Source organism: Martes martes (assembly GCF_963455335.1).
Source record: "Martes martes genome assembly, chromosome: 6".
Lineage (NCBI taxonomy): Eukaryota > Metazoa > Chordata > Mammalia > Carnivora > Mustelidae > Martes > Martes martes.
In genome coordinates this window covers 63013344-63301701 of record NC_137893.1, presented here as the reverse complement: position 1 = coordinate 63301701, position 288358 = coordinate 63013344, and the positions used below count along the sequence as shown (strand labels likewise).

The 288358-nt window shown below is 41.1% G+C and overlaps 3 protein-coding genes across 3 annotated transcripts; 2 read left to right on the top strand and 1 right to left on the bottom strand.

The window, feature by feature from the left end:
* Positions 1 to 12796: 12796 nt before the first annotated feature.
* On the top strand, positions 12797 to 17514 carry SMIM28 (small integral membrane protein 28; the record flags this gene model as incomplete). Its single annotated transcript, XM_080805901.1, has 2 exons — positions 12797 to 12907; positions 17035 to 17514. 2 exons carry the CDS (start codon positions 12797 to 12799, stop codon positions 17512 to 17514), a joined length of 591 nt encoding a protein of 196 aa, XP_080662027.1.
* Positions 17515 to 31376: 13862 nt separating this feature from the next.
* On the top strand, positions 31377 to 40028 carry HEBP2 (heme binding protein 2). The gene is made up of 4 exons (XM_080805683.1): positions 31377 to 31591; positions 32087 to 32222; positions 32982 to 33162; positions 39252 to 40028. Exons 1-4 carry the CDS (start codon positions 31490 to 31492, stop codon positions 39448 to 39450), a joined length of 618 nt encoding a protein of 205 aa, XP_080661809.1. The 5' UTR covers positions 31377 to 31489; the 3' UTR covers positions 39451 to 40028.
* A 13191-nt stretch (positions 40029 to 53219) lies between these two features.
* Positions 53220 to 281992, bottom strand: NHSL1 (NHS like 1). The gene is made up of 7 exons (XM_080805508.1): positions 281578 to 281992; positions 119440 to 119592; positions 92823 to 92950; positions 75130 to 75322; positions 61109 to 64351; positions 60476 to 60608; positions 53220 to 56047 (listed from the first exon to the last, which is right to left on the bottom strand). The coding sequence occupies exons 1-7, from the start codon at positions 281858 to 281860 to the stop codon at positions 55312 to 55314; spliced, it is 4869 nt and encodes a 1622-aa protein (XP_080661634.1). The 5' UTR covers positions 281861 to 281992; the 3' UTR covers positions 53220 to 55311.
* Between the last annotated feature and the right edge of the window lie 6366 nt (positions 281993 to 288358).

The following is a 288358-nucleotide window of genomic DNA, read 5'->3' as shown; positions in this document are numbered from 1 at the left end:
AGCAATTTTTCTTAGAAACATCACCAAAGGCAAGGGAAGCAAGGGCAAAATGCAGTATTGGGACTTCATCAAGATCAAAAGCTTTTGCACAGCAAAGGAAACAGTCAAAACCAAAAGACAACTGACAGAATTGGAGAAGATATTTGCCAAAGACCTATCAGATAAAGAGCTAGTATCCAAAATCTATAAAGAACTTATCAAACTCAACACCCTAAAAACAAATAATCCAATCAAGAAATGGGCAGAAGACATGAACAGACATTTCTGCAAAGAAGACATCCAAATGGCCAACAGACACATGAAAAAGTGCTCAACATCACTCAGCATCAGGGAAATACAAACCAAAACCTCACACCAGTCAGAATGGCTAAAATTACCAAGTCAGGAAACAACAGGTGTTGGTGAGGATGCAGAGAAAGGAGAACCCTCCTACACTGTTGGTGGAAATGCAAGCTGGTGCAGCCACTCTGGAAAACAGTATGGATGTTCCTTAAAAAGATGAAAATAGAGCTACCCTATGACCCAGCAATCGCACTACTGGGTATTTACCCTAAAGATACAAGTGTAGTGATCCGACGGGGCACGCACAGCCGAATGTTTATAGCAGCATGTCCACAATAGCCAAACTATGGAAAGAACCTAGATCTCCATCAACAGGTGAATGGATAAAGAAGATGTGGTGTATATATACAATGGAATACTATGCATCCATCAAAAAAGAAATCTCGTCATTTGCGATGATGTGGATGGAACTAGAGGGTATTATACTAAGCGAAATAAGTCAATCAGAGGAAGACAATTATCATATGATCTCTTTGATATGAAGAATTTGAGAGGCAGGGCGGGGGATTATGGGGGATAGGGAGGGAATAAATGAAACAAGATGGGATTGGGATTGAGACAAACCGTAAGAGACTCTTAATCTCAGGAAACAAACAAGGTTGCTTGGGGGTGGTAGGGAAGGGATAGGGTGGCTACGTTATGGACATTAGGGAGGGTATTGCTATGGTGAGTGCTGTGAATTGTGTAAGACTGATGATTTACAGACCTGTACCCCTGAAACAAATAATATATTAAATGTTAATAAAATTTAAAAAACTCAATAGAAATGCTTGCTCAACAAATAACAAAAGTACTGCCAAATAATAAAGGATCTACACCACTTATTTGGTGGTCAATTTAGAATTTGAAACCCTGAACTTAGACTCCACTACCTAAGACTCCTCCAAACAATAGTATTCTATAACTCAGTGACTAAGGGATAAAGGGTTCCAAATTTCAAATCAATATAAACTGTGTATTATGTTATAACAACCATAACAAATATCTATTTACAGGGAGAACTATAAGCAGGAGTTTTAAAAATATGTGTAAAGTACAATATATAAAGGCAAGAAATTGAAATATGATTCAGCAAAATTTTGAGTTATAAATACTGCTGAAAAAATGAGCCTTAAGATGAAAATGCAGATTAAACCTGGCATTTCAAACCCAATGTCCCCAAATTAAATCACCAGTATCCCAATTGTATGTCAAAGAATGGGGGCTGTTAAATAATGCACATTTCAATTCAAAGGCTTTCATCTGGATAAATTGAGCCATGAACTTATTAATGGCTTGCCCCTCCATATTTCAACAGCAATACCCTAGAGTATACAAATATCTTTCTAAATCACCTAACCTAATGCTTGAGAAACTACACAACACATACTCCTAACCCAGAACAATATCTAAGCCTCTTACTGTTATTGTAAACCTGTTATTGCTGAGAAGATCAATCTCATGGCTCCCCTTACCAAAACAATGTAAGATTTTTCTTACATATTTTAACAATATCTGCCCCAAATATCAATCTACCCCAAGATAGTCAGCTCTTAGAAACATGTCCAATGGTGAGACACGTCCCATACAAGAATACTTTCACCAGAGAAGAAATGAATGTTCTATTTATGGACTTTCCAGGGTTTGAAAGCATGTTGGTTATATGATATAAAGGATTTTTCCCTCATTCTAGCACAGACTCATTATGAAACACTGGCCCAGTCACACAGCTTCAGTCTCTTCTCTATAAAATGAAGGAGTTGGACCAGAACAATGTTCACCAGAAAACTGGATCTGAAAATGAGTACCCCCCCCCAAAAAAAAGCTCCATGATCAAATAAGATTAAGAAATGTTCCATTCTATAGCAATGCACTGCAGAGCACTTGGGAATCTGACAGGCAAGGAGATGTGCATATGAAACTAGAGCAGAGGTCACCATGGAATTGGAAGGCTGAGCCTGAGGCTTCCAACAAGGCAAACAAGCTGAATCTGCAGCTCCTATGTTTAATCCAGCATTGCCTAGTTCAAGTGATCCCATCTTGGTGTTGGACCCATTAGTACTGAATGCAAATCACCTCTAGAGAAAACACCTTCAATTTAGTATCAGGATTCTCACAGATCAGGTTCAACAAATTATAAGCTCCCAACTGTAAAAATTACCAAACACACAGGAAAAATACATTCTCCCTCTAAGAGAGATGAAACAAAAACAAACGGACTTTGATTCTAAAGGATTCAGATATTTAAATGACCAGATGAAGAAATGAAGTTATAAGAAATAGCAGGTTCCAGAAATAAAATCTAGGAATAACAGACTATAAAAAGTTGCCAAGCACTTTCAAGGGGAAAAACCCCAAAGCATCTAGAAACGAAAAATGTCATTGTTCAAATTTAAAACTTAAGGACGGAAATGTTTCACAGCTAATCAGACTCTGAACAGAAGAGAATTTACTAGCCAGTCAATAAATGCAGAATGAAAGATATAGAACCTGGGAAGAGAAGTTAAAAGATATGGACAACAGAATGAAAAATCTAAAATATATTTAGTAACAGTTTTGAAAGGAATGAAAGAAAAGCAATAGGAGAGTAAGTCCAAATTTTCCAAAAGTGAATGGAAGACATGAACCACAGATGTATAAAACACAACTTATAATAAGATTTAAATAAAATATCTTCAACTTTAATTGCATAATGATATTAAAGACCAAAGAAAAAACTTTAAAGAGCCAGACAGAAGAGACAGACCAGGTAAAGGACTTAACAATTATAATTAGCTTCTTAACAACAGCTACTGAGGCCAGCAGTACATCTTCTTCAAAATACATACATATATATGTATATATATACACATATATATGTACATATATACAATATACATATATAAAATATGTCAGGGACACCTGGGGGGCTCAGTGGGTTAAGCCTCTGCCTTCGGCTCATGTCATGATCTCAGGGTTCTGGGATCGAGGCCCACATCAGGCTCTCTGCTCAGCAGAGCCTGCTTCCCCCTCTCTCTGCCTGCCTCTCTGCCTACTTGTGATTTCTCTCTCTGTGTATCAAATAAATAAATAAAATCTTAAAAAAACAAGTGTAAAAAGAAAATCCTCTGACTGGTAGAAATTAAATACTTGTCTAAGTCTTGGGTCAAATAAAAATAACTGAATTTTTAAAATACTCAGAAATAATAAGAGTTCTATATAATAAAATTTGGAGGATGCAGCTAAAGCAATAGTCTGAGGGTAACTTATAGCCCTAACTGATCATAAAGAAAATAAGACTAAAAATGTCCAGAGTTAACCATTTATCTCAAGAAACTTAGGGCCATCAGAGCACCAAAATAAATTCAAAGAAAAAAGAAAAGAAATAGAGTGGAAATTAATAGGAAAAAAAAAGACAGAATCAGGAAATCCAACATAGTCTTTAGAAAATATTAATAGAACTGACAAATCTGTAATCTTGTTCAAAGATGAAAAAATAGGAAGCACAAATGAAACTGGGGATGGAAAAAAAGGACATAACCATAGATACAGGTATGATTTAAAGAGAATTAGTATCAATGATGTCAGTAAGTTTGAAGACATAAAAGTGATCAATTTATAGAGAAATAAGTTTTTGGATATATGAAACCTTATGAAGCTTCTAAGAGTCAGAATTATACAAAAAAGTATACCCAGAGGTATTGTCCCTATCATCCCTAACACCACATCCCCAATCCTCCATCCATGGAGATGCTTATTCTCTTACACAGCTGCATAGTATGCCTTTGTCTGGATGCACCACAGTTCAGCCATTCTCCTACATATGGGCGTTGATGTCATTTCAAATCTGACTACTTCTTATAAAAGTCTGACAAGAAAGAATTCAATGGTTATTCAAAAGCTGATTACCCACATTTTGAATCATTTATATCCTTTGTTATTTCTTTCAGGTTTTATTTTCCCTTCTTGGTTAAAACCTCAAAAGAGAGCAGGATCAGTAAGAGAAATGTAATTCAGGGCCATGGACAAGCTCTCCTGGGAAGTTGTTGCCTTATTAGCTTCTTAGGGATATAACAGGTCAGCTGTGAACAGTTAACAGATGAGGTGTAATTTATGTCTATTTCTGACAAAGAGATTCTATTGAAAGATCACTACTTTGACCATTTCCCCATACTTTATTTTGAGAAGCCCCTATATATTTTGATTACAAAGGACAGATTAAAACTAATTGTGCCTCTACTGGGTATTTACCCAAATGTAGTGATCCGAAGAAGCATATGCATCCCAATGTTTATAGCAGCAGTGTCCACAATAGCCAAACTGTGGAAAGAACCTAGATGTCCATCAACAGATGAATGGGTAAAGAAGATGCGAGACATATATACAAATGGAATATTATGCAGCCATCAAAAAACTAAAGTCTTGCCATTTGCAACAACGTGGATGGAACTGAGACTATTATGCTAATTGAAATAAGTCAATCAGAGAAAGATAATTATTTGATCTCACATCATATGATATGAGGAATTTGAGAAATAAGACAGAGGATCATAGGGGAAGGGAGGAAAAAATGAAACAAGATGAAACAGAGAGGGAGACAAACCATAAGAGACTCTTAATCTCAGGAAACAAACTGAGGATTGCTGGAGGGAAGAGGGGAAGAGGGATGGGAGGGGTGGGGTGGCTGGGTGATAGACATTGGGATGGGTATGTGCTATGGTGAATGCTGTGAGTTGTGTAAGACTGATGAATCACAGACTTGTACCCCTGAAACATATAATACATTATATGTTAATAAAAAAAAAACTAATTATGCCAGAATACAATAAGAGAAAAAGAGGTAATTGCCTTGAGGTCAGGCATTTTCTCTTGTCTTCGTCCTCCAATCTCTTAAAAACATCTAATGACATATATAATTGTGCTGTGTTCTTTGGATCTTAAACTAGAATGCAATGTTTGTGGCCTACATAAACAGAATCTTCTCATTTCTGGTTAGCTTGACTTAGGACCAACTTCATATTAAAAGAAAATACATCTTATACAAATCTAAACCATGATAAGATACCACCTCGCACCTGTCAGAATGGCTAAAATTAACACAAGAAACTACAGGTGTTGGCTAGGATGCAAAGAAAGGGGAACCCTCTTCAGTGTTGATGGGAATGCAAATTAGTATAACCACTCTGGAAAACAATATGGAAGTTCCTCAAAAATTTAAAAATAGAACTACCCTATGACCCAGCAGTTGCATTACTTTGTATTTACCCAAAGAATAAAAAAATACGAGTTGAAGGGGAACATGCACACTGATGTTTATAGCAGCATTATCAATAATAGCCAAACTATGGAAAGAGCCCACATGTCCATTGATTGATGAATGGATTATACACACACATATACACGCACACACAGGAATATCACTCAGCCATCAAAAAGAATGAAATCTTGCCATTTGTAATGAAGTGGATGGATCTAGAGCGTATTGTGCTAAGCAAAATAAGTCAGAGAAAGACAAATACCATATGACTTCACTCAAAAGTGGAAAGTAAGAAACAAAACAGTGAGCATATGGGAAGGGAGGGAAAAGAGAGGGAAACAAACCATAAGAGACTCTTAAAGATAGAGAACACACTGAGTGCTGATGGAGGGATGTGGGTGGGGGGTGGGCTGACAGGTGATGGGTATTAAGGAGGGCGCTTGTTACAATGAGCACTGGGTGTTGTATGTAAGTGATGAATCACTGAATTCTCCTACAACAAACATTGCACTGTGTGTTGACTAACTGGAATTTAAATAAAAATTTGAAGGAAAAAAAGAAAATATATCCTTAAATAGCTCAAGTCTGTCCATAAAATACTATCTGGAATAAACAGGACAATATTTTAGATCTATGTGTGGAAATGTTGCTAAAAGGCCCATTTTTTGTACATATGGAAGTTCTTGAAATGAGACAGTAAACAGAAATACTGCTATGGGTTAATTAACCACAAAAAGTGAATGAAGGTATAAATAAAATTCTCACACAATCCAACTGGTTGCCCCTGAAAAGAATTTCCATAATTCTATCTGGAATCACAAACCCACCAAAGATTTCATTCTGCTCGCCTAAGTGTGTGTTTGTAGGAGGGGTAGGGGATATTCAGGTTTCATTGTTGTTATCATTTGGGCAAACTCACACAAGTACTGACTGATGTCTATGGGGGAAGGAATACTGGGAACCTGGACACTGTGACTTTAATTACATCATCATTTCAAAAATACTAAAAGGCTTGCTGAAGGAAAAGACGTCTCCATGATCAGGCCTCACATGAAAACAACCCAGGTGTATTTGGAATTCATTTCTCTTATTTTAAATCATGAGGTCAGATCTATCAAGCATTTATCATAGGATAGTATTCCAAACCACAGGGAAAAGACCTTGATACAAACTAGGACTTCAAGACATGTATTTAAATCAGAGTTAATGGATGTTCTAGAGGTTCTTCTGTATGGCCAACAGTAGTTACTGTTTATTCGGGAGCTGTCCTATCCCAGACATATGCCACTTCTGTTATTTGTTCCACTCTAAACTACTTGCTAAATGTGGGGTTCAGATTAAAATTTTCCCAAGAGCATTTTGGATATTTTAAGTGACCTTGCTTAAATGCACGTTCTTGGGGGATTTGAATGAGCTCAAGTGAATGGCGTAGCACAGTGTATAGACCCACAGATTCCCAAAGGCCAGCCCCGTGGAGTTTGAGCAGAGACCTCCACAGAGCAGAGAACAAGTCCAGTACCTAGATGTAGTTCCAGCAGCTCCCAGGTCAACCCAAAGGCCCCCTCGTCCCGTACATACAATCCAATAACCCTCTGGTGAGGTCGTCTGACAGTGTTGAATAGAGCAATAGAGATTACATGTAAAAGGAGACTCCGGAACGTCATTCTTCCCAAAGGCTTTGAGTGCCCACTGCGCATCATGCCTGGACTGGGCGTTCTAAGAAGAGACTTAAAAGACAATTGTTTGTATTCTATTGGGGAGGTCAAGAAAGACTTTCAGACAATTTCAACACAGACTACAACCTGTGATCTAATGAAAGCATGTGTATGGCATGGGAGCCAGCCACATGTGTCTGAGCTGATGGTGACAGAGGCAAACCATTTCAAAAAAGAAATGATGGTAGAGAAAGGAGTTTGAAGGCAACTGATTTTTTGTAAGAGACCTCTTATTTATAGTCATACAACATTTGCCAGCTCTAGGTTGCACATCAAGCTGGAGGCAGCTACATATTGGAGAAACGGAACAGCCCTCATCATCTTAAACTTGCTTTGCTTTGCAGACAATGAGGCATGGGGACATCCAGACCTGGCTCCAGGAATTATAGAATCTAGGAAAACCTTGGCAAATTTTCCCCCAATATTATTTAATCCTTAATTTCCTAATCTGCAAAATTAGGAAGAATTCTTATAATTCATAGTTGTGAAAAAAATAGATAATATAATAATATATGACAATTCAGGGATTAAATACTGGAACTCCTCCACCCCAGCTAACCCATTCCCTGTCATATATATGAATAAAGAAAACATGCATAGACAAATTACATAAGGATTTTTAATCTAAACGTCTCTACCTACATAGTTCCAGTTTTAAGTTTAAGAATATCAATCTGATTTCCAAACATTTGTGATCATTATACTATTTTAAATATACTAGACTTGCCTTGATTCCAGGTATAGAAAAAATAAAGGCCAAATGCTTGAAGATACCCAAGTTCATAACCAGAAAATACAGTAAACTTATACATTTCATATCCTGCTTTTGATCTGGGGGAGGAATTGAGATTTTTAAAATTATTTTTCCATTGTAGACAGGAATTTAAAAATAGTTGACTTAAGGAAAAAGGAAATTTCTGGGGTGATGAAAAGGTTTTATATCTTGGTTTACGTGGTGATTATAAGGGTGAATAAAGCTGTCAAAATTCATCAAACAGAACACAGAAGATCGTTATGCTAAGATTCACCAGAATTTGCATATAACACTAAGATTCTAATTTATGTTAATTATAGCTTCATAAAATATTTTTTAATCTTCTGTTCAAAACAGAAATTTTCCATTTCCATAAGTGTTCATATTTTTCCAAAGTAAACTTCAAAGCAATAATTTTTCCTTTTCTATTGTCATACTTGTTTAGTTTTTTAAAAAAATCATTTCTAGCATATCTTCCTCGCTCAGCCCATTATTGCTAGCGGATTTAGTTACATTGTTTAGGACTCTTCCCTTCCAGAGTATCAGGGACAAAGTCAAACAAAACCCAAGGCCAGATCTGCTGACCGTTAAGTGAACCCTTGGTCTCCATGGAACTCTGGTTCAGGCAGAGTGATTCATCACAGCACTGCCTGCCATCCACTGATTAGTTTTCAGTACTCCTAATCAAATATAAGTTTATTTAATTTCTATAATAGCATCCTGAGAAAGGGCACTGACCAGTTTGCTAAAATTCAAATGCATTTACTAGCTTAGAATTAAATATGGGGAAAAAAGACCTACTACTGTTCTATAGGCATCTTTAGTTCATTTCAATCTTCCCTAACCAGGAGTTCTCAGGGATTTTTCTCCATTATTGACCCAGAAGATGAACTATGTCTCACAACTAAAGCAGACTTCCCTGGGTCCAACTGCTCCACAAACCAGCAGAATCAAAAAAACAAGAAGTCTTGGTAATTCTTGAAAGTAGAATATCTCTATTCTATCTCTATCTCATAGAATATCTCTATGACCAATGTTGATCAGCAAAAAGAACCATAGTTTCGTCAAAAAAAAAAAAAAACCTCATAATTCCACCATCTAGAAAAAATACCATTGTTAACATTGACTTTTTTCTATATGCAGAGACATGAAAATTTATAATAAACATGAAATTTTCTGGCAAGTTCATCTTAATATGTGGTAAACATGTTTACATTTTTCTGGTATTTCTTTTCAGGTGATAATCGGTCTTTATATGTGGATCGCTTATTAGCTAAGTATTTTGTGGAATTTTTAAAAATCTGTTTGTTGTTATAGACATTTAAGGTGTGCTAAATTGTCTTTCAACAACATATTATCTTTGCGTATTCATCAGATTATCTTTTTAGGATGAATTCCTAGAAGTAGAACTATTGAGGGTTGACATATATTGATGATTTCTCTATAATTTATTAACTTGTTCTGTTTGAGTATATAACTCTTAACTCTGCTTCTCTATTCAGCTACGACATCATTCCTTTGCTCTCCTTTCAAGCAAAAACAACCCAAGATTGTTTATATTCACTACCTCCTATTCTGCTTCCCCCTTTCTCTCTTACAACCATTCCAATCAAGCTTTGCTCCAACCACTCCACCAAAACTCCTCCTGTCCAAATAACTAAGGACACCCCTTCCCCAAGCTCATTTTGTTAAATCCAGTAGTAAATCTCACCCATCTTCTTACTTCTTTACATGGTACCTACCTTTTGAGACAGACAATCATCCCCTCCTTCTAGAAACATTTCCTGCTTTGGATTCCAGGACACCTCACATTCTTGGGTTCTCTTTCACCTCACTGGCCACTCCCTGTCTCCCCACCCTATTGACCCTCATTTTCTTGGTGATCTCAGTGAGTCTTGTAGTTTCAAATACCATCTCTTTGCCAATGAGTTTCAACTATTGACTGTGGCCTAGTCCTCACTCCTGAACTCCAAATTGGAATACCCAAACTCACACATTGCAAACTTACCATGTCCCAACTCAACTCTCTTTATTCCTCTTGTGTAAAAACAAAACAAAACAACACCACAACTTGCCTCATCCGGTCTTTCTCCCTCTCTGTAAAGGAGAATGGTCATCCTTCCTATTGCTGAAGCCTAAAACAGAATCCTCCTTGATTTTTCCCCCCATTTTTAGCACTTTCAGTTCTTCCAGAAATCTTGTTGGCTCTATGCCTAAAATATGTCTAGAATTTCACCACTTCCTTGTTACTACTCTGGTCCATTATTTCTCTCCTGAATTATTAAAAGAGGCCTTAGCTGGTCTCCCTCCATTTGCCCTAATCCCCATACTATTTCCAACACAGATGAACCTGAGTGATCCTTTTAAAATTGGAGGTCAGATTTTATCACTCCTCTGCTTAAAACTCCGCATTTTACTTAGAGTAAAATGGCTCCTACATTTTACTTAGAGTAAAAGCCAAAATTCTTACAATGCCCTATAAACCCTCTGTCCTACCATCTCCGACATATCCTCACTCTCTTTTATATCCTACCTTTTTCCTGGCTTACTGTTCCTGCCACCCTGACCCTCTAGTCATTCTGAGAACTCACCAGGCATGTGACTGCCTCAGGGCCTTTGCACTGACTATTCCCTTAGTCTGCAATGCTTTTCCATCTGATAACTTCATGGCTGAATCACTTGCAACCTTTAGCTTTTTATGCAAATATTACTTTTCCTGAGGTCATAGTTGACTTCCCCCTTAAAAGTGTTCCCCTTCAATATTTACTCTGCTCTTCCTTTTTCTCCATAACATTTATTGATATTATTTTATTGATATCAATTGATATTGATTATTGATATTAACATTATCTGATACTTTGATTTGTTTCTCTTGGTCCCCAAAAATATATCCAGAAGAGCAGGAATTTGTATCTGATTCATTCAGTACTAGAGAAGGGTCCAACATTTACATGTGCCTATTTAATGCTTTTGATCCAGATTTCCAACTTGCTTCTTAAGAAGTGAAGGTATTGAAGTCAATAGAGTGGAGGAGAAGTTGAGGAGACAATATTGGCAAAGTGCACTGATGGCCAGATGCTTTGGATACACCAGTGTGGGGATACAGGTATGGCTTAAAGTAGGAACACATCAGTGGGACAAAGCAATATTTTAACTGAGAGCACCAAATCAACTTAATCCATGGTAAGAACTAAAAGGAGGAAGTGCTAAAGGGTTCCACACTAGGATACTGATCCAGGTGCTGGGAAACTTGGTGAAAACTTACCACAAATGAGAAGTTTGGCAAAGAGCCAAACTCTATCAAGGAGGGCTGCTGTCTTTGAAAGGGTAACAAGCCATGAGAGACCGTGGACTCTGAGAAACAAACTGAGGGTTTGGGAGGGGAGCAGAGGGATGGGTGAGCCTGGTGGTGGGTATTAAGGAGGGCATGTATTGCATGGAGCCCTGGGGGTGGTGCATAAACAATGAATCTTGGAACACTGAAAAAATAAAATAAAATGCTTCCGGCTAGATAAACTCATTCCATATGAATTTCAAATCATTGTCAAGTTCTATAAGAAACTTTTTTACAGAAGTATATTACATTTGAAATAAATTTTGAAATAACTGACATCCAGAAATATGTTAATGTAGCCAAGACTTGCTTGATGTGCCGTGGTAGAAAAATGTGTATCTTTCCTCAAAAAAAAAAAAAAAAAAAAGGAAAAGGAAAAGAAAAGGTATTGAAAACGATGGCTTCTCCTCAGAAATTGGATCTCAAGTGAAGTGAGTTCACTACCCCATCCCCAAAACCTATCCATGGGCCACCATGGGCCAGTGGGGAAGAATTCTAATTTAGAAAAAATTCCTAGTTACTCTTTCAGCATCATGACAGCTGCTTGGAGGGAAATGATGCTTAGATCAGGATGTGGGTAGTTGCAATATTGAGTTGTCATGAATTGAATAAATATTTGAAACTGAAGTTTCCTCCACTAAAAGAAAGAGAATCCAACCACCATGTCTTAAATGTTCAGGTTTTCACAAATACGTTTAATTAAATATCCCAAAGTTATCTCAGTGAATATTCAAATTGGAAGTTCCTTATTCTCAGCTTATTATAAATGATTTTATAAAGATCCCAAGATTACCAATAAGTATTGGTGATTTTATTTTTTTTTTTTTAACGAAACCAGCAAATATTTCTTCCAAACAATCTGAGCTATTGTCCGTCTGGCTGCTGTACAACTTTATCATTAGCAACTTTCATCTAAATAATTCACTAAAATGTTATAAAGGACTCTTGCTTCTCTACCAAATATCCCTCCTCTCTGTATCACAGAACCCAGAAATAATTAAAGGAAATTAAGCTTGGGTAGTTTTTCTTGCTGAGCTGTTATCTCTGGAGAGGGACGTGGTGAGGGAAGGGAGAGGGTCTTATTTATATCTCAATATAAACAGCTTTTACTCACTGAGACCGTCCACTGCACTGTAATAACACTAATGCAGAGAATGTCTCTGTCTGAAATCTGTTCTGTGTCTGATATCTGATGCCAATCCTCACAGTGATAAAGGCCACAAAAACAAATGCAGAGGCACTGAATTTAAATACAGCCAGCCCCGAGAGGTCTCTCTGGTTGGTTTCTTTTCCCGGTTGCCACTCATCAGAGAACGAGTTTACCAACAGCCATCAGCCGAGCACATCCAAGCTGGATCCAGGCCAAAGGCAAGCAGTATTGCTGGAATCTGGGCGGCGAGGTGGAAGGGTGGTCGGTGCGTCAGTCAGATGGAAACATGCGGGGACTGATGGCCAGCAGCTGGAGGAAGTTTGGCCACGCCGGCAGGGGGACATATGAGTGGTTAACGAGTGAACCAAGCCTACCTCTTCTGGAAACCCAGCTGCAGGTCTGTATCTATGACTTCAGCCTTTTCTTCCCCAAAGTGTCTTTGTCAGTTTTAAAACCAACTATGCCTATATTTTTAGGATCTTAAAACTTAGTAGCAACATTTTACTTTATGGGTAGAACAGAAATATTCACTCACTGACTGGCATGGTCTAAGAAAGTAATTGGAAAGTTGTATTCTTTGACCAAGGATGGATTCAAGTCAAACTTGCTACAAATATGTTCCAAGAACTCCTGATAGATCAAGTTTATCAAAGAACACCTGAAGGGAGGAGTCAACAAATCTTTATGCCTTGGTTTTAGGACTTTCTTCTTTGCACAGTAAAGCAATGTCTACCTACACAATAACGAAGAGGCTCCCTGTGGCTTTAGAATGACGTGTTTCCAGGAGTTAGGAGAAGCCAAGGATTTTACCTCGGGCAGGGTAGCAGAGGGTTAAGGAGGTTTTTGTCTCTAAGAAATGCAGCAGCTGCTCTGCTTTGTCTGGGGAATCACCAAAGAAGCCTCAATCTGAGGCAGCAGAAAGGAAAAATACTTGTAGAAACCTAAGAACTCAGTTTCATGATCAGGAGGAAAAGGAGAGATACTGCTGTTACAAAAGAGAGGAAAATTAACCTAATTTCTTGTTGTCTGGAAAATCAACTGACAAGGTTGGTATTTACATTCTCCCAAACTACCTTTTACAGAAAGATATTTTCATATATTTATGTATTATTTATATTTAACATTTATAATTGCATATATTTACCTGTGTTTTTATATCCTTCAACAGTCATACTCTTCACTGAACATTTTGAAAAATATTGCCTGAACAAGAAAGCTGTCAATATATGTATCAAAAATATTAAAAGTTATGAAACAAATAACATTTGACTAGAGAAGTAAACATCCTTTCCACATTAAAAAAAAAAAAATCCAAAACAACTTAAACCAACATAACAAGAATTAGTAAAAGAGAAGACTAAGGAGACCATCATCATAAATTTGTCCTGTTGTTCTGTTCTTCTCTTAACTAGAAGAGGACACAAGAGATAACACAAGAGGAGTTATCTCAAGAAATTGCCTGAATTTGCCATCTTAGATACGTCTTTTAGTTCCACTTGATATTTGGATAAACTTAACTCAACCAATGGAAATACTGATTACAGGAGGGGACTGTGGCAACTAATTTGGCAACTAATTTCAAAAAAAAAAAAAATGCAACTAATAGTGATAATACCATAAGTGGCGTAGCCATAAACAACAGGGTCTATTACACAAAATCTTTTAAATAGAACATGAAGTCTCTTTAAGTCTCTTTATACTCTATGCATCTTGAACTTACAGAGTATTTAAAATTTGATGCCCACAACTATTTAGAAACTATTATCGTCCATATAATTGATGGAGAATGAAGAAAACTAAGTCATGCATAATGATCCATGTTTATCGAGGTTGAAGAGTGTTTAAATAGCTTTAATATTTTTAACAATTCATCTGGAGAAAAAGCCTAAACATAGTTAAATTGCTTTAGAGTCCAACTTGATATTTTACTAATGGTAGTAAATTATTTATGAGTTCATCTATTCTTATAGCTTTTGTAATCAAAGTCCTATTATATCACAACAGGTTTTAAGTTAATAGTTTTGATAAATTATGTATAAGAAAACAAAGAACCCATAACTTAGAAACAAAACAATCACACACATAAAATCTATTGTTACTAAAATATTTTTTCTGAAAAAATATATTAAAATGTAAATATAGTAATGCTAGTTTTATTTTCACTGCATTTTCTAACCTTAGCAATAAATTTCTAGACTTCTTCTAGTTATTTTTAGTATTTCATTTTCTAGTAAATTTAACCATGTGAGTTCCCGAGGTAAAAATATATATCTGTTATTCACCAAGTGTTTTACACACATTGATTCATTAAATCATCATCCCAACCATTCAAAAAAGATATTATTTCCATTTCATAGAGAAGGAAGTCCAGGCCCATAGGGGATTAATAAATGGTCCGTCGTCATGCAAGTATTAGAAAGTCCTACCAGAATTCAAAGCCAGAGCTGTCAAACCCCAAAAATGATACTCAGTTTCCAAAAACAAAAAAAAAAAAAACACACACTTTTAATTTTTATGCACTTTAAGCTAAAATATCTGAACTCATATCTTACCAAGGACAAAATATCTGGCAATATAAATACTAAATTAACTATCTGATTTTGAATCAACATAACACATAATTGTAAATTCTTTAGTAAGAAAAGAAGACAATGCAAACACCACTAGACAAGCTAGTCTCTTAAGAGGTCATGGCCACTGTCAAATAAATAAATAAAATCTTTAAAAAAATAGTTCAGCAAAAGAGTACAGCAAAAGTTGTTCTTACCCCCCCAAATCAAGGAGAGATCGTAGTTTTATTATTATATTTTATATTAAATAAGTAGATAAAGAGCTTAGTATTTTGGTTGTTTGTTTGAAACACAATGTAAGGCTTCAAGGGTTTTTTCCTTCTGTAGTAGTGCATCCACATTTGTGGCTGTATGCTTCACATAAGAGAGAAGCTTTTTAATACCTCACTATTGGCTTTATTTAAAGCTTTATTTAAAGCAACATCTCTGCAGTTTGGGGCAGTATTTTTGGTGCTTCTCTGCCTTGCTGCTGAAGCATCATTTCATGGTGATTACATTCTTTACTCTGTCAGGAACCATCATTACCTTGTGAGCTAATATTGTAAAATCAATACCTCCTAGGTTGCTGAAGAATTTATCTGCAATTTTTTGTTAACTACTGAACTTTCATGAATATTTATTTTTTTATTTTTTAAGATTCATTTATTTGACAGAAAGAGACACAGTGAGAGAGGGAACACAAGCAGGGAGAGTGGGAGAGGGAGAAGCAGGGAGCCGGATAATGGGCTTGGTCCCAGGACCCTGGGATCATGACCTGAGTGAAAGGCAGACACTTAATGACTTAGCCACCTAGGCATCTCTGAACTTTCAGGAATATTTAATTTCATGTTTGCATTGAAGTCTGAGATGCGAAGTCAGATGATGAATATCATAAAAAGCACCAAATATGCTTACACTGTAGAGATTGTACTCTTAACAACCAAAAAATTAGTATTAATACCAGATAGAATCCACAAATGACTTCTACTCTCAAAGCACAGATACTGCAGAAATCTTCTCATATCTAGTTTAATAATAACCTAGACTAGGTAGGGCTTTTTCTTGGCGGGGGGAGGGGGTGTTTTTTATATAAGATTCATTAAACTTTATTGTTCAATTCAGGCTTTTTTCCCTCTTGAACAGATATAAACTACATGTTGCAGGAATTTGGCTGCAAATCATCGCTACACAGCCGCTTAGAGAAATTTTAGGCTGCAATAGAATACAATTTATTTTTTTTATGATTTTTATTTTGTTTATTTGACAGGCAGAGATCACAAGAAGGCAGAAAGGCAGGCAGAGAGGAAGGGAAGCAGGCTCCCTGCTGAGCAGGGAGCCCAATGTGGGACTCCATCCCAGGACCCTGGGATCATGAACTGAGCAGAAGTCAGAGGCTTTAACCCACTGAGCCACCCAGGTGCCCCTACAATTCTTTTTCTATAAAGAGTTCAAAAGTTTCCATATTGATCCTACCAATATTGCAAAAACAAATGGAAGGAATTTTAAAATCTCATTCATCATAAACATCAGCGATCAACTCATACTTCAAATATTAATATGGCATATGAACACCTAATGTCAGAATTCATTCCAGAATTAAATAATTTAAGTTCCATAGGATCCTTTTTGTGGTAATACCACATTATTGGTCTAATTCTAAATAAAATAAGTCCTTAAAGAGTAAGGGCTCCTGTTCAAAGAATGCATGGTGAGCTGACCAGCTAAAACCCACTCTCCTGGTTCACTTTCAGGGAGCTATGGTAGGATGTCAATACGTATTTTGACATCTGGATTCATCCTTTATCTCATCCATTTACTTTACTTCCCATGGGCTCAAGCCCATTGGCATAAAGAAAGGAGCATGGTGGTTTTCAGGGCGGGTAAGGAGGATAGGAATAAAAGATCAAAGAGAGGAGCTTCAGGAACGCAGAAGTCTTTCTTCATCTCCTAACCGAGCCTCGTTCCGGAATTCCAGGGCACCCGGAAGATAAGCTCCACCAAAGACGACGTGGAGCCCTTCCTGTGCATCCTTCTTCCAGCGACCATCCTGCTCTTCTTGGCTTTTCTGCTGCTTTTCCTGTACCGTCACTGCAAGGCCCTCCGACCCCAGGGGCAGGTTTTCAGCACTGACGCCCCAGCGCACCCCACCGCAGAGGAGGCCACCGACTTCCTGCCGGGCTTCCCTGGGAGCGGCGAGCAGGACTTCCCGGACTTCCCGGTGCCCCGGGAGGCGGCCTTCCTCTGCACGGGCCTGCCCCCCTCCTACGAGGAAGCCACCAGGAATCGCCCGGGGACGGAGGTTCCGGAGGCCGAGGCGGGCCCGCCCTGTAAAGAGCGCTCCCCCGGCCGGGAGGAGCAGATAGAAAGGGCAGCTGGGAATGGTCTAGAGCAGAGCTCGCAGTCCCTCCCGGAGCCAGCCCGGCCAGGCGAGCGGCGGGGAGGCCTCTGGACCTAAGAGACTCCTGGATGAATGGGCGCTTCGAGCTGATATCATTCTGGTTAACCATTCTCAAGTTCCTTAGGGAAAATTTCTCCTAGGTTGTCGTGAGGAGGGTTAGGCTTATCTAAAATATTTAACACCCTTGAGGAAAAAAATAGGAAAATTCTGTGTGAGTTGAGAGACCCTTAGAATTACTGGTAAGCCTGCGGACGAGCTCTGAAGGAAAAGAGAACGCTGCTAAGCCAAAGGAAACGGCTTTTGCCACCAAATAAAGCGGTTCTTCCTATGCATGTTCCTCGGGGTTTTATGGCTTCACTTTTATGTGAGGGCTTCAAGATGGCTGGAGAGTTCTAGAAGGAAAATATCTCTAGAGCTGCAGTGGTCAGTTGTGTGGTTAAAAAATGGTAAAGTGGGGCTCAATATTAAGAATGAAAGTACAGACAGTTGCAGACATTTTAGTTTTAAAAAACTAATAAAGCTCTCCAAAATTATCTCCTTCCTGATGTAGCCTTTGCTGACTTGTGTTCTCATTTGCCTCCTAGAATGGGAAAGGGACCTGGCTGTTAGGTGGGACAGTCTCCCACTAGAGCATCAAGGCTTGTCCCGCAGTGCTACGGCAGGACATTATCTTAGGGGACACCATGAGCAACTGTGTGGCCTACACCAAGCAGCAGTAGCAGAGTAGATACTGGTTTAACACTGGAAAGCAAAGGTCAAAATTTCAGATCACACAGTAAGGAGAAACCTAGACTAGCTCTAACAGGGACCCCATGAATCATATGGCCCAAACTTTTGTTTTACAGGTATCAACACTAGGATGAGAAGTAACTTGTCTGAGACTAAATACCTCATCAAGAGCTGGGATCAGAAGCCTCTCCCCTCTAGGCTAGAGCACCTTCCACTGCACTGGACGTTCTTCTAAGAAAATTGCAAATGTGGAATTTCAGGCCATGCCCCTGGCTGGGCATCAAGGAGCTCAGTAGGAGGAGGCCAGCTGAGTTTGGAAGGGATACAAATCTGCCTCCATGATTTTCAAATGGGGAGATAGAGGTGGGGCTTTTACCACACAGAATGCAGACCAGAAATCCCTTGGACGTATTAGAGGAAGCAGGAGGGTGATGTGGATGATTCTAGAACTTGTATTTGATACTCTAATTTTGTTGGTAAAACTCTTCTTTTGTTGTTGTTTTCATAAGACAAAAACCAGGTGACACTTTGATGGTTAAAAATGAACAAAAAACTTTTTTTTTTTACTTTTTTACATAAGCAGTTTTATGCTAGATATACAATGTAATACGGTTTTAGGACGATAACAAAGTAAGCCCAAATAGGATACATTTATTTCTAAATAGAATCTGAGAGAAATAATAGTATCTTTAAGGACTAATGCAAAATATAAACTATTAGAATGAAGATCAATAAAATTTCTCTCAGGAAAATTATACTGAAAAATTCTCTGGTGGCCATTAAGGGAAGTAAATAAAACAAATGGAAATGAAAAGCTCAGCAGAGAGCCTTCTTCAAATTTTTATTTTTTTAAAATCCTAAGAATCTAGTTCTGGGTGAAACTATCTTTATTCTTTCCCAACTCCTTTGCTAACCTCCATTCCTCCTCCTTTGCTAACAGAACCATGATTTGGTTTGGGATCCTAAGGCCACTTGTGTAAGACAGACCAGATCGCTCCCAACGCCAGGGGAGGCATCATGAGAGTGAATCACAGTGATCTCAATTCCTCTACCAGGAACTGATCAGATCTTTGGGACCTAAGGGGAGATATATGCAGGAGAGAGTTTTTCTAGAAAAGGTTGCCTCATTAAAAAACAAAAAATACACACACACACACACACACACACACGGGAGGAAATACTGTGCATCTTTGCTGGATGTTAATATGTCTCATGTAGACCTGGGGCTGCTACAACCATCTTGCAACCATGAGGCAATTAGCTCCAGAATTAGTCTGGGATGCCTGGGTGGTTCAATAAGTTAACCACCTGCCTTCGGCTCGAGTCATGATCCCAGGGTCCTGGGATCGAGCCCCACGTGGGGTTCTCTGCTCAGCAGGGAGCCTGCTTCTCCCTCTGCCACCTCCTACCCCCACTTGCATGCTAACATACATAGATACATACATAAGTGAGTAAAAATTTTAAAATAAATAAATAAAATAGTCAATGATAGGACTCCTTTAAAATATATCAGTGATCTGAGGAAGAAAGATGTTCTCCTCTGGAACCAAACTGAAGCAGCAGATAAACTCCTAACCAGGGGATGCCGAAGTACAGCCCATGAGCCAAATCCTGCTTGCAACCTGTTACTACACGTCCTGGAGACAAGAATGGTTTTTACATTTTTAAATAGTTGAAAAAAATATCAAAGAGAGAAGGATTTTGTGACACGTGAAATTATATGAATTCAAATTCTGGTGTCTAGAAATGAAGTTACTGGAACACAAGTTAGTGCTCACTTGCCTATGGTTGCTACTTCAGACTTAAGTGGTTGCAACAGAGGTTGTAAGGACCTTCAGAGCCTGAAATACTTACTATCTGGTCCTTTAAAGAAAAGGTTTGCTGACCCTTGCTATAGCGCAGCAGATTTTACTCCCGGTTGCATGGTAGAATTACTTGAACTTACCAATACCAGGACCCACCTAGGCCAATTTAACTGAAATAAAGCAAGTGATTCTAATAAAAAATCAAGGCTGAAAGCAATTCATTGATGTAACTAGGCCACAAAACACAGCTGAGTTCACTGTGGATAGATGGAAGGTTCCAGGCTGAGAGAAAACTAGATCTATAAATCAAGCCTTGAACCATCATTTATAACTCAACATTTTCTGTACATGCCTGAAGCCACCAGGCCAACATGCAGCTGTAGGCAATTCAATTCCCAAAGCAGATTTGCAAGCAGAATATTAACAACAACAGAGTAACTACGTCTTTGCTTACATGTTGACACAACTGGCAAACACAGTGGGACTGGTTGCTAGTGCTCCCAGACAAAGTGGGACTGAAGAAAATCCACAAATCAAAGAACTAGATTTTTAGCAACTGAGAAGTATTTGGGGAAGAAATTGTATAGCCAGAAAAGGTTAAGAATGGGAGGCAGTATAATAGAAACAGTGACTTGAATGTGGACATTTTCACTAGATCCCACACTAGACCAGAAAATATCGGCATGACATCATTTTATAAAAGGAAAGGAATCTAATGTCTGGTCAGCCATGAAAGGAGCTTGGAACCATCACTCCTTCAGCCTTCACTCCTCAACAACAAGAAGCTGAACTGAAAATCAACACTTCTTGGCTCCATCAGAGAACAGAGGTCACAGGACAAACCACTGCCCCCAAAGTGAGAGAAACAGAAGCACAACTTACCGGAGTAGAAATCCAGGAGCAAAAACCTCCTCAGGAACCAGTGCCGGCATAGGGAGGCCCACATCGGAATCAACAGACTGCTGGAGGCTCAGAGGGGGCAAATCAGAGAGTTACAAAGTCCAGAAGGGTCCCATACTCTGTGAGTTTGCCCCAGGAGCATTACCGGGTTCTCACAGTAGAGATCTGAGGAAAAGCCTCTCGTGCTTTCTGGTAGAGCAAGAAAGGAAAGGAGCCATTTTGAAATGGCCAGAGCACTCTGTTCTTCACAAGCCGTGCCCTCAGATGAAACTGTTTTACCAGGCCCTAATCAGCTGGGTTTTATCAAAACCCAATTAACCTGGGGATTAATTAACCCTATGTGGCTCTAGCCTTACACTGGAGAAGGAAAATACCCAATTCCAGCTTCTCTAACCATTTTGTTCTACTTAAGGGAGTGAAAGAAAAAACAGAGAAGCCCTTGTGAGGTTTACAGCCCAGAGGAGCAGCTGCACTCAAAGGCTGAGACCTAATCATAGGACTATAGACCCTGCCCCCCTTCCACCAAACCACTACCACATTAGGAAAGACCTCTTTACTGCAGTTCCTCTTACCCAGTCTATCAAGTCCACCGTTCAACAAAAACTGTAAGGCATACTAAAAGGCAAAAAAACAAGAACAAAAGCAAACCCCCCCCCAAAAATACAATTTGAAGAGACAGAGCAAGCATTGGGACCAGACTCAGATATGCCAGAATTATCAGAACAGGAATGTAAGATAACTATCATTAACACGCAAAGGGCTCTAAGGGGTAAGGTAGACAACATGCAGGAGCAGGTAGGTAATATCAATGGAGAGATGGAAATTCTAAGAAAGAACCAAAAGGAAATGCTAGAGGTCAAGAACACTGAAACAGGAAAGAAGAATGCCTTTCCTGGGCTTCTTAGTAGACTGGACACAGTTGAGGAAATAATCTTGGAGATTAAGGATATGTTAATAGAAACTTCTAAAACAGAAAGGCAAAGAGAAAAAAAAAATACAGAGCAGAATATCCAAGAACTGTGAGACAAATACAAGAGGTGTTATGTGCACATAGTGGGAATACCAGAAAGAGAAGAAAAGCAGAAAGGCCCAGAAGAAATATTTTAAGCAATAATAACTGCAAATGTCCACAAATTAATGTCAAACAGTAGATGCAGGAAGCTCAGAGAGCACCAAGCAGGAATAATGCCAAAGAAGAAACAAAACAAAACAAAAAAAAAAAAAACCCTACAGCTGGGTGTACTATATTCAAACTGCAGAAAATCAAAGATTTAAAAAAAAAAAAAATTCTTGGGATGCCTGAGTGGCTTAGTTGGTTAAATATCCTACTCTTGATCTCAGCTCAGGTCTTGATCTCAGGGTCATGAGTTCAAGCCCCACATTTGGCTCCACGCTGGGCATGGAGCATACTTAAAAAGTAAATAAAATAAATTTTAAAAATAATTTTAAAAAATCTTAAAAGAGGCTAGAGGAAGAAAACACCTTACCTGTAGAAGAACAAAGATAAGAATTACCCTGACTTCTCTTCAGAAACCACACAATCTAGTGGTATGGAGTGAAATATTTCAATGGTTGAGAGAGAGAAAAAAACACCAGCCTGAATTCTGTATTCTGCAAAGTTATTCTTTGAAGTGAAGGATAAATAAAGACTTTCTCAGACAAACAAAACTGGGAAATTTTCTTATTCTTAATTGATCTAACAGGTAAAAATGTTTTCAAAATAATAATAGCAATAATGTATTTGATGATTATAGGTTACATGTAAGTGAAATAAATAACAGAAATAATACAAGAAACAGGAGGGAGGAATTAAGACTATTTTGTTATTATAAGGTACCTACGCCACTGGTGAAGCTGTAGAGTATCATTTGAAAGTTGACTTAGATTAGTTGTAAATGTATATTGCAAACTCTAGGGCAACTAAGAGAAGTTAAAACAAAAAGTATAATCAATATGCTAAGAAATGAGAGAAAATGGAATCCTCTAAAATGTTCAGTTAGAAGGACAAAAGAAGAAGACCAAAAAAGAAGCAAAGAACAAGGGGAAGGAATAGAAAACAGTAACAAATATGGTAGATATAAACCCAGCCATATTGATAATACTTTAAAGTTCAACGGTTTAAATACACCAATTGAAAGACAGATACCGGGTCCCTAGATGGCTCAGTTGGCTAAGTGTCTGCTTTCAGCTCAGGTCATGGTCCAGGGTCTTGGAATGGAGTCCCACATCAGGCTCCCTGCTCAGAGGGTCTGCTTCTCCCTCTCCCTCTGCCTGCTGCTCCCTCTGCTTATGCCCTCTCTCTCTCTCTCTCTCTATCTCAAATAAATAAATAAATCTTTAAAAAAAAGAAATAAAGATATTATCATAGTGGATTAAAAACAACACTCAACTATCTTGTCTACAAGAAACCCACAATAAATACAAAGACACATATACACGAAAAATAAAGGGATGGAGAAAGAGATGCCATGCTACTACTAATCCAAAAAAAAAGCTGCACTATATTAATTTCAGACAGAGCAGATTTCAGAGCAGGGAAAGTTATCAGGGATAAAGAGTAGCATGATGTAATGATAAAGGGGTCAGTTCTCCAAAAAGACATCATCATTTTTTAATGCGTATACCCCTAACTACAGAGTGTCAAAATACTTGAGGCAAAAACTGATAGAGTTGCAAGGAAAACTGATAGAATAGAAATCAAGGATGAATCCATGACTGCAGTTGGAGATACCCTCCATCAGAAACAGATCTAGCAGGTGGAAAATCAGTAAGAATATAGTTGTGTTGAAAAATACCACGAATCAACTGAATAGAATGGACTTCTGTACATGACTTCATCCAACAACAGCAGAATACACATTCTTCTCAAGCTCACATGGACCATTCACCAAGATTGACCACATACATTCTTGGTCACAAGACACGGTATAGCAAATTTTTAAAAATTGATATCATACAATGTATGCTGTCAGACCACACTGGGATTAAACTAAAAAATCAGTAACAGAAAAATAGCTGGAAAATTCTAAAATACTTAGAGCTTACACAGCCCACTTGTAAATAATACATGGGGCAGAGAAGAAAACTCAAGAGAAAATAAAAATATTTTAAACTAAATTTAAAGGAAAATACAACTTATCAAAGTTTGCAGATGCAGCAAAAGCAGTGCTTAGAGGGAAATCTACATTATTTAATGTATATATTAGAAAAGAAGAAAGATCACAAATCATTATTTAAGCTTCCACCTTACAAAACTAGATAAGGAAAAGCAAATTAAATCCAAAGTAAGCAGAAGAAAGTAAGTAATAAAAATTAGAGAAGAAATCAATGAAAATTAAAAAGAAGACAGGAAATCAGCAGAGAAAATCAAGGAAACCAAAAGCTGGCTTTTTGAAGATAAATGAAATTGATAAGCCAGGCCAACTAAAAAAAAAAGAGAGGATACAAATTATTGATATCAGAAATAAAAAAGGAGACATCACTACAGATTCCAAGGATGTTAAAAGGGCAAAAAAAGAAATACTATAAACAACTCCATGCCCATTTGATAACCTAGAAGAAATGAACCAATTCCTTAAAACTGCAAAAAATCGTGCAAGAAGAAACAGACAATTTGCATAAGGCTCTATCTGTTAAAGAAATTGAATCAATAATAACCTTCCAAAACATCACCAGGAGACTGGGAAGGTCACCTAAATCAATATTCTTCAAGGTATGAGCCACAAAATGGTGCTGGCTCACAAACTATTTGTCACCAATCTGAGATAAAATAACTAGAAAAATTGACAGTAAGTGTTTAAAAATCTCATAGGAATTCAACATTTTTACAAAATCCATGCACATCTTCAGTAGCCTCATCTCACTGAGCATGGTATAGACCAACTAAATTCTTGTTGAACTCATGGGTTAAGATCCACATAGTGAGCTGCCTATAGTCTTGTGCAATAGAATCACATATTGGTTCCTGATGAACTTGAAAGTATTTCTTAAAGGGAGAAGGCTCTTCATCAGAGACAGCTTGAGAAGCACTGGTCTAGAGGACGAGATGTCCCGGGCATTACTGATAAACTTCTCCTCCATCTTGGAGCCAAGTCAATCTGCCACTGACCTCTCCCATGCTTGGAACTCATTCTGAACATGCAGACCTGAACAAAGTCAAGTGTGGGACTGCCTGGAGAGACCATTCTGCGGGACCCATGAGCAGGCTAAGAGCTGCTTGGTTCACAGGTGTATGTTAGGTTGGGGCTGTGTGGCTCCTCCTCTCAGAACTAGGAGCACTGAAACACGGAACACCTCTGTTCTAAAAAAGTCATTAGGGAATCGAGTCCCATTTCTACCAATTCTTCCATTTTTTCTAAATCAAGAAATAATGTAATAATGCATGGCAATACCAAAAGCCCCATAGATAAGAGCTTTTTGAGAGTGAGAGCTATCTAGCTGTGGCAGAGCTGGTGGTCTGTTTTATTTCAAAGCATGAACCTTTTAAAATAAGTATGAAGATCCCTCTCCTTTGTTTTTATAACCACTCCCCACGGTCTCAGAAGTGATATCAGGCCTCATATTGATTAGGATCGATATTTTAATTTTTCAAGACATTCTTGGTTTTAGACTTTAGCCTTCTATTCCTCGACCCCACATTTAATAAATGTCTCTTCATTTTCTGTGGTCCATTAGAAAGGAGCTTCACAGGTGCTCCTGAAAACACTGAGTCACTATCAATGCGTCTGATAAATTCTGACTGGCATTCATTCAACTTTTTCAAGCAAGTATGTGTCAGGCCCTGAGCGAAGTGCTTCGTGTAAGAGGGGCTTCAGTGGGTTGTCTTGATATCTCAATAATGGATGAGTATTACAATTCTCACCAAAACTAAAGGAGAAGCCAGGCAAATTCAAAGTTTACGCTTCCTGTTAGACTACCAACTTTTTACCCATTTTACAGTCGCCATATTCAAGATAGTGGCAACTCTAAAAAGACCAAATATTTAATTACATTATGGATGCAAGAGTGGCCCCAGAGTAAACAATGCCTGACCATAAGATAGTCAGATAGACCAGATAGACCAAGATAGACCAGAACCACAGGTTGTGCATTACTAAAACCCACCAACATCTACTATAGCACTTTACATAGAAGGTAATTTTTCAGTTATTATCCTGAGAAACATGTCACCCCAAACTTAGTGGCACAGAATAATAACCATTTAATTATGCTCCCAGATTCTGTGGGTACTGCAGGGACAGCTTGTGTCCACCCTGCGACCTCTGGGGCCTCAGTTTGGAAGAATCGAGGATGTCTGGTGGTGACTCAGTGGTGGGGGGCTGGCGCTGTTGGAACACAAGGTCACTCACATGGGTAGGGTCAATGCGTACTGTCAGCCCAGACACAGGGCTCTCCATGGAGCTGGAACTGCTTGGTCTTCCCTTTGGCATAGTTGTTGGATTTTAAGATTAATTGTCCCAAAGAAAATCAAGTGGAAGCCCTTAATGGTCTAGCCTCAGAAGTCACACAGGGTGACTTACCCTGGAGTCACAAACCTTCCCGGTTTCAAGGAAAGGAAGCATAGACCTCCATCTCTCAATGGGGGGGTGCGGTGGGGTGGGTGGGGAGGATGTATCAAAGCCACATTATAAGGACAACATGTTGGTTGGAAGATAATATGGCCCATGTCTTTGGAAAAGAAAAACTGCCGCAAGGATGGGATAATCAATGAATGACTAAACGGTTTCAGTAATGAACATTAGCAATTCTCTCCAATAGTTGAGTTCTTCTTTGAGAACACAGTGTGATTGAACTTTTCCACCCTCGAGGTTAATCAAGGCCTATGATTTGCTTTGGTCAATGAAATATGGATATGGATAGAAGTGACTTGTGTAACTTTCTGCAGGAAGCATTTATCGTGGATCCTCCTCGTTCACAGATTCTGTACGTGCAAGTTCACTGACTTGTTGGTCTGTATTCAGAACTCCAATGCTCACATCACCTTCTTGGTCATTGGTGGACATCTGCCTGTGGAGAGCAGTGAGAAATTCTAGCCACGCAAGGCACACATTTCCGGCTCAGGTTAAATAAGGTGGAGCTCTCTGCCTTCTAGTCTCAGCTGTCATACCGTAAACAAGCCTTTTTTGCAGTCTATTTAGTTCTGTGGCTTTTTGCATTTTTGTGTTTCTTTTTTTTTTTTAAGATTTTATTTATTTATTTGACAGACAGAGATCACAAGTAGGCAGAGAGGCAGGCAGAGAGAGACGAAGGAAGCAGGCTCCCTGCTGAGCAGAGAGCCCGATGTGGGGCTCGATCCTAGGACCTTGGGATCATGCCCTGAGCCAAAGGCAGAGGCTTTAACCTAACAGTGAGCCACCCAGGCACCCCTATTTTTGTGCTTCTTGTTGATTTTGTTGCTTAAAATGGCCTCCAAACATAGCACTCAAGTGGAGGAGATACGTGTGTTATATAAGCTTCATTAAAGTACGAGCTACAGTGCTGTTGGTAAAGATCTCAATGCTCATGAACCAACAATATCTATTAAATAAGGTCTCTTTATACAATAACGCATATAAAACAAGGTTACTTAGTGATTAGTTGGCAAAGATGTTGTGACCGGAGGTTCACAGGAACCTACCTCGGTATTTCCTCTGGAATCAATAGTTTGGGATTCATTAATTCAATGTTCGTGATGACTTGATTTTTTTTAAAGATTTATTTATTTATTTGTCAGAGAGATAGAGAGCACAAGCAGGGGGAGCATCAGGCAGAGGGAGCAGTAGGACCCCGCACTGAGCAAGGAGCCTGATGAGGGACTCGATCCTAGGGCTCTGGGATCATAACCTGAGTTGAAGGCAGAAGCTAAGCTGACTGAGCCACCCAGGCATCACTCATGGTGACTTTATAGAACAAAGCTGCTGCAAGTCATGAGAACTGACTGCGGCCACTGCCACAGGGCTATGCAGGCTCCCTCCCCTGCTGGGGTGAAGTGGAGGAACCTGTTCTCCACCCACCACCCACCCCCAATGGCACCACCGCATGTGTTGTAAAGCTTCAACAGAATATCTTCTTCATAATATCATACAAACAGTGACTAAATATGTGCTAATAGAACAATTTCACCGTAATTAATCAACAAGAAAACTAGCTAGATTATTTTGACATATGGGTATAAAACTTGAGCCTTCTGACTCTCATTAAATTCATTCTAACTGAAACCCTATTATTCTGAAATAAATCCTTTCCTTTCCCTCCTTCTGTTCTTATACGTGGCTAATTATCACCTTATAAATATAGATAACTCAGCTGAGTCACCTGCTGTTATCTTCATTAATTGGGCATTCCACACGCTATTAAATGCATGTCTCCAAATTCAGCCTCAGTTTTTCTACAAAGAAAATGCCCCATCTCCCCTCACCCCCAAAGACCCTGATAACTATAAAACATACTCTGCAGATGAAAAGAACAGCAGGAATCTTAAACAATGTAAATTATTTCTTTTCCTCTTAAAACATTCTGAGAAGTAGGGGCGCCTGGGTGGCTCAGTGGGTTAAGCCTCTGCCTTTGGCTCAGGTCGTGATCTCAGGGGTCCTGGGATCCAGCCCTGCATTGCATTGCATCGGGCTCTCTGCTTAGCAGGGAGCCTGCTTCCCTGCTCTCTTTGCCTACCTCTCTGCCTACTTGTGTTCTCTCTCTCTGTCAAATAAATAAAAATCTTAAAAAAAACAAAAAACTTTCTGAGAAGTAAAATCATATTCCCAACTTTGCCAAGTCACTTAAGCAGAGGATCAGCTCTGTGACAGCAGCTAAAATAATCAGTCTGTTCAAAAAAAAAAAAAAATCAGTCAATATTCATTATTTCGCCTTCACTAAAGAATTAAAACTTAGATCAGCATAATGATAGAGTTGATGTAAACACTAGCAAGTATCATGTGTCTGCTTGTTAGGACAGGGAAGGGGAAAGGAGAAAGAGGACATCAATTGTTTTAAAAGCAGTAGGATCACACAATGGGATGGTCGTCAGCAATAAAAAGGAATGAAGCGCTGATACGTGCAACAACACGGATGACTTCTGAAGACATTACACTCCGAGAAAGATGTCGGTCACAAAAGAACACATGTTATTTTCCACTTAAATGAAATGTCCAGAATGGGCAGATCCACAGACATAAAAATAAATTAGTGATTGCCAGGGGCTGGGAGGTTTTGGAGATTGGGAGTGACTGCTCAATTGTATGGGGGTTTCTTTTTGGAGTGATGGAATGTTCTGGAATTAGATAGTGATGGTGGTTGTACACCGTACTGAAAATACTAAAATCCACTGAAGTGTATACTTTAAAGTAGTGAATCTTACGTTATGTGAATTGTAGCTCAAAAAACCCTTATTCTTACACCAGGCATGCACAATAAGATGGCTATAATCGAAAAGCAAGGTGATAACGAGCATTAGTGAGGATGTGGAGAAACAGAATGTTCACAGCCTGCTGATGAAAACCTAAAAGGGTACACCTACTTCAGAAAACAGTCTGGCTGTTCCTCAAAAAGTTAAATGCCGTGTTACCATTTGACCCAGCAAATCCCACTCCTCGGAATTCACTCAAGAGAAATGAAAACATGTCCATACAGAAATCTGGGCACAAATGTTTGTGGCAGCATCCTTCATAATAGCCCAAAGCTTGAAACCACTTGAACGTCCATCAACTGATGAAAAATATTTATCCAATGGAATATTCTCAGCCACCAAAAGGAGTGAAGCACAGATGCATGCTACAGCATGGATGAAACCCGAAATATTTTGCTCAGTGAAGGAAGTCAGCAATAGAGGACCACACGCTACATCCTATATGGTCTGTATGCTCGCATCCCCCCAAAACTCACGTTTTGAAAACCAAATGCTCCATGTGATGGTATTAGGAAGTGGAACCTTTGGGAGGTGATAGGTCAGGAGGGGTTAGTGCCCTTATAGAAGAAGCCAGAGAAAGCTGCCTTGCCCGTTCCACCTTGTAAGGACACCACCAGCAGTCTGCCTCCCGGAGAAGAGCCTGCACCGAGCTTGCTAGCATTCTCATCTTGGACTTCCCACCTCCAAAACCCTGAGCAGTAAGGTTCTGTTCCTTATACGCCCGGAGAGAGTGGGATCTTAAGACACTGCATTATTTCATTTATATGAAATGCCAGAAAAAGCAAACCGATAGAGACAGAAGGGAGATTAGTAGTTGCCTAGGGCTGGGGGATGGGGAATTGGGGAGTGATGGCTAAGGAGTATGGGGTTTGGGGTCTGGGGAGAGGTGATAACAATGCTCTAAAATTGATTACAGTGGGGTGCCTGGGTGGCTCAGTCGGTTAAGCGGCTGCCTTCCACTCAGGTCATGATCCCAGCGTCTTGGGATTGAGCCCCCCAAGCGGGCTCCCTACTCAGCGGAGAGCCTGCTTCTCCCTCTTCCTCTGCCTGCTGCTCTGCCTACTTGTGCTCTCTCTCTGTCGAATAAAAAAAGTCTTTAAGAAAAATTTAAAGTTGATTGTAGTGATGGTTGCACAACTGTGAATACACTGAAACACTGAATGGTACACATTAGATGGGTGAATTTGATGGTATGTGAATTATATCTCAGTAAAGCTCTTAGGAAAAATAAAGAATAAATCCAACCGAAAAGTTTTAAAAGCAGAGTCCTGTCGCTCTACCCCCTCATTTCTCTGCCCCCCTTTCACCTCCCTCCCCCTCCCCCCCCCCCCGACTGATAGTTCTAGTGGGACCACCTCAGAGGTTCTGGGATCATTTCAGGGAAAGGTCATTAAACCAGGACAGTTTAAGATTGTCTCCAGGCCTGACTGCAGCCCCATCTGACTCCTTCCCCGGCGGACCTTGATGGCTATTGGGCACCTTGGACACCTTCTAGGTCTGAGTAGGGACTCATGTCTCTGGCTGCGCCCAGGATCCGATTCGTGCACGAAGCTCTGGGCCCACGGTGGGTGGGAGGGGTGCCAGAAGGTACAGCCAAGGTCCCAGTCGGCAGCCTGTCCATCCTCCCACCGGGCGAGCAGGCTCCCTCCCGCCTTCCATTGAGTGAACCAGGGTGCGGGCCGAGCTCACGCCGCTCCGCAGGAGTCGTCCGATCTGCAGAACCGGCTCCCTGCGCGGGTGGAGCCGCGGAGAGGTTCCCAAACCGGTTACACCAGAAACCCCGCAAGCCAGTCGCTGAGTCCTCCACCCCGGGCTTCCATAGGGGACACCTCTGTGCGCAGGGGATAGGAGGGAATCCCAAAGGACACCCGGCCTAAGCAGACCCTGCAATTCTGTCTCCCGCCCTCACCCTGCGGAGTTGGGGGGCGGAGGGATCCCGGCAAGGGGGGCGCGGCCCCGCCGCAGCTGCCGGCGTGGGAATCGGGGGCCCTCGCGGTCGCAGCGCCCCCTCCCGGCCCAAGCGCGGGCGGGCTCTGCGAACTCGGGTCCCCCGCACTGCGGGGAGGAGGGACGCGCGTCGGCGCGGTGACCCGGGCTCCGGGCAGCGCGGGGGCGGGCCCTCGCGGCGGGGCAGGCGGGCGCGGCGCGCACACGCAGCGGGGCGGCCCTTTCCTGGCTCCGCTCGCCAGCCTCTTTCCCCCGAGCGTCGGCGCCGCTCATGGCCGAGGTGCTGGAGCCGGACCCCGCGACAGCCGAGCGCGCGGCGGCCCAAGCCGTGGAGACGCCGGGCTGGTCGGCCCCTGAGGACGCGGGCCCCCAGGTAGGCGCCTCCCGCGGGCGGGTTGTGGCTCCGGAGGATTTGCAGTGGGACCGAAGGATCCCGCAGATTTAAGAAAAAGTTCAATTTTTTAAAAAGTTGTCTGGGTCCCCAGTTCCGTTCCTGCTCAGAGGGGGAAATTCGGTCGTTTAGCCATAACCCTAGGTCATGGCCACATCTCAGTTTCTTTCGAGGTTAAAAAAAAGAAAAAGGATTTGATCAGGTCGCAGAGCCCGCAGTGGGACCCTCCGGCCCAGAGAACCTAACAGATGCTAGGTGTTAACTCAACGGAGCGACTCCCGACCTCTGCGGGGGGCGGAGGCCTCCGCAGTCTCTAATCCAAGGATGGGAGCCTCGGGGGAGGGGCCCCGCCAGGTCGAAGGAACCAGAACCAGAACTCCATCCCAGGTGGACCTGAGATCAAAGAACCTGGACTGTTGCCTCTCACGTCTTGCCTTTTTCGAATTGCTTCCCCCAGTTTTCTCTGTTCCATTTTAGCCTGGAAGTTACGAGATCCGGCATTATGGACCCGCCAAGTGGGTCAGCACTTCGGTTGAGTCCATGGACTGGGACTCAGCCATCCAGACTGGTTTTACAAAGCTGAACGGCTACATTCAAGGCAAAAATGAGAAAGGTGAAGACGGTTTACCTTATAATTATATATATTGTGGTCGAGTCCCCTGGCTTATTCTTGTGTTTTAGCTTATTAAAGTGAGATACTTTAGAACAGAAAAATAATGAGAGCATCAAAGACTTAGTGTTTGAAGACAGGGACTCTGCTCAGGACCCTTAGCAGAGTCTAGAGGAGGTAGTGCTTTTCAGCCTCTGTTCTTGTCTGTTTCTGCTGGATGAGCTAGGCCTCTGTGTACCTACTGTTAAGTCCATTTCATGGCTAGTGCTTCGAGGTAATTTGGTGACTGGTAGGTTAAGAGTCATCAGGAAGGAGGAAGGTACAAAGAACCCCAGATTCAGGTCTCAAGACATCTGGGTCGGGCTCTTTCGCTATTTGTGTTTTAGCAGGTCACCTAGCCTGTGGGATCTCCCTTTCTGAATTGTAAGAAAGAAAGAGAGAGGAAGAGAGAAAGAAAGAAAAACAAGACTGGACTATACGATCTCTAATTTTCCCTTCCATCTCTAAAACTATACTTTATTAACCAAAAATATTAATAGTAGAGAAAGTGTTCAATGTGGCCAGGGGATAATTGAATCATTTTGCCCTTATTTTTTAAGGATGAAAATTATCTCAAAGGTAAATTTTATGTCAGTACCATAATGTAAGTCAGGAAACTCCAATAAAAAAATAATAGGTTAAGTTTTTAGAAGCAGTCGTAAAGAAACTAAATCTGTTTTCACGGTCTTTTCATGGCATTAAATATGTTATTTTATGGTCCAGAGATGAAGATAAAGATGACAGCTCCGGTGACAAGCTACGTGGAGCCTGGTTCAGGTCCTTTTAGTGAGTCTATCATTACCATTTCCCTGTACATCCCCTCTGAGCAGCAATCCGATCCGCCCAGGCCTTCAGAGTCAGATGTCTTCATTGAAGACAGAGCTGAAATGACTGTGTTTGTACGGTAAGTGGTAGATAATTTATGGCCCTGCCCACTGCTAGCTTTCCTTGCCTGCTCTCGGTTTTGCTCCTCTGCAATTTCAGCAGCCTTTTCACCCTTCTGTCAAATAAGAGGTCTAACGCATTTCCGTGGTGTTTCCCTCCTGGCTTAGTTTTATGTGTTACTAAGGGGTACTGCAAGATACAATCAATTCATGTAATGAAGAGCTTGTTGCACACCTTACACAGCTAAGACACGGTGCACATTATTCTCCACCTGCCATTGAGGTAACCCTGAACAAAAATCCTAACACACAGGGCACAGTACCCCTCCTCCTAGCTTCTAGACTCTGATAGCCCCAGACTCTTCCTCTGTGCCCCAGCCCGGGGGATGCTGGCTGTTTCTGGCAGTCATTGCCTCTGTTCGTTGAGTGGTTCCTTGTACTGTTTCTGGCTTCCAGTACCTGTTCGACACATTCTTAAATTCTCTCTGTTGAAATATAAAACATGCACAGAACATGCTAAGAGTCTCGTACTGGTGTCACTTCATTCCTTTCTCCCTCTTGTCACCACTCACCCACTAAAGGAATCTGTCTGTCTCTGTTTCCACGGACAGTCTGGGGGAGCCCATACTATCTCCTTGGGACTGCCCTCGTCACCGTCAGCAGTGCCCTTGCCTTTGTCACATGATGACCGCTCTTGCCCGTGTGACCCCTGCAGCCTTCGTGTATTGACTCATCTGTTCTCTGGATGCTGATTCATCCTTTTATGTCTCACGAAGTCACTGTCTTGCCGTTCTTCTCCTGTTCCTCTCTCTCACCCAGGAAGTGCTATTGACAGCCCGCATTGACCCCCATGTCAAAGCAGACTTGCTCTGGGTGATCTGTTTATAAAGCTTCAACCACGTGTGTCTAGTGACTCTCAAAATTTGGTGTATCCAGCCCTGATTACCCTAATTGCTGGACATTTCCAATGGGGGGGGGCGGTAGGTGGGGATTAAACTCAACAGCTCTACAAATGAGCCTTTCCCCAGTCCTCAATGTATGTGAGCAGTGACCTTCATCCACCAGATAACCTCCCCAGCAAGGACTCCAAGGCCATCATCAGCGCACTCTTCCCTGACAACTGGTTATGAGATTTGATCCAGTCTCCTTGGAAATGATCCACAATTCTGTTCCCTTCTCTTCTCTGTGACTTCTTCAGGTCGTCATCTTCTAGGAACCACACATCAATCATCTCTGTGTCCCTCAGGGCTCGGCACAATGCCGGACACTTACTAGATGCTCAGATGTCTCTTCATCTCAGGTCTTGACTGTTCCACTTCAGTAGCCTCCTGGCTGCTGGGAGTAACCTGCCCACCATTCTCTTCCCCTCGTGCTCCTCACAGGAGTCCATGGTCTTTCTTACTACAACAGCAGCAAAACAAAAACCCCAACCTGTTACTTCACTAGAAATCTCTGTGACTTTCCACTTGCTCTGGGGTGGGGGGCGGAGTTCAGATTGTTCACAATGTCTTTTATAATGTGGCCCAGCCGTGTCTCCCCACTAGTTATGTTCCGCTGACCTTCCCACCCTTTCCCAAGCAGCCCATGTTCTTCCACAGCTCTCCTTTTTCTTAAGTTTTTATTTAAATTCCAGTTAGTCAACATACAGTGTCCTATTAGTTTCAGGGGATTCGGCACGTCCATCCATCACCCGGAGCTCATCACGACACGTGCCCTCCTTCATCCCCATCACCTGTTCCACTCATCCGCCACCTACCACCCCTCTGGTAACCACCAGTTTGTTCTCTATAGTTAAGAGACTGTTCCTGGGTTTGCCTCTCTTTTTTCCCCCCTTTGCTCATTTATTTTGTTTCTTAAATTCCACATAGGAATGAAATCATGGCATTTGTCTTTCTCTCACTCACTTATTTTGGTTAGCATAATACTCTCTTGCTCCATCCATGTCATTACAAATGGCAACATTTCATTCTTTTTATAGCTGAATAATATTCCACTGTGTATATATAGCTCATCTTCTTTATCCATTCACCCATTTGAGCTGTTTCCCTGTTTTAGCTGTTGTAGATGATCAGGCTGTAATCATTGGGGTGCATGTATCCCTTTGAATTAGTATTTTTGTATTCTTTGGGTAAATAACTAGTAGTGCAATTGCTGGACCATAGGGTAGGTTTTGGGGTTTTTTTTTTTGTCTTTTTAACTTTTTGAGGAACTTCCATACTGTTTTCAGAGTGTCTGCATCAGTTTGCATTCCCACCAACAGCACAAGAGGGTTCCCCCTTCTCCACATCCTTGCCAACACCTGTTGTATCTTGTTTTGGTTTTAGCCATTCTGATAGGTGTGATGTGGTATCTCATTGTAGTTTTGACTTGCATTTCCCTAATAAGTGATATTGAGCATCTTTTCATGTGTCTGTTGGCCATCTGTTTGTCTTCTTTTTTAAAAATAATTTTTAAATTTTTTTATAAACATATAATGTATTATTAGCCCCAGGGGTACAGGTCTGTGACTCGCCAGGTTTACACACTTAACAGCACTCACCATAGCACATACCCTCCCCAATGTCCATAATATCTGTTTGTCTTTTTTGGAGAAATGTCTGTTCATGTCTTCTGCCCATTTTTAAATTGGATTTGTTTTTTTGGGTGGTAAGGTTTCTAAGTTCTTTATATATTTTGGATACTAACCCTTTATCAGATATGTCATTTGCAAATATCTTCTCCCATCCTATAGGTTGCCTTTTAGTTTTGTTGATTGTTTCCTTCACTTTGCAGCTTTTTATTTTTATGTATTCCAACAGATTATTTTTGCTTTTGTTTCTCTTGTCTTAGGAGACATATCTAGAAAGATTGCTATGGGCAATGTGAAAGTTACTGCCTGTGTTCTCTTTAGGATTTTATGGTTTCAGGTCTCACATTTAGGTCTTTAACCCATTTTGAATCTTTTTGTGTATGGTACAAGAAAGTGGCAATTTCATTCTTTTTCAGGTTGCTGTCCCATTTTTCCAGTACCTTTTGTTGAAGAGCTGATCCAATATCCCATTAAATATTCTTTCCTCCTATGTCAAAGATTAATTGATGATATAATTGTGAGCTCAGTGCTGGTTTTCTATTCTGTTCTATTGATCTATGTGTCTATTTTTGTGTCAATACCATACAGTTTCCATTACTACAACTTTGTAATGTAACTTGATGTCTGAAATTGAAATGCCTCTAGCTTTGTTCTCTTTTTTAAGGTGGCTTTAGCTATTCAGGGTCTTTTGTGGTTCCATATAAATTTTACTGTTTGATCAAGCTCTGTGAAAAATGCTGTTGGTATTTTGATAGGGATTGCATTAAATATGTAGATTGCTTTGTGTAATATAGACATTTTAACACTATTTGTTCTTCCAATCTATGAGCATGGAATGTCTTTCCATTTCTTTGTGTCCTCTTCAGTTTCATTCAGTATTTTATTTTTTAAAAGACGTTATTTATTTGAGAAAGGGAGAGTGAGAAAGCGTGAGTTGGGGGAGAGGTAGAGAGAGGAAGCAGCAGACTCCCCACTGAGGAGGGACCTCCCCCACCCCCCACACGGGGCTTGATCCCAAGACTCCAGAATTATGACCTGAGCCGAAGGCAGACGTTTAGCCAACAGAGCCACCCAGGTGCCCCTTTCATCAGAATTTTATAGTTTTCAGAGTACAGGTCCTTTACATCTTTGATTAGGTTTATTCCTAGGGATCTTATGGCTTTTGGTGCCATTGTAAATGGAATTGATTCCTTAATTTCTCTCTCTGCTGTTTCCTTATGGGTATATAAAAATGCAACAGGTTTCTGTAAATTTATTTTGTATCTTGCAACTTTACAGAATTCATTTATCAGATCTAACAGTTTTTTGGCAGAGTCTTTGATGCTTTCTATATATACTATCATGTCATCTGCAAATAGTGAAAGTTTCACTTCTTCCTTGCCAATTTGGATGGTTTTTATTTCTTCTTGTTATTGGATCACTGTGGCTAGGACTTTCCACATGTCTTCACCCGTGACCTCAGGCAGGTTCCTCAGATTTTCCTTGCCCAAAGCTCTTCATCTGTAAAATATGTATAGTTATAGTACCATCCTATCTCATAGGGTGGCCATGAAGATTAAATGAGTTGATTTCTGTAAAATAGTTAAAACGTGCACCTGACTTTGCTACTAGTTCTAGCTCTTCATTTCTCCTCTTCCTGGAGCATCCACTTTCATCCTTTAGGACTTGCATCAAATGGTACCTCCTCTGTGATGCCTTCCTCAGTTTCTCCAGTTAGCTAGTCACTCTGTTCTTCTATTATTCTAAATTAGAGTGATAGAGGTACAGACTGTAACTTTCTCAACAATACAGGAACATGGTCCTCTGTTCATACCCTGCAGCTCCTAGTAAGGCAGGTATGTGGGAAGAGACTCATATGTTTGTGTACTGAATAAAGCTGTGATGGTTCATTGTAGAACAATATGTATTCAGAGAACAAAAGATGATTTCTAACAAGGGTTTTCGAGATTTGATTTCAGGGCAGAAATAGAATCTGAAAGCAAGTTTCCTTTAGGCAGAACAGACTAAGAGTTGGCTCTTCATTAAGGAAATAATAGATTTAGGAGGTAAACATATGGTTCAGAATTATCATTATCAGTCAACATTCTGAAAATTAGAACAGTTTTATCAATTTATCTTCAACATTTTATTTCACGTACATGTGCGTATTAGATTCCTATACTATTCGATGAGGGTTTAAAAGATACTGTGTGCCAGGAACAATTCTAGGTGCCTCATGAACATCGTTGAATGAAATACACATGGTTTGTACCCTTGAGAGCTTACATCTTACCTGGTAGGACTAAGCTTTTCCACAATACACATGGTTTGTACCCTTGAGAGCTTACATCTTACCTGGTAGGACTAAGCTTTTCCACTGGCACATTGATAATACAACTTACACGAAAGAAGCCTTTTTGGGAATATCCATGATTTTCTGTGTTTCCTATTCTTAACCTTCAAAGTCAAATTCATCATCTATACATAACAGCAACTTAGCTAGGTCTGAGTGCTGCCATAATTTAACCTCAGGATAGTTTTGTTTATATACTTGAAAATCTATACTTAACACTTTGATTCTCTTTTCCCACTTGTTATTTAAATCTTTTGACTGTCTTTTCTTCCCCATCCCCATAGCAACCTCCGAACTGGCTCCTTCCCTCCAGTCTCTTTTCCATCTGTCTTTCCCAGATCTATCAAGTCACTTTTCTGCTCAGCATCCTTCACAATAATCTCAAAAGGGCCCTGAGACGACATACGAGATTCCTCTTTCGGGCTCTGACACACCTTGCAGAGCTCATTTTGTGCCTCACTATGAATTTGTGTTTTTGAACTTTGGTTGCTTTTCTTCTTCTTCCCTTTTCCTGCCCAGCAAAGCCATCCACCATTCCAGACCAAACCCAGACGACATCCCTTACCCTTGATTCAGAAATATCCTCGGTGTTCCCAAGCATATCGATCCTGTCTCCATTAAATCTCTTCTCAGGCTGTGTATAAAGAGCTGCCAAAATGTTCCCCTCTTCCATTAGACTATAAATTCGTAGGATCGAAACTCTATCATATTCATCAGTAATGTGGCACCTACCTTTTTCCTAAGGGGGACGGGGGGGAGGGGAACGGTTCCATAGAAAATTGGAAGTCTGAAAGGGAGTCTTCTAAGGGGGTTTCCTCTGACCAGCAACCTCAGCATCATGGGGAGCTTGTTAGGAATGCAGATTCTCGGGACCCCCCCCCCAGACCTCCTGCGTCTGCATTTTAGCAAGATTCCCAGGTGACCTGTACACACTCGTGAAAGTCTGAGAAGCAAGAGTTAGAGCACGAGATGGTGAAAGTTCCAAATCTGCCTGCCAGCAGCTGGAACGTGTGTCTCTTCCTGGGTCTCCTCTGTGTGTGGCGAGGCGGCGCTGGGAATGGGAACCGGAGGAGAGGAATGGCCTGGTCAGCTGCTGAGGGGGAGGGGCCCGGAAGCTGTACCTGATCCAGCCTTCATGGCGACCTTTTCAGACTGACATTTACATCGGCATGAACATCACTCATGGTTATCTACTTTCTCTTTTGCAGGGCTTTCGATGGATTCTCTAGTGCTCAAAAAAATCAAGAACAACTTTTGACATTAGCAAGTACTTTGAGGGAAGAAGGAAAAGTTTTCAATGAGAAGGTTTACTACACCGCAGGCTACAACAGTCCTTTCAAGTTGCTTGATAGAAATAATGAAGTGTGGTTGATTCAGAAAAATGAACCCTCCAAAGAAAACGAATGAGGAAAAAACCCCAGGAAGTTCCATTTCTTACTGTAGACATCAGCACTACATACCCGTAAAATGTAGAGTAGTTGCTCTACTTGAGAGAACAACAATGAATTGAGCTTATTTCCAAGGTGCCTTTTAATGTTTGAAGCTTTATCTAGATACACAGGAAACAGGGGACAGTATTCTAGAAACATGTGAATCAGTCACAGCTCTGGAGGAGTTTACTTCTGTGAGGCTCCCGGGAAGTGTCCTGTTACTTGACCCTTCTTCACATCATGTTGACTTTTTCAACTTGGATTTGTGTCCTTTGGATGTTATCCCCTCCAGATATTATCAATAAAAATGCTAAAGTGGTATTCTGTGTGGCACGGCTGTGAAGCCTCGCGAGGTGAAGTTCAGCTGAAAGCAAAAATCAGATTCTTGGGGCGCCTGGGTGGCTCAGGCATTAAGCGTCTGCCTTCTGCTCAGATCATGATCCCAGGGTCCTGGGATCGAGCCCCGCATCAGGTTTCCTGCTCAGTGGGGAGCCTGCTTCCCTCTCCCACTCTCCCTGCTTGTGTTCCCTCTGTCACTGTGTCTTTTGCTGTCATAAAATAAAAAATTAAAAAAAAAAAAGACCCTATTTAATTGTGCCCGGTTATCCTGGTAATGCCTTTAAAAAAAAAAAAAATCAGATTCTTTTGTACCTGACCTGGTCACATTCTCTGTGGGCTACTCTTCCCCATCCCCCCAACTGCCCCCACTGCATAAGAAAATTCCAACCATACCCAGAAGGGTCAATAATATTTCATGACAGAGATGAAATTTATGAAGTTAGGGACTTCTATCCTATCTTGAAACTCAATAAAGACATGTTCTTTCCCAAAGGCATGTATACAAACGTGTAATTTTAAAATTCACATGCATTTGTAAAGTATTTCATGCAGTTTGGGAGATCATATGAAAATGATGATAATTATTGAACGAATGGGCCGCCACAGAATCAAGGAGGTTGAAATCTGTGCCTGATTGTGTTGGAACATGCTTGTCCTAGAGATGTCAGATGTAACCGGGGCCCAAAGATGCCAAAACACCTGGCTCTGGGGGTCCCAAACAGACCAGGTTCGGCCACTGGCCGCTGACAAAATCCAAAGGCAGAGAGATGAGAGGTGGTGAAACAAGAAAGGAATTTATTTCAGTGAGGTTAGCACTGGGAAGACTGGGGTCTGGCGTCTAAGGACGATCTCTAACATGCTGAAAATACTTCCAGGTTCATCTAAGGACAACATGGGACAAAGGTCAGTGGTTACACGTGGGTGGGTGGTAAAGGTCAGGTCGATCATTGTCTTGGGCTCAATCACACGGAGTCTTCACTGCTTGAGCAGGTAGTTTCAGTTCCCATCAAGGATACTTTGCCCACCTGGTCTTTTGCTTGAGTTAACAGACACGCTGGAAATAATCAATTAGACGTACAGACTGAGGTCAAAACGGGGGTGGTTGGAGTCCTCTTCCACAGAGAGGAAGCCCGTTGTGGCAGTGACTACCATGGCCTCCCAGGGCATGATGGTTGGAGGGGTGAAGAAGAAAGGCAGGTTGGTGCTCAGTAACTTCCCAACGACTCAGCTGCCCGTGAATGACACTGCTTCCAGTTCCCATCAGGGTGTGTGTTTAAGCAGAGACCGTGTGATCACTTCTGGAGAAGATGTAAGTATCCAATGGCAAGAGGATGGAACCATAGATGCTAAGGTCCTGGCAACCCCAACATGATGTGATATCTCTTAAAATTAAGCTCCCTAACTGGGATAGCTATAGTGAGTATAATCCTAGGTCCCCCTAGACCCCTCTCTAGGACGATAATTCCCATCTCTCCCTTACCTGGATTGCTAACCTGGATAAAGACATACCTATAGTTAACGGTTCCCTTCGCTAACTAAAATTTCTGGATTACCTTCCAGGTGCACCATTCTAAGCGTTTCGCCTGAATTACTACATTCGACCCTCAGAATAGCTCTGTGCCACATTCTAGCAGCTCCATTTTGCAGACAAAGATGTGAGGCACAGAGCTGTTAGGTAACTTGCTCCAGAAGAAGCTGTAAGAGCAGATGCAAATTGGAGCCCAAGCGGTCTGACTGCTGGGTCCACGTGTTAACCGCTACACCCCACTGGCAGATGGCAGAGCGCAGCTCTCTTGGGCCACGAGTGGCTGGGACCATACGGAGCCATTCGTCCTGCGTAGGCAACGTGCATGAGCAATGATCAATATGATGATGACCTCAGAGCTTCCTTCTAGGTTGCCTTTTTTGATACAAAACAAGCTAGATTTCTGGCTTTGAAATTCTTAGGGATATAAAATTTTAAAATCTCAGGCAATTATTTTCCAAGGTTATTTGCTCATCTTGATTATTTATTGGTTCTTTGCCTTTTTATGGTTGCCAAAAAGAAATTACATTTCTTCTTTAGCTCATTTAAAAGAAACCAACTGGAGGACCCCTTCTAGCCCTCCCACTAGATTGTCCACAGTACTAGTCTCTACTTGTATGAGGTAAGTATTTCTAATATTTACCTTATAGTTCGATGCAAATAGGCACCTCTTATGCAATAAATTCCATTTTTAACAAGAGAAGCATATTTCTGATGGCCAACATCTAGTTGAAATCTGAAACATGTTCCAGAAAAAAATGCATTTTGTACCATTCAAGTCCAGGATATCCCATTTTCCCCTTCTCTTCCATAAATCATAAACTAAAACATTTTTCAGCCCTCAATCATTTCAGAGAACATTTCTTGTAGCAATAAATCAGTTATTTTAATAACATGGCTGGCAATAACTACCACATATCCCTTATGTCAACATTTCTGTGGAGATTGTTCATCTCTTATCTACAGCAAATTTCTGTGTAGACTCTTTTCTAAGGCTAAACCTTCCACCTTTGCTCTTGGTTTAACTCTTGCCCCATCAGTGAGCCAGTGAGCATCCCTCCTCTCCTCTCTAGGCTGTCTTGCACCACATGTCCTAACCACCCTGCCTACCAACAGGTTCAGATTCTGCCTGACCCTCCGTACCCTCCAAAATTAAATCCTAGTTCTCCCCTAGACTTTTGCAGGGGGCAATAATTCCCACCTCTCCTTTGCCTGGATGATCTGATTTCTCTGGAAAGAGCGATCCAGTGTCTTCCTTGGGCAGTCCCCCAGCCACCACTGCTTTCCACAGAGTTCTCCACATGTCGATGTGTCCATCCATTTTCATGAGATTATCTTTTCCAAACTCTGAAAACAACTCACTTAAATTCAGTACATTTATTCTGTCTTTTCTAGTTATCACTTAACCTTTCTGCCTAAACATTTGACTAGAAGGTCATTTGCTTTCCTTCAATCTTGAAGAAGTCATAGTGGCATGTCTACCACGTTCCAGGCACTGCACTATGCACGGGGGCTGGGACATGGTGGTGACAGAAACACTCACTCATCGGCGACTTCATAATTATCCAATCCCACAAGGCCTCTCGCTCTTCCATTCAGTCCTCCTTCCTGAGAATACAGCAGTGAGTGTCCTCCTGGGGTTTATTTTCTGGAGAGGGAGAGGGTATAGATGACATGAGGCTCTGGGATGGTGGGTGGCATGGCCAGGGACAGCAGACATCACATGGTGGGGGCAGCCCAGTCCTCTCTGAGGAAGAGAGATTTGAGACTGGGATGGTGAGAAGGGGCCAGTCAGATGAAAGCCTGGTGGGTTGGGGACATCTTGGGTGGAGATGACTGGGTCAAAGGAAGAGGCCACGTTCAGTATTCAGAACAAAAAGCTGTGCGTAGTGATTGCTGAGCAAGAGAGAGAAGAGAGAGCTGTGCTTGCAGTCTCTCTAGCTCTCTGGACAAAGGAAACTGCTGATCTGGTACAGGGTTGTGGGAAGTGCAGGGGTCAAGGGTTAGCAGCCTTTAGGAATCCCCTAGGAATCAAGATTTTGTGGTGGAGGTGCAGTTCCCAGAGTGAGGTTGCCGCTGCCCAGCCCGATGTAGGAGGCTGGTTTAGAGCTGAGATTACTGACGTGAAGTTGTCCTTGGTCATCTCTGGCACTTAGTGTAACCGTGGCCAAAGACTGGTCATTTCTTTTCTGGGACTTGGGACTTCTCCAATTACATGGAACTGTGCTCCTCAGATCCACATTCAAGAAAGGACCAGCTGCCTGGCTTCAAGGGCTGTGGTCAGCTGATGTCTCTAGCTGACACTCTCTTCAGGGTTGGCTGCAGATTCAAGATAAGGACACACTATTCTCTGGGCATAGAGAGCCTGTACCTGAGCAAGGCAGTGGGAACTGATAGTCTGCTGTTTTCTGGCATCTTCCGGCCAAAGACTGAGCAAAGTGATGGAGCAAGGACCTAGCTGTTTCTGCCCAACACAGGCCCCTTCTAAGTAAACGGTCTTTGTTCTGGAGCTTCGTGGGGGGCTAGGAGACGTCATCAGATCTGTTAAGAAGCCTGACAGCTCCCTCCACCCCCACAATCTCACCTTTCCTTTCTCTTTTCAGAGCCTGTAACTTTGTCATACATTTCTTGTGCTCCTAACTCCATCATAGGGTCAAACCAGCATAACTGGGGTCAGAGTGGCCCTCGATCATGGCCACTAAGAGCATCCTGACACTGGGTCACCCCCGAGTGGTTGGTTTTGAGGCTCACATCCCTGGTGGGCAGGCAGTGCATAGACGACTCTGGGCATAAGAGGGCTCTCTAGTTATTAAAACTTTAGGTGACTTACTCCTGAAGAAGCGGACAATGGTCGTGGATGATTCAGGTGTCTCAGATGTGGGGTGGGGGTGGGTAATGAGTACAAGGGTAGTGGACTCGAATGGTTATTACTAACTTGAACTGATGACCTCCAGGTGGATAAGGAAAATCTGAGGTCAGTTAACAGACAATTTAAAACTAAGTGTGAGAGCCAGAGTCTCTTTGCTAAGAAGCCCTCACCTCATGCCGAAGTTCAGCAGAAAAAGCTATAGGTCAAGTACGGGATTTTATGGCAAAAGTAGAAACCACCCAAGATGTTCAACCAGTGGCTGGGGGGGCTCCACTGGGGCGTCGGTCTGCCCTTGGCTCAGGTCATGATCCCGGGGTCCTGGAATGGAGCCCCATTTTGGGCTCTCTGGGCTCAGTTGGGGAGTCTACCCTCCCTTGCTCATGCTCTCGCTGGCCCTCTTCCTCTCTCTCTCTCAAATGAATAAATAAAAATCTTAAAAAAAATTTTTCAACTAAACCACCTTTGTTACACCAAAGTCAGGACCAAACCTGGATGATGAGGACAGTTGGTGGATGCCCCCAACAATTCTGACTCCCTGAAAGTTTCTGAACACTCTGGGCCTGCAGAAGAGGCTTAGCCTTTCCCCATTAAGAACCCTCCCCTTCTCCCACCTTAACAGGAGGAAATGCACTATTCACAGAGATCTGTCCCCACAACGCAACAGGTGTCCCAAGAAGCTGACGTCCCCCACCTCCCAGGCTTGTACCCAAGGTGAAGTCATAGCATCACTTGGCTGGGGCCATGCCAGGCCTTGATGAAGGAAGAAATGGGTAACATGCCACAGGTGCTGTGGAACCTAGCCAACACCCACCCACGGGCAGGCCAAGATGGCGCCCTTGGGTCCTGGTTCCCCAGGAGCTCAGTCAGAAGACTGGATAAGGGAAGGCTTACTGGTTTGGGGTTATCACTCAGGATACAGGATTTAATACCATGAGAAAAACTCCAGGGGATGGTGCAAACTCACGGCTTTAAGGTGGGTGGCTCCTAGAGGCCTGGAAAAAGTGATCGGAATGTCAAAATGCCTGAGCTGCAGGGAGAGAGAACAGAGGAAGGAATGCAAAGCTCACGAAAGGGCCCATGCTGGATAATTAGGGGCAGCAGTAAGCCCCACCTGATTTTTGTCTTAGTCTGCTAGGGCTGTCGTAACAAACCGCATAGACTGGGGCGGCGGGGTGGGGGGGGAAGTTTAAACAACAGAAATTTGCTTCACACAGTGCTAACAGCTGGGAATGCTCAGACTAGAGTGTTGGCCAAGTCAGTGCCTGCTGAAGGCCGGCTTCCTGGTTTGCAGACAGCCTTGTCTTACTATAATCCCATGTGGCTGAGGGGGACGTATCAGAGGAGATCATTAAGAACACACCACTTGACCCCAGAGCGGGACCCAGGCAGTGGGAGGCTCCCCACCCCCGCCCCTGTGGGTGGAACGCATGCTCCTCTTGTCATCCTGGCTCCTAGGGGCTCCTGCAAGGTCACAGCCCAGGGATGGAAATGGGGATGGGGCTCAGTTAAGGCCTCTAGGCACAGTCGTACCCCCTTAGCTGCAGGGGATCCGTTCTAAGCCCCCCAGCGGGTACTTGAAACCACAACAGTACTGAATCCTATAAATACTGGTTTTTCCTATACCCACATACCTATGATCAAGTTTCAGTTTATGGAAATTAGGCACAGAAGTTAACAATAACCAATAATAACATTGAAATAATTATAACAAAATATTCTACTAAAAATTATGTGAATATGGTCTCATTCTTTCAAAATCCCTTATTAGGCTGTACTCACCCTTCTTGTGGGGACGTGAGGTGACAAAATTCCTATGCTAGGAGAGGAAGCGACGTGAGGGACACAGGCATGGTGACTGGTGACGCAGCACTGGGCTCCTCCTGACCTTCTGAACACACTTCCTGAGGAGGAGCTTCTGGTGCGGGGCCTGAAGCTGCAGATAAGGGGGTCCGCGGAAAACTTTGGAGGTTCTGGTGGTCAGGTGTGGAAAACTCCAGGTCGTGCAGCTACCTAAGGCAAACTTCCCCTGTTCCCTTGTTTACCGAAACTGCCACCGACCCATATGAGGTGGTTTACCTCTTCCTTTGCTCTCTCCCTGCCCTCTGCATTCGGTGACCAGTTTCAGATGACACCCGAGGAAGGTTCCCGAGCAAGTTGTGAACCAACAAGATGGTTATTTTTCTTCTTGTAGGAACACTAAGCCCAACTTGAGGGCTCCTCCTTATGACCTCATCAAAACCGAGTTATTTTCCAAAGGCCCCATCTCCGAACAACAGCCGCATTGGTGCTAAGGACGTCATCGTGCGAACTTGGGGGAGGGGACACAATTCAGCCCACATCGATTATGTTTCATGGGAAGGCCCGGAGGACCCGCAGTTCAGCAAGAGGCCCAATTATGTCCCCCTGGAAAGGCACAGGTAACAGGTGTGTGAGCAAAACCACGTGCTCAGCAGCGGCTGTCCTTTGCAGCCCAGGCTGGCAGGACAGGCTGGGGAGGAATCTAGCTTGCCAGGACAGCCATGTGGGTGAAAGGCAGACTCCGAAGAGCCCAGGTGGCAGCACTCATTGCAGAAACCAGGGTGAGTTAATGATCGTGTTAACCACTAAGGGCAAAAGGGCAGCCCAGGGGGCCTATCCTGTAAAGTCTCACGGAGATGGTTACTAAAACATGGCATCTGGAAGGACACATTAGATTGGGTAGCCAACAAGGGTAATGTTCTGTATACATAACCCAAGGAGAGCAGGAATGGATCAGCAGGGGGCTGAGATCACCACTCCCACCGCCCCCCATCCTTGCTCACAACACTGACCCCTTGCCCAGTTTCCAGAGTTGAGCCTCTTTTCAGACTCAAAACTCACTGACTGAAGAGGTAGTTGGGTTCCCAGGAAAATGTCCCCATAATATTTCAGTAAGTGTGCACACTGATGAGTCCCCCAGTATTTTTTTAAAGGGACCTGTATCCATTTACTCAGGTGGATGTACCCTGGAGACAGGGAAATACCCAGATACACTGGGGTCCCAATTGACATTGGATGCCCGGAAACTTAGGGTGTCATCATAGTTCCTCTTCCCCATTAAAGTGAGAGCATATGGAGGTTAGAAAATAAATGGAGTTCTAATCAAATTTTGCTTACAGTTGGCTCCCTGCGTCTGCAGACCAAGCACTGGTTATTGCCTCAATCCCTGGATGCATAATTAAAATTGGCATACTTGGAAGGTAAGATGACCCCACATTGATTTCTTGACTTCTGAGGAAAGAGTATAAGCTTCTAACGCCCCTCTTCCCAAACCGGCCCACTAAATCAAAAACAGTATTCCCTTGAGCAATATTTTTAAAGATGCTCGGGTGAACATCCACTTCTAGTTGTGATGGTGAACTAGGAACCAGACACTGAAAGCCCACAGTACCTAACTGTGCTCTCAGAGAGAAGGGGTCAGGAGAACTGGGTGGGTGTGGAAAGGTGAATTCAGTGACTGTTCAAGCTTATGGTATTGAGGCTGTTTCTAGACAGCAAAGCGGGGAGGAGGAAGCCAAACAGAGACTCCTAGGCTCACTGAGAAGACATTTGAGAAGACAGAGATCAGTACTAGGGGATGCCAAAGGGAACAGAATTTGTTCAGCAGCATAGAGGATGAAGAAACACACACACACACACACACACACACACACACACACACACACACACACCCTCTCTGTATCTACAGTGAGTCCTCTTAGGTCCTTGGCCAAGCACTGATCTGTGAAGGTATAAGGAGAAAGTATCCAAGCCAAGAAATGAACAACTGGAAAACAGTAGAAGAAATGACTCACAGATCATATTTCAGGCAGGAAACAGTTTTTGTTTTTGTTAGCAACAGTAGAAATAACTCAAAATGCAGGGGGGCATCTGGTAGTGCCTCACAAGGGTATTACCTTAGTAGTGAGGTTGAATCGTCTAAACCAAAGAGTTTTCTGGACCTCCCCTAATGAAGCTTAAAAGCAATCCTTGAAAGGATCAAACTAATCCCAAGAAACTTGGCTGTGTGCCTGAATAAGGCCCAGTACTATTTAAAGGAATACAACAAAATCCATCAACAAACAACTCCCAACATTCAATAAAAAAATATATGTAAAGAAACAGAAAATTATGACTCTTAATTAGGAGGAAAAAAATCAATTAGGATTAGGAACAGACCCAAAAGTGACAGACAGGAAGGAATTAGCAGCATGACCCATGTGATCTCGCAGACTTATCCTATCAGAGGTGAAGAAAAGAAAGAAATGCAATGAAAAGAAAGCAATGTAGAATTTATGACAAGCCCCAGGGGGAGAATCACAATGCAGGTCCTGGGGTTCTGAAGCAAGGCTTGCTAACTGCAGGAGAATATGACATGGTTTTTGAAAAACAGCTTCAGGTAGGCTACTGGGCCCTGGGAGAGATGCCACTATGAGACACCATGTGACACACACCATGTGACGATATGTCCAGAACTGCCCATCTTAGCTACGTTCATAGTCATAAAGTTGGCAGGACCAGTGGTCCATCATAAGATAGAAATGATACATCCAGAAGCAAGCATGAGCAGGACTAGAGTACATAAGCAAGCTGTATGAACCGACCACCCGAACTCCCGTGTCGTCATGGTTGCACCCATTCCCCCTGCTTACACCCATTCCCACTGCTTCCTTCCTCTGGTTATTTGGAAGACATGTATGATCAGCTGAAGGAAGAGGGAAAAACTTCAACTTGGCACACTGATCACTTGGCTTACTCTGAGGGTGCAACATCAAGAGGGACAGCATCCTCAGGGGTGATGTTGAAAGACAGCTTGGAGGAAAAAATTTCTGTGATTTTTCTGCAAAAAAAAAAAAAAAAAATAGGGCAGGGCAGGGTTTTTGGTAATGGACCTGGTCATTTACTTTGCAAGGGAAAAGGTGAAATATACCTGGAGTCATGGCAATGGCAAATGGCCTGGCCAATGGATCCAGAGTTTGGAAAGGAAAAAGAAGAAAGGATGACTGAGACAAGGAAGTCTGGGGATGGAGGCATGTGGATGCACATATGGGAGCAGGCACAGAGCGAGAAAAGCACTGTCACATGTTTATGCCCACCAGAAAGGCACTTAACCTGGCCCCTTAGCTTTTGTTGGTGCCCATCCCAGTGCTGGCACAGCATGCACACAAATAAAGTAGCAATGGTGGCAGAATCGGAGGCTAGCATGAACTCCCAGGGACATGACTCCCACTTGGGGCATCCCTTGCCCAGTTGGAACTGTGAATGGACAAGTGTAGCAACCCTAGTACCAGAATGGTTTGATTCTCAGGACCTCAGGACCCTTGGGAATGACAGCTTGGTTCACACCGCTAGGAAAGCCAGGGAGATGAGCAGAGGCAGCAGTTGAAGGTAAAGGGCATGGCAGTGGGGGGGGGGGGCGGTGGAGATGATGAGTATCAGATGTGGCCCCAGGCCAAGGGCAGGAAGGGCTACAGTTGGTCCCACCATGTTCCTTTAAAACATTTTTCTCCTCATGCAAAGAAGTCCACCAGAGCCCTGGAGGAGCAGCTCTCATGATTTTTGGCAGGGCAGGTGGCAGGGGGAGGGGGAAGAGGACCTACAAGGTGCACAGGGAAGACTGTGGCAAGCATGGAGATGTGCCACTTAGATCTCTTTTCAAGGCTTGCCAGCCAGCTTCAAATAGTGTAGTTGGTTGACAGCCTCTAACTGCTGGCTTCATCAGGGGCCACCTTAGCTTTTACTCCCAAATCAGAAAGGGTTGGTGGCCAATAACCACACTGAGTACTGGAAACTGAAGGCACGTTTTTCTCAGTGTAACCTCTTACCAAAGACTAAGCAAGGCAGTGGTAAAGGACCTAGCTGTTTCTGTCCAACACAGGACCATCTAGTGTGTGAGCTTTCCCGAGTTCTCATAGGCTAGGCAGACATGTAAGGTCAGGACTGCCATCCGATAGCTTTCCTGGCCTCATCTTCCTTCCTCCCTTTGCCTTTTAAAGATGTTACACTCCAATAAAATCGTTGACACTCTTCATGATCTTGGTGTCTACTTGCCGAGGAAACTAAGGCAGCACAGAAATAGAGGAACTTTTCTTTTCACTCATTAAAGGCTCTGAGGTGGGGAGTAGCTTCTGCTTAGGGATGGAAACAAGAATAAGGCCAGACCCTTTGAGTGAGGGGAACAGTGGCAGATCTTAAAGGCCATAGCAAGGCCTTAGAATCCTATTCTGAGGGTAATAGTCTTTTCAAAGGGTTCGAAACACTGGAGGGCTATGAATTGTTTTTAAGAGCTTATTTTGTATGCCACTTTAAGAGTGACTGAAGATGCACCTTAAAGATCCAACCAGTTGGGAAGCTTCTACAATAGTCTGGGTGGGAGAAAACAACTTCGACCTGAGCAGTAGCAAGGGAACCAGTGAGAAGTGATTGGATTTGTGAAACAGTCTGGCAGTATGATTGACAGGACTGGCTTAGGGTTTAGATGTCAGTGAAAAGGAAACAGGCACAAGAAGGAACCTGGATATGGCACCTGAGCCATTGTGTGTGTAATGTTGTTAATTGATAAGGTAGAGATTTGTGTGTTTTGGGCGGGGGGGGGGGATGTAGAAGAATGGTTTGGAGATATTAAGTTTAAAACACCTTTAATGCAGATTTTGAGTAGGCAGTAGGTATTACTAATTGGGAGATCACAGAGGAGGTGAGGACAGATGTTCAGGAGTCACCAGTACACACACACACACACACACACACACACACACACACACACACATTTAATGCTATGGGATTAGATGTAGTCAACAGAGAAGAGTGTAGCTTTCGAAAGCTAAGAAACAAGCCAGGTCATACCATTCTCCTTCTTATAAAACCTTCACTGTTTCCAAATACTACAGAAAACCTAAATTCCTTGGGAGAGCATCCCAGGTCCTCTACATTCTTGCCAGAGATGACCTTTCCAGTCTCGTGCCCTACTATGTTTTCCTAGAGACATTTTAACTACGTGGCTTTCTCTAACACTTGGCCTCTGTGTCTTTGCTCATGCTATCCCCTCCATTTGGAGTGTTCTTCCAAGCTTCCCCTGCTTGGTGAAAAACCCTCCTTTGCCATAATGTCTCAGTTCAGGTTCATCATCAATCCCTCCCCACATCTACCTAGTCAAAAGCAATGATACCTGGGACACCTGGCTGGCTCACTCTTGATCTCAGGGTCGTGAGTTCGAACCCCACATTGGGTACAGAGAGGACTTTAAAAAACAAAAAAAGGCAAGGATACCTTCCCTTGAGAACCTTATCCCTCAACCACGAGTGGAAAAATGACTTACCCAGTGTGCCTGGAGGTAGATAGCTCAAGGATGGTACAGTGGCTCTTGAAGTAACGAGTGGACCAGGCTCCTTTCTCCTCCACCTTCCGCAACATGTGGCTTTCAACCCATTGGTGCTGAAAGGCTGGAAGAGTATGGCTCCTCTCCTAGGCTCCCATTCATTCAGGGAGAAATGGGAGAAAGGAAGCTACGAGGGATGGAGCTGGCTCCTGTATCAGCAAACATCCTGGATCTTTCCAGATTACTGCTCATGTCTCATTGGCCAAAACTGTGTCCTCCTGACTACAGGGTTGGGTGCGTCGCCAGTCTGAATCAACGTCAGGTGTTCCAGTGGTAAAGGAGAACACACAGAGGGTCAGGTCCCAAAAGGGCTGGCTGTGAAGGCCAGAGAGCTCTTTCTTCTGTTCTATTCTGACACAGTTTACAGGACAGTTCCCAGTTTGTGTTTCTTTTTTACTAGATCTGGAAACTCTCAACCACATTTTTTTAATCCTAGGATCCCTCCTCTTTATCTCACACATTAGAAGTATTTTAATAAAGGGCTTTTTTCACTGCTGAACAAATGACTACAGATTGCGCTCCAGTCCTCTTCTACGAGTAAAGGCTGGCCTGTGTAGGTGGTTTAGAGAAGCTCATCAAAAGAAACTATATTACAGTAACTGAATAGCTTATTACAGAAAAACAGGCCTCAAGAATCAAACGGACCTGAAGAGTCAGGTCCATGTTTCATTTGAAAGACCCTCCTTCTAACCCTGTCCCCCGAAAATATCCTAATATCCAGTTATCCTGTTGTACTCATTTCATGATGGACTCTCAGGAATGTAAATGGTTATTCACCTTCAGTTAATGTGCTGAAAACAAATTAAGGCAGAACCAATAAAGCCAATCCCATGCTTCACCAGTCCCACCAGGATGCCCATCACAGAGCCGGGCATGGTGCTGCAGGGCAGGCAGAAGACAGAGATGTGGAAATGCCTCCTTTCTCCCCCTTATTACTGTGACTTCCTAAACGAATATACTCACATCCCCACAGGAGAAGCAATGGTCTCACAATCAAGATTCTTCAGAAACAGGAGGGCAGAAATCAGACCAAAGGTGAGGTGGCTTCCCACTGACAGGCCACAGGTCATTTGTCTCGCTCCCAACTCTCAGGAAAAATAAGGTGGAAATAACTTAGCCCCAGGACTTCTGTCTACGATTCTCTGGCACTTACAGTCTCAGGCTATGAGGAAAGGTCACACATCTACGCTGACTAAATTTTTAAAGATGATATGGTCTGTTACCAGCAGCGAGTCCTTGCAGAGGAATAACGCAGCAAAGCCAAAGACACCATATGTTTCAGGGGTGAAATCTAGATTCTTGTCTTCCTATATTTCATGCACGCCTGTGAGAAGTTCTCGCATCCCTCCACATGCCACATCACCTGAACTATCAGTCAAGACATTTTTCCTTTTTTATTCAAGAGTCGATAGGACATTGTTCAGAGTTGTTTTTCCGTATGTCCTTTTAGATGGCACCATCCACAGTGTCTGTGATGTTCTACCTCCTCTCTGTTGGGTCCCCACCTCCCACAGGCGCCTTCTGGTCTTCACTGCTGTTCTGTTTGTATCCAGCAAAGTACTCAACAGTTCCGTGAAAGGAGGCCTACCTTATTATTCAAAAATGAGTGTACAAACAAAAAGAAATAACGTTCAAATATTTACTTTACAATTGTTTTATTCAAAGCAAATTTTAAAACCTAATATTTTTTTCTTTAAAAAATGGGGATTTTTTAAATAGTTTTATAATTAGTTTTGATGTTGTTTACTTTACACCTTCGACATAAATGATTTATATATTAAGTTAAAGTTTTCTGATATTCACGTACATTCTAATTTTGTTTAGGGAGCTATGAGAAGACTTCATATTCAGAAGCCAACACCACTTTTCTAAAATTTAGAAGAAAAGATCCTTGTGCCCAATGTAGTAGACAATTGCTCCAATGGTAAAAAGTCCTTTAGCCTTCAGCCAAATGTCAGGTCTTGATTTCTAGTTCAGTGAAAAGAAGTGTTTTGTTTTCTCCAGAGAACGGAAGAAGTCTTAATCCTATAGGTTTGTTTTTGTCTCAAAGACCTGTCTAAAATGGGTACCTAAATCTGTAATGTATAACAAACCCTTTGATAATCTGGCCTGTACAGTCCAACTTATCGATGATATTTTTATACCAAAATAGATGACCACTGGCAGCTGCATTGTACATAGGCCAAGAATCTCAGTACTGTCCTCTTAGGTCCTTTGAATGAAGAAGACAAGACTTATTTTATTTAGTCAACAAATACAGGAGTCAAGTCCACATCAGTTGGGAGGGAATGGGGAAAGGAGGTCACAAGAATAGGACATAAAAATAAATACTTTACACACTTCTCTCCCATGCCTAAAAGTATTAAAATTCTAACTGGAGAAGATTAGAAGGTAATTAGCCAACTCAATTCCTTATAAAATATATAAAAACTCACAAACCAAATGATGCAAAAAACTTTTTAATCTAAAAACTCATTTCCCAGGGCTAATTAATAGCCAAGCCCTGCCAATTTGTATTAGTTTATTTGACTAACAAGAGCTATTCAGCATTTTCTTCAAAGTAAGGTAATATATAATCGATTCTCATAAACCTTTCCAAATGAGGACATGATACTGTAGGCAGTTCAAGGAAAAATAGCCATACCTTTTTCTTTGGTGTAACCAAAAGGATATCCAAAAGTTAGCAAATGTTGACATTTCAAGTGGTAAGAAATTGCCAAATGGAAGTTTAAACTCTGGTACAAACAGTCGTAAAAGGAAAATCTCCACCCACAGTTCTGTAGTGCAAGTTTTCAAATTTAATTCTGAAAAATAGTTTTATTGACTAAGCAGGAAACCGCTTCCAGCAGTGTCTCACGTGCCCCCTCCTCGCTCACCCTCCCCGCATATGCCCACCTCACTGCTAGTCTCAAGGAGGCCTCTGCTGCTCCTCAAGGAGAGAATTCAGTACAGAAGGACCCACGTGTCTCAAAGTCAGGCTGAGAGCTGGGAGTCTGTGTCTACACCAGCAGCTGGCTCCGAGTTACAGCGTGGCCCCTCCACATGTTTGCCATTTTCACAGAAAGGAAACAAAGTCCCCCACCCCGCCCCCAAGAAAAAAGTACCTGAACCCATTAGTCCGTTAGCCCTTTCCCATCGTTTTGGGTTCATCATGACATGGCTCACATGGAAAGCACACCGGGGCGTGCACCGCCATGTGTCCTCTGCAGGAGCACCCAGGCACAGGCCCCCTCTTTCTTAGAAGGAACGCTTCTCTCTCTCCCTTCTTCAGGAACTCACTAATTTCTGACAACGTGATACTTTTAAAGCGATTCTTACCACCTAGTCCAGAAGACTCCATTCCTCTACCCAGCTTAACTGTGTTTCCTTCTCCTACTTCTGTACATGCTGTGTGTATTTTTTTAAACATGTATTGTGTTCAAAATGCACACACACACCCCCCTCCACACATACACCCAGCATTTTGAAAAAGAAAAAAAGAAAAAAAAAAAAAGTCTTCCCCAGGAAGCACTTTAAGAAGTTAAGTTTCTACTTGCTTTTAAGCCACAGGGCAAGTGCCAAGTTGAGTCCTATGTGATGCTCTCCTTCCACACCAGGGCCCAGTGCAGGAACGGAGCGAACGCTGAGTGGGATCCCCAGGCCAGGCAGGGAAGGGTACCTGTGTGCCGGGCTTTCCTAGAGCCACATGTTGCACGCCTCCCTCGCATTACCTGGGAGAGTCAGGCTCTCGTTCCTAGCTCTCTTCCCGCAGAGGACCTCCACTCTGTTCTGCTGGATCTGTGCCCTCGGTGCGGACCGGCCCATCTGTGGGGCTGGGACCCTGTGCCTGCAGGGAGGCGGCGGGCTCTCCACCACAGAGCAGGCTACCCTGGTCCGTTTCACTCCCTACCAGTCCATCCAGGGAACACCCCCTTGCCGTGCCCAGGGCCCAACGAGCCCTGTTGTCTACCGGCTCCAGGGCCTCCCCTTCGCCTTCCGAGATAACGGTCATGGGGCTGCTCTGGATCCGGTTCCGCACGCTGAACCTGCTGCTGGCGGCGGAAGGTGGGGTCCGACTGCGGCCATACCGGGGGCCAGAAAAGGACAGACTCCGAGGCATCAAGCCTTCGTTCTTGGCCCACTCCTCCTGGGCCCTTCTGTTCTTGCTTGGGGAGCAGCTGGATGGGCTCTCGGGGGTGTCTGGCGAAGGCTCTGACCTTGACCTCTGGAATCTAGGGTCTGTGTTCTTTAGCATCTCGGCTGCAGACATGCGGGCACTGGTGTCTGAGCGACTCCCCTTTTTTAGCAGCAGAGCTTTGAAGTTGTCACTGCTGGTGCTGCTTTTACGGACGCTTCTCTGAATTGACCCCACTTGTTTTGGGGACGCCAGGCTGGGGGCAGCACCGGTGGGTGTCACTGGAGGGGAGGGAGAATGGTTCCGGGAGTGATCGTCATCTGAATCTTTACGGCCAAGGACTTTCCTCTTGGATCTGAGATTTAATGACATTAAGATGAAGGTTAATTCCCACGGGGCCATGGGACAGCAGTCACAACCACGCTGCTCACTGCATACTCACGTCACCATTTGTGAAGAGATACAATAGTTCATTGTATTATCACATGAGCCCCTGACCCTGCTATGGTGGATGATTAACTTACCACCATCTTTCCTTCATCTCTACCCTTACTGGATTATTTTGAAACACATCTCAGACATGATATTAACTTATTTTGGTGAGGATCACTTCAAAAGTTTCAAATAATTGTCATTTTTATCTAACTGCCCTATACTGGACTGATCTTGAGAGCATTTCAGTGCTGACCACCCTTTTCTCTACTCTTTCTTTTCTTGTTTGACCTTGCCCTTGAACAGGGCTAATGGGTAAGCCAACCCCCAAAATATTGCCTACCTTGAGGTAAGCCTCTACCCTCAGGTTCTAGAATGACTCTACAACTCTACATTCTTAGTCATTCTAGAATCTGACATAAAACTGGTCTTCCTTGGCTCTTACTGGACCCTATGTCAACTCCAAATCCCGTTTTCCAGAAAATAAGGGTGAACCCTCCACACCACATTCTGTTGCCTGACTGATTTCAGACAACCTCCCACCCATCAAGAAAATCTGAGGAATGCGGGGACAATGTGAAAGAGGAGGGGGCTGTAGGGACAAGTAAAATGTTTCCTGGAGGTGCTTCTTGTCTTCGGTCTCTAAGAACCTCACTGTTCCACGTGTTTTGTACCGAGAGTGAGTCAGGGGTAATAAAGCAGATGAGCCAAGGGGCCCCTTGCTGGTCTCTTCCTAAGAACAACTCAGTCTGCAAGGAATCTCTCAGCTAAGTGCAGGTGCTTTAAGGAAACTCGGTACATTTAATCAAATAAAGACACAGTTATTATCTTTGCTCACTGTAAAATTCCAGCATATGCAGCAGGGAAAGATAAAGAGGATGCTATTGTATATACAGATAAAGAACTGAACTTGAGCACTTCCAGCTGTGGCACCTTGGGCAAGCTACTCATCTATGCTGCAACTTAGCTTCTGTACTTGCAAAATGGGGGCGAGGATACTAACCTCACAGGTCTGTGAGGCTTCAGTGAGCTAAAGAACCCCAGAGTCACACAGACCTGGGTTAAATCCCACACTCAAGTTTCCTGGCTCTAGGACCTTGGGCAAGTTGAAGTTTCTGACCCAGTTTCCTACCTGGAAGGGGAAATAAACAGCGGAGAGCTCACGCTTTACTAATAAAGATGAGTGCAAATAACAGCCATGGCGTGTCGGGCATGAAGGATGTGCTTAACCAAACCGTCATTCAGGGAACTCCAGCTCTTCCGCCCTGACACCAGGCCAGGCTCCTGCGCTGTTCTGACCAGGCCTGCACAACCAGGCACTGGAGAGGATGGGCCCTGCAGGCTGCCGGGGGCTTGGTGCTCCCTGGGTCCTCTCCATGCTTCTGGCCAAAAGGAAGCCCCCAAAGTGGAAGACAGAAAGTGGTGAAGGCTAAAAACAAAGTGTGAAGGGCAGCCAGAGCTGACATGGCACCAGCCCCTTGGAGGCTGTAGAGCTGGGCCTCTGATACTTGGGGTCAATGGCCCTGCTCCGCTGTCAGCAGAGAACGGCGCTCTGGCACACATTCCTGACCAGCCGACAGAAATAACGTCTCAGCATCTCAGAGCCAGTAATGACTTCAGCCCGTCTGACCAGAGAAGGTAACTAAGGCCAAAGAGTGAAGCCACACACAGCCTCCTACAAGAACGAGGACTCGATGCAGTATCTCCCCGCCTGCAGCACGTGACCTCACTACCTCCAGCGGTTCCTTCTCAAGGGCAGCTCTGTTCACCGGATCCTTGCAGGGACCACTTTGGAGCCTAAGTTCTTGTTTGGGCTTTAAAAGGTGAGGGTGTGCTAAGACCCACACATCAAGCCCCTGGCTACCCCTGATTCAAGTTATGGCCTTTAACTGTGGACTTCAAATTAAGATAGGAAATGGGAATTTATAAAAGTTTTGTCATTTCTCAAGAGCAGCTGCGGCCCGAAAATGAGAATTAAATCTAAACATATGAATTCTATGAATTCTCGGCATAAACGTATGTATACATGTGTATACACACACGCACACATACACTGTGTGTGTATTTCTAAAGAAGAGGGCTATAAAAAGTGCTCAAACAGTTAACATGGGCTTGAAAACTAATTACTTCAATAAATATAAAAATTTCACACCTCAACTGGTGTTCCACATTTTCCATCTGGCTTTAAATCTGAAGTGAATTAATTTGCATTATAAAATCTGAAGGCTGTGGTACAGTTGAGATACTCCTTCTTTTAAATTATTAGCTTAGTGCTGACAAATGTAAAATTAAGCTGTAAAAATCAGACTTCAGATGGATTTTTCTTATGTCTGCTAATACATTATCGATGCTAAAACAAAAATGAGCAGGTCTCCTTGCTCTCTTTGTGATCCATACCCTACTTGGCCTTTATTTCTACCATGTGTACACAGAATAATGGAGACTGGCAGATTTCCACGTCTGCAGTAGATAGAATTCACTAGTAGGAGAAACCACAGATTTCTTGGTGCCTTAAGAAGCTTCCCAAAGTAAAATATGGATGCGAACTTTGGCATATTTTTTGGAAAAGCACATAGTAACTTGGCCCCACAACAGTTGGGTTCCTCACTGAGACCAAGCAGTTAGTACACAGAGCCATCAGTGACACGTCTTCTTGGGGACTGCTACTATAAATCTATATGCCTATGTGTTTAGCAACCCAGTGCATTCCATACTAAATGAAAGACGTCGAGTCTTGGAAGAATTCCTAAGAGTTAAATTCCAATCGGTTTCATTTAATTCAGAAAATATTTATTAAGTGCTTATTATGTGTCTAGCATGGTAAGAGTTAGAAACATCTGTGTAAACGTCTAGAAATGCCACTAAAGTTGGCTTCAAAGGATGTAGCATTTTCATTTCACTGTTCTGAGAAACAGTTTCATAAGCAGCGACCTCTTTATTTCTTTCTTCTGATTGGATTGTTTGATTTTTTAATTTAAATTCAATTAGCCAGGGTATAGTATATCATTAGTTTTTGATACAACGTTCAATGATTCATTAGTTGAATATAACACCCCGTGCTCATCATATCACGTGCCCTCTTTAATTTTACTCAGCCATCAGACAGGATGAGTATGTACCATTTACCTCATTGATTTCTAATGAGATCAAAGATACCAGTCAGAAAGACGATGTTAAAGAGGCAGTCTTTAGGGTCTTTGGGGATATTATACCAATACTAGAGTCAAGAGGTAAAGAACAAAATTCTTGACAAACACCTAACTCCCTCACTTGGTTCCACCGCTCCCCTCCAAGTTAGATATTTATATGCTGCATGGGCAATTTCAAATCAGGACAGTCCTGTGTTTTTCATCTCACCCGATAGCCTTTTCAGTTAAATTCCAAGAAGGGAAAACAGTCCCGACACAAGGTTATTTACACAGAGAATCAAATGACTTTGTTTCCAGAAGAAAAAAAAGGGACCTCCATTCAGTGCAGTGTAAGGCCTTGGCAGCAGAAGGACATTCATAAGAATTATCTGAAAATACTGTGGCAAAGAAGTTGAGAAGGAAGCAAAGGGTTTACACAGCATTGTGTTTCAAAGTACTTGCAACATGTACAACCTTATCAATTGCTACAATGACACTGTTGGGAGTATAGGCTGTTTACAACCAGAAAAAAAGTAGTATATAGTTTTCGTGCAAAATTATACTCACTCTCTAAGGCGACCACATGTAAAAAGTGTAACAATGGTTCAGGCAGTTATTTTGAAAAATTTACATTTTTTTAAAACCCAACAATTTCTTGTGCCAGTAGATGGCACTAACTGTATACAGTAACAAATTTAATTCCTTCCACTCTGCTTTGAAAAGATTGTACTCTTGTATTGAAACATTTAAGGAGCCAAGACAACTGCACTAAAAAATCCTGAAATTTCTCTAACACAAAAATAATTAAAAAAAAAAAAAAAAACACAACACACCCTTAGGGAAGAAGTCCTGTAGAGCTGGTCTGTGTAGCTTATGTCCACAAAACACAGCCTCACTCATCCTGGACTGGACTATCCATTGCTCTAATCCAATTCTTGTAAATACTCTGTCATATGACTGACACATTGCATTTCTTGCCAGCAAGCGCAATGCCGAGCAGAAGGCACCACATGGAGTCCCCGTCCCCCATATCATCATAAGAAACAGTGGAACAAAGTAAAACAGAAATTGGGAGTCAGAGGAAATAAGAATACAGAAACACACTAAAAATATATGATCAAGCTAATGGGTGACAAGAAAAAACTCAAGGAAGACAAAGTGAGGAAGCATTTAGAAAGGTAGACTTGTAAAGATCAAAATTAAGAGGAAGGAAATTTAGATACCTGTGAATAGCTGCAAAAAGGTCTTCTGTGGTCCGGGGTCTACTGGGGGTCATCACCTCATCACTCTCTTCTTCCCTAAGGAAGTCACTGGCTTCGGAGGAAGAACCAGCTGTGTCAGGCTCTGGCACCCCAGCTAGAAGAAGCAAGCACAGGACGCACAAGTGACTTGAATTTCAGTCTTCAGCCAGGCTTCCCAATATGCTGTCCCTGCCATTCCTGCCAACGGAGGACCACAGGACAGGCAGGCAGTGCGGTCTGTCGTTTTGATCTTTGATTCTGATCAGGAGAGCCAGAGCTCATTCTTTTCTGTTGAAGTCTAGAACTCCTACTGAATCTGTCTTAAATCTTGTTGTAACGTTTCTCTGCAGCTCTCCAGAAGGGAGACTCCTTGCTCTTTAATGCCCTGTCTGCTGCAGACCACCCTACCCCTCTATTTTCTGACGTTCAGGAAGCAATATCCTGAGATCTCGATTTTTTCTTTTTTAATTTCTTAAAATGCCTAGTTGGTAACCTGAGTGTACAGCGGCACCGGCAGCCCACATGCTGCCGGCTCTCCCGGGGACGCGCACTAGCCTTCTTTTCTACAGGGGCTGCATATGGTCCGAGGGGAACGAGAGAGAAAAGCATACTCACGCCCTCCGTCCTGGAGCGACAGGCAGCTCTCCACGCTGCCTCCACCGTCTGCACCGTTCTCGGCACCTGGCTCCTCCCGCGTGGGGGCTGGCGAGACATCGGGCTGCACCATGGGGACATTGGCTTTCACTCTATCCGGGGACGCGGATCCTGCGGCTCCTCCCTCGAGAACCAAGCTGCCAGAGCCCGTCTCCTCAGCACCAGCCCTGGCTCTACAACTCTCTGTTGCCTCTCCCCTCGTGGGGCTGGGTGATGCTCCGCTCACGTTCTCCGCGGGCTCCGCTGTGAAACCTCTCTGCGGAGGCGGCACCACGAGGAACAGTTTGGGCTTCTTGGAAATGGGGGGCGGCTTCCTGCAGGGTGAAGGGCCGGGGGGCTCCTGCAGCGGGGCGGCCCCGGGGTCCAGCCCAGCCTCGGACTCCCCGGCGCTGCCCGGGCTGCGGCTCGGGAGGCCACGCTCGGCTGCACTGTCCTGGTGACCCTGACTCAAGCTCTTGGCAGGAGTCGGCGGCGAGCTTGTCACAGAGGCAGGCTGGCTTTCACTCTCCATTTCATTTATGCTATTTCGGGATTTCATGAAAGCAGATGGCTTTAAATGATACTGGGGAACAACCGGAGTTAGTTTTTCCTGAGATACTTGTTCATATAACAGTGCTTGCTCGGTTCCTGAGTTCTTTTTCACGGGCCTCAACTGTACCATCTGCAACGCTTCTGTGGTTATCAGGGGCATGGGGGGTCTGCTGCCCTCCTCCTTGTTAGGAGGCTGCCGGAAGGCCTCCCGGGAGCATTCTGGCTGGCCAGATTTTTTCAAAGAAGGCCTGGCATCTTTCATCCATTTGGGGTCAAGGGGTGGGGCAGGCGGGGGAGCTGACGAGGGTCCGGAAGCGGGGGCAGGCGGCAGGGAAGCAGGGGCACCCAGAGTAAGGGGGCTAAGTGCCCTGGGGGGAGGAGGAAAGCACGCGCTGGTGGGGGGAGAGAAGGGAGTGAGAACTTCTGGCGGCGGAGGGGGGAAGAGGGGAGACTGAGGCAGAGAGCCGCTGGGGGAATCCGCTAAAGGCGGGGGAGGAGGAAGGAAAGGAGACTTGTCCGCAGGACATGGTGAGGGAAGAGAAGGAAGAGACGCAGCGGCGGCGGGAGACGCCAGCACGGAATCCAGCTTCTTCATGGTCCCGCTCCCTTCCGTGGAAGTGTTGGAAGACAGAGACGTGGACGAGGAGGAGATGGAGACTGAAGATATCAGAGAGGACTTCCTTTCTGGCACCTTGGGCTTGGTCTTCCCCTTCCCGTTTGCTGGTGACGCTGACTTTAAAAACACAGGCACAGGGGTGAGTGCTGTGGGTGTGTTGGACTGGCTGGAATACCCACTGGACGGAGAAGTGACCCTGTGGGATTTCTCCGGCGATGTGATCTTTGGTTTGACGGAGCCACCAGGCACTTGGGGCATCACGGTCCTGGCTCCCTCGTGGACATGGTGGACTGGCCCATTCCCTGCCGGAGCCCCGCTGCTGGCCGAGCAGCCCCCACCGGCGTGCCCGGGGTCTTCCTGCATGCCGCTGTAGTCAATGTAGTAACCCCAAGGGTCCGTGTACTCGGACTTGACGCTGCTCGTGTCGCTTTGCGATGGCGTGGCCCCGCACAGGGAGTAGACGTTGGGGGTGGTGGCCGAGGTCATGCTGCTGCCCCCGCTCACCGTGCTCTGGCTGCGGGAGCGAGGCAGCCAGGGCTCTTCGAAGTCACTGCAGGGGCTCTGCGAGGGCGAGCTGCCGCCCTTGCCCGGGAGGTTCAGCTGCAGCGAGTGCTGGAGGGAGGCGATCAGGCTCTCGTTCAGCGCCTGCCCGTTTGACTGGACGCCCTTCTTGGGAATCCTGCGCAGGGAGTCCGTCCTCGAGGGTGGCAGAGGTGGCTTCTTCGCTTTTTTCAGAGAGATATTCCGCGACAGAGACTTGTCATGGTAATGTGACCGGTCCCCTTGGTTTTTCTGAGCTCTCCCATCAAACACGTTGACCACACTGTGCCTGGGGTTCCCAAAGCCATCGCTACTGTTCTGGTTTCCAGATCTGTGTCCTGGGTCAGGCTGCATAGACGTGTAGTAGCCATCGTGCTCCTCTGAATACAGGGACCTGGCATCATCTTTGGTGGATGTCTGGTCCAAACTGCAGCTGCTCACGTTACTTCCGGGAGTGGAGTAGCCAGGAGTTGCCCCATGCGCCTTCAGTGGGGATGCCTGCCCATTACCAGAGGCACTGTATTCCCAGGGCTCGGAGCTGCCGGGCCCCGTACCTCCTGAGTAACTGGACTCACTCTTGCCATCCAGGTCCTGTGCGTGGGCTGGAGAGCTCAGGTGGTTTTTACAGTTATAGCTCATGGCTTGGGATCCATTCTCCTGATGTGCTGGTGTATTCAGAGAGACCGCCGAGTCACAGAGCGACAACAGCGTGGTTGTACTGGGGGAATGGGGATCTAAGGCCTGTGAAAGAATGCTGGGGTGACCCTCTGTCCAGTTCCCACTGGGAGGCTGATGGTCCTCTTTACTAGCATGCCTGGAGAGGAGGTGGTCTCTGGATTTTATCTTTGTGTACGAAGAGGAGCTGGTAATTTTGCTGTCCAGCTGTCCTGAACTCTGAGCAGTGTGAATAATAATAATCTCCGAGGAGGAAGAGAGTGTGGCATTTGGGATGATGCTGGTGGAGTAGGTGGCGTGAGGAGAGACCACACATGCTGGGCTGATTACATTCTCAAAAGGCCTCAGCTCCTGGGACTTGGGCCTCAAAAGCATTCCAGTCCTTGAGGCTCCTCCTAAATGTTCCAAGTTTTCATCTACTTGTTGGTGATCGCTGTGGTAGGCATAAGGGCCATCCAGGTCTTCTGTGGGGCCCAGGGCACCCAGCCGTGGCTCCAGGGACTGAACACTCGCCCTTGCCCCAGAACGTGGGAGACTGTGGAAACCAGCATCACTGTTGAGGCGAGAAGGGAATACAATGCCCGCAGAATCGCTCAACACAGACATGTTCCCAGAGGAGCCTGAGAAGTGGCTCATCTGGGCAGCAATGCCTTGCCCCTTCTGTGCCCTGATTCTTCTCATGGAAGGTGGTACAACTTTCACTTCCTCAGTCTGACAGCTGGAGTCCCTGGTTTCTGAGCGATGCCCCGCAGACCGAGAGCTATCAAGCCTTCCTAGTGTAGAGTAGTGGTCTGGGGTGTATACTGAATGACCCCCAACATCATCTTGGCCCGTGCCCGATGCTGGAGATAAAGCAGAAAGAGGCTTGTTATCTAAAAATATCTTAGTTCATCACCTGTACCCTCATCCCCTTCTTACCCTGTTGTATTTAAAAATATATATATATTTTCTCCTTGATCTAGTTTCTTTTCTCCTGTAGGCACCAGAGTGAGAGTTTAAATAGTTACTGACAGCTCCTAAAGTAAAAACCTTTATTAGGAATTTCATGTACGTCTCTTGATTTGTACTTCAAATCCTCCTATAGACTAAGGGCTACATACAGAATTCTCAGTTACTCCCTTTGAGATCAAGGCTGAGTGCCTGTTGGAAGATCTACTTTTCAAAGAACCTCCTTTTGGTAAAGATTTCAAGGTGGCCTGTCACCCAACAGGTGACTGTGCAGGGCACCTTGTCAAGCTGGGACCATCTTTCCCAAAGACAGATGAATGGAGCGGTTCAACAGGAGGCTATAGAGACACTATTTACAAGGGATATCGGTATTGAACAGTGTTAATTACATTAATTTTTTATGTCAGAAGGAAATCCTAAGGAAAAGTGATTTACAGGCCCATCTGCGTCTCAACCATTTCATTATCCATCATACACCACTGTCATCTGTCTGTCAGTGACATTCAAAATCCAGAAGCAATCTGTTGTGTGCTGGTGGGGAAAAAGCAGCAGGAACTGATCCAGGGAGCATTTCCTCAAATTACAGTTATTCATTTCTTGGAGCTTTACAACCAAACTGACAGTAGGTATATTTAAAGAAAAGGAAAAAAAAAAAGGCATCAAGAGGGCCAAAGAGAGGGAAATGGATGAGAAAAGAAAAACAAAAACAAAAACAACCCTAAAGTGTAGGTAACAGTTAGATTTCAAGCTACCTAGAATGGAACAGAATCTTTAAAAAAAAAAAAAACATAAACCAACAACTTAGCCAAAGTGGAGAGAGAGAGGGGGAAAAAAAAAATCAATTCATGCGTAGTAACCATTAGGATACATTAAATCTTGAAAAATAACAGTATAACCAGTTTTTTTCTACATTGTTTCAAAAACTTAAAAAAAAAAAATCTCCAGCAGGGGTTTTGCTGAGCAATGCAAGCTGAGTACTTGCCAGCATCTCAGCTCACCTGGGTGAGGACACTGGTGGTGATGGGATTCCTGGGAACTTCCTCCCTATCCCATGCCAATTAACCACTGTCCCTGGCTGACTATAAAGCACTTTGCTCCTCTGAATAGCAAAGGATATTACAAATATGGCAGCAATGTTCTTGTATGAACCACAAAGGAGATGTCATCCTATGAGGAATAAAGCATAAAGTGCCTGTTCCCTCACTTGTGATGATGGAGAATATTTTCACACCTGTATCTTTAGCAGAGAACATCTATGTCTTTCCCTACCCTCTGCCAGGCACACTCACTGAAGACGGACAGATACACACGCATACACATAAGGTTCTTCCCTAGATAGAGAGGAAGTGGGCAATGGGCAGGAGGAGGAGAAAAGTCCACTTTGAGGAAAGAAAACAAAAGATAAAGTTTTTGCCACCTGGGATTTCTGAAGGGGGAAACTGACTAGTTTGGCTGTATCAGTTTGCACCAGTTTGGTTCCAAATATTCAAGATACCTTATTCCATTCAACAATGGATTTTACTAACTTTTTCTTTCAAAATTGCAGTCGTTTTTGCATGAGTTCAGTGGTAGACTTTGAACTGTCTGTAAGAGCCATAAACAATTTTCTGATTCTCTCAGTTAACAATTTTGAACATGAAACCATTCTAGGCTCCTGCAAATGGAAATACAGCAATTTGTCCACCATCTACGGCCCAGCACAACTTTCTTATTAAAATAATGATTTTTTCTTGGGGCGCCTGGGTGGCTCAGTGGGTTAAAGCCTCTGCCTTCAGCTCAGGTCATGATCCTGCAGTCCCAGAATTGAGCCCGGCATAGCTCTCTGCTCAGCAGGGAGCCTGCTTCCTCCGCCCGCCCACCGCCCCCAGCCTGCCTCTCTGCCTACTTGTGATCCGTGTCTGTCAAATAAATAAAATCTTTAAAACAAAAACAAAAACAAGAAGAAACAAAAAATAATGATTTTTCTGAAGACCTTTAAAAATATACGTAAAAAGTAACTCATATATCATCGATCATGGGGATCACTGAAGTTCCATTCCCAGAACAGAGCCTCTAATATTTTCATAGTACAAAAAGTGTCACATATTAAAGGACACAAATAAATGGATCTTGACCAGAATTAAATAACAGAAAGAGACTATGAAAAGAGATGTGCAAACAAATATAGACCTCTGAGGTATTGTTAAAACTCTTAATAGGATGTATCTGATTATAAAATAAAATGTAAAAGTCAAGTATCATATGGTTTCACTTATTGGTGGAGCATAACAAATAATATAGAGGACAAGGGTAGATGGAGAGGAGAAGGGAGTTGAGGGAAATTGGAAGGGGAGGTGAACCATGAGAGACTATGGACTCTGAAAAACAACCTGAGGGTTTTGAAGGGGCGGGGTGGGAGGGTGGGGGAACCAGGTGGTGGGTATTAGGGAGGGCACAGATTGCATGGAGCACTGGGTGTGGTGAAAAAACAATGAATACTGTTACGCTGAAAATAAATAAAAAATTAAAAAAAAATAAAATGTAAAGAAATAATTATATATATTTCTTACTTATTACATAATACTAAAGGGATATCCAATTTTTAAAAAGACATGTAATCAATGAACACATTGACAATGAAGAAAGATATCTGCAGGTTAGTTAATTTAAGGTTTAATATGTGGATTTTTAAAAAGTTGTGTCTGATCTTATGTTCTTAGTGTTCTTAGTACAAACTATCAATAATTATTCAGAAGGGGATTCCTTTTACTTTATATAAAGATTTTAGTTATTTATTTGACAGAGAGAGAGAAAGAAAGGGGTGGGGGAAGCATGAGCCGGGGGAGAGGGACAAGCAGACTCCTTGCTGAGCAGGGAGCCCACCACTAGGTCAGATCCAGGAACCCTGTGATCATGACCTGAGCCAAAGGCAGAAGCTTCACTGCCTGAGCCACTCAGATGCCCCAAGAAGGGGATTCCTTTAAATGAAGCTTTTTTCTGCTTGGGGGAGAGGTACTGTTCTAGAAGTATCCAAATTATTCAGTAACCAAATATAATCATATAACAACAAAATGATCCTATCTGATTCTAGAAGATGAAAACTCATGAAGGGTTGTTCAAATACATTTCTATGTACATTTAAGATAATAAGAGTAAAGAAAAAATTATAGAAGGCAACAAATTATAAGCCATAAACTGCTTGAAGCAATAAATATCATACCTTGACTTAGCATTATTAAGTGGCTCACCTCTAGAGTCAATTATTTATGGATTTTGAAGTGAAAAGCACATAGAATTAAGCACAATCAACTCTCTAATTCTGGAAGAATCTCTGGTTAGATTTTTTTAAAAATCCAAATCCCCAACAACTTGGGCAAGGTCTAGTGAATAGCAAGTATCTTTCTTAGTGAATGTCCTTTTTTTTTCTGATAATCATTTCTCTTTTTATCTAATTTGTTTGGCAAATTCCCTCCATTTTATATCTAGAAAAGTCTAATTTTTACGGAAAATACTAAGTGTTTGTTTTTGAGAATCATTAGGTAGGTAGTACAAAGCTTTGAACCACCAGATAACTTAACAAGTACAAGGTATTGGGGAGAATGGGCAAGATCACCCAGAAGTCATAAAATGAAGAAAAATGTATGATCCAAATTTTCTGCTGAATGTTACTGTATTTAAATGTTATTTTCCCTTACTCTATCAATCCTTCCAACTAGCTTATCAATCCTTCCAACTAGCCTATCTATAAAACTACAATTGTTGTTTGTCTTTTTCCTTTTCTTTTCCCTTCTTTCTTTCTTTCTTTTTTTTTTTTTTTTTAAAGTAGCTCTAACTTAGATACAACTGTCCCAGGTGACCACCAGCTAGGATCCAGGTCATGTCATTGACTATGAAATGACATCAACTGTCTCCTGCTTGGCAATCACAGTGCAATGATATGGGGAAAGCTATTTTCTTTCCTCCAGCATTACTGGTGTTTCTGTATTACATGCAAAAGAGAAATGAACATGGGCCCTGGGGACTCAATCACTGATTTTATTTATTTATTTATTTTTTAAATTTTTTTAAAAGATTTTATTTATTTATTTGACAGACAGAGATCACAAGTAGGCAGAGAGGCAGGCAGAGAGAGAGGAGGAAGCAGGATCCCTGCTGAGCAGAGAGCCTGATGCGGGGCTCGATCCCAGGACCCTGGGATCATGACCTGAGCTGAAGGCAGAGGCTTTAACCCACTGAGCCACCCAGGCACCCCACAATCATTGATTTTAAAAATAAAATTACAGAAGACATGATTTACCTAGCTGATCAGATCATTCTAGCAAGGTCAAAGAGGCAACTAAGTTACTGGCTCCAAACTGGTTGGTTTGGTAATAAAAGTGATAAAAGTTCCTATCTCTGAGGTTCTAGAAATCATATTATATATACACACGTATAGAGTTGGGGGGCATAGAGAGAGAGAGAGAATTCATGTTGAATACTTGTGTGTATACATATCTTTACCTGGGCCTAACTATTCTTACACTCTTTGCACAAAGCCATCCAAAACCTACCTATTTGGTAGTACAGCCACTAACATGTAGACTATCTCAAAACATCAACCTTGTTATCTTACAAAGGGTCCATCTTTAAAGTCACTCCTTTAGGTTAAAGAACGTCCCCTAAAAGACCATTTAAAATACAAATGTCACCTGAGTGCTGTAAGATATTAGCCCATTAAGCATCTACCGAACATATGAGTACGTACTAGTTTCTTACATTAGTTATCTGTCACCTAAAGGAGAAAAAAAAAATAATAAAGAGTTTGAAAGAATGAGCAGGACTGGCCCAGATCTGGAAGCAGATGCAGCGGCATGAACCAAAGACAAATTTCATAAATCCTATGGATGCAGTCTTGCCTCGGTTTGTGATAAAACCCTGTATTATGAAATAAGATGGGCACCTGTATGCCATCTGGGTCACTGGAACTACCTAAAGCAAAAGTAAAGTATCACTATCCTTGTCCCACTGTGGCTTCAGTCTGGAAGGCGGAGCGTACGTATTGCAGAACTGGGCGGCAGTGAGAGAGAATACCAGGTAGAGAAGAGCCTTCTGTCCCTAATACAAGGCATTTAAGCAGGGGTGTTGAGAAAAAATGCACAGGAACAATGTCGGCAGCTGCAATGCCACCTCCAAGTGCTGTAACAGACAGATCACCACAGTGAGGATAAACTCATTTTGACTCAAAGACTCCTGGGCACGTTCAAAAATAATTATTCTGAGTTTCTAGACTATAAACTTCAATAGTAAATGAAAGTAAACACATCAGGTGAAAGTAACTATAAGGAAATCACTCCACAGGCAGGCTGAAGAGAAAGAGGCAAATTTCAAAATAGGTAGTATTCAGTTCTCAATAGTAATTATCAAAGCAGCTCTCATGCTAACATATAGTGGACATAAAGCACCGGGCACCAAGTGCTTCACCTGTCTAAGTTCATGAAGTCCTCAAACCACCCTGTGACATACGCCCTGTTAGCATCAGCACCCACACTACTTGAATGCAGAAGTGGACTCCGAGAGGTCAAGTAATCAGCTTGAGGCCACCCAGAGAGTAAGTGGCAGGGGCAGGGTTTGAATCCACACAGCATGGTGTCAGAGCGCCTGCCCCTTACCCGGTATGCTCTCTGCTGCCTCTGTAGACATTCCCAAATGGGCCCAGTAAAAACCAGAGAGAGGAAGTGAATATAGAAGAAAGGATTATCCAAAGCATATATAAAGATAAGCAGAAATAATTTGGATACGTGAATTATGAAGTAAATAACCCTTTCCCCTAGCCCCCCCAAAGGGGGAAGGTGTCTTTTCTCTGTTTTTATCACAGGTTGGAAAGTACTGGCCAGAAACCGATGAAATTGTTTCGGTGGAAGCTCTACTAAGGCACTATCCAACACAAATGACTATTTCTAGTGTACTGGAATTTACTAAATATCCCACACCACTGTCTCTTGGATGACAAAATGCCACCAACACTGTCAGTATGACTAGTGAGTCTATATTCATAATTTGAAGTCCTAAAATGAGTTTTCAGTTTTATGAAAACTTAAGATCAAAATGAAAGGTAAATTTTGTTGTGGAAATATTCAGTGTGCAAGGTTCACAGAGATGAGGACATTACTGTACATTTCCATCATCCCACTTAACAGTTTTCATGTAAGCTCGTCCTGTTCCCTTCTCACCAAAATTCAACAAATCATCTGCATGGGATGTTAAGACCTGCACCCAGTGCCTCACTCAGGAGGAGAAGCTGTCCCTCTGGGGACACCACACGGCTATCAGAATGTATTGATCTCATAAGCACGGTAACGAGGTTAGCGTGGTAATGCTGAGCAGTAACCAGGGGCAACAGAATACAGTTCTGATGAGCCATACCTAGCTCCTTCTGTATGTTGTCAGGGATTCCTGTAATAGTCTTTCTCCTTTTGACTTTCTTCGGTCGTCTTACCAGAGTGTCTGTGTAAATTAGAGACCGCCGAAGGCTGGCCTGGCGATCAAAATTCTCCCCTAATACAGAGTAGTAGAACAAGCAAAGCAATGTTATTTTTAAGCAAGCCGACACCATGCACTTTCTTCCAGAAGCTGGTTGTAAAATGATAAGAAGGTATTAATAATGATGTTAGCCAGTCATATGATGATGGATGAATGCTGAAGGACAAAAAAAAAAAAGGAAGGAAAGCACATTATCATCATAAGGCTTTTTTTTTTTTTTTTTCCATTTCCAGGTGTGTATCCTTCCAAAGGAAACACCTTGATCTCATTTGCAGACATGCTGGGGTAACAAGGGCCAATCTGTTAATAACACACTTGAAGAGTGATTCTGTGTTATTTTTTAAAAATAGCTCATTTGGAAGTGTTTTACATAGGCCCTCTGGTCTGAAATCTCTCTTTAAACCAGAGTACGTGAGACAGCAGTGGGCATATTGGGTTTATTTGGTTATCTCTTGTCTTACGTCTTATCTTCTGGAATGATACAAATAACTTACCAAGGATTTCTGGATGAAGAGCTTTTTCTTTCAGTCAGGGAGGCTGACAATGTGGACAGGCTGTGGTTATTGCTATGGTGTGAGATACAACTATCACGACCAATAAAAAGCCTTATAATGATCAAGTACTTTTACCACAATGAGACCCAGTAGCACTGCTGTTGTTAAAGCTGAATTGCTTTCTCTGTTTTATAATCACCTTTTACAATTGATCTTAATTCAGACATTTTCCGTAATTTTGCAATCAAACCTACAATGCCGTATCAACGGACTTTTTTTTATCTCTACATTGTGAGCTTGTGTGATTAACACATCAATGGGAAACCATAAAATAATACAGTATCAGTTACTGATTGGTCTGCTTTAAATTATTTGCCGGTTTAATTAAATAAACTTTTATAGCACTGTCTTTGTTAAATGGTTATTCTCCTCAAAAAGAGATTTTAAAAATATGTATGTACACAAATTATACACTTCCATCACTCTTATGTTGTAAAAAAATAAGTATGAAAACATTTACTCTTTTTAGCAATACTGACACACATTCATAGTGGTATGTTGTAAACAGTGTACCCTCTATTTAAATAGGAATAAACTGCAAATAGAAACTTATCTAAAGAGAAGATAAAAGATCTGAACAATCAAAATGCAGTTCACCCAGGAAGCAACAAACTTAAATAAATACTGGCAACTTTGAAAATGCCTGCAACTTTGTTCCTAATGGAGAAAACCAGAAAGGACTGAGAGAAGACAGTGAGACACCAGAAGGAGCCATCGCTGTGATAAATGCATCACTACGTGCGAGAGCATACATGGTGCTCATAAGGGGCAAGTCAGGACTTCCGTGGTCCATGAGTTCCTGCGGCAGAGGAAAACAATTTCCTTGTATCAAGGCATTAAGAACAGACAAAACATTGATAGTTCCATTTACCCTCTAGTTTTGCTTCCTAAAAAACCAGAAGATAAGCCACCCAAACTCCAAGGAAATTAAGAAACAAACCATGAGAATGGACATCGAAGACCTATGCCGTTAAAGGCACCAAACTCTCCATCTTGCATCAGGACCTAAAAGGTCTGTCCCTCCTGGTGGACTAAACATTTCTTGAGGGTAGGTATCATGACTCACATACCTTAGCACCCCCTGTGTCACTCAGACACAAAGTAGGTATTTAATAAATACTTGCTGAGAGGAACTAAGTCCCTCCCTTTCATTGAAAAACAGCCTTAGTCATGGTTACTACTTAGAAATAAATGTAATACAAAGCCAGTTTGTCAAAACTGCTGAAGCATGTTTACCCCTCAATTTATCTTCCAGGTGGAAGACTTGTTATCCCACATGGCAGAATATGAAACCTACGCATAGATACATTTCATTTGAAACATTTTATTCTCTTCAACTCCTAGAACATGATGAGTCCCTACAGGACTATGACTAAAGGGATTAAATTGATTTTCGGGCTGGCAGCTCATTGTGCTAATGTTCTACCTCTATGCCTGGCCAGCTTCACTCTGGATGTGAAACAGTACATTTATCGACATTTCTTCCCCCTGCTGAACCTGACTGAAAATCAAACTAGATGGTCAATGTTCATCCAAATAAATGAACATATGACAGTTCCCTATGGGAAGCTACATTTTAGTTTCAAAAGTCTTCTAGGGCTTCAGAAATACAACATTTAAATAGCAGAAGCTATAGAACACCTATGTCAATCTGATTGCTAAAAGTGAAAAATTTAAATACAATGCTTCTTCATATTAGAATATGAAAAAAAGCATCTCTTTATGAAATATAAGTGTATGTATGTGAACACTTGTATCCAGAAATACATAATTAGGTACTATATTTAATTATTACATTTTGGAAAATGTTAACACGCAAAAGTCAATTGCATTTTGATATAACTCGTACTGCTCACTTCTTTATTGTCATTCACCTTTCCTCTGTGGTATCTGAACAACTCCTTTTAAACTCTATGCACTTCATATCCACTTAAGTCATCAAAAGGAGAGAATTAGAGCTCAAAGATATAGCACTGTTTACTGTTGTTACAATGCATTTCATTGCAAATAATTCTTTATTTCTGAAGCTATTGTTACTCTGTTTTAAATTTCCTAATCTCAGGATAATACATTTATCCTAATTCCATTAAAGGCTGTCATATATCATAGCACAATCTTATCTTATAATACTACTGCTGAGGCATTTAATCATATATAATGTAATTGTGTTTCTGCTGCATTTAATCAATCAAATAATGTAATGCATTTTCTTACAGAAAATATGTGTCCACATAGTCCACCAAGCAATAAACACACTTTATTTCTGAAACACAGCTACTTTGAAAAAGAATCTTAAAAAGATATGACCTAGGTGCCTGAGGATCACATTCAGAAAGATCAACAATGTTAGTTGCTAAGAAAAATGGAATAAAATACTATGCTATTTCTTTAGGCTTAAATACAATAGGTATGGAAAAATGTACATGGAATTTAAAATAATTCATGCACTTATTTACTAAATTTCTCTGGGATTCAAAATAGATGTCATTTTTATTCTAAATGGAAGTTTTAAACGTCTATAAAGTTTTTACAAAATCTTCAATAACTATCAAATGTAAAAACCTGTCTAACAGTGATCAACAGTGGTACCTTCAGAAGTACAGCAAGGGTGCTATGGGTTTTCATCCTAAATTTTTATGAAAATTCATCCTTACTGGTCACCTATTTTTTTGGGTTCTGCCCTATAGATCTTGCTCTGTATGGACTGATTATCAATGATGATTATTAATAATCTGTTTCATTTGAACACCCTATCCAATGTTAACTCTTAACACATCTATTTTATATTTAGTACACCCTCCCGCCAAAACCACTGACCCATCTTTGTGAGCTCTGGAACTGATAAAGCAGGAAAATTCTGACTTTTATCTTTTAACAACTCCTCTAAGTTTGTGAAATACTGCCTTTGAGCTTTATGCACCTTGTTATTTGTCCCCTTGAATATCACAGATGATTAAAATCTGAGCATAATATTCTAAAAGAACTTGAATTTCATATTTGGCAATATTCATATTCCAACTTAATATAACATATTCTAAAAATTTTATATTCAGAAGGAACTGATTTTTATTTGAAGAGTGCAGAATTCAAATTTATGGGAATCAAAATATAATTTTGCCATCCTATTAACTTTAAAATTGTTAATTCACTTGATATTATTTTAAGCAATTTTTCCCTTTTTCTACTTGAGAAGACAAAAAGGTAAGAAAATGTATCATTTAGAAATATCACAAAATTGTTATTTCTTCACTTCTATAAATACTATATGAAACAGCCCTTTAGAAGGGAAACATGTCATTGTTTTCTTACCCAGGATCATGTTTAGAAGATGTTCTCAAATAAAATATTTAAAGAAAGATATTTTAAGTAATTTTCAATGAAAAAAAAAACACACACACACTTTTGATGTATTGCATGATATCAACCTTTGGTAACACAGTGTTCTAACACAAAAGAAATATTTCATATGCACGCACAAGTTTTAATATTCCTTTCACTAAACAAAGAGCAGGAAGCCAGATTACAGCTATTCACCACAGATTTATAAATGAGATGCTAAGAGCACATAACAAACAAAAGCCCAAGTGCGTTTAGAAACCTATCTGCATAGCGAAGCATACCAGTTATGTTAATGGGAACCACATCAGCCTGGACTGTCTGCGCTTGCTGTCGCATCTTCTCTTCTGGTGTTGGCAAGGGAAGTGACTTGGTCCAATTTGTTTGAGTATTAAGGTCAGAGAAGTCACTTGAGGTTGGCGTTTTAGGTCTCCTGATGGAAATAAGTCTTTCTTCTTCTGATGAAGAAATAGAACACTGCAGGGGAAAAAGGAAGAAGAAGTATAGCGTGTAAACAGCTGGCAGAAACATTTAAAAACACGTTTCTTATTAAAAAAAATTTTTTTTAAACTGATTTAAAGCAAACAAACAAAAAGGTCACGTTTAAGAAAGAAGCAATGGTTTGCAAGAAAACTGTTCTTACCTTGAGCTTGACCAGTTACAGATAAACAATTCACACAGTGGCCTTACTCTCTAAACCACGAGGACTGCAAAAGGTTTTGCGGACCCACAGTATCTTTTCACTTCTTCCTGCTTTTCCTATACTTACTGTGGTCAGAAAGCTTACGGATTTCGTTTACCACAAGAAGCCTAGAGAAACATCATGGCTGTGGCCATCGGTTTCCATTTTTATTAAAATTTTATTTGCCCACAGTAATTTCTAGCCTCAATCTTATTTCTTTTAGGCACTGACCTCAAGGAACACTTCTGAAATCATAAAGCTATTGTTACTCAACTGTGTGGGCTCTTCTGAAACCATTTATATGAAAAAAAATCAGTGTGAAATTGTTAAATTCTAAAGAAGCTGACTGAAGCCTCTGCTTTGAGCCTTATCAGAATTCCATGAACACATTTCTGGCAGGGTCTGTTTTGATACAGATTAACATCCTAACTGGGGAGCCCGTCTTCCATCTTTTTCTTCCCAAACCATCTTAAAAAGCGTAAGCGAGAAAGTTGTTCTTGCCAGCACTTTCTGATGGATTTCACGTGGTTGCTGAGCAGCTGGTTCTTTGACAGAGCAGCTCCAAGACCTCCAAAGAAATACAGTGTGCTCACAAACAACAATGATGACCAAATAAGGGTAAGTGGCTTTTGTTCGGAAATGGCAATAACATACAATAAATGTCTAAGAATGGCTCTTCGAGTTGAAAGCATTTCAACTAACTTCCACCTGTGAAAATAAGGCATTTAAGTGTTTTACTTAAGAATAAACAGTCAATGAACCCTTCCAAGGTTCCCCAGGAGTATCTGTGTCACCAGCACCCAAGTCAGTTCAACACTCCCCTCCCCAAACCACACAGGGGGCTACCCTCCTCACTTCTAACACCATAGCTTTGTTTGCCTATATTCGACCAAAGGAAACCATGGTGTACATTCTCTTTTGTAACTTACTTCTTTCATTCAACATCATGTTTGTGAGGATTCATCTATCTTTAGAAGGCAGGCATTGATACCTTTCTGGATTTAATGCATGTTTCTAAGAGGATACTGGTAAGAAATTTATAGAAATGCATTAGTCAGAAATTTCAATCACTTAGAAGAATACTGTCACTACTGTTTATTACTACTGGATTCATCTTATTGCAAAATATCTGTTTTTATTCTACAACTACCAGCCTTCCACAAATTTGAAAAAGACTACAGAAGAGCCAACAGAAATGGTTTGGTATTGGGGACAGGTCTAGACTAATAATCTGAAGACTGGACTCCATTCACTCTATCCTTGCTGGTCAAGAGATCTCCCGGCTATTCCTGAACACTAAAGTTTCCTTTGCTATAGGTTTACCTCCTGAATCCCCCCAAAGAGCTACTCTTAAGACCTCTGAAATGGTATCTGTGAAAATGTCTATGACAAGTATCATGGAAATGAAGGTAATGTTCATAAAACGTGACTTCAGGAAAGCAAAATCATGAATTGACAAGTATGCAATTTTTTCTTTTATTGAAAAAACACTACCAATAATAAAGGTGTTGTGGAAATAAATGATATAAAATATATCATAATTAAACATCTCTATTGTTGACTTTATATTCTTTTTTTTTTTAAGATTTTATTTATTTATTTGCCAGAGAGACACAGCAAGAGAAGGGACACAAGGAGAGGGAGTGGGAGAGGGAGAAGGAGAAACAGGCTTCCCGCTGAGCAGGGAGCCCAATGTGGGGCTTGATCCCAGGACCCTGGGACCATGACCTGAGCCGAAGGCAGACGCTTAATAACTGAGCCACCCAGGTACCCCGACTTTATATTCTTGATACATAAAACATGTAAAATGATATTCAGGTTTCTTTCCCACCAAAGGGAAATGTGAAATAATGTTTGTAATTAAACTGACAAATAAATATAGTCAACTTATGATGAGCATATGTTACTGACATCTGATTATGGTACTAAATTATACCATATCCATTCATGTTTAATCCCCTTCTGGGAAAATGGTTACAACTTCTACATATCCTTGAAAGACAATCAAGGGAATTTTGGGGTCAGCAGCAGTATCTAAGCCAGAGTGATATAAATACATTATTTCCATCCTTTTTGCACTTGTAACATTCTTGTGAAATTTGACTTATATATTCTCTACCCTTAAGACGCAGACCCACACATACGCACACAAAGTAAATTAAAACTAATTTCATACGAGAATTTCATGAAAGTTTCAGGACACTGAAGACTGAGTCTCAACCTAGTAAACTGGGTTACTCCAATTTTCTGATGTACATAGAGAAGTAATTTTTTCAGGTAATCCAGAAATATGGCACAAGCTTTGAAGGCCATGGGAAGCACATCCTAACAGTGAGAAAAGTAAAGCCGCAGCTTGATGGAGGATAAATAGCAGGGTGACATCCTGCAGAGAAGGTTCCCTTTTCCATGCAACATCTACCAAGGGAGACGGTGAATGAAGCACTGTCTCACAGTCTGTGTGCATCTCAATGGTGCTCATCAGCCCCAGTAACCTACTTTGCTTTTAGTTGGCCGACAGCATCAGGATTGACAACTGATCACAATGAAACAGTCCTTCGGTTTAGTCTTGCTGCCATGGGATAATCACCAGGGATAGCTCCAGTATGACAACTTTCAAAGGTAATCTGTTCTATAAAGTGCTCCCTTCATTTGCAGGAAAATTTCCCAAGCACAGCACAGAATAACGTTATATACAAATGTGACTATTATGCAGTGCTTAAACGTACTAAAGAAAAATTAAAGCCAGGACAGTAATGACTTCCAGAACAATCTGACTCCTATTCTTCCTAGTATTTATAAACACAGCAAAGGGCACAGGAAAAAACCTCTTGTATCTCAACAGCAGAACACATCATAATTACTCCAGTAAGGTGGATATTGTAATGCTCTGGCTTATTACGTTAACCTCTCAACTGGTCTCCATGCTCTATGTTGACTACCCTCCCACTCTAACAGTCTATTACTCAGAGGCCAGGGGGACCCTTTTAAAATGTAAGTCTGATCATGTTGCTCCTCTGCTCAAGCCCCCCAACATCCTTACTATGACCTTCAGGGCCCTACGTGATCTGCCATTGGCCACACCACCTTTCCATGCACTTTTTTGTACATATCATGTACACTCCTGCCTGCCTCAGGGCCTTTGCAACTGCTGCTCCCATTTGCTGACGTGCTCTTCCCTTAGACATCTACATCTTATTTTTCTTCGGGTGTTCATTCAAGAGTTCCCTTCTTGTTGAGGTCTTACTTCTCCAGTATCCCTAAAATTTTAACTCCTCCCCAATATTTTGTTTCTCCCCTCTCTGCTCTTTCTCTTTAGTACATATCACTTGTACCCATAAATTTCAGTTACTTATCTTGTTTATCTCTCCCATGAGAATGTAAGTTCCATGAAGCTTTAAATCAGAACTGCACGGAGAACCCTTGAAGAATTTTCGCTAACAAAGGGTCACCATTTAGTAACTGACTGCTACATGCCTTGCTCTGGGTTGCAGGCTTTAAAGAAATTGGTACCTCATTTTCATCTTTAGATCATTAGCCTCATTTTATAAATAAGGAAATGGAGCAAAGTAAGTTTACTTTTGGGAACTACACAAGTGAACAACCGGGATTAGAACCCAGAATTGACCCTCCAAAGTCTCTTAAACAGTGTAAAATATCAACCTGGAAATATTTGCAATCAATTACTGGGTTGTCTGATCCAAAGATAAAAATCTCCATTTGTATCTCTTATTTAAGCACAAACCTTTGCAAATCTATAAAAGCCCCCAAGTGTGGTGTAATAAAAGAAGCACTATACCCCAGAGTAATACACTAAGCATCAGCACCCTGGCTCTGTCATCTAGTAGTTGTAGGTTTTGAGCAACTCAAGCTCCCTGTGTTCAGAAGACAGTAACTCCAATAGCTTCACCATGCTTTGTATTGGTGGAATCCCTCAATATGGACTCAATTATTTTTCTAAACATTAAGTTTAAAGTTGGCTTGCTTTCAGAACTTAAATGCAGTTTTTAGACATGTCCACTGGTCAATAACGTTCATCAATTCCCCATATCTTAGTCCTGGAAGGAATGGAGAGTCACAAATGAACCAAGAAGTCACAATATCTTGCACCAAAATACTTAATTTAGAAAGGGAAGTCACCAGCCACCCCAGCACTTGTTTTGTAGATTTTGGATGCTGCAAACCTGCATTTCAGAGACTACTAGGCTCTGTCTGGAAATCAGACAAGCTCCCACCAGATGGACAGTGGAGCCTGAAATATGGTGTCTTTGGCAGTTGGCCAAGTTATCAAAAAGTGAGCTTAACTGTGAATCATAGACTAGCCCAGGCTTCTTCTTCTTCTTTTTTTAAAATCTGCTACACTCTTAGAAACTAGAAACTAGAATTATAACCAGAGCTAAATTTAGCACTCATGTAGCAATTATTACATGAAAATACAGAACAGATGAAACTATACAGAGCATTATTTAAGAGAATGTCAACATGTAATCCACTCATTTTTGTAGGACACTTATTCAGTCTTTGGCGATTTTCTTCCCAGAATTACATCTCTCTTTACTCTTGGTTTTCAAGATTTTAGATGGTGTCATAAGGTGTCAAAACTTCTGCAGTCTTTTTTGGCTTGTGCTTCCTCTACCCTCAAGTGTATTCAGACACAAAAGAACCGGACTTAGTTCTGTTCTCTCCTATTTTTCTTTCCCCCTCTGGACCAACAACAACCAAAAAAGAAGGGATGGTAGACATGGATGCATACAGAAACACAGTTCATGGTTCATCCAGCAACTCCCATGACGGCCCAGTAGTGGTGACCACGTCCACATTATTAAATAACTGTCTTCCTTTTCTCCCCATCAGTGTATTATTCCATTTACTACAAAGCTAGCCCCTTCATCAATGTTACCTATTGAGTTAAAATACTGTGGATTTCAACTTTTGCATTAAGTGATCTTTCCCTTAAAATAACAGAAGATACTTAATTAGAACACAAATGTTTAAAATGATTCAGCATTTGTTTTTATTCTTTGAATTTCCATAAATGATATATACAAAGTATGTAACATAACATAATGACTATATCAGAACTTACTACCAACCCATGACTTACATAAAATATTACCAATAACCGCATCTACCTCCATGTTCCTCCTTGCATCCCCCAAGGTAACCAGTCTCCTGAGCTATGCACTATCATCCCCTTACTTTTTGTGATATGTGTACAAATAGGTGTAAATTACAACATTTATATTTGCTTTGGCTTTAATAAAAATGGTTTCATTCTCTGTGTTGTGTTCTTATGTTTCTAAGACATAAGAACACTGTTTTTGTGTGAGCCTACAATTCACTCATTTTACGGGCATACACTCCATTCCAATGCCGTATTTATCTATTCACTCTTTTATCGAAGAATAATTGGGTTGTAAAAGCTGTTCCTTCTGTCATCTCAACAATTCAGAACACCCAAAGAGAAAGAGGTGAGGAGGAGAAGGCTGATGTTGCTAACGTTCAATTCCCCCATGGGAGGGAAAGCAGGAGCTCCGGAGCCACAGATCTGGATTTGAATCCTGGCTCACTTTTAAGGATGCTGAGGGTGTTCACTGTCATGACTGTGATGGGCTCATGTGTATTAACATATGTCAAAACTTGTTAAATTGTATAATTTAAATATGTGTATTTATTTTACATAAACTGTATCTCAGTAACACTGCTCTAAAAGAGAGATTTCAGTTTCAGTATCTTAAAACTACATGATCTGAAGCAATGATATCATCTCCCCAAAATATAGTTTCTTCATCTGTGATTGTGTATAATCCAAGCTACCTCTTGTGGCCGCAGTAAGTACTAAATAGATTCACATACAGCATTAAGCCTAGTCTTTGGCTCCTCAACTTTTCCGCATGCTGGCACTTGATTCCATATTGGGAGATGATAGAAATATCAACAAGACAGGAATGCTGTGTCCCCATTTAGAGGGGAAGGCAGACGTGAAGAGAGCCTTATTCCAGTGTAATGGGATGTTTACAACAAGAGAAACTGGGACAAGTTACTAGAGACACCCTCACTGGTCTGAATGCATAAAGGCCTGGAAAAAGGACCATCCCCAATCCTCTCATTCCTGCAAGACACAGAGTAACAAGGTGTCCCAAACTGTAGCACACCGAACACATGGAGCTCGCAGACTCCTCTGTGTTCCCGCAGGGCCCTGAAATGACCACACAGAGAGGCCCAGTACAAATGACTGCATCTAGAGGTATCATGGGTTTTTTCCAGACCATAAACCACCTGAGGCCAGGGACTATGTGTATGTACTGAGACCAAGGAGCACGTAAACGGTTTAAAAAAAAAATCCAAAAATCATGAATGAATGAATATCAGACAAGTCAACAGTAGAATGAAAAATGACAATAGCAGGCATAATGAGAAGGAATTTGGTTAATTTAATAACCTTGCCCTTTTGTTTCACCAACATGGCACAAGGAAAAGGAAATGGAGTATAAAGTAAGAGGCCTTGCACTCATGTCCTCCCTGAGGCACTCTAGCCATGTGCTCTTAGGAAAGTAAGTAATTTCATAAATTCTGAGTCTCAGACTTCAGATCATTAACATGATAGTAATGATTACGAAAACACTTCTTTCACAGGAGTTCCCATGGAAAAGGAGATACACTGTGTGAAAAGTTTGGAAAATGTTCTAAAATGTTGTACCATTATTATAAAGTTAATACTAGTATGACTGCTAGTAGCTCTACTTGGCGATAACCTACAAAGACAAAACCACCAGAATTTTTTAGTAGTTGCTCAAACCTCTCAAATTCATTGCTTTAGGCAAGAAATTCTATGTGGGTGGAATAAGAGACTGAGGATGACTGGGAGAGTGGCCAAATGTCACTGTCCATGAAGTCATTTTCTTTAAAGTCTGGTTGAAAAATCAAGCAGTTTAAAGATACTGTACTAATCATTACTTGAGCATATTCTGTGTGCCAGGTACCAGCGAAGAATTCCATAAACCTTAATTCATTTCAACCTCACCACATCCCTCTCCAAGGTAGATAAGGTAGCCATGTAATTTACTATCAAAGCCAGAATTCCTTGGAAAGTGAAAAGGGGTGCTCTGAATAATTACACATGCTAGCCGCTGTAAACCAGGCCTGTCCTGAGCAAACCACAACACGGGGCTTATAACCCTTTATAGTGTGGAAACTGAAGCTCTTGGAGAGAAGCAATTTACGCAAGACTACTCGACTTCAACAGGTGGAAAAGCCACCCCAAATCAGTGTTCTCAAGCATTATGTGATATAAGCCTCCCACCTGTGCACTTACAGAGCAAGGCTCCTGTCCTATTGTCTTCTTCAAAGTCCTTCTTTGATTTAAATATGCCTCATCAATGAGGACTAAAACAGAACCTGAGATGCCAGTTCAAAGAATAACAGGAAATGGAAAATCTGGGGTTCTATCAATACTATCAAAGCCAACCTTTTATTGCTAAAATCCCAGTCTAATTTATGTGTTTGGGGGTTAATTTTACACAAGAGATTGAGTAACCCATGACTGACATCCTTTCTGTTGAGACAATGGGGCCTCTATGAATGTTTCCCTGATGCAGTGAACCTATCATCAAATACAACCTCCAACAATGGCAGTTGAAGAAATGCCCTATCAACTCACAGGAAATGTTTTGGCATCTCTAACTGAACTTCCTTCAAATACCCGAAGAACCTGTTTGGTAGTACCTGGTACACACTGAAAACTGAAAGAAACAAAAACCCTCAAGACTCCAACAGTACTAAAGCAATGACTTACTCTCTGATTTCACAGCTGAAAAAAAAAAAAAAAAAAAAAAGGTATTTTGTGAGATTTCTAAAACCCTTTGCAGACAGCATTTTTCAATCAGCAGGTTTATATATAACCTCTATCACTGGAAATATTTTAATTATTTTTCTTGTTACACTTTGAAAGATACATATGGGTATCGTTAGCAAAACACCATTCCTTACAACAAGAACAGGAGTCCTACTTAGTAAATGTTTTGCATTAGGATAGACTGTAGAATAAATAATTCTCTAGAATAAACACCCAGAACACATGTCCCCTAGGTTTTCTGTTCTAATTTAGGTGTTTAGCCTTTACCTTATTAGCAACTCTCATTTTAGAAGAGTGCTTCCATCCTGGGTATGTAATAAATGCTTCATATGGTTGAATGCAAATTAGATGCTTTTCACTCTATACGCTTCTTTCAATGTCAGAGTATTTGCAGCCTAAAGCACTTGTAAAGTCTATGTAGTCCACTGTTCTCACCATACGGCTTACCAAGGAAAATACAAACTGAAGTATTTCCCCAGAATTTTTCCTCACATTGACGTCTACATACTCTATAACTAAAATAACCCCAACTGTCAGAATGACTTTTAAGAACACGAACTGCACTTAAGGGTCTTGGTCTTAACACGGAAACCATAAACTGCTGGCTGGGAGCCCCTTTTATAGTTACTGGACTCCCATGGGATTTTAAATGCCAACTTGGTCATACACCGTAAAGATTTAGGTCTCCTCCTGAACTTATACTCTATATTTAACATTCTGTCCCACTGGTCTGTATACCTAGGTTCCACACTGAGTCATTCCTAACTCTTCTGAATACCTGGTGAGGCCAGTTCTCCTTTCTTAGTGCTCCTCAACCTTACAGCTGTCCTAGCTTTGACCCTTAAGATTCAGCCTTTCTGGTTCTCTGTTCTCTTCCTCCTCTTCCCATCCCCCAAATTAACTCTAAACCAAACCAAAACTAAACTATTCAACTTCTTATTGGCACTGTGTTAATTTTATAAATTAACTTGGACAGAAACGAGTTTTTTGATACTGAGTCCTCTAAGAGCATAAGTCTTTTCATTTATTCAAATCTTGTGTTCTTCTATAGAATTTAGAATTTTCTGCATAAAAATGTTACACTTATTAATTTATCCCTACTTTGTCTGCTAGCACAACTTAAGATTTTTCCTACATCTTATAACTTTCTTTTGTAGATATGAAAATTATTGATTTCTATACATCAATTTCATACCTTACTCTGTCACTGAATTCTACTATTGAGAGAGGTTTCAAATTTTTATTTTCCTGGATTCACCAAGTATACAGACTTACCGTGTACAAAGAATGATAATATCATCTCAGTCTTTCCTATTTTTGAGCCTCTTCTTCTACACCTTATCTAATCATTCTGGCTAGTTTTCCCCAATAATAATGATAGTTAATGTGCTGTCTTATGCCTCACTCTAACAAGAATGGCTCATTAAAAATCATGTTGGATTTGGTGACAATGCAGATACATTTTAACTTATGAGTATCTACTTGTTCCTATATTATAGGTTTTTTTTTTTAAAATCAAGAATGGCTATTGCATTGTATCAAATACCTTTTCAGTATCTATGGTTTTGACCTGATTTTTCTCTTCAATATGATTGCCATGGGATTAGACTAACCAATACTGAAGATCCTTGCATTATTATTGGGATAAATCCAGGTTGATTTTTTAGTATTTGTCTTGTAATGAGCTGTTAGATTATGTTTCTTAACATTCCACTTATGACTTCCAATGACAATATTTGTGAGTGGGACTGGCCATTTGATTTTCTGCTTTGTGTAGTCTTTGTCAGGTTTGGCCTCAGGGTTAAGCTAATTCATTTAAAAAAAAAAAATCACACCATATGCTTTTTCTTTGCTCTGCGAAAGTTTCAAGCATTGGATTTACTTACTCTTTAAAAGCTTTAGTAGAACCTTCTCTACGAAACCATCCAAGCTTGGTGCTTTTCACAATTTGGTCCATTTAATGGACTTCATTTTTCTACCCAGCTTTATCAAGATATAATCAACATATAACATTGTGCAAGTTTAAGGTATACAATGTGATAATTTGATATATGTATAGACTGCAAAATGATTGCCACAATAAGATTAGTAAATCCATCCATTACCTAACATAATTATCTTTTTTTTTTTTTTTGGTCAATCCCATCTGAATTTTTGATAAAATTTCTCTATTTTTAAAAATAGAAATCAGTCTGTTAAAATACTCCCTTTCTAGAAGTTCTAGAGTTAGATTGGATACATTATGTAAATTAGAAAATCAGTTTCATCTAACAAAAGATGGTATATATAACTTTTGTTATAAATACATAATCACAAAGTGCTCTACTTCAAAAATATGTTGGTGACTTCCTAAGAACTATGCAATAAAAGCTAACTCCTTTACTTAGCCTGGTCCTCCTGTGATCCCACCTCAGTCTCCCTCCACCACTATCCCAGTTAACACTCTTGGTGAACTCAACACAATTAGAGAGCTAATCCACCTCTCCCCTGCCTTGGTCCTTCACAACCTCACTTCCAATATGCCCCTACCACCCACTCTCAGAAACACGCCCTCGACTTAATCATTACATAATGTCAGATGTGAGGTCTTAGAAGTGGTTCAATCATTGATAATTCTATAGAATTTACTTACGGTGTGAGAATAGAAAAAAATCAAGAAAGTTCTCAACATCTTTCACTTGAGCATCTAGTGGAATGGAGTTATGGTTTACCGAGCTGGGGAAAACTATGAGAGGAGCAGGTAGGGTTGGGAGAATCACATGCTCAGATTTGGGAAGTCGGAGATACCCATAAGACATTTAGGTGGAAATGGATAGTAAGCAGAAAAATGCATGAGTCTGGACTAGCAATAGAAATTTAGGAAACTTCAGTGCCTGGAACTTAAGGTCATGGGACTCAGTGAAATCACCCAAGGAGTGAGTGGGTTTCAGAGGAGCAGAATTACACCAAGGTTCAAACACATGGAAGAGCATCCAATAAATGACTGAGAAGCAATGGATCATGAGCAATGAGGAAAACCAGAGTGTGTGGTCTCCTGAAAGCCAAGCACAGAAAGTATTTTAAGAAAAGAATAGTAAACTATGTCAAAGGCTGCTGAGAGGTTGAATCAGAGGAAGGCTGAGAACTCACTATTAGATTTGGCAAGGTAGACGTGATGATTAGACTTAACAAGAGTAATTTCAGTACCGTGGTGTGGATAAAAGCTTATCTGGAGGGGGTTCAAAGGAAACTGTGAGAAAAGGCAGTGTTGATAGCAAGTCTAGACAGTTCTTTGGAGAAGTTCTTTAAAAGAAGAACTGGAAAACATGGCAGAATTTGGAGGGGGATGAAAGGTCAAAGTAGGGTTCCTTGAAGATGAAAGAAAACATAGCATGTTCAAATAATGATGGTTATGATGCAACACAGAGAGAAAACTGATTAGGTAAAAGGGAGAGGGGTAAACTGCAATTATGAAGTCCTTGAGAAGTTGGCCTTAATCATTCCACTGAAAAACGACTGAGTCTTCACTAGATGCCAAACCCAAATCTAGGCACTTGGGATACAACAGCGTAGAAAGCAGCAAGGACTGTTCACCCATTACAATGGCAGGAAAGGGTGAGTAGATGGTGGAACAGATGCAAGCAGTTCAATAGGTCTGGTTGTGAAAGGATATACCTTTGGACTGTGCGCCCCTGACCCCCTGGCCCCCACCCCACCCCCACCCACTGTAGTAAATATCAAAGACAGTAAGTATCTGAGAGTAAAGTAGAGAACACGGTGTTTGGAGATTTGAGAAGAAGGTGTGAAATATAATTTGGTAGAGTGGAAGAATGAATGATGAGCTGGTATGGTAGGACTGCTGCCACTTTAGGTTCGAGGTCAGGAATTTACAGTACAGCTAGCTTATAGAAGCTGGTGTTTTCCTCTAGTCTTGTTCAGCTAACCAGGCGTTAGTACTGAGCAGGGGTAGAGCTGCACTAAACTGGGGGAGGGATTTCTGTAGGAAACTGGCAGAAGGGGAGAGGGGCCAGCAGAGTTGAAAAGTGTATGCAAAGAAGAGAATGTTAAGTGTGGGCCATGAAATCTAAGCAGGGGAAGGATGACTGATGACATGAAGAGGGTAGGGTCAGTGGAAGAGAATTTCTCAAGGGTCATATAATTTTTGAAATGGGATTCAAGAAAGGAAGGAAGGGAGGGAGGCAGAGAGGGAGGAAGGAAGAAATGATATTCTAGAGGGATCAAGCTGGAAAGACAGTAAATGAAATTATCCTTGACTCTTCTTTTTCTTAAAATTTCAGGAAATTCTATAGGATCCACTTTAAAAATAAAGCTAAAATCAGGGTACCTGGGTGGCTCAGATGGTGAAGCATCTGTCTTCGGCTCAGGTCATGATCTCAAGTCCTGAGATCAAGTCCTGTGTTGGGCTCCCTGCTAGCAGGGAGTCTGCTTCTCCCTCTCCCTTTTCCCGTTCTTTTCTCTCACTCTCTCAAATGAATAAAAAAAATCTTAAAAAAATAAAATAAAATACGACCACTGCCATGCTGGGCCCAGCCCACATCATCTGTATCTTTGCCAGGATTACTGCAATGGCCTAGTGACTTGTCTCTCTACTTTCATCTTCATCTCTCCACAGTCTTATCGCCATCTAGTAGCTATGTTATATTAAATAGTAAATCAGATCATGTTACTTTCCACCTCAGTCCCTCCAGGACCTCCCCATCTAACCTAGGAACAACAAATCCAAAGTTCTCACCAGGCCCAATCCAGCCACTCTGGTGGTAATCTGGCTATTTTCCCCACAGGATAACCATATTACTGTCTCCAGGCCTTTGCACCTACTATCTCTTCTTCCCAAAGACAGTCACATGCGGTGTTCCTACACTTCATTCTGAGGTCTACTCTAATGACACCCTCAGAGAGCCCTTCTTGGACAGTCAATCTAAAAACAGCAGCCCTGTCACTCTAAAACTCTCCTTACTACTGTTGTATTTTTCTTCATAACACGTATCACCACTTTGTGTTCTATTTGCTTCCTGCTGTTTTCCCTTTGATGACAGGGACTTCGTCTTTTCCACTTGATGGGTCTGCAGAACCTACAAAGTTGCTTGGTTTGTTGGAGATGCTGCATAAGTATTCATTGAGTCAATGAATGAATGAGAGCAGCTTTTCAAAAAGATCTGAGAGAGTGATCTTATTCCACTCCCCACTTTCTAGATATGGAAACAAATGCCTGGAAGGCCCAAGTGATACAACCGACGAAAGCCAACAAGTGCCAAAGCTAAGATGTGAAATGTGTCTCCAAACTCCCAGGATACCACCCTCTCTTAATTCCACCTCTTAGAATCTCCCTTTCTTGCCACTGACACAGCCACTCTTTCAGTCTAGTCCTCGGTATGTCTTGCCCACTGCAACAGCCCTATGACTCTTTCCCTTGCATATCCTTACCCTCTCCTCAACCCTCCCCCACTTCCCCACTGCCAAGCCAGAAGAATTTCTCTTTCACATGTTACTATATGACAAACACTTCCTGCAGCAGGTAATATGTAAAACCCTTTTTATTCTGGCTATTCCCTACCAGAAAGCTGTAACTTCCTTGAGGCAAGTATAGATATCTCACTAATCATTGCCTTTTGCAATATCTGGTGTATGTCATATATTCTTAAGAAACATTTATTGCATCAGCTGCTCTACTCCACGGAATGCTCTCCAAGATTTCTGCCTGGCTCACTCTTTTCATCCCAATCACCTCCTTTGCTCAGGAAGGCTTGCCCTTTTCATTTGCAACGGCAACCTCCCCTCTGTCTCATTCTGCTTTATTTTCCTCCAGAGTGTCTGTCATGTTCTAATACAACATCACTGCTAATTTACTCATGTCTCACTGTCAGATCAATCTCACTGTCAATCACTATACCAAGGGCAAGGATTTCTTCTGCTTGCTTCATTGTTATGCCTCCAGCACCTATAATAGTCCCTGGCACACAGGACCTGAGTAATAGTTAACTTGAAAATGAATTGTAAGTCTGTGCTTAAAGTAGTTATGTTTAGGAACACACTGAGGAGGGATAAAGGAATACATCTCAGTGACTACCAATGATGGCTGTGCCACGTAGAGACTTCCATGCATCATTATGATTTGGTGAGCAGTGACGGGAGGGACACAGACATTTTTAATAAGGACTCCTGATTCAGGGTATGTACTTAGTAGTGACTGTTCTGGAAATAACTGTTGAATGAATGAGCCAGCAACATAGCCCATCATGCACTAGGCACTGTGTGGGGTGTACTCCAATGAAACCTTCTCCTTCAATGGAAGCTACTTCAGCACTAGTTGTGGGGTGGGAGGGAGGGGGAGGATCCATAGGAAGTGGCAGAAAAAGCACAATGACCTACAAAGGTTAATTTCCACACCAATTTTAGGACTTTTGTGACTGAAAGCAGTACTAGATCTTGTTGACTTATATATAGTTACTTAAAAAAAAAAGAAAAAAAGCATATGGTCTGGTGCAGAACACTGTAATTAATCCAATAGCTATGAATAAACAAAAAGTGGAGAATGTGCTCCAAGACCATCAAATTGGATGTGCAACAGTGAGAGGCAAGTGGCTTTTTGGATGCTCCGTGGAACCAAGAAGTTATAGAAGTTAATGCAACACCGAATGATATAGCCTAACTGAGAACGGGATGGGAGGGCAGGAGGGAAGGAAGGAAGTCAATTTTTTTTTTTTTAGGAAGTCAGTTTGTTAACATGACAGAATAGTTTGTTAGCGGATGTTTAATTAATATGTAATCATTCATGATTAATACATTATATAACTTGGTATTTACTTTATTCTGAAGAAATTTCTTACATTGAGAAAACATTTAGGCCTGATAATTTAAAAAATTCTGAACATACGTCTACTTGGTTCTATATATTTAAGGAAAAAAAAGTTCCCTTTAAATATCACTAACAGTATATTCTAAGGATTTCAAAAACACTTTAACCCAAAGGCATATAGCAGTAAAGGAAGGTAAGATTTGAAAGCAACTATGTGCTTTTACGAGGGTCCAAGCGTAGGAAGGCCGTGAGTCCAGACACTGTGATGGAGCCTATAACCCAGAGGGGGTTTTCAGGGAGCCCCCGAAACAGTTCACCCTCCCGCACACACAACAGCGAAGGCTCCTCCGCTGCTCCCATGCCTCCATTTTACAGAAGCAGCATTTGGCCCCAAGAAGAGTTCTAAGGTTCCACAGCCAACTCTGGTTTCCGCTCTAGTGGATCCCAGGGCTGCCAAGTCACGCTATGGTCCTTCTTACACTTAATAGGATATGTCATATGTCATGTCTAAAGGATGACATTTATGTATATATTCTTTCCCATATTATCATTATCTGCTGACTCATTTTCAGTGTGACAGGAGCCTTGTGTTCTCAGAGATAAGGATTTTTTACTTTCTCCACACATTTGGGAGAGGGCTGCTCGAAGGGGCCCATTGCAATGCACACAGGAATAGAAACTAGTCCACAGACAAGACTTCCCTCAGATGTGAGCATCATCCTAAGTAAACAGCTCTGTGAGAATTTAGAAACTACAATTCCACTTTCCAGAAGGCCTTTGGATGTCGTCTCCATAATGTCAATTTGCCACCAAGGGACTCTACACTCCTGGATACTCACAACTTACATAATCACACTGCACCCAAACCAGCTCTGTCTAATAACTGGGTCCCACTCTAAACTCAATTTTCCTCCTTTTAGCATCAGTAAAAGGTTGAAGTGTATCTGAATAAAGAAAGACAAATCTCACAGGTGGGGAATTCGGGGAGATGCCAGTCAAAGGGTACAAGCCTTTAGTTATAAGTTGAATAAGCTCTGGGAATCTAATGTACAACACGGTGACTACAGTTAATACTACTGTGTTGTGTACTTAAGATCCGAGAAGAGAGTAAAATTTAAGGATTTTCACCACATGCAAAAGAAATGTAACTATGTGAGGTGATAGGCGTGTTAAACACATATGTATGTCAGGGGCACCTGGGTGGCTCAGTCAGTTAAGTATCTGCCTTCAGCCCAGGTCAGGATCCCAGGCTCAGTGGGGAGCCTGCTTCTCCCTCTCCCTCTGCCTCACCCCTGCCACTTGTGCTCTCTTGCTCACACACACTCTCTCTCTCATATAAATAAATAAAATCTTAAAATATATATATATACACACATATGTCATATCATCACATTTTAAATACATATAATTATTTTGTCAATTATAATTTGAATAAGCCTGAAAAAATTTTAAAATAAGAACAGAAAAAAATCCTGACTACATAATTCATCTTCTAATTTCTATTTTTCTTACTCATGTCAGTGAGAGAAAAATAAAATGTTTTAAAATTAAAAACCAGATCAATTTTGAAGTAGCTTCTTTTCCTATTAGAGTAAGAGAACTTCTTTGTGTATTTTAAGTCCCAAAGAACTAAGCTAATGTGTGAAAATATTTTTAAAGGAACAGGAAAAAACATTCTCAACAGGCAAACAAAAAAAAACACCTGGGGTCCCATCATCATCGGAAGACTAAAACATTATGGTAGTACTCTCCCATTTTTAGTTAACTGTTATCCACCCTTTTCTCTGATGTTATTTATTTGTGGAAAGACAATAAACTTTGAATAATATTCCCTAAACAGGCACACATTTATATATTGACCTAATTCTGCTGACATTTCTTAGATTAATTAAAAGTGGTTTCTAAACCAAAACATGTCCAAACTCTAAGTCCATAGTACTAAATAAAATAAAATTAAAAAAAGGAAAAAAAAAAACCCCATAAACATGTAAGTCAAAATCTCCCTACATTTTTACTCTTTCATAGGCTTCTATTACTGAGAAAATATATTTGTCTTAAGTAGTTTGCACTTACCATAAGAGATGGCATGAGAAAAAGGACCACGCATACGAAACAGCATCTCTACAGTGAACTGATGGGTGCCGAAATATTAAAGGGCTCCCTCTGTTCAATCTTTCTGAAAAACACTGACCACCTGTGAAACAGTGGCATTTGCCTGTGATACTTTGAGGTTTTTTTTTTTTTTTTTTTTTTTAATATGACTGGGTTCTTAAGTCATATGAAAAACTAAAACAACAAAAATAAGACTTTTCATTTTTTTTCTACCCAAAAGAGAATATTCAAATATACTGATTGTGACCTTTTAAGAGATCCTTGAATCCTGACCTCATCTTTTTAAACAAATTTTAGACTTGCAAAAAAGTTGCAATGATAGCACTGAGAACCTCTTGTGAACCCTTTATCTAGCTTCTCATATTGTGGATGTGTTACATAATCATGGCACCTTTGTCAAAATTAAAAAATTAATTTGGGATAGCATTGTTAACTGAAACCAGATTTTATTCTGATTTCACCAGTTTTTCAACATAGGTCCTTTTCCTGTTCTGAGACCCAATTCAGGATCCCATGTTGAACTGGGAAGCCTTACCTTTTGATCTGTCTCTTCATCTTCATCTTGATAATCATCACAGAGTGGGCTGGCATTGGCTGCAAAGGTGGGTCCCTGGGAGTAGTACTGAGAACTTCGGTAGCCATCCCGCCTCAGTTTGTCACATTCTACAGAGGGTACAGGTCAGGGAGGGGAGAAAGGGCATTAAAAAAGGATTTGTTTACTCCTCTTTCTTTACCTTTTCTAGTAATATTTGCCCTAAGTATAAGATGTTAAAGAAACACTATTAATAATGAAAATGGGGACGCCTGGGTGGCTCAGTTGGTTAAGCGGCTGCCTTCGGCTCAGGTCATGATCCCAGCGTCCTGGGATAGAGTCCCACATCGGGCTCCTTGCTCGGCTCCTTGCTTCTCCCTCTGCCTCTGCCTGCCACTCTGTCTGCCTGTGCTCGCTCGCTCTCTCTCTCTAACAAATAAATAAATTTAAAAAAAAATTAAAAAATAAAAAATAAAAAAAATAATGAAAATGATGATAAAAACAACTAAGAGGGGAGCCTGGGGCTCAGTCAGTTAAGCATCCAACTCTTTTTTTTTTTTTTTAAATTTTATTTTTTCAGTGTTCCAAGATTGTTTATGCACCACACCCAGTGCTCCATGCAATACATGCCCTCCATAATACACATCACCAGGCTCACTCATCCCCCAACCTCCACCCCTCTAAAACCCTGTTTGTTTCTCAGAGTCCACAGTCTCTCATGGTTTGTCTCCCACTCCGATTTCCCCCAATTCACTTTTCCTTTCCTTCTCTTAAAGTCCTCCGTGTATTACTCCTTATGCTCCACAAGTAAGTGAAACCATATGATAACTGACTCTCTCTCCTTGACTTATTTCACTCAGCATAATCTCCTCCAGTCCTGTCCATGTTGATACAAAAGTTGGGTATTCATCCTTTCTGATGAAAGCATCATACTCCATTGTATATATGGACCATATCTTCTTTATCCATTCTTCTGCTGAAGGGCATCTTGGCTCTTTCCACAGTTTGGCGATTGTGGCCATTGCTGCTATGAACATTGGGGTACATATGGTCCTTCTTTTCACTACATCAGTATCTTTGGGGTAAATATCCAGTAGTGCAATTGCAGGGTCATAGGGTAGCTCTATTTTTAATTTCTTAAGGGATCTCCACACTGTTTTCCAAAGTGGGTCCACCAACTTGCATTCCCACCAACAGTGTAAGAGGGTTCCCCTTTTTCCACATCCTCTTCAACACTTGTTTTTACTGTCCTGTTAATTTTGGCCATTCAAACGGGTATAAGGTAGTATCTCAATGTGATTTTGATTTGAATCTCCCTGATAGCTAATAAGCATCCAACTCTTGATTTCAATTCAGGTCATGATCTCAGGGTCATGAGACTGAGCCCCACACTGGGCTCCACACTCAGTATGAAGTCTGCTTGAGATTCTTTCTCTTCCTTTCCCTCTGCCCCTCCCCCCACTTGTATGCTCTCTAACATATATACATACATACACTAATAAATAAAATCTTTAAAAAAAAACAAAGAATTACTAAAACACTGATTACACATTACATACCCTGTTCACGTGTTTTAACAGGATTTCCTTTACTTCAGAACAGCCCGCTGAATCAGGTTTAAAGTAATTAAATTATTTGCTCAGTAATGTTATGCAGATAAGCAACAGACCTCAGAATTTAAACCTAGGGGCTTAATTACTATTATTTTTGATATACAGCAATTGATTATGTAACTCCTCATCAAAAAATACAAGCAATTCTCATGCTATGCTTCTTTCCGAGACTCATCAGCTGGAAGTGACTTGAGAAATCATGGGTAACGATGCCCTCATTTTATTTTTAGTTCTCAACTTAACTTTGATGCCAAACAGGCTATAATCATTGAGTGGAATTTAGTAAAAGGCCAGGTGGCAGTCGAGACGTCTGCCAGTCTACAGAGAAATGCCTGGCACCAGAGGGTGGAAGGTAACCAGAACCATGGTGCTCTGCTTCACAGAGGGGCTGGGGCCACTGGCTGCTTAGAGACTAGGGACTCCCTTCAAGGAGGAACCATTGTGCTAATTACTTGGATCAGGGGGGTAAGTGCAGCAAGAAAAGTATTAATGGCTTTTTAAAGCCCCAGGAGATTTTCTATTACCCAGACAGCACCTTAGGGAAGCATTTGACTTGCAAAAGGGGTTCACTCACCACAGGGTACCTTTAAATATCCAGCTTTCTGGAGAAGTATGAAATGTGTTTGGTTTTGGAAGTTTCCTCTTTGCACAGCTTGACAAAACCATGCACCTAATGGCACAGAACTAAAGTAGGGCATCTTCAGAGTGCCTTTGTAACACTAGGATCTATGATTCCCCCATAGAGAGAAGATGAACAGTCGCTTTAATGAAAGGATAAAAATTCTCCAGCCAGGGGGAAAAAAATCCTAACTCTCCTTTGCTACCTCACAGTGGGAGTGAACAGAGTTTCCAATCCAGAACTGCAAATCAGATTTGTAAAAACCTCAGGAAACAGTCATGAGAATCTTTCAGAATGCCAAACTAACTTTAAAAAATGTATGACGTAATCACATGATAGCTAATTACTTTTACTTCAGTTACTTAGGGGCTAATTAAATTTGTGGGCTCGTCTGTCAACCACTCTTGCGTAAAATGGAAAGATTTTTTTTTAATTCTGAAATTTCCAGAACACAGTTTATTTTTTAATGAGGATTTACTCATAATAATCTAGCCCTTTCCAGTGAGAAATATTTTCCCATTTCTCCAATATTTAAAATTTCTCTAAAAAATTTAAATGTAACAGAATTATACTCTCCTTCTACAGAGAGAGTATTATATAAAGCATGATCAGTAGTTTTCAGTGTTCGTGAAAAGTTTTGGGATTCTGTAAGTATTGATTTGATTTTTAATTACCTTAAAATTGGGATAAAAAAATACTCATCTTACATTTCATTAACTTGGGTGCTGCAAGTTAACTTTTCTGTGGTCCCATAAACTATAGTCTCCTAAGGATCCAGGGTGAACCTTGTCTCACAAACCAATAAAACTGTTACCACTTTAAAAGGAATATACCTCAACAAAATATAGGCCATATATGAAAAACCCGCAGCTAACATCATACTCAATGGTGAAAAACTGACAGCTTTTCCTCTAAGATCAGGAACAAGACAAGAATGTCCACTTTTATTCAACATAATACTGGAAGTCCTTGCCACAGCAATCAGACAAGAAAAAGAAATAAAAAGCATCCAAGATGGTAAAGAAGCCAAACTTCCCCTGTTTGTAGAAAACATGGTACTATATACAAAAAGCCTTAAATATTACACCAAAAAACTACTGGAACTGATCAATGAATTAAGTAAAGTCACAAGATACAAGATTAATATACAGAAATCTGTTACAACATATCTATACACTAATGAGGAAGTAGCAGAGAGAGAAATTAAAAAAACAATTCCATTTACAGTTGCACCAAAAAGAATAAAATACCTAGAAATAACCTTAATCAAATTCATGAAAGACCTGTACTCTGAAATAAAACACTGATAAGAGACTGAAGATGACAAAAACAAAGGGGAAGATTCCATGTTCATGAATTAGAAGAACTAATATTGTTTAAAATGTCTATACTACTCAAAGTAACCTACAGATTTAGTTCATTCTCTTTCATAATACCAATAGCATTTTTCACAGAAAAAATAACCCTAAAATTTGCATGGAACTACAAAAGACCCCAAAAAGCCAAAGCAACCTTGAAAAAGAAGAAGAAAACTGGAAGCATCACAATCCCAGATTTCAAGATCTACAACAAAGCTATAGTAATTAAAACAGAATGGTACTGACACAAGAGCAGACATATAGATCAATGTAACAGGATAGACAGTGCAGAAACAAACCCATACTTTTAGGGTCAATTAATCCTTGACAAAGGAGGCAAGTACAATGGGAAAAAGACAGTCTCTTTAACAAATGGTGCTGGGAAAACTGGACAGGTACATGCAAAAGAATGAAACTGGACCACTTTCTTACACCATATACAAAAACAAACTCAAAATGGATTAAAAACCTAAATGTGAGACCTGAAATCATAAAATTCCTAGAAAAAAATTTCTTTGACATTGGCTATAAAAACATTTTTCTAGATATGTCTCCTCTGGCAAGGGGAAAAAAAATCCAATTACTTTTGAGAGTACACCAAAATAAAAAGCATTTGCACAGTGAAGGAAACTATCAACAAAACAAAAAGGCAACCTACTGAATGGAAGAAGATGTTTGTAAATGATAAAACTGATAAGTCGTTATCCAAAATATATAAAGAACTTATACAATTCAATAAAAACCCCCAAATAATCCAATTAAAATTGGGAAGAGGAAATGCACCGACATTTTTCAAAAGAAGACAGAGATGGACAGACACACGGAAAAGTGTTAACAACACTCTCCATCAAGGAAATGCAAATCAAAACTACAATGAGATATTCATACCTGTCAGAATGGCTAAAATCAAAACTCAAGAAACAGTGTTGGTGAGGACGTGCAGAAAAAGGAACTCTCACGCACTGTTAGTGGGAATACAAACTGGTGCAGCCACTGTAGAAAACAGTATGGAGGTTCCTCAAAAAACTAAAAATAGAATTACCATATGAGTCAGTTAATTCTATTACTGAGTATTTACTCAAAGAAAATAAAAACACTAATTTGAAAAGATAAATGCACCCTTATGTTTACTGCAGGTTTACAAATTATGGAAGCAACCCAAGTATCCGTCAAGCAGTGAATGGATAAAGAAATGATGTGTGTGTATAAATGTATAATGGAATATTCATCATAAAAATCCAAAATCCTGCCATTTGCAACAACATGGAGAGAGCTAGAGAGTATAATGCTAACTGAAATAAGTTAGAGAAAGACAAATACTATATGATTTCACTTATATGTGGAATTTTTTAAAAAGATTTATTTATTTGACACAGAGAGAGAGGGAGAGGGCAAGCACAAGCAGGGGGAGAGGCAGGCTGGGGAGAAGCAGTCTCCCACTGAGCAAGAAGCCTAATGTGGGGCTTGATCCCAGGACCCCAGGATCATGACCAGAACCAAAGGCAGATACTTAACCAACTGAGCCACCCAGGCGCTCCTGTATGTGGAATTTATGAAACAAAACAAATGAACAAAGAAACAAAAGACAACAAAACACCAGACTATATATTCTATATTTAATAGAAAACAAACTGGTAGTTGCCAGAGGGGAGATGGGTTGGGATGGTTAAAACAGATGAAAGAATTAATAGTACACTTATTGTGATGAGCACTGAAGGAAGGTATAGAATTGTTGAATCATTATATGGTACACCTAAAACTAATAAAACACTGTACATTAATTATACTTGAAAGTAGAAGTAAAAAATGAAATGCAGCCAGCCACACATACACACAAAAATAAGAAAAACTGTTACCACTTGTAGCTACTCATAATTCATTGTTTTCAAATACTTGACAAACAAAACAAAATACAAAGTGAAAGCCCCTTTTATTTATTAATTTTTTCAAATATTTTATTTTTAAGTAATCTCTACAACCTAATGGGGGGATCGAACTCACAAGTCCTAGATCAAGAGTTACTCACTCTACCGACTGAGCCAGCCAGGCCCCTCAAACCAAGGCCCTTTTAAACCAAGTCCTTCTGTTGTTCAAATTAGTCTTCATCCTTCACTAACTGTCCCTACAAGAAGTAGAAGTTTGAAGTTACACTGTTTTATTTTTTATTTATTTAATTATTTTTATTTATTTGACAGAGATCACAAGTAGGCAGAGAGGCAGACAGAGAGAGGAAGGGAAGCAGGCTCCCTGCTGAGCAGACAGCCCCATGGGGGCTCAATCCCAGGACCCTGGGATCATGACCTGAGCTGAAGGCAGAAGCTTTAACCCATTGAGAGCCCAGGCGCCCCAAGTTACACCGTTTTATAATATTGAAAATCTTTTTACATATTGGGAGCACTTATCATGTGAGGTTGTGTTTTAAAAAGATTCCTTGCTAGAAAATACGGAGGGGCTGCTGGGCTGGATCATCTCTAAAAGTGACATTAGGGGGCACCTGGGTGGCTCAGTGGGTTAAAGCCTCTGCCTTCGGCTCAGGTCATGATCCCGGGGTCCTGGGATAGAGCCCCACATTGGGCTCTCTGCTCAGCGGGGAGCCTGCTTCCCTTCCTCTCTCTCTGCCCATCTCTCTGCCTACTTGTGATCTCTGTCTGCCAAATAAATGAATAAAATCTTTAAAAAAAAATAAAATAAAAGTGACATTAGTTCTGATGTTGTTAGCAATATTTAAAATAGTTAAAATGACTTGATACATGTTAAATCTTAAAAGACCAGAATGTTGTGGGGCACCTGGGTGGCTCAGTGGGTTAAAGCCTCTTCCTTTGGCTCAGGTCATGATCCCAGGGTCCTGGGATTGAGCCCCGGCATCAGGCTCTCTGCTCAGCAGGGAGCCTGCTTCCTCCTCTCTCTCCACCTGCCTCTCTGCCTACTTGTGATCTCTCTATCAAATAAATAAATAAAATCTTAGAAAAAAAAAAGGGGGGGGGCGCCTGGTGGCTCTCTGGGTTAAAGCCTCTGCCTTTGGCTCAGGTCATGATCCCAGAGTCCTGGGATCAAGCCCCGCATCGGGCTCTCTGCTCAGCAGGGAGTCTGCTTCCCTCTCTCTCTCTCTGCCTGCCTCTCTGCCTACTTGTGATCTCTGTCTGTCAAATAAATAAATAAAATCTTTAAAAAAAAAAAAAAAAAAAGAAGAACGCCGACTTCCCCAAGCAACTCCACAGTCTCACTTAAAAAAAAAAAAAGACCAGAATGTTGCAAAATTATCCATAAAACTATGAAAAATCTGGCAGTTATCAGGACTTCTACCATCACCTTTTGAGCCTTAGTTTAAAAGACAGTGCCTCTTTTTTCCACCATGAAGCTTGAGCACAGAAATGTTTAAATAGTAGTATGTCCATGAAACAAGATGCTGGGTCTAAGGTGAAACTAGACAGCATACTTTTATGGCGGATGACCACTTTTTTTGTTCTTATCAAATTTCTGAAATCTAGTAAAGTCATCAAATTCCATTGTCTCTTATCTTATTCCAACTAGGAAAAATCTAGGAAAATCTCCTCTTGTCAAGTTGCAACAGCTCTCAGCTTCTAGAACCATGGCTTTGCTCATTAAATGGAGTTTATTGTCTGGAGAGTGAGATGTAAGTAGGTGCAAGCCCTGATGAACAAAGACTTTTCCAACACTACCCTGCGAGTAACTGCAAGGGAAAGCATAATTTAAAGCCAGTTATGCCAGCGGCTACAGGCTAGAAACGAGATACTAAATATAACAGATCTATCTTTAACACATACTCCTCTTGCAATAGAAATCTGGAGTAAAACTGAGCTATTGTTCTCACAGTCCTGCTTGGATAAAGGTATCACTGTTCATTGTGTCCTCTGGTTTTCCAACCACAAATTCCCTCCTCTTCCCTTTCATGTCCAACGATTTTCTTTAGTACAAGAACAGTGAGCAAACATTCCTTGGTAGACCAAAGCTTTAAATATAGAAGAAAAAAAAAAAACACACAATGTCATACCACTGGATGGTGATCTAACCATCTTCTGAATTTAGCCTGCCTTGGCCTCCAAACCTTCATGCATTTGGCTATTCGTTAGGCTTTTCATATTAATATGTTAGATTAACACAGTTTAAAGAGTTATTTTCAAAATAATTTTCTCTGCTGGAAATCCTTGATGAATTTCCAATTTCCATGTTTTGCTTTTACAGTTATTGAATCAGTCACAATGAGCTAGAATATGCAGCAGTTACAAACAGTTCCAAAAACTCCATGACTTAAGAAACTAGAATCTTTGCCGCACATTCTCCTGGTATAAGCAGAACTAGCAGGGGCTCTGCTCACCAGAGACCCTCAGAGACCGGAAAGAGGGAAGTACCTGTGCTAACTGATCACGTGGCAGCACAGTGAGAATGCGGTGCCTCTCACGCGAACTCCTGAAACGTGTGCCAGAAATAACCCCTTGTTACTTGAGTCCTATTTCTTTGGACAAAACAAGCCATATGACTACACCTAACTTGAGAGGGGATAAGAAAAGGGCCACGCTACCTCATGAGCAAGGGGCAAAATGACAATACTCAAAACTGCTCCGATGACTCTTCCAAACGGACAGGCAACACTGAATCGAAGACTTTCCCGATCCTCAGTACACTTACTTAATGTTTACTTCCAATCCCTGCTGAATGAGGTTGAGAGGCTTTTGATATGGAATTTGCAAGGGCAATGAAAAGCTACTCTCTGTGTTGCTGGAACAGGAAGTTAACCATTTGGAGGGACTCCACGTGGAGGAGCAGCTGATTGTCTGGAAATCAAGGTGGATCGGCCCCTACTTTCTACCCGTGAGGTCTAGGGGACAACATGTTAACCTTGCTGGAAATTCAGATTCTACCTCTGTAAGGCTGGGACATTACTCCATCTGGGAGGCAGACATGAGACAAATATTTCAACAAATATTTCTGAATATTTGTTATAGTCCCTCCTCTCTGATGTGAGAGCTGAGGTAGGGATATGCCAGAACTTTGCACAGAACCCTCCACAGGGTGGGTGCTCAGAAAATGGACATGGCTGCCAGGATTTACCACATAAACCAGGAATACCTCAAACTCTTCCACTTGTAAAAGCCAGTGAGCAATTCCATAACAAGATATGCTTGGCTGTACAGTTCTTCAAGATTCTATAATTTCACCAAGGCTTTGGCTCTACCTTTACCAAAACATCATGAGGCTCTATTTCTTTTCCTAACTATGTATAGCACGGATAGTTGGATTTTCTCCCAATTGCCTGAGCATTTATTTCTTAACTATTTTCAATCCAAAATAGAGCTAAAATATTTGAATTGATCTAACTGAAGAATTTAAAAAGTTATTATCTAATCAGTTTTACATGACAGGAAGCCTCATACCTAGGGCTGTCACCATAGTGGTCGAGTATCAGCCAGGCACTTGGTAAATGCATTTAAGGAAGGAGAGGAAAAGGATTGAGGTCCTTTGACCTGATAGTGTTATGGGCTGAACTGTGTCCCCAAAAAAGGCTGGTTGAAGTCCTAATCCCCAGTACCTGTGAATGTGACCTTATTTGGAAATAGGGCTTTTACAGATGTAATCACGTTAAAATGAGGGTATTAAAATGAGGGCCTACTCTACTCCATTATGACTACTGTCTTTATAAGAAGAGAAAGCAGAGAGCATGGGACCACGTAAGGACACAGGGACATACACACACAGAAAGAAGGAAGCCTTTGAAAGGGGGCTGAGATTAGAAGTTATATAGCCACAAGCCACGGAATGACCAGAGTCACCAGAAGCTGGAAGGGCAAAGAGAGATTCTCCCCTACAGGTTGGAGGGAGCATGGTCCTGCTGGTATGAGTTTTGGGCATCTAGTCAATAAATTTCTGTTGTTTTCAAAGCCACCCAGTTTGTGGTACTTTGTCATGGCAGGCCCAGGAAACTTACACAGTCTGGAACCAAGAGATGCTAACACGTGGAAGAAACTTATGAAAATTGTCAAGGAAATGGAGCAAGAGGGTGGTTACCCTTCGGCAAGAGTGTCGAAGCATCGCTGAAAGAAACTAGGGCTGGCACTGGACATTGGGAAATGCCCAATTTGGATACTGAAGAGCTGTGAGGCTCTGGGCTTCAGGAACTCATCTCTAACGTCCTGAGTTATTCTCCATGGTGGGTAAGGCAAGATGTGGTCACTGCCCTCAGCAGACGGAGCAGTCGCTGTTGCATAGGAACTGTGATGAGGGCTCCAGACAAACACACCACCGTTCCGATGAGCACTTCATGCACAGGGAGTCACTTATTCCTCACAATGACCCGAAGCTGTTCCACATTTTAAATATAAAAACTCTGGGAAACAAAAAGAAACTTGCTCCAAGTGACGGGGCCAACATTAGAATCCAGGCACTGACCCCAGAACTGGTTTCTTCCCTGAGGTTAACAACTCACAGCTGACAATAGTGCTGTGATGAGAAACTACCCCCCCTCCACTCCTCCTGGGACCACACTTAATGTATAAAAGAACACTAGCCTTTATCTAGCAAATCAATGCTTTGGGTTTGGGGATTTAGTGCCCTTAAGCTCTTTCCTAGAAAGAAAAGAGATTCAACTAGCACTATTATAGTTTTTTTCCTCTGCATTTGCATTTTCATTAAAAAAATGAGTATGAAATTGGTCAGTATATGTTTATCTTAAAGAATATTGATATTTAAGGTCTTCAGAACTTAAGATTAGGGAAAGTCCCTTTTCCTTAAGGGTAAAGCAGGTCTATAGGTGAAAATACTATGTCTCTCACAGGAATAAAAAAAATGTTAGCAGACTCAGCATTTTAAGATGGAAAAGAAAATCTTTTGATTCCCTTCTGAAGTTATTTTATAAATTCTTAAATTATATTAATTATATATATTAACACAGCCTGTGTATTAGCATCATCACTCCCCAAATCCCACAGATGGCAGCAGCGTAGGTCCTACTGGCCCACAGTGGTGGTGGCCATGTTTACAGGAAGCTCACCTCACTGTGCTACCTCAAGACAGCTTAATCCAAATGCCATCCACCTCTGAGGCTTACCTCAAATCCTCTCTTCCACAAAGCCTTCCCCAGTCACTTCAGCCTTCCATGCTAGCCTGAATTTTACAATATTGTAAGCCATTCTGCATATTTCTCAGAACCTCTGTCATGCCTCACACAGTACAGAGGTTCAACTGATGTTTTTCATGAAAGAATCGCAAAGAGAAGGAGTGGGAGGTATGGTAGCATCTACTGCCAAGGCAGAATCATAGTTAGAAAAAGTCCTTAGTTCCTAAGATAATTCTCTCTCCTTGGGAACTCAGGTATTACGACTACAAGGCAAAGCATCCCTATCCCATATTTATCATTAATTCACAAATATTCATGAAGCATCTACTGCCTGCCAAGTACTTTGATAGACACGGAAGCTTCTACAGTGAACAGAAGAAACATTCCTGTCCTCATGGAGCTTGCGCTCTAATGCCAACACAGACAACAAACAGAAAAAACAGTAAACTATTTGGCATATTAGAAGGTCCTAAGGGCTAAGAGAAAAACAGAGCCAATAAAGGAACTGGGAACGGCATTTGGGGCTGGCCTGAGTAGTGATATCTGAGCAACGAAAGTAGGTTCCATCACCCTGAGAAAGAGCTAGAGAAAAGTCTGGGGTGAGAATAGTAGGAAATGCGGCTGGACAGGTAAAGGAGGGACTGACTATGTGGGGCCTGAGGGTTGTAAGGACTCTGGCTTTCACCATGAAGCTGGGGGATAGCCTCTGGGGACTTGGAGCAGAGAAGTGACATGATCTTATTTGCATTATCACCTTCTTCTTGCCTACCCACTTCCATAAGATGCTAAGACTCAGCTGAAAACTTCTCAGACACATAAATTCCAAATAAACCACAATAGGAGTTTGTTTGTTTGTTTTTTTTAATATTTTTTATTTATTTGAGAGAGAGAGAGACCACAAGTAGGCAGAAAGGCAGAGAGAGAGGGGAAAGCAGGCTCCCCACTGAGCGGGGAGCCCGTTACGGGGCTCGATCCCAGGACCCTGAGACCATGACCCGAGCCAAAGGCAGAGGCTTAACCACTGAGCCACCCAGGCACCCCCACAACAGGAGTTTGACTGTTACCCACAGGAGGAGAAAGCCAATCACAGTGATGCCAGTAAAAGTACATGGACATTTTTAATCACTGACTGGCATAACCTGCCCTAGTTGATTTTTTTCATATTTATAATTCTGTGAGAGAAAACATACAATAGTGAAAAATTAAATGAATTATAAAAATTCTGAGTTATACTCAAAGAGAAGAAAATTCTTATCTTCAATATAGGGCTAATAAGTCTCACTTGCTTAAATGAGGAAAAGGAAGAGCTGTAGAAGGAGATGAGATGCTGAAAGCATAATGGGGTGTTCTACTTCCCCAAGAAATGATGTGGTATATAGGGATGCTAAAAGGAAAAAAGTGAGAAGGTGGCTGCCTCGTTAGACTATGTGGAAAACCAGGGAAGGAATGATGAAGGAAAAATTTGAAACAAGTGCTGCTCTAGTAAAAACCAGAAGGATCAATGAAGAAGGTAATTTTGTCATTCTTCAGGTCCTATGGGTAATGTTGGTGTGTGTAGGTATGAACTGCTAGGAAAGTTTTGAAACATTCAAATCAAAAGCACAATTTTGGCATTTCACAACAGCAGAGCATTCCAGATGCACCATATTTTAAAATCTGAACATGGTTTCTTCTTAACAGTATTAAGTCTTTCATAACCCTCCTACTGTAATTCAAGGTCACTGAAACTGGGAGGACTCCACTTCCAAAATTAATTATAAAAATAATAGTCATAAGGCGCTGCTTCAGTGAGAATGTCCTATGATGAACCATAGTCTAAAAAAGTCCTTTTTTCAGATCACTGATTTTTAAAGTCATTACCGCTGACACTAAACAAATGCATTATTTTCTAAACTGAAAGCCCTTGGCCATCATTATTTGATTTGTGTTTAAAGTATTTCCGTGGAAACTGAAGGAGAACAAATCTGTGTCTTATGGATTATGAAACTCAGGTCTAAAGTTTCTAGAAGATTCAGGTTTTCAAACTTCTATCCCAGTTACTTATCCATCAGATTTATCAAAAACAGGGTAAAAGGCCAGTTCTATTACATATCTTTGTCCAGGAATAGAGCATTGAGAACACATAAGGCTATAAACAGGTATGCTTAAAAGAGTATCAGTTCGGGGCGCCTGGGTGGCTCAGCGGGTTAAAGCCTCTGCCTTCAGCTCAGGTCATAATCCCAGGGTCCTGGGATGGAGCCCCGCATCAGGCTCTCTGCTCGGCGGGGAGCCCGCTTCCTCCTCTCTCTCTGCCTGCCTCTCCGCCTACTTGTGATCTCTGTCTGTCAAATAAATAAATAAAATCTTTAGAAAAAAAAAAAGTATCAGTTCTAGTCTAATAGCTGTACTGGGTATTATACAGCTAATCTAATTTGAGCTTTCAAGTAAGTACATAGGAAAAATCTATTGCACTTAAATATTATGCTTTGTAACCATTAGGGAATTTATTTTCTTAAGATAATTAAACCAAAATGTATTTTAAAACAGAAGGGATTTACCTTCTAGCTCATTAATTTATTGGGTTTGGCAACACTGGAAAAAAATCATTCTCATACTGTAGTCGGATTCTGCCTTGCCAATCAGGCATATTGCATGTTCCCAAAATACATTTGGATTTTCTTGAAAATTCTTCAAAACAGCTGAACTTTAATTTATTTAAACTGTTTTTAAGAATCGTAAGTGGAATAATTAAGAGATTATAGATGTTCAAACGTTTTTAAGTTCCTTGGTTATTTGTAGCCTACCAAGTGAGCTGAAAAGCTGTCAAATCCTAAAGACACCATGACGTTAATATAGGTGTTGGCTATTGATATGGATATTTTCCTAGATAATTTGATAGCTATTTTAAGTGACAGATTTCAAATAAACATGCTCTTTGGTTTAATATTAAATTAATGATTGGTTCTTTTCTTCCCTCCCCTTTTAGAGTAGAAGTTTTTATGTCATTATACAGTAATACTTATAATGGCATAAAAGCATACTATCTATATATGAAGTAGTAAACTCAAACTTATCTTCCAACAAACACATAGTTGGGTCCATAAGATTGCTTCTTTTTTTTAAGATTATTTATTTTTTTATTTACAGACAGATCTCAAGCAGGCAGAGAGAGAGGAGAAGCAGGCTCCCTGCTGAGCAGAGAGCCCGATGCGGGGCTCCATCATAGGATCCTGAGACTATGACCTGAGCCGAAGGCAGAGGCTTTAACCCACTGAATCACCCAGGTGCCCCCATAAGATTGCTTCTTCACCAGTCATCACTTCAATGATACTTACAATCCAAAGCACCATAAAACATAAAAGGATAAAGAGAAAATATATGGCTTTAATGACTAAGCCTAAGCCCCTCTAAAGTTCAGAAAGCAAATGTCTCCTCTCTTAATGGTGTGTGTGTACAACAACATGTTCCAAGTACTAGAGAATAATTGGCTTAACTGGGTAAGAAAGAAAAAAAGAAGGCAGATCAGAAAGTATGGGAACTATCACCCAAGTGTCAAGGGAAAGGGAGCTCCCTTGAAGGAAAGGAGTTCCAATTTGCTTAAGTCACTTTCTGCTAACAGCCAGAGAGCAGAAGAGCAGGAGTTCAGAGCTCAAACTCTTGAGAGTAGAACAGCTTATGTTCAAATCCTAGCTTGCAATGAGCTAGTGGAGCTGAAGGGCTATGTTCCAGCTTCTAGGGGGCTTACAATGTAGGTGACTGATAAAACAAGTTCACATGACTACTGACAGAGCCCTAGCTTTCCAAATTAAGGTGCCTCGGAAGCATGTGGAAGGCCTGTCGAACCCATTGCTGAGCCTGCTCCCAGAGTGTCTGATTCAGCAGGTCCAGGGTGGGGCCAGAAAACCTGTATTCTTAGTAAATTTCCAAGTGATGGTGATGCTGCTGGTCTGGGAGCCACAGTATGAGAAAAGACAGAAATAGAATTAGGGAAGTTTGATATTTCCTAGATATTCTAAGTGAGAAATGCCAAAAGACCCAAGAGGAAGGGAGGGTTGATTGGTCTTATTCTGTCACAAATGATCCACACCCACTAAGAGTAACTTCAGTGGAGAACAGGAAACAAAGGATGAAGAAGAATTTAGTTTATGGGTAGGGTCAAGGCAGAGGGGAGAAATGCTCTATCTGGTACTACTTTCAGTTCCTAAAGAATACTGTTTTATTGCAGAAAAAGCTTTTAACTTTGCTACTGCGGGAGTGCCTTGCCTATCAAGCCTCTTTTAAAATGCTGGGAGAGTTCTTGCTTTTAATATCCCAACTGAGCTCCAACTGAGGAGGAAGCTTCCTGATCCAGGCCAGCACCACCTCTCACCGATTACTGTGGTTATCACCACCCAGTCTCCTGCTTCCCCTTGAGGTGAACTTTAACACAGAACCCAACTGAGCCACTTAAAAAGGACCAATCAGACTATGTCACTCCTGAGTTCAAACCTCTCCAATGGCTTCCCAGGCCCTGAAAGTAAAATCCCAATGCTTTCTAAGCCCTGCATGATCTCACTCTGTGTGGGTGGTTAGCAGGTACCCAGTGAGTTCATTAAGTGAATGAATGATAAGGACTTGAAGCGTACTGTGATTGCACTTGAAAGCGTACTGTGATTACATGATAGAGGTGCCATCCCTTTCCTCTCCCCCATGTACTTTATCCTTGAACACGCTTAATAAACCCAAGGCATATGACTTGTCTCGTCTAAACTGGCCATGGCATCAGTGTTTATTAACCACAGCTGGGAAGTGTGGGCTGGGGCCAGTATCAACACAGAACCCAATGGGGGTGGGGCCCCAATCATATCTTCTAAAATAAGGGATAAGGGAAAGCTGGTAGGAAGGGGATGAGGTAGGGAAGATGATGTCCAGTGCTCAATCAGGGTTATCTATCCAAGGAAATTTAGTCTCAGCAGAATTTCAGGGAAACTGATTAAATCCAGTATTTACAAACTAACTGTATTATGGATAATACCCAGAAGATTTCTGATCAGATAGAACCAAAGAAAGCTCCCAGAAGTTTCCGGTAGGAGTAAGGCAGAAGACAGGAAATGGTGATGGAATGGACGCCTTTGAAATGAACAGTTTTCTTTGCCAAGGTTGGGGGGCGGGGATGAATGACAAGAAGACTGCAGAAGTCATATGCTTAAAAATTATTTAACGTTAATTCCAAATGACTTCTCATTTCAATCTACATAGTGGGTTTGGGGAAATAAAGCGATCAGGATTGGGAAGGCGGTGTACCACGGAGAGAAAAGGCACTATTAACTGTGTCATCAGCTCAAAGTCAAACAGGAAATGAGTTTGTGACTACTGTGTAAACATGTATTGGAAAGCACCACCCAGCTCCCACTGACATTCAACACCACAGGGAACAACTTCCCTTTATGTGGAAGGGTTTTAAAAAGGTCATTTTGACGAATATCGTCCCTCTGTGGTTAATTTCTATAAGAAAGGAATAAAAACCTCCAAAAAATTAGGAATTAAATATTAAAACTTAAGCAGTTGGATAAAACCTTAGCTTTATTTTTCACAGCCAACCATGGAATATTTACTTGTAGAGGTGACTTGCTATTGTAGAAAACTAGTTTTTAATACTTCTTCTCTTCACATGCCCAAATTAATTCAAGGAGACTCAAAGCACTGAATCTGACTGAAATTAAGGGGAATGCTTTCTGGTGCCCATGATTAATGGGAGCGTGTGAAGAGTTTGCCAGTTCTGGTTGAGTGGCACCAGAGCACAGCCGAATGGGAGGTGATCTCATTTCACTTGAGAATGAGAAAGCCCTCTCACTGGCAGTAGTGGAGCATTACCAAGGTTACTCGGTATCAAATAGCCTGCAAAGATTCTAAACCAACACCAGGAGACTTCAGTGGTACGAAGAGTGATAACAAACCTTATCCACAGTACCTTCAATGTAGCGTTTTTATGCTGCACTGAGGGCAACACGGAGGCCACTCAAGTTACTCACTTTATCAGGAATTAAAACAGAATTGCTGAAACAGCAGACTAGCCGTGGACACAAAAACAAAACAAAAAGCCTTTTGTTGAAACAATCCAGAGTGCTTTGTTAAGACCTGGATCATTTAAATGACTGTCTTTGCTAGTCTATCTTTTGTGTGTTGCTTACCGTTAAAAAAAAAAAAAGGCAACATGTCTCTTAACCTAGTGAAAAAGCAGTGATTGTTCATTTTCTCTTGCTCTTGCATCAGACTTCCACAACTATTTCAGCCTTACCCCACTCAGGGCAGTCAGTATTATAAAAAATTTCCCAAGCCCTCCAATCTAACAAGAGAAGTTAAACAATCTCGTTCGCATGTCATTTCCATTCTGTTAATTCCTCATTTTTGTCTTTGCTCTTTCCTTTCCTCCATAGAGAATTTGATCCATTGTTTCATCAGGTTGGGTAACTTTCCCTAAGGACAAAAATTCCAAAAGAAGATTAATGAAATACCAAATATTTAAAAAAAAAAGCTTTTAATAACACATAACATGAACATTTGTCTTTGAAAAGTCAACCTAATTAAATTCACAAGCACTGAACAAGAGCACCAAATCAAGTCATTCTTCTCACCAAAGCCCCAGCAACAGCAACAGAGTGGAGGGCCACATTTCTGCCAAGCCTCCAGCACCAGTAATGAACAACTTTGCCATTTCTTTTGCTCCATCTCAAAATTCTTCCCAATTCTCTGTCTAGGAGACACAGGTGGAAACCTGACTTCACCTGTGGCCCTGAGTCCACTGCCTATTGCTTCTGTATCCTCAGGGAACATCCTCCCATTCTCTCTTAGTATCTGTGATCTTTCCCCTCCTCCTGGGCTCCTTTTGTCTACAACTATGTTTGAATTGGCTCTAGTTTTTAAAACAAGTAATATTACCTCTATCTTGCCACACCTCAAAATACTGTCCCCTTCGTCTCTTTGTTTTGCTGACATCAATTTATTCTACTTCCTTGTTTCTCAAAAAATGTCTTGCATTATTTTTCTGCTTATGAAAATAATTCTTCTCCCATGAAATCTGGCTTCTTAACATCCAAAGCCTTCCTTGACACTTTGCTTTTGAATGTCACCAATGACGGCCTAATGACCAGTTTAGTATCCTTTCTCCAGACTCTCTCCCCATCTGTGAGCCTCGTCACCACTGCCCATCCTGACTCTCTTCTTCCCCAACTACTCTTTCACCAACTTCTTCTTTCCAGCCCCCTACAGTAAAGGCTTCCAGGTTCAACCCTGCGCCCTCGCCATTCTCCAACTCTTCTCTCCTGCATGTTCACTCCTTGTGCTGCGGCTTCAGCCCTCACCTGTCTCCTGAGTTCTAGGTGACCTTTCCACAAACACAACAGTGTTTACAGTCCAATGAAACACCGAAGACAGAAAAAGAGCAGCTTTTCATAACATTACCATTTGTCTCTGAAAAGTCAACCTAATGAAGTGAAGCACCAGACTGTGTGCTGGAGTCACACAAATGAGAAAACAAGGTCCTGCTCCCAACGGTCTTGCTGTCAGGCAGGGAGATACAGGAGTAAACACAGACTAAGCAGTTTAATGGAGGGCTGTAGTGTTTTGTGGGAATGTATGGGAAAGGGTAGAAGGCGTGTCCTGGAAAGTCCAGGAAAACCTCTCGGGGTTCTCAGACAACCACAAGATGACTCTTCCAGGGAAATGGGCATCGCCAGCTAGGTGTAAGAGATTACGATACAGCAGGAAGAAGGACGAGACCCGGACAGGCAGCAGAGAAAGGGAGCACAAGTCAAGCTAGCATTCCAATGCAAGGACTTTATCCTTCAGGTGAAGGCACAGGTGGTAGGAGGCATGAAGCCAGACCAACAGGGGGCAGGCAGATCATAAAGGTTCTTAGATGCTAAAGAGCTGTGTGTAAGAGGGGCTCCTGGGGAATTTCTAACAAAGGAGAGGTACGGTTTAAAGACGACACCCAGGGGCAGGGGTGAGGCTCCATAATACCACTCTCATCAGCCCTCTTATTCACGCACACATCTTATCTCTCCAGCGAGCTTTAAACTGCCCTAGAAAGCAGCAACGTCATTCCTCTCTGACTAAGCCACAATACCCGGCCCGTGCTTTACCTGCAGGATGCACTTAGAAAAATTTCATGGCAACGCCAACTTAGATCGTCGATAACCCAGTTTGCTGGGACTTAACACTCAGCACTAAGTTCTATTCTGCTGTCAAAAAACGTCACATCCATCACCCTTAAGCAGTAAGTACTGAGAGGCCAAGCAGAATTTTTGAGCTCAGAAGGGAACTTAGACATCATCCATTGTTTTCCAGAGCAGGAAGCCAAGGGCAAAAATGGGATAGGATTTTCCAACATCTCACAGGCTCCTGGCGGCCCTGGAATACAAGTTCCGGCCTTGCATCTCTATTTCCTGACTAGTTATGACAACTGAACAAAGTGCCGATGCTGCTATGTTTTAGGAAAGATGGGACAATATATTCCCCTACCCCTGTTGAATTGCTTTTCCAGAATGATGTACCACTCTCCCCACCTGAATTCTAGACCTATTTTTATTTAAACTAGAAACTAAGTTAAAATTCTGTATGAATGAGTCTAAGTTATTTAACGTTTCTGACTTACAAAATATTAAAAATAACCTTTCTTTAAACAGTGATACTTCGGGGCACCAGGGTGGCTCACTGGGTGGGTTAAGCCTCTGCCTTCAGCTCAGGTCATGATCTCAGGGTCCTGGGATCGAGCCCCGAATGGGGCTGTCTGCTCAGCAGGGAGCCTGTTTCCCCCTCTCTCTGCCTGCCTCTCTGCCTATTTGTGATCTCTCCCTCTGTCAAATAAATAAATAAAATCTTAAAAAAAAAATAAAAATAAACAGTGATACTTCCTCTTCTCCTCCTACCTATCAATTTTACCTAAGGATTCTTCTGGAAGAACACAAGGAAGGACCAGGCAAATGAGTGCTAAATCACCAGTCCCCTTATATTTCTCTTGTCCCTTCTAAAATCTGTGCCTTTTTTTTTTTAAGTCCACTGAAGTACTAATGATCTATTACAGTCCTAAAATATGCACCAAATGCCATTAAAATGAAACAGCAGTTATAGATACTTGACATACCCAATTTCCCCCGACATAGCTTCCCTCCTTTTATTCTTTTATACTTGAGTTTCAATGAAATCAGGACTGAGTGAAGAGAAGATTTCCAGAGCAAGGGTGAAGGACCTCCTTTAGGCATCCACAAGCTAATCTGCATTCCGTAAGTGAATCCAATCCGCTAACAAAACCAAACTTGCCCTAGGCCTCTCTATTCCAGCTCCCTGTGACCTTTCTGAAAGCTGATGGCAGACATCAAAGTGTTTCCTCAGGGCCCTCAGGATCTTAGATCCAAAGGGACAGGTGTGCGCTGAGCAAGAAAGTGGATTTCAAATACCAACCTCGTCATCTATCTAATTGCAAAGTAGCTATAAACTAACTCCTTCACTTCCGGGGAGCCTTGGTTTACTTATCTACAAAATGAAAAGAGGGTTTATTAATCAGAGGTGTGGGGGGTCCCTTCCATCTCTAGCAATCTAGGCTCTTTCAGAGGTTGAAGATGGGTGGGAGAAAAAGTCACCTTGCTTATGCGGACGAAAGGACCCTGAGCGCCAAGTGTCTGTAGCTGTCCTTGTCATCTGACTGATATTTCCGGTTCTGTTCCTCTCCCTCCTCCCAACAGCATATCTCTGGAGCATAATGGGTAGGAAGGAAAGCATCAACTAAATCAGGATAGCCATTTGGGAAAGAGGGCTGAGAGTTAAAAAATTGTATCCATATTCTGTTGCACTTAAATTAAAATGCACCCTTCCCTCTACAAACACTGCTTCCAATTTTAGGGGCAGGTACTCTGAGATATTTGGCAAAGGGAGGTTAATTTTTTCCCATAAACACAGATATGATGGTCTTTATTTTACAGATGCATAAACAAGGTCAAATTGTCAAAGAAATATAACTCAAAATTAAACTCAAATCAAAGATATCTAGTACATAACAGGCAGGATTTGAACCTAGATGTGACCCAGGCTCTCCTCATTAAACCTGGATTTTTCCCTACTGGAAAGCAAGAATAAGAGGCTTCTGGAGTTTAGGTCTTAGTCTACTTTTTGACCAGGGCAGTGGTTCTTTTGATATTAGCTTTATAATTATTTGTTAAATTGTACAATGTTTTAGGTATTTGTGTTCTATGTCATAGTTTTAAAAAAGTGACAGAGAAGAAAAATAATACATGTTTAGCACAGGTGGGTAAAGCAGATGTTCATCTTGAGTACGTCCAAGGCGGTGAGCAGATGGACCATTCCAGGAGAGAAAGCTCTTCGTCAATATCCACAAGCCCACATCTCCAAAAGCATCTCCCAAACAGTCCGTGAGAAGTGCCACAGGACCCCCAAGAAGAGCATCTATAGCCAAAACCACAGGACCCATGTGCCCAAGGCAGCCAGATAAGATAGCCAAGCCACCTCATCAAATCCAGAGAGAATCCTGCAACCTTTCCCAGAACAGACCTATCTGTCTAAGCCAAAGGCCAACTAGGAAGCTTCCTAACATAAAAGGTAGATACTGTGAGCCTTAGATAAAGCCTGTATGTCACCACCTGTCAGAGGAACCCCACTGAAACTACCTGGAAACCTTGTCTATAACTCTGAGAGAGGTGTACCCTTCTCCAGCATCGAACATGTTGGGGAGCACAGACGCATGCACAAAAAAACCTACTGTTTTTAACCGGTTGGTACAAACCGTCATTTCTACACACTCTAAATCCTCAATTCCTATAATAAATATAACCCACTGACTGAATTAACACAGGCCAGATCCACCATTCCTCCCTGTGCTCATACTTCTAATTCTAGAGCCATAGAGCAGGCTGACCTGTTAAAATGTATTTCTTCAGGAAGGATAGCTGCGACTAGGGAACATTTTCGATACAACAACAGATGCTCTGTGAACTAATTCTGGCAGGAGTGGACGTGGACACAGTAACTAAATTGTCTGTTAAACATACTGTGAGAAACTGTGTTTCTCTCTCTTTCCCAGGTTGGGCTTTTGGGGGTGGAGCCTTGATATGCTCCTAACTACTGAATGCGGTCCTAAAGCTCTAAAAAAAATAAAATCTGAACACTTCATTCAGCCTAACCTAACCACCCCCATCCCTCAACCCCCCTTTTCCCATTTAATGTGGTCCTTTGACTAGTGCTAAAAATTATCCACACAGATATTTAGGTAAAGATTACCTATCATTCCCTCTAATTCAGATGAAGTTCATGAATGGTTGAAACAAACATGGAGATTAAAAGGGTAGAATTCTTCTGGAAATACAGTTAAAAGATAAGTGAATTCTTTTTTTTTTTAGTTTTTTAAAGATTTTATTTATTTGGCAGAGAGATCACAAGCAGACAGGCAGAGAGGCAGGCAGAATGCTGAGCAGAGAACCCAATGTGGGGCTCGATCCCAGGACCCTGAGACCATGACCTGAGCCAAAGGCAGAGTCTTTAACCTACTGAGCCACTCAGGCTCCCCAATAAACGAATTCTTAATAGATAATGGGATCCATCTTCAGAAATTACTCTCTGCCAGCCAGATGTCCTATTGAGCCAAATATCAAAGTAATATCTTTAAATCTAGGTCCATGTTTATAATGTCATTAGCAGTAAATCATTACCTACATCTCTCATAACAAATCACCAAAATCAAATCATTTGGTCTAAGAGCATGGTCAGCAAATTCTACCAAATTCTCCAGAGACTAGCCAACAACAGATACCAAAGCTTGCTGCCCTATTTGGACCAGCACAGAGTACATTTGCACACAGAAGACACCTGCTCCGGGTATTCCATATGCCACATGGTGCCCACCCCCACTCCTCGGTGGCGGGATGAGAGTGGGCAAGTGGTGGTGGGGGGGGTGGGTTCTCCCAATGCCTTGCTTTTCCAGCCGACTGAGCTCTCTGCCTGCACACTGCACATCATACACATCTCCACGACATCACTGTCTATTTACTTCAATCTTGACACAAAGTAGCAAGTTCAGCTCTTTAAAGGACCCATGAACTTTTCCTAGTTCATTTAAAAACTCTGGGCACAGCTCCCCCACCCCCTAAAGAAAACAAAAGCAAGCAAACAACAAAAAACTCCTGACATAGTACAGAACTGACGCTCAAATGCTTATTAAACTGAGTCTATTATCTGTCTTTATGTGCCAACTCAAACAGCTTTTTCATAAAAACATTTTTAAGTAAACCCATGCTTTCCCCACTCTACCAACTTAAGCATTTCTGCGTTACTTTAATAAGCAAATATTTACAATACTTAGTTATTAATTTAACTAGTATTCATTGCATCACTTCCCTCCACATTTTATGATCCTCCAGAGGACAACTGAGCTCCCCTAAACCTGGTAGAACTTACATGATGGCATTTGATGATTACAAAAAAGCACCAACCTATTCAACATTAAAGAACAGCTTTCCTTCCTGAAAATTATGGATAAGGTCACAGTAAGAAGAGAAGGAACAAAACAGATCACTCATAGTGAATAATTAGCTACCCTTCTATATCTTTAAGCGAAGAACACTGAGGGCAAATTAACTTAAACTGATAGCTTTATACAATCTCATGTCTTCATAGTGCCATACATTCAGGGACCAGATATTTTCTATTTATTTATTTATTTATTTATTTTTAAATATTTTATTTATTTGACAGAAATCACAAGTAGGCAGAGAGGCAGGCAGAGAGGAGGAGGGGGGAAGCAGGCTCCCCGCCAAGCAGAGAGCCCGATGCGGGGCTCGATCCCAGGGCCCCGAGATCATGACCTGAGCCGAAGGCAGAGGCTTTAACCCACTGAGCCACCCAGGCGCCCCACAGATTTTTTCTTTTTAATCTTCACTGATACTGAGGCCATAAATGCTCCGTACTTGTGTTTATTAACTCAGGTTATGAACATGGTGTAGGGGAAGTTTGGGATGTAAAGTTTCTGTGCATGTGATTAAAAGTAAATAAATGGGGACGCCTGGGTGGCTCAGTGGGTTAAAGCCTCTGTTTTCAGCTCAGGTCATGATCTCAGGGTCCTGGGATTGAGCCCCACATTGGGCTCTCTGCTCGGCGAGGAGCCTGCTTCCTCCTCTCTCTCTGCCTCCCTCTCTGCCTACTTGTGATCTCTGTCTGTCAAATAAATAAATAAAATCTTAAAAAAAAAAAGTAAATAAATGAAGAGGAAAACAACTCAGGTGCTCTTTCACATTTCATCTTCCTCAATCACTGCTTTAAAAAGTTATTATTTATCTAAAAATTTCTTCAGGAGTATTTAAATCCAGACTTTAAAAGTTGAGCTCCAAGAATTTTCCAAAGTTATTAACTTTATTAATAGCAAATCCCTTCGATGAGGCATTTTAGGACATGAGAGCAGCTGCTAAAGCACTGACCTTTTCAAAAAATTCAAGTATAGGCAAAACCAGTGGTGATGATATTTCACATGGAGCTACTGAATAATCAAAAGGAAAATAAAATCAGAAAAATCTATATACAGATGGTCAATTTTCTCAGGGAAGAAAAGAGAAGCTCTGATCTGATACTTGCAAATACATGAAAGAAGCCGTGAAGCACAATTTCCTGGAGAGAGATCAAAAAACAGCCAGGCCTGAATCCTCAAACTCACACATACCTTCCTGTAAGCGTTCTCTACAAGCTAGACCATGCAGACCTCTGTTGGTCCTAGCTCAGAGAGAAATGTTAACAATGGCACTGCCTCTGGAGTTTGTCCTGGGAACTGTGCCATTTAATATTCTTATTAATTATTTGGGGGGAGAAGGTGAACTATAATGAGAGACGCTCTTGGTCGAAATGTACCAAAGATAAAAATCACAGGGAAGGGATATAGAAGAAATTTTGGCTGGATTTAGGTATATCATGAAGGCAACAAAGATTGAAGTTCAATGCCAAGGCCATACAGAAGAGGCCAACTAATGGAATTCTTTCCATTTAAGCTTTCAGTCACTAAATACACAGGTTGGGCAGGCTACATAAAAAGGGGGGCCCAATAATCTCAGCTCTGGACTGTCCAAAGCCAAGACCATAGGCTATGAGATACCGTAAGATATTGTAAGATACATAAGATACTATAAGATACATACTGCTTTTCTAAGCATTAGAAAAGAATCAAAGTAGAAAAATAAGGCTATCATCTAAAATGTTTATAAACAGTTCTGTTCAGAATACCAAATCTATTGTGAGTCTAGTGATAGCTATTCCTTCTTTCTTGAAGCAGAAATTCTCTGCTTTCTCTAACTCCTAATAGAACAATTTTGGGCACATTTCTTGAGAATTTTTCACACTGTGATTTGTACTACAGAAATAAATATAAATTCCTTGAGACCCAAGCCCTTGCCTTTATAGCCTGCACTTCTGCCAGAATGAAAAGAGTTCCAACAAATAGATGTTAAAGGCAATATAATGCAGCAGTTGAGAATACAGGCTCTATAGCCTTGGACTGTCCAAGTTTAAATCCTGGTTCTACCATTAACTAACTTGGAGAGCTTAGCAAGTTTCTGATCTGTGTGTCTCTGTTTTACCACCTATAAAATCTCCATAATAATAAACAGGATTATCATGGGGATTAAATGATATAATAAGAGTGATGGGCTTAGAACTGAATCTGGCATGTAGACAAGTGTTTAATAATATCAGTTGAGGTCCTCATGCGGGGTTTTCCTTGAATCAGTAACAGATTTCTGGGGTACCTGGGTGGCTCAGTAGGTTAAGCCTCTGCCTGCAGCTCAGGTGATGATCTCAGGGTTCTGGGATGGAGCCCCACATTGGGCTCTCTGCTCAGCAGGGAGCCTGCTCCCCCCTCTCTCTGCCTGCCTCTCTGCCTACTTGTGATCTCTATCATATAAATAAATAAAATCTTTAAAAAAAAAGATTTCTTCTAGATTTAAGTCTTTCACAATTAGATAAGATGCAGAACACCCACTTAAATTTCAATTTCAGATAAACAACAAAACAACAAATAGTTTTTAAGCTTTTTTTTTTTTAAGTGATGTCCACACCCAATGTGGGGTTTGAACTCAAGACCCTGAGATCAAGAGTCACATGATCGTCTGACTGAGCCAGCCAGGTGCCCCAACAACAAGCACTTTTTAAATAAAACAATGTCCCAAATATTGCCTGGGAGGAGAAAACTGGTAGAGTCAGCAGCATCTGGTAGAACAAGAACCTAGTTTGCTTTTTTAAGGAAAAAGTCTCTGAATCTTAACAGACATTCTTTCCTCTTTTAAAGAATCACTTCCTTACCACTTTTAAGAGAAGCCCTCCTTGCCACACAGTTACACTTCTTAACATCCATAGTAATTTGAAGAAAAATGAAGCTTTTAAACTAGTTATAGGAGGATACTCTTCCTATATTTCCTATTGCCCTCAGGGCACTCTGCCCATCTCTTGACAGAACCAATGCTTAAGAGGAGAGCAGTTGGGTGCTGCCCAAGTCCTGATAAACAAACCACTCTGAACTCAAAGTCTATATATAGGTCCCCTTTCCACCCAACCTGAACTAAACAGAACAAACCATTAGAAAGTATTAGCTTTAACAAATTTGCCTTGAATACCTACAATGGTTTTAAAAAGGCAGGGGCAAAATTCCGCATGTCAGCAGGGGTTTGTTTGGATTACATTAGTACTGGTGGTTTGAACATGCTAAAGAGAGTTTCCAAGCAGGTGGGCTCTGTGAGGATAGATTTGCATGTCTGTAAACTGGCAGGTTTCTACAGAGACCAGAACCTATTAGGCATGTATTAGGCTGGAAGTATTTATGATCTCGTCTTAAAAACACAGCATACCATGTGTTCATTATAAATAGATCTTCTTTTACAAAGAGCAATCACATTTGTGCTTTCAATTCTAATGGCCAGTACTCCAAGAACAGCAAGCTGGCGGGAGGCAATCTTACCCCTCAATACTGATTTGAGGTTGAGCTTGGCTTGGCGGTGCAGGTCCTCTACACAGGGTGGTCTTGTGGTGGGAAGGAACACATTCTCCTGCTGGTGCCATGGAGCAGTGTAGTGGACTGTCCATCGACTCTCCTCATCGAGGTTGGAAACCGCTGTAGAAAGAAAGGCAGCATGAATTCTGGTGTCAAAGTAAGCTTCAGTGGCTCCAAATATTTTCCATCAAGATGGGTTCTTGGTGCCTAACACATCCATGGGGTAACGGCCAAAAAAGGGGAAATGGGGCAAATTCTGTGTAAGGTTTAACTAGGCTCTAGGGGTTCTTCACAGTGTTTTGTCTCTTGAAGGAAAAGTTGAAACTGCCCATCATCCCCCTTGACGTTTTGACAGAATTATTTCTTTAGTTACTTGCTTCCCAGCATTTTAGGCCCTCCCCTGACTCCAAAGTCAGAAAACACTTAAGAAAACTGATAGAGACCTCCAATTCCTACTTAACTCTGACACAATGAGTATTTATTATCCAACTGTACACTGCCTTTGCAACAGTAAAGGTTAAAGACTGTCAAGACAGAAACAAATTTCCTACCAAGAGGCGCAGACCAAATGTTTCCTCTCTAAAGCATTACTTTAAAACATCATTGTAATAAACTCAACTTTTTAAAAAAATTAAGCATAAGCACTCAGTGAAATGTATTTAAATAGCATGTCTAATAGAAGTAGAAATCAATTTGTGCTACAAAACCTTCTCTGTTTCCTGCTTTCATGGAATACTTTTTTTTCCCAAGGAATATTATTATATTAAAATGTATTTTTAAAAAATTCCAATGCAACTGACCCTTCCCACCATAACCCAATTCAACTGAGTTTTCCCAGTGCAAAAGAGTACATCAGAGGGGAAACAACAGGTAATCATAAGAGTATCCTAAATCTTCTAAATAATTTTCCTTGATCCCTCTAGGGCTTGGGATCTCTGTGTCTACTTTGTTTTTGTTCCTGAAACACAGACAGAGTTGGGGATACTAGTGGAGCCCACCATGAAGCTGCAGCACCAAATACATGCATCAACAGTTTTTAACCCTTGCTACATATCTGCTGCTTTAAGTCAGATGTAGGGAGAGACTAAGCAATTTTAGAGGAAAACCCTGTGCTGAAGCATTTCCTGGGGGTGACAAATAAAACCAGCAGATCCTAGAATTGTGAGCCAGGGGCAAGTCTTTCCTGACTCTGACCCAGGTTACAGAGCGCACACTGAGCATACACATTTGTACAACACAGTATGTCCCTGGAAACGAGACCATAAACAGATTCTCAAAACAAAATGAATAAGCATGCATCAACTATTGAACCTTTCTATTCGAAGGTATTTCAAATTCACTTACAGTACCCAACAGCACAGCATTAGAGCTGTTACAAAGACCAAATGAACTAATACATGTAAAGCATGATTGTGGCAGGAGTGAAATTCATCTGATGGTAACGGAGACCCTGACTTTAGACCTGTATCACTGAAGGGGAATTTGGCCTTTCTTTGCACTCCTGGGAACCTGAGTCACAGGTTAGCACTCCCCCATAACCCATTAACCCATCTTTTCTACAGCTACTACATTCTGTAAGCCTCATTTCTCAAATCATCCCACCCTCTCCATAAGTTGCTAAGTGGGAAAATAAACATTGCAAACTGGACATCAAACTAAAAACAGAAACATCTGTGTGCCTTCTGCTTTTAACATTTGACAAAAGCATGTAAATTAGGCACCTGGTAGTTCACGTAACCTCTTGTTGTGAAAAACTGTTTTGCGTGCTGCATGTAATTACCAATCTTGATACATAAAATCCACAAAGACCGGATGTGGCCCTTATTTACGTGCCTCAGAATCTTGCATAGGACAGAACTCACCCTATGTCCTCCAAACGGCAGCCACAGTTAATCGCAATGTTTCCTGCTGATGTGCATTTATTTGGAAGACTGAACTATCACACTTCATAGCTGAAATCTATTGAAAAGTGAAACTTCCTATTTGCCAATCACAAATCAAATCCAAGTAATGATTCTTGCGTCTGTGCAGTCCCGCCACCGGCCCTACTGTCCAACTGGCTCCCATGAAAGAACAGGTGTCTCTTCTCGGAGCATCTCACTCTTGCCAGGGCAGATTCTAATCAGTCCATCCAAAGACAGCCTCCCACCGAGGGAGCCGCAGAAAAGGAGCCCAGAGCGCCGTTCTTTGTTGCTTCCTCCAAGGTCTCTCTTACCAATGCTCATACCCATCCACATTAATCTAGTTTAAATCACTGGCCCAAAAGCTCAACTAAACTAAGCCAACAGCTATGTAAAAACAAAACCATATATTTGTAATATTTACACTCTGCGGAGAAAGGAGAAGCACCTGGATCAAAGACATGTAAACCAAGGGTCAGTACACAATGAAGCCATGCCACAAACGCTGTGTACTTTACAGGGACTGATCAGTCTAGACGGTTTGTCCCGGAGCTCTGAAATACGTAACAGAGAGTTCCGGGGAGTTTTAGAGGATCATCCCCTTCAAAAATACATGATAGATTACACACAGCCTCCCTGCACAGTAAGCTAAAGAATTAAAAAAACATATATCAAGGCAGACATAAGATAAATACAAGCCCCCTCCCATTTTTTTCAAAGGGCTTCTTCTGAGAAGCACAAAAGAAGTGAATTCCAACCATGAATAAATAAGACATGCTAAAATCACATAATTCTGCCTTAGAGTTATAAAAGTCAGAGGTATTTGAACAACTTAGTAGAGAATGGAGTTTAACTTGTGCTAATTATGTTTTCACATTCCAATTCCATCACTCAAGAAGATGAAGTAGTACAAAACACACACACACACACACACACACACACACACACACACACACGGGGTGGGGGGAGGATAAATTACTTACTTTTTTTCTTAAAAAGTTTAATTAAAGACTTGATCTTTGCATTAATGAAGGCCACCATTTCCAGGATGCATACACAGGGCTTAGAAATTTAAATCACATTAAAAGCTCAGCCCATCAGGCAGGTGGTAAGCTGTATCCTTCTGCTCCAGATTCTAACTTTTTTCCTCCAGTCTTAAATCCTTAGACATCTGCTGGGGGCTGATGTAATGTTGAGGCTGAGTTTATTGTCAGGCAGTTACAAGCCATTAACAGTCCTTGAACCTGAAAAGCTCCCACTGAAACCTAATCTTTAAGGCTGAGAGCCGCAGTGACAAAGTGTACAGAAAGAAAGAGAAAGCCAATCACAGTTCTTATTTGCATGATAGCCACATTAGTCCTTCTGCGTCGGTGCTCATTTATTTACTTTCTCTTCAACAGATCCGAAGTTTCTCCTCTTTGGAATGCGTGAAAACAGTGCAGATCTTCCTCTATGCAAGTCAAGGTGAAGCAAATGTATTCCCCATTTTCCCTAGGCTACTAGGAACATCCAGATCTGTTTACTGGAGCCCAAAAGTCTTACAGCAAGTCTGTTTTGATTGACTCTCCAGTTAATTCAGGCATTGGAACTGATTCGGGGGTGGGGGGGGCAGAGCCAAACCATTGTTTCCCTGACCACGCCCCCAGGTTCTGCCTCCCACACCAAAGGAACATTTACAAGCAGTAAAACTTTTACAACAGAATCTCCACAGAGCTCTAAGTGATGACTTGGTTGCATTTTCATGCAAATTAGTACCTCCGGTCTTCTCACCCAGTTTTTTATTTGTTTGTTTGTTTTGGATTGGTTTGGTTTTTGCCAGTGACTGAACGTCAGCATTACAATTGTACCCTAATGATTTAAATCTGTATTTTAAATTTAATTATCATCTAAGCACCTGGTTTAAAAATTCCACACTCCAGCCTCCTCCCCTCCCCAGCCCCTACCCAAGAGGGAGAACAGTAATTCCAAACAAACATTATTTAGGTTTCTCTTGAACTTGAATATAAGGTACTGGGTTCTGGTTCTTTTGTCCATTTGCAATTAACCTCCAAGAACCGGGGGAGCAAAGTGAAAGGGAAGATTCAGAAATAATAATACTCAGGCTGGCACTAGGAAAATAACTTCCAGAGTAAAGGGACTGGAACAAAAAGGAAAAGAATACAGATTGGAGAATACTAAGAAAACGGATCAAGGGAAAGAATGATGCTCACACCTCTGCCCGGGTCCACTTCGCAGCAGAACAGCTTTGGAGACATGTTAGACAACCTCTGGTTTCACAGCTTAGGGCCAGACTTATAAATGAATGGAAAAATGTAATAATCCACTAATTCAAAACATTTCGTTTATAACAAAAGCTCTTAGGCAAAGAAGAAAATTTATATAAGGGGCTCCCTCTAGGGAAAGCTCTGGAATGATTCCTCCTCAAATGCTCCCCCCTCCCTTAATCTTATTTTTTGAACAACAGCAAAAGCAAAGCATACAAAAAAAATAAAATACACACATATTATCATCTCACCATCCACATTATCGGATTTCCAATTTGTGCTCTTTCATCCTGTACATAGTTTTACTTAAAAGTAATTACGCGGCCAGATGGCAAACAAGAAACGACTCAAATGAGAAATGACTCCAAAGTTAAATTATATAGCTGCCTTAAATTAGCAAGCGAAATTCCCCCTAGGAAAACAGATTTATAAGCAAGAGTGACCTCGCTCTGCTTCAAGAGCCGCGTCTCAGCCTCACTGCCCGAGAGACAAGTAGTAGTGGGAGAGCTCCTAGACAAAAGCTCTCCGATTCACAACCCCCAAGGTTCGGAGGTTCAGTGTCACTCAACATACATGAGGTTGAAAACAGCCTGCAGCTTTTCATGTCTGCAACGGCGGCATCCACACATTCAGTCCAAAGGTAAATACCGAGCACCTTCTCGGTGCCATGCATCTCCGGTACCTCCAGGACATCCCTTCCCTCACAGGGCTTGTATGATTTCACAGTAAATCACAACTGTAGGGTGTGTTAGAAGGTGGTAAGTGAATGGACGGAGGAAAAGGCTGAGAAGAATAAAAAAGATGGTAGGGCTACGGAAGCAGGCCAGACGGCAGTGTTAAACAGGAGCCAGGGTAGACCTCATTGAAAAGGTGAAATGTTAGTACAAACCTTAAGGAGGAGATGGCAATAAAACAAAAATCTACAGTGAATCCACTGGTTCTCATTTAAAGAGGGGATATGATCACTGGGTAGTGGGGAAGGGGGAGGGGGGGTGGAGAGGGTTGGTGGGGAAGGGAGGAAAGACCCTTCTAGTCCATTAGGAAGTAGGAAATCAGAGGTGTGCTCTAAGCAAATGAATGGCAGTAGGAGTCACACGGGGAGGAATTTCCTTCCTCACTTGGGATTAAGTCTGATAGTAAGTGGCCGTAGCTGTGTCCAGATGACAGCACTACTTGGTTGCACACCAGTCAGTGATAAGGCTGGGAGTCGGTAGCAGGCTTCCATGCTGGCCTCCAGGCCACATCGTCCTCTAGGCATCATTCCGTGCTGCACCCCCCCCCCCACACCAAGTCCAGATCTTCAGATACTAGCCAAATAAATTAGGGTATTTACCACATCATGACACATCAGGTTACATTTTGAAAGAGCTTATTACTTATAAAAATTTCCCCAATAATTTCATCATCTCTTACTTTATAGCCTGCATATCAGCATGAGAACGGGCTTATAATTTGCACTGTCTCCGTGTCATAGTTTATTTAAGAGCCAGGTTTTTAATGGAAGTGTCTAGTATTTTTTAATAACTCCATTTATACATTCAACAGAAAATAAATAAATCCATGGTACCTCCTCTTCCAACTTTAGCTCTGTAAGTAGCAGGGGGAAAAAAGTTTAAATATCCCAGGCATGGGAAAAAAATTTTTTTAGAGATTTTATTTATTCATTTGAGAGAGAGAGCGTGCGACAGAGGGAGCACAAGCATGGGGAGAGGCAGAGGAGAGGGAGAAGCAGACTCCCTCCCGAGCTGGGAGCCCCGCTGTAGGGTTCCATCCCATGACCTAGAGATCATGACCTGAGCTGAAGACAGATGTTTTAACCATCTGATCCAGGTGCCCAGGGGCCCTAACATGGTAAATTTGACAGTATAGGGTAGGTTGGAGTGAAGAGCCCAACACTGGAGCCATCCCACCCAGGATACTAGTCACGTACTACAGGAGGAACCTCTCTATACCTTGGTTTTCTCATGTGTAAAATGGAGAAAATAAAAGTTTTTATGTGGCAAGGTTATTATGAGAATTTAAGGAGTTATTATTGATAAAGTCCTTAGAACAGTATCTGATATGTGCTAAGCATATATACTCGTCACATAGATGAGTAAAATCTTTTTTTTTTTTAAAGATTTTATTTATTTATTTGACAGACAGAGATCACAAGTAGACAGAGAGGCAGAGAGAGAGAGAGAGGAGGAGGAAGCAGGCTCCCTGCTGAGCACAGAGCCCAATGTGGGGCTCAATCCCAGGACCCTGGGATCATGACCTGAGCCGAAGGCAGAGGCTTTAACCCACTGAGCCACCCAGGTGCCCCTAGATGACTAAAATCTTAAGACATAGCTAAGCAGTCCTCAGCTTAATGAAGGGTCAGTCATGCTTTCACAGAAGGGGAATCAACTTCACAGACCTCAGTCTGTTTACTTGTCTCAGAGTTCAACTATCACCTCCATGAAAGATTGCTCTAAAACTATCACTCCCAGGTACTATATACTATCTTTTCTAATGCCTAAAATTCTATTCACTTACAAAAAATTCCCAGTGGTCACCAGTATACCTCTAACTAGTACCAATGGTCTTCGATCTCCTCTTCTAATTATCTTTAATTATATACCACAAATGACCCAGTTCTTGAGCTTTTCATCAACACTGTGTATAATACTTGCTCCTTTCCTACATCTCACTGTTCCTTCTCTGGGTTCTAACAAACTCTTTCTTTTTTCTTTCTTTCTTTTTTTTTTTTTTTAAGATTTTATTTATTTATTTGACAGAGAGAGATCACAACTAGGCAAAGAGGCAGAAGGAAGCAGGCTTCTGCTGAGCAGAGAGCCCGATGTAGGGCTCCATCCCAGGACTCTGAGATCATGACCTGAGCCAAAGGCAGAAGCTTAACCCACTGAGCCACCCAGGTGCCCCTAGTTCTAACAAACTCTTAACAAGCTTCAAAGGGCCTGTCCTTAAACATTTGTCAGGCACCGTTTACTTATTCCCTCTTGAAACCTTGATGCTTTTACTGGAGAAAGGGCAGGAGTCAGCAAATTAAGGCCCTTTGGCCAAAACTAGCTGACCCCTTTTTAAATAGTTGAAAAAAAATTAAAGGATAATATTTCATGATGTGAAAATTCTATGAAATTTCAATTCTGGTGTCCAACAACAAAGTTGTAATGGAACGCCACTACCCCATTAGTTTATCTATTGTCTATGGCTGCTCTCAGGCTGTGTTCAACAGACCATATGGCCTGTAAAACTGAAGCTATTTTCCATCCGGACCTTTAGGGAAAAAGACTGATGATCCATAGATTATGCTACTGCCTTTAAATATTTTGCTCAATCTTCTTCTCACACTATTGTCTTTCATTTGTCTGTCCTCCAGATCCATATTGCTAACTTCTACTTAAATCTCATGCTGGACATCTAATTTAAGCTAATCTGCTTTCCCCCCCAAACCCTAACTGGTTATCAAGAACTTCCTCATTTTTATAAGGACTATTATAGGCAATTTTTCAATGAACCAGACAGGTAGATTTCATCTTCAGTCAAAAATGAGAAAACTGAGATCTAGAAGCTAATGCAATGTAGGAGCTAAGATGAGAATCTGGGTGTCCTGCTTTCTCTTTCATTAGCACATATTGAAAGCCGGGAAAATGTATCCTTAGTTAGTATATTCAAGTCAATGTACCTTACAAAAAAGTCCTTATTAGACACATAAATAATAAAAATATTTGAGAATCACTGTTCTTTAAAAATACTGCCAAATGTTATACAGAAAAATATGCTCCTCATCACTTGAACAATCCTGGTGGCTTATCCTCCTTGAGAATTCTATTACCACTACTATTGCATAAATATTTGCATCCTTATAACGTTTCAACATTTCTGCTTAGTCTTTCAGTGAAATGAAATCTTATTTCTGACCTCCATTTAAAATTTTTCTCCTAGGAATCATATGATTATTTCTACAATGATCAGATTACTTTCCAGGAGTAGGTATACAACATACTAGCAAAGAGTTATAGAAATATTTTGCAAAGTAATACATAGTCTAAAAATTTTACCTGTAACTATCTATGCATTTGCATTGAACCACTCAGAAATTTTACATAGAGAACTTATTAACTGCCCTGCGTTCTACAATCGAAATCCGGGTTAAAAGGAAATCAAACTTGGTTCCTGACCTTAGGAAGGTCAGAGTCCAATGGAGCAACACACCCAAAGAGATAAGAATAATAAAGTAATGCACAAGCACAGGGAGCGAGATAAGACTATGATGTTAATGGAAAAGATGGCAAAGGGCACCCAGCCCATTTGGAGTACGAGTGGAAGAGGGAACTCTCAGATAAAACAGTCCTGGTCACACAGGAGGTTCCAGATAAGCTTATGGGGGGTGATGTGGGGAAAGGCGGCTGGGGAGGTGGAGAGAGGCAGAGCCAGACCCGGAAGGACCTTTCTTCCCATAAGGGGGTGGGCTTTCATTGGTGGGCCAGGGAGCCACTGATGGGAGTTGAAAAGGGGAAGCTATAAGGCCAGTGTCACGTTTCAAAGAGATCACTAGTGCCAGATGAGCAGTGGGTGTGGATGCACTGGGCCAGGGGCAGCAAGAGAAGCTGGGCGCTGGTGGAGTAATGTGTGCCCGAGGTGACGAGGCCCGAATCAATGCTCACTAAGGGCCATTTTTCTACAACTACCTTGGTCTTACCAGTCTATCTAAGTCTGTAACTTCAGGGACCATTATACACTTAAGGTATAAAAATTTAAAATTAAGCCCTGGCTGTTTAATAAATGACTCTGTTAACACCCACATCTCCGTCTCAAGTACAGCCTTAAAATACAACCTCACTACATTTACTGAGGACAAAAGATACATTTAAACCTGAGAGTTTCTTAAGAGTAGCGCTAAGTCTCTCAGCGCTCACAGAAAAGGCTTCTAGCCCCCTTGAATTCTTCCCCCACGGCCCTATCTCCACTTAGACAAAAGTTCAGGCCCTCCTCTGTGCATTCAGTGAGTTTGTGGCATTAAAAGTCTTTATGTTGAATACAAAAAACTTTCACAAATGTTGTTAAACAGTACTCACTAAAGAGGAACATTTTCAAATACTGTCCACAAGAGTTATATGCAGGTGTGACTCCATGTAGTATATACATTTTGAATCACACAAAATTTGAATCCTTGATCAACTGAAAATGGAATAATTAATCAGTAAAGCTCATGGTGGTTCTCTAAGTTGGAAGGGAGGTAAGGGAAAGATAAATGAGATATAATGGAGTTCTGGTCAGGGCAATATACCAAAAGATAATTTTAAGTTCCTTCCAAAGGAATTTTATCGCTTTAAAGCACGAGAGTTCTTAGCCCAACCTTATCTATAAACAGGACTTTTACTGACTGTTGATTCGTTTAAGGATACTTTTAAAAATCAAGCTTAACATCTGAAATAAAAGATTGTACACGACTAAGTTAATTTAGGTATCCTCGTTATCTTTACACATGGTTAGAATACTTGAAATACAATTTTTAAATCCACAGACACACCCAAGCATTCTTGTACTTCTTAGACCCGGAACACTGGAAAACATCATAGCAGAAAGCATCCAATACAAGGCCCCTGGGCCTATAAAATAAAGTGTACATTTAATAGTAAGAGATTTTAGAAATATTTAAGGATGCCTGGATGGCTCAGCCAGTTAAGCAACTGCCTTCAGCTCAGGTCATGATCTCAAGGTCCTGGAACAGAACCCCACATGGGCTCCCTGCTCTGCAGGGAGTCTGCTTCTCCCTCTGCCTGCTGTTCCCCTGCTTGTGCTCTCTCTCTCTCTCTGTCAAATAAATAAATAAATAAAATCTTAAAAAAGAGAGAAATATTTAAAAATTAACAAACAGCATAATCTACTTAAACATTCATAGTAATGCTTTAGTAATAAACTTATAGCTTAGTCCTATCCTCCCGTTTATTAAGAAACAAAGTCTTCCCACAACTCTAACTTTTGGAGGCAAGAATTGTGCTTCTTGTTTCTATAAACACTTTTCACACTGAGGGCAATTATGTATGGTCTGTAATTTTTATCTATCAAAATAACAATTATTATTTAAGTTGCAAAGCAAATAACACAGCAGATTAATTGATAACAATCAATAAATGTGTAAATAAAAGAGTAACTTTAAAAAATAGGGCTGTCAGATAAAATACAGGATGCTGAGACATAAAATTTAGTTTCAGGGACATAAAATTTCACGATAAAAGGACTTTAAAAAAAATCTACAATTGACACAATTGTAATTTATGATATTAAAAAAACAGCTGTAAGGATTTAACACAGAGATAAAAAAAAATATACTTTATATTATTCAAGACAAACTGAATTGACTACAAGTTCTGGCTGTTAGGTATTTATTTGATTAGAAACAACCCAAAAAGGTGAGTTGGTTATATGTGACTAAAGGACCTCTCTCTTATTTTTCCACATCAGGCATTTTTCTCCAAATTTCTACTAATCCTCTCTCAACAGTCTAAGACCTTATGAATTCAAAACTTTGATTCACTTGTCAATTTTATGTTCCATTACTGCAGAGCTGTCATATAAGAGGAATATTAAAGCAACTGCACAGTGAAAGGACCAGTCTGCCATCCCCGTAATCCAGCAGATACTAATAGGACAAGTAATACATGCGGCCCCTGATGTGGCGAAAATACCAAGGAGAAGCATCACCTACAGTAAAATCAGGTTAAACACTGCTGACTAAATTTTTCCAGTTTACAGGGAATACAAGAGCTAGAGGAAAAAATGAAAACCATCAAACTAAAAGTGGAACATTTTGCTGACCTCTCTGGTAAATCAAATAATAATAATAACAATAACAAAGCAACAATAGTAATAATAAGGAATATGCCAGATTAAAGGAGATTTGAGGGCCATCACAATAAGGTCCATATGCTGGATAGGATACTAGTTTTAGATAAACCAGTTATAAAAGAAAGGCCGTTTACAGACAAGTGGGGAATTTTCAGTTATATCTCAGGTGTGATTTTGATCTTGTGCTTTCTACGGTTGCCCAAAGAGGTTAAACACACACACACACACACACACACACACACACACACACTTACAAGGCAATGTTGTAGAAATACTTTCCCGGAATAAAAACATGTGTCTGATGATAGACACTCATGAAGAACTATATTAATTGTCCCTTGAGTTATGATATTTCATGAAGGCATGTTAAAAATCCCCAGTGTTCTAGAACTTCAGTGGTACAATGAACTTTTTTTCCTTCTGCTTCTGAATTAATCTTTAATGATGAATCATATGGCATATTGAAAACAAGACTGATGGAAATCTCTCCATCAATATGGAGTGGCTGGTGTAGAAAGGGAAACCTCAGTGAAGGGAGGTGGTTGGTGTAGAAAGGGAAACCTTAGGAGATGATAATGTATCAGTTCTTTAGAAGGAACCTGATCTGGCATCCTCTTGACCAGTTAATTCTAACACTAGAAAATACCCTTTACTATGCATGTGTTGAAGCTAAAGGCTTCTGCTGTGGATCCTGGTTAATAATTTAGTCTAAAACCATTGCTACCATCTGCTCAGCCAATTTTAAAATGTCTGCTATCACTGTGACTAGTTTAGTCAAGCCACAATATTCATGTGACAAATGCTGAACAAATGAAAGGCGAGGCAGACAGAAAACATGCTATGAAAAAAAGAAACCCCAATCAAAAGTCCAAAACACAAAGGGAGTCCTGCTGACACAGCATGTGAAATTCAGTCCTGCCTGCAGGGCTGGAAGGAAGCAATGTCTAATGCAGGGCGCGGGACAAGCTGGAGACTGGAGATGCAGGGCACGGGGTGGGACTGATGGTGGAGAGCTCTGTGAAGGGAACGGGCCGTGAGGCTGGAAGTCCCCGTGAGCGGGGATATGGCAAGGACAAGTTGAAAAAGGGAGATTTCCTATTTTCCTAGACAGAGCTGAAGACCTTCCCAAAGAGCATCCCATCCACTCCCTTTCATTTTACAAACTAAGCGACCTGCGGCGCATCATGTAGCTATCCAGCACCCACACTAACCCTCCATCTTGGGCTCCTGCGCTGCCTCTACCTTCAATGGGAAAAGCTGGCGGGGCAGGGCTGAAAATGTCCACACTCATTTCTGCTTCTATGTCGCTGCGCTTGTCAGTCTTCCACCTGAAATTCTCAATGCCTGACTTAGCCTGACTTGGCATGCCTCTGTTTGTTTTTCAAATTACACTTCAAATGTTAACCTTAAGAGGCATTCCTTGACAGAGTTTTAGTAACTCTTTATTTCAAAAATATAGGCCATTTGCTTCAAGGAGAACTTTCTCAAAAGGGAAATACGTCTGTCTCACAGAAAGAGAACGAATAATTTCATTAACTATAAGCCTCTTAGGCTTGTACCAATTATTCATGAAATGTTGTATAGCTCTAATCTGTCTACCCACGTTAGTACTGACTCATCTAATTCATTCTACTCAGCCTACATTAGGAATATAAAGGCTCATTCAGGAGAGAAATAATGTATATGAGTAGAGCTACATATCAATTAGTTCAATTCTCAACTTAACTCACTTCACCTTTCCTAATTCAATCATTCAAAACACAGAATGCATATTAGGGGTCTATCACATCTTAGAGACTAATTTTCTTTGCTATTTAAATTTACCATAATTATATCCTTTTATAATAAAAATAACTTAAAGGGAAATGAACCTTAAATTTGAAAAGAAAAAAAAAATCAATTTCACCCTTTCTTTCGAAATCTTCAGGGAAGAAAGAAAAAAAACCTCATTGTAGAATGAAAAGCCAAAGTATAGTGTGATGATCTAAGAGATCTAATTTAAGAGTCATGTGATTAGCTAAAGTGCTTTATACTCTGGGCTCTCTTGTACTTTTTAAAATTGGACAAAGGCGGACATCCTAATGAAGACTCCATCGGGGGAGGGTTGGGGCGGTGGCTGATGAAATAAAGTAGAAGGTCGCCCCCTGCAGGGGGACTGGTAGCCAGTGAAACATTCGCACAGGAAAATGATCGTGGCTACTTACTGTCTCTTGACGGAAGAGCTTGGGAGAAATGCCTCTGATTTAACAGGTCTCAAAAGAATGTTCCCATCTCTCTCCAACGATGGAAGACCCACACTCCATAATCTCTGTGAATTTTCATAAACTGCCTAGCATCTGCAACCAAGCATGGATTAAGGAAGCGTCTATGAATGATATGAAACATTTCTGAATCTATCGGGGGACAGCTACATTTAACCGAAAAACAGTGAAGAAAAAAGAGGTCCACATCACTTTACAACCAAAACATACACTCTTGCCAAACAGAAATACAAACAAGAGTGTTTCCATGTAGAGAGACAAGGATTCTGAAGCCAGATTGTCCATAAGAAAGAAAAATACTTTCTTTAAAATGACTGAAGGAAAAGCGTATTTCTCATTGTTAAATTAGTTACAATTAATAATCAGTATGTATAAAGATTTAGAGAAAAGAATCATTTGGATTCCCTATTTTCTAAGCAGTGGAACCATCTCACGAACTGTTCCGTTTTTCTTTCCTCTACTTCCTGTGACTGCTTATATTGTTTCACATATGGTTAAGATGAGCGCTACAATTAATAAACTGGTGTGACCAACTGCTTTTGTCAAGAGGCCAGCTGGTCCACATGCAAAATGATAATCAGACAAATTAAGATAGACTGCTCTGGCTTGCTGAGGAACTGACAGCAACATTAAATATCTAACTGTATTTGGTTTTCTAGCAACAGTAAAGGTTGACCTGGGCAAGGACAACATTTATCTCATTAGGGTTGGTTTAAAAAAAAAAATTACATACAGTGTTCTCAACTACTGGACAGACAGCCGCAGAATTCTTCAAGTGGAGAAAGCCTAGCTCGGTATGACGCAGGAGGGCTAGGAAGGATCCGTAATTATGCTGGAGGTGTCACAGCGGGAGCAAAGGAAGGTCAGCCAGGCATAAAATGATATTCAGAACGAGTCTAGGGAGTACAGAACTTTCATTAAAGTCAAGCAAAGCCTTTTTTGACACGAATAAACCTTCCTCTAAGCTCAACAGTTTCATGTTATTTCACTGGTTTTTCTTGTCAATTGCGAGAGATAAGGATAATTTTAACGAGCAAACAACAAATGAGAGTGAGAGACAAGATGTCAGTTATTACAGGGGGACATATATTCAGTGTCTCTAAATTCTATTTAGTTCCCAGGACAGGTTTCTGCCCCAACAAGGCGGAAGTGCACCCCACCCCCAGGACCTGATGGCGGTACAATTAGGGCACAGCTGGACGGAAGGGAGGCGTGTTGATTGCAGAGCCCACATAATTAGGCCCACACAGAATCTGAGAAAAATCAAATGGTAATCAAAACAAGAATGCTGATGCTAGGTAATGGCTGGCCACTGACTTTGTTAAAACGATATGCTTAGCTCCTCCCCCTCAGTATCAGCAGGGCTGGAAACAGCAGAAAAAAAAAAATCATGGAATTCTTCACATCGTAGCAGATACAATCAAAAAAGGAAGGATTGAGATTAGCAGTTTTTCTCATGCATTCCAACAGTAGCTTCAACATGCAGTCAAAAGTAGCAAGCTTGGAACCGTAAAGGCAGGTACAGAGAGTCTGTAGTTCTGTACACTGTTTACCTACCTCAATTTATTTATGTATTTATTTATTTTATTTATTTATTTATTGCTTTTTTTTTTCACTAAGGAAAAAAGGCAGAAGGGAGTAGAAAGCGCTATAAAAATCTGACCGATAATAAAGACATGCAATGTTTTCCTGAACCAGAGTAAAAAGAAAAGTAAGATATCTGGGGAGAAAATAATGCAGGAAGGTTCTTACAATGCTAAATAATTTCCCCCAAACCTCTGTCACATTGTACAGCAGCTCTCAGAAGACTCAGCTCAACCCATTTTTATCCCCTTATCTGAAACACCCATCTCTTTGTGCATAGCAGTCCATATAAATCATTACGTGATAAAACACGTTTAAACGGGGCTGCCACAATCAATTTTCATTAGTGAACCATATTTAAAACCAAGTAAACATTTCGGCTCTCAAAGGCAGTTCTAAAGCACCCTCACTGTTCTCTGCTTGTCTCGATGTTCATGCACAACGGGATGAAATGGAATTATTTTACTATAACTGCTTTCTGATGAGAAATACTCACCAACTGCACCCCACTGGATAGAGGAATCAGCCACAGACTCTGGAGGCCAGATCACATTCCTATCAAAATAAAGCCCAGAGCATCTACCCCAGAGCATCCACCAAGGGCTTGTGCCTGCAGGGCATCCCACGTTGAAATAGGATAAAATTCACTTGGTCACACAGTAACCTCCATCCTCCTCTTGTCAATACAATCACACCTAACCATCAACAATGATAACACTATACTCTGAACTTTCTAGCTTCACTTACATTGTGTTTAACGCCACCACTCTCCCTTGCCCCCCGGCCCCAAACAGCCTCTTCTTTCTGCAGCTGCTGAATGCCACAAATAGCTTCTTGTATAATTTGACTTAGAATGCACCCCAAACTAGACACATTGAATGGCAACGTGAATGCTTCATTCAGAGAGAAATAAAATGTGTAGCATGCCCTAAAAACATCACAGTGGTAAAGGGGATCATTTGGGAGTCTGGGGGCAGAGGGCTGCTTTCAGCAGTAGCCTGCAAATTCCTCTCAGGTCGATGCAAACGGCAAGAGAAGGGTTTCAGGAGATTCCCACACTGATCAAAGGAGGACTAGCTAATTCCACTGGGTTTCCCTAAAGTTGCCTCCATTCTCCACACACATTTATTTTTCTTCCTACTCTCCTAATAAAATGTACTTACTCTAAATCTATTCATGCTCTAGCATGAATGATCCATTCTTAGGTTAATTTTTGAAACTGTTTGACTTAATGCTTTGTGTATTCCCCACGTGGCAAGGCCCCCCGCCCCGATATTTTTGTAGAGCCGGAGCCAAATCCAAGTATTCGTTTTGCAAAGTCAGCTACTCCCCAATTTGATACAACATGACAACACATAACATTCCTGGGAACATTCAGAAAAATGGGATAATCACCCATCTTTATGAATCGGTGAAGGCGGGAAAGAGCTGGTTGAATCTAAAAGCACCTGTCCTTCAACGCCACAAAAGTCTAACCTCAATGAAAACTTCCCCTAGAAGTGGCTGGCAAATAATGAAATAAAAATTCCCACACGGATGATGACTACTTTCACTTCACAAATGTAAATTGTTCTTTGAAAAGCTTCCCTGTGTGTCTAAATTGGAATTTATTTTCCTGAATACCAAGTATATTGGCAACCAAAGGATTACTGGAGCTGGAGGACAGGGAGAAGTCAAGAGTTCAAGGAAAAACTCTCGTTGCTAGGGAAAAAATGGGATCCAGAAGGACCAGTGAATTACCTTTAACCCATTCTCTTCCCATCATCCTCTGGGTCTCAGATTAACTGACAATCTCTTCAGGAAAGCAAACCCTTCCTGACCCTCTGACTCCATTGACACTGCCTATTATTCACTCTCATCAAGACCCGTACTTTCCTTACAGCACTACTACCTATTTTGGTATAGTTCTTTGTTTGGTGACTGTATCTCCAACAGACACATGATCTGGACCGCAAGGCCTAGGGGCTGAGCGCCAGATCTGAAACACAGTAGGCATGCAATTATTATTTTATTAAAGGAATATATTACAGGAGGAAAAGTTTAAACAAAATGAGCGCCAGAGAATTTAGCTTTATTCTATGGTATTAGAAAATAACTAACGTTAAAGCATCACAGTATTGGTAGACAGCTTTTAGTTAGACACGATAAAGTACATTTCAAAAAAGTCATTTCATTCATTTCCAGCCTTGACTTATTCATTAAGGACACTACACACCAAGCACAACACTAGGCACTGAAGACCCAAAGATGAAGACAACCTTCTCTTATAAACTCCTCCTTGACCATTTTGCCTTCCAAGCCTTCTCTCCAGAAGAGTCATTATCTGCTTCTTTGTGGCTCATCCCTCCATAATTGAACTTTATCTCCCTGAGGACAGGAACTGGGTTTTCGTTGGCTTTGGAGATGCTAGCAAGTCTGCTGACTGAAGAGCAAAATGAGTGAATAAACAACCTATTCCTTGTCTGTTAGGAACTCCATTGGATGGAAGACTGATGCAATCAAATGTTAATAAGACACATTTTTAAATAGAGGGTGCCCTCTAATGGGAACTAGAAGGAAACAGTATCAGAGGAAACGACAGCAGGTGATATGTGATGCATGAATAAGAATCTGCTAGATGGAGAAGGATATGAAACACATTCCAACTAAACCAAAAAGCAAGAGTAAAGGCACAGTGAAGAGAGCGAGTCGTCTGTGTTGGGAATACTGAGTTACATGTATAATGGATGGTGTACATTGCCTTCAAAGCCCCAGACCACCTTGCAGGGTGCACTGCCTGTGAATATCTAGAAGCTCAAAACCACATTTCCCCATCTCCCTTACACCTCGTTTGCAAAGCTGGTACACCTGGTGGATCTCACGGAGGACCTGAGCCCACACCCTTGCTGCTTTGGCGATTTCTGCTGGTAAGTCTGGTTGCTGAAGCATCTCAGTAGGACCGATAATTAAGTCTCGGTGTTCAAGCCCTACCAAGGGAGCCCTTGGTAAGCCAGTTCTGAAATGGCGTCTTGGGAGTCATTCCTGGGAGTTCAGTTTGGACTTGTTTCCCCAGGCTTTTCCAATGATTGTGTAAGTACCACACACCCTGTGTTAGATCCCCTTCTACTTACACTGGTGTCTGTAGTTGGACCTGCCTGAGACAATCTGCTGGCCCACTGGGATGACCAAGTGGGGTTCGCAAGGGTGGCAGTGGGAGATAGAGCTAGAAAAGTAAGTCAGGAGCAGTTGTGAGGAACCTTGCCTATCAAGTCAAAGAGGTTAGACCTCAGTCAGTTATGGGCAAACATCAAGGGTTTTTATAGAAGACAGAGGTCTGTGTTTAGAAGAATTGTAGAGACAAAGGAAAAGTGAACTGAAAAGTTAGGCAAATTCTATAAATCCAAGGTGAACTAATGTTGATGAAAGAAGGAATGGGGGTAAATAATCTGTCTTCCTTATGTTCATGATTTACTCCATGCCTAACCTTTGGTTGTGTCCTAACATTTCCTGCCTCTCTGAAATGCTTTACCTATTCCAACTGGAACACCCAACAGTCCAGGGGTAGGATGTGGCCACCCACTGACTTGGGTTAGCCTCTAGCCTTACCAGTTTCTCTTTTGATTTCATGATGTCGGGCAATTCTGAGTGAATACTGTAGTTCCTGATTATTTTTTACTTAGACAAACTGATTTTCTTCTAAGAGTGGGATTTGCATAAATGATATGGTCATGATCAAAGACCATAACTGAAAAATAACATATTCTCTGTATTTATTTTTAAAATACTGACTTTCCCCCAATCTTAGTTATAAACAGCTGAAGTATTTGCATAAATTTTGATAAAGAACGCCCAACAACATCTAACCACTATACTATCGGTATTTAGGGAAAGAATATCAAGTAATGGAAACAAGACAGACAATGCCTTGTCAAGTGGCTATGAAGCCAATGTCAGAACACTTAGGTGGAAACAAAAGAATCTACCCATTATATTAAGGAAAAAAGATTTATTAAGAGATATTAAGGAGCTTTCAGAATCTCCAGGAGGGCCAGAGGTTAAGTTGACATGCCACATGGCCAAGACTGTCACAGTAAAACACTGCTGTTGCTGCCACCTGCTGTTATCACTGATCACATGCAAGTCTGGATGCTAAGTGTCCACAGAAGTCAATGTCAGAAGAGCACGAGGCTGGTAGTGCAGCTAGGCGTACAAGTAGATCCAAAGACCCTATATACCTACACACTGCAACCAAATTCAGTACTGCTTGACAGAGCCTTGGTCACATACCTGCACTCTAGCTGCAAGGGAGTCTGGGAATAAAGGCATTTGCTTAGCTACCCTGATAGGAGAAGGAGTCAGGCCAAGAAGGTGTGAGCTGGGAGTTGGGCGAGCCAATGACAGAACCTGCTGTAGGATTTCTAGCCAAGTTATTATTTTTTTAATATTTTATTTATTTATTTGACAGAGAGAGACCCAGCAAGAGAGGGAACACAAGCAGGGGGAGTGGGAGACGGAGAAGCAGGCTTCCTGCTGAGCAGAGAGCCCGATGCGGGGCTCAATCCCAGGATCCTGGGATCATGACCTGAGCCGAAGGCAGATGCCCAACCGATTGAGCCACCCAGGCGCCTCTAGCCAAGTTCTTCAGGAAGAAAAATCGCTAATATAGTCCAAAATCAATTTGGATTTGTAGTCGCTTTTATCAGTTTTGATTCAAATCCAGAAGAATGTTTATTTACACCAGAATTCCCTGAATCAAAAGCTGAGACAAAGACTTCTTTCACTCAGATTGTGTTGGTAGTCCCAAGAACTCAACAAGTAGTATTCAACACTGTCACTTGTTGAGTAGAAAAACTCAACACAGTCCAGGACTGGTTTCTTCCTGTGGGCTCCCTTTCATGAGAACATTAAAAAAAAAAATTATAGTTTTTTTGTTTGTTTGTTTGGTTTTAAGACCTGTTTGGGGCACCTGGGTGGCTCAGTGGGTTGAGCCTCCGCCTTTGGCTTGGGTCATGGTCTTGGGGTCCTAGGATCGAGACCTGCATCAGGCTCTCTGCTCGGCAGGGAGCCTGTTTCCCCCTCTCTCTCTGTCTGCCACTCTGCCTGCTTGTAATCTCTCTCACTCTGTCAAATAAATAAATAAAATCTTAAAAAAAAAAAAAAGGATCTGTTCAAATTCATGTCATGCAAGAAAAATAATGGTGATACGGGTGAGGGTGTAAGATTCACAGCAATGCTTTTCAGGAAACTAGAATACTCCATGGGTTGTTGAAATCTGACTTTACAAATTAAAAGAGCAAATTTGAGAAAAAATGAAAAGATGGGATTGGGAGGGAGACAAACCATAAAAGACTCAATCTCAAAAAACAGACTGAGGGTTGCTGGGGGGAGGGGGGACGGGAGAGGGTGGTGGGGATATGGACACTGGGGAGCGTATGTGCTATGATGAGTGCTGTGAAATGTGTAAACCTGGCGATTCACAGACCTGTACCCCTGGGGATAAAAATACATTATATGTTTATTAAAATAAAAAAATAGAGAAAAAAAATTAAAAATAAGTAAAAATTCAAATACACTGTAAAAAAATGAAGAAGTAAAATTAAAAACAAAATGCCCCTGAAGAATAAAGCACTCTGCAGGTAAGTACCTGTTGAGAAAATATAACTTTTCTGGGCAGAACTGTACAAATAAACCTTCTCTGAATGAGGCAGAATAAAAATGCTTTACCATGTATTTAGTAATATCTTCAATAGCATTTTTTCACAGTATAATCTGTGGTACTAATTTAACAGAAGGCAAATCTTCAAAAGAATTTCTCTTCTGCTATTCAATTTTTCTTTTAATAAAGTGAAGACCTTCAACTTTTATCAAGAAACAATGGCAATCGAATGGAATTTCTATGTATCCCATAACTTGCAAATATTTACTTCTTCATAAACACTCAGGTATTATAAAAAAAGCATGAAATGTTTATGTTCTTATCCAGGGTTGTTTTTTTTTTTTTTTTAATCAGAGAGCTATCATCTCAGATGGAGAAAGTAATTTGCTCCCATCTCAATACATAAATAATTTAATTTTGCAAGGCTAATATGACATTTGTAAAAGATGTCATTCCTATTGTCCATGACACATAGACCCCCAACAGAAAATCAGCAGGGGAGCATGGGAAAATTCTGTAAGCAATCTTTGGAAACAAGCACAGTGTCTGCTTGCTTGTTGTTCTCTGTGGTTGTTTTTCCTTGTGCTTCAGAAAGGACACTCCTCCTCACACAGCTAGTGATTTCTAACCAGCTCACAGGAGAAAGATTCAGAACACACTGGCAGTATTTCCTATTCCCTTCATTTCAGGAAATCAGATAGGGCTGATTAGCAATGCTTTTCTTCACATTTATATTGCCGAAATGTTCTATCTTTAAAAAAAAACAACATTCAGAGTCATGTGTGCCTATGCCAGAGCCTAGGTGAAAAGTTGGCCATTTCCACCTTGTGTTCAACTTTCTGCCACACATACACAAACTTCAATCAGATCTCTTTGACCACTGTGTGGAGAAGGGATTGTGTATGGGCAAGTAGAAATAGGACATTATTGTTACGAACTGTGCAAGAAATGATGGCAGCCTGAACTAGTGTTGGGAAAAGAGAAATGGGTAGATTCAAAATAGATTTTGGAGGTGGAACAGAAAGATGAGAAAGACGCGGGATGGAGAGAAAGGCAGGGATCAGAGAGAACTCCATTTTTCCCTGAAGGTACCTGGGTGGAGGCCACTGATGCCATTTGCAGAGAAGGGAAAAACCCGGGAGGAGGAACCGTCATAGGGAAAAGGAACCCAGACATCATACATGAGATTGGTCCACTGGACACGCAAGCAGAAATCTCACATAGGCAGTTGCATGAAGCTCAGAAGAGAGGCCAGGACTGGAGATTAAAAACAACTTGGAAATGAGCACACAGAACGTATACTTAAAGCCACTGACCACGAGCACTTAGGGTAAGAAGGCAGGCATACAAGAGAACAGAAGATTGAACCCCATGGTTCTTCCTTAGAAAAAGAGGAGGAAGGTCCTCTGGGGAAGCCAGAAGTGGCAGAAGAAGTAGTTCCTTGAAATGAAGAGAGGAAATACTTGTGAGGAGGGAAAACATAGTAGCCAGCTTTCCAGAAAATGCTAATAAGGCCAAGAGAGAGCTCTGCGCATCACATCTGGCTATGTGGATGGTTCCGTATCCCTGAGGAGAATGTACAGTGCAGAAGGGGCCAGACACCCAGATTCGGACGTTGGGAAAAGTGAAGAGGAGGTGGGGGAGCGGCACGGTCAGACGCGGACCACGTGATTGATTACTAAGGTTTGCTATCAAGACAGAAAAACATGTGAGCACTGAAGGATATGCGAGGTCACGTAATTTCAAAACCTGAAATAAGTCCTTATAATTTCCTTTTTCAAAAAATGTTCGGGTTTTCCTCAAGATTCCTTAATTTGTTTCTGAGTCCACAAGTCACCACAGAGCCTTTTTTAGATTCATATTATGAAACAGGATTCAACTATCTGGGTTAATGAATGACAATAATCTTCAGGCAGAAAGGCTGGGAATTATTTTTTGAATTAATGAGCTTCATTAATCAAAAAAAGAAAGGGCCTCCATCCCTCCTCCCCCCACCCCTGCACCTTTTCATGACCTCTCTGTACAACACTGGCAGACATCATCTTTTCACCAACTAACAATGGCTGGATTCAAGTTCTGAACATTCTTGAGAAGACTCACTCATTTGGGCAGAAGGTACCCATCAAGGTCATTAAGGAAAGTCCACCCACAAAGTCTTAAACCTCACCCAGCATTTTAAATCTATTTGTGATGAAAAAATTAAGGTGGGGGGGAGCAGCGGATTAATGAGAATTTTTTAAGATAAGAAAGCTGAAGCAAATAGCTCCAGGAATAGAAGACAGTGGACTGAGAGAGGAATTCTTGATTGGTTAACCAATCTGGAATCAAGAATATGAAGTACTATAACAGAGAAGTAATTGAGAGTGTGTAATCTCCAAGGACATAAGAATGGAAAGCCTAAACCCATGTCTATGCTGTAGGTCCAGCCTGGTGCCAAATGGCAAGATGGTTCTATATGTTAAAAGCACAGTATAGTCTTTAGGGAAACAAAAGAAAAATAATAGCTAGAAGCAAACGGTGCTTCCTCCGAGCTGAGCATTTCATGCACAATATCTCATTTAACTCACATCACAGCCCTAGGGCACTGGAGCTTGAATTTTCCCCATTTTTCAAGTTGAGGAAATGGTGGCTCAGTAAGAAGCTAGGTAATATCCAAAAGCCATAAACATGCCAAGTGGTGGGGCAAGAATTCAAATCAGGTCTGTGGTGCTGGAGGCTTCCTCCTACCCACTCACCATGTAATAGGACTCCTAGGAATACATAAGGCACGAATGAGTACTTAGCAAAGCAGACAGAGAGCAGAGCCCCATACAGATTCAAAGTGGGAGAAATGAGAAGTCAAATTAAGCCCGGACTTTAAGTAAACTTTTTATTGGACACAGAAAAGTGCACAAAATACATGTGTGGCACCAAGTGAGTGCCCGCCCGTGCCACCAGTACCTGGATCAAGATGGAGATGATGACCAGCTCCCAGAGCTCTGTTCATGGCCTTCCAGTCACTCCTGCCATCCCCGAAAGGTGACTGCTACCCTGACACAGTCACCAGAGGTTAGTTTTGCCTGGTTTTGAATTTTATATGATTAGAATCATACTTCCTGTGTTTGGCTTCTTCCACTCTACGTTATGTTTGTGAGATTCAACCATGGGACCCACATAGCAAGTATTGGTTTATTCTTAATGCTGTTTGGTGAAGAGAACACGAATCCATTGCATGATTCATACCCATTTGGTTTTTTTCTAGTTTGGGGCTTTTATAAATAGCACAGCTTTGGACATCCTCACAGATGTCATTTGGTGAACACATTTATACCTTGATGTTGGGCATGTTCCTAGAAGGGGAAGTTGCTGGTTTATAGGGAATGCATATATTCAGCTTCAGCAGATACTGCCAAAAAGTCTTCCAAAAAGGAAAGACTAGCACATTGATTTAATGGTTTTCTTCCCATAGTAAAGGGGCACTCCAGTATAAACAGAGCTTTAAAATATTGAAGGGTATCATAAAAATTATTCCAAGGCCATTTTGAAATATCAGAAATGAACTAAAAAGCGAGTCTTTCTGAAAATCATGAGAATGATGGAAGGAAGCCCAGCTTGCCAAACTTCATGTAATAAAAGCTAAAGAGAAGGAAAACTGGTTGAAAGAGTCTTGATAGGGTCAGTGGACAGCAACGGGGCTGTCCACAAATGATGCGGGAGACAGTAGTCTTTGGCCCAGGATAGCAATTTCCAGGTCTCAACCCTCTGTGTGAGACCTGGAACATCAATGTTTCTGGGCCTTGGGTATTTCACCACTGAAATGATAGAAGGGCACTAGCTGAGCTCTCACTTCCATTTTGGGCAACATAATGTGATATAGATCGCTAACAGAGAGAATGCTTCTGGCTTGTCAGAAATAGCAAGGCTTCGGTCCTATACACTCACTATATAATGCACCCAAAGCTAGAAGATATAAAACCATGGATACACTTTTGTTGCAAAACAAAACAGAGGTTAGCTGGACTGATGTGTACAGGGGAGTTCTAATACAACTTGAGTGTTGGAGCAATGTGTTGGGGGATCTTATTAGGAAGTCTTTTAGAAAAAAAAAAATTTCTTTTGAAAATATTTGGCTTAATGATCCCAAGATCATTTTAACATGTGCTCTCAGTTTCCCAAGTCCTAATGTAAAAACAACATATTTTGCCATGCACAGCTCTCAGTTCTCTTCCTCCTTATATAGGACACCTTCCTGCTGTCTTTTTTACCCAGAACACCTATGGCAGATAAAACTCATTCCAGTGGGCTTGCCATTTTTCTCCCCAATTTGATTATAAGATTTTTCAATCACTCAAGATTTTCCTCAAGAGCCTGATTTTTATTCTTATTTGTTTAAAAATAAAAACATGTAGGTTTACTAATTTTCCTCTGTGTGCAGTTTCGGCTACATCCCACCAGTTTTGAGATTTAACTTCCTCCGTATCACTACTTTCTAGAGAGTCTACTTTTGTATTCAAATATCTTCTTTTCTTTCTACTTTTTATCTATAATACTAATGAATTGTAAAATAACCTGCCATAAGGTCTCAAGCTGAATAAAATCCATCTTGACAGAATCCGTAAGAAGTTTGTCATTCTTGATACTTCTTTTTGGAAACTCTCCCAGCATCTATCCTGCGTCTTTGCACTTGAAGATATGCTTTAAGAGGTAATATACCCTGTCACATGTGTAACTTGGGCTTGTCTTTGCTTTGCCGTGTTTTTTAAACAGGAAAAGCAAATTGAGCAGGCTGTATATGCAGTACACCAAGCTAGGGCTCCCCTTCTCTGTCTCCTCGCCTTTATCCTTTTGACAGAGGAGGTGGTCAAGACCAGCTTTGTGAGGCTGCACTGGATTTTGTACAGATAAGCATTTCTTTCACAGTTACATATTTGGGAACCTTCAGTTAAGTACAGAGGAAGAAAAACACCGTGCAACACCAAAAACCATACAGACATTTAGATGACTGTTCCCACTGTGCTTACAAACAGCAGCGTGAGACTCTGACGCTGGGAAGGAGGAAGTGTCCAAAAAAATTCTTTTTAAAATCCAAAGTGACAAAAGAGTTTATGAGGCTTATAAGGCTTGCCACACCATGAAAACAAATCCCCTCATTTACATCCTCATTTACATTTACATACATGAATTTATAGCTCACGGGAAATGGCAAGTCAGAGTGCAGCGGGATTACCAGTGTCCAGACATTTGTGGAGGGCATTTACATATGAAAAGTAGAAAAGAAGTGGGTACATACAAGGACCCTTACCAATCCACTTAGGAAACTGAAAACCCAAAGTGAAAAGATCCTGTTCGGCACTACAGTCCAACAAATACCAGTTAGAAGGGCAGAGGCTGTGAGCCTGTAACACACATAGGACAGAAAGAAAAACGTCAGTCAACAGTTACTGGGTAGAGCCAAGGTTCCAGGCCAGCTTTCCACGTATTAGCCCATTTAAAGTTCATGAAAATCTTATCAGTGAGGCAATCACCATCTGGATTTAGAAATGAAAGAGCAGAGATGCAGGAAGTTGGGTGACCTGCCCCACGGGTAGAGCCCAAGTCATCAGGGATTAGAAAAGACCCAAACAAGAACCTGTGAATGAAAGGCCAGATCCTGTTTCTTATTTATTCTTCCTACAATTCCTCCTCTGGGGTCCATGGGCCATTTTCCAATTCACATTTTGTAATTTACTGGGAACGGGTAAATTGTGTATCTAAGACTCAGATGAGAGGATTAATGGGGAGAAAGCAAAATCTGACCTAATCTGACAAATTATAAATCTGACAAAATCTGACATAATTATAAGGCTTCTTAAGGCAATATGATTTCACTTGACTACATGATAAGCCTAAAATATCAAGATTTTGTTTCTGCTATTTGCTTTTTTAAAATATATTCCCAACACTCCAGGAATAACTGGAGTAAGAAGAAAGTAAAGGAGAACGGTAGAATGGAGAAAGAGCCAAAGGCTTCCATTCAGGAAGAAGAGGTGAGCATATTTAGAAGAAAAAGAAAAGCCAAAAAAAAAAAAAAATCAAAGCAGATCCAAGTTGGTAACTGTGCCAGGTTTTAGGACCAAGGAAGAAAGGTAGTGCAATGTGAAGACTCGGCGGCCGGCGTAGCCTTCAAACACTACCATGCAGTGGATTGGCTCTCATACTAAGTAAATGTTTCTTTGTTGTTGTTGTTGTTAGGATTTATTTATTTTAGAGAGAGGGGGGTGCATGGAGTAGGAGCAGAGTGAGAGGGAGAGAGAAACTCAAGGAGACTCCACACTGAGCAAGGAGCTCAATGCAGGGCTCCATCTCATGACCCTGAGATCATGACCTGAGCCAAAACCAAGAGTCAGACACTTAAAGGACTGAGCCACCCAGGTGCCCCTAAGTAAATGTTTCTTTCAAAAAAAAAAAAAAATCAAATATGCTGGGACGCCTGGGTGGCTCAGTCAGTTAAGCGGCTGCCTTCTGCTCAGGTCATGATTCCAGGGTCCTAGGGTCGAGTCCCACATGGGGCTCCCTGCTCAGCAGGGAGCCCTCTGCCTGCCACTCCTCCTGCTTGTATGCTCTCTCTTTCTCTCTCTGACAAATAAATAAAGTCTTTAAAAAAAAATTAAATATGCTAAGATACAGAAGAAAGACTGGTTTAGAAAAGAAAATGTAGACAATCTCTGGATGATGAAATTAATGTGCTAATCAAATAAAGCTCATTTCCAAATTAAGGATTACAGCTGAAATTTATTACACACATAAAATAACCAAAGCAAACAAATAAACAAAAACTGTCAGGTTTTTAAACTTTGTTGGCAGCAGTGGCCCATCAAGTCAGTAGCCTGTCTTTTAATTTTCATTCTTTGACTAGTCATTAAGAGAATTATTTATGAGCCTATTATTTCATGTTTGAGGGGAATAAATGTATAATTCATGATTTTCCTCTAGAAAGATATAGGCACTCATCACTTAATTCCTACAAAGGTGAGTGATTAAGTAGGGTTATCAGCTCTGTTAATATCTGACTCTATTATTATTACCCTATGCAGACGCCAGTGTTCTAATATTTCAAGCCAACCAATACCAAGCCAACTGCTTTAATATTTCATGTAGATATATTCACCATATCGGCAAAGCATAGCCCAGACTTAAGACTTTTGCCTGTCTTGCACTGTATGACTAAAATAAATGGCTTTTAGAATTCCAATGAGAGAGGCGCCTGGGTGGCTCAATGGGTTAAGCCTTTGCCTTCGGCTCGGGTCATGATCTGCGGTCCTGGGATCAAGACCCGCATAAGGCTCTCTGCTCAGCAGGGTCTCTGCCTGACTACTTATGATCTCTCTCTCTCTCTGTGAAGTAAATAAATAAGATCTTCAAAAAAAAATGTTTAAAAAAAAGAATTGCAATGAGAGTACAGTATTTCTTAAAGGACATCAAATCAACTCCTCTATTTTTATTAACAAAAAACAAGTATATTTCAAGTACTGGGTTTTGAAGGGGGCTTTGACCAACAGGATGGTTCTCACAAAGGCAACATTAGAAAAACAAGGCTAAAAAGAAGCAAATATCTCAGATGTCCCACTTACACAACACTTGGAAAAGCTGAGAATGAGCCTTTGATATTCTACTACCAAAAACAATCTTCACTGCTCTGATTTATTATTGTTAACTGTTCCTGGACAAAGTAAGCTTATGATAATGTACAGTTAGCCTTGATTTTCCCTTAGAAGCCATAGGTCTAAGACACACTCAGGGGCATGGCTTGGATCAACTATGATGCTCCAGACATCGGGGAGAGATTTCAGATCAGCCAGAAATAAAGACCCCTTACACCTGTCAGAAAGGGCATTCAATTCTAGTGTTTTCGAACTCAGTCCATTCAATATTAAGGTCCACTGGAAATCAAGTCTTCCCAACAGAAATGTCCCCAAAGGAAGATGTTCCCATACCCTTGCCCCATTTTTTTGTTTTGTTGGTGTAGTAGTTCTCTATCGCTGTTTTAAAAAATTACCATGAATTTGGCATCTTAAAACAATACCCATTTATTACTTTACTGTTCAGAAGGCCCCAAATCCAGAAGGCTTCTGGGTTCTCTGGTTAAGAGTTCACCCAAATTAAGGTGTTGACTGGCCTCCTATTTGGGGGCTATGGAGGAATATCTGCTTTCAAGCTCATTCAGGTGGTTGGGAAAATTCAGTTCCTTCTCAAGGGTTTCCTAGTGGTTCCCTTCATCTTCAAGCCAGCAACACACTGAATATTCTTCCTTCCCAGGCTTAGAACCTCCCTGAATTCACATTTTCCAGCAGCGGGGAGAAAGCTCAGCTCTTAAAGGCTCCTCTGATGACATTAGACCTACCCGGATAATCCAGGCTAATCTCCCTCACTGTGTAGTAACCTTCGCTCTAGCTGCAAAGTCCTGTTTTGCCATGTACAACATATTGACAGGCATGGTACCAGGGGATGAAAGTCCTGGGGGGCCAAAATTTTGCCCATCAGAGTTGGCAGGGTGGAGTTTTCCACTATTTGGATTCCTTCAAGGCCAGAAGACTCAGACCATTTCACCTTGATAATCAGTTATGGATCAATCATTAACTGATTATCTGTGCTTTTCTTGAGTGAGTTAATATTTCTAGTTTGCCCCCACCATTCCAGGTAATGAACACTATGTCCCTCGTTCTGAATACCTAGCTCTGGTTGACAACCTCCATGTCATTTACTGTGCTTATAGGATACTGTGCTGCTGTATCCCAAACATGATTTTCCCTGGTAAAATCCAAATTATTTTGGGATTTCTTGGCATAGTTATTTCTCCTTCCAAGGCAAATAATCTTAATTGAAACTTGTTGTGCATTTCAACACCTCAGAAATTATCCACAGGGAACAGCTAGAATGAAGCACAGTATCCCAGCTGTGAAACAATTTATAACTTTATACATGGGTTAGGGTAAGGTTTTCTACTTTGTTTCTAATACCAAGCCAGCTGATACACCAGAATTTTCCCTCACATTTTAAAAAATTTTCAAGTACTAACGAATTAATTCAACCACCCAACCTTGATGTGATTCTTGGCATTAAGGACAATGAAGAACGTGTTCCCTGCCTTACTGCCCAGCACAAAGAAAACTGATGGATGACGACGTGGCAGACGGCCCAGAGAAGTTAAGACCAGCTCGGGAATGTTAGTGTGGAGGATTTCTACAGGAGCTAACATCTGAGTGCAGTCCTGCCAGTCTAATCTAAATGTTAGGGTGACGCACCACAGGGGAAACAGAAATTCCTTCTAAGCAGAGGGTCCTGGCCCATGCAGGGAAAAAGGAACAAGGGTGGTGAATACAGAAGGGGGAGCCGCTAGTGGGAACTGAAGCTGAAGAAAATCGGGAGGCATTCTTTCATGAAGGGCTTGTCTACATTATGGTAAGGAAGTTGACTTTATCCTAAAAACAATGATATGGTGAGGGAACTGAGGAGTGTTTACCAGAGGAGAAAACACATTCTGGAGAGAGTCTGGGTACTTTCCAAGAGCAAGCAGGTTAAAATCAGGGCATTAGGAGACTGATAAGCCAGAAAAAGAACAAAATACTACTCATCACCACACTATGGCAGGGCTGGCCCAGGAGACAGAGAGGACAGTGCATATTCAAGGAGAACTGACAGCAAGTGTAGAAGGGGAGAGGAGGAGACAGAGGACTGCCAGTTTCCCACTACATTCCAGGCACCTCATCTCATTTGATTCCCAAAGAATCACCCCCACCAAGCAGACCGTGCAGTCACTTCTAGTTATTAGATGGCAGAAATGGCTCTGAGAGCTTATGTGGCCTCCTCAGAGTCAGTAAATGATAGACTCAGGATCAGAAACTCTGATTCCTAGGTTAAGACTCTTTCTGCTTCACATGCAGAAATTTTACGCACAGTTAAAAACATCAAGGGACACCTGAGTGGCTCAGTTGGTTAAGCCACTGCATTGGGCTCGGGTCATGATCCGAGAGTCCTGGGATAGAGTCCCACATCGGGCTCCTTGCCCGGCAGGGAGCCTGCTTCTCCCTCTGCCTCTGCCTGCTACTCTGTCTGCCTGTGCTCACTCTCTCTCTCTCTCTGACAAACAAATAAATAAAATCTTAAAAAAAAAAAAAATCAAGAAGACTTCAGGCTCATAATCCTGAATGGGCATTTTATTTAGATCTCAACTGGTCATTAAAATGATGGGTCTGTCATCTTCATTTTTTTGAGGTGAAAAGACAACCTCTAGGTCAAAGTTCTTGTAATGTTTAATAACCATAACAGTGATAAAGGGAAAGAATAAAGTCCCAAACGCAGCTAAGCACTCAATCACTCAACAGATATTAATAGAGCACCTCTAGGTGTACTCTGACATAAGGTCCTGAATAATAACCAGCTTGTCCTCATGGTACCTAGTACAGACAGAAGAACAAAGCGACCATATTGTGTGCATATTTGCAGAGAAAATGGGGAACAAAGGTTATAATGGAAATAGAATGAACTGCATACAGGGGAACCCTGGAAAATCATCCAGCAGATCTGAAAATTTAGAACAAGGGATGAGAAGACCAAAGGAAGTACAATTCCAACGGAAGTATTTAAACATGTTGAATTAAAACAAAAAACAAAAACCCTCACATATTTAAATGATCTGCTAAGACAAAATAATCTACTTCTAAAGATAATTTTACCACTCTTCTTTTTGTGTCCATGTTCAACTGCCCATTCACCAGACTATGCATTGGAGTGGTGGTGGTGGTGGTGGTGGTGTGTGTGTTTAAATCTAAGAGAGAAAAAAGTGCTTGGATCAGGGTGCATTTCTCCTTGGTGAGTAAGTCCTCAATTTCTTAGTCAAGAGAACTGTAAGCCCTTCAGAATGGGGCTTGGGAGGAACCAAGAGGGGACTGGCCATCTCCCTGGGTGATCTGCCACTTCAAAGACCAAGAAGACACCTGAGAAATGTACCTCCCTTCCTTCCCTCCCCATCACCACTATGTTTGAATTTCTAGAAATACATTACCTTTCTCCTTTATACCAGCTTCCCACTCTTACAAGCCATTTATAATTGAAATCATTCCATTAGATTTTTTCTCTCCGGTTGTTACAGAAATAAGACTCTGAACGTTAAAAATCTTTCTTGCTCTACTTATTGCCTACCTATTATCAGCTGAATGTAGAAAAATCCACTTTTATATTTTAAGCTATCCTCAAAAAAAGCCCATTTATTTTCAGGGAGAGTAATGTCTAAAGTCTGTTTCACCTAAACTGGGTTGCATATTACATTTCATGCCTTTAATCCACAAATATCAGTTGGAATTCCTTCATGGTCAAGCTAATGCGCTAGGGCCCCAAGGAATTTACTATCTAGTAGAGAAGCCAAAGCATCAATCACTACCACACACAGAAGGTAGTACATGTACCAAAGAATATGCAAATCACACTCAATGAGGGGGTCAGAACATGCCCTCCATTTTAATAATGCTATGAAAGAAAAAGTTGTGGTATTACAAAAGAGTAAAATATCCTGCACTTATCATGAGAGGACTTTTGCTATTCCTTATAACACACAAAGCTCAGCAAAACAAATACATGCATAAGAATAAAAATTGAGCTGCTTATTAGACATATAAGTGAGCTTTCTAATTTGGTTAGGCTCCCTACTCCTTCCATAGGCTCCCTATCAAAAAAGCCATGGGGATCAATTTTCCAAAATCCCAACTAAAATTCTTATCAAACCTATTTAGTAAAAAGTAAAGGTATATCTTGGTAGCCGCATTAAAGCCACAGGTTGCTACCTTTATTGCTAAGATGAGATCAGGTAGCATGATCTTCATTCCCATTGCAGAAAAGACAAAGGATTCCCATTAAAGATCACACCTTCTGTGAGCACCAGACAAGAACATGACTGACCTTCTTCCTTTTCCACCAGACTAGAGGATTTGACAGAGCTACAAGGCCCGTAGCTCAGGCACCAACCCCATCTTCTCTTTGGCTTAGGTTTGGCCCATATTGACACCGCCCAAAATACAGAGAAACTGCCAAGACTCAAGCTTTTACTTCACGTGAAATGTACTTGTGAGCAAAGGAGTGGAACCATCACTTACGTTTTTAAGGGTTCACTTGGGCCACTGGGTTGAAACAGTCTGTAAAGGGAAACTAAGGTGGGACTCAGGCAAGGAGCGGGCAGTGGTGGTCTGGGAGGAAGTCGGATTGTGGAAAATATTCTAAAAATCGAGTCAGTGGGATTTTCTGACACACTGAGTGGGGTATGAAAGAAAAAGGGGACATATAGGCCTTCCAGGTTTTGGGTGTAAGCAACTGGAAAGATGCATTTATCCCCCAGCTGAAATGAGGAACAGATATGGGGGCAAGTGTGAGGGGGACCAGGAGTCCGATGTATTCATGACATCTACTAGAAATCTAGTTGGAAATGTGGAGTGGGCAGATGGATATTCATATTTGAAGTTTGGAAATAAAATTTGGGTGCTACCAGCATATCACAAATACTTGGTTCCCTTACTAGAAAACCGCAAACGACTGTCGACACTGGCTAGAGAATTACCTCACAGTAACAATTCTCACTGGGTGTGAGGGAAGCAGTACTCTGGCAGAGAGAAGCCTGCTCTCTTCATTTCTCTACACGGCATCTGTATAGTCTGACATCATTGCTGCTAGGAGGGCAGTTATCAAGGAAGAGACAGAGAAAGGTAGCTGCTTTTCATGCACAGAACACAGAGGTCACTCTCCAATGTTAAAAGGAGGGAATGGGGAAATTAAAGTAGAGAAAATCTAGTCAAACACAATCCCAAATAGTAGTCTGGGAGAACCCTTTAGTATGTCATGTGCCAAAGGCATCTCATCTATTTCAGGGGCTCCTGTTTTCCCCCGCGGCTCTCAGACACTTTATCTCCTGCAGATAACATGCCAACAATGGATCCATTCAGCAATTTCATAAAGGTGAGTAAGGGGCAGGGAGCAAGTAACAGAAACTCATTTCCAGCCAAATTTGCTATCAGTAGCCAAAAAGCACATTTGCCACACCAACATTAACTTTCTGTGGGAAGCAGAAAAGACACTGGACATTTAAAAGTTTTAGATGTTCTCAGTAGGGAACTGAAAAGAAGCCGTCCTTATAGGCGTAATCTGATAAACCTATATCTAAAAGTGATGGTAAGTATCAAACTAATGTTTTATATTCAAGACAAGCTTAAAGCCATCAAAAAATGTACCCATCTGTATTCAGTACTTTTGGTGTTTAAGGACTGCATTTTTGGAGGGATGGATACACAATGTCATCTTTCCGGTATGCTATTTGTTTTAGACTTCCATTATAATTTACTGACAATTCAGTTGGACAACATTTACACTTACTAGCCTATTCTATCTGAGACAAAAAGTGGGCTACTGTTACTAAGGACCTAGGAATACAGTAAGATGAGGAACAACCCAGCAATAAGGAGACTTCATTACCAATTGCTCATGCAGCAGTCAGCCTAAAATAAGAACACTGCTCCCCACGTAAAGATCCATCCATCCATTCTGCTCATATAATTACGGAGAGATTGTGTGAAAACAAAACAACTTTATAAAAGGCATCATGAGTAGTCCAAATCTTGCTTCAGTTTTTTAGCAAGTATTTGCTCTTCCAGGAAACATTTCCACTACTGTTGAAGCAGTCAGAATCAAGTTGGTATCAGGATACTCTCGCTGGCTTCCACGGCTTTCAAAATCCTTGCACTGCTATCATGCACGTTTGCCAGTAAATGTGACTTTTAATACTTTGAATCATCTGGGTGTATTTATACAACTGTGACTACCAAAAACTTTACAAAAATTGGTGTAAATATGCTGTGATACCAATCCGAAAGGATAGCATTCTCCCTGGATAGCTACACCATATTCACATATGAAGGTACAAATTAGTCTTTACTTTCACAAGCCCAAGGTAGGTATAATCAGTAACTTTATAAAGCACTCAGATCAGATTTAAACAGCATTACTACATATTTGTGAAGAAATGCCCACCATCTTATATGTTATTATTTAATCCTCAGTATTTTATCAGGTAGTTGTATTCTAACAGCAAAGGAGATTTTACTCAAGCTTGTATTGTTAAGAGACAGAGTTGGGATTTACTGAATCTTTACTAACCTGTCAGCTACTCTCGTTATTTGTGTCATAACTGGCAGGAAACCCCTTTAAAAAGTCTCTGACTTTGCTTTTTTCTCAAAGTCCACCTTGGGGAAAGAGGAACTGCCAAAAGGGCTTACAAGTGGACAGGAAAGCAGCTGGAGGCCTTGGGTGCTGAAGAAACCCAGCAGCATCAGAGATGGAGGCTCTCCTGGAGACAGAGGAGGGCGTGCGCCTCACATATGGTCAGTGCCCATCAATATCCGATGAATAAGCTTTTTTTTTTTTTAAAGATTTTATTTATTTATCTGACAGAGATCACAAGTAGGCAGAGAGGCAGGCAGAGAGAGAGGTGGAAGCAGGCTCCCTGCTTGAGCAGAGAGCCTGATGCGGGGCTCGATCCCAGGACCCTGGGATCATGACCTGAGCTGAAGGCAGAGGCTTTAACCCACTGAGCCACCCAGGTGCCCCTAAGCTTTTTTTTTTTTAAGTAGGCTCCACACCCAGCATGGAGCCCAGCATGCAGCCCAGCTCAGGGCTTGAACTCACAACCCTGAGATCAAGATCTGAGCTGAGATCAAGACTTGGACACTTAACCAACTGAGACTTCCAGGTGCCTCTGAGGAATAAACTCTTATGCCTAAGAGTTTATTTTGGCCCGATAAGATTAACTGCAGAGGTACTTCAGAATATCAACAGATTTTGGATGAATTTAGATGTACAAATTAGCCACCTGGGGAGAGTATTGGCCCTTTTTTGCATAAAGCTGGGTATTCTGTTTAACAACACTTTTCCAGGAAAAATGAAGGGACCAGAGCATTCTTTGTCCTCTGACCATCAGGAAAGGGTCTGGATAAAGCAAAAACGCAATCTGCAGGAGATGGCTGGGATGGAGCAATGGAGTACCAGCGGGGGTGAAGGCCCCCACGTGCTTTATTTTCTTCTGCCCTGCCATATTCGTCTCTTCTCCAGACATTCTCTAAAACCCCTTTGCATTTGCTGAGGAACTTTGCCTGTTTGAAAGAGAAAAACCACTACTCTTAACTTCTGGTGTCAGTCAGTTTCCCCAGCCAACGTTCTGCCACCTCTACAATCTCCCAGACTCCTGCCTCTCTCCTGAGGATGGCCTGAACAAGGGGGCCACCCTCTGCCTCCCCTTCCTGGGAACACCCTCAGAAGCCTTGGTCCATCCTTCCCTCCCTCCCACTCCTACTGTGAACAGTGGCTCACTTGGGAGAGCAGAGGCATTTGTCACAACTTTCATTCCAAAGTTCCAGGAGCAGCAAAGCTTGCACCGTTTTGAAAGAAAGATCACAGATACCTTCTTGCGGTCACCGAAGCAGAGATTCTCTCTTTGTTTTCAAATGCTGTCTTGTAAAATTTCTCAAGAACAAACATCCATAATATGACCTTTGAAAACCACTCTGCACTTAAATAGGAGTTTACTTACATTATACTTCACACAGTTCCTAGAGTTCACCTTACGTTATTTATATCTTTTTGTTATAACAAGACATTCCAAAGAAAAAGTGGTCATGAACGCTCACATTTCTCTTACCGTGCACCTCCCCCAACACACACACAAATTCAGCCCAAGTCCAAGTCAGCATAGCTTTTTGTCTCAAAGGCTCTCAGTATCATCCACATTTTGATAGTAACAACAATAAAAAATCTAAACCTAAGCTAATAAAACCTGCTAAGCATCATGTCATCAGCACACGGAGGATGAACAGTGTGTCGTTGTACTGCCTGTCAAGTTAAGACCTCCTCATCTCAAATTCAATTGCTATGTATGATTTTATAAAATAATTGACACTTTTCAACTTAAGAATATCCACCTTCCCACCCAATGTCCCCCAATAAAAAATCTTGACAAGCTGCTTAATCACACAAAAGCTATGAATTTGCTTAAAGACGCTTAGGTTGTTTTCAAGCAGTGTTTCCTTCTGAGGTTTAAAATGGGAAAATACATACCCCTCCATACCTTTGTGCCTGCTGGATGGTGGTGACATGGTGTCCCAAGTGGTAAACTGCCTTCATTGCACTGATCCATTTGCCTTCGTCTATTAACTATCACCTTTACTAACGCGTGTGCAGACTACTGATCACACCTCCGTAACTAGAAGGAGTTCAATCCAGCTTAGGCATGATACAGCTCCCCCAACGAAGAGGGTAAGGGGGGGTAAAGAAAAGAAACTAGAAAAGACAGAGGGAAAAAGAGGATACAAGAACAGGTAAAAATGGAACAGGAGATATTAAAATGGAGAACTTAACTGAAACCTTTGCCAGTGCTTTCGGTAATTCGAGTCATTTGATTCAGTTCCACCAAATTACCCAGAGCACTATCTTCGCACAGAGCATGCTCCAGAAATGAGCAGACCCCCGCTCTGTGAGCTTCAGGCAGCAAAGCTCTGCTAACTGCCTTTTCATTCCTTAAGGATAGCATCTCCTAGTTTATATTGTATTATCTATTCAGCATGGTGAGCTGGCTTCTCCTTCCATTAACATATTTAAAAACAAGACTTTTAACTGCAGGAGGAAAAAAGAACTAGAAAGCATGATAGACTTTTCAAGGGAAAGACAAAGGAAATAAAGGGCCAGCTTTGTTTGGTTTATTAAATTTCAAGGGCTTTGCCCGCCAGTTTGAAAAATGCATGATATCACCAGTGCGTTTATTAAAAGTGCTACTTTAAATTGCAGATTGAGCAAATGTGAATTCCCCTTGGTAGCTGTAGGTTATTGACTAACAATTATACGCAATTTTTAAATGAAAGGAGGAGGGAAAACAGGAGAAACTTGAAGGGCTACAGTTCTAAAAGCTGCTGTTAATTTAAGTAAAACTCAAAATCTAAATGTATGCATAGTAAAATGTCCAGATTCACAAAGATGCAACATTTTCAAGATTGCTTTGCATTTTGGTTATTAAAGTCTTTAAAAATGATGCTCTGAATCAAATGGCAAATAGCATAAACTTTGCTCAGTGCTTCCTTGACAGTTTAATACTGATTTAAGAAGGGGGTGGGGAACCTTCCAGAGCAAATGGTTACTTGCTAGCTAACTTGAAAAATACACTTGTTTCAGCACAGAAATAACAAATCTGTTTCTGATTCCAGACATTATTTTCCAAATGCTGCCAAGAAAAGAATCTAAGGAATTCTTTTACATGCACAACATACACGAGACAACTGGAAAGCAGTCTGTGATCCATTCCAGGATGCACAAGGAGGGAGAGAGCTGAGTTTCTAGTATAAACGGCCCTCGTGGGAGCAGAAGCACATGCCTGAGATAGTTCATAGCTGTAATCTCCAACATAACTCTTTGCTATTATTAGACAACCTAAAGGCTTTCCTAAGTTTGTAACTTGTGAAGCAGAAAAGAATAAAGACAGGACCCTACCATGCTGAGCACGCAGGCAGCTGGGATACACCCACTCCAGAGAATTTACCACTTTTCCAAACCATGAAACTGGATTTCTAGATCTCCAATGGCAAAGGGAAAGAATCTAGTCCAACACACCAAAGCCAGGTTTAAATCTCTGGGGAGAATGCTGACTAGGTAAAACCCAATACTAAATTCAGAAACAAAAGGTCCATGATGCTCATAAAACACACTGAAATTATTCTTGGACCACAAAAGGATAGGTGTATGATTCCTTTCCACATTAAGAATGACATTTTTAAAATAATACTTTATTCTCTAAACTCAACTATGTACATAAATTGTTTTACAATTTTTAAAATTACGTTGCAAATGTGACAATGATTCAAAAGTACATAATTTATCATGCATCCCTTGTGCTATATTAATAAGAAGACTAAGCGACAAAATCCACTTTGGAGAGAAGGGGGATAATAGGAGAATTCTGAAAGACTGAGTCATCCAACTGACTGAGCTATCTAATGCAACTGTTTAAATTTTGGCTCACACTGAGATGACTGCAGTGAACCAAGTTCAATTTTGTCTTTTGTTTTTCCCTTTCTCAGCAGGCTAAGATTTCATAAGGAAAACTGGATCACTTATAGGAAAGAAAAAGACAACATTTTCATTAGGGCTACTGACCCTAGTATATGCTTCACCCTTCTCCCTGCACATACAAACCACATATGAGCTTCAAGTGCATCATCCAAGGACAGTCATTCTTACAGTGCTGTGCCCACCGCTTATAAGGCTACCTTCAATCTGTGATTTTACCCATGGTCCGCTCTAATGGGTTGAATAGTGTCCCTGGAAACCCACATCCACCAGGAACCTCAGAATGTGGCCTTATTTGGAAAAAGAGTCCTTGCAAATGAAATCATTAAAGATGAGGTCATATACTGCATTAGGGTGGGCCTGACATCCAATGACACTTGTCCTTATATAAAAATTACAGAGATACCCCAGGAAAAAGGCCACATGAACACAGGGCCAGAGATGCTACCACCAGCCAAGAGATACCCGAGGCCACCAGAAACTGGAAGAAGCAAGGGAAGACCCTTTGTAAGAGATTTTGGAGGGGACGTGACCCTGCCAACACCTTGATTTTGGATTCCAGTTTCTAGATTATGAGAAAAGAGATTTTTGTTTTAAGCCACTTGCCTACTGGTAATTTGTTACAGAAGCTCTAGGAAACGAATCCAGAATTGTCTCCTAACCAGTGCCAGTTGGCCAATGCTTTGCTACCCGTCTGCAACCAGAGTACTCCAGGCAACAAATTAAATGCTTAAGGACTTGTATGGCTGTTTGATATGGTGGTGACATCACATAAGACATAATGTTGTTTTATAAAATATCTGTCTGTGATGGGTTGGAAAGTAAAAGGAGAAAAAAATAGTCTTCACAGTTAGAGATGCACTGCAAAGATAATTAATATTTACAAAGATGAAGCTGGAGGGCTGTAATTAAGAAATTTGCATTCTGAATCGTCTCAGAGAAACTTGTGTTCCACTCAGTATCAGTGGTAAAAATATTTTATTCTAATATTTTGAATGGCGTAATCCACAAATGGTTTACAATATATGCATGGTCGTTAACTGTTTATCATATTATTTGATTAGCTGGAAACTCATTTCCTAGACCACAGTGCATCACTGATTACACAATGAAGGAACAACACACCAGAGCTTTGTTAACCACAGGGCCCTTGGCAGAATCTAAGAGAACGTCTTCTGAGAGACTGGGAGCTGAGACATTGTTCATACAAAATGAACTTGGGTGGAGTGAATGGATCTGAGCTACTTCAATGGCAATAACAGAGAGTGACTACAACTTTATGAGTTTTAATAGCAGACAGCAATGACAAAGATGAATCTCTCTTCCAAGAAGGCACTTTTTCTAGTATCCTACCAACCAAAAGCTGAATAGACATGACTTTAGAAATAAAGAGTCTAAATGGAGAAGAGGAAACCCTGCAATAATGTGGGAGACCATCTGATGGGAATGTTTTCTCTTAACAATTAAAAAAAATACACAAGAACATGAGTTACCCAAATGAAGGGCAATCGTGTTTTCCTTTAACATTCGTGCTAATCATAACCACAGACTCAAGAGGCCTTAGAACCTCAGCTGGCCATAGAAATAGGCCAATTAATGAAAGCCCCTGAAAAAGTCTCCAATAGAGGGAAACACAAACACAGTAGGAAACACAAAGTGTCCGCAAGTAGCCTTTCATATTCCTGTGTTCAGGCTCAGTCACCATTACTTTCTCATGAGTTTGCCTCACAGGAAGCATGGAAGGGCGACCTAAAAATCATTATTGTAAATCAAGAGGCTATTAATCACAGGAAGAGAGCCAAATGTCAACTGTTTGTCCTGGCTGCTGGCAGATCAGAAAGTGGGCTTTAAAGGGGATTGTGGATTCCTGATTTGAACACACACTTCAGCACAAAAGTACTCGCTTGTCATCACATGCCATTCACTTGACTTTCTAAAATTTCCCAAGTTACCACGGAAACTAAGAGTTCATGAAGTTGATAGATTCTTTAATAAAATGAAATTGCTGTTATGGGAATGGGTGGAGACAAATATGTTGAAGCTGCAGAAGTTATACCCTGCAACAACTCCACACCTGCATTCAATTAAAAATCCTAAACCTTAAGCTATCATTAGATCATAATGATTTCAACTACACTGTGGAAATTACACTAGGTTAGCCTACAGCCTCCTCCCATAATACTGAATTCTGGCTCCTCCTAGTTATGTTTTTTTTGAGCAAACAATTTTTTAACAAACAGTACTATGAGAGCCCATAAGTCATTTCATCTAAAATTATTTTTCAGAACTATTCAAATTCATTTCAGTCTTAAACAGAGCTCTTTAGAAATCCACTGCAACTAGGAACTCTCTAGAGCAAGAACTAATTGAATTCTTACGGAGGGAAGAATGTGATGTTCTTGTTTGTTTTTACCCCCTTGATTTCATCAAATTTATACCAACCATAGAAACAAATACACCAAACTCAACGTTTTATATTAAAGACAGTGGTGGGTTTTAAGGTGTCAAATTAGAGTTAAATCTGTAAACGTGGAAACTAAAAAATCCATGTCTAGAACTCATTAGCGGGCTTTGTGGACAAAGAGAATCAGCAAAGCAAGCCAGCCAGGACCTCTTCATTTCCAAAAATTGAAAAGCTGTCAAGAATTTCCCATCAACAGAATAACATACACTGAAAGATATGAAAAAAAATAGTCTACTCTGGTTCCAAGAGAATTCATTTTAACTCTTCCATTCCAACAATCTCACAGACCCACACACTCTCAAATGTCTAAATTAATTACATTAAGATAAGAGCTGGAACAAAAATAGATTTTGAAGAAAAAATAATTGCCTAAAAAGAGGAAACACTGCCTAACTGATCAGGGAGTCTCTATATATACTCATATGTTCTTCATCTTACAGTACTTAGTAAGCACTATCATCCATACGTAGCTAGAACAAGAAGGATGTTGTACAACAAAATTAATTTCATTCCTGAATTCACACATTAAAGCTTCAAGCAACAGAATAGCTTTCCCCTTCCCATTCACTCTGATCCTTTACAGAAACAACTCACCCCATACAAGCTTCTCTGGTAGAACTCATGCTACAACTGTACACCATTCCTACTTGCATTAAGTTTCCTTAATTCTAAACTTGTAACTACTTTTGTCAATAAGAAAATGCCTACAAAACACATCCAAACAGAGAAATATCCTTTCTGTCTAAAAGAAAATTCCACCTCCCCAGCAGGAGGTCTTTCTTCCTGTTTGCAACAACAACGAAAAAGAACAATGACTTTTTTCACTTTCATACTTGCAAACTCCCCCAAAGTTTGATTTTAATAGTGCTAGGTGACCACTGTGAGTTAGATTCTGATGCTAGATGATCGTTTTCCTAACTAAAACCTCACCACCCGAATGGAACCAAAGCCCCCTCACCTTTCAGGCAGAACATTCTGAAGCAGTGCCATGGGGGGCTGGTGCTCTACGGTCCCATGGAGCTTGCAGTGCTAGGCACAGCTGTCTCCCAGCCCACCTCCCCACATTCACTGCCAGAGAGCGGGGCAGTCAGCCAGCAACTGCGATTACAGGAAGCCACTGCCCAATCCCTGGCTTTCTGGGCTGAGCTGCCGACACCTCCCTATCTCTCATACGCTGTTTCACACCATGGAATCAGCCAGGATCATCTTGAAAAGTGAGGGGCACCGGGGCTGAGCAGTCACTGTTCGCTCAGTCCAGTGCAGACCCACGTCAGGCAGCCCATTTGTTTGTCTTATCAGCATTTTCCATTGCACCAGATGCAGGACCTCACGTGATCAACAGCACAAAAAGGAAATCACTTGATTCGGTTTAACTCTTTGCTATTAATTATGACTCCTATTCTTTGACCTCATTTTTCCTTTGTTATTCATACTCTTAACTTTTTTTTTCTTCCTGGCATAGAACAATTCATATACCGGGACATAATTAGCACTAAACATCACGGTATGAAACTCTGCACACAGCTGTCGGAGTCGAGATAAATGGGTGGGTCTCTGTGAAGCACTCAACAGTGTCCAACAAAGAGTAAGCACTGTGGACGTGTTGACTGTCATCATGACTACCACCACTGCTAGTAATAAACTGGAGTGTTAGGATTCAAATCTGAAACGTGTTACACTTCCACGGTATTGCCCTTTCTCAGAGGAAACAAAGATCAGTCCATTTCAGTCGACATTGGAGGATGTGAATTTCTCACTCTGCTGCAGCCACCGACGGATTGCTAATTTCTCCTCCACCCAAGAGTTAAATTCACTCTGCTGAGTTCACGAATACCGCAAACTTCTCAGCATGGGTTAAAAAGCCATCGAAGGAACTTCACTGCCTATCTAAAGAGAAACGGTCTACGAATGTGGCCTCGAAAGCACCCTGCTTGAAAGCACTGTCTGAACTGTGAGTGCCCTCGAGATGTTCGGAGACTCTCGAGCCGCCTGGCCACCGGAAGTGGCCATTGTTTGTGAGGCCCGTTACTGTGTGCAGGTCTTCCTCTGGACTCCATGGGATGCAGGAAACTGACTCACAGAACCAATCTATCTGTCTGTGTCCTGGGGTGCTCGCTGCAGCCCTTGTGACACGGGGTAGATGCTCTGTGTCTTTTGGCTTTTAACATACCGTTCAGCATACCCTCATTTGGTTTCCACTCCTCGTCTTCCAGTATTTCCAGCAGTGCCCAGTTCCTAAGTTCCCTACCGTGAGGAAATCATGGTACTAGTTGCTATGAGCACAAAAAAATATTAAGACGTTCTTAGCCAGAAGCTGCTGGGATGAAAAAACCTACATGTGGAATGAAAAACAGTGATATTAACCCTTAGAACAGAATGGGAAGGAACCTTATCACTCATCTCATCTGATAAAAGGGTTCAGAGATGAGGCGATCTGGCCAGCTAACCAGCAGTGAGCTGAATCAAGATCAAAATCAAGCCACCCGACCTAGCCTCTTCCATCTCACTACATGACCGCCCCCCCCCCACAGATGGGCAGAGTCACTGCTTGTCCTTTCCTGTTTGGGGGGTGGGGGGTATCTCCTGTGCAATTTACGAATTGTCAAGGTATTCCTGAAAGTATTCTTCCGGGTTGGATTTAGATTTTTAAGTTGCACAGAGAGAGAGAGAGAGAGAGAGAAAACTTTTACAAGCTGGAGAATTAAGACTTCTGAACACAGGTCAGTACACAGAGTTTGGGGGGCTGACATGCTTCTACCAGCACTCTGAATACTCATAGTCCAACCTTTCCATATAGAGGTGACTGTATATGCTAGAACGAATACTGAACTGGAAAACAAAGTGAACCTGATTGCAGCCACTTCCATACCATTATCCCGCTGGTCTCTACAGCAATTTCCTGAGCCGCCAACAAGCTCACTGAATGTGGGAACTAAGTCAGCTCTAAGAGTCAAGCCTCTAGAGGGAGCATGGCCCTGTGGACATCTTGATTTCGGACTTCTGCCCTCCTGAATTGTGAGAGAATAAATTTCTGTCGTTTTAAGCTACCCATTCGTTGTCGTTCATTAGAGCAGCCCTAGGAAACTAATACATTTAGCAAGGTAAGCATTCTGGGAGGAAGGGAACAACATTTTTTTTTTCTTTTTAAACTAACTTCAATTTATAATAATATGGGCTTAAAGCCATGCTTTATCCATGCTACTGTGGCTGAATTTTTACTGAAAAAGAAAAAAAAATCTTCCTATAATACTTTTAAATAGCACGAATACCATCTTCTATTAAATTAGTGAAATTATAGGTATCACCTACCTGAAAAGATCACAGCACTAAACTCAAGCCATGGAAATGGAATATGCTTTTATTAATATCAAACATGAAATTATGTAGAGATATTTTTAAAAATCCCTTACTTGTATCATCAAACAACTGTGAATATATTTGAGAAATAAAACCTGAAAAGGCACACTGCTCAATCTAGGTGGGAAAAAATAAGAACTACCCAGGCAAATGATTATTATCTGTCACCACTGAAGACCTGCTGAGAAGCCCGCCTAAGGGGGGCGGGCCTGGGACAATGTATGCTTGCTGAATCCACCGCCTTCTGGACTGGACACAGGTGCCTTTGCCAGCCATGACCTTAGAGCTCAACCACTTCTCTCCCTTGGAGGATTACAACATCCAGCGTCATGTTAAAGTTTAACATTATTATCTCTGCCAGAGGGAGTGGTAACCAACCAAACAGCCAAAAATTTTTAGACCCTTACATCTTCCAAACTACTCCAGTGCTATGAAATTTGTTGCTTTAAAAAAAAAATGCTGTTGTTTCAATAAAATAGTGAGGATATGAGTCAATTAGGAATTAATTTACACGATACATTGAATGAGTGAATCTAGATAGGCTCAAAGTTTTACTTTGCTCCTGGCAAAACACAAGGCAGACTTACACAAGAAAAACTGGCAAACCAGGTCTTCTTTCTATGTACCCTGACCCTGACTCTCACCAAAAAAGTCAGACAAAGATGAAAAAACCCTTCTCTACACCCATTCCAGAGTTTGTTTCACATGAACTAGAAAAGTATTCCACCAGGTAAGGCCTGTCTTCAGACCTCCATCCCTCGGCATGTATCTCAGCACTCTACAAGTCAGAGGGGATTAAAGACCTATTCCCAAATACCATGTTCCGTTTTCCCCTATACTACAAGAGACTGAAGATGCCGAAACCTTCCGCTACTTTAAAGGTTAGAAGGACCAGAGAGGAAGCCCCCTGGTAGCCAGGGTTGAGCGGCCGCATCTGAACATGTCTGGAAAGGTTTAGTCATTCCCCGCTCCCTCACTGTCCTACAACACTGCAGTTTCTACCAACATTTGAGTTTTTCCGTATATTTATTACTACCACAGCCCAAGAGAAAGAAGAAAAAATATGACAGCATCATAACTTTAAGTTGGCTAATTTTGTGTTTTCCCTGGTTAGCTGCCCCACTTCAGTGCCCCAATTGGGTCTCTTCTGTAGCAAGGTTAGTTCATCCTACAAAAACCTGGACATGGGTCTTTGTTCTAGACACTTCCTCTTCCTATCATCATCAGACCCTGTCTCCTGCTGGATTCTTCTGCAGTCTGGAGGCAGGGATGACCTACTTGATCCCAGAGCGACCATTCTTGAAGGAGGTGTTGGAACCCCGGCTCGCTATAGAGACGGGTTGCTCTGTGTTGGACCCGAATCCGCTATGGAGTCGAGGGGAGCGGCAAACACTTCACTAGGGTTCCTCGGTGGCTTGTGGCCTCAGGAACTTCACGTAGGTCACCATATTTCCTCCAGGAATCACGGGAGTTCTGCTCTCACTGGACATTTTAAAATACGCTTTCCTGAGCCAGTTGTTAGGGTTATTTCTTTTTTTTTTTTTTCCTTCACACCTAAGTCTGGACTTCACGACATCACGGCCAAGAAGGCAGCCCTCATTTGGCTCTCTACTGTGAAATCCATCTCTCATCTCATTCATGCCACCCTCAATCTCCTAAGAGCCAAATGGCTTGATTTTCTTTTCGTTAAGAACTCTTGGGTCCCTCTGGTTCTTTTTTTCCCCAGGGAATGTAATAACAAGTTTCCTGGCTGACCTGAGCTCTTAGCATAGATGATCTTGGAGCCTTTCCTGATCCCTCTTAGCTGTGCAGATTTGCCCTGACTCCACTGCCATCCACTGGGCTCCCTTCTCTAAGTCCACCCAGTGCCTCAGAAACATGATTCGCCTTGTGAGCGACAGCAGATGGAAGAGGCTTTACTGTGCAACCTTGCTCCATCTATCCTGCTGGATGAGCTTCCAAAGGTTCTACACGTGGCTGAAATGTTTTTCCAAGCTATAACACTCCTTGCTTCCTTTATAGCAGTTTACTTTTTCTTTCTAAATCTGATTTCTTATTCTATTTTCATACATACCTACTACACCTCTCCAAAAGAGCTCCAAGTGCTCTCTTCTCTCCTTTAGGAAAATAACCAATAATAATAATAATGATAAAGATAATGGTGATGATATTTCCACTTATGCAAAAAACACAAGGTAGACTAAACCCCAAATTCCTCAGCTAGCAATAAAAGCCTGTCTGACACTTGGACTCAGCTCTTTTCCTCAAAAAATTTTTTGGCCGTTTCCCCCTTCAGGGGCCCTGTCAGCAGGCTTTGTGCCATATTCTGTATGGCTTCATACCTCCACTGTCTTTGATCAGACAATCATTTCCTTCATCCGAAATGCAGCACCCACCCCCACTGCCTGTTTCTACTTCTCTTAACCTGCGGACCTTGCTCCTCTCAATCAATCTCTCCTTGCACAAGTCACCATAGCACTGTTTCTATGCAGTGATCAGAGTGTCTCAATTCTGCCCACCTACAAGGAGACGTCCTCAACGTAGGACTCATTCTCACTTAACCTCCAATGCCCCACAGGATACCTGAAACAGAACAGACGGTCAAGGTTTGTAGCATAAACCATAATTATTATCACGTCAGTATTTCGTCCAAAAGCAAAATAGTGGAAAGTGTATAAAAATTGGGCGAGATATATTTCCAACAGTATAATGATTGCTATGAGACATCATAAAAATATTCAACATAGTCCTTAAAATTAAATACCTATTTTCCCTATATGTAATTATACTGAAACTCCTTATTAATAGTTATGACCATTAATAGTCAAACTGATAGTAGAATTTTTATAAATCATTATTTCTTTTTTAAAAAATGATTTTATTTATTTATTTGAGAGAGAGACAGTACAAAGCAAGGGGAAGAGGCAGAAGGAGAACAAGGCTGAGCAAGGAGCCAGACGTGGAACTTGATCCCAGGACCCTAGGATCATGACCTGAGCTGAAGGCAGACACTTAACCAACTGAGCCACCCAGGTGTCCCTAAATCATCATTTCTTTCACAAATATCAAATCATTATGTTGTAATATAATATAATATAATATAATATAATACTATATGTAAATTATGTCTCAAGAAAAAAATACACCATAAAAAACAGCTAGTAGTCTAAAGAGGCCTCATTTTCAAACCCACAAACACAAATACCATTCTTTCTGAAGACAAGTTCTCCAACAAACTCAGAAAGCAGTTTTTCCTATTCTCATTCAGCCTAATTAAATGTTTGAAGGATCACGGAAGTGGAAAAGAAAAAAAATTGTTTTTGAAAGTATCCATACAAGAACGTTGAAGTCAGTGTGCCCAGCTGGGAGGGAGGATACCAAAAAATATCATAATAATGACCCCAAATACCCTTTCCTAGTAGAATTATAATGAAACATAGGAGAAAAACAAAAAACAAAAAACAAAACAAAACAAAAAAAAACCTAGAGTCTACATGTCATTTCCTTAAAGCTTTGCCATTGTCAATATGCCTAATATGTGCATATTTGGAGAGTTCAAGTTTAAAGCATATAAAAATAACCTCATATCCTTTCATGCTGTATATTTTACCAGCGTGTAACTCCGGAAATAAGCATCAGTGGCAACCCTTCAAAAACAACAACAACAAACAAGCTTACCTAAAATGAAGAGGTCATTTATATCATTTTCCCCTAAACATCTGAGTAATCTAAGGAAGTTAAAACAATAACCAATCTTCAGCCTCAGAAACAGGTGCAACTCTTCCACCCACAAAATTACCCTCCTCAATCATTCTAAAGAGAAGCCAGTCTACAAAGAAGAATTACTCAAGATCATGTACCAGCCAACCAAGAGGAACCCAAGTTCTATCACAGTTTACTTGTTAATAAAGCATAAACCCATAATCAGAGAGTAACTGGACTGTTACTATCTTTAATCATCAAGGAAAAAGATAAAAGGAAGATGTACCAAGTTAAAATGCCCAGGCTCCTGATAATTTCTGCCTGGGGAACTGAATACTTACTCTAGTATTTAAGTTACTTAAGACATACAGATTTGAAACCACTGTATTTTATAGCCAACTATGTGTTGGAAAAGCTCAAAGTTTTATAAAGAACGAGAGGATTTCCATCAAAAAGGTAGTTTATTTCTGAAATCCCGTTCTCCAACTTGTGACCCACTTAAACTGTGGTGACAAGGTTTAAAGGAAGGAGCTAATCATTTCCCGTTCAAGTGCCAAGTCTTTGGAGCGGCCAGGCAGCTTGAAACTCCAGGAATAGCCAGTTATTTCAGGACCCCTTAGGATTTACAACAATAATGGTCGGAGGAAACCACACCATTTAGGCTCCCTCCGTCTTTTTCCCTCTCCTTAGGAGTATAAAAATAAGCAAGAAAATGATTCTTCAAATTGGCAGACCAATTTGAGGGTGGCGTCTTGCCACAGTGCATGATAATCACAGAGTTACAAGATCCACAGAGAACACAGCAAGCCACAGAAACAGATCTTTTCTGATCCAACTCTTTGATCGTGCTAAATAGATCTAAGCCTTTCCCTTTTTAATTTTTGTTTTACCTCTTCCTCTTTCCTTCCTCCTTCACTCCCTCCCCACTCATCTTTCTCTCTGTCTCTCACCCTCTCCCTTCTCTGGGTGACATCAGTAACGGTAAGTCCTGCTAAAAGTCACCTATAATTCTGTCGATACAATGGCTGGCATTTAGTTTGTGTTCTAGCTTTATTGAATGCATCTCTGCAAATGAATGACAGTTTATTAACAACAGTAAAATCTATGGCTCCTCCAGAGGAAAAAGGTTATATGCCAAAAATAGAATACTACATTTAAAATTTTAAAATGCACTTATTTTGAAGCAGATGTGCTTCTGACAGCTCTATTAAGTCATCTGACTGTCTCTGAGGACCTCAGTTCATACAAAAGAAAGGCATCAGCCCAGGGCCCTTGGGGTTTTCTGTTTGTTTTTTGAGGGGTGTGTGTGTGTGTGTGTGTGTGTGTGTGTGTGTGTGTGTTGGGGGGAGAGGGCAGTTTAGTTTGAGATTTTTTTTCCTTCAATTCTTTGAACACTAAATGAGTTTTTACTTTTGTAAGGGAATAAAAGTGACACCAGAGAGCCTGTTCTCAAAGCTGATGTTGTCCCCCTTCTGCCTTTGCCATCATTTTCCACAGAACTACATGAGAAAACTTTCTGTGTGCTACAGAGTGAATGAAAAGCTTCCAAAACCCCGCCCTGTAAGGTCAGCAAAGGAATCTGTCGCTTGACCTTCACAGAGCCATCAGGAATGTCAAAACTAAAGAAAGGAATGGAAAGGAACAAAATCTCAAAACCACTGGAGAGAGGAGAAAGGAAAGGGAGGACACAGCCTAACTGGGCGACGGTCGGCTGTAAGGTCTGCGGCAAGCTACCTGGATCCTTGCTTATCTGTCCCACGAGGAAGCAGATAGGCCTCTCCGAGGTTCATCCCAGCCCTGAGAGATTTGTCTTATTTTGTCAAGGTAATTGCTTGGATCCCCTCATAGCTCCAACTGAGAGACTATATACAAATACTTACTAAAATACTCTTAAATGACACTAAGAGGGGAAAATACATAGTCACTACTTCTAAATAATTGCTAAAGTTGGGTTTTCGAATTAGGTATACACAAAACAACTTTTATTTGGAATTTCACTTTTATCTGAAAGGAAAGACATCTTTACAATGATTATCTCTGAGACCTTATAACCAAAACATATAATAACTATATTGGATATCAAAGGCTTTTGTTCTGACATCAGAAGTGAGCATCTTTTATTCATTCTCTAATATTTGGAGAATGAAAGAAAGGATAACAGTGCTTTTTGAAATTGTTACTTTTTTCTGAGCCTCATTTCTTGAGTCATAGGAAAAAAAATTTTTTTTGACTCTACTTTCAACTCATTCAAATCGCATCCCAATATTTTTGGAGCTGTCCTATGTATAAATCTAAGTATTCACTGAGATACTGCTATGGGCCTAGGATGCAAAATGGGGATTGCAGTATTTCAAATAGGCTATTAAAAGGTCCTGTTATTTCTGAGTATTGGGATATTAGTAGTTTATTAAGAAATTCACAGAAAAGATATAGTCCAACAGCTTTTTCAGTCACAAATGTTATATAACTCCCATTTGTGTTAATGAGGATCAAATGTCATTTATAGTGTTTGCCTAAAAATATTCAGTGGAGAAGAATTGGTTTCAGTTATAGAAATATGGTCTCATTGTCACCATTTTTTTCTTTTTTTTACTTTTTGAAGCAGATGACAATAAGATATAAAATTGAATATTGGGGAAGCAATTCCAACCACACAAAAAACATGAAAATATATGTGGTGTCCAAGTATCAGCTGGGATAAAGAGAGGAGAGGGAGATGAGAGCAAGAACATAACACATTATTAGAGAAAATGGTTAATGGTGAAACCCAGCTTAAAAGCACTTGCTTATTGGGTCAAGGCAGTAATCCTACTTGAAAACTCAGAGTGATTTTATAGAAGTGTTTAAAATCTAACATTTACAAAAAGAACTGAGATGCCCAAATATAGTCACAATTTCATAACATTAATGCAAACATGTGCTTTATTCAACGGTACCAAGAAGAAAAGCCAACAGAAGATAAACATGTAAAAAACATATTTACATATTACAGTCCCATCCTACTTATCAAGAGATCACTTTTCCAACAAACTCAACCACTCAAAATACAGCCAGAAAGGAAGAAGCCAAAATGGTCTCTGACCAGAGAGCATCACTCACAGGATTATGACTCAGGATGTCATTATCATCTTTTGACCGATATTGTCGCAATCAACCAGACTGCCCAGACCCTCCACACCAGGTAACCAATTAGAAATACCAAATCAGATAGCGGCAAGGACAAGAGGCAGGCATAACTACCTGGACAAAGAGAGCTGAGGGCAGTACAGCAGAAGCGGCAGAGGCAACAGGCAGCGGAGACCCACTTTATGCCAAAGCAAAGATCCTGACAAATCTCAGCAGCCTCCAGGGCATCACCAGGTTCTCACAGGCTCCGTGACTACTCATGGTGATACCAAAGCATCAGAACAAGGCTCGACTGTGCTGACGATTGGCAGAGATACTGCACAGTGTCACGGAAAGAGTGTGGGGTCTAGGTCACTGGAAGTGGATTCAACAATCACAGAAAGACAATTATCATATGGTTTCACTTATTTGTGGAACATAAGGGATAGCATGGTGGACATTAAGAGAAGGAAAGGAAGAATGAAGGGGGGGAAATCAGAGGGGGAGACGAACCATGAGAGACTATGAACTCCGGGAAACAAACTGAGGGTTTTAGAGGGGGGTAGGGGGGATGGGTAACCCCGTTGATGGGCATTAAGGAGGGCACAGATTGCAGGAGCACTGGGTGTTACACGCAAAGAGTGAATCATGGAACACTACATCAAAAACTAATGATATACTCTGTGGTGATTAACATAACATAACAAAAAAAAATAAAAAAAAAAACAGGGGCACCTGGGTGGCTCAGTGGGTTGAACCTCTGCCTTTGGCTCAGGTCATGATCTCATGGGATCATGCCCCGCATTGGGCTCTCTGCTCGGCAGGGAGTTTGCTAGGGGCACCTGGGTGGCTCAGTGGGTTGAAGCCTCTGCCTTCGGCTCAGGTCATGATCTCAGGGTCCTGGGATCGAGCTCCGCATTGGGCTCTCTGCACAGCAGGGAGCCTGCTTCTTCCTCCTCTCTCTCTCTCTGCCTCTCCACCTACTTGAGATCTCTGTCAAATAAATAAATAAAATCTTAAAAAAAAACAAAACAAAGAAGTGGACTCAAATCCAATCTATACCATTACTATCTATATGGCTTCAGGTAAGTCACTTAATCTTTCAGGGACTGCTTTCCTGCCCCAAAAGGGAATAATGCCATCTGTTCTGCCCATCTCATAGGACCACCATAACAGTGGAATAAGGCCACACCTGTGTAAATACTGTGCAAACCATAACCTGCAAACAGACTCTATCTGCGGAGTATACCTCAAAATGATGTTCATAAGAAATTTTTTTAATTGTTTTAAAATTCTGAAAGATGAATGAGGCAAGCTTCTGTTATATGAAAATACAAACAAATAAAAGGCATGTTCCTCTAACATTTTGTATAAGCTAACATGTAGTCCATATGATCACAATTTAGAAAAGTATCTCTAACCAATTACCAGTTTTTTACAGTAACCCTATGTTTCAAAGAAAATGCAGCTTTCCCTCCAATACAGACATCAGATGTCTGACAGATATAGGCTAGAGTCCAACAATTCGAAAGTGAAGTTAAGTAGCCTCAACTTCTCAACTGGTTTTCCTCTAAGGGGGAGAGACAGTACGCCAGTAAGCATAATGGCAGAGAAATCTCCTGAATAAGGCAGAAATTCCTCAGACATTGCTATCCATGAGCTTTCCCTTGGGTGGGTTAGCAGGTGTGCATAATCTGCCGAGGGCAGGCTCTGTGACACCGTGCTCCATCAGGCAACAAGGTTTACACCAGAAATCATTCAGTCCTGCCTAATTTTTAAGCATTTACCCTTATTCACTGATGTGGTAGTGGGTGAGGGGTGCAGAGGTCAACCTAGAAGAGGACTTACTGCGGAGAATGCTTACAAGCTCATGATCATAAGTCAGTTCTCAGAGCAGATAATTTCTGAGATGCACCAAAATCCACACTGCATCTCGAGACACCTCAGATATGCGAGACCTTTCTACCACACTGATAGGACGGTGGACTACTCACAGAAACTCCATCATAGTGTGTGACTTCTAAACATTGTGAAGGAGCGACCTGGTACACAAACATATTAAGAACCTACCAAAAGAAGTGAAGTCTACTGAAAGCAGCATTCTGCCTCCTGAAGGCTGTGACCTAGTAAGGGAGTCATCATTTTAGTAGGTCAGGACTGACAATTTCTGCCTAGTAACACAGAATAAAACAAAAGAAAATAGTATCACATAGAGTCATGCAATAATGAAATAGCTTCACAAAACTTTTGCTTCATTTTATATGCATGTGTGTGGGTGTGAGTATGTGTGTTCAGTTGACCCTTGAATGACATGGGGATTAGGTGCACCAACTCCTCTCCCCACTCCCCCAGTCCCACACAGTTGAAAATCTTTGTGCAACTTTTGAACTCTACAATAACTTAACTACTAAATAGCCTACCATTGACTGGAAACCTTACCAATTACGTAAAGTTGATTGGTACATATTTTGGATGTTGTATGTATTATATGCTGTATTCTTACATTAAAGTAAGCTAGAGAAAAGAAAAAATTATTAAGAAAAACATAAGGAAGAGAAAATACACTTATGGTACCGTACTGTAATTTATCAGAAAAAAGTCCACGTGTAAGTGGACTTACATGTTGTTCAAGGATCAACTGTATATGCAATGTGTGGAGTATAAACCAATCTAAAGTGTCCTCATTACTCAAGACACAGGCAAAACTTTTGAAAGTCACTGACTTAAAAAGTCAAGTGTAATTAAACTTTTCTGGTACTGAAAAACTCAAGACATTCACACTATAGTTCCACTCTATAAGATTCCTTACTCCATCCCAAAGAAGCATTTGTTATAGAACAACCTAGCTCAACTTGCTTGGAAATTAGAGGAAATATTACTAACTGGATTTTTGTTACAACCTTTATTAGCTGAATTTGACATATAACCTTTAAGCTGATTTCTAAAATCAGCTATGTAACTTTTCCATGGTTCCAATGACACAAGCACACAGATCAAGTGGATAAACCAACACATACCCCCGTGTGTGGGATGTAACCAAGGTCTGATGATCCGAAGGAATGTTGATGGAGAAAAATCCCAACCTCGCCAGCTTCAGAAAACACCAGTAGCACACAAGAATGCCCCAAACGCAACAAGGGGTCTCAAAATGGCTTACAAATCAAACAGAAGCGGGATCCTTAGAACAGAACAACATTCAGGCATTCATACTTACGGACAAAGAACTGGAGAGCTAGCAAAAAAGAAAAATTATTAAAAGATCTTTTTGTAGGAATAGTGTGTTGACCAGCTCTGCAATAAAATTAAGGTAAAAATCAAAGCTCTTTTTCCAGGAAGTCAAAAGCACTCTATGTACTTTCTGTTGGTGAAAAAATTATGTAAATAAACAACTACCGGTCAAGATGACCACAGCAACCAAGCCAATACCAGTCACAACCACCCACCAAGATAAATTCACAAATTGTCTTTTGTGTGCTTTGTAAAAGAATCGCCAACCAATCAGGACTGAAGCAGTACACACCTGTGTTCAGGTAGGAATTCTGGTTTATCTCAAAATGTAATCCAGAAACACTTGACACCCAGTTTCTACTTTCGCTGAGGCGTTTCCAGTTACAGAGTAAAAGAGAACCTTCAGAAATAGGGGCAAGGAACTGTACCAACAATAAAATATATTTATTCTCACTCTCTTTTAAAGTCTACTGAAAAGAAAAAAACAAAGTGATACAGTTTATTGAAATCTTAAGTGCTGGTGCCTTTTTTTTCTTAGAGAAGGATAAACATATATTGAACCCAATCGGATAATTTACATGTGCCACTAAAATTATTTTAACCAGATGACAGATGAGCCTTTATCCTGGGTTCCACACCTTTAACTACGTATAGAAACTTTATTAAACTATATCTTAAAAACAAACAACCCCAAAATATTCCAAGTGTACAATCAGTTGTACAAACAGCATATTCAGAAACTGGACCAGTCCCTGGAGACTACCATCACTTTACAGAGTTAGAAGATGGGATCAGAAAATTGCTAGCACAGGGAAAGCAGCATGGAGAAGTACAGAGACTCATTTGCTTTTCTCTCCTTATAACCTATCCCAGCTCCTTCCTTCCTCCAGTCTACTGCCTCCTTCTCTCATTATCTTCCACTGATTACTGCCCCCAACACACATTTTCAAAAGTAGTAGGGCATGAAAATGACAGAGTGGAGTCACTCTTTGTTCCACCAGCCTTAATGAGGGCCTACTCTAGGGAAAGCCCTTTGTTCAGGGTCACTCCAGGTTACTCACTATTCAAGCTTTTTTCCCTTTGAATTTGAGAGAGGCTGGCTCCTGTGTGTGGCTCTCTCAAGGCATTACTCTGTATCAAGTCTACCAGGCAATAGGAGCTCTCAAAACACAAGAATCCATAAGACAAACCCAGATCATGAAAATGAGTCTAGTAAATGGAAGTACTGGCCAGGAAGTGGCGGTGGGGGGGTCGGGAGTGCCATAGCACTAGCTGGGAACTCCAGCTAACAAATCCCCCCACCCGATAGGCAAGCACCCACCATGTACCATACATATTTAAATAGCCAAAATGTTATGCACCCATCCGGGTGATGAGCTCTGGCAGGAACTAAGTAAATAATTACTGGCTTAATGTCTCTGATCACTAGTTAGTCATCAAATGTCAGCCATCAATGACAGAGAGCAATCTGTGATGCCAAATTCAGTAGTACAGAAAAGAGAGGTTCACTAGGCTGAAGAGGGACAGACCCCAGAGACATCACTGCAACCAGCTTCTACCCCCCGGCCAGCCTCACGGAAAGCTCTGTATATAAACAAGATGTATGCTGATTATATGTAAACTCTCCAATCACATTTATTAAGACAGTGATCCCCATAAATATCATCTTTCATTAGGAAAGTTAGAACTACAATGTGAAGACCACTCACATTTCATAAAGCTAGAAAACATACAACAATGCCTAAGAAAATCAGAGATGCTGTGTGACAATAACAAGTTAACTATTAAATCCTATTCCCTGAATAAAGAAAGCCTCACGTGAAAATCTGTATTTCCATAACTGCTTTTCCTCCTGTACCTGTATAATCGCTTCCACCAGCACTATGTCACTTCTCAGCCTCTACAGTCCCTACGGTGATCAGGCTCACGTCCAGGTTCTGGTTCCTATGCTCCAATCCATTCTGTGCCAAAACCAAGAAATACCTACTCACTATCTTGCAAAGTGTAAGTCACTGGATAAGACAGACTAGATTTCAAAGAGCTTCAAATTCAGGTAAAGTAGGAAGCACATGCCCAAAGAGTCTCAATGCAGAGCATGTGCCCTTAAACCAGAAGATACTGGGTCCAAGACTCCAAGATGCTCTCAACATCCTTTCTGTTTCTAAAGATACACACTGGGTTCCCAGTTTCACCACATCTAAGTTTCTCTCCTCAGTTTTCAGTTCTCCCAAATGACCCTTCCTTGCTATCAAACTATTATTTTTATTAAATACTTACAGTATCCAGACAACATGTACTAAATGAGTTCATTCACGTAATGTGTTATTAATAGGGTCTAGCCATGGCAAGCCGTCATTAAACGTTAGCTGTTGTTAATACTTACGGGCAGCTGCACAACTTTCAATTTAGTATTTTAACCATTTCAGGATTTGACATAAAAACTGTGGTATATAGTACTTGAAGAATTACTTGAAGAAGGAGGTGGCAGTTTCCATTTGGGTTGTGTAGGTTATACAAGCACTTATTTCTACACTGAAATTCTACAAAGTAGTATAGTCTATACTAGGATACGACATCTTTTGACTTGATTGACTATCAGTCATGAAGAGATTGCCTACCCCTTGGACAGTACCATTAAATACAACCAGACTCAACTGGTAAGCTGACACAGTATCTATAAACATACACTCATTTATTCAAGAAGTGAGCTACACTTGCTGCCCATCCCATTTTATCAAAAGGATTGCTAGAGTTTAAACAGATGATGTGACTTGCTGCAGGCCACATTATTACCAAGTGACAGAAGCAAAACATTCAGATTTCCTGACCTAGTATTCCTTGTATCATTCATTCTCTCTTTCAACTAAAATTTATCCAATACCTACTATGTTCCAGACTTGGGGAAACACTGGTTACCAAAACATAAAAAAAAAAAAAGTCTCTCCTGTCTTAGAGGTTAAATTCTAGTTTTAGGAGACAGACTGTACTGAAAATAAATACAGTTGAGCCCTAAGCACCAGCAGTTTGAACTGTGCAGGCCCATTTATATGTGGAATCTTTTCAATAAATACAGCACTATAAATATATTTTCTCTTCCTTATGATTTTATTATTTTCTTTTCTCTAGCTTACTTTACTATAAGAATACAATATGTGATATAGATAATATACAAAATATGTTAATCAACTCTTTGTGTTAGAGGTAAGGCTTCTGGTCAAAAGTAGGGGATGAGTAGCTAAATTTTGGGGGGTCGAAAGTTATATGAAATTTTTGACTGCACAGGGGTCAGCTCCCCTCAACCTTGTCTCGTTTAAGGGCCAACTGTACATTAAGTATACAGTACATCAGATGGTGGTAAGTGCTTTGGAGAAAAACAGAGATAGGAATAGAAAGGTCAGGATGAGGTCAGAGGTAACAAAGGGTCACTCAGATGATTTTTGAGCAAAGAGCTGAAAGAGAAGAGGGAGGGAGCAGTGTGCATAGCTGGGACTCTGGGTGGAGGGGAAGGTCAAGTCACAGGGCATGTTCTAAACAGCAAGGGGCCTGGTATGACTTAGAGGACAGTGAGGGGAAGGCACAGGTGATGCAGCTGGAGAAGCCCACGGGGTAGGGCGACACAGCACGTTGTAAAGACTAGTTATCGAGCTGCCTGAGAAGGAAAGCCACTGAAGAGTTTAAAGCAGAAGAGTTGCATGACATGGCTTACGCCGGATGCTTTGCAAGATCACTGAGACTCCTCTGTCAAGATTAGCCTTACTTGGGGGTTGGCGGGGGGCGGGGGTAGCTGGAGGTGGGGAGAGCAAGGGTGGAAGTGGGAAACCAGTGAAGAAGACCTTAAGAGCACCCTGCTGCCTCACCTTACCAGACATGGCATCATTCCCTCTCATACCTCATCTCTGTTTCCTAACCAGCTTCCCTAATGGTCCAAACCATCGTGATCAGACGTTTCTATGAAGCATTTGATCCACACACAGTGTGAGTGAGCAACAGGAAACAGCAGATGCCGCTAAAATTATGTTCCCACAAAGGGAACGCTCTCTTTTGCCACCCTCAACAAGCTTCAGGGTTGGGAGCACTTGTGAGGTGACGGTGACGTTCGTCAGTACATCGGACACAGAAAGCACATGGTGCTACCAGTACCCCACCCCGTCTGGCATGGTGGCTACAAAACAAACAGCATTATGAACAGGGTCCCACGTGAGTTATGGTGACCCAGTTGGCACCATTTATTGAGCACTTAGCCTGGGGAATAAAAAAGATAATAAGTAAGACTTGGTCTCTGTCCTAAAAGAGTTCACAGTCTAGCTGAAGACACAGACACATAAAATGTAAATATCATCCAGTGTATAATAAACATAATTACCAAGGTCTATGGACAGTAGAGAAATAACATAGAGAAAGGAGTATCAGCTCTGCCCCTAGGGGATTAGGGAAGGCTTCACAGAGCTCTAAAGAAAGCAGAGAACCTGGAGCAGAAGTCAGCAGGCAGAGGCGGGGACTGGGGCATGGCGGCACAGGGCACGGGAGATGGCACGGTGAAAAAGCATTGCATCCATCTGCTACGTGGGGAGTTAAAACAGGCAGGGGATGGGGAGGGGTCAGAGGTGCAGGGTCCATGCTACTTTAAGTGAGATAGGCTTCGTTGTGTAGGCAATGGAGAGCAACACAAGAGTGACCCAATTATATCTGCATTTGGGGAAGACTCAAGGATGACTCAAAAGGAGACAAGAGTAAGTACAGGTTGTAAGAAAGAGAAGAAGACCACTCAGAAGACCACTCAGAAGGCCAGGTAAGAGCAGAGGAAGGCCTGAACTATAGCTTGGATGGATAAGAAGGTACAGACAGAAGAGACCTGGAGGAGCTAAAACTGATAAGGCTGGAGTTCACAGAAGTATTTCAGAGGCAGTAGTGTCATTAAAAAAAAAAAAAAAGAAAGAAACCTTTATTTGAAACTTTGATAGAAAATATTATGGTTAAACCAAAAACCCTTGAAATTACATAGAAATATAACACATTCTGAAACAATTGCAAGAGACTTATGAAAATTAACCCCAATTAATGTTCAGAGTCTTTTGAAATTATTTAAAAAAAACAACTGTTTGAAAAGGACAATCTCAAAAAAGTTTTCAAAACTGAGCAAAGACATTTCCATGAAGAATATAGATTATTAACTTCAAAATGAATGTTCTGACAGTAAGTTACTTCTTTTAACACTCTATTTCTAATAATCTAAATAAGTGTCTAATTCTCAAAATAATTCCACAAACTTTTTAAGATAAGTAAGTAAAGGAAGGATATTAGATAAAAACATCATTTCAACATAACTTCATCAATTTAATAACAAATAAGATCATTTTGCAATAAAACAAGGCAGAGAAACAACAGAGATTCCCATCTTCAAAAGAAAAAAATAATCAAAGGTGAATAAAGGGCAGTTTCAGTGAACCAGATAAAATATTAAGTGGCACTCACTGTGTGTCTCTTTCACAGAATGTCAGCTTCAGTAAAACATAAGAAGGAAAACATTACATTCACTGCACCGAGAATATTCTTCTCATCCCTTTTACTAAGACTCCAAGATAAACTCCATTTAGTTCTTTTTCCAACATACATGGTGACCCTCTGAATAAATATTAGTTATTTATCTTGTTTTACTTTCAAATTCAGGGGGCTACTTTAGCAATATTTGCCCACTACTTTTCAGGTTTCTTTAATGCCATGAAGAAAATGCCCTTAAAACCCAACATTTTAAAGATTTTATGATCAGAAATAAATCATAGCTATTTACATGGAAACAGGATCTCAACCTTGTAGCTTTTGGTCTTTCATTCCATTTTTTCTGTTGTAATATCTGAAATCATTGCTAATCTAATTATGCACAAGGATCCTGTTTTCTGCAATTGTTTTACTAGGGAGGACACTGGGATGAAATTACTTGAAATATAACCAACTCCCATACTCAACAATTGATTATCTAGTGTATTGATTATTCATTATCCTTAATGCCTAGTAAAGCCATTCTCTGGTCATCTTTTGTATTTCCTGGGATGGAAAGGAACTGAAATTCAAATGATTCAAATTTGGTAATGTTATTAGCATATATGATAAAAGTCCTGAAGAAGAGAATGAGAGTAGTGTTTAAATCGAGGCTTTGCATGTCAATTACTCTCTCTATGCGCTGACCTGCCAATACCAGGATCATCAATCACGCCTCTGCTCAGCTGAACAGAGCTGGAGATACAACAAAACATGCTTTGCTCAATGAGAGGCTACCCCATTATTATTCCACCTCTTTTGGTTTTATTTGACAAGAGAAGGGTAAGTGAGCAAGATGGGGGAGCACAGAATAAATACAAGTCATTAGTTTCCCTTGAGAACCTTCCACAGTGCTGGAAACAAAGCAGGAGCTCATTAAATGTTGTGCAAATCAATGCTAAGAGCCAGAAGACCACGCAAAACATGAAAATGCTCAAGATAAAGTTTCTTTATCTGGACCTTCTCATCTAAGACATTCATTTTCCATTTTTCACAATTATCCTGCATTTTTCCTATAATCTCCTTGGATGTCCTATCTGCTCCTCCACTTAAGTATGAACTCCATGACTTCCCAGGCTGTGTGCTATATTTCTTTGTGCACATAGTACTAAAAACTCCTTCAATAAATGCTCTCACAACTCCATGTGAAAAGCTACGTACTGTCTCACCTACAACTGACTTCTACTTTTTTATTACATAGGCATCCAATGAAACAGCTCATGATTCACTAAATTTATACTCAAGAGGATACTGATTCACATCCTTGATTTTTATAGTTAATTAAGTCAAAACATCATCTGCTATTTTAATGGGTCATATCCCACTAAGAACATAAGAACTGATAACTGCTATTACTTAATTCATTTTTACCTTCCTCAGTACAAATGCCAATAGTTTTGAAGTTCTGAAACTTGCCAGGTGCTGGAACAAAAGAAAACATGCAGGTGCTTACTTGTGATTGCTTTGGACATACCAGTATGTATCTTCTAGTTACGTTTTAGGCTCAGGAAAAGTAGTGTAATTGGAAAGATGCCTATCAATAGCATCTAATCTTATAGGAACATTCTCCAAGGAATTTTCAAGCACTATAGTTTTATCCTTAGTCTCTTGAGTGTGTGTGACAACATTAAAATGCAAGTCTATAGGTTTGTGTCTTGATAGATATTCATACAGGTAACTACTTAAAAACTTTACTAACAAGCAACCCAACATGGAGATTCACTATCAAAAGAGCTTCTAAGAACTGTTTTATAAAATGAGCATGCACACAACACAGTACCCACAGGACAGTAAGGATTCAATGGGCTGACTCCGCAAAGCGATGTGATGGGGAGATGGTGGGCAGGGAGCACGCAAGCACTCTGGCCTCGCAGCACCTGCTAGATGGAAGGGAGAAAGGCATAAGGCTGTAGAACCGGCAGCCCCAGCAGCCAGCTATCCCATGGGGGTGGGGAGGACACAGGACACAATCCTGAAGCAAGGCTGACTTGTTAAGCTACATTGACCTACCCCTAGCTCTCACGGCTTGGTGGTTGTGTGTGTGTGCGTGCGGAGGAGGGGAGGCAGGACAGCAGGTTTTTAGAAACCTGTGTAGATCAAAAAATGTTACTATAAGATAGGGGAGTTGGGGAGCAGGGTGAAAGGAAAGTATGTGGTCTCAAATGTATATGCTCTGGGCAGGCAGATCTAAAGTAAAAGATCTAAAGTAAAAGGCGCCTGGGTGGCTCAGTGGGTTAAAGCCTCTGCTTTCGGCTCAGGTCACAATCCTAGAGTCCTGGGATCGAGCCCCGCACTGGGCTCTCTGCTTCAGCGGGGAGCCTGCTTCCACCTCTCTCTCTGCCTGCCCCTCTGCCTTCTTGTGATTTCTGTCAAATAAATATATAAATAAATAAAACCTTAAAAAAATTAGTAAAGTAAAAGATGCTATACAATTCCCATCAGACGGATATATCTTCAATGCATGTTTATTTGCCACCAAATCCTAACGTGGCCATTGGCATTCTTAGCGCTGACTGATAATCCCTGCTAGACTTTTAACTTATTTGATACTCCTAAGAAAAAAATTCCAACCTTGAGTAATTTTAGTGAAAGACTGATCTTCTTTTGATCTGGAAGTGTAAACAAATATCACTCCTGTATTTCTCCAAAGGGAAGAACTACTTGAAATAAAGATCAAGTGTCAAAGATCAATGCCCCTGGGACAGAATGTCAAAGTTGGGAGCCAATTTTCTTTTGTAAGTCAAATGTAAAAATTCTGATCTACAGGCAGCTTTTTAAGGATTTCCCCCTAGCTCCCTATGACAAAAAATGGCAGTATTACCCATGGCCAATTATTTCTAAGAACCATATAAATTTACACACTGTATTGTGCTTCCATGTCTCTTCATGGGGCTACTATATCTCCGATTACATTAAGGGATAAAGGGCACAATCTTCTGTGTTGTTGCATAAATAAGTCCTCCCTCCTTTTACAAGTCACCCCTCTTCTCTACAATAACCTCATTATTCTTCACAAGTCAAGTGTACAGTATTTGCTTCATTTCCCAGCTAAAACTAATACATGCATATTCACAGTATCTTTCCCTTTAATGTTAATTTAGATGGAGCATCTATGATAGAAATCCTAAAGCCACGTGCTCACATGTCTACAGTCTTTACCGGAAACCTGACTGCAGTTGATCTAAAACAAGTCATAAAAGAACAACCTTTGGCAAAGGCCAACGGAATCAAAACTACACCCTCTGATGACCACAGGACTACTGTATCCACCCTGCAAACATTTTTGCCTCAAACATTACAACCTACCCATTAACCAAAACCGCAGCTTATTCCTGATTTAGAAGAGCAAAGTTCGTGAACTTACTAAACCACACAACTCCAGCCAGAAAGCCTCTTCTCTGTGTGGCAATTACTCCACATTTGAACTAAAAACCTGCGTCTTTAAGCTCGGTTATCAGTGGACTGCTGTTAGAAGCCCCTTTCCTGACATAATAAACAACTGACATCTTCCGAGAGCATTAACTAGTCCCTTCTGTGCCACAGTTTAATAGAAAAGACTTTTTAATAGAGAAACTGTTTAACGCACTGTTTAACACATAGCATCCGCGAGGAAGAGTTGTGTTAAATTCTCAGTCCGCAGACTAAAAACACTGTACCATCGGCCCATATGCAACTTATGCTCTCAGGATTCAGCTGTTTTGTTTCCCCCAAAATGGGAAAGAACAGGTCGCTGAAAGATTCTAGCGAGGTTTCTCTTGGCATGGGAAGAATGTGATAAACAGGGAAAACACAATCAGGAGGAATGTCTGGACTGGGTTCCTTTGTAATACTTAAATAGCGCTCCCCTACCGGGCTTTGCCACAGCACCAAAGGGGGAAACCATTTTAGAGCTGAACAGTGCAGCCTCTACAGTAAACATTCTAAAAGGGAGATCTCAGAAATTCTAAATACAAAATAGGGGTGTGTTAAGAAATACTGAAATATTTCCCTCTCTCCCACCAGGACTGATATTTTTCTTCACCCCAAGGAAGGCAAAACATGCTAACCCCGAGCACAGAGGCTGACACTGGTCTGAAAAGGAACTTGAAAGAAATCCAAAAAATTCCTTTTGGCCACAGTATCAAGGGCAAGCCCTTCATGTGTTCCTTTTCCTTGATGTCATTCTAATACCTGTTTAATTCAAGTGTCTGCGTCCTTCATCAGTCTTCTTAAAGAGAGACACAAGAAGACTATTCATGATTCCCGAAGTTTTCTCAGTGCATTATTTCAGTAAAGAGCTCCGTGTCCCAACTTCAAATTGTAAGAGAAGAAGACTCCTTCTGTGAGTGTGGCTTACTGTTGAACTTTTCACAAGTCACCTGAGTGTGTGGATCTGCTGAGGGGAAGGGGTGCTGAGGACCACTAACAGCTATCTTATCCTTCTTAGAAGGACACAACCTCAAGCTGAATCTAGTTGGAAGAGCACTTTTATTTTAGACATGTAAACAAATGGATGACACCGAATTCCAATACAAAAACAAACAAAACTCCTCTAACGGGGCCAAAAAAAAAAAAAACCATGAAGGTAAATCAGTGAAAGAAAACGAATGCTACATTGCAAACCTGCAAGAATGTTTAAATTAAAAAAAAAAAATCAAGTCACCTTTTCTGGGCTGGGTTCTGTAATTCCAGTTTTCATCATCTGCTTCCACCTGCTGCCCACAAACCGAGAGCTCTCCATCACTGCGAAACAGCCTCTTTGTCTGCCTGGACAAGGAGGAGAAATTGATCCAACTCACAGCACGTGAGAGAGACCCTGAATTTGACTTGAGTCTGAAAGAGCCTTCCTTTTTCATCTTCTTTCACACCAACATCGACTAGAGACAAAGCACAGCCCAGCAAAAAAAAGAAGCTCGGCTTTACTATCGTTCCATGTCCTTCCAACGAACCTGCTCCTTCCCACTTATTCAGACAATGTTGAGAGTCAGGCACGGCATTATGCAGGAAGACTGCTTCTATGCCACCCAGTTACAAAGAAAAGGAAAATGAGGGGTTAGGAAACAAAACAAAACAAACAAAAAAAAATTATCCTAGCCACACTGTGGCCCTTGGTTTGGTATAAGTTTAAAAATGCAGCAGGGTGTTCGTTTCAGGAACGTTTGTCAGGACTCGGAGAAGAACAAAACCAAGGCACTCCGACTCTTTGGTGTGCGCCCAGCATCCCCTCCTGCAATCCTGCTCCCGTCCCGAGCATCCTTCCCCACACGGGCAGAGAGCCGCGAGAGCAGCCCTCTGCGGCAGACGCACGGAAGAACTCCTCAGGCTGGAGAAAGAGGTTCGGCGTCAACCCGGGCGCCCCGTGTAAACTTCACCCACACAGGTGACCCGGGGGAGATCAAAGCGGTCGGCTCCCTTGTCGCCGCTCGGCACAGAATCATGACGCGCACACTTGCCCTCTCTGCGGTCCCTGAGCGGCTCAGGATCCACAGGACTCCACAAACAATAAACCGGGCTGCGTGGCTATCGCCCGGATTACAGGGTGCGCGCTCCGGTGAAAGGCGATAGGCTCTCCCCACAGCGAAGGCTCCTCATTGGACACAGAAAACCCCGCCTCCTCCCCACAGGCAACACTTCAGCCGGCAGCTCCAACTTCTGAACTCCTGCAAAGCTGGGCTATGTGCAAGTCTGCGCAGAGTACAGACTTCTGGGAATTAAAAAAAAAAAAAAAAAAAAAGAACTTGATTATTAATCGGCAGACCACACCTCTGAAGGTAGAATTTTGATAAGGAAGTTTAAAAGAGCGTATAGTTTTATAAACATCGAGCATTCCTCCACTGATCTAGGGATGTCATCATCTGAGAAAATGTATTTCCCAAGAGAATTAAACTGACTCAGTTATTCTTTCACTCCCAGCTTTCAGCGAAGGTGAAATGCAGCCGTTCATGTACCTGCTGTTTCCTCTCCCGTCTCCCGCCAGCAGCGGGGCTGTGGGGTGGGGTGGAGGACCCTCCTCTGCCTCCCGCTGGCAGCCCCTACAGGTCATTCCTCTACAGCTTGGAAGAATCATCATATCGTGGAGAACCATCATCTGAGAGCTATGTTAGCAGCAATTAGCTGCAGGCTCCTGAGACTCCTAAAACCATGAATCATGACTTGCAAAACATTTAGAGCCACATGCTGGAAGGCACTGGGTGCAGCATTTCACCCAAGGCCATCATAATCCCATGGTCCTGCGGGCGTTAAAAGTCCCCTTACCTTTCCATCACACAGACTTTGGGTCAGGCATCCTCTCCCCAAAGTGTTATTCAGAGTAAGACTAATAAGCAACGAGTAGAGAACTGGGTCCAACTCACTTTACTCAGCATTGAGCAAACATTTTAAAACTAACCCAGTGCAACAGAAAATAAACTCTGATTTAAAATGATGAAAGAGAAATTATATTGCCACCAACTCTGGCTTTCTTTTTTAACATCCCTCTGGCTATTTGGGGTCTTTTCTGGTTCCACATAAATTTTAGGATTATTTCTTCCATTTCTCTGAAAAAAAAATGGATGGCATTTTGATAGGGATTTTAAAAATTTTAAAAAAGACCATTGTGCCAGAAAATATAAAAACATCCTGAATGCTGCCTTCCGTTTCAGAGGTTCGTGGAACCCCTGACATCCACATATGCATTCTCTAAGGATCTATGGACCTCCCTGAAAAAGAATACCATTGTGTTTCCTCCCTGATGTCTCCATCCTACAGCTAGATTTTAAATTTAGGAATACCTAAGCTCTGAAATAAACCTTGCACTATTCTTTACATTCAGGGAGTACTGTTGGATGCTTTTCCAACCCACCCTCCTTGGAGTGTGTGCACCTGTAGACACAATAGCAGAGACAAACAGGTGTCATTAGTAACCGATGTTTTTCCCACAGGTCCTTCCTGTCCTTCCATACACCTGAGAACGACCCCATAGAGGAGGCTGGAGGAACATGTACTGCCACACAGCCAAGAAAGCTAACTGGTCCATTCAGGGACTAGACTCCAGACTCTTGTTCATTTATGTTAATTAAAAAAAAAAAAGACTCTCCTTCAAAGTAAATCATATGCTGGACTTCCAACTTAATGTATTTCCCATTATTCACAAGACCTGTGGATATGTTTGCACAATAACAAATTCTCTTCTACCAACTCTTCTACATTTCTATCACATTGGCCCTTGATTAACATCTTGCTCTATGTCAAAGAAGGTCAAATAAATTAACTACCTTTACAACTGGATCGGAGTTCCTCTATGGCCAAGAGAGAACATAGCAGTTTAAATGTAACAGTTTAAAACAAAACAGTAAATTAAACAGTTTAAATTAGCTTTGGAGGAAATATTTAGATTTTCACTATCTACGTTAGTTGTGTACTCCCACTCGCTTAAGAAATCATATAAGTAGGCTGCTTGAAAAGCTATTACATTCATTCAACCCATATTTATTTATCAGCTACAATAAGCCACATATTTTAACCATCCAGATCCCAGAACCAGACAAATCTACAGCTCCCAGGGGCCAGGCTCAAGGCTACTCAGTGCCCGCCACTCCATAGAGATCACTGCTGATCTTCACAGTAACCCTGCTGTGCAAAATCCCTGGGAGAGTCTATCTGGTTTCTTTCAGTGCAATCATCAGTGTAATAAAATATCTTAATTTTACACTTTTCCCTGTGAAAATCTACAAGAGAATACACTCTGGTCAGACTCTTGAACCAGACCTGCTGCACAGATTTCTGTCTGCATCCCTTACTGTGCGGTGGTTTTTTTCATCTCCCCCGTCACTGTCAGGCTGTCAAACTGAAACTTCTGCTGTCGTTGCAGGTGCCAATAACCGCTCCCTGCCTACCGCTTCACCACTGCCGGGCTTCAGCCTTCGAGGAATCAGATAATCATCTTGCTTCAATTATGTGTTTAGGGGGAGTTGATAAGCCCCCACAGAACCAAATATACAGCTTTAGTACAAGGGCTCTGCTACAGCTGCCTGCTGGCCGGCACCCTGGCCCTGGGACTGGCCAGGTATGCGTCCCACAGTTGAAATGACGGGAGCAGCCTCTGGGCTAACACCCCCAGGCGGGACTACACCAGGTTTATGACTCATTACCTCTTTCGTGATAAGTTCTTAACACTTGAGGGTGGTGAGAAATTTAGCCATCACTAATGACAAAAGGACAAGAAATTATATTATTTTAGGAATGATTTAAGTCCGATACTAAAGAAAAGTTAATGATAAAAACTGGGAGGCACCAGAATATATTACTAAAGGAAGTTCTGGGATCATCATCTTCTTGGTGTACTCCTAAATCAAATGTCCATTAATTTGGAAAGATTTGTTTATGTTTCTAGCAAGAGCCAAATGGATAGATTGAATACATTTGTAAAGTCCTTGCCAAAAGAAACAAGATTTCCTGTTTCGATATATACTGACATCCTTAAAAAGGACTTCTGCTCAAACAGAAGTCTTCGATTTAATAAAAACTGTTTAACGTGACAAGACATCATTGGATCAGACAGACCCCTCAACCCACCCGGGCGTGTAATTGCCCCATTTGCCATCTGTGGAAAACGCCAGCCAAGAGTAGGAACTAATTTCAAGTGCCATCAGTTTTTTGGCCTCAAAAGCCACCAACGAGCACTGCAGCTTTTCATTTCTGTGTGTACCTTTCCTGCCCTGACCCTCACCCTTCAGACCTGGAAGAAGGAATCAGAGAGGCAGAACCCTGCCCTGAGAAATGAGTAGAGAACAGTGTGGGCTGGTGGAGCCAGTGAGGTGGGCTAGTTTGGCTGGACGTGGGGTGCACACATAGAAGGCCTAGAACAGAGATGAAGGTGCCACAGCAGTGAGAGGAGCCGCTCTCAACTGGGTCGTGTCGTAAAGCAGCCCTGCCCAGCCAGGAGCAGTGAAGTGTGCACCCTATCAGGTTACCACATGAATCACATGAATCACCCAGACAACCCATAGGGACCCTTAGTGTCTAGGACAGGGAATGGTAGGTTTTCCAACTGTCGGCTCTTGCAAATAATTTAAGAGTAGACTGATATGCAAACTTTCTATGAGGTAATTTGTACACACTAATAGTGAAAGCTTATCTCAATATCTAGAAGTAAACAATTTGAGCCAGACGTTTATAATGAGAAAACAAAACAACCTCCCCCCCCAAAGAAAAAGCAGAAAAACATATTACGCCCAGGGCTACTGCAGCCAACTCACATAGAACACTAAATCCTCCTTGTCATCCCCTCCCAGCCCCTAAGGAATTAAACTGATTTACTCAAGAAAGAGGTCATGGAAGACAAAACGGTGCCAATTACCCATTCAGAGACAATTCAGGGTTCCCTCACCAACCACTGCTTGCTTCAATATTTAAAAGAGAAAAGCACTGCCTTTTTATTAAGCCATAGCTTTAAAAGAGAGAATATGTTCCTTTCAGGGAAACAAACATGTTGTTCCCCTCAAATAGAAAGAGTAAATGCAAACATCTATAATTATAGATCATCCCAAGCCTGAATCCCACCTTTCAATGTCTTCCTATCTGAAAGGGACTCCTGAAATGATCTGACACTCGAAGCCTTTGCCACATTGTTCCCGTGGGATCACTTGATACGGGAGCAGTATGGCAGCACATTACTGCTCTCAGCCCCTGGGAGCAGGGCACACAGCAAGGCTGTCCCTAGGACAGAAGCCATCACTGACTGATGGGTGCCATGGAGTGTCAGAGGCCGGGTGAGCAGTTGATTACCCAGAGCTGAACTCCTTCCCAGCCCTAACCAAGAAAATGTCCTCATCCAAGGGGTTCAGCTAAAAAGGTCCCTTAAGAGTGAACACTAACTTTGAGACTCTTCTCATATAAGAACAAAGATGAACTTGCTCTGAGACTGAAATAAAATTCCCAATTTCAAAAAAATGTTTTTAAATCATGATCTTCTTTGTACTTCGTATGTCTCTCCTATGGCCTCTCCAATAATCCAATAATTATTGGATCCAATAATTATTATTATTTTTACTACCTACTCAACCATTTCTTCACAAACTTTGTCATGTACATAAATCACAGGAGATTTTACTAAAATGTAGAGTCTGATTCAGGTGTAGAGCAGGGCCCGAAATTTGGAATCCTCAAAGGGCCCAGGTGATGCCAGCCCCCAGATAACTTTGAGTTAGCACAGTACTAGACTGGACTGCCCCCTAGGGGCAGGGATCTCATCTTTTGATCTCCATTATCTCTTAGGACATCTACACACTGCCAGGAGGAGTGACAGCTGGTAGACAGAACCACCTATTCATTTGCATGTACCTCTTTTGATCTTAACATGCTTCAAGAAAAGGAGACAATGAGACCTCTACAGCACTCATTCCTTTATCACTAAATTCCAAAAGGCAAAAGCAAAGCAAAATTTGTCAGCTGACCAAAAATATATATAATTCTGAATTAAAGAGTACTAATAAAATTCTGTTGCTCATAGAGTTAGACTGCTTCACTTTGAGAAGAGGGTCATTAACTGCGAGGCTTTTCTTACTCTGTTCGGACATTCTGCACTGCTTCCACCTGTCGAGACTCCAGAATCCAGAGATCTGGCTCAGAACCTGTGGCAGTCAATAATGAGCCAAATTTTAAAATGCAGCCCCCATCTTATCTGATAATCTACACAGACAGGGCAGGACCTCCTGTGTTCCACCATATGAATGTAGTTGCTCTGTGGTGGTGGAAATTTTTTTAATATCAGTTTTTCCTGATATCTGTTTAAGACAAAGAAAATTTTTCCATCAACCTTTAAGTGACCCTCTAATGGTCATTTGGTTTTTTTTTGTAAAACCATATTCACTGTGGGCCCTATATATCTGGTTTTTCAACAGACATTTTATCAATTTGGCTACCCTTTATTACACTGCCACGCCATGGCAAACATGTGTTAGACATTGCTAATAACTTCAGTGATTCCACTGACCCAGACAAATCTTACTTCTAACAATGTGAGTAAACAAAATTAGGCATAAAATGCATAAAAGTCATACATTTGTGATACCCTGTACTCACAAACAGGAAAGAGACAGAAATGCAAATATATAAATATATTTGGAATTATTGCAATTCCCCCTAGCCATCAGTTTTTTACTATTTCCAGTAATGGGAAAGAGCCCAAATAAAGGGATCAGTTCATTTACTGATCTCCTTCTGGGAGATCAGACAGGCAGGCTGATTCTAAAACACAGAAGACAGAACCCCGTCCTGGAATTTGAAGTGTATTTTAGGACAAAAGATATACACACAGCTATTTTTAACTTAGTGCAAGAAAGAAAATAAAAGAAACAAGTAGGGTCCTTAAGTCAAGTAGGGTCTCTGACAGGGTTCTGCAGGGTGAGAGGTACTCTCAGAAGAACTTCCTGGTGATTGGGGGTTTGGCCAATCAATGGTGTCTTGGTAAACCATCTGGGGTGAGGGGTGTGGGAAGCCCTGATCCGTAGTATTTCCATGTAAACACTTCAACTATGGCCAATTTCAAGTTACCAACAATTCACAACCAGCATGCTAAAATTGTAAAAATTTCACAATAGCCAAAGTATGGAGAGAGCCCAGATGTCCATGGACTGACGAATGGATAAAAAGATATGGTATATATACACAATGGAATACTACTAAGCTATCAGAAAGAATGAAATCTTGCCATTTGCAACGACGTGGATGGAATTAGAGTGTATTGTGCTAATTGAAGTAAGTCAGTCAGAGAAAGACAAATACCATACGATTTCACTCATATGTGAAATTTAAGAAACAAAACTTCAGGGCCCCTACCGCAGGGACAGAGCCAAATGCCAGCAGCAGGGTGAGCTCCCACATCCCTACCCCTGCCTGGCCATGAAAAAGTGCTCCACGTCACTCGCCATCAGGGAAATACAAATCAAAACCACAGCGAGCTACTACCTCATACCAGTCAGAATGGCTAAAATTAACAAGTCAGGAAACGACAGATGTTGGCGAGGATGCGGAGAAAGGGGAACCCTCCTACACCGTTGGTGGGAATGCAACCTGGTGCAACCACTCTGGAAAACAGTATGGAGGTTCCTCAAGAAGTTGAAAATAGAGCTACCCTATGACCCAGCAATCGCACTACTGGGTATTTACCCTAAAGATACAAATATAGTGATCTGAAGGGGCACATGCACCCGAATGTTTATAGCAGCAGTGTCCACAATAGCCAAACTATGGAAAGCACCTAGATGTCCATCAACAGATGAATGGATAAAAAAGATGTGATAGATATACACAATGGAATACTATGCAGCCATCAAAAGAAATGAAATCTTGTCATTTGCAACTACGTGGATGGAACTAGAAGGTATTATGCTGAGTGAAATAAGTCAATCAGAGAAAGACAGTTATCATATGATCTCTCTGATATGAGGAATTTGAGAGGCAAGGTGGGGGGTCATGGGGGGTAGGGAGGGAATAAATGAAACAAGATGGGATTGGGAGGAAGAGAAACCATAAGAGACTCTTATTAATCTCACAAAACAAACTGAGGATTGCTGAGGGTGGGGGGTAGGGCTAGTGTGGCTGGGTTATGGACATCGGGGAAGGTATGTGCTATGGTCAGTGCTGTGAAATGTGTAAACCTGATGATTCACAGACCTGTACCCCTGGGGCAAATTATATGTTAATAATAATAAAAAAAAGAAACAAACAAACAAAACTGATGAACATAGGGGAAGGGAAGGAAAAATAGAATAAGATAAAAACAGAGAGGGAACCAAACCATAAGAGACTCTTAACTACAGGGAACAAATGGAGGGTTGTTGGAGGGGAGGTCAGTGGGGGCAATGGTGTAATTGGGTGACAGGCATTAAGGAGGGCACTTGATGTAATGAGCACTGGGTATTATATGCAACTAAATCACTAAATTCTGCCCCTAAAACTAATAACACACTCTGCGATAACTAACTTGAGTTTAAATAAAATATAAAATAATAAATACAATAATAAAATAAAAAATGAAAAAAAATCATAAAATCCTAAAAATTTAAGAACGGGATTTCAAAGCCAGTACACACTGGCTCCAGTATACCAATGAATTTGGCTAACATGATAATTTGGTAAAAAGAATGGGTTAGTAGAATATTAACAGCCATACAATCGCTAATGTTTTAGTGTTAGTAATAGGGGGAAGGCATCTATGTTACTTTACATGGAAAAAGGGTGTGCAGCTGTGATTAAGTGAAGGCCCTTGACAAAGGAGTTTATCCTGGATTACCCAGGCGGGCCCCAAAGGCATCTTATCAAGTCTTTTACAGGACAGGGGCAGTGGGAGACCTTGCAGAGAGGCAATGTGAGCATGGGAGCAGAGACGGGAGCTATGCAGCCACCAGCTGAGGAGAGATGCCGGGCCACCAGAAGCTGGAAGAAGAAAAGGACAGAGTCTTCCCTTAGAGCCTCTGAAGGGAACGCAGTTCTGCCAACACCTCAATTTCAGACTTCTGGCCTCCAGAACTGTGAGAGAATACATCTACATCTTTTAAGCGACAGTGTTTGCGGCCTTTTTTGCAATAGCCTTAAGAAACAGGTTCGGGGGACACCAAAGGAGAGTTTTGCCATCTGTGACATCTCTAAGCATTTCTGTTCATTTTATAGGAACTAGTGGAAGCTGCTTCAACTGTCAACAACGGCCAACTTTTAAAAACACCTGACGGGAAGAACACTGATAGGGTCTCGAAGTATAGATACCACGCTTCTAAGCAGTTTGCACTGACTTGGCAACACAGTGTGACCTCATGCCCGTCCTTTCTGAATCTTTTAGCCTTTGTCAGGCAAGTATGCTTTCACTTTCATAATAAGGAAAAATAAAAGGCTGGAAGTTTCAAGGGTCCACTTTTTAAAAATTCAGTTTTAAGCCAATAATGCCTGATGTGACTGGGAGAAAAATATCTTTTTTTAAATTTGGAAAATACTTTCAGTTCTTCCTGTTTTTTTCCTTTTTTGTAGTTTTTTTTTTTTTTTAAAGGGCAGTTTTAGATTCACAGCAAAACTGAGAGGAAGTTTTCCCATATACCCCTTTCTCCCATATAGGAAAATATTTTGTTTTGTGTTAAGTAGATCATGATGTGATGAAAAGCACTACTTTTTTTTTTTTTTTGCCAAAGTGGCATTAATTTGAAGAGCAATTTTTAAATTATTGAGAATATGTAGATGAATACAATCAGTAATCTTCAAAGTACTCCTTCTCCTCAAATCCAAATAATCCCTTTTCCCCTGGGGCATAACTGAGTGAAAATGAATGATAAATTTAAACCTTAAAAAAAAAATTGGTGGGGCAAAGAAAACTTAAGAAGTTCCGAAAGCACTGAGCAGACAGTCATCATGCTCATATTCAACTTTCTTGCCTTTCAGGCAGCCAGGCTTTTTGCCACTATCTTGAGAGTAAGAGTGGAGTCAGAATGAAAACAACACACCCTTTCCCGTTAGATTATTTCCCTCTAACAAAAATCCTGGGAAATGTATTATTACACATATTGGATACTTGTAGATACTGAGGATAAAGGTGATAAAACAACTTGCCTAAGGTCCCCAAGTTATTTAGGTAGCAAAGTTGAGATTTGAAGAAACATCTGACGGATGAGGCACCTGGGTGGCTGAGTCGGTTAAGCCTCCAACTCTTGGTTTTGGCTTAGGTCATGATCTCAGGGTTCTGGGATGGAGCCCTGTGTTGGGTTCCACACTCAGGGGAAAGTCTGGTTCCCCTCTCTCTCTCAAATAAATAAATAAATAAATATGTGTGTGTGTGTGTATATATATATGTGTGTGTGAGTGTGTGTGTGTGTGTATGTGTATATACATATATATTATTTATATATATATATATATATATATATTTTTTTTTTTTAATGAAGAGGCGTCTGCCTGACAACAAAACCTTAGCCTTCCCTTCTCCCTACTCATGGCCACAGCCTTCAGGTCTCTCACAGGCCTACTGTAATGCCCTGAGGAATGGGCTGCCCTTTGAGCTGTGGCCCCCCGAAAGCTGTCCTCCATGTGCCAACTCACACCATACTCCAAGCCCCTGGTGTTTGATGCATGATTAATACTTCTCATCTTCTCCACTTGCTTAACTTTTATGCACCCTTCACACCTTCGACCAGGAGCTATCTAGCCCAAATAAGCAAGCAATTACTGGGTACTAACTATATCACTAAACTGGTGCTACATAACAAACCACTCCAAAACTCAGTGGCTTAAAACAACAATCACTTATGATTTCTCATCTGTGGGTTGTCTGGAGGTCAGCTAGTTCAGGCTGGACTCAGTTGGGGGTGGCTCTGCTCCAAGGCAGCTGTCCCAGGATGCTCAAGACTGAGGAATTTCCCAGGATATGGAACTTGTTTTAAAACTGGGGCAGTCCCGAGACACCTGGGTGGCTCAGTTGGTTGGGTGGCTGCCTTCAGCTCAGGTCATGATCCCAGCAACCTGGGATCGAGTCCCACATCAGGCTCCTTGCTCGGCAGGGAGCCTGCTTCGCCCTCTGCCTCTGCCTGCCACTCTGCCTGTGCTCGCGCTCTCTCTCTCTCTCTCTCTCTGACTAATAAATAAATAAAAAAAACAAAAAAAAACAAAAAAAACTGGGGCAGTCCCAAGTATCCCAGAATGTTTGGTCACCTTAGGTTAGCCTCTGCGTGCCTCTAGGTGGCTCTCCTCCCCATCCTAGGACCAGAAGGCCAGTCCAAGTTTATCTTTCTCACAGCAATGGCACCAAAGAGCAAAACTCAACTACCCAAGCCACTTCTGCATTAAAGCTGCTAACACTCCACAGGCCAAAGCAAGCCAAGTGTGACCAGGGCTTCGGGCACAACGATACACTCCCATCATCCAAGCAAGCCAGGGGGAGGAGATGGATGGTTCTGAATCTCATGTACCATGGGCACCTGCTGGTCAAGTTACCAAGGGTTGAAGACTCCTAGGACACCATTCCTGACCGCAAGGATTAGATTGTTAGATGCCCTGCCTAATCTGTTTCCAAAACACTCCATAAAGAGAGATGCTGCATTTACCCCCATCACATCTCAGTCATTAAGGACTGTAAACTGGGAAAACCAAGCCTTGTGTCACCATGTGCACAGTACCCGGAATATAGTAAGGATTAAATCAATGCTTGTTAAATTAAACGGGTCAGTGACATGCTCTTCATCACTACTTTTCAACTTTCTCTTGTTAAATGTACTCCAGTTTCTTTACTGGACTTTCTTTGATATTCTCCCACAAGAAATGCTAGCTTACATGCAGGGGTCAACAAAATTTTGGGAAAGAGCCAGACAGTAAACATTTTGAGCTTTGTCTCTGTTGCAACTACTCCATCTGCCACTGTGGCAAAAAAGTAGCCAGACAATAAGTAAACAAATCAGGGTTTCAATAAAACTGTATTTACAAAAATAGGTGGTGGCCTATATTTGGTTCACAGAATATAGTTTGCTGACCTTTGATTAGAAAAAGAAGTATAAGTGGTGCTCAGAGTTGTGTGGACTACCCAAGCACAGACAGTTCACACAAATGTTTACCAAACTGTGTTCCTTAGGACACCTGTATCAGACTCATGATGGACTGGGGTGGGGGAGGGAGGGAACCAGAAGGGCTTATTAAAAATGCACATTCCTGGAGTCTATTTAATACACACCTCTGGAGAGAACCTGAGAGTCCACATTTAAACAAGCTTCTGAGATGCGTCTTTTGCATGTTAAAATTTGAAAATCACTAGTTTCAATACCTAAATTCAACATCTAAATTATATTAGAATATCAAGTAAATGTGCAGAGTTCAAATCCTTACTTATAATTTCACTGAAAATGTACAAACATCATAGATATAATACCAAATACATACAACATAAACTAGGATGATATACTAAAAATATTATCAGTGGGTATTATAAGCAGAATACAGGATAACAGATTGTTTTAATTTTTTATTTTGGATTTTCTATTTTTCCATAATATGTATGCTAAACATACACCATAAAATTTTTAAAAAATTTTTTTCAAGTAATCTCTACACCCAACATGGGGCTCAAACTCACAACCCCAAGATCAAGAATCACACACTCCACTGACTAAGCTAGCCAGGCTGCGCTACACTGTAAAATTTTTAATCATCTAAAGTTTAATTTTCACTCAGAGTTATTATAAACATAGGGAAAAGGAGAGAAATCAGCAGAGATGTAATAGTTAGCATTTCACCATTTTTGCTTCAGTTTTTAAAATATAAAATGTTACAGATAAATATCCCTCCTGTCCCAAGTCTCCCAGTGTAGCTATTATTCTAAATTTGGTTTGTATCATTCCCAACATATTTTTCACACTTTTTCTGAATACCAGTGTGTTCATCAATAAGACACAATACTGTTTTCTCTAAGTTTCACAGATGGCATTATAATCCCCAAATATTTTTAAGATTATTTTTATAAAATAGTTAATATTAAGAACTTTTTCACTCTGCAACTAAAGGAACCATGGTGGTACCTCTTATAAACCAGTCTACCTGATCCTTTTCCTACAACCTCATTCAGGTAATTAAAGGAACATTTCACAGCAGGATATATCTAAAAACTGATCTCTAAGTTTCTCTACTTGATGTGCAAATCTGCTTAAGGACATGGCCTCTTGTGTTTCTTGCATATACTATGTCTATTAAAATTTCACTCATTGCCTAAGAATGTTTTCTTAAAAAGCCTAACAAATTTAACCTTTCTGGAACTCATGAGAACATAACAGGCAGAATATAAAGACACCTTTATCTTTATATGTTTTTCTCTTTAGCTCAACAATTTTTACAGTCAGAGACACTGCCAACTCCTCCGACAGTCACCGAACTCTCCAAGTAAAAAGGCTATTTAAAGAAGGGGAATCCAATTGATAATGACTACTTCAGCTGTCCCTGTACAATCACATTTGTCAGCCTTCAGATAATAAACTCATCGTGATAAGGAGAAATTTAGAAAACAAAAGACCTAAAGAACCCTTAAACATTCAGAAACTTTTGGTTGAAACACTTGTTCCCCTGGGTGAAATATGGATGGTTAAGTCAAGAGAACCTTTGTTTCTCTAATACATTACTCGGAGATATGCCATCAAAGAGAACTTCAAAGAAAAGATGAAGTACTTGTACTAAATAAACACTAGAGCCTTTCCACGAAGGCAGCCCGGAGTGGGCTGACAGAGCTCAGCAAGCACAATGAAGGCATTAGAGGGAGTCCCCGCTCAACCGCCCAGCCCCGACCCCCAGCCCAGCCCCTCCACTGTCCCCCTCAGACATGGCAGAACCCAGAGAGTGTAGCCTCAAAAGGCACCCAGGTGGGGGATGCCTTCAGTTCTCGTTCCTAGGCTCAAATCCCTGCGTGCTGGAGACGCCACAGACTTTCTTCAGGTTGTTACAAAAACTGAAGTGAGTAGATGCTGACATCGTTAGCGCTCCCTAATCCCCAGGTTATGTGCAGCAGCAGCAACAAAGAGGTAGCCATTGACCTTAGAGCTCTTGAAGCAGATACCTCCGGGGACAAGCGAAATGACAGGTGAGGCTGGGAGCAGGTGATTTGAACTGCACCTGGTGCCTGGTACCTGTAGTGAGGGCATGGGGAGCTGGAATGGAGGGCCTGACTCCCCTCAGGAAAATAGTTCACTCACACCACAGTCTCCAAGGAAAGGACTGAGCGCCCGCATCTCACCTGTAATAACAAGATTCTCAAGTCACTGCACTTGTGTCCTATTTACAGTCATTAGGCACATTTCTCTCCCCAGAATGATGAGGCAATGAATGGCTCAAAGTAAAGTGTAAAATCTGACACCCTAAAAGGAATTACAAAAATAGCCCAGGTATGGCTACTTACCTCATTGGTAATAACATTTTAGATGGCAAAAAAAAAAAAAAGAGAGAGAGAGAGAGAGAAAGAAAATGCTAAATTTTGTCAAACCACCTCTCTCTCTCTCTCTCTCTCTCTCAAAATGTGCTCCTGGCATTTTCCAAAATTCCCTTTGCTGATAATTTTTCTAGGGAAAATAAATGAGCACAGAAGAAAAATGCCAGTTACTATATAGTTCAATAAAATACACATTATTGGTTATTGTTGATAAGCAAATGTTTCGCTAAAAATAAGTTACATTTCAAAATAAGAAAAGAAAAAAAAATGGTCTCAAATAATTTTTAATCTATCACACAGTTCAATACTACTTATTCAGCACACAGGAAATTTTAGCACGCTATAGCCTGCATTTGAGATCAGGTCAAATGATGTCACTTAAGAAACTGACATCACTTAAGAATTACCTAACTGGGGCTCCTGGATGGCTCAGTCAGTTAAGCATCTGCATTCAGCTCAGGTCATGATCCCAGATTCCAGGACTGAGTCTTGCACTGGGCTCTCTGCTCAGCGGGGAGCCTGCTGCTCCCCCTGCTTGTGCTCTCTCTCTCAGATAAATAAATAAAATCCTTAAATGAAAAAACAGAATAACCTAATTCATTTAAGAATTAATAACTATGGCCTCTATAAAATGAGATTACAATGAAGTAGGAAAGATCAAAAATCTAATTTACCTAAGTAGGGGATGGCCTCATACTAAAGTATAACTAAAGAAATTGATAGTTGAAGGATGCCTGGGTGGCTCAGTTGGCTAAGCGTCTGCTTCAGCTCAGATCATGAGTCCTGGGATCGAGCCCGACATCAGGCTCTCTGCTCAGTGGTGAACCTGCTTCTCCCTCTCTCTGTCGCTCCACCTGCTTGTGCTCTCTACCTCTCTGTCAAATAAGTAAATCAAATCTTAAAAAAAGAGAAATCAATAGTCTAATAAGATGTTTTGCCACCAGCCTAATACAGGTAGTAGAGAGATATGTAAACAGAGGGGATAATCCACAAGTATTTACAGATGTCCAGGGTCCAGGGCCCAGCACAGTGCACTGCAAGTCCCCAGATGCTGGTGGCCCAGCACAGCCCAAAGAGACACAAGGTCAGTCAGCCCCAACTGGCACTGTAGGAGTGCCTTCATTCTCAACTACGGCTGCACATCAGAAGCATCTTTTATAAGAGATTTTTATTCAATAGGTTATGTGTAGATTAGGTTTTGGGTGTTCTGTTTGGCACACATGTTTCTTTTTAAGATTTATTTATTTACTTGAGAGAGAGAGAGAGAGAGCACAAGCCGGGGAGAGGGCAGAGCCAGAAGGAGAAACAGACAAACCCCCTTCCACCCCAGCAGAGCAGAGAGCCTGATGTGGAGCTTGATCCCAGGACCCTGGATCAAGACCTGAGCTGAAGGCAGGTGCTTAACTGAATGAGCCACCCAGATACCCCTGTTTGGCACATATGTTTTTAAAAAGCTTCATGGTTTATGTAAGGTATGGCCCCCACCTCTAATTAAGAACCAATTAATCTTTAAGGAAGTTTATATCTTGTTCATAGATAGAACTGTATTAAATGCTAGTTCTGTTTCAATCAATAATATTTAAAAGAAAAGGAAGAAGCCTGCCGTTTTTCCAATTCTAATTTTAAAAAGTGTTTAAAAGGTCACTGAATGCAAAGCATGAAATTAGCCTCCTTAGAAATACCCTGATGACATGTTAATGTCAGTGGTGCCCAGAATGTGAAAGCTTGGCACCCAACCAAAGGGGGCAGACACAGCCTTCCACAGTCATTGGGAAAACCAAATCCTATACTTCATGCTGACTGTTTAAAGTACAGAAGCTTGGGACCAAAGGAGATCTTTACAAGCACTTTACACTGTGTGGCCCTAAGCCCAATAGGTTTACCACAAAATGTTCAGAAATTGTCAGGTGTAGGTCATTGCCCAAGTTGGGACCCAGAGCGAGGCGCAGTTTAAAATGATGATGATGATGGTACACAACAACTATACACTGCAAACCAACCAATGGTAAGAGGTGAAGCGATTTTCCGAGATCAAGCTTCTCCAACTCTCTGAAACGTGAATCCATCGGTCTTCGCCACTGCCCTGAATCACCAGAATCATCTGTCCTTGGAAGAGACAGGCAGCATATAAAAAAAAACATTCTTTCTGAGATTAACACAGCAAACTAATCTCAAAACGTGTTGTTATTAACATTTTAACACCTGGGCTGGAAAAAGCTCTGGAGGAGAGGAAATTAATTGTGTCAGATTTGCAACATTAAGTGTAAAAGGTTTAAATTAGAGCAGATGGCTCTATTAGAACTAAGACTTCGTGCCTCATCTACGGTCCATTGAGAATCATGTTTGCAACGCGGTCTCACATCCGGAGGCCATTCACCAAACAGTTCTCGAAACACCACACGGTTTGCAGGCGGTTTACCAGTAGGTGGCAGAACAGAACAACCCACCTTCCATAAAGCCCCAGGCTGCGGAGGCTTAGGGGGATTCACGGGAAAGTGGGATTTGTCTTCAAACACAGGCGAGGACTAGGTTAGGAACCAGCAAAGGAACCTAAAAACAGTCAGGTATCCATTCACCTCAATAACCTACAGACTAAAACTCAGAAGCGTCTCTTGTACTTAAAATGGCAGCACTGGTGAGGACCTAAAAAAGTATTAAAAGCCAGTGTCCAGCCTGAAGCATACCCAGGCCCCCAGATCATTGTTTCTCAAACCTGCCTGATAAGCAGCATGATCTAGCAGTGCTTATTAAAATACAGACCCTGGGGCCCCACTCCGGACACACACAACCTCTGGAGAAAGGGCCCAGGGATCACCTGGGGGAGGCTGTCAGACAAGTTGCTGCCCCCAGACACACACCTGTGTACTACCTACCTGAGGGGCAGGTATCCCACAACCTAATGTGTGGTCCCACAGGTTAGGAATTACTTCCCAAGTTGTCCAGGGAAGCAACAAATGGTGGGCAGGGCTGACAAACCTCTCCCTGCTTGGCTCAGATTACGCAAGGGCCAGGCAAGCCCTCCACTCAGCTGGGACCTGCCCCCCCACCCCTTTCTTGTCCCTCCCCGTCACCTCAAAACCTCACGGATCCCATCTTCCCACTCCTGGTTCATCCCTGCCTCCTGATCGCTGTCTACAGCCTGAATTTGCTCCCTATTTTTCATTTTCAATCCTCCCCTTGCAAATTCTGTCTGGAGCTGGAAGTTAGGGCTCCACTCTGCCCCCCACACCCCCCCAAACTCCCTCTTCCTCACCCAGGACCGACACCTCCTCTAATCCTGTCTGTTTCGATCCGCCTCATAAATGGCAAGAATCACCTCACCACAGGTTCCACTGCCCACCTCTAGGGGGACCCTTGTTTCTCTACAACAGTTGCACTCTTACTCACAAGGCCCCGCTGTTCAAACCACGAGGTTTCCTTTGAAGCCTGACTCCCACCTTGTTACCAAGGCAAAGATAATAACCTTCCTCTGAACAAAACCGAGTCTGAACAAGGCTGAGTCAAGATGTCCCTGGGCCTTTCTCCCTTCTTCCCTAGGGAAAGCTCCAGCAGCACTCCACCTTGGCGGGATCCACCTCCACGCTTATTCTGGCCGAGATACCCCGCCACGTCTGCCTCAAACCCAGCTCTCCAGCCACCATCGCTAACTAAATCCAAGCTTTCGGCCTTTGAGTTTGGACCCCACCATAAACTCCACCTTGCCCTTCTAGACTGGTCTCAGTGCCCCTTCCTCTGTAGCATCACTTCTGACCTGCCAAGTAACTACTGTTTGTTTATTCACTCCATCCTGAAAGCTCACATGGTGCCACAAGGCTGGCCCCACAGGACGCCTTAGTGTGCCTTAGGTACCCTGTTATCCTTTCTCCTGTCCACCAACAGGGAACAATTCTTCGAGAAGAACAATTTTAAGTCTGTGGATGTTCACTAAAAATTTGCTTAAGAGATAATGTAAGAAATAAGGTTTTATTCCTTTCCTCCTCCTTCCCTTCCCTCCCCAAAACATGCCAGTATGACAGAGAGCCAAAAAGCACAAATATGTGAATGAGGGAAAGCTAGACTCCAATCTTGATTTCAACACATATTGATAAGTTGGTCTTGAGCATGCCTCTCTGAACCCCATAGAAAAAGTCCAAAAAACAAGAGCAATATCGCCACCTACGGGGAAAAAAAAACCCCAAAAGGCAAGAAGAGCAATATCACCACCTAGTGAGGGTATGAGGCAGACACAGACCTACAGCAGACCGAAACCATTATTGTCAGACAAATGTATTTGAATGTAAGAATTTGCAGGATACAGTCAGGGGAAAGAGAAAAAAAAGAATAGGTAAAGGAGTACTGATACAAGTTTTTCAAGAAGGAAATACTGGTAGCAAACAGTACCTTGTGGTTTAAGCTGCAAAAAAAAAAGATAAAATAACAGAAATTTTCGAATATTTAACTTTGAAAGTTACCATATGAAATACTTGGGGGTTTTTCTTACACAGTTATTCTCTGACAATTAATATATTCCTATGGCCACAAATAAAACTAAAGGGAATTCATCATGACCCTTAAGAAAATGGCACTTACTTCCTCCCCAAACTTAATGCCAGATAAAGCAGGTTATCACTTTTAAAGAATACATAGGTAATTTCTAGGCACAGCACCAACACTTCACAGTACTTGTCAACCTAGGTTGCATGAAAGAAAACCACTGAATGAAAATAAGAGAACACAAGTTTATACAATAATGATGGCAGAAACTCTGTAGCAAGAGTTAAAAATTACAAAGTGTCAAATATGCACATTGCTATTCTTAAGAATTCCTTAAGGAGAAATACCTAGTATATATTTCAGCAGGGTGATCTAAATATTTTCTTTTTAAAAAAAAAAAAGCATAATAAGGCGTATCAAACAAGGTGGCTAGAAAGTATTTTATGGCTTTTGAAAATAAATCCTGATAAGAATAGAACATTTGGGAGTGCCTGGGTGGTTCAGTGGTTAAGCCTCTGCCTTCAGCTCAGGTCATGATCCCAGGGTCCTGGGATCGAGCTCCGCATCAGGCTCTCTGCTCAGCAGGGAGCCTGCTTCCTCCTCTCTCTCTCCCTGCCTGCCTCTCTGCCTGCTTGTGATCTCTGTCTGCCAAATAAATAAATAAAATCTTAAAAAAAAAAAAAGAATAGAACATTTGCCTGTAAACAGTAACGAACCTTTTTTCAAAAGGATTACATCTGCATCATTCTATATACCAAATGCCACAGCCATAGAAAATCAGCAGCCCACAGCTTTATAAATCAAAGTTAGTTGCTTCCTCACTTTCTGTTATGGACTCCCCTAGTCAAATTCTGTCAGAGCAGTTCACTTCAAATCTAAAAAATAAAGATTCATTTCATGAAGCCCTGATGAATCCCATCTGAAGGTCATTAAAACGCACACACCCACTTGCACACAAACCAGAAAATCAGTAGAATTCAAAGACCCATTAATCTTAAAGCTGGAAGCTATGCTTAACAACACATAATTCACACCTCCCATTATGTGCAGAAGGGACATTTGGTCATGAGACTGCTGTCCCTGAGGTGGTCAGTGGCCCAGTGGGGACTAGAGCCTTAGTATCACCCTATCTGGGCTCTGCCTGCTCTGCCACACGTCAGGGCCGGCTCTGGAGTCAGCGAGTCCCCCTTGCTACTCTTCAAGCACATCCATGACTCATGCTTCCGTTTCCTCGAATGGTTCCAAGTAGTCTTCGGTAGCACAGAGGTCATTCGTTCACAGGAACTCTAACTCACTCGTTCACGGCACTGACACACTTAGGAATCATGACTTACCATGCCACTTTCAAATCAGTGAAGTGAATGGCTAACTAAACCTAAAAATAAAAAGAGATCTAACTCTTAGCACTTAAAATACTTCCTTTCAACCTACTGTAAAACAACAGCCCATTTAGGAGATGAAAAGTGAGTCATTTCTTTCATCCAGCTGACGGCTCCCCAGGCACAAATTCATGCACATTATACTTCATGGGGCCTTTTAAATATTTACTTGTTAGCAGTATTCTTCCTTTCGGGTCAAAGATTATAGTACTTAGCAACACAAAGAAAGCAGAGGGATATAGTTATGAATTAGTAAACTGCTCTGCCAAGCCTTCCATTTGTTAATTCAGTCCAACTTCAAAGGAGATTTTAAAAAGAGGTTCATCTGTCAGAAATTAACTGTAAGGAAATTACTGAATCAAAATGACTTGGCCAGTCTTTCCAAAACTGGCGTTAAGGGAAAAGTGTCTCGTTGTAGGTAGAGAAGCAAAAAGTTTCTTCCTATGCTAATAAGTTTGTTTAACTCAAACAAAGTTTTAAAAAGTTTTTTTGTTTCGCTAACAGCAGGACTCTCCCAGCTTTTGATATGCTAATGATGCTGCAAATTTCCAAGAATGGGGGGGGGATTTCAGTTTATTTGGTCACATTTATTATCTGGAGGGGAGGTGGCAGTTGGGAATAATATATGAAAAACACACTACACTGGTCAGTACTTTCTAAGCAAGAGTGTAGAATGACTTTTCTAAAAGCATCATATATTTTTGTTCTTTAGTAGCAGAGAACAGCAGACTCCCATTCATAACTATTTCAGGGTAAGTCGAGAGTCTCTATTTTAAGTCAAAGTGGAATTAGGAGAAGGAGCCTAACCGAGCTAAATCCTTCATAGCTTAACTTCTCATTGCGAACCAGACTGCCAACTCCCCCGGGCTTCTGAACTCGCTCCCTGACTCTAAGCAACAGCCCCTATACCTGTTCCTGTGGAATTAATCAGAGTAGTGGCGTATTTCCCCTGAACTCTTTGATCTGCATGCTCTAGTCTATTTCAGTGGTTTTTAACCATGGCCATACATCAGAATCACCTAGGGAGCTTTTAAGTGTACAGATGTATGGCCCAATGCCAAATCTACAGACTCCAACATGATTCCCAAAGAGCAGCAGCCAGAGTTGAAAACCACTGTTCTGCTTCCTAGGAAGATGAAGTCAATAGACAAATAATTGATTGTGCATGTACCATAAATTGAGCACATTGACATTAATAAGGGTAGGGCTACCTAGCAACATTTTAATGAGTCCCCAAGTTTACAGACAAATGATAGCATTTGCAGGTGGCCCTTTTCTTTTCTGGGACTTTTTCACAAGGAACAGAAACATATGACTTTAAGAGGAGTACAGTGCTTAGGACAAGGAGTGTTCGTCGACAAAGCTCTTGCAGGTGCAGATGGCTGCAGCTGGGGGTGGGGGGGGTGGTCTGTGGGTTCACACCTGCCTAAGCCCCTGCTCCCCGCACAGTCCACTACCAGCGCATGACCCGAATTTGGGACTCAACATTACATTACACGGCTTGAACCTCTCTGGATGGTACCTGAGAAAGTCAAAACCAAGAATGTCTACTGTGCTAAAGCTGAGACTACTGTATGCTACACAGCACAGGGTGTCAGCCTCTAGTGGATCTCGTAAGTAGGTCAACCCCATACAAGAGATAAAAAGTGACTTCTGAAAAACAGTTTTCTTCCTAAAGTATATTTACTTAGCCTATCTTATACAAATAGTCCCTAAGCAGAGTATGTCAGAAAAAGGCTTGGACAAGAGGTGGGAGAGAGTTAAAATCAAAGACATATTAATTAAAAAAAAAAACAAAAACAAAACTTTAATATAGGGGACTCTGGAATAGAATATAAAAAGAACTTCTCCCTCTTTCCTTTCTGAATTTCTTTAATCAGCAAAAAAGGTATCTATGCACACTGAATGAGTAAAAACAGTCCAGCGCAAAGACTGGTTAGATATGAGAAATGGTTAGATAACAAGACCATGAGTCTTGATGGAAACAACGGTGAGAGAAAGCAAAGGGTCTGCAGCTGCCAGGGCTCCCAGCTGTGCATGTCTGTGTTACGGGATTCTGGTACTTGACAGACAGAGGTGCCTCCAATGTGGCCACCCTTCTCCTTCTTATTAACCGTATGGTAGCATTTCTGAGTCTCCTTTCCCTTTAACACAGCCCTCTTCCCACCCCAATGAGGAAAAAAAAAAGTCATAAATCTCTCTCTGAAAACTTAAAACAAGAATATCCAGGACAAAAGTACCTCTTCCTTTGCAGTTCTAATGCCAAGCAACCGGAAAGATCTTTGGCAAAGATCTGAAAGTCCATAGGTATTCAAGGGTCAATCTGATGCAGGTAAAATCACAGGGCCTAGGGGTCAGAACTGACCCTGCCTGACCAGTAGAATCAGCCTGGATAAGTCACGGCAACTCTCAGGGTTTGTGACTATAAAATCAAGAGGCTCTATTACCAGCCCTGAGACCCTCCCAGCTCTAAGGAGAGCGTTCCCTGACAGGCCAGCTTTGAGCTACTTTGCACTTTCCAACAAACAATGCAACATGTTAACTACTGTTAAACTACAATGGAAAGCCTCCAGGGTCATGTGGAAAGCCTCCAGGGTCATGTGAAAGCTTTTTCACCAAAGGCATGAAAAGCACTTAATAAATCTAAAAATAGACTAAAAGGATTATGTAGATGCGTCAAAATAGGATTTTGATGGACTAAAGTGGATTGCTAAACTATCATGGCATATACTGAACAGGATTCCATTTGTTAATAGGCTTAAGATTATAAAGGGGTGCTCCCTTTGGCCAAATTATCTAAGATTCTTGAAAGAATCAACAGCACCACAGAAGGACATCCCAAGGAGTCTGCTGAAACTAATTTAGCAGAGCTTCTCCTAAGGATTAAGGAGCTCATGTACCTTTTTAAATTCACATCCATTTCTCACCTAGATTCAACTGGGGAGCTGGGGGAGAACTCTCAAAGCTCCAATGAAATAATGGTCTTTAAATGGTCTCTAGAGGCAGCAGTAGCATATGAGTTAAGCTCAACCGGAAAAACTCTATCAAAGAAAGTTTCAAGTGCACAAGATTCCTATCCTGGAATCAAAAAGTTGAAACCGCCAAATATTGAGTAGTATACAAAAAGCCCCATATGCCTTACCTCTAGTGGATCCCAGGTAAATGGTATTCCTTTTTTTGAGTTATGTGAAAATTAACATTGCCCTTTTGCTTCCTTTAGCAAATGCACATTAGGAAGACCTAGAAGTGAATCTCACGATCCATTAAAATGCAAGAAGCAGGACAAACTCACTCTACTATCAAGCTGTTCAATAAATAGAGGACATTACAAGTTAAAAAGCACTTAAATATGATGCAGGTGCCTGTATACATGTCCACTTTCAATTAGAAGTTCAAAACAAGGGGCACCTAGGTGGCTCAGTGGGTTAAACCTCTGCCTTCGGCTCAGGTCATGATCTCAGGGTCCTGGGATCAAGCCCTACATTGGGCTCTTGGCTCAGTGGGGAGCCTGCTTCTCTCTCTCTCTCTGCCTGCCTCTCTGCCTACTTGTGATCTTTCTCTGTCAAATAAATAAATAAAATCTTTAAAAAAAAGTTCAAAACAACAAAATAGAACATTGTTCTCTTATGTAACATATAGTCTTACATCAATTTGACAAAGTTACACTTAAATATAAAGGTATCTAGTAAGTTTCCCAATAGGACATCTTGGGCTAAAAATAAGAAAATGAAGAGAAATACAAATTTGTCAAAATTTGTATTTTGACAAATACCAAAGGGGCAATCGACAGCGTTTCTAATAATGTGAAAACCAAGGGGCAATCGACAGCATTTCTAATAATGTGAAAATCTAATGTAAACTTAAGACTTCCAAGTTCTTAGTTGAAAATAGTGTTTATTTTACTGAGCTAATGAATTGTTGATCAAGTGCTTAAGGTTCTCTAATGAAGACCTTAATCTCTTAAATTTCCAGCATCAAATGGAAACGAAAGAACACACAGAATTAATGGGTATTTATGGAGGACTACTACGTACTCAGTGGATTAGGCCCTAAGAAGGATGCCAGATGAGTAAGAAGTGGTTGGGTCGTTAGGAAACAGGTCAGGCTCCCTGGTCAGGCAGGTAGGGAATGTGAGTAGGCATTACTACAATAAATGATAGATAATTTTCAATCTACAAACTGCCTGGTTTTATTTTACAAGCACCCTTTTACACATAGCAGAAAAGATGTGACGCGCATCAATGTTACACTTTCATTTGACTTCCCCAGTGGAGAACAACTTTTTATTAATTTCTTCCTTTTCCTCTCTCTTAATAGATATTCATCATGTGTGGGGTGAGGGGAGGTTCTCTTTCAAGATATGCTTTCTATTCAGTTTTCCTGCATTCATCTTTGACTTTCTCATTTCCTAGTTCAGGTTCAAACTCATGCCTTTCTTGCTTTCTGACAAGTGTGTCTAGGTTGGTTAATTGTTCTCTTAGTGGGGACCTTTCTTATATTACTGATATTTATTGAAAGGGCTCATCTAAATTTCCATTACTGATTTTTTTTTTCCTGATCCCCACCCAAGTGAATCTCTAATTTCCACCCATACTATTTCATTTACACATTTAACCTGGAGCCAGTTTCGTTCTAAACAGGACCCCTGTGCCTCTTACTGCCATTTACAATTTTTTTTCAACTTATTATTGTTCATTTAATTCAATAATGTAGTATGTTTGCCAAATCCCATCTTATAAATTCCAGAAGACGGCCTAAATTCCTTTCCTGCATTTTCTTATAGTTAGCAGATTCTTTGAATTCATTCTGTTGTGTTTTTTAGGGGTAAGGGGCGGGTGTGAGAGACAGGGTGACCTGGCATTCAGCATTGGGCTGCTTTACTGGCTGGACACTGTACAAGCTGCATGAATTTGCAGTAGGGCAGGAAGAATTTACCTGCTTAACTTTCTCTCTCAAGTTTCCCAGGTCTGTGGAAGGGTTACAGGAGATAATAATGTACACAGAGCATTTTGCCAGACACTCCGCAATGAACAATGGCTATTTTAAGTAGCATATCTTGGAAGGAATATGGATTTCCCCCTTCATGTGGGAACATTCCTTCCATCCTGCCTTCCTTGTGAGCAGTCATTCTCTTCCCTTCTTGCAGTGCTGAAGGAACAATCTGTGTTGCCTCAGTTTTCCCCGTGCGCGGGTCTTCCTTCAGTGCACAGTAACACCGCTTCATAACTTTGGTCACCATTGCGCCATGTTTGTTGAGTCTACTGAAACCTAACTGCTACATGAGATGGTTGCTTCTCTACCTTAAGTCTTCTTTGCAGATCCTCTTTTGATTGCCCCTCAGATGTGATGCTCCTAAATGACCCGTTCTAGGATTCTCTCTTCTAGCCCCTGGTGATCTCTTTCAGTCAACATGGCTTCAACCACCATCACAGGCTATAATGTTTCCAGCACCCACACTCAGCTACCACATCCACCTTCTTTGCTGGCAATCTCCATCTGACTACCCTGCGGGCCCTCCAATTCAGCACTCAAAACTCAGAGTCCTTCCTCAAACACAGACAGTCCTCTGGCTGGTTAATATCCAACCCACCAGCCCTGCTGCCTAAGATAGAATGTTCAAAATCACCATGGACTCCTCACTATCCTTCTTTCTTTGAATCTCTTTAACCCACATCTCTAATTCAGGCCTAAGTAAACGAAAGAGTTTATACAATACCTTAGTCAGTTCAGGTAGCTATGATAATAATACCACCAAATGAGTGGCTAACCTAGGCAGATCTAGTGTCTGGTGAAGGCCTGCTTCCTGGTTTGCTTAAGGCAGGGGAGGTCATCTCACTGAGTCCTCACATGGCAGAGAAGAGAGAGAAGCAAGCTCTTATGTCTGTTCCTCAAAGGGCACCAATCTCATTTGTGAAGGCTCCACCCTCATGACTTAATTACCTCCCAAAGTCCCCACCTACTAAAATATCATATTGGGGTTTAGGAGTTCAACACATGAATTCTGGAGAAACACAAACATTTAGTCCATAAAATACAGTAACAGATACTCTGAAGAGAACCAAGATCTATTGGCTACTTTCCAATCTTCTCTCCACTGCCTCATGATTTGATTACAGCAGGCTTCTAATGGTACTTCCTGCTTCCTTTTTGCAGTTTATCTACCCTGTGACTGCCTCACAAAAACTACAGGGTAATCCCTAGTTCCCTAAAGTAGCACAGTACAATATGGGTCTCAGTTTAGTTCTTTATTAATTAGCATGCTTTGGCTAAAAAATAACGGAATCAGCTTAAACAAACTTAAACAAGGGGAGTGTACTGGAAGGCCACAATGGTAGTTCATAGAAACGAACATTAGGAATACAAGTGACCTCCAGAAAAAAATGGAAATGACAAGTCAGGAACCCACGAAATTACTTCTGCCAATGTCTTGTTTGTGCCCCCTTTTTTTTTTCTCTCTGCAAATCATCCCCCTGTTCGCTCCAGTCCACATGGTAAGATACAGGCTTAGAACATCTCTGATAGGTTGAATTGTGACCCCCACACCCCTAAAAAAGATCTGTTGAACTCCTAAACCCCAGTCCCTCAGAATGTGACATTATTTGAAGATACCGTCTTAACAGAGGTAATTATTAAATGAGACCATCAGGATGGGCCCTAATCCAATGTCTTACTGGTATCCTTACTGGTAACCCTATAAAAAGGGAAATTTATAGGCAGAGATAGACACAAATAGAAAAAAAACAATGTGAAGATGGCTGTCCACAAGCCAAGGAGAGAGGCCTGGAATAGTTCCTTTCCTCAGTCCTCTGAAAGAACCAACCATGCCAACACCTTTTTTTAGTCCTAACACCCAAGTCTACTACACAAAAGAACCAAATCTCTCTCTCTTTCTTTCTCTCTCTCCCCTTCCTCTCCCTCTCTTCCCCCTCCTCCTTTCCCTTTCCTTTTCTTTCTCTTATAACACCAGTTCCCAAGAGGAGAAACCAACAGGCCAGCTTGGGCTTGGTGTCCAACCAAGTCCAATGTACTGAATCTGGGGATCAGGCACCCTGAACAACCTTGGCTCTGGGGATCGGGGGTGGGGATGTGGCATGCAGAGGAGCGGACCTTCACAAAATCATGAAATGCAACATGACTAACGTTATTTGGGGCCAATATTATAACAAGTTTGCTATTATGTTGTGGCAAATACTATGTCTACTCCATCAGCTTGATTGCTGGTACACACTAGCCAAATAGAGTAACACTTCTGGTAAATTACAGGGACACATTCGGCTGTCAATGACCAAATCTGCTAGGATCACCAAAACTAGGTGGTTGCAAAGCTTTGAAATTTTATAGTCAATAATATGGAATAGTTAGGGGTGTCAAAAATAATCCCAATTAACAATCATTTCACAACAGTTTTTAAATATTCTCTCCAGCTTAACAATGAAGAAAATGAAGTCAGGCCAATGATTTTTTAGGGGCGAAAGCACTATCAAGAGTAGAGACTCATTTCCTCATAAATTAATGCAAAAATCATCAAAATACTCTCCACTACTTTCAACTACAGTCTTCTTTCTCCCCCATCCACACACACCACTAAATCTAAAGAGAGCCAGAGAAATTAGGAGAAGGTATGAGAGGGTGACTTCCCCTGAAAACTAAGAAAATCGTCAAAGGCAGCAGGAAATGAACAGTAGTTCTCAATGGGAAGAGTATCTCACCTTAGCAGGCATCTGAGAAATGTGTGCAGCCTCTCAGCCTGTCACACCCCTGGCAGCGTGTGGGCCGGCAGCAGTGACACCAGACGTCATGCGGAGTGTGGGACGGTGTATTCCCGCACCCTTCACAGATTTCAAAAGCACTAGAGTTACATCGGTAAAAACAAACAACTTTTTCCATGTTATCTGAGCTTGGAAACTCACCTCTGCTTTACACAAAAACACAATCTTTGTGCTTGACTTTAATGCATGCTAAGTTTTCCAGAAATACAGATGCCATTGATGTTGAAAGAATCGCTTCAGGTTTGCTTCGTTTGGAACTTTCTCAGTAATTGTTCACCGTTTCTGAAAGTTGCATCAGTGACACCACCACTGCTCCCAGCGTGCGAGTCACCAGCTTTCCCATCGTGTAAGCATCTAATCATCTCATGACACCTTCTAGTACAGTTCTGCCAGAGCAACAAACAGGAAAAACTACAAATGGATATTTTGTTGACATTAACAGCTAGGACACTACATTGACTTTAAAATTTTTTTGTGCATAGATGGGTTGCAATGCATCGGAAATTCCCATTCCAAGACAGAAAAAAGATATCACAAAGTATTAGCAATGAGGAAGTACTACCAATTAAAGGATGTCCTAAAGCCTTCTAGCATGTAGTTGCCTGCCTCCCTGCCTCAATTATTCCAAATGCTGCCCATGGTCCCTAACAGACCCGGCGCGGGGTGAAACTGGCTACTGCCCTCCTAGGATTCATTTGTCTTCTTTCTAGATCCTTCTGAAAAAATACCTGAGCATGGATCCTTTCTCCACAACGCTCACAGATTCCGACTGGTGCAAACCAACTAAAAGGATGGCAGCTTCTCCTAGTAGCGGTGAGGGAGAAACTATACAGTTCTACCCAATGCTGGATCCTGAGTCTGCTCCTTCTAGAATGGCAGCATCTGCACACCCAAAGCACTACGATGAAGGTGAAATTACAGTACACGGCCTTCTGCACATTTCTTTTTAATTCAGGTCACGCTCATGTTTTCAATCATTAGATTGCACAAGATGTGAAAGTCAAAGTTCAGAGTGCAGAGCGCAGCTTTCCGGCTTGATCGCCAGCAAACCACCCACTCTCCGGGTGTTCAAGTTTTTCCAGCTATGAAGTGAGGATCAGATTTGTCTGTTACCTCTCAACACAGGGATACGTTATAACCTCATCAAACACTCTGAGCTACCTAGCTGTTTTGCATACTTTATTCAACATGAATTCAACACCATATGATGTTTTATGGTAACTTGCAATGTATGAAAAAAATTTGGAATGTGTCAGTCTTTTTTCTTCCATGTATAGTAAATGCAGAAATAATGGTGCTAACAAAATTAGAATTGGTTCATCAAGCCACGTGTGTAACCCAGATATCTAGAATCCTCCAGTGCTTAAGACACCCTGGGATTATCAAATGGCAGACCTGCAGTTGGGTCCAATCTGATCTCAAGACCAGGTCTCGGGTTGGGTGAGGTTAGTACCTGTAGAAAGGCTAGAAAATAACTTTCCAATGTCACCTGCATGTCTTTTCTGTTGACTGGTGCTGAAAGAATTCAAAATATCATACTCTGGATACGAAGAATGTAATAAATTTAAAATGAAGCAGTAACAGAGGTGTTTTGACGTTCTCTCGCTGCCTTCTTTAAACTTAATTTAGCAATGCCTGCTGCAAAAATGAAGTGTTTATCGGCCTCTAAAGCGTCATTAAACTCTAGGTTGCTGAGTGACACAAACCTAAGAACTTTCTAAATATTTTAAGATTTTCACTTTTTAATCAAAAGAGAACATCGTTAAGCAAAATCAATTGCAACCCATGCTGCCCTTGATTCAAATAATTTCTTTCTTATTAAATTACAGTAAATTTAAATGGAGAAATAATTTTTGATATACCTTTCTTTTAAAAGATTTTACTTATTTATTTGAGGGAGAGGGAGAGCGAACAGAGTGAGAGTGAGAAGAAGAAGCAGACTCCCCACTGAGCAGGGAGCCTGATGTGGGTCTCAATCCCAGGGTCCTGGGATTGTGACCCAAGCTGAAAGCATCTGCTTAACTGAGCAACCCAGGTGGCCCAATTTTTGATACTTTTAATAACCTCAATGTTTCTAGTTAACAGGGAATTCAGACATCTGAATCTTAATTCTTCGTTAGAATTTGTGTTTGGTAACTATGGGGTTCAAAAACTTTAATTTGTGAGAGGAAAAATGATGTTTTATAATACTCCCAACCTTCAATATTCCAAAATGTCCTTTGGAAACTTCATCCCACAAAAATGGCCACTTCAGTCTGTAACATAAAATGTCTACACTTATCACTGTGTATCAAAATACAATAGCTACTTGAAAGGGCTGCCATTTTTTTTAAAAAGATTATTTATTTATTTATTTATTTATTTATTTTTTAAAGATTTTATTTATTTATTTGACAGACAGATTACAAGTAGGCAAGAGAGGCAGGCAGGGAGAGAGAGGAGGAAGCAGGCTCTCCACGGAGCAGAGAGCCAGATGTGGGGCTCGATCCCAGGACTCTGGGATCATGACCTGAGCCGAAGGCAGAGGCTTTAACCCACTGAGCCACCCAGGCGCCCCTTGATTATTTATTTTTTTAATTGACACAGAGAGAGATCACAAGTAGGCAGAGAGGCAGGCAGAGAGAGAGAGGGAAGCAGACTCCCTGCTGAGCAGAGAGCCCGATGCGGGGCTCGATCCCAGGACCCTGAGACCATGACCTGAGCCGAAGGCAGAGGCTTAACCCACTGAACCACCCAGGTAGGGCTGCCATTTCTAAGTCATTTGTTAACCATCTATAAGTTTTTTTGTTTTGTTTTTGTTTTTGTTTTAAGATTCATTTATTTATTTGAGAGAGGGGGATGTGAGAGCAGGGGAAGAGGCAGACGGAGAGGGAAAAAGAGAATATTAAGCAGTTCCATGGCCAGTGTAAAGACCTATGCAGGGTTTATCTCAGAACCCTGAAATCACGACCTGAGCCAAAAAATCAAGGGTCAGATGCTTAACTGAGCCATCCAGGTACCCCTCATTCAGGAACTTGAATCTAAAGTTAACTTTATCAGGATTGTTGGGCATCTTTTCATTACATTCCTTGGCCTGATTTTAACTCTTTCACTCTAACACAGCAACCATATCCACTGTTATTTTTGCAATCTGTTCAGTTATGTTCTCTAGTTTCATGTATACTGAATCTCAAGCTAAGTCAACACCTAAGTCATTAAGAAGCTGTAAAATATACTCTATAGGCTTCTGGAAACCCCTTTCACCTTTTGTGATGCATTCAGGTCCATCTCTGCACATGTGTTGCTACTGCTCAATGGCACCAGCCACGCAGAAAACATACATGAGAGCAGTACTATTTTTAAAACAATTACTCTTTGGTTAAAAAAATAATGGCTAATAACTGACTATAGGAGTTTTTCTTAAATCAGGCAATAGCTCCACAAAAACTCAGGAATTCACTGATTTTGAAAATAAGAACTGAGGTTAGAGAAGAAGGAAATGTATATGCTTTAATTTTTTCATAAGATCTATCAGATTACAAACCCCTAAATCATGACAAGTGTATCATTATACCTAGAGACCACAATGAGACAGCATCAAGTATACATTGAAAAATGATAACTAAGAATTAAGCCGCAATTTTTTTTTAAGATGTGAAGATGAACATCAGATTTATTTTTTTTAAACTCTTAATTCTGGGGGCGCCTGGGTGGCTCAGTGGGTTAAGCCTCTGCCTTCAGCTCAGGTCATGATCTCAGGGTCCTGGGATCGAGCCCCACATTGGGCTCTCTGCTCAGCAGGGAGCCTGCTTCCTCCTTTCTCTCTGCCTGCCTCTCTGCCTGCTTGTGATCTCTCTCTCTCTGTGTCAAATAAATAAATAAAATCTTAAAAAAAAAAACAAAAAACCTCGTAATTCTTAAGTCCTTATCAATTTCCAAGAAGGCACAAAGAAATGTACAGGAAAGTCCCACCCACCCTCTCCCAATATTAACATCTTATATAACTACACCACAGTATCAGAACCAGGAAATTGACAATGGTACAATGCACACTTAGTTTTTTTTTGTTTTTGTTTTTGTTTTTTTAGATTTTATCTACGTACCTATCTATATATCTATTGGGGGGAGCACAAGTGGAAGGAGGGAGAATGCAAGCAGAGGGAGAGACGAGCAGACTCCGTGCTGAGCGCCAGTGCAGAGCCCACATGGGACTCGATCCCACAACACTGAGATCATGACCTGAGCCAAAAATCAAGAGTCATTTGAGCCATCCAGGTGCCCCCAACACACTCTCTTATTCAGATTTTATCTGTTACATATGGACTCATTTTGTGTGTGTACACATGTGTAACTATGCAATTTTACATGTCATTTTGCAGAACTGCCACCAAATTCTATATATCATCACTATAAGGCTCCCCCATGCTTTACCCCGTCTATAGCCACTCACATTCCATCCCTAACCCCTCATAACCACTAATCTGTTCTCTGTCTCTACAGCTGTTACTTCATGACTATTTTATAAATGGAATCCTGCAACATGTTTTTTTTTTTCACTCAACATAATTTTCTTAAGGTTCATCCATGTTTTGTTTTGTGTATCAATCATTTGTACCTTTTTATTACTAAGTATTATTGGATATGGGTGATATGGATATACCACAGTTTGTTCAACTACCAAACGACATTTAGGCAATTTAGGCTAGTGACGTCAGACATTTTTTCATATGCTATATGCCATCTATATACTCTCTTCAGGTAAATGTATGTGCGCACATTTGCCTAGTTCTATATCCTGAAGGTTTTCTGTTTGTTTTTTTTTTTAAGTTGTATAGTTTAATGTTTTACATTAAATCCATGATCCATTTTGAGTTAATTTTTGTATCAGGTATTAGGCTTAGTTCAAGATTTGTGTGTGTGTGTGTGTGCCAATGGATGTCCAGTTGCTTCAGCATCATTTGTTTAAAAAGCAGTCCCTTCTGGCTTGAACTGTCTTTCTCCTTTGTCAAAAACTGAGCACTTTGTATGGCTCGTTTCTGAGTCCTCTATTCTGCTTTCCTCATCTATTTGTTGTCTACCCATCTCCAATACCACAATGTCTTGATTACTGCAGCCTATATAGTAGGACTTAACATAAGGAGAAGTAATTTTTCCGATTTCCTTTTCCTTTTTCAAAGTTGCTTTGGCCATTTTATGGCCACTCCTTTTCCAGAAGAATTTTAGAGTAAGTTTAACTGTTTCTACCAAAAAAACCCCAAAAAAACAAACAAACAAACAAAGCAGCCAAACAACAACAACAAAAAAAACATTGCTGACCCTTTGATAAGAATGACATAAATCTAAGATCAATTTGGAGGAGAATGGACATCTTTAATATGGTGACTCTTCTAATCCATGAACATGGTATGTGTCTAGGTATTTAGGTCATCTTTGATTTCTTTCATTAGCATAAAAAATTAGCATTTTATAACTTTCAGCATACAGATCCTGTACATGCTTATTTCATTTTTTTCAGAGCAAATATAGGTACCGAGTTTTTAATTTGAGTTCCCACAGAAATGCAAATGATTTTTTATATTAATAGAATTACTTTTAAATCTTTATTCAATCTAATTTCAGATTTTTTTCAACAATTTGGGGCATTTATTATTCTCCACGGATAATGCAGCTAAGAGAATCTACATGAATGAATATGGCATGCTTTTTGTTCTTTTAATAATCAGTATACATAAATGTTTAGAATTACATTTTCATGGTCATATGCATTAAGAAGACATACATTCAAGACACTGTTTTGCTGTGAGAAATTAAAACAGAATGCCTTCCCAGACAGTTCATAAATCTACAAAGAACATCATCATGGTTAAGCATGTAAAGCACCCACAGAAAAAGCCCTCCAACAGAGAAATTGTCAACATGAACAAAAATTAATTCAGTTCAAGTTGTTACTTGCTGGCCTCTGTTTTCTTTTATGGCAAGGAGAAAGATGCCTTCAGCTCCCCAAATTAACCAAATGTAACTATTAGTTTTAAGTTTTTAAATGAAATAGTTTGCTGAAAGAATAATAATATTTTATGCACCTCTAGAGGAAGCCATTTGAGGATTCTGAGCATTTTGAAAACAAAACTTCACTCAGTGCTCTAGCTGGTATGACTCAGTGATCAGTGTAAAGATTTCCTGTACCTTCCTGGGTAAACATGAAGTTTGGGGGGACCCTGAACAGTAGAAAGGGTGCTTTTGTGAGAAGGTCTTTTATCAAATAATTTCTGGACATTTACCATGTGCTAGACCCCACACTAGATGCTATGAACATGTGACTGAGTTCAGCCCTTGCCTTCAAGTGGCCTACAGTCTAAGGACAAAAGTCTGGCCAAAAAGTTGCCATTATAAATTCTTACACGTGTAACCAGACTCATTTTAGTCCCAAATCCCCTTCTCTCACTTTGAATCTCTTACATAAGAATATCTCGCCCCTTTAAAATGCAAACAGGTCACACACTAAATGCTACCAAGGAGCACAGCGATAGTTGCAGGGCAATATAGTTCAATATAAATTCCAGATCAATTTAAATGTTTTGAGAGAAAAATCACACACCTGTACCAACCTACCAACCACTATAGAAGAGAGAACATATAAAATATATTGTGAATTTTAAGCTTCACTTGGAACTAATTTAATAGACCACACAGATTCTAAATAGCAGAGCTGTTTAGCCAAGCTGGCCATGTGGAATGGAGAGGGCAATAAAAATGTGTTCACTGCTGGGGCACCCAGGTGGCACAGACAGTTAAGCATCCAACTGTTAGTTTCAGCTCAGGTCATGATCTGAGGGTCGTGCGTGAGCTCAGGGTTTTGAGATCAAGCCCCATGTCCAGCTCTGCACTCTGCACAGAGTCTGCTTAAGTTTCTCTCTCCCTCTCTCTTTGCCTCTCCCCCCTCCACACACACTCTCTCTATATATATATACAAAATAAATAAAATCTGCCAATATAGTCTTCAGTTCTTTTCAAAATACATCCAAGGGAAGTAATCACCCAAGGCAGCAGTCCTTAACCTTTGAAAGTCTGGTGACCACCAACCATACTTTCTGTAGAAGGCACATTTACACACAAATGTTACCCCTGAAATCTGTGGACCTCAGGTTAAAAATCCCAGCTCCACAGCCCAGAAACGAAAGAGATAAGGTGAAGGTCTTTTTGGCTAACTCCTTGAAGAAGGGTACCTCTCTCCTGTTCTCCAAGTGGGATAATTCAGGACACAAAGAACTCAATAAATATTTTGTGAATGAGTGGATTATGAGTATGTGGTTTGTGCTATAATTTAGTTGTAGCAAATTATTTCAAACCTAAAGAAAAATCTCAGATTTCCTTAACAATAATTTTAGTGACACATCCTCTCTACTTTTTAACTTTCTATTTTAAAATAATTATAGACTCCTAAGTTGCAAAAATAGTGCAGAGACTGGTGTGCCCACCACCCAGCCTCCCACAATGAGGACATCTTATAACTCTAGTGCACTATCAGAAGCAGGAAACTGATCAGCAGAGCACAGTTAACAAGACAACAGACCTAACTCGCATTTCGTCATTTTTTGCATATGCTCATCTAATTACCTTTTTTATGTAAGCAAACAAAAATGTAAAAGTTCACACTCTTACCTCAAAAGAGTTTTCCAGAATTAAAATAGTGCAGCAGTACAAAATAGAACAGATTATTATCAGCTCTAAGTACACGGCAAGGCACTGTTGGGCAGGAAAAAAGACAAAGGTCTTGGTTCTCTTAGCTCTGTTCTCCCACATTTATTTGATTTGAAGGGTATTTCTAAGACATTAGGCACAACCAAAAAAGCTAGATTTCCAACAGAGTGAGGTATCATATAACCAAAATGATTCCAGAGGGTAGGCCCATCACCATATTCATCTGATTAGAGTTTTACGCTGTTAAGGGTCTCCATACAGCGGTCTCTCTGATGAAGGAAGCTGCTTGCAATGCTGGGAGGAAAGGGACTGGTACGCTTCCATGGCCACCAAGCAGGGCGAGAGTGAGTAGCCAGCACACAAGTTCTGGAGTCACAGATTGGAGGAATTTTACCATATCTTTCAATTCCTAACTGCACGTTCTTAAACATCTCATTTCCCTTCTCTTCACTTGAACTGTAACTGAAAGAGAATTATTGTTCTGCTTTTTTAAAAAATATGTCATTTACTTATTTCAGAGAGAGAAAGAGTGTGAGTGGGGTGCAGGGGTAGGTGGAGAGGGAGAGAGAATGTCAAGGAAACTCCGCCACACTGAGCATGGAGCCCAGCGCTGGGCTGAACATGACCTGAGCTGAAATCAGGAGTTGGACACCTAACCTGATGGAGCCACCCAGGTGCCCCTGTTCTGCTTTTTTAGATGGGAGTTTTGTAAACTCAGGTAACACAGGTGAAGGGACTTCCTGAATGCAAGTACTTAGGGCTTCGAGCAGCGCTCTGCTGTGCCTGACACTCTCCCACAAACCCCAGCCTTCGAGGGGTGCCTGGGGGCCTCAACTGATGAAGTGTCTGACTTAATTTTGGCTCAGGTCATGATCTCAGGGTCATGAGATTAAGCCCCGTGTCAGGCTCCACACTGAGCATGGAGCCTGCTCAAGATGGTCTCTCTCCCTCTGCCGCTGCCCCCGCCCCCTCTTGCACATGTGCTCTATTTCTCTATTAAAAATAACAGTAATAATTTAAAACAAAACAGACTTCTTTCTCCTCCACTAACTCCAGCCTGGACAGTCAACACTGTATCTTCTTCTTTGTCTTCCTCCTTCCCATCTCACAAATGAGTAATTCATCCCCCACAGAGAAGGACTGTCACCATTGTCTCATTCCATCTGCTACAGACTATGATTAACGAATAGATAAACCACCATCACAAAATTTCAAAATAACAAAATGATACTAAGCCCCACAGTGTCCACCATGAGGGATGCTTGCAATGTCTGTTCACTGAACAAGCCCACAGCATAGTGACCATGCGACTCCAGGCCAATTCTTCAAATTGGGACCAAATCTCTTCCATTGGCCATACAGAGCCCTCCATGATAAGGCCCTGCCTACTTCAGAGGTCTCTGGCCACCAGGCACCTAGAATCATGTGTCTATATTCCCCCCACATATCATGTGGTTTATTGTCCCTCTGTGTTCTGTGATCACAGTGCCCCTCCTCACCTTCATCTGGCTTGTCTGTGCTACTCCCTTAATTACTCAAGACAGACTCTCCTCAAGGGGGAGCTGCCCGAGAGTGGATACAATGCTCTCCAGGGCTACCATATACCCCGTGCACCTGCCTGTAATGCTCCCTCCCATTTAGGAATTACTTCCTTTTCTTATCTCTCCTTTCATCTCATTAAAAACAACTCTACCTTATTAAACTCTCTGATGTCACTGCCATTATGAACATTACTTCTCAACATACTGACAACTAATACAACCAACCAAAAGAAAAAGAAAGTACTAACACAGATCATCTTTGAAACAGATCAGAAGGCAAAAACTTGGGGCACCTGGGCGGCTCAGTCAGTTGAGTGTCCAACTCTTGATTTTGGCTCAGGTCATGATCTCAGGGCTGTGAGATTGAGCCCCGTGTCTGGTTTCACGGTCAGCGTGGAGTCTGCCTGTCCCTCTCCCTCTCTCTCTCTCCAATAAATAAAATCTTAAAAAAAAAAAAAAGGTAAAAACACCTCATCTGGTCCATAGACAAAAAAGCAAAGTCTCATAGCAATGATTATCAATTCACATATTACATATTAAAATTGTGCACACTTCTTTGCAGTTGAGTTGGAAGTGAGATGGAATGTAATCAGGCTTAAAATGTGGATACTCTGATTCTTTCTCCAGTGAACAAAAACTCAGGGAACTCAAGAAAAACAAGCTGCTTTGCACGGAACAAAAGCAAAAGCAGTGATGGATGCCCCATAAAGGTGAGGACTGTCAGTGGTTATAACCACTGAACAGAGTTTCTTACTTGCCTCCTTCCCTCCCACATGGCCTTAGAGCTAAATGGTGAGGTATGTTTCCGAAAGACAGCTACTCACTTGGAGAGACCAAATGGATGCTTTGTAATGGCTTTAAACTCATACTTACTATGAGATAAAATTAAGTCCCATGACCTAGACTCCAACAGCAGGTGACAGCGAGAGGCGACAGTCTGCCTTTCTGGGCCCTCAGAAGTGTGGGGTTCTTTGAGGTCCTCTGGGGAGACGTGGTGGTGTTGCGGGAACCTCCTAAGTGGGGAGCTGCTGCTGCCCAGGCCCTTGACGCTGACCTTCACACTGCCAGCCGCACTCCCTGTCCAGCCACAGGGCACGGCTGCAGCGGCTGAGCAGGAAAATCTGTTCCACGGCAGTGAGCCCCAACAAAAGAATTCTAGACCAGGATACTGCTTTGTCTAAGCACATATTTTAGTTCACAGGAGCAGAAATCATATTAAATGAAGGCTTTAGTTTGTTTGAAAAGCACTAACATGTCTGTCCGTCAGAGAATCATGAAAGCTACTTTGAATGACATGTTTTTCATACCAGGCAATTTCTGAGATAAAGGAAGCCAGTTTTCAACACACACACACACAAAAACAGTCTCAAGGTTTTTAAATCTTAGTACCAATAATCCAAACATAAAAGCTATAATGCATATATGTAACAGAATTTTAATAGTTGATCCTTAAAAAAAAAAAGGCTCTTTTTCAGGTTCCATATGTGCAGTCAACTTAAACTGGGAAAAGAGTAGAGGTGAAAATTTTATACATTTCAATGCAGTATGTATCCAAAAATTCCTGCCTTCTCTATAAACGGGCATTGTTATAATGTGATAGGTCTGAGGCACAAACTCATTTCTTGAGCCTATTAAGTTTGATAAAACTTGTTAGCCATACTGAAACTTTTATTTCTACTAAACTTTCCATTTTAATTCCCTTAACTTTCTATAAAAAAAATTCCTGATCCATTACCCTAGACTACAAACTGCAGTTACCTTTGAAACAAGGATGATTTGATTTGGCAAAAAATAAAGCAGAGGGGTCTCCTTCAACAGCCGCTATAAATAAAACTCCATAATTTATAACATAAATAACTGTGCTCATTACATCATCATATCCAAATAAATTCGGTATAAGACTGAGACTATCCCTCCCTTCGGGAAATTAGGAACTCTTAAACACAGGAAAAAGATTTACAGGATTGGAACATTTTGTTCACCCTCACTACATTACATACCAGTCTGTTAGTGGCTCTAAGACGCTAGGCACGTAAAACAACGACAAACAGTGATTTTCAGCATACTGTGAGCTCATGCAATTGTATGCAAATTTACATGTATATATGCACTTTTCTGTGGGAAGAACTAAGCTTATCCAAAGCATGCACAATCCCAAAAAGATGAAGAATTGCTGGTATAGACAATACATGCTGGAGAGTTCCTAAGACTACTGTAACTTCCAAATAAAGTGACCAAGACAGGTGGATAAGCAAGTAGATTTTCTGTAGGCTTTAAAGGGGACACAGCTGCACAGGCCAAATCTCATAAAAATGGTGCACGGAGTGGTGGGAGGGTGAGCTGGGGACCGAAGCTGTGGCCCAGCAGCAGTCGTGGGAAAAATGTGGCACACAGTAGACGCTGCATTGGTAGGGCCGATGCAGCTAGGAGGAGAGTTTTGTGATCAGGTCTTTTGAACCTGGTCAGCTGGGCCAGCTGGAAATAGATCACCAAGGGCCCCCAGATCGGACTGCCTGCACTCAAGTCCCACTGTGTGACTTCAACCAAGTTCCTTCATTTTTCTCTATAGAAGTGTGACATCAGTATCAGCTATCTCAGAAGCTGTTCTGAAGATTACACGAGATAATAATGCAAAGTGCTTAGCACGGTGCTTAGCACACGGCGACGCTCAACAGCTACCGCTCGTATGGCTCCTGCTGATACAGCTAGACCGCCACCTCGTGCCCCCCTGGGGACGTCCTTCTGAAGGCACAGATGTGCTCATCGGCACCGTGTATCTCCAGCTCCTGGCCCCAGGCCATACTCCTTCCTTTTATCTGACCTGAAGATGTACCAGAACACTCTCAGCTTCCTTCCCCATCTCACCCCCGGAGGCTCCCACGCAGAGAACACGAGAGGCTGGCTGGTGGCCGGCACAGGACTCTACCAATGCCTCCTCCCAAAGCACCAAACAAATCTTTGAGCCAACTAAGATTTGAACAAAACGTTTTAAAAAGCTAGGTCTGGAGGCTTTGTTAGTCCTAGGTATTCAGTAGCAAATACTAGAGACACACCTTAAAATGCGTAAGCAAAAAGGGAAGTGTCCAAGGATGATGCAAAAGACCTGATCACAAAACTCTCCCCCCAGCTGCATTGGCCCTGTGTTCATTGCATCCTGTCTGGGGAGAGCTCCAGCCAAAGCCCCAGGGCTGACTGCTGCTGGCTCAGTGAACCCACGGTGGTACCTCTGTCCAGGCCTGAGACTTGGGCTCGCAGTTACGCAGCAGCCCCAAAGTCACATAAACCAAGAATGGGACAGGTCTCCTACAGGAGGGTAAAAGCGTTATTAACAGAAAATGTAAGGAATGTGTGCCAGAAAGGCACAAATAGCACATTGTCATCAAAGGAGCACATATCTAAATTCATGCCTTAAAGAAGCACAGTCATCCTTGGCATTATATTCCTTTTTGTTTATTTGAATCTGTTAGAACTATTGTGGCTACAGGTGGCAAAAAGCAAACCCAACATGGCTCGAGCAGAAAGATAATTTACTTGTTGTATGACTGGAAAGATTGCAGTAGGAGATAAATCATGATGGGTCTAATAAGCAAATCAGAAAAAGGGTTTCCGGCTAGGCCTGATATCTGACCTCCAAGTTACCCTTGGGGGGAAAGACAGTCTTGTGACCCACTACTGACAATGCAATGAAAGAGCCCCTCTGCCAAAGGCTTTTGATTTCTGCTCAGTGGGAGCTGCTTCTCCACAGAACGGAGAGACGGCAGTCTTATGACCAAGAAGCGAGGAGCATAAGTGACAAAGGTCAGGATGTGGAAGGTGGGTAATCCCGAGCCTTGATGACATCACTGAGAAGCTGAGTCAAGATAAGAAAAAGAGAGAAAGAAAGAAAGAAGAAAGAAAGAAAGCAAGCCAGCCCAATCCAAGCCACTTCAGGTAAATTTCTGTTACTTGCAGCCGAGGCCAATCCTAATTGCTCTGGCAGACCCAGTTTCTGTCTGTCTTCCCTCAGCACGTCACTCTTACAAAAGATGGAGGGACGTGCTACAGATGTCACAAGGTGAAATGATACATGCAAACTAAGAGTGCCTCTCTTCCTGGGTCTGTCTTTGCAAAGGGAATTCTTATGCATCCTTTAGCATGTGTTTGGTCACATCTCGTGAGTCAGGACTACATCATCTGTTTACCCCTAAACTCAAGTGGCCAGGGAAAATGGTATTTCAATGATTTACTTCTGAATCGGGATCACTTTCCTGAAGCACTAACAGCTCTTGAAAAACACAGGAAAGAGGGACGCCTGGGTAGCTCAGTGGGTTAAGCCTCTGCCTTGGGCTCAGGTCATGATCTCAAGGTCCTGGGATCGAGCCCCGCATTGGGCTCTCTGCTCAGCAGGGAGCCTGCTTCCCCCTCTCTCTCTGTACCTGCCTCTCTGCCTACTTGTGATCTCTGTCTGTCAAATCAATAAATAAAATCTTTAAAGAAAAAAACATAGAAAAGAAATGCCAAGTTTAAAAAGTATGTTGTAACTCTCATGGGTGGCTCAGTCGGTTAAGCGTCTGACTCTTAGTTTCAGCTCAGGTCTTGATCTCAGGGTTGTGAGATGGAGCCCCATGTTGGGTTCCGCGCTCAGTGTGCTGTCTGCTTGCGATTCTCTCTTCCTCTCCTTCTGCTCCTCCCGCTCATGTGCTTGCTCTCTCTCTCTCTAAAATCAATAAATCTTAAAACAAAAACAAAAACTCATATGTTGCTACCGGGAGGGTATACTGGCATACACAGCCACGTGAGAAGGCAACTTGGAAGTACTAACATTTTAAATGCACATACTCTATGCCTAAAATATTCTGCCTCTATCCTAGGGAAACACTAAAACATATATAAAAGAAGACAGACACAAGAACTGCACCATTGTCTATAATACCCCCCCCCAAAACAATGTCCGGAACAAAAACATTAGCGACAATCTAAATGCCGAACCACAGAGGAATAACTACGATTACGGCGTAGCTCTAATACAACTACTCCACAGCCGTAAATAAGAATGAGACAAGCATAAATGTACTGGTACTGGTATGTAATGACCTTTAAGATACATTGTTCTGTTAAAAACAAAGTTGTACAGGTGGACAGTATAAATCCTATAGGCAGGTTTAAGGATAATTTGCATGGGCAAATACAAATGCATAGGAAAAAGTCTGGACTGATGTATGACAGAGTGAGACTACGGCTCACCTCTGAGGAAGGGACGACGAAGTGGGCAGGATGGACAAGGAGAATTACACTGTTTGAAGATTTTACTATGAGAAAGCCCCCATATACAAAAAATAGAGTTGAACTGACGTGATATAGTCTTTCGATCATCTTCCTTTTTAATTAATCTGACACAGTAACATTTATCTTTTACTTGTGGGCTTTAAATATATCTCCCGTGTACTAAATGAGCTGGTTTGCAGAATTTGAAAAAGCAGTAAACAAATTATATATATTTAAAAAATGAAATTCCCTTGCTGATCTATGCATTTACAAGCCACTTGACTGAGGGGGGAAAAAATCTTTTTTTTAAAAGAGAAGGGATTGGAGATACCACTTTGGTTTCAGCCAGACGACAAAGTATTCATGCCTCCATAGTGAGCGACCCTTAATGGTATTTGCACTGGTTCTCTATTGAGACCTAATGGAATTAAAAGATTTTAAGCAAATCCTGAGAAACCACCAGATCAGGCCTTTTTTTCATGCAAAGTTTACAGATTCCGGAGGTGAAGTAAGGCCACTGAGAACAGGTATGGAAAGCTGCTTAAATGCTGGCTGGTATTGTGCTTTTACCAAAACGCAGGCCAAAATATTGGCTATTAGTAAAACGGACTATCCCAAAGCTCGAGCCCAAGTTTTAAGTGGTTGTTTCCATGCTGGGAAATCTTCCCGTATTTCTGACTGAGGTAAGCTTTGAGATGATGACATCTGGCCTCTTGCCCTTCCTAAAATTCAGAATCCCTTACTGTGGGCTCATCCCTCTAATGACGCCCCTACAGATGGGAAACACCATGCCTGGGTCCAAGACCCCGGGCCAAGTTTCCCCTGCTGACAAATTCAGGCAAAGGCTCTTTTTCCATTTCATCAACACTCAGCATGAGAATGGAATGCCAATAAAACGGAGGAAGTACGCAGGCCTAAGAATTAGATTAGAAGGCGAATAAGTACAGAAAGTAGAGAGCTGGACCCTGGAAATTTCCCCAAAGGCATGCTGCTTGCCTGCTTACCACCCCAGGTGGAGGAACCGGCTGCCCTGAGTGCTGGCTGCTGATGGGACCGCCAGATGGCTACTGCAAAGCACTCTGGAACTTGTGGGCAACAGAATAGAGGAAGAATGTCTGATAAGGACACTAAAGTCCCCTGGGAAGTAATGGCAGGGAGGGGAAGGGAGGTGGGCAAGGCTGAGCAACCAGGAGAAAGATGTGGAATGGGTCAGTGTGAAGCTCATGTCTACTCTGGGATGGCAGGGAAATGAATGCTGCTGCTGCAATCGATGAATCAATCTCCAGGAGGTCTGTATGGTTCCACAGTTCCTATGGGATCCTGAAACCTCCTGCCTCGGAGGTTCCCATCTCTGGGGCTAGTCTCATGCAAGGATACTTTTTGCGGGAATATCGAACGCTGTGGCAGACACTGCTGGTTTGCCTGTCCAACATCCATTTCCTACTTCTTCCTCATTACTGATAACAAGATTGATGTTGTTGAAAATGATAAGGTGCCCAACTTAAAAAAACTACATTTCCTTTCCCCCCTTACTGTTAAGGCCATGTGATATAATTCTGGCCAACAAGATATAAGTGGAAAACTGATAGGAGGTGCTTCTGGGAACTCTCTTTAGAAGATTAAGCAATTTAGCTGGTGCTCGTCCTGTTGTCTTTTGCCCTTAGTCCTTCCTGGAACCATTATCCTGCTGGAGCTGAGGCAGCCATCTTGTGACTATGAGGTGACAATGACAAAAGCTAAGGATATACAGTGGAAATACTGGAATCTGATGGCTGCGTCCTAAAACCACCACAGCAGCCCAGGGCTGCCTACTTCTGAACTTCTCATTCCAGGAGAAAATTAAACATCCAAATGTGTTAATGACCATTGCTTAGGATCTGTTATTTGTAGCTAAATGATGACCAAATGAAGCAAGTAGCTGCTATACAGCAGGCCTTATTCTAAGTCACTCACCGAATCCTTTCACCACAAGGCAGTTACTATATGCATCATTTTCAGCTGACGAAACTGATCTAGCTGAGACAGTTTAGATCACAATAATATACCCTCCATCACACAGATAGAAAATGGCATATCTGGGATCTGAGTTCAAATAACCTAGTTCCAGGGCTCTAGGAAAGAGCAAGTAAGCCCAGCTCTACCCAGGTCTCAGCCTTCAGTGTCAGAAACCTCAGGCTTCACAAGCTGCTGCGGAGTATGGACCAGGTCGTGCCAGCCATCCAAGCCCTCCCACACTCAGGACGGACTTCCAGCTGTGCCCTCCAAAAATCTGCACTGTTGCATGGTTCAAGGTCCTCTCACAATGTACTTAAAATGCTGCCTTTCAGTCTCTTCTTGTCAATGCAGCTATCCTCTTGGTGAAAACGATTATCCCATTCATAGACATACTCCCCATCTTCTTTAACTATAAAAAGACACTGAAGTTATAGATGAACAGAAGTGGCCGGTTACAAAAACAAAAACAAAAAACACCACTCTCTGTTCCATAAAGAACTGACTTAAGCAAGCCAGGTTCTTAAATTACCACTCTTACTGCTATTACTACCACTAATAAGTAATCATAATAACAATAATAGAAAGAAGAGGAGAAAAAAGTGCTACAGTTCAAACATATTGATATCCACTGACACGAAACATAATGCCCAACTTTACACCAAGACCCATGACTCCTGGTTATGTCTCTCCTGACATGGAAGCAGACCAAGTACTCCATTTCAAGATATCTGCTCTAATCCTATCTACCAAAACCCCAGAAATAATAAATCTAATATCTGATTTGCTATTCTCTTGAAGCAGAGCATACTAGAAACAACTCATACGTGAATTTTATTTGTTTTCAGTATTGTTTCTGAAATACAGACTGAAGGGACCACACGCAAAATGTACAAACTATCACATTTCCATTATTGCTGTACAGGTGCCACACAAAATTTAAAGATCACCAGTGTGACTCATAAATACCAGATATGCAGCCTACAACACTCCATTTGTTAAACACCAAGACACTAGTCAATGGAAAACTGTTACTTCAAGTAGAATACTAACTCTACTAAGTAGCCAAACTTATTTTAGGGGTGGTAGAGGACAATTCTTGATATTACAAATTCTCTAGTGAGAGAGGTTAAGGGTGGGAAGAGGGAAGGAGAAAGAGGGAGTAATGGAAGGAGAGAAAGAGAAATCAGAGGACAGGAAAAAATTCTCTCAGCAGACCTCACCACACCAAGTATCTGGGTCAATGCTCAGCAAATGCAAGGAAGTGCCTGCAAATCTGGATAAACCAGACCACAGGGCCCACTTGACAACACCTGAACCGGAGGGGAGAGGTCCAGAACAGGTCTTACTAGATCTTCGGAATTTTTTAAACTATTCTATATCCCCCTATCCTCCCACCAAGACTATTAGCAAAGTGAGTAAACTCTGGAGGAAAACAGCCTAGTTCGCTAGAACCAGGTCAAAGAAACACAATGAACTGAAGTCACACAAACCACTGGCTTTAGGGTCGGTCCAGTCTGGGGCACATCATCTATCATCCATCAAGCCGTAAGCCCAAAGGAAGAGTTTGTGGAGGCTCTGGGCAGGGACGGACACTCCAGCACCGCACTCCTGGAGGCAGTGGGGACAAAGAAGGGACCTAACATTCAGGGCTGCTCTTGATAAGGTGACGGCCTGCTTGGGAAGATAAATTAGCTCACTCACATAAAGCAAGAAGGAAATCAAGAGAGACTGTAATTAAATGGGGAAGTAGAAAGGGCAACTCAAATACCATGGTACTAAATCAGGAGAAAGGAGGAAGACGAGGAACCCCATAGGAAGGGGTGACCACATGGCGAGGGCGAGGCTATGGATGGGAAATGCTTGCTAATCAGAGTGGGAAGCGATCTTTCCAGGCAGACGAAAGAACTGCCTGAGAAAAGACAAACCACACCCCTCTCAACCCTGATGAAATCCACCTCACCTCCCAGACTCTTTGGAAAGGCTACTCAGTGAACTGCCTCCCCTATCTCTGATTCTCTTTCCTCGTCTGAACCTCCACAAGCCCCCTCTCTCCATTCAGTCACCCAGTACACCTTTCATCCACTCATCCAGCTGTTACTGTATTCCTCCCTCCCTCCACTACCTGCTTAAAGAGAAAACACTGTTCTCTAGGACAGCATGAGTCTGCCATGTTGAGCACAGCTGAGAAAGTCACACGTGCAAAACAGAATGAAAAAAAATTACGATCGACAGGCATTAGCTAAGCTTGACAGAGCTTCTGCGGCTGCTGCGCATTCTCAAGGACAGCAGGCACCACCTTCCCATCTCCTGGGAGACAGGCTGTGTCATATGGAAAGGCACAGCGTCCCCTCCCTGTCCCATCCCAGCACCATCCCCTGCTGCTCAAAGAGCCTCCCGCTGCTGGGGCTCCTGGGTGGCTCAGGGTTAAGTCTCTGCCTTTGGCTCAGGTCATGATCTCAGGGTCCTGGGATCGAGCCCTGCATCAGGCTCTCTGCTCAGCAGGGAGCCTGCTTCCTGCCCCCCCCCTTCTCTGCCTGCCTCTCTGCCTTATACTTGTGATCTCTCTGTCAAATAAAGAAATAAAATCTTTAAAAAAAAAAAAAAAAAAAAAGAGCCCCGTGCTGATGGAGCCGAGTGCAGGGACCGGTGAGGACAGCTTCACACTCATGCCTGTGGGCACCACTGCCGCATGTTTTGACTCTGGCCACCCAACGCTTCTCATGAAGCTCTGTGCCCCCTGTTTGGTTTTGTCTAAAACACTACAGATACACAGCAGTAGAGCCCAGGGGAAGTTTCACAACTAGAAAGCACCCATTACCAAATTCATTAATTAGGGATATATGGATACTTTTATATAGAGGGATTTTATAGGCAGCTAACAAATAAGCATTACTCTAAGAGAAACTTACAGTGGAGACTTTTTTTTTCTGGAAGGAAAAACTAGGCAAACTTTCTTGGTAATGCTAGAGGAAGAATACTCGTGAGATCAGTACTTCCTAATCAAAGCTGTACAGAAGCCACCCAAGGAGAGTCTAAGACCTACATGCCCGGGCCCCAGCCCCTGGCTCTCAATCAGCGGGATGAGAGCGATGCTCGGGCATGTGTGGCTTATAAAAGCTCCTCCACTGGATCCAGCACACACTGAAGACCTGGCTCAAAACCACGATCTTGAATGACTTACACCACTGGGCAACGCGCACGACACCCGTGAGTAGCTGTGGGCAAGTCCCGTCCAATTGAAAAGAGGAAGCATTTTTCAAATAACAAATATACCAAGCGGAGAGCAAAGCATTGCCTGAAAACATCATTCTCTGGCGAGTTTAGATCATTGCAGAAAAACCACTCACCGGCTTCACGTGGCCAGAGAAGTGTATGAAATCTTGACCACAAGATAGGAACTCAGTTTTTTAATTAACATATTCCACTTTAATATTCAGAAGAAGAAGGGATGAAGGGAACTGAAGAAGCACCATTATGGTAGGGAAGAATAGCTTTCCTTCTTTCTTCTGCCTCTACAGAATTTCATGCTTTTCTAAAACACCTGAGTGTGAAGGAAAGAAATAATGAGCTGCCCAGAGTGGCTCGCCAAGTCAGGGGGAGCCCCCCAATCACATCAGAATGAAATGGGACACCTGTCTGAGCAATAATTGTGTGTTAAATCTAATTTGTAATGCTTGATATTAAAAGCATATATACAGTGTCGTATGTCAATTATATCTCAATAAAGTTGGGGGAATTGTTTTTAATAAATTTTAAAACTACATATAAAGCATCACCAAGAAGCCAATGTCCTCACGACCCTCTCATCTGCCTTAACCCCTAGGGGTTAAGGTCCAGCTGTCCCTGGACCGGCCTCAGGAGCTCCTTCCACCTTCTCTACATTGTCCACGTCTATGAGAGTGAGAAAGAGGAAGGTACAAGCTACCTAAAATAATAACACGAAAAACGTGTAAATACAAAATGGCCCATCAAACTTTCCCCAAGGTAAGTGCCTATTTATAGAGGAAGGATATGATAATGTGGTTATTAAAAGCAAGTTAAATTAACTCTAGCAATTACGGGAGGGATTGATGGACTGCTACTTATCATACTCACCATTCCTACCTAATTAAAGGACCTGCCTCAGACAGGCACAATATATGTTTAAGTGAAAAAGCAAGTTCAAGCAGTTATGTGTAATAGTATGTTCTCCATGGAATTTATAAAAAGGAGGGGAGAAGTCTATAGAAACTCAGGATCTATGCAGTTCTGAAGCCGTGTATTCATGCCCCTTTTTCTGGGAGGAGGTTCGCAGTTTTTCTGTTAAGATACCCATCAGGAGTTGTGTTCAAACCGAGAAAGGGGTCCACCTTTCCAAAACATTCAAGAACTAGTCCTCTGGGAAGAAGCTAAAGGCGTAGCTAAGCCAACAAAATCAAAACCACACCCCACTCCAGAGAATTCACTGATCTGAAAAGAAACTAGTACAATGTGCACAAATGAATGAAAACAACCCAAAATAAATTCCTGCACCAAGAAAACTGTGGAAACCAAAAGGGTTTGAGAAACTGAACAGTGTGAACAAAAACTGCAGAAATATATGCATTTATTTAATTTCTAAGAACTGGAAAGGAAGCGTCCAACAGCAAAACAACCATAAATTATTGGTCAGGGCTTTTAACAATATTTTAAAAGCATACACACACAGGAAAAAAACAAGATACTCCTCAGGTCCTGCCAAGAAAGAAGATGAGATAACATTTAAGATGCAAAGAAAAGAACACTTCAGATTGGGGTGAAGAGAAAGAAGAGCTTGAAAGAAAATCTGCACCAAGGAAATGGTCACCACAGGGCTGGAACTAAGGCAAAACCTGTTCTTTTTGAAGATGGAGCAAAGTATTTCATGACCTAAATGATGTGAAACAATCTGTCGACAAGACTAACATCTGAGGAGGTCACAACAAAAGCAAGAAAGTAGGAAGAATTTATGAGACTTAGGTTCCCCCCAAAGAATTTAATTTTAACAACATGTTATAATTAATAAACATGAGTTATTTTGAGAAGAGCAAGGGGTAGCAACAGAACGTCACAAGGGACCCCATTACTATAATCATGGAATATGACTTACTCAAAAAAGACACTCTGCAGCAGGCCAAGAAAAGAATTCAAGATAGTGACTGCTAATATAACACAGGAAGAATTAATTCAAACAATTTTACTACAAGTGTTAATGGGAAAAGTGGAAATATAAGCATGTCTTTCTTTCTTTTCTGGTCTATAAATGTCATTCTAAAATCATGTTGAAACACAACCATCTAACATTAGAACAAATATATCTTTGAATTGTGAGGGGAGAGGATTCTACTTTCAAAAACCATGTAATAATATTCCCAATTATTGCTCAGCAAATACAACCTCCTTCAGTTCACTGCAATGTTGACTCATGCCTTGGGGTGGGAGACAGCTACAGAGGCCTGAGACAAGCAGGCAGACCTCCCAAGTGTCCTCCCCTTCATGACCTTATGAGTTGGCCTCCAATCTTCAAATTTCATCCAACGTGCTGGGTATCTTCTGGGCAGAAGTAGGGAGTGGAGGTAGGAGTCCTCTTGGACAATTCCACCTGGCTGCGCACGTGAGCCGCAGCTAGGGAGGAGAACTGTGGTGAGAGGGCCCCCTGTATGAGTAGCCCTTCCTGAATAGTCCTAGGAGCTAGTCTTGAGGGGGGATGGGGCACAGTGAGGAGGCGTGTATGGGACAGATCAGGACACAGTAGCACCCACATGTGTGGTCCCTACCCCTCTGACACTTCCCTGGAGTCACTGCTGACATATTAACAGCAGAGGTAAGGCAGACTGATCCTGCGTACAGAGATCGTTGGCAAAGTTAATTATACTGTCCATGGCACACAAGCCAGATACTTGGAAAATTCAGAACTGTCTAGTTAGAATAAGCTAGAACATCTTTCAGTTTAGGTCCATGGTAAATCAGAATTTCAAGTCCATCCCAGAAGGGCAAAAGTAAGAAAATGCAAAAACTATAGGGATAGAGGAGAAGAACACAAATGTATCAATTACCTCTGGTAGTTCAGCTGTGAAATACATCAAACATAAAAGAAAACAAATGGAATAATGTCCTATTTTTTAAGTACCATTAGATTGTTTTAATGTAATTGATTACCTATCAAAAGTACATGCAGAGGAAAAATTAGGGGCTGTTGCCAGTGTACCTAGTGTGTGCAAAAACCAGAACAGAGGAATGATATCATTGTCACTATAACAGCAAGGCCATGCTTTGGAGCCAGCCCCAGCAAGCAGACAGCCCTATGCCTGCTGGATCCTTCTCCTATGAGGCATATGACTTGGAGGAACAGGTCCAACCTCTGAACGCCTCAGTCAGATGAGACACTCCTCTGTCAAATGAGAATTACCTTGCAGGGATCCTCTGAGGGCTAAATGAGATGAGGTCCGGAAAATAACTACCATCATGGATAGTGGGTGCTCAAATCACGCTAGCTATTAGGGAATCAAGCAAAGAACTTCAAGTTGTTTTAAAGCAAATCTATTTTGAAAAGTTCTTGTCTAGCCGGCACTGATATGCAAAGCTAGCAGCAATGTAAACAGAAGAAGGAGCGCTGGCATGACGTGGCAGAGACAAAATGACAAGACGGAACTGAAGACTTGGAAAGCCCTGCCGGAGCACGACAGTTCAAGCAGACAATGACAGGAGCCTTGAATTACCTAACAGCTTCATAAGCAAACATAAATAAGACCAAAGAACAGACTGTATTTTCCATTCTAACCGTATCACTTAAAAAACTGGTCGTGCACAAAGTAAAAAATTCAGCTTCCCATTAGCAGTTATTACGACAAAATTGGATAGAAAAAAAAAATCAGACTAGAATACTGTTCACATATAAGCAAACTAAAAATAAGATATCGTAAACACTGAACCTGGGATGAAATTCAGAATATGATAAAACGTTTTTTAATAGGTGAGTTAATGAAATGCATGAAAAACTGCTAAAGCAGTACTAAGGAGAGGTTCTTGCTGTAAGACTCAGTGATTATATTGGTAACAAAGTTAAAAGCAAAAAGAAAAGCATAATAAACCAAGTGGCTTGATAACTTAGAAGAGGAAAAAAGTAACAAGCCAAAATAAAATTAGAAAAGGCAAACTCAATAAACACACACACACACACACACACACACACACACACACACACACACGGACGAGAAAGAAAAGGCAAGGAAATTAACAACCAAAACTATACACAATTCTTTTGAAAATTAGCTACCCATGCCTAAAGGGAATAGATTTTTTTTAACCAATAAAAATAGAAAAAATAAAATTATAAAGAATGAACAAACTATAAAGATGTGTGAACTGGAAATACATCAATAAATCTGATAAGTGGAAAGAAAATCTATATTAAAAAAGAGGAAATTTCAAAAGGTAACAAAATTCCATTTCCCAAAAAATATTCAAGTGAATGAACTGGAAAAATCTGACTGGAAGAAGTCTTTCACAAAACAAATCATCCCTATAATTGATGTAAAGTCTCCTCTTTTCTGTCCTACTGTTTATTTCTTGTCTGTCCTACTGTTTATGTGTGTGTCACAGAAGAGACCAAGGCTCAGTGAAGTGTCCCAGCTCCTGGCTTTACCTCCTGCTCCCCAGTTTTGATAACTTCAGTATATGTAATAAACATTCCCTCTCTGCCCCTGTGGAGCCATTTGCGTTTTTCCTAGCCCTTCTTAGCCCATTATCCCAGATTTCCTCTTTAGATTCATGTTTCCCTTGTCTCTAGAATGACAAATATGCAGCAGTGTTACCTGAGAAAAAGATCCACAAAAATCAACTGTATTGTTAAACACTAATGAAAGAGCCAAGGGGAAGAAAAGACTTAAAAAAAATTTTCCACATGGTAATTATCTTCAAAAATTTTTTTAAATAATAATTTGAAGTGCAAGAGGTTTTAAAAAATTATATATAGTATATAATAGAGAAATAAAGACAAGAAAAAAGCAATAGCTTGCTCCTGTCGGAGAATTTAAAACACAGCTGATTCCTCAATGTAGGAGTTGAATGTTGCATTAAAAACCCTCTGTTAATAGATTCATTAACTGTTACGGGGTTTCGATATTCAGTTCAAATTTATGCCTCCTCCAAGTCACAAAACTTCTAAAGAGGGGAATGAGGACAGTGAGGATGACCCCTCTCCCTATTTAATCAGGTACGCTTTCCCATTCCCATATTTCTACTATGACACTTACTTCTTCCATGGATTCCTTATATACTCCTTCTTTCAACAACTTATTTGACACTTCTATAGTGTTAAAAAGATGATAATGATCGTATCTAAAGCTACAGAAATAAAATAATAAAATGGTTAAATGAGAGGGCAAAATGCTGCCTAGCCAATCTTCATGCTACTCAAAGGAGCATTTTTTTCTGAATAATATCACAATTTTCAAAAAGTAAAAAATACACTAATTGTGTTTGTGTGTGTGTGTGTGTGTGTATTCATCTTAAAGTTTCAATTAAAGCATGGTAAAAGTCATATACATACTTCATGTATAAACTTTATCGTAATTAACAGATACAACAAAAATACTCATCAAAAAATTAAGCAACTATGCCCACTAATGGTTATGGCAAACTACAATAAATTAATAATAGTAAAAACTTAGAAAAATTTCTCAACAATAGGGAACTGGCTGAATTATGGAACACTCATATGATGGCATACTATGTTTCCATTAACAACCACAAAAAATAAGAAAACACTTGTGGAAACACTCATGATAAGGGTAAATATAAAAAAAATCATCAAATTGTGACAGCCTATACATAAGTGCATATATACAATTAAATCTCAACTATCCCTCAAAATTTTAATTAGAAAAAAGACAAAACATAGCAATACACCAACTCCCTGTGGTAGGTTGCTATATTTTCACATTTTCAGCATTAGCAAATATTGTTTACATAATCAAACATGTTTTGAAAATTGTAACTATCATTATTAATAATCAAGACTGAACAAAAACATTATTGCATATCATATACAATTCTTACTCGGTCAGTATACTTCTAACTAATCTAACTTTCTGCTGCACATAAAATACCCAAAACAATCTACTTTCTACTTTCTCCATAGAGAAATCTGGAACACTTGCTATTTCTTTCCCCTCTAAGGGTAATATATAGGATTAATGAGATGGTGATGAGATATAATCTTCTCTATTCAGTATTTCCTACTGCAAAAATACCAAGTTAATGTCAAACCTGTTCCGAAGAGGAATAAGACCATAAAAACTCTACACCTAGAAAATTCAATTCTCAAACTACACTCGATGAAGTCTGTCAATTTCTAAAGGTCAACATAATCAAGAAAATTATCTTTCCTTTAGCCTGTATTTTGAGGATGAATAATTAATATACAAAGAGTTTGGCTGACGTATACCAACAATATTACTATATGGAATATTCCTGAATCTATTCTCCTTTGTACATGAAAACTCAGTCTACAATACTAGCTCCCCCATTTGCTTCCTCTGGGTTCCCTATATTAGAGATACAAAAAGTAATGACAACACTAAGTTTTACACAGCCCACTGTATATAACCTTATATTACTAATATGGTAGTGGCTTGACGATTAACACAGTTGATTTTATATTAGGACAAAGTATCAGACACACATTCACACAAATACAATGTAAACTGAATGAGCTCTACATTCATCAAAGGAAAAATTTTTAATTTTCATTGTATTCATTACAACATATTAGTAGTATACTAGATATAGGAAATTTATTCAGGTAAGTTCTGCAACTTATTTTTAAATATTTTTGTCAACATATTTTATCTGAAAAAACTTACTTTAGGTTTTTAAATATATGCACATATACATAAAACATAAACATCTACATAATCATTCATTATGATCAATATATATTAATTTCCTATACTCACTCCTTAATATGTATATCCTGGAGACTATTTTAATGTTTGACATTACAAACAAAAAGACAAATCTGAATTGCTGCACAAAGTTGACAGCCAATAGCTTTATCTTTACATTTTGTAATATTACATTCTAGTTACGATAATTCCCCATTTCAATATTTTAAGTTACCCTGAGTACCCCCAAGAAGAATTATTCAATATGTAGTCTAAAGGTACTGATTTTGAATGACTTCTTTCTGTGTAATTAAAGAATGTCCCTTCATTCTCTGTCTATAGTAGCCATCAACCAAGACTAAAGTCATTTGAAGCCACACTAGTTGGCAGAAACTATTACTGCAGAAACTGTGTAACTACAAGAAATTTTTGACCTTGGCACATAATTGAGAGCTTAGTAAACATCTACAGGATGACTGCTGGATAAACGCAACATTTTAATCAAACACTGACAGGGTTAAAAGAAAACATCGGATATGACAATATGGCACTCAACCACTTCCAATTACCCCATGCTAGCCTCTTAGCAGCACTGGCAGAATTCTAACAATAAAACACAGCTGTCTTCCATGGTAGCAACTTCAAAAAAAAAAAAAAAGTGTTCAATACTTAAATAATGTTAGGAAGCTCCACTACCCATAGGTGTAGGAATATTCTCTTCATAGTGTAACTGAATATTAAGTTAGCCACCATGGGGGAGATAATGATTTCTACTTTCCTCCCATCAGCCCTATCCAGAAGCTACTACTGTGTTGGATAACTGAACTGAGTTAACAAGGACTCTTCACCCCTAATTATTTCAATGTGGGCTAAATCCCACTATGATTTGAAAGTACCCAATGTATTTGTAGCCCAATAACTTTTATATCAATAGTATATTAAATTAAAGAGAGGCAATTACCAGATTTTATTTAATTTTATTAATGCACAGATTTAGTTGTGGAGGCAACTGTTAAAAAACATTTGTAGTAACAGGATTTCCTTCTAAACTTATCCAAAGCCTCAAACATTAATTAGCAAATATACAGTAATTAGAAGTTGATTTCTGTGGAAGCAGGTTTTGTAAAGTAGTACAGTTTGGAGAAATAATGACTGTTTTCCTTAATTATGTGTTTTTTCAGATTTTTTTTTCAACAGATCACAATCACTTTCTCCTGAAAACAAACCAAAAATTCTATTAAAAGACTACACTGTAATGCCTTGTAAACTGTGTAAGTTGCTTACTCCTTTCAAAGCAGTCTTCGAAAGAAATAATTGTGTCTTTGGATGAAGAGCTAAATATGTGTTTTTCCAAAATGCTAAAAATGAAACAAGACACTCTAAAGTTATACAGTTTCCATTTTTTTACAATCAATTTCATCTCAGCCACACTGCTGACAGCAGTTCAGCAAAACTAAACAATTTAATATTTGACAATCTATGTAAATATGCTTAAGCTAAGAAATGTGTTATGCCTATCTTAACCTGATTCATTACTTTCTTTTCAACAAGAAAAGCATACTTAACTGTAAAGGAGGCAGAAAAGTTAAATCCTAATTGAATCTACATCAAAAGGAAGAGAAAACAAAAACTTTCTATTTGAATCAGTTGAAAGCCTCAAGCATTCAACTGACTTGAGAAGATGAAATTTGGTTACATTATTCCTGGAGATATTTGCATCTTTGCTCAGAAAGCCCTCCTAGGACCTTTCATTGCACTAACTTCCAGCCCTTTGCTGCTTCTTCAGTCACTATGGATCAAGCTGAATATTAATGAGTAAAAGCAGCCAGAATATAAGCAGCACAGCCAAGAATACTAGGACAGACAAGAAAAGAGCTCACTATTTTCAAGAAAACATCTTTTAAGAGTTCTGGGCTCCCAGAAGTCAGGCCAAAACAGAGAGAAACTGCCTTTGGATGAGGATAAATAAGTTTAAGCTTTGCTCATAGGGGATGGTAAAAGACTTTTCTTCTTCTTTTGTGCCATCTGTTTAAATAACATTAAATCTGGGTTAACAGCAGATCCATACTCACATCGGAATTACCTGATTTGTCTTAAGAGGAGAAACAACAAAATTCATAGTGTTAGTAATCAGGAACTCCAAGGAAATTCTTTTTTTAGTAGCCATTTGGAAACTGTAGAATTACTTCTTACCTCCATCTATACACTTGGGAAGAATTAAGGGTATCCCTGAAAACATCTTCAGGATAAAAAGCATTATCTAAAAACTTGAGAAAATTTGGCATAAGTATATTTCATTCACCACAAAATAAGTAATTGCCATATAATAACTTTTATTCATTGAACTACTTAAAACACTGATAAATACAAATGCCTTGTCCTTATATATAAGGATATATATCTCCTGATTTTTGAATTTTAGTTACTTTTTGAAGAAACTCAGCTTTTTAATCCAGAATGCTATATTTCATCATAAATACCTGATAGAGCTCTATCAGCATTTCAAAATTCTCATCAGCAAGACTCATATTTAATATCAAGGAGAACTGCAAACAGCCTTATCTTTGAACATCTTGAGTTACCATGCAAACTGGTAAAGCATGCACATTTGTGAGCTTTTCCCTTTATTACTTCTAAGGTCTCGTTCTCTGTATCAACTACCTATTATTGTCTTAATAGGTCTATTTTCTGTATCAAGTTCCTATTCACTGTATGGTTGTTGTTTTTTTTTTTTCACTATTTTATGTCGTGAGATGGCACAGCCAATAAGTGAAAGGAACCTAGTATTCTGACATTTGGGTAGGGCAACCAAACTTACTCTGTAATTTCTTAGTATTTTCACAGCACTTCTGAAATGCCTTGTATATAGATGTGTTAAAATTATTGACTGATGGGTAAAACCAAAGCCATCTTCAATCTGGAACCCTTCCAAGCAGTGGGCTGATAAAATATCAGACTGAACTCTCCAAAAATACATGAGCTGTCAGCTTTGCAGACACCGACAGGCAATATTCTCAGTTTCCATGTTGTTCTCAGTTTACTTTTGAGATCAGTTTCCTCTGGATATCCCTGAAAGTAATTTTTTCCCCAGAGTTTACACTCTGCCTTTTTCTCATCTTTTATAAATTCATTGAGCAATCTTAACACCAACATAGTTTCAACTACCACCTACTCCTAAGTGCTTCAAACCAAATTCCCAGCTCTGATGTTCTGCCTACTGGCTATGAACACATTCAAATAAATACCCACAAAGAAAAAAAGGTATCATGTTTTACATTTATTCCAAATGATGTTTTAATAGTCTTTCAGTTTAACAAATGATTAAATTTCCTTTATAAACAATATTATGTTAGACTCCCAAATTCATATTAATATCAATTAAAGAAAGTAGGAGTTTATAAAGGATCAAAACACTCAAATGTTCACTGGGTAGTCAGTACTTGGCTACCTGATTCTGCAAGAATTCATATTTATATTTTTCCTCAAGAGATAAGACTAAAATGAGCATTTAATACTTTACAAATACATTCTCTCATTTAATTTTTTACTATTTTATGCGGGGGGGGGTAGTGGGAATTACTGAAATTAGACTCAGAAAAAGACACTGAAGAGGCCACAGAAATTGAATACACCCTGACAAAATGGGTTTGACTTATGGTAGAGAAAATGAGGGAAAACAATCTAAGTAGAAAGAATGGTGCACACACACGCACACAAAAGCTTCAAGATAGGAACATATATGAAATATATACCAGTGTTTACAGTCCCCACTGAATAAATGGGTTAGGAATCATGGAAGATTAAAATAAATGAAGAAATAAGATGGTTTCAGACTGTAGTGAACCATGAAATTTAGGCAAAGGAGTTTAGACCCGGTAACAAAGAGACGATGTAAATTTTTTTAAGAAAATAAAAGAAGGGGCACAGTGTTGTTTTAGAAAATTTAGTCTAGCAACAATGCAGACAGTAGAATACAAGTGGGGAGGGAGTTAGTAATTAGAGGGGAGATCCAAAAGGAGGCTGAGCACAGGGAGATAAGGGCTGTGAGCAGAGAAGTGAAAAAGATAATAAAAAGGAAACTCAAGAGTTCAAAGAAGGACACTATAATTAAAGGGTAATCATTCTCAAAATACGTTACTCTAAGATTCTTTTAAATACTGGATCTGCTTCATAAATGTACTCATCAAATACTCAGGTGGTTGTTTTCAAAAGACCGAAGAACAGGGTAGGCACAGGTAAGTTTAACATATTAGGTAGAGACATGTTAAAGATGAAAACAAATCAAACCAAAACAGTAGCTAGTAAGGGACAGGACAACTTTTTTGAAGAAGGGCAGCTACCATTTGTTGAGGACCTATAATGTGTCAAGCACTATGCTAGACATTCTGCAGATCATTCTGCAGCATCATCTTTATTCCTCACAATTCTGAAGATAAAGATATCATTCGTTCTATTTCTCATTATGGGGTAAGAATTAAGTAACCAATCTGAACAACGACACATCTTTAAAACTGGCCGGGCCAATATTCAAATGCATGTGCTCGTTTACATAAGTTTTAAAAGCTGTATGTATTGGGGTGCCTGGGTGGCTCAGTGGGTTAAAGCCTCTGCCTTCAGCTCAGCTAATGATCCCAGGGTCCTGGGATCCAGCCCGGCATCCAGCTCTCTGCTCAGCAGGGAGCCTGCTCCACCCCCCCACCCCTCCACCCCCACCTCTCTGCTTACTTGTGATCTGTCAAATAAATAAATAAAATCTTAAAAAAAAAAAAAAAAGCTGTATGTGTTGCATAAGATGGAGATACACCAGTATCAGCACCCAGTCAACCCCTGACACAGAGTATGCCCTAAATAAGTACAGCTCAGTTACCAAAATTATGTTATAATTAGGTACCATTTTAACAGAACCAGAGGATTTATACTTTCAATAAAAGAGAAAATATTTCTGAAATTGGTACATATCAGTCATTTAAAATCATACAATGTCACAGAATAAGAGATGGCAAAAAATTCTCAAAAACACTTTTTCATATTATGCCATACATGGAGAAATAATTCCTGCCAAGTGTTAGACAGTTAGTTTAAAAATCATCTCTACTGCAAAGATGTAACACACAAATAAAGCAACGTTTTCAAAAAGGAAACACAGGCATTGCTATTATTGTTACTGTCATTATTTCACAACCTGATTTTGATTTGGAGAAGCAGGGACTATGAGATAAGGAAGTAAGGGGATGAGAGACAAAATAGAAATGACACAAGAGATAAAATATTACCTTTAAATAAAAATTAACTTAAAAATTGACATGTTTACTATATATGTATATAAATATTACATTTCATCCTCTAGTTTAAAATTCTGGTTCTAGATTCAATTAATATTTGTAGAGTACTTGCTTTGTACAGGCACAGATACAAGGAATGTTCATACCCCAACTCCTCTCATTCTAATTAGCTAATTTATGTGGTCTCTAACCTTGAATACGAGGTCACTAGTTCTGAACCCTGAACATCTGAAAGGCCTCTGGGGCCCCCCCAGGAATTTGATGGAACTACAGTTATCTGTCACTGAGGCACTGTATGATTTATTTAGGTGTTCCAAACCATAAAGGACAAAACAAATGTTTCAATGTGACATCTTACTATGTGGTTCTACTCTAGTAATTTCCCTTTTTGGTGTTCTTTTATGAATGGATGAATGGTAATTTAGTGATAGACAGTGATCACTCCTAGCAAGGTCCCGCAGGATCTAACAGCAATGTGGACCAAGTTGAACCATCAAACCATTCCTCAGAGGCGGGAGGGCAGCCTGGGCCCCAGGACTCTGCTTGGCCCTTCCCTGGCCCTCTCATGGGTCCCTTACACTTCTCCTGCAGGGAAGTTGCTCCTACCAAGCATCTTTCTCTCTCACTACCTCACTTTTTTCCAGCTTTGCTCAAAAGTCACCTTCTTAATGTGGCTTGCCTGGATGATTTAAAATGATCACTCATTCCCTCTCTTTAACTTAAACCTACTTGATTTTCTCTGTAGCACCTATCACTTTATAACCTCTACCGTATCTACTTTTTGCCATTTTTATTGTTTGTACGTTCCCAGGGCTGGAATCCAAACTTCTTCAGAGTCAGAATTTCGATCTTTTTGTTCACAGAGGTACCTCAAGAATTTAAGAGGATCTGGCATAAAATAAATGCTCAATATGTACTGCTTAAATTTTTTGAAGTGTTTTAATGAATGAAATAGAGTAGGATATAATCTGAGCAAAAAGATGAATCTAGGAACCAAAATTTCTTTATATTCTTTCACATGGGAGAGAAATTTAAATGCAAGCAGTTAACATAGAAACATAGTAATGTTCCCCAAAATCTAAAAATTTTCTTTTGTCATGTAAATATAAGACTACAGAAGCCTTCCTAATGCATCTTTCTTATCCAAGCATCTTCCAACTCAGTAATTCCAGAAACATCTCAACATTCCTAACATACCACATAAATCCCTTGTCACACCGGTTTTCACTAGAGAATTATAAGAAAATCAGCTACACAATATTTTTAACTCCTAACTCCAAATGATCTGTTTGTTTTAAGATTAGAAATAATACACTGACAAGACTCAGCACATTACAGATACTTGAATTAAAACTTATCTATATTTTATAGAATTGAAGTAAAAAAAAAAATCGGTGACTATCTACTGAAGATGATTCCTTCAACATAATATGCCAATCTGGAATTGTTGAGATTCTATCTAGACCAGAAACTCCTGAAAAACAAAATGTTTTTTAAAAAGCTAAATTCATTAACTCAAAAAATAATCGGAGACTTACAAATACTAACACCTGTCCTCGATTTTGAGTTTTAGAGTCCCCAGCAAGAAAGGCATGATTCTGCCATCGTGAAGCTTACAGTCTTGTAAGAAAATGTTTTTCTACAAAATTGCTTTTTACACAGTCACACAGATTAATCCCAAGAGAGAGGGAACACTGGTGTATTCAAATGTAAACTGTCTGAACCCCTTAAGAATTTTACTTAAAAGGGAGCACACTACCCCACCTAAAAGAAGTAATTTATGGACTGGAGAGTGCTTCAATGTGAATGTTCTTCTTCTTGCGTCAAAACAGAGATCCCCAGTTTCACAAAATATCTGTGATGAGAAAATAAAACCCTGGCTCATCGTTGGCATCCACTAGGGAGCAGCATTCAAGTGTCAGCCTCTCCTTTCTGTACCAATCAGTGAAGAACAGTGAGTCACCCAAGGACCAGCACTGGTTACCAACATGAATATATTTTGTTCTGTAGTTTCCTGTCCCAGGGGCAAAAATACAAAGCAAAACAAAAAAATGGAGCAACGTACAGCACAAAATATTCAATTCAAGGCATTATGCCAAGAAAGCAACAGAAAGTTTTACACTTGAGCCAAAGGCTTCTTGGTTTCTTTTAAAAATTTAAATCGTGACAATTATCTTGATGTTTCTTGATGAATCAGATCTGTCTACAGAACAAAAGCTCGCTCAGGAGTTTTGTGTACTTTGAGGAATAATTATTTCCTAAGCTTATTCACTTTTTTAAGAAAGCAGCTTACAGACAGATTTAAAAGCTAGTGTGCTTGAGTGAAAACATTTGTAATCAGTCAACCTACAGAGCCATTTAGCTTGAAACGTCAATGGAAGCAGAAAAAGGATTCTGGAAGAAAATGGAACTTAAAAACTTGTCTCATCAGAAAACAGTATTCCTAATTTTCTCACATACATTTCTCTTCCAACTTTGTGGTCTAGATTATAGCCAAAATTTTAAGTAATCACTAGTTTACTCAGGAGTGATGGCAAAGCTTGCATTGAATTATACGGCACTGAGTCACAAACCTCTACAATGACTATTTCATTTCTTCCCCTCTTGGCGTGACTCCACGAGTACAAAGCACATAATATATTGATAAATCTATTCTAATAGCAGATTGGCAATAATTTATGTTTTACCTTTCTAGCACATAAATACAAATATTGCTAAGTAGCTTAATATTAAAATCCACTTATCAATGTTTATCAACGTAGGGGTCTTTTCAATTCTCTTGCTGTGTAACAAACTACCCTAAAACTCAGTGGCTGTGAAAACAGCTGTTTTATTTACTTACAATTCTGCAATCTAGGCTAGGCTTGGCTGGACAGTTCTTTTTGGCTCATCTTGCAAGTTGTCACATGAGGCTAACACTGAGCTGGCAGGGACCAGCAAGGACACTGGAAGAGCCAGCCTCCCCCTATCTGTGTGACCTCTCCATTAGGGTTAACTGGACTTCTTGGATGTGACTGCCCGGAGTTCTTAAGGCTTAGGCCTAGAACTTACACACTGTCACTTCTGCTGATTCAGTCAGTGGAAGCCTCAGACCTAACCCATATTGAGAGGGAGGGGTCCACACGACGGTATAAATACTAGAGGAATCGCTTTTCGGAGCCTCCCGATGTAACAGACCATGAGGGCAATTTACATTCCACTTGCAGAACCTACACCATATTTCTTTGGGTTAGCACCACGGAAGAGGCAAGAATAAAAAAGGCTAGGCAATGGGGCACCTGGGTGGCTCAGTGGGTTAAAGCCTCTGCCTTCCGCTCAGGTCATGATCTCAGGGTCCTGGGATCGAGCCCCGCATTTGGGCTCTCTGCTCAGCAGGGAGCTTGCTTCCCTTCCTCTCTCTGCCTGCCTCTCTGCCTACTTGTGATCTCTCTTTGTCAAATAAGTAAATTAAATCTTTAAAAAAAAAAAAAAAAGGCTAGGCAAACTATGTGAAAGAAACTTAATAGATGGGGGTAGGGAAAGGTAACTGGGTGGAGAGAAGGGGAAAAAATCCCTCCTGGTAAGAATACATTCAGTCTTGAAAGCATAACTGAACAGAGATGGTATAAAAATCTGTACCTTAACATATGTGGGGTTTTCTTTAATTGTCTAATCATTTATTGGTAACATTAATAAGGAGCTGCATATAGAAGCTGAGCCATTATTTATCATGCATCCCATAATCCCCCAGAAGCTGAGCAAGCGGAATGATACACCAGGCTATTACAGGAAAGTATATACACCCTCATCAGCCATTAGGATGACTGTCAGGCTAACTGGCAGAATTAGTGGAGGGACAACAGCAGACAGTGGCTCAACCTTCATATCCACAATTCATAGACTACTACCCCGGGCCAGTGTGGGTTCTGTAAACTGCTTCTAGTCCCTCACTGGGAAAGGCAGAGAATACCCTCAATTCATATACCATTTCTATTCAGTAGCTTTACTTCCAGTCAGTGAAGCCATTCTGAAACTGGATACAGTACGGATCTCCCATAAATTAGACCTACAAATGATACAGATCATTATTTCCTTCTAGTGGAAGCCACTGGAAGGAACCACGGAATTCTGTTACTGAAAGTCTCTGTGTGGGTCTTCCTTAATAGGAGCAAGTTAATTTTTTTTCTAATAAAGTTGCTTTAATTGCCTCCTATTTTGATAGCATGCCATAACACTCATCTGTTAAGACAACTACATACACCAACCAATTTAATAGCTAATATTTAAAAAAAATATATATATATATATATTCTGACTTTTACCAGCATTCCCTTAGTTTTTTTCTAAATGTGGACTTGTTCCTTTTCTCTTATGATTTAAATTTAAGGAGGGCATACCTTAGAATAAGAAAAAGCAAAAAGGTTGTTGAAGAGCACAAAGAATTCAATTCAAAGAAACTCACAGAATACATTTTCCTCAATTTAACATATGGAGCATAATGTGTTACAACATTAGCTCCCCTTTTCACTTCCAAACATCTGCTAATAAGACTTTCTTCCTCCAGTGTGCAAGATGCTCTCATCAAGCCAACTGGCTAAATTAGCATCTACATCATTTTCAAGTAACTACACAGATTATACAAGTTAACAAAATACAAGGGCTGAAGTAGAAACTATGAAACTTCAGTAACCACTCAGGTCACATATTTTGTCTTCTCTTTCTTGCTGCAGATTGTTCAGATGAACAGTGAATGGCAAAGAGTATTTTCGAAGACAAGGGAGAATAATAAACATGGTTTAGGGAAGAACCACCCCTGGAAGTTCCATAAGACACTGGACAGAAACGGAGCCATTATAGTCACCACTGGCAAAGAGTTCAAAGTGCTTGCTAAACAAACTTTTTGTTACATTGATAGAAGATGCTGACTGGAAAGTTGACAGGAGATGCTGATCCGAAATCACAAAGAATCAAAATGCCTCAGTACCACCAGGAAAACACTGAGATGGACAGAAAAACTCATGCTCTGTCTCCAGGATGCCACCTCATAGATAGGATTAAGGGAAATAAGAATATGTACACAATTATTTAAACATTTTGGAGGCTAAAAGACTTTACCTAAACTTAAAGTTACATAATAAGTATACTCAAGGTGAACACTGCCTTTTTAGGCTTCATAGTAACAATCTGGAGCATAAGCACCCACTAATACTCATTGCTGTTGGTCTTTGAAGACCTTTCACTTCCCATCTTCTTTGGCCTGTGAAATAATATTCATTATTTTGTGTTTACATTTGCCAAAAATGTATCAGTAATGCCTTATAAAATTCAGAAGAAATTAACTTATGGTTATAACACAGAATTTTAAAAGCACAAATTTTCAAACACCATTATTTATAAATCCAGAAAATAAGACTGAACGTTTCCATTGATATCATCTTTCACGAAGATGCAATTATTGAGCAATAATCTGAATAAGAAAATTAGATTTGATTGAAGTAAAACAAATGAAAAAATATAAGCACTTGGGAAACACACTATACAACACAGATTAATCATTACCATTGCTCTCTAAGTGATGGAAAATACCCAACTGTGAAAGGAAAGAAACACAAAAGTGTGGGTAGAATCTTTAACAGAAAGGCCATTGTTTACCCGTAAGTTTCACACTCTAGAAATATGAACACTTGCCAGGTAATTAAATACACCCACATGCAGAGTGTTCCATTGCCTCTTTTTTTTTTAATTATCACCATTTATTATCCTCACCAGCAGGTAATTTTCTTTTTTTTTTTTTTTAAAGATTTATTTATTTATTTATTTGACAGACAGAGATCACAAGTAGGCAGAGAGGCAGGCAGAGAGAGAGGAGGAAGCAGGCTCCCTGCTGAGCAGAGAGCCCGATGTGGGGCTCGATTCCAGGACCCTGAGATCGTGACCTGAGCCGAAGGCAGAGGCTTTAACCCACTGAGCCACCCAGGCGCCCCAGCAGGTAATTTTCTAAGCAACACAAGATCTGATTGGAACTGAGGGAAGCTACACACTGGAAACTAGTTCAAGTTACTACTCCTAGATGATCAGCTGTCCATGTGCCTGCTCACAGGGAGAAACTATTGGGCATCAAGATTTCCTCTGACTTCTTTTGCCTGCACAGTGATACAGCTAACGCAAGTCAAGAGCAGGAGCCAGCCCGGGGAGCAGATAAATTACACTCTCAGTGAAATTAACTGGAGTAGGGTGTAACTCGTCATTTCTTCATCCTGCACCCAAGCCAATTTGGCTTTCCACACCCACTGCATCCCAAGTCCAATTAGGTGACATCTATCTTCAAGCATTTAAGCTCCTTTAAAAGTCTGGGCTTTTAACCTTTTGCAATGTATCGATACTGTTAGCAACTTAGTAGGAGTAGTATTTTTATGTCACAACCAAGTATGAAACTTCTGCCTCAATGAGGATAGGAAGAAATTGTGTTTTGAAAGAATTTTAAAGCTAAGATTCGCCGTATCATCAATCCTTAACCCACTGAGAGACATTTTACATTATAATGCAACAGACATTAACTATGCACACATACATATACATACATAAAGACATAGTCAGATCCAAACCATATACTAAAACGCATGTTTCATGAAACATGTCATACCTTTAGTGTATATGAGACTCTCCATTATTTCCTTTTCTGGTTCATTTTTCATCCTGCTCAGGCTCCCCAATTTGGTTTCACCAATCTATTGGTTGGGCAGCAACCAGAGTTTGGAACACACAGGTCCCTCTGTACAAATACCAATTCATAGTTCTTCATAAAAATCACTCCTGCCAATCAGTGTTAGTATGACACTCCCCACAGATGAGACTAAAAAGACACTCCAAAGGGGCTGACTGATCTGTAAATAGGACTGTTTCTGAAACATGAATGAAACAGGCAGCAGGATATCTAGAACAGATGAACTCTAACTGTGCTTCTCTAAAAGCAAATTAGTCACTTATCACTCTACTGAAAGTGTACTATAATAGGCCCTTTGGACAGGAAAATGGAAACTTAAACAAGACTTCATTTTTTCTTATTATGTTGGCAAAACATTTTTAACTGATACTATCTAGTGTTGAAAAGGATGTGTGAAAATGTGTGTACTGTTATTAGGACTGTAAATTTTGTGCAGCCATTTTGAAGAATGATTTGGGAGCATATAACTAAAATTTAAGCACCCTCTCACCCAGCAGTTCTTCCAGTAATTTATGCTAGGTCTTACAGATGCACAGAGACCTATGTTTCAAGGCACTGACCACTGGTAAGGAAAAAGTTACAGTACAATCATATTCCTTAATTACACAGAGAAATGTTCAAAAGACAAGGTCTTTCCTTACCGTTGTTTCTCAGTGGGATACTGCGAGCATACTGAACAAGATATTTCTTCATAAAATGCCCCTACATGGTTAAAAATACTCCCGGGGTGGGGGGAGGGGGAGTGGTACCATCTTGGAGTGAGAAAACCACTGTTCCCTGTGTATTGTAAGGAATTTTTTCAAAAGGTATTACAAGGGAGAAAGAGAAAGTAAGTTGCAGAACAATACCTATAGTATGACTGCAATTATGTGAAAATAAACCAACCCCAGTCTAGTGTACGTCCCCGTGAATGTATGGAATTGGAGGACACCGGAAGACAGATTGACAACTTCTGTCCCTAGGAATTCCAATATTGTTTGATTTTTTTTTTAAGAATTTCTTTCTACATTAGTGGTTGGATTTTATTAGTTTAACATTTTATTTGGGGAAACTAAACTCCACAATATTCTCGCAAACCTTACATGGCTATTTTGAGAACTGTGACTGAGTAGAGCCTGTTGACAAAGCTATAAAACAAGGAGGGAAGAAGAGTAAGAGGAGGGACTAGGTACTAATGACATGAGTCATAAAAGTCCTTTTTCTTCCTAATTAAAGGGAAAGATCTTTGATAAACTAATTAAACACACATAAGAAGACAATTTAAAACGTGGGAATTAAATAATAACACTATTTTGGTCCCCATTGTCACCCTCCTCCCACAACCTGTGTAAAAATATGACCTCTGACCTCTGTACCCAGCTGTCCCTCGTACTCCCCCTTGAACGCTGAGCAGCCAGTCGCCTGTCCCACCAGCTCAGAAGCTCTGTGAGGTCAGAGGCCACTGACAGCTCTTCACTCTACCTCTAAGAGCTGCTGCTCTGTAAGAGAATGTTGAATTATGATTTTAAAAAAGGATCTCTGACACAAATACCTCTCTGGGGATGAGTTCTTAACTAGTCTACAGGGTTGAGATAAGTTAGAGAAGAGATGGTCCGTATTCAACAGCAATAGCTGAAAATGAAATTACCACTGGTGTTTCCTTTCTAGGAAAAAAATAAGGGGGTTTTTGTTCGTTTGTTTTCTAACTTTGCGTTTTTTTTTTCCATTCTAACTTTGAAACTAAAAGAACTAAGTAAGCAAAGGCACACAAAGTACTATCACTTTAGATAAGCAATTACTTTAGAAGTACTGTATTCAGAGTAAAATCATCAGAACAACGGCCTCCTGGGGCACACAATGCTTTGACAATCTAGTATCCACTCCTGCTTCCTTACTGACACAGCACCTTACTGAATATATCCTGGGTGGTCACGTGTCAGATAAAAGCACATGACCCCCTTGCAGCTAGCAGTGGATGTATATGGTTCTTGCCAATGTCACGTAGGCAGTCACCAGAAAGAGATCACCTCTCCCAAAACAAGCCTCATTAGCAGAAAGCCCTCCCTTTTGACCTCTTCTTTCAGCGATGAGTAAATCCTGAAGATGCAAGAGCTTACCAGCGACTCTAAGGAGGAACCCCTGTGACAAAGATGGCCGGCCCCCCAAACAGGAGGAGCAGGTCCTTAACATTGTTGAGCAGCTGCATAACTCTGGACTGCCTACCTGCTTGACCTTCCGTTACCTGAGAAAAATCAGTGTCTCTCCATTGCAGCTGAAAACATTCCTAGTGACAGATCATCTATGGGGGAATCAGCAGCATAGCATCCTCTTGCTAGGACTGTAAGAGGATCTAGAATAATACAGGGAAATGGAAGGTCTGATCGAGGGAATACAACAATATATAAATGAGTAGAGAAGACAATACTGCCGGTGCACATTGGGATGATACAGGGACAACAGTGATAAATTTCTGACAGTCCCTTCTAAATAAAATGGGCATACATTCCCTGATTGCACACACCTAGGCTTCCCTTCTTTTGGCAACTTCTTTTGGAACTAACCACTTTTTGGATCATATCAGTGGTACATCCTAATTAGCCAGCTAAAAAAACACTATTAGGAAACCTGAGGCAGGTTCTCAACACCACAAATTATCGTAAGAGGACAACCATGAAGAAAATGTATGTTTCCTTATATACCATATCTTATTATCCATTTCCATATTTATTAGCTGCAATGATCAATTCTCATTTAGAGGATTTCACCTTGACTTAAAGTTGCTTCAATCTGTATGCACTGTTCTCCATCCCACAAACACACACACACACACTCTCTCTCACACTCTTATGTTTCAACTCAAAGATGACGTCCCATTTGAACTGATCTCCATGCTAACCACACTCATGCAAAAATGGGCACTCACTAACACACCCCCCTGAGAAGGCTGAATGATTTACAAGCAAAACAGTAGAAAGGTACCTATATCAAGTACTTGAAAAATCAACCCAGGTTTTATTATTTACATTTTAATTGTCAATTCCACAATTTTTTAAAGATTTACTTAGTTACTTGAGAGAGAGAGAAAGTGCATGCACTGTGGGGAGGGGGGTGCATGGCAGGGACAGAGGCAGCTTTAAGTAGACTGAGTGTGGCCCGAGGTGGGGCTCAATCTCAAGACCCTGAGATCACCACCTAAGCCAAAACCAAGAGTCAGACACAACCCACTGTGCCACCCTGGTGTCCCCAATTCCATAATTTTTTAAAAGAAACTCAAATACATTTTTAGAAAAGTTTTATAAGCAAATCTTCATTGCCTTGGATAACATTAGAAGCTCAGGGCCAAAGACTCCATATTAAGAGACCAAAGAAAATCATTTTACCCAAGAAAAACCAATGCCCAAGCATTTTAGAAGATAACAGTCCCTAACATAACGTCAGCACCAAAACCAATGTTTAATTTGTTTTAATACTATAAATTATCAAAACATGAGAAAATTTAAATTTCATTTCTCAGATTTGGATTCTAAAAGAATTTACCTTTTATTGCCTTTTGTTAATAGCAGTAGAAAAAGATTAAAAAACACCAAGACTGAGCCATCCTGTCTCTATGAAGCATGTCTTTAATTTCTGTATAGAAGTTGGAAGTTTCTAGAATGTCCCTGAACTATCTGGAAAATGAACTAAATCTATAAGGAAAAAAAATCTATAAATAATTTCAATGAGAGAACAACTGTCCCCAAAATAGGAGTTTTAAGATATAATGTTTGGAAATGTTAAAAAACAAATAAACAACAACAACAACAACAACAACAAAACGGTTCCTGAATATATCATTTAAGAGTATCTGATGAGGAAATCATAAAACTATCTTGGCAAAAACTTTTGCATCTACAGCCCTCCTAAAACTGAAGCTTGGGGGCACCTGGGTGGCTCAGTGGGTTAAGCCCCTGCCTTCGGCTCAGGTTATGATCTCAGGGTCCTGGGATCGAACCCGCATCGGGCTCTCTGTTCAGCAGGGAGCCTGCTTTCCTCTCTCTCTCTGCCTGCCTCTCTGCCTACTTGTGATCCCTCTCTGTCAAATAAATAAATAAAATCTTTAAAAAATAAAAAATAAAAAAAACACTGAACCTTGGCACTATAACTGAGTCCTATTATGGTCTGTTTGAGAGCTTCTAACTTTAAATTAGAATTAAAGAATTTTAAGTGATTTGACAAAATCCACCTTAATGACAAAAGGATTTCCTGGGGCTAACAGGAAGGAAAAATACTTTAATTATGTTTTGCTTCCTTTAAATTTACAGTTGTACCCCTGTTCCCTCATCCATATTATGCCTACACTCTAGTCACCTGAGCTGAACTCACGCCAAGACAGGTCTGACACACGTACTCAACATTTACACATACTGGCAAAGGGCAAGAGAACAGGAATTGGCACATACGTGATACACTTGAGATACTATAATTCTTAACTATTCTCTTATAAAATCAACTCTCTGACTACTTCTCCTGACTACTGGTGAAAGTATAAGTAAATTAAGATATTTCTGAAGGGCAGCTGTGTCAGAGGTTTTTTATTTCTCGACAATCATAGAAGAGCCAAGATAATCCTGGGCATCTCCTGCCAAATTATGGAGTTAAGAGGATGATGGTCTAATCTAAAATTGGCTCATTGAAGATTTAAGAGCACAGGAATCACAAAGATACACACTAGTAAAAATATTTCATGACATTTTGACTTATTGCCATAAATGAATTATAATCTGAAGTCAGGTCAGGCAACTAACATTAAAAGCTAATTAAGAGACCAAGAGGCATTTTCATCTACCACACCCTTTCTAAAATACGTAACTTCTATGATGTCCTTCCCTCACATAACACCTCACATACCCATCATTACTTTGCTGATACAAAATACATTTTTTGTAAAGTCTACACAGCTGAAGACACAGGAGCCCATGGTTTCAGCCTAGCAGGTTTGACTCCAACCAGCAGCAGGAACCACACCTACATAATTCCCCTTCTGCAGGAGCACACCCAGGATCAGTACTCTGTTTTTAAAACATTTGTTCAGATTTTTTGCTTCCTCTACTTCTTAATTAGGCTATACTGAAACATCTAAGGTTTCAATGATCTATAAGTTGAGTCTGAGCAAGGAAACTTTCAGGCTAATGTGTGTTTTAGTACTTCCACTTGAATACTTAAGGAATCACACTCACAAACTTGATTACACAGAAATGTTCTTTATAAAAGGTCTCCTTACTCCTCCCTTGAAATCTCGGGAGAGAAAAATATAGAACTCTGACCACAGACACAGAAAGCCAGATGTATTCAGTCCCATATGCCCCCTTAATTTATAGATACCATGGGAACCACTTTATGTTTATCTGCACATTTTCAAAATTCCAATAATTGTTTGATGTGACTTAACAAAAAAAAAAAAGGTTAAACATGAAACATTTAAATTTCATTTCTCATATTATAGATTTACCTTTTATTAGATTAGTTAACAGCAATAAACAGAAATAAGAAACAGGAGGGCTGATCCTACCAAACCATGTCTTCGTGTTCTGACTAGAGATCTGAAGTTTCTAGAACATCCTCAAGCTCAATGGAGAACGAATTAAATCTAAGAAGAAAAAAGAGTCTTGAAGAATTTCAATGAGAAACACATTTATTCCCAGAATAAACCTGTTTTTTCAAAAAAGATCTTAAAATAAATGATAGCTCTAAAGGTTAAATAAATTTGGCTTTATAAACATCAATAACTGTAACGACAAAAACAACCAGAATAGGTACTGTAACTTTCATAGACTCCTCTCAGTTCTAAAAGGTTCCTGGATCATCATTAAGCAATATAACAAGCACAGTTTAACTATAATCCGTACAAGAAAAAAGTCAACATGAGGAAGCACTATTACTCTTTTAATGTTTCTTACCAAAGACACATTAAGGTCCCAACTGAAATGTATGGTCCTGATCCTTGAAAAACCATTATTTTCAACTGATAGTTGTATAATTTATCATAGTTTGGAATTTTGTGACAACACATCATGATTTATTGTGCTCTACTCTCTCCCACAAGGACTGGGGTTGGGACAAGTCCTTAGGTCTTACATACTATACCATGGTTCCTTTAAAAAGATTCAATCATTTGACTCGCCTCCTCCCAACCTCTCTCATTTTAGACAAACAAGTGAGTCACTCATGAATGCTGTAAGACTGGCTACTCATATTTTGGATGCTTGAGCATTTTGTTCAAACAAGCATGGATATATGATGACTACGAATTTATCGTGGTAGAATCACTAATAGGCTTAACAGGTTGAACAAGATCCAATGCAGAATATTCGAGGGCTTCAGAAAAAGCAACATGTCCTAGAAGAAAAAATAATCAATTTGTTACATACCTGTACATGTTTTAAGAGCACTTTTCGTGGACCTCTCATAAACCACTGGAATTAATGTATATTGATAACACATTTCTGAAGGGCATTTAACTTATAGCAAAAATCTCCTTTGAAAATAAAGTTGGCAAAAAAAAAAGAAAAGAAAAGAAAAAGTTGGCTAGGGGCGCCCGGCTGGCTCAGTCAGAAAAGCATCTGACTCCTGATCTCAGGATTGTGAGCTTTACCTCACATTGGGTATAGAGATTATTAAAATAAATAAATTTTTAAAAAAATAAGTAAGTAAAAACAAAGTTGGCTACGTGCAATCCAGAGATTCTACTTCTAACAAATAATAGAAATAATAACCAAGTACAGAAAGATGTGTACTCAGGAAATGATAACCAAGTACACCAAGATGCAAGTATGTTCACTGAGGCCAAGGTGAAAACAGAAAAAAAAGAGAGAGAGAGAGAGATCAAATGTCTAATAGTAAGGAAACTGATTAATATATATTAATATATACTTCCATATAATGGAATACTATGAAGATTTTAAAAATATAGTTAAAAACAAAAGATGACATATTTACTTGAAAAGGAAAGTAACAAACAGCAAATATGATATACTAGCATTGCATAAGTCTCAGCATATTTAAGATTTGAGGTAGATCTATATTAAAAAATGTTCATAGTTAACTGTAAATAGTGAGGTGACAAGCATTCCTTCTTCCTCCTTGATGCTTCCATGTTTTCTTGAAAACGTCCCTAAGCAGTATTTTTGAAGTCTAACTTGACTTGACTGGTCAATGACTGGTGAAGCCATGCCTGAATAAATTTTGACAAATTTTAAAACAAATACTGATCAGATAGTGGTTCACTGTAGTATCCAAACCACAATACATTTCATACCTGCCCTCCAGGACAAGGCAGCAATCCAGAAGATGCTGCCAACATGCTTGGCAACCTCTACTGGTCATACTGGTCACCCTTTTCATTTTGGTGCTTCTTTCACCTTTTTTCTAGTATTAGGTAAGAGCTAAACTCTTTCACTCAGTAGACACATACTGACAAATTCTTACATGCCACCTAAGCTGACAACCCAAGCCCCACAAGCTAGTAGGAGCAAACCCTCGGTTGTAGGAAGCTCCAGATTCATTTGGGGGCAATGGGCACACATGCCAACAATTATAATAATATAATGGCACAAGAGAGGATACTTACTGAGCAAGGGTAGAATCGGGTAACTGCCTGGTAAGAGGAGAGTTGTCTGTCAAAGGACCCAAAAACTCTAGATGGAGTTAAATGCTAAAGACAAACTCAGTAAATAGAAAACACAACTTGACTCTAGTTATGTTGAACCTGTATTAGGGTTCACCAGAGAAACAAAACCAATAGGATATGTGTGTGGGCATACGTGTGTATCCATCCATCTAGAGAGAAAGATATTTAAAAAACTGGCTCATTCAGTTATGGGGGCTGGCAAGCCCAAAAATGCAGGACAGCTTTGTAGGCTAGAGACCCAGGGAAGAGCTGATGTTGTAGCTCAAGTCCAAAGGCAGTCTGGAGGCAGAATATCCTCTTTCTTGGGGGACCTCAGTATTTTCAATCTTAAAAACTTCAACTGATAGGTTGAGATCTTCAACTACATTATGGAGAGTAACTAGCTTTACTCAAAGTTTACTGATTTAAATGTTAATCCTAGCTAATCCTACCTAGCAATTACTAGGTATTTACCCCAAAGATGATACAATTACAGTGATCCAAAGGGGTGTCCTCACCCGAATGTTTGTAGCAGCAATGTCCACAAAGGCCAAACTATGGAAAGAGACCAGATGTTCATATATATGATGGAATACTACTCAGCCATCAAAAAAAAAACAATGAAATCTTGTCATATTGCAAGGACGTGGATGGAACTAGAGGGTATTATGTTAAGTGAAATAAGTCAATCTGAGAAAAACAATTATCATATGATCTCACTCATGTGGAATTTAAGAAACAAAAAAGAAGAGCATGGGCGAAGGGAGGGAAAAATAAAACAAGAGGAAATCAGAGAAGGAAACAAACCATAAGAGACTCTTAATCATAGGAAACCAACTGAGAGCTGCCGGAGGGGAGAGTGTAAGGAAATGGAATAACTAGGTGATGGGCATCAAGGAAGGCATGGGATGTAATGAGCACTGGGTGTTATATAAAACTGATTAACACTGAACTCTACCTCGGAAACTATTCATACACTGCAGCAATATCTAGATGGGTGTTTGATCAAAATCTGGGTGCCCTTCCCTAGCCAAGTTGACACATAAAATGAACCATCACAAAAACCACATCGGAAAAGTAGAATAAAAATAATAGCAATAAAATTAGGAGTTCTTCAGCCCTTCATTATAATTTTGTCTATTTTTCCATCTTCCCTTTTCAGTCTCCCAAATTTCTCAGTCCTCCGTCTACTGACCCTACTGTTAGAGGAGGCCTTTCAGATTCTCAGATTCTGCACTGGCTTAACTTCCTAACACTTTAATTTTTCTTTCTTTCTTTCTTTCTTTTTTTAAGATTTTATTTCCAAGCAATCTCTACACCCAACATGGGGCTCAATTTCAGAACCCCGAAATCAAGAGTGTCGTGCTTTATTGACTGAGCCATACAACAATGTCCTTCTCACTGAAATTAAAGACTATTTCTTTCTGCAACAGGTCAAGATGAGGTAAAAGGAAAGAAAGAATCAAAAAAACAATGAAGGAACTTTTGCATTGTTAAAAGACAGCGTGAAATAACAGAAAACTTCAACATGAAGAACTGCATGCTAGTCTACACTAAAATTTCAGATTTTCATGTCATGTCATAACCTGAGACAATGCAAAAAAAATCATCCAAGTGAAGCCTCTGTTCTGCTGTATAGAAAAAAATGAAGGTTAAGTATGACCATCACTCAACACAACATAATTTCTCTTTGAAAGGACTGAATGGAAATGCATATACTCGAGACAGTATTCTAAAGAATAGGGGGAAAGGCAGGATAAAATGTCAATGTTTGGTCAACCACAATGTTTTCAGTCTCTTCTACAATTTCATTCACTCACCAAATCCCAAATCAGTCAAATGCAAAACAACTACCAGAAAGAATTTTAGACTCTTTAATTGCCTGCTCAAGGAATATATCCTTACTTAATTCATTATCTTTACTTTCATATCCTTTCTATATAGTCATTAACATTCATTTAGAAGGGGAACTATCAAATGAGGTACTGGCAACTGGAAAACATCCATGGCTTTCAAAACCTGTTTTACACTGATTGTCAACAGTAGATATCTGAGAATGAGGACTATGAAGAAAGTTCAATACTTTTACAGTTCTACAGTTTTAGCAGTCAATCCTTTATTCTTCCTCTGAAATCAGAAAAAAAAATTATACTATCTTTCTTGTGGACTGTGTGAAAAACTTAGGACCACTCAGGAAGAATCATTTATAAGGGACATATATGCCAAATATTAAACCAGCATTGACAGTCTCAACTTTAAGCAGAACTCCAAGGAAAATAAAATTCCCTTTTATTAACCCAAATAGAGAAAAATGTTGACTGCATTCAATGACCAAAGTCATACTATATAATGAAGTCACCAGAAATTCAATTCATTCTATCTGAATGTCAGTTCAGACTACCACAATTTGTGCAGCTACTTAGTAATTTTTATACAAATCCCCAAAAATACAAAAACAAAAAACACCCTTTCTTTTACTTTGGATTCTAGAGATCATGTAATTTCATTCACCTACATATCAAATGAAATTGCCTTGGAGAGGTGACATAACTTTCCCAAGTATCTAAGTGTCATACACTAGAAGGAGATTATCTTCAAAATTCCAACACTCTTTCAAATGTAATTATCTGCTGATACTACATTTGGATCTTGCTCTGTCTGTATATTTGTATGTGCACATAAAGAATGTTTAGGGACGCCTGGCTGGCTCAGTTGGTTAAGCATCTGACTTTGGCTCAGCCCATGATTGCAGAGTCCTGGGATAGAGCCCCATGTCAGGCTCTGCAGTCAGCGCGGAGTCTGCTTTCCTTCTCCCTTTGCCCTTCCCCCCACTCATACTCCCTCTGGCTCTCTCGTTTATAAAATATTTATCTCATTTGAGCACCATCCAACTTTGGAAGCTGGACATTACAATCCTTCCATGCTACAAAAGAGGAAACCAGAACTGATGGCCAGGTCATACAGCCAGCAAAGGAAACTGAAACTCCCATCTGTTGGATCGTGGGAAGTCATACATCAGATTAGAAAGCACCCTGTAGGTCAAGACTTTATACTAATTCATAGGCAATGAGTCTTCACCAAAGAAGTGACATAAGGACTGTTTTAGCAATATGGAAGTTCCTCAAAAAATTAAAGATAGAAATATCATATGGTACAGCAGATCCACTTCTGGGTATTTAACCCAAAGAAAAGGAAAATATTAATTTGAAAAGATGTATGCACTCCTGTGTTCACATTAGCATTATTTGCAATAGCCAAGATATGCAAGCAACTAAGTGTCCATTAACAGATGAATGAATACATGTGGTATGCATATACAATGGAATATTATTCAGCCATAAAGAATGAAACTGCTCTTTGAAACAACAGGGATGGCCCCTAGTGGGCATTATGCTAAGTCAGAGAAAGACAACCTCAAGATATATGTGTGGAACTTGAAAAACAAAACAAACAACAAACAAAACAAAACAGAAATCCTCATAAACACAGAAGGGAAGAGAATTAAGTTATAAAATAAATAAATTACAGGGATGTAATATGCAGCATAGGGAATATAACCAATAATATTATAATAACTTCATATGGTCACAGATAGTAACTAGACTTACAGTAAGCATTTCATAATGTACACAAATCTCAAATCACTATGCCGTACACCTGAAACTAATATAACATTGCCATTAACTGTTGTCAACTAGACTTCAATAAAAAAAATTATAAGGATGACTATTTCAGGAACATTCATTTTGAAGGAAAGCGCAAGGTGATCTGACAAACCAAGGAATGATGGAAGAGGGGAAATTCTTAAAGACCACTTAAATGATGTGGCCCCAAAATGATAAGAGCTGGTAAGTATAATATATATGTATGTGGTCTCGGTTCCTTGGAATTTTCTGAGTGGCAGAGAAGATAGGATGATCTTTGTTATTCACAGCAAGCCCCTTTCAACTATACCTGAATTTACATTCATCAGGTGACCCTAGGCGATAGGGGCTGGTTACCAACCACATGATTAGAGGGTTAGAACTTTTAGCCGCTCTCTCTCCCCACTCTCACTCCCACCCAACCTCAGGGGAAGACATGGGGTAGGGGGGAATGATTGAGCTCAACCAACAATGCCAATGATTTAATCAGCTATGCCAATGTGATGGAACCTTCATTAAGAACCTTAAAAGATGCAGTTTGGAGAGCTTCTGGTTGGTGAACCCACCCATGCGCCAGGAGGGTAGTACACCACAACCCCACGGGGACAGAAGCTGCTGTGCTCTCCATGTGTGGCTCTTCATCTATGTCCTTTCTTTATCCTTTATAATAAACCAATACACATTAAGTAAGCATTGCCTTGAATTCTGTGAGTTTACAGCAAATCATCAAACTGGAGGAAAGGGTCATGAGAATTCGCAATTTATAGCAAGTTGGTCAGAAATATGGTTGACAACTTGGGACTTGTAGCTGGCATCCGAAGAGGGGGACAGTCTTATGGGACTGAGCCTTTAGCCTGTGAGGTCTCCACTAGCTCCAGGTAGTTTGTGTCAGAATTACTTAATGAAAGGGGAATACCCACACAGCTGGTGTCAGAAATGCTGTGAGTGGTTCTCTGGTCTTGGTGATGACATGATAAAACTGCCCCCAAAAATGGCCTTTTTTTCTCCTATCAGTCCTTCATGGAGAGCGCCCACTCAACCCAGAAGACATCACCTACCCTGAAGAAAAACACCCTGAAGACCCAGCTCTTATCCCTCCTCTCCTGGGAGCAGAAAGGACTCTCCAATTAAGAATGGAAGGTCCTCACTAGGGCAAGCCGTTAAGCCCCTGTCTACTCTGATACTTTTATGGTGATTCCCATGAATGTGATGGCCTCATGACTCATACTACGGAATAAGGAAGACCTTGTTCAGAGAGAAATTGCTCACTGCTTCTCTATGTGATGGAGGAAAGAAGGGAAATGAAAAGTCAAAGCTGACCCTTATGGTCTGGTCTGATAGCGAGAAGAATGATGGTAACCCCAACAGAACAGAGAAGGGGGAGGGAAAGGTATTCCGTTTGAGAAGACAAACATACACAAAAAAAGCATCCATGGCTCTAGATGTGGGGGGAAGGGGGGGGGCGCAGCGGTGAAATGAACACAAGCATCAAATCTAGATCCCTCTCAAAGCCCCACTAAAACAACAACAAAGGAATTGTTTTAAGGAGATGGAGAGAATGGAAGAGGTACTGAGAAAAATTCTGGAAGCTGGAATAGGAAACAAGTTAAGCAGTATTTAACTGGAGATTTAATAAAGCCAATCCTAAACCAGCTTGGAGGAAAATTAACCTAGTCACTTTACACTGCAGAGTTCTCAAAGCTTAGAATGGGTCATGACAAGTACTTCTGGAAGCAGAAGTCAACTTATTTTCTTGGAAAGGGGTAACAGTTAAAATAAGGATCGGCTGAAAATTGCTTATGCAATTATGAACCCTACGTCCCTCATCCTACTCCAAGTCACCCGTGATCGCCCCTCACACACCCCAGCAGAAGACTGGAGGTTAATTCCCAAAAGAGGTTAAAACAGAGGGTTTCTGGCTTGAGAATACAAGGCACACCTGAGAACCTACCAAAAGCAGAGGGATAAGTAAACAGAGACATTCTAAATGCAGAGATACCTGGCCTTCTTTCCACATGGTCGCTGGAAAGCTAACAGCTTCAAACACACACACACACACACACACACACCCCAAAGGACATCCCTGAGATTTTGGAATACTGGAATTAAAGAACTGACTGTAAATCTTTCAGAGAGGAAAAGGAAGTTACACACAAAGGATGAGGAATCGGAATGTCTCGACCTTCTCAACACCAACATTAGAAAAGTTAAAGACCAAAGGAACTGAAAGAGCAAACTCTTCAAAATAGAAAAAGCAAAATTTTTACCCTACAACTCCTTAACCAGCAAAACTATCAAAGAAATGAGAAGATACACAAGCAAAAAATTTGTGTGTTCTACAGTATTTCTTAGGACACTACCATAAATAGAGCTCCACCAAAATGAAGGACCAAACCAAGAAGAATGTGTTAGAGGAGACACACATCAAAAAAGAGAAGAAATCTCCAGAATGATAGTGAAGGAGAACATAGTGACAGGTACCAGTCACAAAGAAGAATCATCCTACATCAGATTACATCAGAAAGCTCTGGGAGAAAAGCTTATTCAAAAGAAGAAATGGATAGAATTTTTAAGGTAAAAAGAAGATATGGATAGGGTAGAGTCTGAAGATAAGATAATAACAAACACAGAAACACACACACACACCAAAAGGGGCCAGTATTAATGCCAGGGGAAACAGAAGGTGCACAATAAAGGAAAAGTAATCATGTTTGATGACATGGCTCTGCTCTGAACAGTGTATGCTGTCATAACATTGTCAACACTGAATGCTGAACTAAACCAAACTACAATAGAAGTGTCCCGGGGCCGGGGAGGTGGGGTGGAGCGGGATGTGGGACGACAAGGTAAGGCATGTATGGCAGGGGTCAGATGGAGGGAAGCAAAAGGAGCTAAATTTTCACCTTGAACAGATAATATCTAAGACTACAAAAACGTGAAATAGCCAAGCCAGAATGACATTTAAAGATACAGAAGTAAATTTTTTAAAAATCAGCTAAAAATATTAAATGACTCTCCACGTCCAGAGGTTTTCCACTCTAGCCAGCCTACACTGCTCATTTACATGGCCATGAAGCCAGCTCATCATCAAGGGAAAGGTATATGGTATGAAATCAATCACCATAAATCCTCTACAGCCATTAGGGAAAAGTCAAAGCAGGTGGTTTAATTGTCCCATAGCGGTGACATCTTAGTGAATGCTCAGGATAATATATTACCTTTCGAATGCAGTGACTATTAGTCAATGAAGAATTTTATCACTCCTTCCTTTTAGGATTTTTCTTTCCCCTCGCAGTTATACTTCTGACCATCCACCACTCGACAATAAAACTTAAAAATTAAAGTATTTAATTATTATCTCTAACCAGGAAACTAAAAACCACCAAATATGAAAAGGATATTTCAGCTTGGTCTAGATCCACAATGCCACCTGAGAGGTGAAAGGTCTATTTCTAACACGAAATGGGGGGGAGTGGGGAGAAACTGACCAAAAAAGACACAATAGATGATTCAGAACACTATCTAATTCTTTCTTAAAAAAAAAAAAAAAAAAAAAAAAATGACCATGGATCAACCTAAAGTACTCCATATGACTCTCAAAACATAAAGGAGATAGCACAGTAAAAGTATTTCTACATTTTCCCTATTCCCTATTCTCCATTAGCCCAAATAATCAAGAAAAAAGTTCATAAGCTACTATGATTGGAAAACAGTAAAACTATTTCTTAATTATGCTAAATATTAAATTTTAGCTATTCATATGTTTTCAATGAGAAAGCCTAAGGAATTTGCAAAGTGATTTCCCAGTGGAGAAATATTTAACTGGAAAAAAAAAGACTATTGTTATTTGGTCCTGCTCCATTAATATAAACAGACACTTATGTAGCTAAGATTTAAGTAACTAGAACAGTTTCCCAGACTCAGCACTTTTTACCTCTTCTTTCCTTTCTCTCTTCATTTTTACAGCTACAAAGAAAACTGTCAAGACTCATTTCTGGCTACAGAGATGGGGAAGCCCACTTCCATGGAACACAATCATCGCACAGTTCTCAAAGCTCTTCATTGAATGTTTTTCAAAGTTCAAGTTAAAAAACAGAAGTTCATTTTCACTTTGGAAATCGAACTTGAAAGAAAAATGTGACCTCCCAGAATTTAATTCCTTCCAAGGAACTCCCTGAAGGACATAAACTGTTAAGACATGGCCGCTTGGGGAAAGCATTTTCATGTCCTTTTTGACATGTGAAGCTACATGGGACTTGACAAGAATAATTTTTTACAAGCTCAAGTCTGTCTTTTCTTTATGTGTTCAACATGAATTAAAAACATATACTTTACCAAAAGCTTGCTGGATTCTAGAAACAATTCAGATCCTTTTACAGAGAATGCACAGGGGAGGTGGAAAGGATCTTTAATGCTTTGTATGCTGTTTGCTTCAAAACAAAACAAAACACAATCTTTGAACAGAAATCAAATGTAAATGCATGCCCATATAAAACAGAGGTAAGTAAAAGAAAAAAAAATTAAGTGGGCTTTTCAAACTGATAAAACTACTCACCTTTATCCATTTTAATAGTCCTAGAAAAAAAGTAAAAGAGGCAAAACAAGTAGCTTCTTACTTACAGATATAAATACTCTGCATATAAATACTCTGGGCCAATTGCCCCACATGAATTCCCAGGTGGTTCACCTTCACTCCGCTGGCCTGGAGCTGTTACCTGGAATGAATGTCCCAGCCAACATTCTGGTTGGGCACAGGGTCTGAAGTGCTCAGTCTCATGCACCACACTCCTGGAAACGCTCTTATCCCCTGCTTCCCAAGCTTCATACTCACATATCTTGCTTTAATGAAACCATGAAGTCCACTTCCCCCTACAAAGGAATCTGGAGGCCTGATCTAAATCATTTATGTTATAGATGAAGCCAGAGTCACAGAGCTTAGGGAAGGGGTCGGGAGGACGGCAAAACGTGATCTTACGTATCCTGGCCGTCACTTACAATCCATTTTGCGGTAGAAAATTCTTCCATGATGATTAGGGCATGCAGCACTGCAGGTCTGTGTATCTATACTCAGGACAAACAGGCTTTGGGAGGACTGCCCTGTGCCTGGTCATGCTTTGGAAACAAGGTTTATAAGAGGAAATGTATTTGTAAGTTTAAAACAACTTACAAATTAACTTTTGTAACTTGACAAGTTTCTAAGTTAGAGATTACATGTGTAATAAAACCAACTCATTGGAACTCAACAAACCAAAACCCCTGACTTGAGTTTATCTGATCTCAATTGGAAAAGAGGAAAATAACATCAAAACAAACTCATATCAGAAATGTAACCAAAACACCATTTTTAGAGAACATGCTGAATAAACTTACTCCAATATTCTAGACTTCCAGAACTGAATTACTGAGATGTCCAGAACAATGATCTCACCTCCCACATTCTGTCCAATTATCAAACCTAGCCATCAGCTATCTAGAAAACTCAACCAGAACACAAGCACAGTCATTAGGAAATTTTAAGAGTTAAATCGAATAATTAAGTCCAATCCTTTATTCCAACGTCTTGGCTTTATTTATGTTTAGATTTTAAAAATACACTTGGGAAAAAATAAGTAAAAATAGTTTTAAAAAATAACAAAGGCCAGTCCGAAGTATCTATCAGCTAATATTTATTGTTTGTTATGGGCCAGGCACTGTTCTGAATATGTCATTTTATCTGCACAACCATTAGTACAGTGCCGATTTTACAGAGGAAGAAATCTTAAGCACAGAGAGGTTATGCAATTTGCTGAGGATCACACAGTCAGTAAACCTTATCTCTTAACTACCCTGTTCTGCTGCCTTTTATCAAACTGCTTCAATTATCTCTCACTTCTCCAAATTACAGTGGATTATACTGTACTAACAGCTACTTTACCAGCAGGTTACATAAATTGAAAAGCTGAATTATATCAGGGAAAGCCAAATAGGATTCCACTACCAGCAACAGCACACCAAACACTCAGTACGTTCATGCTTGCATATTCTTCTCATGTTTGTTCAAACGTGTATGTCCCATCCGCAGGTACAATTTCCCACGTCTGCCTAAAGTTTTCCTAGTTACGTCTTCTAGGAGACACTGAAATATCAAAATGGGGGTTTTATATAAGCAGTATTTAGGGAGAACAATCTTCTCTCCTCAGATTTTGTTTAGAAAAGTACGTCCCTACCCTGTGATTGTGGTGAGTCACCCCTCTGCTCTCTGGGTGTTGTTTAAAGTTCCTAGGGAGAGGGAAATCAGAGAGGCTGCCCTCAGCCCTGAGGAAGACAAACAAGCACAGGGCCAGGTCACGAATCTCCAAATGGTGAAGGCCCACTAGCAATGGGCTTCTAAAGCACAAATTGGCAGGGATTCAAAGACTCTTAAAGCAAGACTCTCATTGTTGTACGGTAATGAAGCATTAGTTCATAAACTCATACTGTCCTGGACCATATGGTCCAGCATCTAAAGAAGCCTCTGGGAACCGAGCTTTGGCAGCCCTACTCATGGCCCACAGCCCAGCAAAGGCGATAGGTCTCTAAGCACATTCACCCCTCGGGCTCTGCAGATGGTGGTTCTCAAACTTAGCATCGGAATCACCTGGAGGGCTCTTACACACAGACTGCTGCACCTATCCCCACAGATTCTGATGGAGGAGGTCTGGTGTGGGGCCCAGAGTCTGCATTTCTAGCAAATTCCTCAGAGACGCTGATGATGACATCACGCTTTGAGAACTGCTGATTTAAGTTAAGTTCTTGGCTGGTGACACCAGCAAGTACCACTTAACTGCAGGTATTTTCCGGCAACAAAGGTAAATGTTCTCAAGAGCTGAGGAAAGGCCAGCTACTCTCTTCACAGCTTCTCCTCCTATCCTCCATCACTAACAAGGAAACTAAGTGACATCCTTGAGGTACAGGCTTGAGAGCATGCGTTACAGCGTCACAGCATTTAAAGACAGAAATCTTGGGGAGAGCAGGGAAAGAGAAGTTTCCCCTAACATATCAAATAAAAATAAGCTAGAAATTGAATTTTGTTCCTACATCACCTGTCTTCTGACACTGCTCACGAACGTCTGGAAAAGGAAAAGAAGCCAGAATGAGGAAAAGCATTAACAAAAGGACTTTATACTAGAGACTAAAGTACCTTTCATCAGTGCAGCTCAAAGAATCAAATAAACTTGATTAATTTTCTACGAGTTCACAACAGCACTATCACAGGCACTACTAATTCACCTCCACACATCATGCCACTGTGCACAATGATTTAAAATAACTAGAACAAAATAGAAAATACCAAATAGAAAAAAAAATTCCTAGCCAAACTCAAATTTTTCAACATTAACATGAACTTAAAAATTCACCAAAAAATAATTACAATTCTTCAAATAAAGTGTTAAACCCAGAACTCACGTATACCGCATTTTGTCTCTACCACTTACCAGTTGTGTGACCTTGGGCAAATTACTCGACCTCTCTGTAGCCACTCAGTAAAATCAATAAAATGGGGCTGGTACTATGTCTCTCATACAGTTTTTTATGAGGATTAAATGAAACTGGCACATAGTAAGTATCCTATAAATGTTAGCTATAACTATGATCCCATAAATGTTAATATGAATTATTTTTATTGAGCAGACCTTGCAATTTGCAAGCAATATATTAAGATCATGTAAAATATACTAATGGCACTGAAAGACATTTCCCCCACCCTCTTTCATGCCTTCAATCCCTGTGACCATTATCATGGGTGAGTTTGCCCAGTCCCTCAATGTTTCTATAGACTATTAATTTTCCAATTAAACCACCAACGTTTAGAATAAAAGGAGCAAGCTTCATCCTCATCTTCCCACAAAATGAGAGCTAAAAGTTCACAGCAAGAGGCGACAGACCTTTGTTTTGAAAACTTGTTGAGTTAAACCTAAACAGACCCCGTATGTTGCAATAGAAGGCACTAGCTGAGGTGAGGAATCCAGAGACAGATGTCTGACTGACATTTTGTGGAGGGTGAAGGGAAGTGTTTGTTTATTTTTTTTTAGAGGAAAAAGAGATGTAACTTCTCTTAAAAAAAAAAAAAAGGCAACATAATTTATTAGCAAACAGGCACACTACTCAACTAAAGAACCAATAAGGAAAGGAATACAACCATCTTTTGACTCAATGATCTATTCACTGTAAAGATAGAGAGAACTGTCATTGTAGGTCAGCAAACAGCATAAAAAATCTGAATTTGTCCAGAAAGGGGATAATGACAAAGACTTAGCGATCTACTGGACTGACAGAATTCCGGCACATCTTTCCCTAAACGCTACCTCGTGAGTGCAATTTAAAGGTTCCCAAATAACACAGAGAAGAAACCCTAGGAAGCCCCAGAAGATAACAAACTTCTGTCCACATGATGACTCTTGTGTAAACAGACTCCAGAGAACATCAAAAGGAGTTCACTGGGGAGCCAGTGCGAAGTAAAAGATCTTCAGAAACATGCCTCCTGATGCCTCTCCTCTTTAAAACAGTCTCTGGTTGTCTATGACCTGGGAGAAATTCTCACAATATAACCTAAGTTTTAAAAAATCAGGACACAAAATTATTTATAGAAAGTGACGCCCTATGTTCTATTAAAAAAAATGTTATCTGTTGCTATAGAGCCATTCATACAGATTCATACAGATATATGAGCTCATACAGATATATAAGCAAAAAAAAAAATATCACACTCTCTGGGCTGTGATACTTCTCTGTATATTCTGCATTTTAAAGGTTTGGACTTTATGATATACATTCATATTATAAATCAGAACTATTTTATGACTTACTTCTAAGAGTTAAAGTTGGTTTTTTTTTTAAGATTGATTTATTAATTTGAGAGAGAGAGAGAGAGAAAGAGAAAGAGAACATGTGACAGGAAAGGGCAGAAGGAGGAGAGAAAGGAACTTAGGACACTCCACACGGAGCCCCACATAGGGCTGGATCCCACAACCCTGAGATCATGACCTGAGCCTAAACCAAGAGTCAGCGCTTAACTGACTATGCCACCCAGGAGCCCCATAGGAGTTAAAGGCATTTTTTTTTTTTTTAAGATTTTTATTTATTTATTTGACAGAGAGAGACACAGCGAGAGAGGGAACACAAGCAGGGGAGTGGAAGAGGAAGAAGCAGGCTTCCAACCTAGCAGGAAACCCAATGTGGGGCTTGATTCCATGACTCGAATCATGACCTGAGCCGAAGGCAGATGCTTAACTAAGCCACTCAGGTGCCCCGAGTTAAAGCTTTTTAATGTACTTTTATTTACACAAAACTACATGGTAGGATGTGTTACATTTTTGAGGTTACATTCATAAATAATGCCTTAATTACTCAATTCCTATGCTAATTCAGTACAAACCTCTGGTCTTAAGCAGGTTAACAAATGGGAAAAAAATAATTCAAATGACCATAGTTGCTTGCATCACATGTCTGACAATGTTACTCTCTACTGGCCTCTACAGGCAAGGTAGTTAGAACCAACCCAGTGAAATCAAAATCCAAAGCCGGCTTCATGACCAAATGCATTTATTTAGCAAATGAAATCACTATGTCAGAGTAAAACATTCCACACAGAAATTCAAATGCAGCTCTATCTTGGTAGTAGTCCCCTCCCAAGCCAGGAAGTAATTCACATTCGGCATGCAGGATATCCAGCGAGAAGGCAGAAAATGCCCACTTTAAATAACTCAACCTATACTGTGTTGTTACAGACATTTAACAGAAGCCTCCTCCCTTTTTCTTTCTTTCTTTTTTTTTTTTTTAAGATTTTATTTATTTGAGAGAGAGGGAGAGAGAGACAGAGAGAGAGCACATGTGGGGTGAGGGGCAGAGGGAGACTCGGACCTCCCCCCTGAGCAGGGAGCCTGATGCAAGGCTCTCTTCTGGGACTCCGGGACCATGACTGAGCTGAAGGCAGACGCTTAATCGACTGAGCCACCCAGGCGCCCCCTTTGTCTTTCTTAATACAGGAAAAGATTAATCATCTCTTGAGAAGCTCCTATTTAAAATATACCTAAAATCAAAGCATTAGCAATACAAAAAAACAAGAAAGAGCTAAAATTAACAGTACATTTCAATGTTAATTAATCTTATTTTTACGAAATCAACTGCATTTTTCTGACAAAAAAGAACTGCAATTTGGGGGCCTGGATGGCTCAGTCGGCTGAGGTTCTGAGTCTTGGTTTCTGCTCTGGTGGTGATCTGGGTCATGAGATTCACCTGGCTCTACTAGGCTCAGAGTCCTCTTCAGATTCTCCTTCCCCCTCGGCCCCTCCCCGTGCTTTTGTGCACGTGCACTCTCTCTCTCAAAATAAAGAATAAACTCTTTAAAAAAAAAAAAGTAGTACAATTTCACAAATAGAAACTGGCTACAAGACACAGAAAAAATAATTAAAATAATCACTTTGGATTATGTATACAAACAAAGAGCAGCAACTGGATAATCCCAAAATTATGCGTATGGTAAATGGAAGGAAAATAACATGAAATAATTATTTTTCATACTTGCATAAAGAAACTCTGGAAGAACAGGGAAAAATGAATAAAAGCGATTATTCTAGTGGGAAGGGATGACAAAGCAGAGAGGGGGCAGAAGAACTGAGACTTCACTGCATGGTTTTCTGTATCCGTTTTTTCCAACAAGGTAAATGTATGGTCTGCTCAAAAAACTAAATGAAAATTTAGGCTAAGATGACCGGGCTGCATCATGATTTTCCAGCAACCCTGTCCCTCGTCTGATGTAGAGGTAAAGAATACTGGCTGTTGCGTCTCGCCACCTGCATCTTCTGGGCCTGTCATGCCAGGAGCCAGCTAATGAGTACGACTGGAAAATCCTGACAGAGGGGGACAGTGCCTTTGCCTCAGTGGTGGCGGCAGCAGCCAGACCACGAGCTGGGAAACCACAGTCCTCCTCAGCAGTAGCTCTCAGATGCCAGGAGAATCGGGCATAATTTGATTTCTGCACAGCATAGCATCTGCTTAATTCAATTTCCTCTGCTACACATGGTGGTCTCTCGGTTCTCAGAACACTTTATCAGATGGCTAATATTATCATGTAGAAAGCCCCCATTCTATTTTACCATGTGTTACTACAATTTAAACCAGCCCGTTACCACACAGTCCCCTACATATTACTGATAACATCTTTACCAGCTTTTAATCTGAAAAGGAACAGGGAAAAGGGGAAAGTGTAACAGAGGACATCCCTGCAGGAAAAACCTGAAACAGTCGCCTGTCCTCCCAAAGCAAGATGTTACTTTTCTACGTGGACGTTTCTTGTAAAACGAATCAGAAGAGTAAGTCAAAATAAAGCATTACTAAGAAAAGAAAAATCCACCAACACACAAGGAAAAGAACTTGTATTCTAGAAGGTTTATACTTCTTTCTCAGAATACAGTTTGTAAGCAAAATATGCTCTGAACATTTAAAATCAGTATTCTGTATGTGAGGAAGAGCCACTGTCCCACATGCTTACAGGCTGGTCTTCTAAGTTAGAGATTTTCTAAAAATCCAATTGAAATGGGCAATTCAGAATTCAGAATAGATTTTCTTACAGAAATAATGTTACAAATGATGGTTAACTTTATTCCTTAATATTTATTTATATATCTGATCATCCATATGAAACTGTAAAGTATTCATCTTGTAATCCTCACAACTTAGCACTAGCAGAAAAACCCAAAATACATTTCATGAATGGAAGAAAATCCTGTCACCCAGCATGGACCAGATTCCTAACACACAACAGAGACTGGTATTTCCAAAACTGGGTTAATCAGAATCACCTGGGGGTTCTTGTTAGCGGGGCGTGTTCCTGGCCTCAGCCCAGACTGGATGACTCAAAATCTCCAGGATCTCCGGGAATCCGTTTTTAAACAAGCCCCTGGTGTATCTGATGATTCAGAAAGTGTGGGGAACACGAGATGAATGAAACAGTGCTAACATGGGCTCTGAGTTCCAAGATGCCCAGGGAGAGTGGAGGTCTGAGCTGGGCCTCTCAAGGTCAGAGTGGGAACGTGAAATCAGACAGGAGTAGGGTGCAGACAGAGGCTCAGGAGCCTCCTGTGCAACTGAGGTAAAAGGGGGAGCTTTTACGTCTAGGAAACGAAAGTGGGAGCTGAGCCAGGTATGCAGTTCCTCCGATAGGAAGAAATGGGGGTGACCAGGGCTCTGAAAAAGAAGACATATACATAAAGGCCCCAAGAGGTGGGCTTGCTCTCCCAAGCCCCAACCCCCACCGCCTATGAAGAAAAGAGAAAAAACAGCCCTTGAATGCTGCTGTCAAGAACCACATATACTTTAAAATCCCTGGGCTGAACTTCCTGGTTTTCAAATTATGTTTCTCGCCAACACAGCTCCCCTCTAACTTGGTCAGTTTTCACCGTGCAGGCTTCAGCAGAGCGGCCCACACCGACTGGGCCACCCGGTAATAACGTGGACATCGATGTGCACACAGACGCTAACTCGGCCTTCTCAGTCTCCCACACAACAACAGGAAATGTTAAATACATGTTAGCGATGCACCAAGCACCGTGCGAAGTCCTTTAGATCAGGTCTCAGATTTCTTGGCTATCCACTAGCAGTTTGAGAGGTTTCAAAACAAAAAGGGAAGGAAAAGCTGGAAAGCCAGGAGTTGTCTCCCTCAGCTATGTGACAGGCTTTTGCCCCATCTTCTTGGGGTCGGTTTTCCTCACCCAGTACACAATGTCATCATTTCAAGAGAGACAGCACCGCAGAATGGTTAGGCTGGGCTCTGGAGACAAGCCTGCCTTAGTTCAGACCCCAGCTCCATTCCTTACTAGCTGGGGACATGGGTAAGTGACTATGTGTGCCTTAACTGCGTCACCCGTCAAAGAGAGAAAGAATAACAGTATCCACCTTGTAGAGCTGTTGGACCTACAGCCGACCCCCTGACCCGCAGTTCAGCTTTCCATGGTCTCAGTTACTCCCAGCGACCACGGTTCAGAAGCAGACGGTCCCCCTTCGGACCCATCTTCAGAAGCTCAAAGCAGCCTAATACTGTGTCAGGAACAAACATCGTATACAAAGGGTTTGGCACCATCCATGGCTTCAGGCATCCACCATAGGTCCTAGAATGCCGCCCACCCCCCACCCTGGCCCGCGGATAAGGGGATACTCCTGTATTCAAGAGTCCAGCCAATAGCAAATGTTCCAACAGCCGCTGTTGGCATTCTCAGGCGCCAAAAAGTCACCCCGATGCCAGAAATTGGAATTGCACTACTGCCACTGCATAGATACTGGTATCAGTAATGTCATTGTTTGAGGGGTGCTAAATGTTTTCACAGACATGTCATTTAATCCACAAGGAAAGGGACTGGGGCTGGCACCTCCAGGGCCTTGGCTCACAAGAGTCCACATGCAGAAACCAAAGCTCCAACTATTCTGCTACATTTGTCCAAGGCACTGTTAAGGTGCGTGTTTTGAGAAGCGCAGACCACAAAGGTAATGTGTGAAGATAAGAATGCCAACAGCACCAGCCTCTTGCTTTTGAACTGCAAATCCTGCAGAAATAATTCAACCCAGAATAAAAGCCAATTTGAGGAGAAACGTAATTAAATGGTTTTAAAAATCACCAGGTGCCCAGTTAAGTATAAATCATTTTATCTTATACTTAAAACTTGATTTTTTTAAAAGATTTATTTATTTATTTATTTGACAGAGGTATCACAAGTAGTCAGAGAGGCTGGCAGAGAGAGAGGAGGAAGCAGGCTCCCCGCTGAGCAGAGAGCCCAATGCAGGGCTCGATCCCAGGGCCGGAGATCATGACCCAAGCTGAAGGCAGAGGCCTAACCCACTGAGCCATCCGGGCACCCCAAAACTTGATTTTTTTAAGATAATAGCCAGAGGAAAACACTGCATCATTTTCTGAATTTTGTTGCAAAATACTAAATATCTCAACTATTTCTCTCTCATTTTTAAAATCTTTTTCATTTAGTCCCATTTAGTCCCAATCCTAAATCCTAAAACAATACACACAGATGAAATTTTAATATTGGCTTTTCCTCTAATATAGAGGAATATTAAATTATTGCTAGAATAACATTCCAACATAAATGAAGGTAGCTTTTTGAACCAGATAATTGTATTACGCCCAAGAGTCAAGGAATAAATTGATGTTTTGGCTTAAACAGTACACCTTCATAATTTAAAACAAAACAGAACAAAACCTCTCTTTTAGAAATCTGACATATGGCAAATGCATTTAAACAAGAATTCTCTTTCCATAATGATAGTCAGCATTTTTTAAAGATGAGGAGGAAGCTATGAGCCCCCATCCCCTCAAGACATGAAGCTCCATGCCCTCCATGTGAGTGAACCATGATTTGAAAGAGTCCCTATAGTCAAGAAGAGTTTATTTCAGACACACAAAAAAACTCTTTAAATCCCTACTCTTAAAAAAAAAAAAAATCCCTACTCTTAAGAATCAGAGAGGGAGGGGCGCCTGAGTGGCTCAGTGGATTAAGCCTCTGCCTCGGGCTCGGGTCATGGTCTCAGAGTCCTGGGATCGAGCCCCGCATCAGGCTCTCTGCTCAGCGGGGAGCCTGCATCCCTTCCTCTCTCTCTGTCTACTTGTGATTTCTCTCTCTGCCAAATAAATAAATAAAATCTAAAAAAAAAAAAAAAAGAATCAGAGAGGTTTTACTGATCAAAGTCCTATTTGCAAGGTCATCTGCAGTACTATCAAATAGCAATCCCTCGTTAGAATCACAAAATGCCAAAACTGCAAAGGCCGGTAAAGGTTATTTCAGACAAAGTCTCTATTTTACAGATAAGGAAACTGAGGCCTACAGGTGCTGAGTAAATGGCTCAAGACCTGCAATAGAGAACCACAGAGATGAAGCCAGAATCGAGTCTTCCAACTCTCAATTAACTTTCCTATTTCAGTTCTCGAGTCCTCCAAGTACACAGCAGCATCTGTTAAACATACTGGAGGCTCTGGCTCAGTAGGGCTTTGGAAGTCTCTGGAAATCTGTAACTCCCACAAGAGTGCTAGACAATTCTCATTGTCAGGCAAGTACAGAAAACACTGCCTCACCTCATAGAGCCTCCTTAACCTGAGGTGCAATCTGGCTGCTTAGCTCCCCTCAGTTTCTGTCAATACATTTAGGGGCCCTCCAGGGATTAAGGGTGGGTGGAGACCACATTCCTATACCAACACCCTCCCTAGCAAGTAGTATGTTTCAATGAAAGCAAGTCTTAAGTCAATTTCACCAGCAATACAAACATTTTACCAGCAGGTGGGCAGGCAGGTACAAAAACCACCATACTCCCTGTTCTTAGAAGTGCGGTGAAGCCTCCACTCTCTGTCCTTAGAACTCTGACAAGCACCTTGCATAAAAGGTTCATTCTGAGGAAGAAGCAAAGATATTCTGACATCAGGAAAACCAGCCCTCTTGTCGGGTTAAGGGGCAGTCTGTTGGGATGTAGGACATGGCAGTGAGACACCTAGAGCAGCATCCAGACAGTTTCAGGCTATAGCATCTGCCCAACACAGACACCACAGAAGCTCGTAACTTGTTTATGCAAAGATGGTGTCTATCCAGTCTTCCCGTCCGCCAACTATCTGCAACACCATTCATCTCTCCCATAAAAACTGTATGCTATCAAGGCCATCACAAAAATCTCACCAGGCTGAGAACCACACCAACTCCGTGGGAGTTCACACACTAGATGCGAACGGGGCCCGCTGCCCTTGTGCAACACAGCAAAGCTCCCTGAACTTGGAACATTTCTACAAACTAAGGGGGGAAAAACCTTCTGCTTCTCTGGACCTATAAGAAGAAAAGCCAACAAGCATCTTTTTTCCTCTTCCGTATTCCACAATTACATTTCATATTCACCCAGGAAATACTGTTAAGGTGAAGAAATCAGAAATCCATGTTGATCTAACATATACCTACTAGTTCCAGAACTTCCATTTCTTTGTCTATGAAATGGATATAAATGCAAACTGACCTTCTTACCTCACAAAATTTCCAGTTAAATAACAAATATGAAAAACATTTTCTCAGTCATAAAAGCACTCCACAAGTGTAGTGTGATTAATTATAAAAGGATTAAAATCACATGGGGCTTAATAATGAAAGAGGCTATTAAGTTCAGTGTCTATTGATTTCTGCATAGAAAAATTTGATTGTTTACAGGGCTGAAAAATAACTATCCACATTTCTAGCTACTGTTACTCCTTTCAATAAGCACTTACAGCAAAATTAATGAAGTCTGACTTTTAGAGAAAATAGCATAATAGTGGTTCAGCACAAAACCTTAAAAAGGTAGAAAGTTTACTGTTTCATTTGTTTTTAATGCTATTGTCTTGTTCACATAGTTTGTAGCAGTCAGTATTACAGTCCCTCCAGAAGACTTTTGTAGTTACTCTTCCAGACACTGAGCACTAAGAAACCAAACACTGGTTCAGTTCAAATATCTACTGAGTTATCCCATTCTAGGCACGGTTCAGAGCTTTGGAAAAATAAAGACACAGCCATCCTAGACCTCAATCACCTTGCTATCTAGCAGAGGGGAGTAGAAGTGAATATACAATTTGTGCCCATGCTGGTCAATGTGGTGATAGATACACTGGACGCCCATAACAGATGCTATAGAAGGACTCCTTCCAACCTGGGGATGTCGGGAAAGCATTGGGGAGTCTTTCAGGATAAGCAGGAGAGACCCAACAATTGCACTATTTACCCCGAAGATACAAATGTAGTGACCCGAAGGGGCACGTGCACTCGAATGTTTATAGCAGCAATGTCCACAATAGCCAAACTATGGAAAGAACCCAGATGTCCATCGACAGATGAATGGATAAAGAAGATGATATACAAACACACACACACATACACACAATGGAATACTACTCAGCCATCAAAAAAATGAAATCTTGCCATTTGCAACAATGTGGATGGAACTAGAGGGTATTAAGCTAAGCAGAATAGTCAATCAGAGAAAGACAAGTATCATATGAACTCACTCATTTGTGAAATTTAAGAAACAAACACAAGAACAAAGTGGAAGGGAAAGAAAAATAAAGATGAAATCAGAGAGGGAGACAAACCATAAAGGACTCTTAATCATAGGAAACAAACTGAGGGTTGTTAGAGGGGAGAGGGGTAGGGGGCTGGGATAACTGGATGATGGACATTAAGGAGGGCACATGATGTAATGAACACTGGGTGTTCTATAAGACTGATGAATCACTAAATTCTACCTCTGAAACTAATAATATAATCTATGTTAATTAATCAAACTTACATTTTAAAATTTTTAAAAATTTAAAAAATAAAAAAAATAAGTAGGAGAAAAAGTAAGGTACCTTCTCCCCAACCTATTACAAAAAGTTACGCTGGATAACTATCAACCTACGAGATTTTGAGGAATGGCAAACTTGATGAAATATGTCTTAGAATCACTGCCCACAGATCTAAAATGTTTCTCTATTACAAAGATAAAGTCTATACGTTTTTTAAAACAGCTCCACTCACACCCTTTATTACAGTAGCAATGCATCAGGCAAGGAAATACGCATCATCTCCTGCTGTAGTCGGCTTCTGGTAAACTGTTCTGTTCTGCTACTTGCTCCTTGGGAGACTCATTAAAAGGTTTATCTGACAAGACAAATGAAATTAACAGTCATAGTTATCCTTTGGGCTATTTGTGGAATGTACCTAAGCTCTGTTCCTATGTCCCATGTGATCCTAAAAGTAAAGCATATACCGAGTGGGACAAGCAGGTGAGCCGATGAGATGGCCTGGCTGTGCCAGGAGCCCACCACATAATCACTTCAACTGTCTAGGACTCAATTTCCTCTCTCGCTAAGGTAATGAAGTAGATGGCCTTCTCAGTCAACTCCAAGTCTAAAAATCTACGTGTCCATTCTTATGGATTATGTTACTCAGAAGGCCTGCCTACAAAGGTACCAAAAGGATTTCAAAATGTAGCTTTCCCTCAGGAACAAAGTTTGAGGCAGTTGTTTTTTTCTTAAATCCTAATAGAAGCTAAGTAAAATGAATGCACAGGTGTTTCATTGCTTTTTGACAATAAAAACATTAAGTGCATGAAGGTGAAAAACCACAAAAACTAATGTGTTTACAGTTTGGCTTCCTTCTCTGTATGTGCGCTTCTACTCTCACACATAATTATATTCAATAAAAGCCTTCTTTCTCAATCATAAAAAAAAATGATGAGCCAGGTTTTCTGGTATAAAATCAAAGCTATTTAAGGTTCAAACAAACTTGTGAAAAGTTTTAAAAAGAGTTATATCAGTCGATTTTAGTTAATTTAGGACATTTGCGCAGTTTTGGCTTTGGACATTAATTTGGTGCGTATGTATACAGAGAAAAAAAAAGTAATGCTTAAATGCAAAACAAAACTAGTAACAGAAGGAGTTCTTGACCTTCAGGCCAACTCCTTTTTTAACTCCCACAAGAGATCAGTTCACCTACCAGCCGGATCTGCCTCATCACGTCATTTCTCAAGGGTGAAATTCTCGTTCACCCACATACTCACTCCACATTAAAAAAAAAAAAAAAAACATAGACGCAACGAGGCATCACCAAGAGGGCTATGACATTCCACTAAGACAGTATATCCTGACGCACAAGGTAATTATTCACAGTCAGTAGATATATTCTGTCCAACAACTTTATGAGACCACCTTGATTTTTTCCCCCTCTCATTTTTTGGTGGGAGGGGAGTAAGCCCTCCCCAGTTGGGAACTGTCCACAACTTACCAGGACCTGTTGACAACACAATGAAACAGATGTAAACTGTAAAATCATCACATGATAACTTCACAACATGGAGAAAGACGCAAGTAATCTCACCAGATTAACGTACTGAAAACTTGAACACTTCCGATTTTAAGGTAAGGAAAATATAGCTAAGTTTTTCTAGCAAGAGAAAAAAATGGCAAACCAGCCATTTGAGACTGTATAGGAAGTGATTGTAAGAGAGACAGTATTTCATTCAGAGCTGCGGAAATCTAGGCGTGTGTTCACCAACACCTCCCCTCACACCCTGCAATCCATCAACCATCTCCAATTTATTCTTTACACTTAGAATTATGACCAAGTCCATGTACTAAAACGGGGAGAAACCACACAAGCATCATACGGAAAGTTTCCCTGCTTTGGGCCAGCAGGAAATTCCAGTTACTTCATTCACTGGAGCTCGTTAAGCTGCTGAAATGAAATGGGTGCTGGAGAGATCAGTACGTCAGGACACAGACTTGATTTTCAGGGTTGGACTAGGTCAGACAAAGATGAATGGGACTGAAAGTCTGAGCTCAAGGTCAAGGTCCTGTGAATCACAAAGAACGGGGCGGGGGTAAATAAAATAGCACACGCGCGCGCGCGCACGCACTCACACATATATATATATATATATACACACACACACACTAACTAAAATTCTACATACTTTTGTTTGCAGGTAAGAGCGCCTTACGCGGTGCCGAAAGGTGACAAGCAGCCCCAAAGCTCTCTGAGATCCCCAGAGATTTTTACAGATCCTGCCGGAGTCTCAAGAACTGTAATCATCTATATCCATATCTATATCGTACCCTGGCTTCTCCAACAGACTACCTTCCCCTGACCCTTTCCCACGACCTTGGCTCCTCCTCTGTGTACAGCGCCCCCGGGTCTCCTCTCAGCCTCCCACACAGAGATGGACCTGACAGTGGGACGGGCCAGCCCAATTCTCACAACACGCGCCCACTCGTCCCAAAGCGGCCAAGAACCTCCCGGAATCCGAGAGCCGAAGAGCGCCGCTCCTCCTGCCACCTGCGCCGCAGCCCCGTCCCGGGTCAGGCCGTGCCCACCCGAGAAGCAGACGCTAACGGGGTGCTGGGGTGCTGGGGGTCCGGGGCTCCGCGCCGCGGCCCGAGAGACCGCCAGGGGGCGGGAGGGAGCAGCTGGCCCGGCACCTCCCCGCCTCGTTCCCCTCCCCCGGCCCGCCGGCCACTCACGGATTTTCACTCGGCGGTGGTCGAGGCGCGCGGCGGCGGCGTGCAAGGCGTCGAGGCGGCGGTGCAGCGCGGCGGTGCGGCGGCCCAGCGCCGCCGCCTGGCCCTCGAGCTCGCCGAAGATGTCCCCCGCGCAGCGCGACAGGTCGGCGAGCTGCGCCAGCAGGCAGACCAGGGCGTGCGAGCTGACCTGCTCCAGTGAGCGGAAGAGCGGCGCGCCCGCGGCCCCGGCCGCTTCGGGCCGGCGCAGCCGCGCGGGCTCCACTGTCCTCTGGTGGAAGGGCATGGCGGGGGGCGGCGGAGTCGGGACGCGGGCTGGCGGCGCGGCGGGCCGCCCGGGGCGAGCGCAGCCCTCAGTCCGCCCCTCGTCGGCGCGGGGCGCGAGTGCGCATCCAACACAAAGGAAAGTCCGGGCAGCGGCGGTGCGCCGCGGGGCAGCCTGGTGGCTCCTGCCGCGGGGCGGAGGCAAGGCGGGCAGGAAGGACGGACCGACTGACGGGCGGGCGGGCGGGCGGTAGGGCGGCGAGGCAAAAGAGACCGTGCAGCCGCGGGGAAAGGGTCCGGAGGGTCGGAGCCGCGGCTGCCTGGCGCCCAGAGGAGTCCTCCTACCGCCGGGGTGCCCGGCCGCGCGCCGAGAGGAAGTTCGAGGAGCAGCTCCCGGGCGCGGGGCGCGGTGGCCGCGGTGGCCGCGGTGGCGAGTGGAGACGGGAGTCCCGCTCAAGTTTGCAGGGAGGCAGGAAAGAGCCGGCGGCTCCTTCCCTCCCTCCCGATTGGAGAGGGAGGAGGAAGCGGGGGAAGTGCCGCCGACACCGGGCGAGAGGGAGGGGAGGCGAAAGAAAGGAAAGGGGGAGGAGAAAAGGGCCGGCCTGGGGAACCACCTGCGGCTCTCGCGGCCGCCGCGCCCAGCGCCTGAGGGGAGGTGGCGGCCCCGAGTCTCCGCGCTGCGGGCCGCGGCCGCCAGAGCCAAGCAGTTTTGGGGCTCCCACGCCGCCACCCCACTTCCCTCCAAAGCCCACGGGTGTTTGCGCCGAGCCCTCGCCCGCCCCCGGGGCCCGGCGCGGAGAGGGGTGGAGCGCAGCGCGGGCGCCGCGGAGGCGGAGGCGCCGGGGACTGCGCGGCGAACCCCGCTGGGCTGCTCACCTGCGCTTCTGCCACGGCAGCCGGGAGTGGAGCACGCCCCGCCGCGCAGGGAACGCCCCGAGGCCTCTGAGGGTCTCCCAGCCCCACCCTGGAAGTCGGCCAAGGCTTCTGGCCACTTGAGTGGACCTAAAGGAGGACATCGTGAAATCGCACAGTGGCCAGGGGGTTCTGTAGGCGACTAGGAGTCCGCGTCCCAATTGGATAAAACCATTCAGGACTTCTTTTCTGAGTTTTGCATAGCAAGGTGACTTCTACTCTACAACTGGAAAGGTTCTGGCTGAAATGTGCGCAATTTGAGTTCATTCTCTCAAGCATGGGGGTGGGAGGAATGGGGAGTGGAAGAGGGGATCAGAACCGAGAAACCTGAATTAAGCCTGGAATGTGCTTATAAATTAACTGCTATTGACATGATGGCTGTGGGACACTGACTCAAACCTTATGGTTAGAAGTTTTTGAGAAGACCGAGTCCAAAATCCCAAAGCTAAAATCCTGCTGGTCTCATCACTGTGCTCAAAAAAGGAATCTCGGTTCTTTGGTTCCGGCCCCACTAGTGACCGGAATTGCTTGCTGTTGGGTTGCAGTTTGGGAATCAGTCTATCAGAGCTGTGCTGAGTGTACCACAAAGTGCATTCTTCTCTCTGGGAGACACGAGAAATGCAAGACAAACAGGCCTGAGAGACGGCATCTTGAGATAAAATTTAGTAGCAGAAATGTTTTGAGATCTTTCCCCTGTTGTACAGCAGATCATTTTTCTTAATATGGGCGAATAACAGTCTCATAATCACCCACTCTGACCACCTTTGGAGTTGTTATGAGACACAAAGGGACTGCTGCTCTCAGTGAAAAAAAAATGCGTGGAAATTTATGAAGCACTATATAAATGTGAGGTACAGTATACAAATGTGCTGTCTCCTCAGGAAGTATTTGTTGAGGCATTGGCTAGAGATGCCTTAGGCTCTGTCCCTGCCATCATGAGGCTCCCAGTCCGACAGACCACAAATAACATTTCAAATTTACATACCATACAATTCACCTATTTAAAGTATACAACTCAAGTTTTTTTTTTTTTTTAAGATTTTTTTAAAATTTATTTAACAGCACAAGCAGGGAGAGCAGGCTCCCCACTGAGCACACAGCCCAATGCAGCACTCAGTCCTAGGACTCTGAGATCATGACAGAACAGAGCTGAGGACAGACACCTAACCAACTGAGACACCCAGTTGTCCCAACTCAGTATTTTTAAAATATATTCATAGTTATGTAAACATCACCACAATCAGATTTAGAACATTTTAATCACCCCCTCATCATCCCCACCACCCCGAACAGTTCTCTTTAGTAATGACTCATCTTTGCTTCTGTGTATCTGCCTCTTCTAGACATTTTATATAAAGGAAATCATGTAATATTGTGCCACATTGTGTTTGTCCTCTTTTACTTAGCATATGTTCTTAAGTTTCATCCATGTTGTACCATATATCAGAACTTTAATTCTTTTTTATGAATGGATTCCATTGTATGGATATCACATTTTGTTGATTCATTCATCCACTGGTGGACATTTAGGTTTCCATTTTTCGTCCATTGTGAATACTGCCACTGTGAACATTCATGTATAAGTTTTTGTGAGGATATGTTTTCAGTTCTGTTGAATATACACTTAGGACTAGAGTTGCTGCATCATATGGTGACTATGTTTAACTTTTTGTAGAACTGCCAGACTGGTTTCCAAAGCAGCTGCACCATTTTACGTTCCCACCAGCAGTGTCTGAGGGTTCCACTTTCTCCACATCCTGACCAATACTTGTCACTATCTGTCTTTTCTATTATAGCCACCCTAATGGTTGTGAAGTAGTATATTGTTGTGGTTCTGATTTACATTTCCCTGAGAGCTAATGATTTTGAGCATCTTTCATGTGCTTATTGGCCACTTGTTTATCTTCTTCGGAAGAAGAGAACTGTGTCTGGAGAAGTGGCTGTTCAGATCCTTTGCCCATTTTTCAATTGGATTATTGCCCTTTTTTAAAATCAAGATGTATTAGGTCTTTCTATAGTCTAGCTACATGTTGTCTGTAATGCATAACATTTACTTAGCACTTCAACAGTCTTTTGTGGCTAAGCATTATTCTTGATGCATTCATCCTCATCCCTTGAGACTGTTTCTTAGTCTGAAAAGAAATAGTTTCACCACATAAACTAATATAAGAGGAGCCAAAGACATGTTTGTAAATTTGTAATCCTGGGGCAACATGAATAGAATTGTTTGGTCAAATGATTTCAGTGCTCCAGAAGCTGAACTGAAACTTTGTGTAACCAGAATGCTAAATAAATAGGATTCATGGAGTACCCATAACTTAAGTTTTGTTGCCTACTCTCCCATTCAAGGAGGACAGTTCTTCCTCTTCAACTGAATGACAACTGAAGGCGTTCCACAACTATCTTGTTCTCTCCGGTAATAGAAAACAGTACTGTTACTCTAAAAGATAAGACGTGTTCTCCATTCAGTAATTAAAATCTTGCCCCCTTTCCCTACAAAGAATTTCTTGGGGCAGAAGTCAGGGCAAGGGGCTTTTCTCCTGCTCCATCTCACCCCATCCTGGCCAACTTGCTAACAATAATATGGAGAGGGAGAAGTGGAGGGGTCCGGAAGTTTGTACTTTGACCAGCACTCTGACAAAAGGGCATCACACCCTCTGGGACTGCCAGATATTTGAAGCTGAAGTTTCCATGAACACTTTTTGGTCCCATACTGGGAATGTCTGACCATAATTCCTGAGATATAGGCAATGAATTCTCTCGAACTACTTATTCTACCTCCGTCTGTGTTTTCCTTCAGTCCACTGACACAGATCTTACTCTTGGGGTTCTATCAACCCTCCAGTGAGACCTTTCAGGCAGAATCTCTTTTAAAATGACTCCCTACTGTGGACTCTACATGTGGTCTCTGAAGTCCACACACCTTTAGAAAGCTCATGGTTAAAAGGTAGAATAATCACCCTCATCCCAGGCATAGCCCTCTACTCTGCTGCCATAGGATGCCTTCCTCAGGTGGAAGTCTGGCAACTACCCACTGTCTGTGCCAAGTTCCAAGAGGTCCTGGGGAAGCCCTCCTCACTGGGCTTCATATAAGATGCCAGTGCTCTTGCCCACAGTCGGGGGTGGGGTGAGAGGCAGAGCATGAAGATAGAATTCCCAGTGCAACTCTATGCAAATAAAATCTCCTCAAGCCCCTCCCCCTACCATTCTTCAGTCACCTCACTCTTGAACCCTCTGCATGAATGAGAATCTAACCAGCCCTCGACCAGTTACTTTGAAATCTCCACATTTTAGTGGGAATCACAACTGATTTTGGTATCCGGTACGTCATTTCCTGGTGCATCAGTCACAACTTACCGTTGAACATCCCATGAAATAATAAAACAGAACAAAACATTATGCTAATTTATCTGGAGAGGAATTTAATGCCACCTACTAAAGGGAAATGGGAATAGAAAGCAGTCTGGGAGAGAAGATGTTTGGTGTGACATGCAGTTAGAAGTATGATGGGCAGGGAAAGATCTGAGGGTGGAATTCACATGGGAATTGGGTGCCAGAGAGGTGACACAGTCATGAGAATCAGTGTCCCAAGAGCTAACAGATGAATATAAGGAATGCCGAACAGAGAGCTAAGGTCCAAGTGAGGGCAAGTCCCCAGCCAGGGGGCAGGAGAAGGAGAAGGGAACATTGAAGGAAAGGGGAGGCGTGGAGTAAGGAGGAAATCTGAGTGGTGACTCACCAATTCCAAGAGCAGAGGGGCTTAAGAGTGGAAAGGTGGCCACCAGTGGCAGATGGAGTTGAGCAAGGAAGGGGTTTCTGGCAACCTCCCCAAGAGCAAGTGCTTTATGACGGTGGGGACAAAAGCCAAACTTCAGGCATATGGATAGAGAGGATATACATATGATAGAACTAGAACAGTCACAGAGAAAACTGCCTAAAAAGAAGTTCAAAAACTGGCTAGATGAAGCCATATTATTAAAAAAGTATTTTTCGCTTCAAGATGATATTTGAAAACCAGATAACACTAAAACTGCCTGCCCTATTGGGCCATCCTCCCTCTTTCTGACAGGACTTAACTTGTTTACCAGTATGTCCAGCCTCTTGACATAAATCATAATTCATCTATCCCATTGTTTTGACAGTGGTCAGTCAGGTGTGACCCAGTTCCAAGCCAATGAATTGTAAAGTGAATTGGGAGACTTTCAACAAATATTTACCTCCCTGAGAAGAGGAGGAGGGGAGGAGAAAGGCTCTCTCATTCTCATCTCCAGTCAGACCCGCACCTGTTGCCTTTGGATGAACTCAAGTGAGGATGGGATGTGTGGAGCTACAGCAGGATCTTGACACCATGAGGGGCAGACCAGGGGAATCAAAGGCATCTTGCAAATACTGAGCTTACCCCATAAGGATGACTCCATATGCACACAAGGTGTAAATCCCTATGGTCTGGGAATCGTGAGCATTACCATCACCCAGGAGTTTGTAAGAAATACAGACTCTCGGGACACCTGGGTGGCTCAGTTGGTTGAGCAGCTGCCTGCGGCTCAGGTCATGATCCTTAGCGTCCTGGGATCGAGTCCCACATCGGGCTCCTTGCTCGGCAGGGAGCCTGCTTCTCCCTCTGCCTCCATCTGCCAGTGCTCGCGTGCTCTCTCTCTCTCTCTTTCTGACAAATAAATAAATAAAATCTTTTAAAAAAAAAAAAAAAAAAAGAAATACAGACTCTTAGGGCCCAGTCCAAACCAAAATGAAAATCTGTATTTTAACAAGCTCCCTAGGTGATTCAGATGTATTTTACAGTTTGAGAAGCACTAGCTTAAACTATTAGTTACAGTTACAACTGTTACAGTTACAACTGTTACAGTTGAATACATAGGAATTTATGAGGTGAGGAAGTAATAAGTGATCCAAGGATTGAAGATTCCGGAGAGAATGAGATGAATACGGAAGGATGAGAATACATGTGAAGTTGCCACATGGCCTAGGTCTCAGTAAGGAGAGAAAAAATCATGTTGGAGTGGATCTAAGAAATAGGCAGTGGTGAGGAGTTTCTTAGCAACTCAACAAGTGGTGAATAAAGGAACTACTGAATGAAGGTTCAGTGAAGTTGGACAGCTTGGGTAAGGAGTGAGCCCCATTTACACAGACCTACCCTCTGCACTCTAGAACCCCAGAACAGAGATATCCCCCCGCTGCAGAACAACACAGTGTGAATATCAGCTGGACGGGGTGGGAGTCCAGGTAATGGTGAGAGTCATCATTAAAAGGCTGGCTACAGGGGCGCCTGGGTGGCTCAGTGGGTTAAAGCCTCTGCCTTTGGCTCAGGTCGTGATCTCGGGGTCCTGGGATGGAGCCCCGTGTCGGGCTCTCTGCTTGGTGGGGAGCCTGCTTCCTTCTCTCTCTCTCTGCCTCTCTGCCTACTTGTGATCGCTGTCAAACAAATAAATAAGATATTTAAAAAAAAAAAAAAAGGCTGACTACAGAGTGTGTGGTAAAGAGTGTGGTAGACAAAAGTAAGTAAAATGCCTAAATACAACAGGGGAGTTTCACATAAAATACGGGGAGGGCCCAAGAGAATGTTCAGTGTCTGCAAAGGAGTTGAGAGAAA

What these genes read in the sequence shown, in the direction of transcription:
- HEBP2 (XM_080805683.1), top strand. Translation starts at nt 31,490, where the DNA reads ATGGCCGAGGTGCTGGAGCCGGACCCCGCGACAGCCGAGCGCGCGGCG. An exon ending in TCAAGGCAAAAATGAGAAAG is followed by an intron (nt 32,223 to 32,981) that starts GTGAAGACGGTT and finishes TTTATGGTCCAG; the next exon opens with AGATGAAGATAAAGATGACA. An exon ending in GAAATGACTGTGTTTGTACG is followed by an intron (nt 33,163 to 39,251) that starts GTAAGTGGTAGA and finishes TCTCTTTTGCAG; the next exon opens with GGCTTTCGATGGATTCTCTA.
- NHSL1 (XM_080805508.1), bottom strand. Translation starts at nt 281,860, where the DNA reads ATGCCCTTCCACCAGAGGACAGTGGAGCCCGCGCGGCTGCGCCGGCCC. An exon ending in GTCGCTCCAGGACGGAGGGC is followed by an intron (nt 60,609 to 61,108) that starts GTGAGTATGCTT and finishes TGCTTCTTCTAG; the next exon opens with CTGGGGTGCCAGAGCCTGAC. An exon ending in CTTTTTGCAGCTATTCACAG is followed by an intron (nt 56,048 to 60,475) that starts GTATCTAAATTT and finishes ATTAAATCTCAG; the next exon opens with ATCCAAGAGGAAAGTCCTTG.